General features: G+C 38.9%; 9 protein-coding genes and 1 pseudogene across 12 annotated transcripts; 6 read left to right on the top strand and 4 right to left on the bottom strand.

The window, feature by feature from the left end:
• Positions 1-5,077: 5,077 nt before the first annotated feature.
• On the top strand, positions 5,078-16,093 carry zmp:0000001074 (desmoglein-2). Its single transcript, XM_052098498.1, has 15 exons — positions 5,078-5,177; positions 7,053-7,175; positions 7,387-7,545; positions 7,709-7,850; positions 9,974-10,143; positions 11,198-11,332; positions 11,466-11,651; positions 11,858-12,324; positions 12,537-12,679; positions 12,836-13,057; positions 14,355-14,594; positions 14,717-14,841; positions 14,964-15,266; positions 15,666-15,836; positions 15,989-16,093. Exons 1-15 carry the CDS (start codon positions 5,124-5,126, stop codon positions 16,091-16,093), a joined length of 2,745 nt encoding a protein of 914 aa, XP_051954458.1. The 5' UTR covers positions 5,078-5,123.
• A 4,401-nt stretch (positions 16,094-20,494) lies between these two features.
• On the top strand, positions 20,495-38,888 carry LOC127623903 (desmoglein-2-like). Its single transcript, XM_052098497.1, has 14 exons — positions 20,495-20,551; positions 22,033-22,140; positions 25,153-25,311; positions 25,470-25,608; positions 26,746-26,915; positions 27,374-27,508; positions 27,630-27,815; positions 27,967-28,607; positions 28,808-28,950; positions 30,176-30,397; positions 31,081-31,320; positions 31,425-31,543; positions 37,152-37,457; positions 38,082-38,888. Exons 1-14 carry the CDS (start codon positions 20,495-20,497, stop codon positions 38,886-38,888), a joined length of 3,432 nt encoding a protein of 1,143 aa, XP_051954457.1.
• A 10,201-nt stretch (positions 38,889-49,089) lies between these two features.
• On the top strand, positions 49,090-52,480 carry LOC127623902 (transthyretin-like; annotated as a pseudogene).
• Positions 52,481-52,553: 73 nt separating this feature from the next.
• Positions 52,554-90,736, bottom strand: LOC127623534 (beta-1,4-galactosyltransferase 6-like). Its single transcript, XM_052097903.1, has 9 exons — positions 89,977-90,736; positions 72,619-72,735; positions 72,372-72,485; positions 69,060-69,181; positions 68,491-68,607; positions 64,429-64,616; positions 61,271-61,393; positions 60,912-61,013; positions 52,554-57,111 (listed from the first exon to the last, which is right to left on the bottom strand). Exons 1-9 carry the CDS (start codon positions 90,125-90,127, stop codon positions 56,964-56,966), a joined length of 1,182 nt encoding a protein of 393 aa, XP_051953863.1. The 5' UTR covers positions 90,128-90,736; the 3' UTR covers positions 52,554-56,963.
• Positions 90,737-118,466: 27,730 nt separating this feature from the next.
• Positions 118,467-139,348, bottom strand: LOC127623533 (opsin-5-like). The gene is made up of 6 exons (XM_052097902.1): positions 139,291-139,348; positions 125,825-125,909; positions 121,423-121,585; positions 120,121-120,248; positions 119,430-119,764; positions 118,467-119,084 (listed from the first exon to the last, which is right to left on the bottom strand). Exons 1-6 carry the CDS (start codon positions 139,336-139,338, stop codon positions 118,467-118,469), a joined length of 1,377 nt encoding a protein of 458 aa, XP_051953862.1. The 5' UTR covers positions 139,339-139,348.
• Positions 139,349-141,398: 2,050 nt separating this feature from the next.
• On the bottom strand, positions 141,399-233,603 carry LOC127623529 (trafficking protein particle complex subunit 8-like). Of its 2 annotated transcripts, XM_052097897.1 has the most exons (30): positions 233,313-233,603; positions 226,226-226,420; positions 221,412-221,495; positions 213,033-213,122; positions 209,630-209,804; positions 208,845-208,998; positions 206,057-206,141; positions 205,687-205,952; positions 205,154-205,269; positions 204,090-204,240; positions 203,840-203,940; positions 202,173-202,278; positions 201,756-201,887; positions 200,398-200,622; positions 194,409-194,517; positions 189,764-189,958; positions 188,437-188,603; positions 188,253-188,327; positions 187,847-187,940; positions 187,581-187,738; positions 182,919-183,352; positions 175,238-175,391; positions 165,652-165,748; positions 160,812-160,880; positions 160,564-160,622; positions 160,212-160,415; positions 159,413-159,514; positions 150,771-150,913; positions 142,811-142,900; positions 141,399-142,717 (listed from the first exon to the last, which is right to left on the bottom strand). In XM_052097897.1, exons 1-30 carry the CDS (start codon positions 233,467-233,469, stop codon positions 142,483-142,485), a joined length of 4,422 nt encoding a protein of 1,473 aa, XP_051953857.1. In that variant the 5' UTR covers positions 233,470-233,603; the 3' UTR covers positions 141,399-142,482. The 2 variants fall into 2 exon arrangements, with proteins under 2 accessions (XP_051953857.1, XP_051953858.1); XM_052097898.1 differs by lacking the exon at positions 221,412-221,495.
• Positions 233,604-233,751: 148 nt separating this feature from the next.
• LOC127624374 (uncharacterized) lies at positions 233,752-245,406 on the top strand. 3 transcript variants are annotated; one of them, XM_052099169.1, is made up of 8 exons: positions 233,752-233,930; positions 241,346-241,445; positions 241,654-241,748; positions 241,878-242,231; positions 242,317-242,373; positions 243,637-243,745; positions 244,518-244,625; positions 244,799-245,404. In XM_052099169.1, exons 4-8 carry the CDS (start codon positions 241,888-241,890, stop codon positions 244,865-244,867), a joined length of 687 nt encoding a protein of 228 aa, XP_051955129.1. In that variant the 5' UTR covers positions 233,752-233,930; positions 241,346-241,445; positions 241,654-241,748; positions 241,878-241,887; the 3' UTR covers positions 244,868-245,404. The 3 variants fall into 3 exon arrangements, with proteins under 3 accessions (XP_051955129.1, XP_051955128.1, XP_051955127.1); XM_052099168.1 differs by lacking the exon at positions 233,752-233,930 and adding an exon at positions 238,623-239,629; XM_052099167.1 differs by lacking the exon at positions 233,752-233,930 and adding an exon at positions 239,685-240,642 and having other exon boundaries at positions 244,799-245,406.
• Positions 245,407-245,544: 138 nt separating this feature from the next.
• mep1ba (meprin A subunit beta a) lies at positions 245,545-252,168 on the top strand. Its single transcript, XM_052099166.1, has 14 exons — positions 245,545-245,821; positions 246,453-246,471; positions 246,664-246,723; positions 246,827-246,870; positions 246,993-247,071; positions 247,225-247,342; positions 247,524-247,702; positions 248,137-248,355; positions 248,724-248,876; positions 249,306-249,521; positions 249,617-250,084; positions 251,094-251,279; positions 251,448-251,684; positions 251,797-252,168. Coding segments are annotated over exons 1-14 (2,037 nt in total). The 5' UTR covers positions 245,545-245,764; the 3' UTR covers positions 251,799-252,168.
• A 125-nt stretch (positions 252,169-252,293) lies between these two features.
• Positions 252,294-261,860, bottom strand: mcm3l (MCM3 minichromosome maintenance deficient 3 (S. cerevisiae), like). The gene is made up of 17 exons (XM_052099165.1): positions 261,789-261,860; positions 261,575-261,687; positions 261,154-261,362; positions 259,910-260,040; positions 259,074-259,312; positions 258,888-258,996; positions 258,603-258,756; positions 258,037-258,168; positions 256,863-257,071; positions 256,620-256,794; positions 255,465-255,591; positions 255,165-255,315; positions 253,449-253,589; positions 253,256-253,347; positions 253,031-253,119; positions 252,818-252,893; positions 252,294-252,492 (listed from the first exon to the last, which is right to left on the bottom strand). The coding sequence occupies exons 1-17, from the start codon at positions 261,858-261,860 to the stop codon at positions 252,294-252,296; spliced, it is 2,418 nt and encodes an 805-aa protein (XP_051955125.1).
• A 1,009-nt stretch (positions 261,861-262,869) lies between these two features.
• On the top strand, positions 262,870-272,101 carry si:ch211-191a24.4 (uncharacterized protein LOC100150331 homolog). The gene is made up of 4 exons (XM_052098824.1): positions 262,870-262,976; positions 265,551-265,689; positions 266,122-266,231; positions 267,040-272,101. Exons 2-4 carry the CDS (start codon positions 265,562-265,564, stop codon positions 267,678-267,680), a joined length of 879 nt encoding a protein of 292 aa, XP_051954784.1. The 5' UTR covers positions 262,870-262,976; positions 265,551-265,561; the 3' UTR covers positions 267,681-272,101.
• Positions 272,102-288,358: the final 16,257 nt, after the last annotated feature.

The raw sequence follows: 288,358 nt of genomic DNA, 5'->3' as shown, positions 1-288,358 counted from the left end.
TTGTGGTGTTGGGCTCAAAGACAACTTTTTGTATTGACAGCTGTTCTTATTTGGTAAAATCTTTAGTTTTTCCGTGTATTTGTTTGTTAAAGGGTGTGGGCACTGGGTACCAGCTTTACCAGAAATTTACTTATTAGCTGCATAGGGAAAGTACAATATTACTTATGAGTATTAGAAATAAGAAGCTTTTTTCAGTGTTCTTTTAATTTGTTGTGCTCAATTACCACAATAAACATATTTCTACTAAAAGGATTGACATATTTTGTAAGGCAGCATAAGGCTGTTTAGATGGGTTATTTTTTATTTAATGTTAAGTTTTGTAAATGTTCCATATGTTTCACTTATTGTGGAAAAAGAAAATCCAAAAGACAATAAAGTTTATTAAAAGCATCTGGTGTACATTTTGCATAAATGTATATGTCTGTGGACACGTCTCAACAAATACTGGAATCTGTAAGATTCCCAAAGTAGGAATTAAAGGGAAACCAGCAATTGCTGAAACAATGTATGGAATGGCAGCATATTACGTTTCAGAGAAAGCCACTGGATCAAACAACCCATACTAACAGTATATATATGATGGCAATACAGTAAGAAAAGGCAGGGCCACACAAACAAATCCTGATGATTCATGTTATTCCAGAGAATGTTTCAAAGAGCATCTGAGATACTTCCGTGGAAGCAAGGAATTCTGAGAGACTTGTTTGTCTAGTGACCTAGAAATAGAGAGACAAATCTTACATATGTCTTCTTAGATAAATCCTTGTGTTTATTTCTGTTTAAAATAGATTTCGAATCCCAGATTTTGAACCCCCACTGTATATGTGACAAGAGCAACATGCAACCAAGAACAAGAACTTTAACAAATTAGAAACATTAACTGCTGCAGCATGTTACTCATTTCATCAATTTAATCTAGAGAGCAAAATGCATAAGGTAACTGTTGTTATCGTCATCCAGTACAAGGCAATTCTGTAACCATGTAATAAGTTCATTAGTAACCTAATCCATTAGAACTATTCAGGGACGTCGTCATTTCAAAAGTGAGGGGGACAGAATGTTTTTCACTGGACGTGAGGTGTATAAGAAATATATTATTATTTTAACTTTATGCTGCTTTAATAACTAATATTTTGCCAAATCAAAAGAGTGCACATGGAATTTATTAAATTCATTTGCCAGAAAGTTTTTGATTTCTTACAACTTACACTGTAAAAAGGCAATTTTTTATTTATCTATTTCTACGTGATCTAACCTTAAAAATATACTTTTGTTGCTAATGTAACCGGGTGGATTTAGTCATAATTTCTTTGTCATTTAAAAAGCAGGAGACCTATTATGCCTCTTTTTACAAGATGTAATATAAGTCTCAGGTGTCCCCTGAATGTGTCTGTGAAGTTTCAGCTCAAAATACTCCACGGATCATTTATCATACCATGTTGTAAATGCCTCTATTTGTCTGGAATCAAAAACATGTTGTTTTCATGTGTGTCTCTTTAAGTACAAATGAGCTGCTGCTTCCCACCACCGACATAGCTCTGGTCTCTGTGAATACAATCACTTGAATACAAATATCACTGTTCCTTTACAATTAATATTATTATTAAAATTTAGGATCACATGAGATCTATGATTTTCTCTCATATTGGCTGTCGCTCCCAAAAGTCACTTAGTTAAACATTCGAGTTAAACATTTCTCAACTTTGTCGTCGCTGGACATGCCCACATCCGGTCGCCAGCGATCATCGTCGCTCATGTTGCCGGAAGTCACCAGCTCTCATTGAAAATGAATGTGATAAGGTCATTTTGTCGCTGCGTGTCGCTGGCAGTGTGCACGCAGCTTTAGCCATGGAATCAGCTAACAAGCACATTCGGAAAGGCGATTTGCACACATTCACAAAATATAAAGTGTGATACTTACATCTTCAGGATATAAAGCTAGAACACGAACAGTTGATACTGATCCATGCTTGAGAATCACCTTTTTGGAAAAACCTGCTTTATAGTGACACTCATTCACAAAGCAGGACAGTGTAAAATGATTTGCACAAACATACACAATTTTTTTTATGTTTACTTGTCCACTTCATCTTCAGTGGCTCTTATGCCAAGAGTTCTTTAAGACTATTATGTTCACTTTTACAGCCAACAACAGAACACTTATGATGCTTATGAAGCTGAGACATTATTCTTCTCACTGTATCTGCTCCAGTGTGGAAAACATGGCGGATTGTGTGTAGATCACTCAGGGGAGGATCTATGGAGATAGGGTAGAGTCTGTCACCAGTCGTGGGCGAGGCCTACGTGACGTCAGGTTATAGCAGAAACGAAAACCATTAATTTTTAGACACTGTTTTCGATTAATAGATATATAAGAAATAGGAGTGGGTGGACTTTTAACATTGTAGGGTGGTTGTATACAGGAGACAGCAGGCAAGTTGTGACATGCAACACAAGCTTAAACCGCCAGTTTTAAGTTTCTATATGCTACCGTCATTATATTGTCCATCCGGACCAACCTATGCTTGCCCTGGATCAATGGCCGAAGCCCCCGCAGGGCCAGCAATACCACCAGCAACTCGAGGCAGTTGATATGCCAGAAGCCTGTGGCTGCGTGCCCATTGCACAGGGCTTGGAGGTGTCTTTCATAACAACGACATGCCTGGACACTTGCTCTAAGGGGACCCCTGCCTGCAGAAATGCAAGGTCTGTCCAAGAGCTGAACATGTGGTGGCAGACCTGCGTGATGTCCACGCGATGTGTGCCGTGGCACCATGCCCATTTCGGGACTCAAGTCTGAAGCCAGTGCTGGAGCGGTCTCATATGCATCAACTTGTGAGGCGTGACCACCACTGAGGACACCATATGCCCCAGGAGTTTCAGTGGGATCACTGTTCTCTGCCTGAACGACTTCAGGCAGTTCAGCATCGACTGTGTGCCCTCATCCAAGACGCGCGCTATCATAGAGACGAGTCTAATACAACAGGTCTCGAGAGTAAGCTAGAATCAGTACTGACATGCCCGGCCCTCAAAAGCAAACCTGCAGAAAGGGTCTGTGACAAGGTAAAACCGAGACATGGAAGTACACGTCCTTCAGGTCTACTGCCGCGAACAAATCTTGATGCCGATCACGGGCGTTCAGTGGCCAACCAGCACGACGGGGTGGAGAGCACTAGCCATGCCTCCAAACTCCGAGCGAGGGGCACCAAGTGGACGATCGTGTTTGACGTACCTGCAGAATTGGGTTCGGGGCACAAAAAGGTATCGCCATGCTCGTGCTCCTCCAGGAAGAATGGAACCAGGGCAGGACATGGCCGTGAGCAGCTCTCCAACCCAGGAAACAGTCATCAAGCCGTGAGGGCTCAGGGCAGGGTGGAGGGTTCCACTCCAGCCCGACACTCATGGCAGCTCAGGCAAGCGTGGCCATCAGCTCCGCATCGGCCTCAGACTGGGCGACCGCACATGAAGGTGGGAGCCCAGTTGAGTCCTCAGCCTCCGACTGCGCCAACCCACTCTCCGATGCTGCGATCGAGAACTCATCCTGCTCTCGAGGCATAGTGAGAGAGATAGTGACGGCATCCAGGAACTACACACAGATAGAAAAGTATCTTTCAAAAGATGCTCTCCATCAGTGCGCACTCTTATACAGGAAAATATAGTATTTTTTTCAAGAATCTACACTCTCTTAGCTGTCGAAGTGCACAGGGGCGTACTCTGCACTAGTCGTGCACGAGGGGGAGAAAGCCACTGAAATTCACCATATATCCAACAGTATACGCTTCTCATTGTGAGGTGAATGGAATGGCAGTGGAACTCGCTGCTCAACACTGCTCGGCTCCGAATAAAAAATCTGAAAAGTAGTTGCGAGCCAGCTCCTTTTAAACCTGTATGTACGGGGATTGGCATGCAAATTCCACTCGCCAATTCCCATTGGCCTTTTCTCAAAGATCAGAGGTGATTGGGGCTCCCAAGAGTGACCCCTAGTGTCACTACATCGACACAACTTTGAGTGAGTGACAGATAGGGATCTATGCTCTGGCACAGTTGTGCCACCCACAGTTGTGCCACCCACATGATCCAGTTTTGGATGAAAAGCGCGAATAAATTTTGTATTTTATATTGTAATAATGTTTGTTAAGGTAATGCAAATAAAAAAATATTTTAAATGGATATCTATGGTATAGAATTATACACACCCTGTCCCTTATCAGGCTAATTAAGCATCCGAGAGGGATAAAGGCCGATAGCAGACGGTGGTGCGACGAGAGAGAGATAGTTTGCGGACATGTCCGTCATGGGTGTGTTTGTCTTTTGTTTCAGTTTATAATTAAAATATAATTTATATTGCCAAGCCGGTTCTCGCCTCCTCGGATGGAGCCGCTGCCAGGGGTGGAGGAGAGCCCTGCCATCCCCCAGAAACGCGGAGGGGTTGAAGGAAGACCGCCGTCCGCGAGGGGAGGTGGGAAGTAAATAATACTTAAAATATTATTTATATATAATTTTACCGGTTCTCGCCTCCTCATTTACATTGAACTATGTTACAAGAATAAATTAAATTACTGCTAAATTACTGCTTAAATTATTAGTCCACGTACATTAAATAATAAGGCATATTCAATATTCAAACTTATTAACAGCTGATTTAAATTGACTAAGTTACTGCGTTCAGTAAGCCCTTTAGTGACGGGACAGGGGACCATTAATCCCATTAGTTCTTCAATGAGGATCTTGTTCATAATAGATAATTTTTGGCCTCAGTGGTTGCACTTTGGAAATTAAAAATTTCAAAAATATATTCCTGAAATATGCTATTCATGCCATATCATTTATGTTGACTACACCTCCAAAACACTCTTAGAACATTTACTGTACAGTTATGTACATTTACTGTATTGCAAGGAAATCTTCCCAAAGAGCTTTCTGCACACCTTTCTGTCACTATATAGATCCTACCCTCTAAACTGTTAAGCCACTCCCCATATCACAGACATAAACAAAGAGTGAGAGAGGGCGGACCAAAAGTTGCTAATATTTGCAGTGCCAAAATCGATGCACACACACAGTTTGTTAATCTCTGCCGATGAGAACACTCACTCAAAGGTCTTGTTACAACTCTCTGGAAGATGCTCCCTAAATATTTTCTGGGTCCAGCCTGGTTGCTGTTCGTCACTGCCCAGGTATGTATACACAGATGAGGATGCAGCTAAGAACTGCATCAAGCATTTAAAGATGGTTTAGATTAGGAGTTGTTAGTATGTTGATACTTGGTGTATAATTTGACTGACCTGTTTATAGTCTGATAATTAATAACATCAACAATTTTTTTTGACTGATCTGATAATAGACTGATAATTCATAACATCCAAAAAAATGTTGACTGATCTGATTATAGTCTGATAATTGATAACATCAAAAAAAAAAATTTGACTGATCTGATAATAGTCTGATAATTGATAAAATACACCCCCCCTCCCCCCTCTCTGATTCTCTGTTTAGAATATATGCTGTGTTTATTTAAAAAAATTTTATGTAAACGGTCTTTTCCTGGGGTCAAATTGACCCCAAACACAAATAGATTTGCTAATCTTGATAACAAATACCTTTCTGAAAAGTGCCTACTTTGGTGGTTAAAACTTAAATAATACCTATATATTGGGCTTTAATTATAACAGAGGAAAGTAAAATATATACAGAATTTTTTCTTTGAAAACGTATAACTTACGTTAAATTGGAAGGGAATGGGGCCAATCCATTAACGTTAAAGTAATCACTGTTTCTAAATCCAATTTTACAACTTTGTTGCGATGATGTCCTAATGGCGTTAACCCTGTAATCCCATAAAAACATCAGTTTAAACAACTTTACATCTCAAATAATACACAAGCTTTAATGAAAGAATATAAGGAATTGCTTTTATAAAATGATAAGCTTCACATTTTTGCTTTTAAACCATCCAAAATGCTGGCTCCATTCTCTTCTGTTGTAAGTGCCACACTATAACCTTGATTTTTCCTTTTTATGAAAAAGAAGGATTAGTCATAATCATGTTTGTGATAATCAACAAAGTCACAAATGATTGTGCTTAACTTGAATTAAACCTGAAGTATTAGTTCATTACATAGATCTTGAGGACCTAACCTTGCTGAGGGGTTTGGTGTTCCTTTTCTTAAACTTGCCATGTAAACACATAATTTATGAGAACTAAATTCTATTAGTAAAAGGTTCTTCAAAGAGAAACACCAGTATGAATGAGTGAGATTGTAAAGAGACACAATACAATACAAAACACAACTACACAAATACAAAGATAACTACCTGTCTGTTTATATGTGAGCCCATTGTGAGCATTTCCTTTAGAGCTGGCACAACATTCAGAAAAAGCTCTGTATCTTTTACCAAAGACGTTTTTGTTTGCGCACTTGCATTCCTGCGACAGTGTGTCTCACGGCAAGATTTTCTGACAGTTCTGAGCAACACGTGAGCTCTCAATAAACATGTTGCTCTTTAAAACAATCAAGAAAAAAATTAAATAAATATATATATGGTAGATACAGTAATATCCAGATGCTTAACTTGTAATAATTTTCTGTAAAAGTATGACGTGTGTGTGTTTGTTTGTGATTACACAACTATACATTAACCATTTCAATACAATATCTTACATGTTGAGTAAGAAAAAAGCCATCTCTGGATCACTTTTAAATCCTTTCAGATCTTGGGTCAAAAGATGTTAAGATTATGATGTTCCCTTCTAGTCATTATGATGTAATGTAAGGTGGTTTAAAAAAAAATCAAGTCAATCAGGTATGTTGGTACATACTACATACATTTGATCAGTCTCACATTGAACCTTTCATCCTTACCTAACTTTTTCAAATGTACAGTCATTCACAAATATGTGGATATCCCGAGGCAACCGTAACATGATATGGATCACTCTGATGGAATAACCTAGTCCAACTTGTTATAAATCTCAAGTTCCAACTGCATTGATATAATGGTGAAAAAGATTTTAATGTAATTGTTATTTTGCATTTTGTTTATTCTCACAGATCCTAAACACTGGAGACTGTCAGATAGTTTCACAAAAGCACCGGCATAAAAGGGAGTGGGTGGTCCCTGTCAAAAAGATCATAGAAAACGTGGACTATAGTCATCTCCCCTATGTCACCAGGGTAAGGCATTGCCTTGAAAACACTCATTGAATACTCACAGAATATTGTGATACTGGTTCCAATAATAATCTTACAGTTTGGAAACCTCAGTTATTCAAATTCTCTCTCAGAAGATGAATCTATCAATTTAGAATGTTACGAGTTTTTAGGGCTTTTTCACTCATCTTCAGTGATAGCAGACTAACCACTTAGTATTATTGCAATTTCTCAGATACGATCAGATGTGGACAGTTCAGTGCTATTACTGCGCTACACTATTAGAGGGCCAGGAGTTACCGAGCCACCTGTTGGTAGCTTCATGGTAGAGGAGTACAAAGGATGGATTCGCATCATACTCCCTCTGGATCATGAGGAGAGAGAAAACTACACAGTGAGGATAACAAATACACTTACAAAAACATTATCGTTTAACTTTAAATACCCAAATAATCAGTCAAATTCAAGAAGTGCTATTTCTGAATTATAGAGAATGCAAAAATTCAAGTATTTTTCTAAGCAAAATCATATTTTCATGCATGTCCTTTTTCTTATAGCTTATTGGTACAGCATGGTTCATGAATAACACCATAGCTGAAGATAATGTTAAAATACACATCATAGTGGACGACCAGAATGATAACTCACCAGTGTTCATCAAGCCAGAACGATGCAGCGTTTATGAGGGGAGCCCACCTGGTAAACCATTGCGACCACTGCATTGTTAGAAATAGACATTTACACACACACAGACACAAAAAGAGAAAGACATTCAGATAAATACACCTAAAACTGATTGATCTTTAACAATCTAGTGTTAATCTTTAAAGAACAGTTCACCCAAAAATCAAAATGCTCTCGTCATTTTCTCACCCTCATGCCATCCCAGATGTGTACGACTTTCTTTCTTCTGCTGAACATGTACACATATTTTTAGTACAATATCTCATCTCATGCAAGTGAATGGTGGCCAGAACTTTGAAGATAAAAAAGCACAACAAAGCAGCATAAAAGTAATCCATATGACTCCAGTGGTTAAGTCCATGTCTTCAGAAGTGATAAGATAGTTGTGGATGAGAAACAGATCAATATTTAAATTGTTTTGGTCAACTTAAGTCTTAGGTGAACAAGCATTATGTTCAGACGATCGCGACCGTGATTGGAGCAGCACAAGTACAGGTGGATGCCAGCACACCACCCTGCGTGCGTTAGGTGCTTCAACACAAAATATTTCCACATAGAATCCACCTGTGCATCCTCGCTCAAGCGTACTCATTAACCTTCCTATGTCCTCATTTCAATTGTTTTTCATATAAACATGAGCAAGATGAATGTCTTTTTGCCGTGTTTTTAGATGCTGTAAAACAATTTCAACAGTTAAAAATGCGTCACGAGATAGCTGCGTTCTGCCTTATTCATGTATCTTATGTTACGCTTGAGTAACGAGGCAGACGAGGAGATGCGGATCCAAACGCAGTTGAACTTTATTAAATGAATAAAACAGGAAAACACAAAGGAACAACCCACGATGGGGAAATGAAACATAAACTGAATAAGCTGACCAAGGTAGACACGAACAGGGAACTCGGGAAGGAAGGATACATCAGGTTAACATCAAACGACGATCGACGAAGACTGAACAAAGACACAGGGTATAAATACATAAACAAGGGGAAAAGGGGCCAATGAACGAACAGAACTCAAACAAGATAATAAGGTGATTAACAGAAGCAAACGGCAAACTAATGAGGGCAGGTGAAAACAATGACAGGGAACACGAACGCTAACAGAGGACTATGGAGTTACATAAGGGACTAAAGTGAAAACTAAGAAGTGCAAAAGTGACAAGATGGAAAACAAGAGGGCAACAATGAAACAAGACAGGGTAACCGTTACATCTTACTTTTTATTGCACAAGAATGCATTTGGTCTGAACCAGGGTCAGAAATTAACAAGGACTTCAAACAAACTGAAGGTGCCACTGAAGGTATGAAAAATTACCCAGAAATTGAAAATGTGCGGCGGAAAAAAAAAAAAGCCACTTTTGATTTCTAGTTCTTATTTTAACATTGTATATATTTTTCTATTCTAGACCTAGTGTATACATATCACATGAAATTATTTGATGTTAATTTAAATGTACAGGTAACCCCTTGTCTGATTATTCAGTTTTAAGAAATTAATTAATGTACAGTATTTGACGTAACACAATGACGTCATAGTGTCATATTTTGTATGGTTAGTAAAACATATGCCCTAACAATTCCCTTATAATAGTGAAAAAAATGCCCCTAAAAACAACTCTAGGGGGCAAATGTTGCCCCTTAATAGAAAAGTTCATTTCCGACACTAATCTAAATAGCCTATTTTAGAAATGCTTTAGTAAATACAGTATACTCAATAATAATAATAATAATAATAATAATAATAATAAAATTAAACTATCAAAGTCACCAGAATTTAATGCTTTGGTGTTGTTTTGCCAAAATAAAATAAAGTCTCTACAATAGGGGTACACTTAAAATTTGTTTTCAAATGTAACATAATAACAAAATCAACAATGCTCATAGATGAATATTGGAAAAATTTCATTTGCATGTGTTACTTGTCGCACTATAACAAAAGTTGATAGATGCATGTCACAAAAAATGATATTTGCATGCTTTTACGTGTTGAGATATTTTTTTTAATCTTTGTTTGGGTTCAAAGAGAAAGTCATACTCATATGGACTGGCATTAGGGTGAGTAAATGATGGTTTTCATTTTTTGGTGAACTATTCCTTTAAGGTTCGTTTTCTTGACTGCTGTGTCCTGATTTCTAGGTACCTTTGTAACCCAGGTTGTGGCCACAGATGCAGATAAGCCAGACACTCTTCACAGTAAGATAGCTTACAACTTAATCAATCAAGAGCCAAACAATGGCAAGTTTTACTTTGCCATCAGTAAAGAAAATGGAACTCTGTATGTGAAGGACGCAACACTTGACAGAGAGGTATCGCTTTCCAACTATATCACTATGTGTTTAAGTTCCCAACCACTGTGTGGCACACTAGTGTGTCGTGAAAGATTGTCAGGTGTGCCGTGGAAAATTATCCAATTCCACAAAATAAATAAATGCATTTCAAGTTTTTGTGAAGAGACATTGAATGTCTCAATTTCTTTTAATTAAATATGACCTTATTCTTTACGGACATCAGAGACCCCAGTTATTGAACTAATATACATTCACCAAGAAAACGCTTAGACCTAAACACAAACGAGTCCTTTTATTACTTTATTTATTAGATTTGTAACCATGCGATTTTTAATAAAGCAGAAGGTAAGGACGTTATTGAAACTCACTATTATTGTTGTCTTTTTGGATGAAAAATAATGCTCAGACTGAAGGAAGTCTATAGATCTGCTTTGTTCTTTTAATTCTTAAACATTATAAAGTCTCTTGGTATATATCGGTCATGAACGACTCAAAATGTTTCACTGACTCACTTATAGCACATAAGACGCTCATTTGTCGCCACCTAGTGACATTTCCAGAAGGGGTCGCTGAACTAATCAGTTAATGAAATTGAACACATTCGTGAAACAGAAGCAAGCCTCACCAAAATACTCTTTATTTTGCAGCTAATTTTGCACAATTGTAAACTTGAATAAACTAAAATAGCTGGAATTTGTGTTTTTAGCTTATTCTTTGTTGTAGCATTGCAAGAACAAATTTACAAATTAGAAAAGAAGCAAATTTGTTGTTTTTTCATTACCCATTTTTGCGCTCTTGCCACCTGTGACCTCTCACACCTGTGTGATTTATTTTTTTTGCAAAGCGAATTTCGAACATTACAAGTAAACATGCTACTAAGATGGACAGAAAACAAGAACAAGTTCTTGAACTTTTAACAACAGTTAGCCTCTGTGGGATAGTGGTGTGCCGTTTAATTTTTTAGTTGTAAAAAGTGTGCCGTGGCAGAAAAAGGTTGTGAAACACTCCATTAAGCTATATATTTAAAGCTCGATCATATGCTAAATAGCAAGTTTTCCACTCTCTTGTAAAGGAACAGGACTCCTACATTCTTACAGTGCAAGCTACTGACATGAATGGCAGTTATCAAGGAAATTCTGCCACAACTACTGTAATTATAGACATCCTCGACATCAATGACAACATTCCTACTTTAGAGAAGGATGAGGTGAGAATGTCAAATTCTTATTTGTTTTTCAATTACTTGCCTATAACAAAATATTTATGATAGACTGTCCATAAAAAAAATAAAAATAAAAATAAAAAAAACTTTTGTTTGACTTATTTTTTCGGTTTTCTAGTTTTCAGCAAGTATTGATGAGAATATGGCACCCATCGAGGTTTTGCAAATTCAGGCCCTGGACATTGATGAAGAATGGTCAGACAACTGGTTGGCCGTGTTTGAAATAGTCAGTGGGAATGAGGATGGACTTTTCTCTATTGAAACGAATAAAAATACTAATATGGGAGTTCTGTATCTGAACCAGGTCAGTGCATATTTTTTACATAGTTCTAAGAGCTGAGTACATGTGATGAGATCAAATGAATCAGGGCTGAAGTTTATGAGGGTAACCATAATATTAGTATAATAAACAAACATCAATGAATGTGAAAGTGTGTGTGGTCTATACACCCCTATATTTGATTCATGGTTTAGACAGAGTAACTAATTTCACCTTGTTCCCTCCTTTAGCCTGTAGATTATGAGTCAGCATCTAATCTTAAACTGGGCCTGGTTGTTGCAAACAAAGCTCCTCCAGGAGCACCTCTAGGGAGTGCATCTGGAGGAGGAGGTGGAGGAGGAGGAGGAGGAGGAGGAGGAGGAGGAGGAGGTGGAGGTGGAGGAGGAGGAGGAGGTGGAGGAGGAGGAGGAGGAGGTGGAGGTGCAGCTGGAGCTTCTGGAGGAGGTGGTCAGTCTGGAAGTTTTATGTCATGGGGTCAGTCTGGAGCTTCTGGGGGAGGTGGTAAACCTGACATCTCCAAGAAAAAGATGTACTTGGTGAAGATCAGTGTAAAAAACAAGCGAGATGCACCAAAGTTCAATCCAAAAGTGAAGCCCATAGCTGTGTCTGAAAACTCCAAAGATAATTCCATTCCTAGAGTAATTACAACCTACACTGCTATAGATGGAGACACAGACAAGAAAGCAGAAAATGTTATGTAAGTGGTTTTAAAGTTTTTTATTGGTTTTGATTTACTCAAATATGCTAAGAATAATGTTACACCTTGACATTGTTGAGTTGTAATATTGTACCTATTAACCATTCAAACCTTCACACAAATCATTTAAAAAAAAAATCCAATTGATTTCCAAATTCAGCATTTAAAATTTGTGTTCTGCAAATTAAATTACTTTTTTATATTTTTTTTAGGTATGCAAAGGGATATGACCCTGAGAACTGGATTACTGTTAACATGAACACGGCTGAGATTACACTTAACAAGGTACCAGATCGTGAGTCTCCATTTTTGGTAAATGGTACCTATTATGCCAAGATCCTCTCCATAACAAATGGTAAGTGTAACAGTGTCATTAAAATTTTCAACATTTCTGTACAGTTAAATGTAGTTCTGCAATATTAAGCCCCTATTAGAAAAATCTCTCAGAAATAAAAATGGAAGGTTTAAGATTTTTAATTGAAATGTGTTTTGTTTTGTTCTTACATTTTAGAAATGCCCTCTCAGACGTCGACAGGGACTATAGCCTTGCAGGTTGAAGACATGAATGATAACTGTCCGAAGCTCCTTGATAATGTGCAGTATGTCTGCAGTGATGCCAAAGTTATGAATGTCACAGCAGAGGACTTAGATGCAGATCCTAATGGTGCTCCTTTGGAATTCCTTTTGATACCAGAAAAAACTAAGGGGAAATGGAACTTGCAGAGGATAAATGGTAACTCTAATAATATCTACTAGCTTTACCCTGAATATTAGGATATTAACCTTTTCACTAATTGTTTAAACTAGGCTGTACATTCATCAAGATATTTGAAGTCATTTATTCTGCAAGCTCTTTGTCTGAATGATTAAATATTTCTAATGCATATGGTAGCCATTAAGGATTACATTTTACAGCATTATACACTTGCAGCTCTAATATGTTATTTTTACAGAGTATTATCCAGTAATAGAAAACAATGCTTTTCAATGCAGGCAGACACAGACATAGAAACGCATTCGGTGTGAACAGCCCCTAATAGTCAAAGTCCTTTATATATCTGACACGGCATCTAAAAAATAGCATAAACACTGTATAAATAGAAAGACGTTGTGTAACACACAAGGACATCTGTCTAGCACGTATGTCTATATTGGAAAACAAATGAAACACAGCGAAGACGGACGCAAACACTTGGTGTGAATCAACGTAACACTGTAACACCATAACACTAACCTGCAACTCTTTATTTTAACTATTGAAACATGCAGATTTTATCGTTCTCAAGGATGCCTACGCATTGAAGGCTTGTTTGTTTACATTTTCTCAATGACCACATTAAATTGCACTTAAGAAAACGGTTTGTTTCAAGGTTTTTGTAGAAAACGCCACCCCGAAACAAAATGTAAATCAGAACGTCAATTTCCTTAAGCCACGTAAGGGATTAAGAGAAAGGGGTTTAGAACACCTGGGTTTCTCCCAGAGAACATGGCTTATGTGGTAGGTTAAAAATGAGAAAGGAGTAGGTGGGAACTGGCTGAACCAGTGATCCTTGCACCCCTTTTTCTGTATCCTACGACATTAACATTCGAACTACTGAAAGAGTTGCAGGAAAATTTACCTTGCTGTGGAGAAAGCTACATGTATAGGGGAGTAAAGAGTATGCTGCTTATACATTGCATACAAACAGGATTACCGCTTTCTCGCAAAAAGCTGTTTTCTGGTTTCCATATAAACATAGTCAATGTTACTGTGTCTGTTGTCTATAGTTTAATAATCTTGACAAGCTACACAATATTTCATTCAAAACATCTCAGCCGCAAGCATCAATATTGGACCATTGTTTCTATGATCGAAATCTCATAGCAAAGTAATTTCTCAATTTGCATTAGGAGTACATAACATACACTGCTTAACAAATGCAGTATTTAGCACTGAAAGTGATCGAGCTGCATGTTGATTATTGTTTCAGTATCACCTTTTTGAAAATGTTAAAAGCTCACAGTCAGCTCACTGTTGCTCACCTCCTCAGATGCAAGTGCTTCACTCCTTGCTGAAGAGGACTTATGGCCTGGTCTTTACCAAGTCACCATGGAGATAAGAGACAAGCAGGGACTGGCTTGTCCTGATGAGCAAGTCCTCCAATTCGAAGTGTGCACCTGCTTAGAAGGAGCAGTTTGTGGTGCAAAAATGGCAGCAGTACACACCACATCAGCGACCCTTGGAGGAGCAGGGATTGGTCTGATGATTTTTGGTTTCATCTTGCTTCTCTGTGAGTATGAGGTTTATTTCACCATGCCTTAAGTCAACCGAGCCACAAAATTTGGAAAGTTTAGTTAATTAACAGTTTAAAGTTTAAATTTGTTATATTTGTTTGTGTTTCTGTACTTTTAGTGGTTCCCATGTTCTTAATAAAATGTACCTGTGGTAGTGTTGGAAGAGATTCATTTACTGACCTTCCATTTGAAAACAAAGAATACCTTATCAACTACAACACAGAGGGAAACGGAGAATGCATGGTATAAAAAATAATTTTATGATCTAAAGCAAATCATAAATTTATTCTGAGGATTTAATGTGACAGTGTTAAATAAAGAATATTTTTGCAGCATATGATAATTCACTCTGGTTCTTTGTACAGGATGTTCACAGGATACTGACTATCCCACTCAAAAATGGAGGTGTGAAGGAAGGAAGAGTGTCCACAGCAGGTGTAAAAAAGGCTGAACATTTGAATTTTGAAAGCCCAAGACGTGAAATTCAGGCCCCCATATCAGGCATGGCTGCCAATCAGACCATTGAAATGTCAAGAAGGATGGAGGAGAGTGCATTTGGAGGTCTCTACTATGATGTGTTGACAGACACAGGACATGAAGAATTCCCTGTCTATTATCAAGAAGATAATATCTTGCCTGATGCATTACTAAAACAATACTTTACACAAGTAAGGCCCTATTTACAACTGGTTTTAACATCCATACTACCATACAACAACCACTTGTGACCACTTGTAATCAGATTTCAAGGGGAGGGTCTTTTTACTAAATACATTACTTGCTACATCACTGTGTTACTGCAAAACAATCCAAAAAAAGTTGGCACAATGTTGCTTCCCAATATACTTGAATTTTTATCTCAAAATTTCTTCATGTGATTCTCATGATCCGTATCACTGCATGTGGTGTCAAGGATGCTATTTAAGTGAAGTCTTGTACATGTACTGTACGTGTATATGTTTTAGTTTTTTCCTCCATGTTTCAAACCTACTTCTTATGCTGAACGTAACTAACAAAGCGAACAAAGACTAAATTTTGTTCATATGACTGTGCCCGTTCTTTTGCAGAAAGCCATGCACATTTCAGAGGCTGCTACCTCTACAGTGGACATATTTAGAACATACGACTATGAGGGTGAAGGATCTATTGCTGGTTCCATAGGCAGCTGCAGCTATAAGTCTAATAATGACCTGGAATTCTTGAATAACCTGGGTTCAAAGTTCCTCACCTTGGCTGAGGTGTGTGGATTCATACCTACACAATCAGTAAACACTTTATCTCAGGATAATCCCAAAGCAATTGCAAATACTGTTGTAACAACACCAACCGCCAGGGAACATACTATTACTGAGGCATCTTCCAGTCATGTGACCAACACTGTCCAACCCAGCCCCACGGAAATAACACCAATTTCACCACCTATCCAAAACACCCTTTGTCAGAGGATGGCCGTGCAGGATTCTATGTACTACAGGTTGGAGCAGCCAATGCCTAGACATGTCTTGTTGTCAAGGGAGCCTTCAGCTGGCCATGGGCAAAGTGTGTATGTAATTAATGGCTCTACAGGAGCTGAGAGACTTCTGACTCAAGGTAACAGCCATGCACATGCAAATTTGCAATTGCAACTAATCAATGGTGGTCGGCCAAACACCAACATTGGTGATCCCATGATCAGATATTCACAAACTGCACCTCTTCAACCAGTCATGATTAAAGAAGGCTTAATTGAAGTCAATCAAGCTGTAATGCAGAATCTATCACCAGCTAAAAACTATGTAATGGTCCAAGAACAAGTAGAAGTACCAGAGCAACAACTGAATGGAATTGGTTCACTACAGATGGCTGGAGTACCCATAGGGTCAATGGTATCAGGAGAAAATGGGCAGAGTAGAGTAACACTTCTAGATGGCTCAGTCAATGGAGGTTATGTTTTTGTTGGAGGTCTAGATCAAAATTGTTTTGCCACGAGCCCTCAATCGCTTAACCCAGTAAGCTCTCATGTTTTGAGTGGCCCGATAAATACAAACCAAGCATTAGAAAATGGCTCTTTTGTATCACGGAATGGTGGACAGGGCAGAATAACAACTCTAGAGAGTCCGATCAGTGGAGGTAATTTATTGATTGGAGGTCCTGGGCAGCATCCCATTTCCATGAGATTAGGAACTCCAAGTGGTCCCTTTTCAGGTGTGCAGAACATTCAATTAGGGGAAGGTGGACAGAGAAGAGTATTGGTTAGAGATCCCTCTATTTTACAGGTTCTAGGCAGTGGTGGTAATGTATTGGTGGGAGGCCCAGGTCAGCAGCCTAGTTCCATGAAATCAAGAACTCCAAACTTAATGAGCATGCCTCAAGATGCAAATAGACATGTAAACAGTGGCGAATTCTCAGGGCCAGCAAAGCCTTCTCCCTTCTCCTAAAATTCCAAATAAATATATACATATTTTTCATTTTCAATCACCTTTTTGCCTATGTAGTTTTAATCGCTTTCCACTCTTAATCAATCTACAAACAAATAGAAAAAATCTAAAAGTTTATCCAAGTGCAATGGAATGCATCTTTAAGTCAGAATTACAATTTATAGGCTCATGCAGAAATTCTCAACACCGATTTCACCGAAATGTGGGGGCATGATGTCGCACATACATGTCAACAAAGTGAAAAACATTCACTTTATTAAGTAATATCGATAAATTAGTTTGTTTCCACATTACATGATATTAAAGCTTGTTTAACCTCCTTGGTAGATTCATATGAAAAATTGTGATGTTCATTTCACAAAACAGTCATGCTGCAGTTAAATTTAGGCTTGCTTGAGAATTAAGTGTCGTTCCAAGTTCTGGCTTTCATGCGTGGACGTGTTTTTAAAATGTAAATTGGTATTACTAGTTAACTGCGACATAATGTATGATGCCCAAAGGCATAAGGTGTCTTATTCATTGTGAAACTGTGTTTTCTTAATGGCATGAATCACATTGAAGGCCTAGACTTTAAATGCACGGCCCACCACTGCATGTAAATAACAGTCAGCTTATAGTAAATGGTCCTCTCTCTGGTGTCCAAAAGATAGAATCAGGAGAAGGTAGAGGTCCTGCCGTTAAAGTCAGTGGAGGTAATGTATTGATTGCAGGTCTAAGTCATTGTCCACTTATGATGAGTCCAGGGAAACGTAGGCCAGTGGGCTTGCCTCACGTGCAAAACAGACTGATAAACCAGCCCAGTTTTATGGAGTAGTTCTGAATTTTGACTTCAGTGGTTATGGCACCAAGATCCAGTTGACTTGAAACAAAACTGGGCAGTTGAACACGAGGGGCCCTATTATGCTAGGTGCAACACTATGCAAAGAGACCATTGCAGATTGGGAATTACATTTCCTGAAAATACAGTGGTTCATCAAATTATGCCCCCCACAATTACTGTTAATACATGATGCTGCATGTTAAATAGAGCTATATGAATAATATAATTCTCTTTAATTTAACTGAGCCTACATCCAGGCAGACTAAACGGGCACCACCATTTCCATGCTTATAAATATTTACTGCATTTAAATACAAATACATCTCTAATATTCTTAATATTTTCATTTGAGTCCTTCTCTTACCAATCGTAAAAACTTTTGCCACATAGAAAATTATCCATTCACTATTCAGTAGATAACACATCCTGGATCCTCTTGATTGTTTAGGGCACCTAGATGCAGGAACATAAATCAGCATCTATGCGTACTTCTAATGAATGGGCTGTTTTCATTCATCGCTTGCGCTATGCACACTTGGCTTTGCCAACCTACTTGCACCCAGGCTTATCTTTCTTCCTTAGTTATGCCTACTGACTTTGAGTGTATGGAGTGTCGCTTAGCACTGCACTTAAAATGTAGAGCTTTTAGAATTGAGCCCTAAAGGAGCACTAAGTGATTTTTTTTTCTGAAATGGTGGTTGTCTTGAATAATGGACATTTTGAGGTGTCTCTATACCACTTTCCATCAGTCGTGCTCAGCCGCTACTGAATTCAGAGCAAAATAAATGTTACAACAGTGTGTTACAACAGTCAGTCATCATTTGCAGATGCCTTACAAATTAATAGGGAGAGCCATAAACTGACACCTACCTGTTGCAAAATTGTCTCTGACTTCTCTGATAAAACAGCAATTTTATCATAGTAAACTCCACACATAGTTAATTCCAAAAGCATTGTTTATTGTAAAACATGCTGATGACCAGTGGACACATAGTCAATGAATTAAGCGATGAGCTGTTTCCTCACAAAAGCTGTTTATTCAGCACACTGAAGCATTTACATCTACTCCATTAACATCCATTCAAAAAAGAACAGATTCTGGTCTCCTTGCCAGTGTACCGCCCATAGAATATCTATGGGGTCGCTGTGTGACACATTTTGTTGCCAACCTTGTAGACTCGTCTTGGTAGGAGGGCTCTGGTATTCAGCTGGTCATGTGATCACCATGATGGCTCCCATGAGGTGACCCCTTCCATGTAATTTAAAGGACTTTTTATAAGGCATAAGATATTAGTTATTTTAAACATACTTTTTAAAACTAAATTGTTTTTCTTCAGGGGTAAACCCTTTTATTGTCAAAACAAATCAAAATAAATACAGAGTAATGATTAAAAACAAATTCAATAAATAACTTAATGATAGATCATTTAATAACTTGATTTATATACATTTTTGTTAAATTACTGTAAATTGTGTCTATTCAAAATGTATGATGCAGCATACTCTTATGTAAAATTAAAATTTTTAGTAAAGATTTGAATTTAAACAGAAATTAAAACATTTCTTTTGATTGGTATAAAATTTGTTTTGATTATTATTTCCATTCAAACTATTTTATTATTATTTACTGGTGTAAATAATACACTATAGCTGTCAGATTTTAGTTTTTTCTTTGATGTCTGCATATCACAGTCACAGATACTGCTGTATTTAGAGCTGTAAAGCTGATTTTATTGTATTTTTTTGATCATCTAAATAAAATAATGTAATTAACTCTTGGTGTTTAAGTTGGTATTTGTGTTTTTATTCTTTTTTGTTTTAAAATTTTTTCCACTGGTAAATGTTGTCTTGTGTTGTGCAAAGTTATAACCTTTTGTTTTATTTTTTACAGTATTTTCAAAAATTAAAAGATGCATGTAAACGATTATTAATTTGTATATTCTTTTATTCAACTTGTTAAAGAAACCTATTAAATTTCAAAATCATTGTCAAATAATTACCACAGCTTGAATGCATGTGTGTTCTGCATTGCTTGGCTAAAGTATGCATTTGGAAGCGTTCAATACTGTTTTTACAACTGCACCACTCTAAAAAGCATTTAAGAACCAAGTTTGCTTTGTGATTTGTTATTTCCACCATCTAGTGGCATGGAATAGTAGGTCTACTTGTAATTTTAAAATTGTAAAACAGTAACCATTGGGGTGCAATATATGTACAGTGCCTCCAATAATTTTTCATGTGATACTCATGTACAAAAAAATAAAATAAACACAATACACTAAACCTGGTCACAATACCTTTAGTTTTCTTTTCAGGCCAACTCTGGTTAACTTAGGTTTACATTTTGTGCACACTTTAGACAGTGTGAAAAATGGGTGGAGAGAGAGAGAGAGTGAAGAACAGAGAAAGTGTGAGAGAAAGGAGTAGTAGGGGGCTCCTCTACTCGGGCAACAATTCTCACATTTGGGTGTGTTCAAGAGAAAGGGCTGTTTCAGATGCCCCACCCCCCAAGTGATCAGGAACCAAGCCCCTGACCTCTTCTCAAACCATCTTCAATAGCACAGCTCTGATCAACAGGTCAGGACTGAGAGACGAAGAACAAGGCTAGGAGAAGATAAAGAACCGAGGACTGGCCGCTTACTTCAGACCTTGAACACTCATGTCTCCTGTTTGGCTTGGAAGAATATGTGTGGTCCTGCTGCTGTGCAGGATTGTGGTAAGTGACACCAAACCATCAAGTGTTTTGACATTGACATGACGTTTCAGCAAAATGTAGTTTCTCTCACAGAATATTGAAATACATTGATTCAAGGTTATAATAAAGCATATCTATTTATAAGGTACTATACATACTTTGCATTTTCTGCACTTCATCAATTGAGCTTTTCTGCACTTCATCAATTTCAGCTATGTATTTATGTATTGTTGTTTTTCTTCAGCAAAACCATTTTGACCCTTTTCAAGCTTTTATACATCAGACTGTGCAGTGTTCAATGATAAATTGGGTCTGATCAGTTCTTCAAAAATGCTGTATGTTTATATTGGTAAATCCATATTTAATTGATCAAACAATTACAACAGAACATAGTAAAGGGATTGTTATAATAGTCAAAGACTAATTGATTTGGCCTATCTTAAGCATTGTCAGTGAGAAGTGTCTGCCACTTATCACAATTAGCATTGAAAAATGCCTGTGGGCAGCATCATCTCAAGTTTAAACCTGTGCTCACTGCTATAGTAGCAGGTTCTTATAGAAGACATAAAACATAAATGCATTACTCTCACCTCAGCACGTACTTGGAACAATGTGAACTAGTACACTTTACAGTAACGAGAAAAATTAAAATAGACAGTTTGCATTAGTCCACTTGACAAAGTTTATTTGAAAGAATACTAAGCATTGAATAATCACTTATAAACACAACTCTAACTGAATCATTCAAAACAAATAAATCTATTTGAAATTTCAAATGTAACACATTTTAATGATTCATTAAATTAGATACATTAACTAAATGAGATACATTATAAAAAAATATTTTATTTGATTTATTTTTTGGTACAAAATGTTGGACCTTCTGATAATTCAAAGTAATTCATAAGGTTGATAGGGTTGGTTGACCAAAAGGGCAACTTTTTTATTAACTGTTTTATAAAAAAAAAAAAAAGTTCTGTACATTCCTATGAAGAAATATTATGGACACACCTGGTGCAGTGTCACACAGATCATAAATACTTCACAAAAGCATTCACAAGCATAGAGAGCTAGTATGTAAAAGAAGAAGGAAAACAGCTTTCAAAGGACGCACCACTGACATAAGTATCTCTGTAAATTGTTGTTAGCATCAGCATTCAGCACACTTGTAAAATGACATGTGGAACTATTCTCAGCAAACCATAAACAGCTGCCAGCTGCAAACAGTTGCCATTGTACATAACATTGATCTGACCAGAATCTATATTTTGATGATCAGATATTAGTTCACCACTGATAAAGTCACAGATTATTAAATACAGATAATTTTACACAAAGGTCAGACATAGTTAAATGTATATGGGAAACAAAGTATACTAAAGTAATGTAAATATAAGATAAAAACTAATTTATAAATATAAGTACGCTAAGTAGCATCGTGGTCAAAGCATTACATGTGTACTTAATGTAATATTGAAAATGTCATTTTTATTATTCTTTAGGCATCAAGAAGCCGTAGCAGATCAAGTCGAAAGAAACGAGAGTGGATTCTTCCACCAACAAGACTGTTTGAGAATGTTGACTACAGAAAAGAAGAGTATGTGGCAAAAGTAAGCATTTTGTTTCTCCATTATTATATATATATATATATATTCAAATTGTATGATAATGCTATTTATTTATTTGTTTGTTTGTTCATTCATTTATTTTATGTTGGCCTAAAAACTATACACTTGCCAAAGACATATTTTGCTTGCACCGGGGGGGTCAAAACATTTGCTGTTTCTGTTGTCTCATAAACTTGAGATGACAACTGGATCTACTGGTTCTTAAAGCTCAACTGGTTCTTAAAGTTCTTCACATTTTGACCTGTTTCATGTCATACATAATGTGCAATCTATCTTCGTGAGACTCAGCAGAAAAAGACAAATTCTCCCTTCTTAATAGCTAATTAAATGCCCTCATAATTTCCCTTTGAACAAAGAAACATAATTAAATAATCCATGCAAAAGGCATTGTATGTATTCCCCATAGTACCCAAGTACTCCCCATAGTTATTAACACTTAAAATGTCTTGGTTACTGTCGTAACCTCCGTTCCCTGATGGAGGGAACGAGACGTTGTGTCGATGTGGCGACACTAGGGGTCAATCTTGAGAACCCCGATCACCTCGGATCATTGAGAAAAGGCCAATTTACAGCCTACGACTGGGGGTCATTGGTCTTTTCTCGCGATCGGGGCTCTTTCGTGACTGATACCTGGCTTACTCTTAAAGCCCATCTCCACTCTCACTGCAATGACAAACAGCTGTTAGAGACAATCATTGCCAGGTGATGATCGTTACCGTTCTAATCTCCTGATCTCACTCTCCATTCGCAAACGTGCGCTTCACCACTGCCAACCGATAGGGCAGTTCATTAATATGAGGCATTAGGTATATGTCAAATTTAGACACCGCATTGACCTCTCTACAATCCACACCGAACCGCACCGAGTCATCACTCTTTGGAACCAGCACCGCCGTGCTGGCCCTGTCACTGTGGGATTCTTCTATTGCCCCCATATCTTGCATGACCTCTAATTCTTCTCAATCCACTTTTTTTGTTGTGCTCGGGTAATCGGTAGGGATGACTGTATACCACTACCCCTAGGGTTGTTTCGATATGTTGTTTTATAAGGTTTGTACGAACGGGAAGGAGCGATAAATGAGAATCTGAGAATTCTCTTTGCAACCGGTCATATCCGTGATTTGTGACGGTGAGAGGTGGTCTCCACAAGTGAGTGCCGATATTTGCTTTTTAGTTCACCTCCGGCCTGAGCCCCCATCACAATCATTGCCAAAGCCACAGGAACCATATCCCTCCATGGTTTTAAATCTGACCCCTATCCATGTGTTTATCCACTTCCCCATCTCACCGTGTGACCTCAAAGGGTCCTTGCTACTTAGCAAGCAAATTAGAGCTTGATGTGAGTAAGAATACAAGGACTTTATCTCCCTGTGTAAATTCCCGTAGCTGAGCTCCCCTGTTATACAGCCGGGTCTGACGGTCTTGAGCCTGTAGCAAATTCTCTTGTGATAGTTGCCCCAATGTGTGGAGTTTTGCTCTCAGGTCAAAAACGAAATCTAAGATACCGCGAGGCTTACGGCCGTACAATAATTAAAATGGGGAGAACCCTGTGGAGGCTTGTGGGACCTCTTGCACTGCGAATAACAGTGGTTCAAGCCATTTATCCCAATTCGGAGCATCTTCGTGCATGAACTTACGCATCATGTTTTTCAGGGTTTTGTTAAACCATTCGACCAAGCCGTTTGCGGGTGGTATATGCTAGTCCAAATCGATTTAATGCCCAATAATTCGTACAGCTCATGTAGTGTTCATGACATAAAAGTGCCTTGATCAGTGAGGATTTCTTTCGGATTCACCAGCTGACATTCATGGCATGCTGCACACCATCTGCGAACATCCCTGTGAATGCCCGGCCAATAGAAACGGGTCATTAGACACTTCAATGTCTTATCCCGTCCTAAGTGACCTGCCATCGGATTATTATGAGCCATCTGGAAAAACATTTCCTGATGGTTCTTAGGTATCAGTAACTGGGTTGTATCTTCTTTTGTCTGAGTGTCCTGCATCACTCGATACAACTGGTCATTTATAATAGAAAAATATTGATAGGCGAGTGCAATGTCTGGCTAAAATGGTGACCATCAATCACTCTCACTTGGTCAAAGGCGTGCCTAAGAGTCTCGTCTTGCATATGACCCAGAGGGAAATCCCTTGTGTAAAATCCTCTAAAGGCTGGAGAAGCCGAGACTTCCCTCTCCCTTACATCATCCTGACGTGGAACTGATAGAGAAGGCCCCGGCCCTGGCTCCGCCTCCCCAGCCACCGCATCACAAATCCCACACCGAAACGCTCTGTCACAGGATCCATCCATGCAAATTTCCCTTAATAACACGGAAAACACTGGCCAATTTGTGCCCAATATTAGTGGAGGGTTGAGGTGCGAACTGACCGCAGCTTCGACACAAAATTTAATCGTAATGGTCACTACAAGATAAACGTGGATATCCCCATGCACACACCCACACAGCGGCCATGTGTGTCTCTCTCTATCTCAAGCTGGCATCTCCCGCTCCCCTTTATCTCTTTCTCTCACTGATTATTTGAGTCAGCACCGGCCATGCACCCTCACGGCTCAGCAACGCCCTCCTCCTCATCACACTTAGATATTTGAATTATGAGCCTAAAACTTGATATTTCAAGTAATGTTTCAGTTTGAAAACTTGATTTTTCCAGAAATGAAAACATTATGTTTTAAAGTGCGGTCCCAAGTATGGTGTAATCCTGTTCAGAAATGTGTGGTAACACAAGACTCCTCAGAATTTACTAACTAAAGTCAAAGTGCCAGAGATGCATTACAGTTGGGTGGCTGTTCTGGCTAAATATTCTTCCCTGGCTCTTTTACCAGCCTTCTTTAAATAACCAGATCTCAACAAAGAAATCTGTGACTGACTGGTTACAGGAGGATGTTTTACACCTGTATAAGGGGACGCAGCATACATGTCTTACACGCATTAAAATTTATGATGTTCTTAAAATCGTTTTGCTCTTTTACAGATCCGGTCTGATAAAGATCTTAATGGGCAAATGGTGGAATATGGACTAAAAGGTCATGGTGCTGACAAGGCACCCTATAATTTGTTTCTTATCAATCCTGAGACTGGCTTTGTCAGAATAACCGACTTGCTTGACAGAGAGAAAACAGCCTTATACAATGTGAGTTACACCTTCATTTAACTGACATCAATTTCCATTTCCACAGAAGATTCCACACATTATTTTAGACACAAGAATAAAATGATGATATTTATAATGACTGAAGTACAGCATGAGAATGTGATACAAACTGCTTTTTTTATTGTTCACTTCTGTAGCTGACTGGAATAGCAAAATTCCACAATGGATCAATCGCTGAGGAAAACATTGAGCTGAAGATTAAGGTTGATGATCAGAATGATAACCCACCAAAATTCAGATTACAAAAGGGAGCTGTGAAGGAAAGCAGCAAGATCGGTGTGTAAAATCCACCATTGACTATGTTGAAATATGTGAAGTCTTGTTACTGGACAGTGTCTGTTGATGAGCTGTAGTAATTGACAATTATATCTATATTTAATTCTGAAGTGTTTATATTCTCTGGTGTTGAAAATTTCTATCCCAAAAGGAATTGTTCATCCAAAAATTAAACCAAAGTTTAACATCATTTTCTCACCCTCATCGAGTCTTTTCAAACTCACTAGATTTTCTTTCTAATGTGGAACATAAAAGGAAATTATTTTAATAAATATTCCAGTCCTTCTATTCAATACAATGGCAGTTGATAGTGACTCATATATTTTAAAAAAGAACCCAAAAGTATATTAAAAAGTAGTCCATGCAGCTTGTCGCAGTCTTCTGAAGGCATATGGTTTTGGTTTTGGTCTGAAATAACCCAAAGACTAATTCATATTTCAGTGAAAATCATGTCATCTGCTTCACATGAATGAATTCTATGAGAGAAGCTTGTTTAAAGAAGCCTATGTGTTCAAACCTGTGTTGTTTTTAGCACTAATCGCTAGTTGTTTCTTGAACATGCAATCCACTTTTACCAATTTTCTTTTTATATATATATATATATATATATATATATATATATATATCTTCTGACATCAATGATCTTTTGGGCCGGGACTATTAATTTGTCCAACCAATGAAAGAAAGGGGAGTTTTTAAGTAACCTGTTTAAAAACTAGTGGTGTAGAAATGATATATGGTGTGACCCCTTACCTTTTAAATATTTATAAAAAAAACAGTATCTTTTTTGGCCTCTTAAGAAATACTGAACTTGACCATAGAGTACTTAGTTGGCCACTCTCATCCCTGACAACAGCCCTGGATCAGGGCTAACTTATTGACCATGAGTTCATTTTCAGTTAGCATGTCTTACATGCATCAATGTGAGAAAATAGCTGCAAAAGGAGAGCAACCCCAGCAAACATGCCAAAACTGATTAAAAGTGTAGAACATACTGAATAACTAAGTCTTGATTTGTTTAACATATAGCACCTCCAAAAGCATGTTACATGTATAGGTTACAGCATAGCCACTTCATAAAAAGGAAACATTTATCTATATACTGTGCTTTCAACTTTGTTTCTTATAACTCAACAGGAACACCTGTCATGCAGATAACAGCTACTGATGCAGACGAGGAAGGCACCATTAATTCCAAAATAGCATATAGTATAGTAAAACAAACACCAATGGAATCTGGTAACATGTTCTCCATCGACAGAGATACTGGGATGGTCTATGTAAAGGAAAAATCCCTGGATCGAGAGGTAATTGAAAGAAAACTGACACTGCACAACATTTACAATATCAGGTATCACAACCAGTGTTACTAAAGTTTTGAATTTTTATTTTATTCAATTTGCCCTTTCAGTTTAATTTAGTTTCTGTTAGTTCTCAGTCGTGATGGTGGTCATGGTTAATTTTAGTTTTTCCAGTGTCAATTTATTTATTGCTTTTCAGTACATTTAGCTTTGTTTATTTTAAATTTGTAGAATTTTGGGGCTGTCAATGATAATGCATTTACTGATACTGAAGTTATGGATAAATGTTTAATAAAAAAATTGTATGCATCCAAAATTGAAATTAATTTGTGGTCATGCACAAGTCATTCATATTTTAGTTCTTTTTGTATTTTTTACAAAAAAAAATTTTACAAAAAAAAATTTGAACTTTTGTTGTGAGCATCAGAGCATTTACACTGAGCATTTACCATTTTCTCTCACAGAGACATGACACATATACTTTAATAGTTCAGGGGGTTGATATGAATGGAGCCCCAGCTGGCAACACAGGGACAGGCACAGTTCAAATAAAAATTTTGGACATAAATGACAATGTACCCACTCTTGAGAAGGAGGAGGTAAGCTGAAATGTTGATTGTCAGATCAACAAATATCCCTGAATGTGAGCTGCAATGAGAGCCAGCATTATTTTATGACACATCAAATGTTTATCACAGGTTGTTGTTTTTCATCTGTCAGTATTCAGGCAGTGTTGATGAAGGTGTGGTTGATGTGGTCGTCATGAGAATAAAAGCGCAGGATAATGATCTGAAATTCTCTGATAACTGGTTGGCGGTTTTTGATATTCAAAAAGGAAATGAAGATGATCTCTTCACCATTGAAACTGACCCTAATACGAATGAAGGGATTCTAAAACTTGTCAAGGTAAATGCTTTTAAATTTACTTATAAACTTTTGAGATAATCATCATTTCAGACACGCATTGTGCATCTCCTGTTCAAGTTACATTATGTGATCTTATTTGTGTCTTTTCATCTTTTTTTCTTAACCATGCCTATTCACTTACTGCCCGAAGCCTGTAGATTTTGAAAAGGTGAAAGCATTGGACCTCAGCTTGCTTATATCAAATGTTGCTCCTTTTATAAACGGAAGCGCTTTAGAGTTAGACATGGGTCTGGACATGGGTGGACTAGGGGCTGGAGCAGGCATAGGGGCAGGGGCTGGGCTGGGTGCAGGAGCGGGAGCCGGAGCTGGAGTTGGGGTAGGGTCAGGTGTGGGAGTAGGTTTAGGGGTTGGAGTGGATCTTGGGGTGGATGCTGGAGTGGATTTGGATGCTGGAGTGGATCTGGGTGCTGGAGTGGATGTTGGAGTAGATGCAGGTGGTGGGGCTAAACCTGATATTGGGATTCAACCTAAACCTGGAACTAAGCCTGGAACCATGCCTGGCCCCTCACCTGGTGCCAAGCCAGGCGTCAAACCTGGGACAAAACCAGAACCAAACCCTGGCTCCAAACCTTCTGGCAAACCGGAAAAAACAAGTGGGAAAGGTTACCCAGTTAAGATCAGTGTCAACAACTTACCTGATGGCCCTAGCTTCTCCCCTTCCACAAAAGACTTCCCTGTGTCAGAGGATCCTGGTAATGCAGAAATTCCAAAAGTGCTGGGCACATTTGCTGCTTTGGATGGTGACACTGGAGAACCAGCTGAAAATGTGAGGTGAGCTTTAATACCCAGACAAGGTAATAATGGAGGGTATCACAAAATAATACAGCTTATCTTAGTTAAATTAATATTCATGTCAGTTATTTTTACACATATAATGACCACTTGATCATTGTTTCTACAAAGACATAATATTAGTTATCTTTGGTGAGTCATTGTATTGTCATTGTTTAAATCATATTTGGAACACCCAGGTATGCTAAAGGTCATGACCCTGATAACTGGATAACCATCAATGAGGAGACAGCTGAGATTAAACTGGCAAAGTTTCCTGATCGAGAATCTAAATTTCTTGTCAATGGAACTTACATCGCAAAGATTATCTGCTTGACTCAAGGCAAGGCTATTGTTCATCAGTAATTAATGACACCCTCCTGGCTAACTCAATGCATGTTATTATTTTGACTTTTGAGGTGTAGAATGTGTATAACATCTAAAAGGAATATTCTGGTTAAAACTCAGCTAAATCCACAGCTTTTGTGGCATAATGTTGATAACAACAAAAAATACTTGTCTTGTCTTGTCCCTCCTTTTCATAAAAAAAAGCAAACATCTTGGTTACATTGGGGGACTTACAATGGAAGTAAATGGGGCCACTCCGTATTTATATGGATAAACATTAATATACTCACTGTTTCAAAATTATAGCCACAAGAAATAAACAATATGCTTGTTAACTTGATTTTAGTTTAATGAAATTGCTTAGCCTTTTCTGTGTACAGTTATATCCAATTTTCTAACTTCGTTGCTATGACGGCATAACACCGTAAACCTTAAAACAACTTTAAAAATTGTGATTTAAACAACTTTACAGCATATATATAATACACAAGTTTTCACTGGAAAACTAATACAAGTGCTTTTATAAAATTATAATCTTGTCTCCATTTACTTCCATTGTAAGTGCCTCACAGAAACCTTGACATTTGCTTTCTATAAAGAAAAGGAGGGACGAGTTTAATTTTTTGTATTGATTATTTTGGTAATCAATATTATCCCAAAAAAGTTGTTGATTGATCTTAACTTGTACTGAACCCAGAATATTCATTTAAAACCAGCACCATTGCATTGCATATGAACTCTAACCAGGTCAGAAGGCCAAATATTTACATTCAAAGAAAACAGAGAGAACCTGTTAAACTATTTTCTAAAGCATTTTTGGAATATGTAGGTACGATGATGGGATATTTTTTCTGTAAATAATTTTCTGTAAATAAACGTAAAGTATATTATTCTAAATGTTCTCATTTGAATTTCTACTAAAATATTCAGATGTTTGCACAATGACTATTAGATTTGCTTAAATTCTCCTATTGAACCATTTTGAACATTGTTACATTTAAATAGTTACATTGTTACATTTACATTAAGTGGTCTGGTCAGTTAGCTAATTATTCTTGTCAGTCACAGAAGCTTTTGAATATTGTGGGTAGTTTTGTGGGTGATGGGTTCAACATTTTGACCAAAAATGAAGCATTGATTGAGCAATTGATTAAGCAACATAGAGTATAGGTCAGTTTTCCCTCTTCATAATATTTGCTCATTTTCTCTCAACATTTTAGATGTGCCACCTAAGACTGCTACTGGGACAATAGCATTGAAGGTGGAGGACTCCAATGACCACTGCCCCACACTGACCAGCACCTATCAACAAGTCTGTGATGATACTCAAGTGGTGAATGTCACAGCTTACGATAAGGATGTTCATCCTAACGCCGCACCTTACGAGTTTGTTCTGATAGAGGAGGAGACTGTGGGAAAATGGGAGATGGTACCTATAAATGGTAAAATAAAGTTGGGTTTTTTTACATAAAAAACACAATTAAACACTCATTTTAATTTTCATGAGAATCACTGAAGTGTTAGAGATGTAGTGTACATGGGTGGTGTAAGATCTTCACATGTAATACTTATTCTTCAAAATCCTTAAAGGAATATTTCACCCAAAAAGTACTCATTCAAACCTATATGACTTTCTTTCTTCTGTGTCGCACAAAAATATCTATGAATTTGGGTTGCTCTTGTCCATGCAATAGGGAATTTAAGTGAAGTGAAAATATCATATGACTTCAGAAGACTTGGAAAATAGCACACTAGTCATATGGACCACTTTTATGATACACTTTACGGTGCTTTTGCACCCTTTTCAAAGCTTGAAAGCTCCGGTCCACATTTATTGTAATTGTGTAGAAATGAGCGACCAAGTGCACATTCTTTAAAATACCTTATTTTGTTTTACATTGAAAAAGCGAAAGTCATGCAGGTTTGAAACAACATTAGGCTGGGCAAATGATGACAGAAGGATAATTTTGGATGAACTAATCCAACTAACATGACTTTCCTTACAAAACGTGTGTAAAACCCTTATGATGTTACTGGGCATGCAAAGATATAGTACACTGCACACATTTCTTTAAATTGATGTAACTAAACTTCTCTCAGCCAAGTATTCCTCTCTTATTTGTAGGGACATCAGTGAGCTTTCATTCACAGAAGACTCTGTGGCCAGGCATCTATGAAATGGCAGTGAAAATTTCTGATGTTAAGGGTCTGGCCTGTAAAGATAACCAAAAGTTGTTGGTAGAAGTTTGCAGCTGTGAGAAACATGGCTCCTGTGGTCCAAGGCTAGCCGCAGAGCATTCCTCTCCTTTAAACATTGGAGCACCAGCCCTTGGATTATTCCTCATCAGCCCATGTTTACTCCTGAGTGAGTATAGTACACGCACAGTTACACGCAGCTATAAACATATATTTAAACTTTGATAGAGTTCTGCTTAATTGTAACACAAACTCTGTGTCCCCCATTTGCAGTGATACCCTTACTCCTGATATTCTGCCGGTGTGGGACAATGGGGGAATTTACAGATTTGCCCTTTGACGCTAAAGAACACCTCATCCCATATCACACTGAAGGCAAGGGGGAGGATAAGGTAAAATCATCTTGTAACGATCTAGACACACAACAGGCAGAGACGATGACGAAGTGGAGATGAACCCAAGTGCAGTTTATTCTGACAATGTGAAACCAGGATCCCGAACTATAAAGGTGAAGGGAGACAAAACAAATCACGAGAAAGAACAAGCTGGGGAACACAAGCGAAACACTAGAGTGGGTAAAGCAGCGTGGGTGACAAAACAATAACCAACAAGGACCAAACTCATAATGACAAACCTGGACACGACATGAAATAATTAAGGCAGGGGCTAAGGCTAAGGCTGGACAGGACTGGAACAAAACTACAAGGTATAAGGATACAGACTGGACTAAACTAGGCTAGACAACGGAGTAACATGTACACAGGTGAAACTAAACTATGGGTGCACAAGGTTACACAAAGACAGGCTAGACTAAACTATGGAAAACAACAAGGCGACATAGACACAAGGTAACAAGAGCAAGGCAACATAAACACAAGGTTACTAGTGAAGAAAGACAAGGTTACAAGAACAATACCTGATCAGGGCAAAAGGCAAACAAAATGGTTTAAATACAAAAGACAAGGGTGACAAAGGCCAATAAACGAACAGAACTCTAAAACAAGATAACAAGACAATTAACTGAAACCAATGACAAACTGGAACTGAAGTGAAGTAATCAAACAATAAACCAATGAAACCGGACACATGAACAAGGGAAAACGGGAATAGACAAGACTGGGAAACAGGAACTAATCAGGAAATTTCAAAATAAAAGTACAAAAACAAAGGTCAAAGTGAGAATGTTACACATCTGTGTAAACAAAGAGGCGATATCTCTATCAAAGTGATTGGTTCATTTAACTGTAAGACAGGACTTCCATGCCTGTAGCCGCCCAATAATGCACAACAGTCTGGTTCTGAAATTAAAACAAGCATCTGCCTTACCCAAATTACTATCACTAAATCAAATTCGTTCGTAGAATCAACTGTTAGCATGTTGCATGCTGCTACATGGGTTCTTGTCCCATGGAAACTTTAGGTTACTCACAGAAACCCGGTTCTCTGATAACAGGATTGAGGTATCTGACTATGGGACTTGCCTCAGGTGTATCAGACACTGGAATCTAATACAAAGATTACAGAAGTCATAATGTGATGTTTTTAGGGGGTCAGTGTCTTCACACATCACTTTGAAGCGTTAACACAAGAGAACTGGATATATGAAATTTCTTAAATGAAATTGCTGGCTGCTGTGGTTTAATAATCAGACTAGGGCACATATCAACAGAAGATTTTGTGACAATGTAGTACTGGCCCAATAGGGTGAAACACTCACACTGGTGCTAGCTGGCCATACTTACTGCTGAACCATGTTAATAAATGTTTAATTAGACATTTATAGTTCTCACTTTAGATTAGGTCATGCAAAATGCTTAGCTACTCATTAGTATGTGTTTTATTGCGAACTTTATTTAGCAGTAATTGATTTAATAGTAAGTTATCCTAAAACATTAATAAACACATTAATTAAGCAGAAATGTGTATCCAATTAATTACATATTTAATATCTTTATTAACTATGAATCTATGCTTTCTTAATGTTCTCATAAACACTTCATTACCACTGGTTTGCATCAACTAAAATACATCAGTTATGTATGAATAAAAATTTGTTTAGTAAGGATTAAAAACATTATCAAACTGCCTATATCTGAACTTATTAAACAATAATAAATCATTTGCTAAATTGAATAGAAACAAATAACATGATTTATATGTAGATTATTATTGTGTTAATAATGTTGGGACAATCATTTATAAATAATCAATTAACTATAAACAAATGCTTTACAAATACTTTATGCCTTGTAGTTATTATAAAATGTTACCAGTTCTTTTTCTGATATTCGTTCGGTATCTCATTATGGGATATAGTCAACTCCTGTATTGCAGATATGCTGTCCAAAGCCAAACGACTTGTCGTGTCCAATCTACACAAACCCAATCAAATTCGCTAAGAATGGATAGGTGCAGTGAACAAATAACACACTTGTGCTTTCGCTGTGTTATTGTTGTTTTGTGTATTTTTTTAAAATATCAGTAGATTAACTATCCACACAAAGGACTGAATGAGCCAATGAAGGCTCTGTAACTTCCAGTCTGTAAAATCAGACAAAAGTGAGAGGGGATGCCCGATTTGCAGCAGCAAAAATGTCCTGGACTGAAATGCCCATATACAGCACCCACGAGGTCACCCTGTGTGGTATTATGTTTGTGTGAAGGGATCAATGGAAAGGAGGAGGCGAGAACCGGCTTTTCAATATAAATAATAGTTTAATGATAAACTTAAAAGAAGACACAAACACACACACATGACGGACATGTCCGTAAACGATCTCTCTCTCCCGCACGATCCCCTGCAGTCGACCTTTATCCCTCACGGAGGCATAATTAGCCTAATACGGAACCGGGTGTGTAGGATCACGACCCGGCCCCGCCCTCCACCCTGCCACATTCCTCCCTCGTTCTCTCAGTCTGGGGTGCCCCCGGCCTGACGCCCCTTCTCTACCTGGACGAGGGAGGGGACAAGGGGAGGCAAACAGAAATAATAAAAATGGGGGGTACTTTCTGTAACAGTGTAGTATCCTCCCAAAAACTGTAAAATTTAAAAGAGGGAAAAGGCCAACACAGAGCGACAGTGAGAGAGAGAGAGGAGAGAGAGATGAAAAACAAACTCTTACTCGCCAGTTCTCCGATACGCCGCAGCTTGTTCCTCGGCCACTCCTCCATCCTCTATCGGACGACAGCCGCGCCTCTCCGGGTGGATCAGAGGCAGTCCTCCAGCCCCTGGTGGACGGAATGCCCCGCCGCGTTCTCGGGGAACAGAAGGGGTCTCCCCCGCCCCTGGCAGTGGTTCTCCCGCTCCAGGCGGTCGGCAGTGAGCCCCTCCCTGCTCGTGGTCAGTGGTCTTAAACCCCGCCGCGTTTCAGCGGCTGGTAGGGAACTCCTCCGCACCTGGCAGCGGCCCTGACTGCTCCAGGCGATCGGTTAGGAGCCCCTTCTCCCCTTGCGGTTGGCGGCCATCGTCCTCTATCAGGCGGCTGGGCTCCTCGTCCCCCGGCAGATTGCTCCGTTGGGGTGGAAGGTAGTGGCGAGAACTCTACTACGGTGCATCCCTCCTCCTTCCCGTGTTTTGGCACCAGTGTGAAGGGATCAATGGAAACGAGGAGGCGAGAACCGGCATTTCAATATAAATAATAGTTTAATGATAAACTTAAAAGAAGACACAAACACACACACACATGACATGTCCGTAAACGATCTCTCTCTCCCGCATGATCCCCTGCAGTCGACCTTTATCCCTCACAGAGGCATAATTAGCCTAATACGGGACCGGGTGTGTAGGATCACGACCCGGCCCCACCCTCTGCCCTGCCACAGTATGACACTGTTGTTGCGTTGTCCGATCTTACTATGACATGGTGGCATTAAAAGAACAGTGCAAAGTGCTTCAATGCAAGAAACACTGTCAGTAACTCCAGAAAGTTTATGTGTGCATTATGTAGTGCTGCGGGCCAAACCCCATTCACTAATCTGCCTTTGCACACCGCACCCCAACCTGTGAGTGACGCGTCTGTCGTTACCACTTCCCTCAGAGAAACCACCCCCAAATTGGTTCCCTCGTTAAGGAAAGCGGGAATTCTCCAGTTATGGAGAGTGAGCATTCCCACTGACATCAATTTCACCCTGCGATTTAAGTGACAGCGAGGACACAAGTGCTGCATTGCTATCCAGTGCTGAAACTCTTTCATTCGCAATAGTCCCAATGGAATGACTGATGTGGTTGATGCATCTAAGGCACCTCAATCAAACTGAATCTAGATTGCTCTCTAACATGTATTTGGAACCCAGAACATGACGGCTGCAGAGCTCGAGCAGTGACTTTTCAGGGGAAGGCAATCTTTCTTCCTTAAATCGCACTGCTGCCGCATCGTATACCGTAGCCACAAAAAGGGCTTTTTGAACTAATAGAGTTAATTAATGTGTCAATTAACACAATGAGCTGAAGCCATGTATATAAACTTCCACCCAATAAGGGTGCACTAATATGTATTAATACATGCTTAATTACTGCATTATTACTGAAAATGAATGTGTTAATTACAAAAATTACTTAATGATGAGTTAATAGTCATGTGCCTCAACAACTAATGTCATAACATGATATCTTTGCAAACCATTAGTTAATGATTCATTAAAACAAATGCTGTGTATCAGTTAAGCATGAACTAATGCTTATTAATGCACCAGTATTGTAAAGTGTTACCAAAACAATTATTTCGTGTCACTTTATATATCATTTGGAGTAACAGATATCCAAAGGAATTTTTTATATATTTGAGATATTTTGGATTTTATGAGTTGTATCTCTCAGGATACGTTGCCCTATTAAGATACAAAAAGTAAATGTCATAAATATTTCTGTGTTTTATTTTATGCAAAAAATGAGTTCTGATTTCCCCTCTTATTTTAAAACAAATCATACATGTGTGTGTGTGTGTGTGTGTGTGTTTGTGTGTGTGGGCAGGTTTGTTTGGTTTATGAGGACATTTCTAGTGTCCCCATAATTAAAATCAATAAAAAAAAAACATACTAAACAATGTTTTTTTTTTAAATGTAAAAATACAGAATGTTTTTGTGAGGGTTAGGTTTAGGGGTTGTGTTAGGTTTAGGGGATAGAATCTATAGTTCATACAGTATAAAAATCATTATGTCTATGGAAAGTCCTCATAATGATTGGTAGACCAAGAGTGTGTGTGTGTGTGTGTGTGTGTGTGTGTGTGTGTGTGTGTGTGTGTGTGTGTGTGTGTGTGTGTGTAGAGAGAGAGAGAGAAAGTTTAGCTGTAAGGTTGCATGTATGACATGTTTAAGTGTAATACATATAATAATGTGTATGTGTAATATTGTGGAATAAAATATGCATTCCTGCATTTAAAACTAAAATTACAACTTGCTTTTGTGTCAATCTGTGAATATGTCATCCGGAAATTGGTCAGCAACACTTCCAGCTTTGGCCATTGGGGGAACTGGTTAAAATTTCAGTAAGCACAGACCAATTTCAGCCGCAGAACTTTCGGCCTCCTTTAGCCAAATTCACAGTTTGATCAGTTTGTTGCAATGCCTCTGTCAAAAAGGCAATTTGCTATTGTATTTATAAAGCAGGGACTGCAGCCACCGTATTTAACTGTACTTTTTCTCCCATTAATATGTACTGTATGCAAGGGGTTGTCTCATCCCTTCTAATAGCTCTGGCCCACCCAATCATTATCTTTGCCCAACCACCCCATCACCCACATCATTATGGAATATCCTAAGAAAACTATGGCCCACCTAACATTTTTAGAACTGAAACCGGACCTGACACAATCTGTGTGTTATAGTATGCCATGATATATACTACTGTACATGTTATGAAGATATTCAAGGAGTCGGCACAAATGCAATTTACAGAACTTTTACAAATCTGTATGAATCAAGCATCACGAAAATTCTTTATCTTCACAACATGTGTGTTTGTAATGTGAACTTGATTTTGTTTTTTATGTACTCAAACTACAGGAGGTTCCACTTCTCAGCAGTCCTCTTCCTACAACAGACCAAAAGACCCTGTGGCAGGATAGCAAGGATTCCAACAAAGTATGCTCGATGCCTATGTCAATTGTTGCTAATGAAAGCAGAACACTCAAACAGGAAAGAAATGGAGGTTTTTCAGAATCTGACGGCAGGTTTTGGCCCCGACAAAGCACCATTGCAGCCAACTGGTGCAGCAGCACTAACTACTCTACATCACTAAGGCATGAAAAGAATGACATTTATGAGGATATGGCACTGGCTGACGAGTTTCTAAATGAATACTACTCACAGGTTTGAAATTAACTATGTTTCCATGCATCTTATCCATGCACTATAAGGCCAAAAGAATGTACACACCCAAATACCCCAAATCACCCATATGTGGTTGTAGAGCATTACATTTAAAGCCCATTATCATTTGAAGGGATTTGCCACTTCCACTCTTCTGGGAAGGCTTTCTACGTTAAGTTGGACATGGCTCCAGGGATTTGCTTCCATTGAGACACTGACTAACAGTCAATGTTCTAATTTATCTAAAAGTTGTTAACTGAGGTTCAGGTTTGGGCTTTGTGCAGGCCAGTCAAGTTTCTTTATGGACCTTGCTTTGTGCACAGGGTCTTTGTCATGCTGGAACAGAAAAGGCCCCTTTGGGTCCTCCCTAGACTGTTGCTATGAAGTTGGAAGCACATTCTTAAGCATGTCATTGTGTGCTCTAACTTTAAGGTTTGTCTTCACTGGAATTAATTTGCCTAGCCAGATCCATTAGTTAGAAGGGGGTATCCATATACCTGTACTTTTGGCCATGTGGTGTAAATGTAAAAATAATTTTAAAAGATTTTGCTTCCTGTCTCAGAGTAGCAATTGTCAACAGTGGGGCACCCATTTGAAATTACAGTTTAATATTCTTCTTTGCAGAAAGCAAGTTGTGCTGCACACAACCCTCCTCTGGTAGATGGTCTTCTGGTGTATGAGCATGAGGGTCAAGGAACCCCTAATGGCTCTGTTGGCTGGGGCAGTCTCCTTGAGTCAGATGATGACCTGGAGTTCCTGAATAACTTGGGTTCAAAGTTCCTTACATTAGCAGAGATATGCCATCCTCCAAAACTTTGCTCACCTCCACCCAAAATTGAGCAAAGTGTCAAATCAGTAGAAGCAAGCTTCAAAAGTGAGAGTTCTGTCACCACTAGCACTCTCCAGATTACCAAAACCTCTCCATCTCCACAACAGGCACAGCAATGCTCCATTACCGAAGTTAAGGAGACAGTCCACAAATCAGCCACCCTTCCGAATGCCAAAGCAAATCAGACCATTTTTGTGCAGCAGCAGCAGCCTATGTTCTATCTGGTGGAGCAGCAAATTCCTAGCAAGTTTCTACTAGCTGAGAGTCAAACACAGGGTTTGTATGTGATAAATGGGAAGCCTGGGATGGAAGGTTTGGTACTTCAAGGTGTAAATATTTCACAGCCAACTCTGAGCAGAGGACAACAGGCACTGTATGTGATAGATGGAGCCCCTATGTCTCCTAAGCAGACAGTACAGGTGAAAACAGCAGTGCAGGAAAAGGAATCTGTGCTAGGATTTAGCCCTGTCTCATCTCCCATCGGAGCGACTGGGGGTGTAGTGTTAATGCAGAATCTGATCAGCACAGAGAAAGCAGTGCAGGGGGAGTTCAGCAGAACACAAATGGTGCTTTCTGATCCTAGAGCATTGGGCAAAAAATAACCAGTGCCTCAAGACACCATCTGAGGCACTGGTTGCTAAGGAGAAGGCTGATCTAAAAGCAAAAGACACAATTGTATCATCTGAATAAGTATCAGTGGATCCAGTTAGACAAGCTCAGATACACAGGATCTGAAATTAATCTGCCAATGACAGTAATGTTGAATTACTGGCTGTAAATATTTCTTACCAGCAATGAAGCTGTATTCCGCCTTCTTTCATTACATACAATTATACAGAATTGTTTGTCCCTTTGACCAAAGAAATTGTACAGAACGTCACTCAAAATATCATATTCAATTGTGACCTTAATTAATTTTGGTGGCTTAATGCTATAGGAATTTGTTATCACATGGAGTTCTGGAGTTATGACAATATAAGATAATGAAAAAAAAATGTCTTCCTAGCCACACTTCTGATGGTGAATTTTCCACTGAGGAAAAACATAGTTTTTATCTCTTTGATTTTATTTGCTCACATTGCTAATGTCTGTGAGGGGCCGTTCACACCAAATATGTAAAATTCTGTTTCATTTTAATGCAATTCCTACGAATGCATGTATTATGTACTCACAAATCCAATTTATTCTCATTTGATGCTTGTGGATTCTGCCTAAACAGGTTGTTGAAATAAATTCAACAACAACAAACAACAACAAACAAACAAATTTGATCTAAAACAACTTTACAGATTTTAAGTCAATGGCTGTGTCTCAAAAACTTGTTCGCTGCCTGCATAGGAAGCGTTGTATGGGATCATATTCGTGGTCTTGATAGAAAAATTATCCTTCTAAGACATCTGTTGGCTATGATTGTGACAAGCTTAGGGGAAACATTGGATGAAGCTGAGGGAAATATTGACTATAAAGAAAAGCATTATTAAGTAATAGTTCCATATATACACCAATCAGCCACAACATTAAAACCACCTGCCTAATATTGTGTAGGTCCCCCTCTTGCCGCCAAAACAGCACCAACTCACATCTCAGAATAGCATTCAGAGATTATATGTATTCTTCTAACCACAATTGTACCGAGCGGCATTCTCTTTTGACCTCTCTCATCAACAATGCATTTGCATCCACAGAATTGAATATTCTTACTGGATATTCTTTTTATTTTTTTTTTCTCCATTCTGAGTAAATTCTGGATTTCTGTTGTGCATGAAAATCCCAGAAGATCAGCAGTTACAGAAATACTCAAACCAGCCCATCTGGCATCAACAATCATCCATGCGATTATCTAATCAATCAGTCAATTGTGTGGCAGCAGTGCAGTGCATAAAATCATTCAGATACGGGTCAGGAGTTTGAGTTAGTATTCACATCAACCATCATAAAGGGGGAAAAAATTTATCTTAATTATTTTGACTGTGGCATGTTTGGTAGTGCCAGACGGGCTGGTTTGAGTATTTCTGTAACTGCTGATCTCCTGGGATTTTCACCACAACAGTCTCTAGAATTTACTCCTAATGGTGCCAAAGCTAAAAAAAAAAAACATACAGTGAGCAGCAGTTCTGTGGATGGAAATGCCTTGCTGATGAGAGAGGTCAACAGAGAATGGCCAAACTGGTTAGAACTGACACAATATACAGTAACTAAGATAACCGCTCTGTACAATTGTGCATTGCATTTGTGCTTATTATTTTGTGCTCGTTTGCCTTTTCACATGCTTATGACAGAATTAACTTGTAAGAGAGTGAACACAGTATTTTTCCATTCTGGATCTGGTGTTCTGCAGCCTCCTTTCCATATGGTAACCAGTTAGAATGAAATAAAAGAACGGTTAATAATGTTCTTTTAAGAGAATAAAACAAATGATTGTATTAAGGGAGAGTGATTTACCAGTTGCAGTGTTTTCTGGAAAAACAAGCTCAAAATAAAGGACTTGCCTCACCCCTCAACAGCAAACTTTTTCCCACGTGGGGGAATTATCAGGACTGAAATCATAAAAAGCATAGTATGCAGTAGCCTATGTACAGTAACTTATTTTCAATAAATGTATTCTTAATATTTAATATGTCCCCAAAAATATGTACAAATATTCATTTGGCCAACTTTAAAACAATGAATTATTAACTGGTTATTAACCAGTTACGAGCATTTAAAAATAATGTTTCCACTTCAGAACTATTTAAATGGATTTTGTTCCAGTTTTTGGTTACCTTCTGTAAAAAAATTCATTCATTTTCGTTCCTTGAACCATTTTTGAGTTCCTGATGAAAAGTATCTTAAGTTAGCCACTTGTCCCATTCCATCCCATGTAAGCATTAAACAGCAAGCCAGCTCACTAGGCTTTGAGACACAGTCAATATCTGCCAAAGTAGTCAATGCAACACATGACCGGAGTGTCTCAAAAGCAATGAAATGTTTTTAATTTCTGAACAGACCGATACGATCATAAAGCTAGATCAATGTCGGTCAACCCTGAAGCAAATGGGTATCTATTTCTTTCTCAGTGGACATAAAGACAGAGGAGAGCAAACGCTTGAAACAAAATAGCCAAACTTAAAAACCCAGATTCTTTATCTACTGAAGCTATTGGTTGTTTGGATCAAACTAATGTTGTGACCCAATTCTGTCCCTGCCCTTTCTCCACATCGGTTTTTGTCATATCTTCACTTTTGCTGTCATATCAAAGGCACACAAAAATTATTTTAAAAAGAATACACAACTTTGAATCTATATTCTTCAAAAATGTATAAAATTTTTCTCCATTTATGTTTTTTAAATGTACTTCTTTACATACTGACTCTAACAAGCACTATTGGCTAGTGCTTGCATCCAGGCCCGCCGACAGGGGGGGACAAACGGGTCTGTTGTCCCGGGCCCAGGGTAGGGGGGCAGAACTGGGCCCTCATTAAATTATGGAATAATTGTTAAAAAACAAATAAAATAGGCATATTTGTGGAAAAAATATCTAATATTTGAGTTACATAAAAGCTTTTTATTTGTTTTCTTCCTAATTGTCCTTGAAATAGTGGTCAAGAACCCCGCCCACCCCCAAAACAAAAATGGTTTGGCCACTGATCAAAATTTGATGTTGTCATTTGATTTGAAGTTCAGTAGGCTAACGTTACGATCAAAATGTCCGGTCAGCACAAGTCTGGTGCTCAGAAAAGAAAAGAAAAGAGAAGAAGGGAAGAAGAAAATAGAGGCCTTCGAGATGTCCTAAACAAATATTTTAAAAAAGGTGGTGACGGAGAAGCTGGAACTAACGTTAGTAAAGTCGACGTAGAGCAAGGTAAGAAACAGCGCAGCCAACGTTTATGAGTGTTGTCAAAGACCCGGTACTTCGGTACCAAGTCGGTACTAATTTTGTTTTAAACGTCACGCCACGGTACCAGGTTTTCTCAAACCCGGTACTTGATGCGCGTGCATGCCCGAAGCGCGTGCAGTTGCGTCCTCTTCATAAAAGTGCTAAGACATTGCGACCGGCGGTGCTGCTGATGTGGTGGCTGTAAATCCACTTGTTGATAAGAAAGGAGGAAAGAGACACATATGGAAATATTTTGGATATTAGCTCATAATAGCGACGCGGCGCGCTCGTTTTACAGGCGCGCAAGTTCATTGTTGCATAGCAACGACAGACGCCACGGGAGAGCACGCGCTTGTGGAAAGGAGAAAGCGGTGCGAACTGCGCTCTCCATGATGACGAGGAAGTATTAGCAAAGAATTCATTGATTTCTAGCCCTTGCATTAGCTTTACTACTAGATATATTTATGGAGATGAGAAATAAAAAGCCGGCTGAAATGCGTCACTGTTGGCATCGGTGAACAGATAATGGGCCAGATCCGAGTTTATTTTTGCTGCGCTGCTCATGCTTAATTAAAAGTGAAAGCACACTTTTGATGGACAAAAAATAAATATGATTTCACACAAAAAGTGCCCAAAATGCACAGATTTTGCATGTCTAGTATGTTTTAACAAGAACTGCAGTAGGCTATGTCAGAAAAAAAATTAAAACATTTATAGAAAATGTACCCATTTAAACGTGTTTTTATTATTCAGTTTGGGTAAAAGTATATGGTGTTTTATAAAAATAAAAAAAATGGAAGTCTGCTGTAAAGTGGTTAGAACAACGGAATCGGCTAAAATCAGAATTGGCCTAGAAAATTGTAATTGGTGCATCTCTAGTATAAGAGCCTGACACAACATGTTATCTTTGACAGAAACAGTTGAGTTTGGTAGCTCCGTCAGAGAGGATGAGACAGAGAGGAGAGAGATCCAGCTGCAGTCAGGTGACAGAGAGAGTGATGCGGGAGGGGCCCGCTGCCCCAGAGCAGAGGGACAGAGTCAGGCTACCAGTGAGAGAGAAGAGAGAGAGAGGGAGAGTCACAGTGATGCGGAGGGGCCCGGTGAGGAAGAGCAGAGGAGGGGAGAGGAACAAGAGAGGAAGAGCAGAGGAGAGGAACAGGAGAGGAAGAACAGAGGAGGGGAGAGGAACAGGAGAGGAATAGCAGAGGAGGGGAACAGGAGAGGAAGAGCAGAGGAGGGGAACAGGAGAGGAAGAGCAGAGGAGAGGAACAGGAGAGGAAGAGCAGAGGAGGGGAACAGGAGAGGAAGAGCAGAGGAGAGGAACAGGAGAGGAAGAGCAGAGGAGAGGAACAGGAGAGGAAGAGCAGAGGAGGGGAACAGGAGGGGAGAAGAACAAGAGAGGAAGAGCAGAGGAGGGGAACAGGAGAGGAAGAGCAGAGGAGGAGAACAGGAGAGGAAGAGCAGAGGAGGGGAGAAGAACAAGAGAGGAAGAGCAGAGGAGGGAACAGGAGAGGAAGAGCAGAGGAGGGGAACAGGAGAGGAAGAGCAGAGGAGGGGAACAGGAGAGGAAGAGCAGAGGAGGGGAGAAGAACAAGAGAGGAAGAGGAGAGGAAGGAACAGGAGAGGAAGAGCAGAGGAGGGGAACAGGAGAGGAAGAGCAGAGGAGAGGAACAGGAGAGGAAGAGCAGAGGAGGGGAACAGGAGGGGAAGAGCAGAGGAGGGGAACAGGAGGGGAAGAGCAGAGGAGGGGAACAGGAGAGGAAGAGCAGAGGAGGGGAACAGGAGAGGAAGAGCAGAGGAGGGGAACAGGAGAGGAAGAGCAGAGCAGAGGAGAGGAACAGGAGAGGAAGAGCGGAGGAGGGGAACAGGAGAGGAAGAGCAAGGGAAAAGGAGAGATCTGGGCATGGGGGGGCCCATCTAAGATTATCTTGTCCCGGGCCCAGGCAAGACTGCCAGCTGGCCTGCTTGCATCATTACATATTGACAATTCTGACAAATATCTAGTGATTTCTTTTTGCCTGTTTTTATGGATTGCTCAAAAATTTTATATCATGAGATTTCTGACAATAGTCTTTAATAAAGTACTTTAACACTCTCGCAGTCCTCGTGAGTCTCTGTGAGTTATGTACTGTCAGCTTGACAGCTTTCTCATAACCCAGAGGAACTGTTTAAAAGAAATTCTCTTTTCACACTACCTGCTAAAACCTGCCTTACCAGCAGTTTTATAATTCAGCCAGCTTTTATCTTAAGTGAAGGCCTTACTGCCACAGGGTATGAGCAAAAGAATGAGAAGTAGAGCTCGCCTGAACCTTTTACAGAAAAGACTTCATTTACGACCTCAATTCCCAAAAAGTTGGGACAGTATGAAAAATGCTAATAAAAACAAAAAGGAGTGATTTGTAAATTATATTCACATGTTGCTATATTGAAAGCACCACAACTACAAATTATATGATGTTTAACATTGTCAATTATTTATTTTTTTTAATGTACAGATATTTCAAATCAGATGATTGCACCACACTCCAAAAAAGTTGAGACAGGGGCAATTAAATCTAATATCAATTTGACGAGTTTAAATAACAAGTCGATGTGAAACAGGAGATGTTAAACAGGTGAGGCAATCGTGTCATAGTATATAAGGAGGAGCCTCCAAAAACAGAACAGTCCTTCAAGAGCAAGTATCATTCAAGACTTGTCAATTTGCCAACAGATGCTTCATCAAATAATCCAGCACTTTGAGAACAATGTTCCCCAAAGACAAATTGGAAGGATTTGAGGCATTTCACCCACTACAGTGCACAATATAGTTAAAATATTCAAGGAATATGGTCAAATATTTGTGCATAAAGGGCAATGAACATAATTCATCTGTAATGGATATCATGAACATGGGCTTGGGATTACTTTATTAAACCAACTGGCTGGTGTTTTTACGGACATTTTCAACCTGTCCCTCTCATTGTCTGTAGTCCCAACATGCTTCAAAACGTCCACCATTGTCCCCGTACCAAAGCAATCAAAAATCACTTGCTTAAATGACTGGCGTCCTGTTGCTCTGACTCCCATTATCAGCAATTGCTTTGAGAGGCTAATCAGAGATCACACTGTGCTGCCCACCTCTCTGGACTCACTGCAGTTTGCATACCGCAACAACCGCTCCACTGATGATGCAATTGCATCTACACTACACACTGCTCTCTCCCACCTGGAAAAAAGGAACACATATGTGAGAATGCTGTTTGTAGACTACAGCTCAGCATTCAACACCATAGTGCCCTCCAAGCTTGATGTGAAACTCCGGGCTCTGGGCATAAACAGCTCGCTGTGCAGCTGGATCCTGGACTTCCTGTCAGGCAGACGTCAGGTGGTTAGAATGGGCAGCAACATCTCCTCAACACTGACCCTCAACACTGGAGCCCCGCAGGGCTGTGTTCTCAGCCCACTCCTGTATTCCCTGTACACACATGACTGTGTGGCAACACATAGCTCCAATGCCATTATTAAGTTTGCTGATGATACGACGGTGGTAGGTCTGATCACTGACAATGATGAAACAACCTACAGAGAGGAGGTGTACACTCTGACACGTTGGTGTCAGGAGCACCACCTCTCCCACAACGTCAGTAAAACCAAGGAGCTTGTAGTGGACAGAGAACACAGCCCCATCACCATTAATGGAGCACCGATGGAGAGAGTCACCAGCTTCAAGTTCCTCAGTGTCCATATCACAGAGGAACTCACATGGTCCGTCCACACTGAGTTCGTTGTGAAGAAGGCTCACCAGCGCCTCTTCTTCCTGAGATGCCTGAGGAAGTTTGGAATGAACCAACACATCCTCACACGGTTCTACACCAGTACTGTAGAGGGCATCCTGACTGGCTGCATCACCGCCTGGTACGGCAATAGCACCGCCCACAACCACAAAGCCCTGCAAAGGGTGGTGCGAACTGCCAGACACACCATCGGAGGTGAGCTTCCCTCCCTCCAGGACATATATAACAGGCGGTGTGTGAAAAAAGCTCGGAGGATCATCAGAGACTCCAGCCACCCGAGTCATGGTCTGCTCTCACTGCTACCATCAGGCAGACGTATCGCAGCATCAGGACCCACACCAGCCGACTACATGACATTCTTCCCCCAAGCAATCAGACTTTTGAACACTTGATCTCTCACGATCAATAATCAGCACTGCACTTTATTAATCTATATCTCACACTGGACTGTCATAATTATACTCTCCACAATACAACTACTGTATATATATTTTTTATTTACTCTTTTATTTTTTTTATTTTACAGTATGTGTATTCTAGATTTTGTGTATTGTTTACTGTACATTGTATATTATTATTGTGTTGTGTAAGTATGTGTTCATTTGATATGTAAATTGTGTTGTGTAAATATGTTGTTTATTGTAATTGGTATATGACTCGTCACTGTCATGACTGCTATGTTGCTCGGAACTGCACACAAGACTTTCATCTACTGTTGCACTTGTGTACATGATAGTGTGACAATAAAGTGATTTAATTAAACCTTTGTTAGTCAACACCATTCACAGCTGCATCCACAGATAGATTATGCAGATAGATATGTAAACATTTGGGAGCCACCTATACTGCCATCGAGCACCATCTTTTCCAGGGGTGTCTTGGAATTTTCAGCAGGACAACTTCATACTGGCCGAATAAGCAGAGAGTGTGGGTGCTAAATTGGCCTGCCTGCAGTCCTGACCATCTTCAATTGAGAATGTGTGGTGCATTATGAAGCGCACAATATGGCAAAGAAGACCCCGTAGAATTGTGCAACTGAAGACCTGCATAATAGATGAATGGGGGTAATTCCACTTTTTAAACTTAACCTTTTGTCTTCAAATGCTTAATAAATGTTATTAGAAGAAATGGTGATGTTTTGCAATGGTAAACACTCGACTGTCCCAACTTTTTTGGAGTGTGTTACAATCATCTGAATTGAAATTATTGAACATAGAAAACAAAAACAATTAAATAACAGAGGTAAAACATCATATTAATGTTTAGTTGTAGTGCTTTCAATATAGCAAAGGGTGAATATAATTTACAAATCACTCATTTTTGTTTTTATTAGCATTTATCATACTGTCCCAACTTTTTTGGAATTGGGGTTGTAAAACTGACACACATGGAATCCAGATCCCACTTTGCCCATTTCAAAATGGATGACATGTATTAGGATGATCATGGCCGATAAATAAGCATGTCTGACAGTAGCACTTTTGGAAGTTATGTTTAAACAAGATCTAACTAAAAGTCATATCTAAATTAATCCTGTTTTAGGATATAAATGGCAAATATAATCCAGACTTTCTATTTGAAGATCTTTCACCTTCTTCTTTAACCATTGTTGAGCCTAAATAATGTTGAATAAGAAAGATGAATTGTATAGTATGATACCTGTGACAGTTCTGAATTTGTTAATTATAAAGCATGGGCATAGATTTGGGTACAGTTGAAGACAGAGGTTTACATAGAATTAGGTTGAAGTAATTAAAAAAAAAAAATGTAATCACTCCACAGATTTCATATTAGCAAACTATAGTTTTGGTAAGTCGTTTAGGACATTTGTGCATGACACAAGTAATTATTCCAACAATTGTTTACAAACACTTTTAATTGACTACATCACGATTCCAGTGGGACAGAAGTTTACATGCACTAAGTTAACTGTGCCTATAAGCAGATTGGAAAATTCCAGAAAATTATGTCAAGCCTTTAGACAATTAGTTTCTAATAGGCTAATTGGAGTCTGTACCTGTGGATGTATTTTAAGGCCTACCTTCAAACTCTGTGCCTCTTTGCTTGAAATCATAGGGAAATAAAAAAAATTGGCCAAGACCTCAGAAAAAGAAATTGTGGACCTCCACAAGTTTGGTTCATCCTTGGGAGCAATTTCAAAATGCCTGAAGGTACCAAGTTTATCTGTACCAATACTAGTGCGCAAGTATAACACCATCATACCACTCAGTATGTAGTTTGGTGCGAAAAGTGCAAAGCAATCCCAGAACAACAGCAAAGGACCTTGTGAATATGCTGGAGGAAACCGGTAAATAAGTATCTATATCCACAGTAAAAAATGAGTCCTAAATCGACATAAACTAAAAGTCTGCTTACCAAGGAAGAAGCCAATGCTCTAAAACTGCCATAAAAAAGCCAAACTACAGTTTGCAAGTGCACATGGGGACAAAGATCTTACTTTTTGGATAAATTTCCTCTAGTCTGATGAAACAAAAATTTTACTTTTTGGCCATAATGACCAAACCAACCATGAAGCAAGGGGGTGACAGCATCATGTTGTGGGGGTGTTTTGCTGCAAGAGAGACTGGTGCACTTCACAAAATAGATGGAATCATGAGAAAGGAAAATTATGTGGATATATTAAAGCAACATCTCAAGACATCAACCAGGAAGTGAGTGGTGATCAGACTTTTGCCTTTGGCGATACAGCTAGAACTCGGAAATATGTGAAAAACAAGTGTATGCCCACCTCTCAACGGGTAACTGTTCACTTTTCTTTGAACTGTCAAAAAGAAATGTGCCAGAAATATTTCACTAATGCCCCTGTTGATTCGGTTAGCAAACAGACAAGCAAAACAATGAATCAGATCTTACAACAGAGAGTATAAACATTGAGAATTAACATCTGGGAAATGCACACATTCTTAAGACCGGGTGTGTTTAAAGGGGATTTGCCATAGATTGGTTCAATTGGATTAACAAAATCCATTCCGATATCTGCTAAATTTGAATGGAGTTACTCATTCCCCTCTTTATTTACAATGTAAACAGTGAGCTATAGATACCCCTCTTGAGTCACCTGATTGCAGGGTCGACAGCTGTACAGTATAAAGGGCAATATGGGCGATATCTCCTGCAGTCTTGCTAAAATGGCTAAAGCACTGATTTTGTGTGCTTCTTGCATCTCTGTTTGCCTTGTGTACCTCCTCTCCGGTGGTAAGTTAAATCACTCAGTAGTGAATAGAGCATTACCATGGGGCATTAAACATTTTAAAAATCTATTTTATTTAAAAGTGAAATTAAAAGTTTGAATATCAAGTGACTAGTTCAGTGCAAAGTGCAATTCTTTGCTTACATTCTCTCATTGTATGTTTATAAAATCAATCAATCTATCTATCTATCTATCTATCTATCTATCTATCTATCTAACTAACTAGCTAAATGGAGTAGGTTGCCAGCCCATGTTTTTTAAGCTTATCAAAAAACTAACCAATTCTACAGTAAATGCTCTCCGCTTGTGAGTGATTTGTCATGTGCACGTTTGGGTATGCTGACATAAGGGCAGTGTTTTTGAAGTTAGCAAAATGGCTAAAATTGCTTACAGCACCTATAAGTTATATTCAACTTGGCAGAGACACACAGACTATGAAATGTATATCATAGATAGATAAACTATCCCCTTTGCTGGCCCCTACTGGGTGAGACAAGGCACTTTCAGTTGTTGGACATGATAACATAGGTCACAAGGTTATGTACACTCTACTATAATACAAAATTCTGCAGTAATCTCTCTGTACCTGGAAAGAAACATGCAGTATGTCCAAGCGGTCACTTACCCAAAATGGCCAGAGCTAATAAAGCCCACAACTACTGCTATCCATTTAAAAAAATTAATACATACATATCAACCAGGCAATTTTACTGCATAATCAACAGCAAAAAAAAATTATTAAACCTGAGGAAGATGGGCTTCCCCAGCTTAAGTTTTGCCAACATTTTCTCACTTTTCTGTCTAAAGATCTTAAGGATTTTTTCATTTCCACTGTTGACTTTGGCTTGCTCACTGGGGAGATTTGTTAGGCACTTTTTTTCAGTAAAACCTCTTTAAATAATGTGTATTGTGAAAAACACTGACCTGACATTTGTATGCACACACTGATTCTGAATGACACTGATTTGTGTCCCAGGGTTTTCATGGTGGTTCGGATATTCACTGTCCTCTGACTGTAAAGATTCTGGATGTTGTAAAAGGCATTCCAGCTGGAAATGTGGCTCTGGATGTTTATCGTCAGGGTGGAACATGGGAAAAGATTGCCATTGGGTAAGTTCCCATTAACCCTCATGCTCTGACTGACATTTTAAATTTGACTTTCCTCTGACCCAATAAAAACCAAGACAGAGAGATAAATTGTACTCCAAATATAACTCTTTGGCTAAAATGGTTCCACATGTTTGACATGAGTTTTCTGTAATTTCAACTTTAATACTTCAAGAAGAAGGAACCTAGCCAAATCTAATGTCAAACTAACTCAAATGAAACTATTAATGATGTGCTAGCAAGTTACTGGTAATGTTTATGAATATAATCCTTTATATTCATCTTGCACAAAGATTCATATTTTAACAATAAGTATGTTGAGAAGTAGAAATCCTTCTCAGTTAACCAAAACAAATAAAAATAAAAAAGTTTTTGTCTTGTAATTGTCCCAACACGAATTGATTAAGCTGTGAAGGTGCTTTTTATTTGAATCAACTCAGTTCATTTAAGTTCACTTGGTTTCATGATTTTTTTGAGTAACAAACATGGCAAGATTGAGTGAAACTGACAATAGTGAACGTTACTTTTATACCTGTAGAACATAAATGGATGTGAATGATTTCATGGAGGATATTTAATACGTTATCAAGTTCAAATCTTGTTACATTTTAAACATTTTAAGTCATCATTAACCTTTGATTTTAAGCCCCATTAAAAGGGCTAATGGTGTCCCCTTCATGTACATCAAACATGGTACAGGAAAGATTTAATAAAATAACTTTGTAAATTGAAAGAAATTGTTAAATTACTAGACACTAGCTCTTTTCATAAACTACATATTTTCATTGTCTCACATCTCTGGTTTCACTATCCTTTTCCTGCAATTAGCATCTTATCCTCAATCTTTCTTGATCTCTAACAGGAAAGCGGATATGTCTGGTGAGGTGCACAACTTGATCACAGAGCTGGAATTCACTCCTGGTGTGTATCGAGTGGAGTTTGACACTAAAGCCTATTGGAAGGCTGAGGACCTCCCTCAGTACTCTCCACCAGATGGCTGATGTAAGTGGCACTGTGACTGCACTCTTACATTCATGAGCAATCAGTGGTTGCCAAGTGACAGAATATTCTTGTAATGAGACACCTAAACAATGAATAATCAAGATAACTGATCTCTTCTAACACTTTAGGTATATGAATGCTTATTATTCAAAGCAAAAAAATATATATTTTTTTTAAATAACTTTTTGTATTCAAACGGGTTGGGTTGAGGGGATGCAGAATCACCCATGTTTGAAGTGACATTAGGGTGAGTGACAATTTTAGGTTTTGGGTAAACCATCACTTGTTATAATGATAATCAGCCCATATTTGAAAGATATTATGAAATTTGTACAGAGGTGTGTAAACTCAACTTTGGTGTTAAAAGAAACACCAGAAACTCGTTCATTCAGCAAATACAGCTGTAGATTAATACCCTGAATTATTGTCTTGGATGGGAACCAAGAGCTGTAATATCTGTGGGGAGGTACATATTTAAGAACCTATATCTTGTTTTCTATAGACACACAGTATATTTAAGATAAGAACATGGCAGATCATTCAAGGACAATCCACGTGTACAGGCATAGCACATAGGCAGTTCATGTAACGAGGCACTGACAACTATTAAAAGGGTGTATTCTCACATGGCCGATACTTATTTACAGATCAGCAATCTGATCAAGGTGGTTTGAGACATTACTCAGCCTGGTTGTTCAGGCCACATACCTTTTCCAAACAGGACTATATCAGCATATAGAAGTTTGGGGGTCTCACAATCAACACAAGGAAACAATAACAGATGAGAAATATGGATGGAGCGACAGCAAATTTCAAATACAAATTGTCATAAGGAGGTGAACAGAGCATTCATTAGGAACTCTTTCAAATTTAGACAGTGATATATGAAATCATAGCATAATTTTGCTGCTCAACCTCTTGTAATATTTGCATTCAACTCTTTAAAGGTAGATTCGATTTATATACATTTTGTGGACTAGAGGCCTAAATGGATTGATCAAGACAAAGACCAAGAGTAGGCTCAAAGAGCCTGTGAGGTGACAAATATACAGTATACACATATACTATATCAAGACACACTTGTTTACCACATGTGTTTGTGTTGAGATGGATGGAAGGTGTTTCTTATGGTTTATTGTGTGTTTGCAGGTGGTGTTCAAGGCTCATGTGGAGGGGCATCGCCATTACACTCTGGCTCTCCTGAGCCCCTTCTCATACACTACAACAGCTGTAGTTCGCTAAAGCACATGAGTGACATCACACATCCATGTCAAAAACCCATATATAAAGAAATTACATTTCACCCACCCTCACTCACTCACTCCAGCCATTCCAATTAAAAAAAGATCAGACTCAGTTCAAGTTTTCAACTATAAAGTCTTTTAATGATCATTACAGAGCGTCACACAGTGAATGGACCAGTACAACAAAAGAAAAGGAAATCTGGAACCAGGATTGTACATGTCAGTCAAAGCAGACGCCATCAAGAGATTCTGCTTCTTACACATACACTACAGTTAAAGTGGATCCTCAGGAACAGAGAAACGCAAACAGAGAAGGTCCTCATATTTTTCAGTTTCAAATCAATGAGACATTTCAGGTTGATGGACATAGCTCCAGATTCAAATTAAAAACTCTAAATAAAAAGTAAAAGAAAATGTAAATGTGCACCCATTTTATTTTGAAACATCATCCAAGCGCACCCCACTGCACATCTCAACAATGTGAAAATGAAAGGGTTCAAAAAAAAAAAAAAAAAACTCAAGGCACAAATATGAATACTGCAAAAATGTAACACTCTACATTACAGATTTGTAATTATGAATAATATATCCTCTTTTATATTTTATATCTTTTAAAAAGACAGCTGGACAGGATGGGGCAGATATGAGATGTTAAGTTAGGGGTGGGAACTGAAATGAGATGACTCATCTCAAACCAGCAGACAGACAACAGCATTAAACAAGAGCTTCCTCAAAGCTACAACTAACCACCAGATCAAAACATTAACAATCACACCAGAGCAGTCTCACTGATGAATTTACACAGGAAACACATTTGGCATCAGCCAATTCTTTAAAATCTGGGGAATGGGCTGACCTGCAGAAGACACCTGCAGAAGAATCAATGTGACATTCAGTATTCATATATTGCAACCCACCTCAGTTTAAGCACAATTCGTGTAACTTTTAGTCCACTTCTGTGCAACCCAACAAAAAAAGTCGCAACATTTTTTGAATGCGCAAAAAGCTAATGATTAAAGCGATAGTTGCCCAAAAATTAAGATTCTGTCAATTACTCTCATACCGTTCAAAACCCTTTCATGAAACCAAAGATGATCAGTTATTAAAAAAATAAAATGTATACAGCTCTTCTTCCCATTCAATTAAAGTAAATGGGGACTGTGCCGGTCAGTTCCTAACATTCTGCCCAATATCTTTTTTGTTCCATTGAAGAACATTTTCATTTTTGGGTGAACTAAAGCTCTCTATTGGGGCGTAAGAAAACTATTTCAGTACAGTATTAGTGCACGGTGCAATGGTACTTTTTTACTTGAGCATACTGGAAACTAATAATCAGCTTGTGTAAAGAACTGCATTTCCCCGCTTTGAAAGTCTGTACCTGGTCCAAAATACCTCTATTTCTACATTAAACAGCAAGCATAAGTGGTTATAAATGGATCTCATCCATTGCTTTAACACAAACACATGGCGTAATTCAATAGCTCAGTGTCAACATCCTATCTTTGGCGGCAAACTATAAGCTATAAAATCTTGCACCTATATAACATACTTTGCTTATGCACATTTGTGAGCAATGTGTAGCGGAAAAGCGAAGCGAGGTCTTTTCCCGCTGTGTTCCAGCTATCCTTTCACACAAGACCACATATGAACGGGATCAATACACTTTCAATATATACACAAACTCACTTCACACATACCAAAACCCTGTTCGCATACTCAGTGTGGCTGGACAGAAAGTTTGAGATTTCAGCTGATGTTGTAAAAAGCTAAACTTCCCCCTGCAACGCTTAGGAAGAAAGGTCAAAGCTTTTATGTAGAACAAGAGGTGAAAGAAAAGCAGACTTTGGCACCAGTAACCTCCATTTAATCATTTATCTTTTGTTCCCCCTTTAGTTACTTCAACATCAGGGTTGGTCAAATAGATTTCTGTAACCATAGTAACCAGGCCCATTTTGACCCAGGCTTTAGTCTGCCAGTTTAATAAGTGACAGTTAACAACAGACTGGGCACAGGAGGAAGAGTACATACAGGACTGGACTAAGAAAGTTATCAAGAGTGTGCATTAGGGCCTAAGAGAGCATCCACTCAGTAGAAAGATTTAGCAGGTAACATCAGAGAAGCCATGGCTCAACTACGCCTCAAAGACATGCAGAGAAAGAGAAAACCCTACAAGAACCTTTGAAACAGGCGAATTAAAGCATTTTTCACAGATCTTGCTAGCTAGGATTTGAAGCTGTGACTGCGTCTCAACTTCAATTGTTAAGAGACCAATTAGTGTCGCGAACCATGTAGCTGACGTTATTCTCTGAGTGGCCTGAAACAATCAAACACACACACACACACACACACACACACAATATGACAAGGATATGAAACAGCAGTTTTTAAGGACATTTATAAATAACTTATCATCGACAAAATTAAAGCAATTTATGGTACATCAAAAACAACAAAACATTTTTTAAATGATATACAAAGGCAAACATGTAACAACAAAAAGACAGTCTACGTGTCATTTTCCAACAGCTTGTGATGCTCAAAACTTTAACAGCATAAAGTCGTCATGGCCCAAGTGTACTTCAAATGCCATTCAAGAGCAACGCACTCATCGCTCTCTCATCTTGGCCCAACTCACGGACTGATCAGAGCGTAATATCACCCAGTACTTCACACTGAGAGCTATATACACAGACAGACAAAAACACACAGGTTTAGACACGCCAAACCCTGCAGTGGGCTTTTTGGCTTTAGCAGCTGTGAACCCGACTGATCATCAGGTCTTTCTGCGAACGACATGGGAGATAAACCCTCGTAAACCCCTCGTTTCAGTCGTATAATGATTAGGTCAATGAAATTCTAATTCGCCCAGAAAAAAAAAAGTGTCCTCATTTACTCACCCCTCATGTTGATCAAAACAGTACGACTTTCTTCTGTGGAAAACAAAAGTAGCTATTTTTAAGGATGTCCCTTATTCAATATTATGGCAGTCGATAGTGACTCACTTTAAAGTTGAAAGAAAAAAAAGAAAAAAAACTCCCCAAATTGTCAAAAGTATTCCATGAGACTCATGTGTAATATTCCAAGTCTTATGAAGACATACGATCACTTAGTATGAACCGAGCTCAAATCCAACATGGTCACATATCAATAACATCAAACATCATTGGTTCTTGAACGTCTATTGACCAGCATCATGTCATGACAAAAGAACCAATTATGTGAGTTTATTAATGACAAAAAAAATTTGCAATGTTAATCTTACAAAGTGATCGTAGGTTTTCAGAAGAATTTAAATATGATATAACTGCATAAACTACTTTAATTACACGTGTGTGTGTGTGTGTTTTTTTAAGCTTTAGAGTTTTTAAAGTGAACGGTGTAAGGAAGAAAACTGAACATACTTCAATATACATCATGTGTTCAACATAAGAAAGTCATAGGAGTTTGGATCAGCAGAGTAAATAAAGACCATTTTTTTTTTCTTTTTCAACATCACTAAAAAAAAAAAAAAAGTTATTTTAAAGACAAAAAATAAATAAAAAAAATATAACCAAAATAAATGAAGGCATCTGGTACTGATATCTGTATGTCTCTAAATTGCTTTTCTGCATTCTAACGGTCATGCTGATATTGTGACCATCAATCAAAATATATCCCACACCCTTAAAGATAAAAAAATTATAATAAAAAAAATAAATTAACAGGTCAAAATAGCTGCCAAAAGGAAGAGTGCTTCCATTGGAATCAAAGGCGTTTTTAGGGGACAAAGCTCAAGCACTTTTTAAAAAGCCAGTTATTTATAGGGGAGTCTGGGTCTTGCATGCACTTGTTACAGCCTTCTGTATGGCCATGGGATTGAAATAAATAAATCCATAACACACCACTGGAGTGAAATGTATCTCTCAATACAAGACAAGAACGTGTTACTAAAGCTGAATTTAAGATTTAAAATACATCCATTTAAACTGCATTGAATTCTGAACAAACTTTGTCTTAAAAAAAAAAAAAAGATATGTATAAAAAATATACAAACAGAAACATGAAACAAACATATACAACATGGAAAAAAAAAATGTCTATTGGCATCAAGAGTGCTGTTGTAATGTAAAACCAAACTTTCGACTATGTAAGCACAGATGAGTGGATTTACAGAGTCTGATAGCCTCTAACATTTAATTAAGGCCTTGCCGTAAACATCTGATTTGATGATGCTGGCACACCCCACCTTTTTTTTTTAAATGTGTTGTGATCTGATTCGCTAAAGCCATCATGGACACAGAAACATGCAGTTAAACGTAGGCAGTCACGCTACACACCTTCACAGATATGATCCATTGAACGAACACACGAACGGACGAACGCACACACACACACACACACACACACAACTGTGCATAAGACAAGCCTTTGCAGCCCTCACTCCTGTTTTTAAGGGCATTTGGCATCGATACATCACGTGTTCCTCAGGTGGGCGGAGCCTGTCAGTACTCTGTTATAGGGGCGAGCTCGGGACTAAGATTCACGGTGATGTTTTTATACAAGCTGCTCAGAGAGATTTCTGGAGAGTAATGAAGATTGTTCAAGCCGTCCAGATGCTGCCTCTCTTTTGAGTACCTCAGCAACTTGTACCTGAGGGAGAGAGATTGAACTCTGGTTAGCACGTTTCCAGAATGTCCTTGGGATAATATGCAATGATTGATACAGTTATTACTGTAAATATGTTTTTCTCAAATGTAGGTCAATCCACTCCGGCTAACATACCAATACAACCTTGGTTTGAGGTCAGGTTTAGTGTAAATAAGTCAGGAGGTAAAGATCAAACAGTGCAGTGAAAAGAAATGTTTTCCACCCTCCAAATCATAAAGTAATATTTCACCCAAAAATGTAAACACTGTCATTATTTACTTGCACTTCACTCTCATGTTGTTCAAATTCTCGCATCGATCAATATTTTGAAACATATTTTAACACAATAATAATAATAATAAATAATAATAATAATAAATAATAAAATCAATTGAAGTAGTCCATAAATTGGTAATCTTCAACACTTCAGAAGCTCACGTTCAGATTAAAAAATTTGGCATCATTGTTCCCGACAAGCTTTGGCCTGGGGAAGTCTGTCAGCAAATAACAATTTAAATTTGTTGCCGTTTATCGAAGACATAAAATTACAGTGCATGTACTGCAAGTTCACATGGACTACTTTCAAAGGAATAGTTCAGCTAAAAATGAAAATGCTTTAATTTTTCTCACCCTCATGCCATCCCAAATGTGTTTGGCCTTCTTCTGCAGAACACAATTTTTAGAAGAATATTTCAGCTCTGTAGGTCCATGCAAAGCAAGTGAATGGTGACAATGTTGTTCCAAAAAGCATATAAAAACTCCAGTGGTATAATTAATGTCTTCTGAAGAGATATAATTGGTGTGGGTGAGAAACAGATCAATATGAAAGTTCTTTTTTTACTGTAAAACTCCACATTCACATCCACATTATTCTTTTTTTTTTGTGTGTTTGTTTTGCCAATTCACATTCTTCGTGCATATCGTCAGCTCCAGTAGAGGCTGGTAAAAGTTGGATATTTATAATAAAAAGGGACTATTTTCTCAGCCACACCTATAATATTACTTCTGAAGACACCGATATAACCACTGAAGTCTTATGGATTTACTTTTATGCTGCCTTTTTGTTATTTTCTGACCTTCAGGTCACCATTCACTCACATCGAATGGACCTACAGAGCTGAGATCAAAAAACCTTAATTTGTGGTCTGCAGAACAAAGAAAATCATACACATCTGGAATGGCATGAGGGTGAGTAGATGAGGGAATTTAAATTTATGGGTGAACTATCCCTTTAAGAAACTTTTAAAATATGTTTGTTCTATTTAAAGCTTGACAGCCATGGTAACTATGAACGACAATGTATTGCAATAGCTGCGTATAGATTAATAAAAAAAAAAAAAAAGACTCTACATTTTTGGGTAAACTTATACAAATTAACTGGTGAGAAGCAGAAAAGAGAGATTGAGGAAGAAGGTGGAGCAGTGATTATGCTCCCAAACAAAGTAGCAATTAAGAGTTTGTTAGAAACAAAAGAACGTCCTCAGTGGAACGGGACCCTCTGCAAACACTATCAAGCTTTCCTACTAACGCTTGTTCTGCCACCAGAAAACATGGAGAGAAGAGTGATCGCATTGAGTCAATTACCTTAGGAAATACTAAATAACATCTGGAAAACACTGCATTTACATTTAGTAATCTTATCTAGTGGCAAAAATGGACTCCAGTATGCCATGGAAGACTACATCCAAAACCTGAAAGTGGGCAGAGAAATGTGTATTGGACAAATTTGCAACAAAGCTAATCCGTGTTTAACTAAAGAGACCTAATTTATTGCTTTGTAATAATAAATCACACACACACACACACACACACACACACTCAGAAGTTTACATACACTTAGGTTGAGGTCATTAAAACTGATTTTTTTTAATCACTCCATAGAAAACTATAATTTTGGCAAGTCGTTTAGAGCATCTACTTTGTGCATTACAATTTAAGAGTAATTTTTCCAACAATTGTTTACAGATTGTTTCACAGTTCAGGTGTGTCAGAAGTTTAAAATCACGTTAACTGTGCCTTTAAGCTTGGACATTTCCAGACATTGAGCTTCTGATAGGTGTTGTACTGAATTGGATATGTATCTGTGGATGTATTTTAAGGCCTACCTTCAAACTCAGTGCCTCTTTGCTTGACAACATGAGAAAATCAAAAGAAATAGGCCAAGACCTCAGAAAACAACCTGTGGACATCCACAAGTCTGGTTCATACTTGGGAGAAATTTGTCTGAAGGTACCACGTTCATCTGAACAAATAATAGTACGCAAGTATAAACACCATGGGACAATGCAGCCATAATACCGCTTAGGATGGAGACGCATTCCATCTCCAAGAGATAAAAGTAATTTGGTGCGAAAAGTGCAAATCAATCATAGAACAGCAAAGAACCTTGAGAAGATAATGGAGGAAAGAGGTAGATAAGTATCTATATCCACAGTAAAGAGAGTCCTATATCGATATAACCTGAAAGGCTACTGAGAAAGCAAGAAACCACTGCTCCAAAACCACAATAAAAAAGCCAAACTACAGTTTGCAAGTTCACATGGGACAAAGATCTTATGTTTTGGAGAAATGTACTCTGGTCTGACGAAAACAAAAATGTTACTGTTTGGCCATACTGAACATTGTTGTTTAGAAGAAATATGGTGAGGGATGCTAGCCAAAGATCACCATCCCAACCATGAAGCATGGGGGTGGCAGCATCATGTTGTGGGGGTGCTTTGCTGCAGGAGGGACTGGTGCACTTCACAAAATAGATGGGATAACGAGGAAGGAAATCACGTGGATATATTGAAGTAAAATCCCAAAACATCAGCCATGAAGTTAAAGCTTGGTCACAAATGGGTCTTCCAATTGGACAATGACTCAAAAGCATACCTCGAAGGTTGTGGCAAAATGTCTTAAGGACAATAAAGTCAAGGAACTGGAGTGGCCATCACAAAGCCCAGACCTCAATCCAATAGAAAATTTGTGAGCAAAACTGAAAAAGCATGTGCGAGCAAGGAAGCCTACAAACTTGTCTCAGTTACACCAGTTCTGTCTGGAGGAATGGGCCAAAATTCCAGCAACTTATTGTGAGAAGCTTGTGGAAGGCTTTCCAAAACGTTTAACCCAAGGCAATGCTACCAAATATTAACAAAGTGTATGTAAACTTCTGACCCACTGGGAATGTGATGAAAGTAAAAGCTAAAATAAATAATTCTCTCTATTATTATTCTGACATTTCAAAATCTTAAAATAAAGTAGTGATCCTAACTGACTCTTCTATGATTAAATGTCAGGAATTGTGAAAAACTGAGTTTAAATGTACATTGCTAAGGCATACACTGGTGGCCAAAATTTTGGAATAATGTACAGATTTTGCATTTATGGAAAGAAATCGGTACTTTTATTCACCAAAGTGGCATTCAACTGATCACAATGTATCAGTCAGGACATTAATAATGTGAAAAATTACTATTACACTTTGAATAAAATGTTCAGAAAGATTTCTCATCAAAAAATCCTCCACATTCAGTTTTTGAATCACTTTTATATATCACTATAAAAAGCATATGTTACCAAAAATCCTTATAAGTCAAGTTGTAAACAGGGTCATGCATGTACTTGTCATAGCTTTCTGTATAGCTATGCGATAAACAAAACAACAACAAAAAACATGAAACTGGAGTAAAAATGAATATCAAAAATTATTTGAAAGTACATTTAACATCTTTCAGTAAATATATATAATATTGTAATATTTAAATAATATGGTGAAGTTTTGCTTACATAACACAGCCAAGCTAGTGTGTATATGTACTGACCTCCCCAGGAACTGGACCTCTCCTCTGTGGTGATGGGAGATTGATTTGTATTTGCCAATTTCTCCCTCTGGCCTAGTCACATTGAAACCTGCATAATGAACCCTGATGGCAAGAAAAACACACTCACAACATACGTTTCTATTATATGTACAGTACATCTATTTGTTTATGATAACATACCACATCCATCAGTAACAAAAAAAGCGTGTTGGTGATGCAAGTGTTTGCTGGATGTAATGGGCAGTTTATAAATAAAAAAATTAAAAAAACCTGTGATATCAAATTAACTGGACAGTTATAAATCACCAGTTTTGCTGGTCTTATGATTATGCACATACAACTGGTTCAACATAACTGACCTGTTCCAAAGGTCATCGTCCTCTCCGCCCCAGCCCCAGAACGCATTGGGAAAGCCATTGATCTTGTGGAATTGTTCGACAGTAAGTCCACTTACTCCACCGAAGAACTCATTGTAGGGAAGACTGAAATAAACATTCACACTTAGTAATCTAAACTACCTCTACTCCACCATCACATGAAAAATATTTTAAAACAGAAAATAAGGGTGATGAGGGGAAATAAAAAGAATGAAACAGAAACCTTACCATCAGGAATCACTTGAAAGCAATAGGTAACAAAGAACAAGTCTTTAAGAGTTTAGACTGTGATGCCACTTCACAAGGAGAGAAAGCACATATTTACTCCCTTGCAATCTCCCCTCGAAGAAAACCCTGGGTTTCACCCAGGATATGTCGAGAGGGGGAAAAAATATCTTCAAGCAGCCAAAGCTTCACCGCGGGGTCTAAAACTGATCCATGGTGATGCTTAAAATAGTTACATTATAAATACACCAATCCAAACACTTCTGAGAGTCAATCAGAGGTTTACAATGACGGCTGAATTTACACCTCATTACACAAATTAAGTTTTATGAACAAGGAATGTGCACGAAAAGTTAAACGTGAGGGTTAATGAACAGTTATTCGGTTGTTTGTTGTGTGTGGGGACTCGGAAATAAATAACTTTTACTGCAACTCAATGGAGTCAAACCCTACTCAAAATAGAAGGGAATAAAGTGCACAGTGAGCTATGAGCCTAAATTGCACAATGCTTGCATCTTCAAATAATGAAAACACTCACACTAAAGTCAAACAAAAATAATCAAACTGTCACTGCCTGCAGCAGTATTCTTAACCAAGAGATAAAACATTATTTAAGTGCCAAATCAGATACATGATCGGACCGGTCAAGTTCACAATTCCGTGAGGCATCAAACACTATTGCCATATGCAAGGAATTACACTGCTGCAGTTAAGTAGATTCTTGATTTTAGCTTGCTTTGATTTTTAAATGACTTAGCATTAAACTTGTCATGTTTTTGTATGTACTTGTTAGAATGCACAACATAGCAAAAGTGAAAAAAACATCGGCTTACCGTTTATCATGTGCTGAAACTTTGTCGGGTGAAAAACTTTTTTTAAAGAAAACAGAACACAAGTGTCTTGAGATGCGTTTACAAAATACTGGATTTCTTTTAAACTGGACACTAAAGATGGGGCGGTCCTGAGATTTTAATGAGTAAAGCCTTCATGTTACCTAAAACTTTATTCTAAACCCAACCAATAGTGTTCTAAAAGCAAACGAATGGTGAACAAAACTGATATTATTACCCTTAATCTAAACCTAACCTATAGTGTTGAAAAAGCTAATACGACATGAAAAGCACATTTTCTGAATTAACCACGTCATTTAGTCTTGCTTCCATGTCACTTTTGTTTCATTTGTCAGCTTGCATGTTAGGCTGGGCTCAAGCCTTGGTCTTTGGAGTCCAAAGTCAAACACTCTATTAGGCAATATACCGCGCAAGCTAATCATGTTGAAATACATGCATAAATGTAGGCGGTTCTGTAATACAAGCATTAAAATGTATTGTTTTTCAAATGATGGGTGTTCAAAAGTGTTTAGATATCATAAAATAGCAGCGTGTGAGTAATAGTGAGAAAAATAAGTGTTTCTAAAATGATAATCAGCCATTGTACTCATGATTTGTGAGAAAGTTAATAAAACGCACAGTTGTTGTAGCACCTATTTCAGTATTAATTTTACCAGGAAATTGCAGCAAATGTAAAACATGTCACATAAGTCAGTTTGCAACAATGTAGTTATAGTAACAATCATTCTATGAGACTACGTTGCAAACGCACACAAAAACACGTTTGAACAGCCCCTAAATCACTCAACAATTGAAAAACTAACCCAATCCCGGCAGGAAAACCAGACGGATTGTAGATCCTGTTGGGCTAGGGTCAGGTAACAGACCTCTATTACATGAGTAGAATAACCAAATAATAATTTTTCTTTTCTAATAGGAGGCGTGTCCGTGGTTAACTCAAGGTCGAATATCCTTGCACTTACCTACTACGAACCATTGTGAAAACGCTGAGAATTTGAGAAACCATAAATAATAGAAACAATTAACTTTAGCCACGCAACCATGTTCATGAGGGTCCCGAAGAATGCCAAGCTTCCAACAATAAATGCCAGAACATTAGGAATACTGCAACTTGTTGTGAAATGTTGTGTTTTGGAAGGCCAAATATGCTGCTGCATATTCTCTAACCCAACTGACATGCAAACTATTCCAGTGATTCAAGCAAACAACCCATAAGTGACTTTGCAAAAAGAAGCAGACCAAAAAACCTCCAACATGTGGGAGATCATGAAATTCAAGTTGGACTACAGATAATAATTATGATGAGATCAAACTTTATCTCCACCTCGTCCTTCCCACAAGCTCATCTTGTGATGAAGAACGTGACGCAGCTAAACACAAACATTGTATGACACCAATTCTTAAGTCAACAAATCACATTTCAGTGGGAATAATAGGGAAGTTGTGGTTGATGAGCTGTTGTTTTAGCATAACATAAAAAGACTACGAAACACCATTTTCTGTACGTGTGCTTGACTGTCTATTCAAAAGTTTGGTTTGTGAAGCACTTTTTCCAGATTTCATTTTGTTGATATGAATTTCAAAACTGTAGATTATTCATCACTGGTTCAGTGAAAAATGCCTTGCAATCACCTTTAATACTCAGATGGCAAAACCTCAACCACTAACAAACACTCCAACCAACTAACTAAACACTCAGACTCAAACACGCTGGATATTTCCCTTCAGATCTGCGAGGTTCTACAGGTGGTAGATGACAACAACAGTCTGTACTATCAAACACACAAACAAAATGTAATAATCTATACCTCTACAACAGTTTTAATTACAAGTCTAAAAAATTTGACTGAAATTCCGAATTCAACTTTTAAGAATTTAAGACCTGAAACATCAAGAGCTTGGACACACACACACACAAAAAAAAAGAAAACATTAATTGTAAAACAATAAGACAAATATGATTATGCTTAAAAAGGAGAGAGGGTGGAAACAATAAAAAGGGTGTAGTGTAAAGAATAAATAACTTTGGAGAAGTAAATCAGTGCTTTCTGGTGGTTTACTTACATGTACATGTACTTGTCGAGCTTCGCGGCGAAGTGCCGAGGCATCTGACCACAACCGTAGTAATTACGGTCATTTTCCGGAATGTGATCAACGTCGTGAAACACCATACAGTCCCAGTCTAGGTCTTTCATGGCCTCTTTAAAGCCCACATTAAACAGCATGGCACGGTTGAACGGCTGAGTACCTGTCTGAAAACAGAATTACTAATTATTATAGGCCAGACAATCTTAAAGACAACATGCAATCAAAATTATCCTAACTTTTTTCAATAAATGCCACTACATTTCCACATGGAACCGGTATGTGTGTCTGTTTGTGTTTGCTCTCTCACACGCTCTCTTTTTGCAATCATCTTCACAGACACTTGCAATTGGTCCAGGGTACTGTCAATCATCGTTAACAGAGTGACTACACCTCTAGGGCTGAAACGATTAAGTCAACATTATCGACAACGTCGACATTAAAAAAAAAAAAAAAAAAATCGAACATGACAGGCTAAAAAACATGGAGACTGATATAAAAAATAGAGGTATATCACTAATATACCGTAAACTGTGTGATTATAGCTCAATTTCATCCAACATCCATGTAAACACCAGCTTAAGACCATAACTGGCCTCGGTGTGCACATGTTGATGAACAGTCTCCTTTATTTTCCTTTTACCCATAAAAAAGCGTTAGTTACGTGACCGTTACGGGCGCTTCATTTCAAATCATATGTAGAGGCTATATATGGGGAATCAAACATCCACCGCTCCTTTTACCATGATGATTCAGATAGATCACAAATTATTGCTTTGTTCTGTGACGTGTTTCTAGTGTACTGCATCTATAGCAACATTTGACAAGCGTTCATTTTGACAAACTTTGCGAGTTGAATTGTAATGATAAATGATTTCATATTGTTGCGCTGCTCAGTGTGAACCGCTGGAGGGTTTATGAATATACACACAAATTGTTTGATATACATGATGAGAACTTTCACGATAAACTTGATCATTTATAGATATTGATTTCTAGATATCTTTCTAGATAGACTTTAGATCAAATGAATACCTACACTGGCTGATAATAATTTTTCAGTTTTCTTATTCTATTCATTCTGAACATCTGGGTTTATTAGATTTTAATTTATTTTATATTTACAGTCTGTTGACAACTTCCCCCAGTGGTATATTTTGTAAATTTTTCTTGCACACCTTTGTTTCCTATAATGAAAAGAACTTGGATTTCTTGAACCAGGTTGTCTTGCATTCTAATAAAGAACATAACATTTAAATCATGTTAGAGTACATTAAAAGTTGACAAATTAAAAAACAAAATCGAATCATGAATTGCCCTTAAATTTGATAAAAATCGAGATTTAATTTTTTTGCCATATTGCCCAGCCCTAGTGCAACCCCTAGGATTCATGAATTTGTCTAGATTCTCTAGGTTTAGGGGTGAGCGCCACCCTCTGTAATCTTTATTTCTTGGATAGTTTAAATAAGGTTTCACTGACGCTGAAGATTATTTTTCTTTAGACAGTTTAGGAGGTCTAAACTGTTTGTAGTTCTTTTCTTTGGTACCATCCATGTCCCTTTGCCCCTCCCCACCTAGTGTGTCACTGTAAACTTCAATTTGTATGCATTATAAATATTTCTTCTACACATTATTTGCACTTACCACTCAAGTCTTATATATATAATAAACTCATGGAATTTTGGAATATCTTGGGTCTGTCCTTGCTTACCAGTACACAAATAGTTTACCATCTATCTTTTATTTAATATTATTCCCGTTAACCCTAAACATAATCGTAACAAACATCTACACAGTACATATACTGTATATACATACACTGGTAGCCAGTTTGGAATAATATACAGATTTTGCTGTTTTGGAAGGAAATTAGTACTTAAATTCAACTGATCTCAAAGTATAGTCAGGACATTACTGATGTAAAAACAGCACCATCACTATTTGAAAAAAGTCATTTTTGATCAAAGCTAGACAGTCCCATTTCCAGCAGCCATCACTCCAACATCTTATCCTTGAGTAATCATGCAAAATTGCTAATTTGGTACTAGAAAATAACTTATATAAATTAATTATATAAAACACTGCTGAAAGCCATTTGGTTTGTTAAATGAAGCTTAACATTGTGTTTGTTTTTGAGTTGCTACAGTATGCAATAGACTGGCATGTATTAAGGTCAATATTAGGTCAAAAATGAATATAATAAAGTTGCTGGAATTTTGGCCTCACGCACACTTTTTCAGTTCTGCCCACAAAATCAGACTGAGGTCAGGGCTTTATGATGGCCACTCCAATACCTTGGCTTTGTTGCCCTTGGGGTCACTGTCCATTAGGAAGACCAATTCGTAACAGAGCATTAACTTCCTGACTGATGTCTTGAAATGTTGCTTCAATACATCTACATCATTTTCCTTCCTCATGATGCCATCTATTTTGTGAAGTGCACCAGTCCCTCCTGCAGCAAAGCACCCCCACAACATGATGCTACCACCCCCGTGCTTCATGGTTGGGATGGCGTTCTTCGGCTTGCAAGCCTCACCCTTTTTCTTCCAAACATAACGATGGTCATTATGGCCAAGCAGTTACATTTTTTTTCATCAGACCAGAGGACATTTCACCATGTGCACTTGCAAACTGTAGTCTGGCTTTTTTGTGGTGGTCTTGGAGCAGTGGATTCTTCCTTGCTGAACAGCCTTTCAGGTTATTTCGATATATTATTTTGACTCGTTTTACTGTGGATATAGATACTTGTCTACCCGTTTTCTCCAGCATTTTTACAAGGTCCTTTACAGTTCTGGGATAGATTTGCACTTTTCACACCAAACTACGTTCATCTCTAAAAACATAAAAAAAAAAGATCTTACTTTTTGAAGAAATGTTCTCTGGATGTTCACTTGACAAGCGGTATGGAATGCCATCACGCAACAATTATTGCGTTAAGTTATTTGTTTTATAAACATTTTATTTGATGTTGTATTTTTGTAAACCACTCAAGAGTTGGTGTATAGCTGCTCTTTTTTAATTTTCAAATGGTTTAAATTAAAAAATGTTAATCGTTTACTTTTCTATAAAAAATAAAAATAAAAAAAAGGTTTGTAATTTAATTTGTAATGTAATAAAATGTTAAATGACATATTTTTTCATTCACATTAATTCCCTATTGTGAAATATATATAATGAAACTTCCTCAGTGTAATGCTTTGTTATAACCTGGTTGGAGTACAGCGATAAAGCCTCCTGTAATCTCCTGGATCCCTTCTAGACAATACACTTCATTCACAAATGAGCCCCTTTATTTTAGGGTAAGCAACATGCATTATTAATATCATAACATGTTAGATCATTGACTTTAGCCTGAATTGATAGAAGATTATTACATAATTACAATGGAACCATGGTGAATTAAACAGTGTATTAATTATTATATTCAAATAAACTACCCAAAATAAGTAAAAAAGTATTTAATTTTTATTTATTTTTTTATTTCATGAAGATGCAGCTCCCAACAATATCACCCCAATCATTCTAGAATAATAAATTCTTCTCAAATAGAGCTATTCAAGTCATCTGGTGAAGTCATCCTGTATTTTTTCATATCGCAATATATAAAATCGCAGAAAAACAACTGTCAGTTTTTTCCAATATCGTGCAGCCCTAGTTTTTACAGCTTACCAGTATGTCACAATTACCTTTTGTTATTAACAACAGAACTATTCATAACAGTTTCAAAACAAATAAATGTTAGAAATTCACAATTAATGTAATTTTTATGTCATTTTGATAACTTTATAAAAAGGTTCCATTAGTTAACATTAGTGAATGCATTACGTATCATGAACAAACAATTCACTGTGTGGGGCATAAACACATAACTGCACAATATAACTTGCAAAAGTTATGACAAATGGCCTTTTCTTAAAAATCGGTATCAGTCAATCAGAGATTGGTATTGGCCTAAAATTTCCTGATCGGTGCACCACTAATAGCTAATGAACACCAGTGGATGGCAGTACAACATCACAGCACAGAACTGAATGTGCTCACCTGTTCTATGACATAGAAGGCAAACTGCAAATGTTGGCGTTGGAGCATAGGAGCGAGGTGCTGAAAGAGAATGGGAAGATGTTCATGGCGATTCCTAAATGGAATTAATATGGCCACCTGGGAAAAACACAAAATCAGTTATTCTGATGCCCTAAAAGAACACATAAAAATAGAGATACAAGTTGACATCTCTCCTGCTCAAGCTGGAATAATGTTTATCTACTAGTGATGATTTAATAAGTAATGCATGATCGTCATTTCATCTGTAATTTATTACTATTCATTGTTACTTAGCATTTGCACTTTTTACAACTGAAAATTGTATACTTTTAAAACATCATTCAATACCCAAATAATTTAGAGTTTCCGTTCCTGTATGCATGTTCATTTTCTTCATATCTACGCTTCAATTTCTCATCTGAATGAGCTCAATGATGAAGTTGTGCTGAACTTATGTGAAAAACATGCAGAGCAATGTGACATTTTTTAAATCATCTCAAACCCCCCGAAAAAAAAAGACCCAGGGTAAGTTGTAACATCCAAAATATGTAACCACCAAATTAACATACCTTCCAGCGTGGTTTGCAATCTTTGGGCATCCAGTGGCCTCCAAATTGAATGTCCAGGTGTTTAAGCCTCAGTTCAGTCACGTCTATAGGAACCTCTGTCATGTTGACGTCCATCTGACCCTCTGCAAGGAAACACTCTGCATTACTCAACCAACCAGGTAAGAAATAAAAACTGTTTCTTTTCTGGAATACATCTAAAGTGCCCACATTTTGGAAGCATAAAATCATACACTACGGTCCTAATAAAGTGGCCAACGTGGTCTTCTGCTGTTGTAGCCCATTCGCCTCAAGAATCGACGTGTTGTGCATTCCGAGATGCTATTCTGCTCACAGTACAGAGTGGCTATCTGAATTACCGTGGCCTTTCTGGAAGCTCAAACCAGTCTGGCCATTCTCAGTTGACCTCTCTCATCAACATGGCACTTCCTTCAGCAGAACTGCCGCTCACTGGATGTTTTTTGTTTTTGGCCACAATCGGAGTAAATCTCTAGAGACTGTTGTGTGTGAAAATACCAGGAAATGCTTGTAACAATTACAGAAATATTTAAACCAGCCAGTCTGGCACCAACATGAAAATGCTGCCTTCGGAGGCTTTATATGGAGGTAGGAAGGGATCAAGGCACATCCGAATTCAATGTTCGTTTCACATCCTGTCTAACTGAGATACCGTCATCTGATGGATTTTGGAAGGCAGCATAGATGTATCCTTTGCTGCCTGTGGAATCCCACAATCCAGTGAGTGGGGTTCCACAACAGTTAAGCTGAAGAAAAAAAAAAAAAAGGTTTCCAAAGAGGCGGTTGATAGCCAATTTGTGAATAAATGAACTTTTTCCAACATTTGAATCCATTTCTTGTGAGAAATTAGTTTTTTAGTAATGAAATATACACAAAACACTCTTGATTTTGTTCTAGATTATTAGTCCTTTGTGGTTTAGTGGAGATCAGATGGTGATAATCAGTTGCTGATTATCCTAGCAACGATGTGACTTATGGTGCCCCAGTAGTCTGTCCAAAACCGGTTTCTGGATGTACCTTTGTACGCAAACGCTCTCTGTTGAGTCATTTACTGACAGTGCAACCAGGCAACAAGACAGCAACCTTTGGTTTTGGATGCAGCTTGTATCTGTACCTCTAAACTTGACCACATTAACACATTGAGAAGCAGCTAGAATTCCAAGAAATTTACATGAGAAATGTGTGATAGGTGTGTTTTGTACTAGATCAAGGAGCTCGTTTCAAACCATACTTTTGTAGGTAGCATTTTAAGGCATCATATGGCACTCCCAACATGAAAAGCAGTTCAAAAAGTTAGGATATTACATTAATTATACTACCATTAAAAGAAAATTAAATTCTAAGGCAGCATTGCATAAGTGAATGCCATAATGCACTGCAACAAACTCATTGGAAGAGGTCCATCCAAGATGATGCATAAAGTGAGAAAACTCAACTACAATATAATTCATTCAATAATGAATATATATATATATATATATATATATATATATATATATATATATATATATATATATATATATATATATATATATATAAAAGGTCAATTAAATCTGCCTTTATTTTACCCATTATTTATGAAAAAAAAAAAAGTTATGGTTAATAAAAAAAAAAACATTGATTTCACTAGGTTTCCATCTCAGTCACACTTGAATGCCGTTTTCTTCCACAAAAACCGGAGTGCCTCAAAAATGCTCTTCATTAACATATAGTTTGGAAAACTGATAACGTTGTTTGAAAACAAGTTTTCAAAAGCAGACATTTTAGTGTTGATGTGGCCTTAAGAGTATTGCAATGTTAGCCTAGCAACATGCTAACAACTCTATTCACAATTATATTAAAGTCATTTGCATGAGTGCATAAGAGAAGTGTTGTTTAGCCATAAAAACATGCATGCTATTGTTAGTGAACAATGGCAATGCATGTTTTTAGCGGTATACAACGTAAGATCTCAGTTGAAATTTTGGTTCCATTGTATGCCTTCAAAACAGGGGCTAAAAACTAAATGTTTTTAATTTCAGGTTGTTCTGAGCAAAAACTGTATTTTTTTCATTCTGTTTCAGAAGTTCCGCAGACACCTGTCCAAATGTTAACCGGTTAGAGCAAAATAAAAGAATGGTTAATAATGTTCTTTTTAAAATGACAGTATACTCTTGTGCTAAGAGTGGCTGAAATACCAAATTGCAGTGTTGCCAGATCTTGCAAGAGAGACAAGAAACCTGGTCTGGGAAAAACAAGCCCAAAAAAAAGCCACTTGCATCACAAAAATAAGAGAAAATAAGCAGTAAATTATTTTCCTGTGTGGTGGATTTATCAGCATAGAAATCATAATAAGCATAATTAAAGTTAATTAACAGTTCAGTATAATTTTTATTACGTATCTACTTCTCTGTCAAACCCCAGTCGCAATGAATCTATATAAATGCATCATATCTAACAATAATTCATTTACATTTACATTTATGCATTTGGCAGGGACAATCCCCCTGGAGCAACCTGGAGTTAAGTGCCTTGCTCAAGGACACAATGGTGGTGGCTGTGGGGCTCGAACCAGCGTCCTTCTGATTACCAGATTACCAGTTATGTGCTTAGACCACTACACCACCACCACTCTCCACAATTCTTCAATGAAGAATTCGACAACTGAGAAATATACTTTTTGCCTTCTATAATGTTTTCCTTGTATCTGGATGAGCTGTGCATGTATATGTAGAAATTAATTATAGCTGTTAAAAAGGCAAAGAAATGTGTGATGCAGCAGTTTCCTTCTGGATCAAAGCACTTGTTTAGTTTTTTTAGGCAACATGAAGGGCAGTAGTTTCATGAATTTACTTTGATAAATCCTCTGGCTTCATTAAAAAATTGTCAGAATGAAATTAACAAGTTATAACCGGTTACCAGCATTTAAAAAAAAGTTTTCACTCCGGAACGGTTTTTCGTTCCTTTAACCGTTTTTAGTCCCTGCCTCAGAAGACATTGAATAATGCACTAGTTACATAGACTATGACGATCCTTTCAGGCCATTTTCTCTAAAGTGGGTCACTATCAACAGGATATTTTGTAAAAAAGAACATGATATAGGTTTGTTACATCATGAGTGAGTAAATGTTGGAATTTTATTTATTGAATAAACTAGCCTAAACTTTCAGCTCTCAATATCATTGAATGCAGTCTAAGAGGAGAACCACACAACTACACAACATGGAGCAATGAAGACTGCTGCAGCAAATAGCTGTGATGAACCTTATAATAAGGGGAACTGAGAGGAAACATGCTTGTTTAACTTAAGTCACTTACTCATAGAAGGTAACCGCTCAGGGCAGGGAAGGTTCTGAGCAAAGGTGAAGTTTTCAGGTAGGTATGTGGTTGGCTGAGCAATAAATTCACTTGAGTTATTCCCATCTGGATAATCTTCCATAACAAACACACAAACAGAGATTAAGGCAAAGGAACAGGACATTTGGTAATGGGATTGAGTTCAAAGAGTAGGCTAGTTATTGTAAAGGGTTTATTTATGTATGCAGGCACGTGCTTTTTCTCTTACCTGTCCCATTCAGAGTACTGTTCTTATTGGTGTATAGCCTGATCATGTGGCCAATTGTCCATACATTGTCTCGTAACATGATACCCTGAGCTTGTACCATGAAGAAATACGTGTTGACTACGGGGGAGGGAGAGAGAGAGAGAAAGAGAGATAATAAAATGTTAAGAAGAAACAATAGTTGTGAATTGTGATAACACTAAAATCACCCCATGACGAAGTGTGACTAAGAAAAAGAAAACACCCAGACAAAACGGAAATTTGCAAATGTGCATATGTAAAACTGTACTTGGAGAGTAAAACGAAAGAACTTGTTTTCTGTTGTTTAGTTCAATAAATTAGAAAAAAAAAAAAAGTCAAAATGTAAACCTTTTTCTTCCTTTCTTTAAGGAAATTTCACGAGCAGCATTATAAGAGAAGCAATCCAGCAAATGTATTCATAAGGACAATTATATCATTAAGCCTTTAGTCCACTAAAAATAACCCCGTTTGGCCAGTAAGATCGAATAAAAAACAACTGTTTAAACCTGTACCATCAATGGATAATACAGCAAAAAAATATACAATATAGAACAGTACTATTTAAAGGGATAGTCCACATAAAACATTTAACTGTCAATGGTTTTCTTTCATGAAACACAAGATGTTAAGCAGTATGTTAATCTCAGTCCCCATTTGCTTTCATTACATATATTTTTCATACTGTACAATGAAAGTAAAAGGTGACTGAGACTGTCATTCTTTCCAACATCTCTATTTGTGTTCCACAGAAGTCATACAAGTTTGAAACAACATGAGGGTGTAGGGCTGCACGATTATAGGAAAAATCATAATTGTCGATTACTACCCTTGATATTGTAATCGCGATTATTAATGTTGATTAAAATATTAAATTACCATGTCACGAAGTATGCAACCGTGTTGTTCTTCAGAGTAGCAGATTTCAATGGTAGATATGAGCTGCGCTCCAGTTTCTTTTAAGCATCTTTTAAGCATTATATTGTATTTTATATTGTAATAATGTTTGTTAAGGTAAGGCAAATTAAAATGATTTTAAATGTATATCTTTGGTATATAATAATTACAATTATTGCTAAATTACTGCTTAAATTATTAGTCCACGTACAGTAAGTAATATGGCATATTCAATATTCAAACTTAACAGCTGATTTACTGTAAAAAAGTGTACTTGAGCAGTAGTTGAAGTAATGTCATTTGTTGAATGAGACTCATTCAGCTTTTTGATTTAGTGATTTCAGTCTAATTTTGTGGATTATATAAACTTGAAAATAAACCTTGTTCTCTTAACCTGCTATTCTAATTTCATTAAAAGCGGTCAATTAGGTTTCTCTAAGTATTGTACGTCTGACGTAATGACGTCTACCTCCTTTCCACATTTTTCCACCAGCAATTCAACTGCCATTTTCTCATATCAAGATGCTACTCGTAAAGAAGGTAAGCGCATGGGACTTAATTCTAACTCTACTAATAATGCAAGACAAAATAGAATTTTGTCATGAAATAATGTTAAACTGAATTGGCCAAATTGTGTTTAAGTGTTCAGACTTGCTGAATCAAACCAGCGATCGTTAAGTCATGGTAACGTTAACGCTAGTTAGATGATAGTCTTCTAAAATTAGTGTAAATGTTTATGCATTTTTGACGGTTTTAAGAAACATTATGATGTGTACCACTTATAGTAACAATAGCCTGGTAGTCTAGTTTTTATATTTCAGCAACTTGAGTTGTATTTTATATTGTGTACTGTAGCTGCTTTTGAGCACATTAGTGGCAATACAGAGCTGGGTATGGTTAACGTTAGCTTGTCATCAAACCAATGCAGGGCCCAGCTCACGCAATTCCTTTATACTCATGGCGATGGTGATATGGAAGGTGTAGGCTGCAGTAACACTCCAGTGTTTCCCATAGAACAACTCCCACCAAGCCCCCAGATATGCCAATAATAACGACAAATATCAATTTATTTGGCAATAAGTTTAGAAGCCTCTGTACTGAAATGGTGCGAGAGCACAAGCATGTCATACTTTACTATCGGATCCAGGTTAGCTAACCTATCATACTATGGGATGAAGGATTTACACACCAATTTTTACCCGTGTTTAACTAGTGGTTAATTAAAAATAAAATTAGGGGAAACACTGCTCTGCTTAACCGCACAAAACTTAAGCTTAACCAAGAAATTCTCGCTCCCTAATGTTAATGGATTTCTTCTTTTTTCCAGAGTGATGGTTAGCTACTTTAGACTGACATAAGACTCATTGGACTACCTAAGGTAAGTTCTACTAGAATATTGTGCAGTCACGCTATTGATTATTGTGTCTCTATATACAAGTCAGGGTGTTCTGAAGTGAATAATATAGGCCTAATTGGACAAAGTATTTTCAACAAATATATTAAAAGTGAAGTGCTATAACAGTTTGGTGGAGGATTTAGCGGGCAATCACTCCGTGGTGACATTTTTGGCAAATCAAGCAAACAAGGTAGGAAGCTTTTATTAATTGTTAGGGCTGTCTGACTGGAAGAGGTTTTGAAGGGGAGCGGGAGAGCTTCACTCCGACGAGGCGTGTGAAGAGTAATTTAAAGGTGGGGTATGTGATTTTCTTTTTTGACCATTTTTTCAAAATAACTTGAAATCCTATTCCTAACCCACTTACTGGCTGTAAATTAGAAGCACTGAAATGAAAATTAAGCAATTTAATCATCTGTGGAACGGGCAGGACTCGAAAAACTCCAGCCAATCATTTTCAAGACCATCTAGAATCATTGGACAGAAAATGTGTCAATCAAACGGTCGTACCATGCCCCCTCCCCCACCACCCTGGCGCGCGTGTCCCGTTCAGTGCGCATACTCAAAGCTCGTGACCCAGTAACAGGAAGCGATTGTATTTATGTATGGAGAATAGAGCTTTTATAGTGCTAGTGGGGTTGTTCCACATTTCTATGAATCCTGTTTTGAATAGAAGACCGCTGTACAGATGCCAGGGCTGGCTATGTTCTTTTTTTTACAGTTATGAGAAAATCAGCTCTACACCTTTCAAGAGTGGTATGCGAACCCCTCCTCCTGCTGTGTCAACAATTTGCTCTGAAAAATTGTCTGACAGGTGAATGCACTGTTTGACTAGTGAGTCTAGAACACTGCTAGAACACTGCGCATCTGAGTTTTCGCTCGTGCATGACTGCGCGTCCATGTTTTTCGAATGGGTGGAGTCAGGGCCAGCGTTGGAGGAGAGAAGGTAGGACCTTAGAGTTGTGTATTTTCAAAATCTGCCGGCCGTTCTGCAAATCACATACCCCACCTTTAATTATACTATTGAAAGTATAAGAAGTCGCTGAGAGAGCTGTTTAAGGGGCAACAGCAAACAGCGCAAGTGAAACGTGCTCTGTGAGGGGGCCCAGGTGGGCATGGGTGAAGCACCACCCCGGCAGAGTGCGTCCCTGGACGAGAGGTCCATTGGCACAGTAAACCTGCTCAATCTCTTCCACCTCAGATAGGGGTACCCCGAGCTTAGTGAATCAGGCAGTTAGGGATTCAGATATTAGTTATAAAATAAATAATACAATAGGGATTGTTTTGCCAGGGATGCATCAGGAGCGGTCCAAAGTAAGTAAATAAATTGTGACCCTAATTGGTATGGATCAGTATATGTGACCAGGATGTTTGTGAAGAATACTTTGTGGTGAAATTGGTAGAAATCCATTATTGTTGCTGCTATAGTTAATTTATCCGCGTAAAATATTTGCTGCTAAAATCTTTTCGGTCGTGATTTTCAACTGTGACCAAGGAAAACGTCTGATAAAGGGAATTTTCTGAGTAGTTCTGACCAAAACGAGCAGGGCACACGCTGTAAACAGCTCTGCTCTGACGAGCTCAAATCGAAGAAATGTGCATGAAATCAAAAAGTTAACCCTTAGCGGACTGGACAATGTTTATTCTTGGGCTGTTCTTTTCATGTCATGAATGAAGCCTGATGTAAGATTTTGTGTAATGTACGAGTTAGCTTTCGATCTCCTCTTGAGACTTTGCCGCTGGCTCTACCAATTTCACTGCAAACTATACTTCAGTAAATTTTGGATTCTTTAATTGAACTTCTCGACTCCTGGTTTTTCTTTCTCCATATCTGGTCCGGGTCATAACTGTTATACCCCTAACAGTTAAGTCATGTGGATAACGTAACTTGTGTTTCAAACTATATTAAAAAAACAACACCCTGAAAGGTGAACGCTCCTGAAAACTGAGCCTCCAACAGCGAACATGCAAAAATAAGGCTTTTACCTTTTAATATATTTTTAAATAAATATTTGGGTGGGAGACATGACATGCAATTCTACCCGTCCATGATGTCATAACCTACTAAAAATGGGTATTTGTTAAAAATATATATCTTCATGTTGTTCCTCTGACAAGATATTATTCCAGCATATCATAGCTGTAGTTGGTGTATAAAGACCTCTACTTCAAATTTTTATCTAAACATCAAAATTGTCATGTGGTGTGACTGTCCGGGATATGTGTGACCTTACTAATATGACAATATATATCAGCAAAGTATAAATAATTGATAGATTTACAGTTTAAGTAACAGAATTAGGATATTTCAACAGACACAGAAAGTGTTGATGTCTGTGTATGATTTTAAAGCAAGTTCTGTCCAAATACATTTTGTCCGTAAAATGGGCGTCATATGGTGTGACACTGCAATTTATATTTTGAATGGGAAATAATTTGGACATCATTATGATGAAGAGGTCCACACTCAACCAGGAAGTTGCAGTGTCATCTCTGGAGTGGTTTGCAAGGTCAAGAGGTGAGTTCTGGCTTTTTAATTTTTGATTAAAAAGCTCTGTATCTGATATGCTCACTAGTGGTCAATGTTTTGTGTCTTATGGTGTGACATTATTTACATAAAAATAAAACACTTTTACACAAATTTTACTTATTAATTCTTTAAAATCATTCCTGCCATGTGGTAATTTACATGCTAAGTATAAGCTAGCTGTTTTTAGTTAACCAAGAGATTAGCTTAACTGAACAAAACATCATATGGTGTGACACTGTATCATATGGTGTGACTGTTTTTCTAAGTCACACCATATGATATATTTGTCACACAATATTACATATTACAAACATATTTATCTTTTTTAATGATAAATAAATAACTATTCAAAACATATTAAATGAATTTAATAGTGAACATTAAATTACCTATACAATTAATGTATTTCTTTTCAATTTTTTTACTTAATTTAACCATGTTTCACCATATTTGCAATGCTTTGCCTATTAAAAGATGCAATGTTTTGTCTGTCAGGCAGAAATGTCAAGTAAAGAGAGGACACAAAAATACAGGGAAAGACTCAATGCTGACCATGAAAGGAGAGAGGAGGTCCTGAGGGAAAGGAGGAAAAAGTAAAGAGATCATGCCAGTTCACACAGAATAGACACCTACTATAGGGATGAAAGTCTAGGCCACAACATAGTGTAACTTCAACACATGATACTATTATCAAGATGGTGAAACTGAAAGGAACGAAAATATCTTAATTACATATTTTTCATTACCAGGTATAAAGAGAAGAAACAAAAGGGAAAACTCAAGGCATTCAGTGTACAGTCTCTTCCTCCTTCAAGACAAGAAAAAATGAGAGAGATGCACAAAAGAAATACAGAAAAAAAAAGAAGTGAATGCCATTATGAACCTAACCCCTCCATCTCTTGAAGCATCAGCTTTCGGCTTTTCAGCTTCAACTGATGTTTAAAGATCCCATGTGAAATACACATTTTTGTTTTTGTTTAAAGATTCATTGGATAATGCAAATGATACATTGTATGTTTTTACTGTATCTGGTTTTACTAATATCTATGAATTTTCAATCTAAAACATTCAACTAATTGTAAATTGATTTGTTTTTTACTGTTTAACAATTATAATTGTTGTTACAACACACTCTCCTTTAATTTTAAATTGTTCATGTTGAATGTTCTTGAAGTGAGATGGTGAGATGGTGTTTGATTTACTCATATTTCTGAGTTTCTTATAATTTTAAAAGTTTTAAAACAATGTTAGTATGTTTTTTGATTTTGATTAATGTTAACTGAATTGAATTAATTGAATGTTGAATGCAAATAAAATACAGTTTTTTGCATTGACAAATTGTGGTGTGGTGCAGTTCATCATATAGTGTGACACTATATAATGTGGTGTGACATTCAGAATTGTGCCAGTAAAAATACTTTCTTAATTATAAATCATAAAAAGTCAACGGAACACAAGAGAAATAGTATCAGCAAGAGTCACAATCATTTTCATAGATTTATAACCGGGTTTAACATAATTAATCTAAAATATCTGGAAAGGCTGAGGAGAGATGACTTCCTTTGCATGATGATTTAGAAAAACAATACAAAATCTAATGAATCTGCACAAAAGAAATGTTAAATCTTAAGATAGTAATGATAACGATTTATGTTGAAGTTAGTTACTTAGGAGAGTATATCCCATTTTCATTTTAAATAGAATAACTTTTGTCACACCATATGACAATTTTAGGCACGAATGCAACAAATTGGTGAATAAATCCAATTTCAAATACAAAATCTAAAAGACCACATATATTTTGGGAAATGCAAGAGTCAGTACAACACAACTAATTTTTTTTTTATGCCTAATATTTGAAGTAAAAAATAAAAACTTTTTTCAGGCTTATATGTCTCCCACCCATTTGCAAATATCCTGCTGCCCTTGACCTCAAACCTTTTTTGTTGCATGCTTTTTATACTTAAAGGGTAGGTTTAAAAAGTCAGATGTACAAAGCAGAGTTCACTAATATATTCTACCCACCTTCAAAATTCATTTCAATGTAAATGATGGGGCACCCAATACAGGCCTTTTTTGTGTAAAAATTAGTGTTCCTGTTCAGTTGTACATAGAACAAGGGCAATGTATTTTTTTCCCCCACTTGATTTATATTGAAATTACTTTAGGAAGGAGGTCTCTTTGAACTGCTCAAGCACTACAAATTGCAACATGTGCATTATGGATGGGGCCATTCATATCCTTGCACTTACCGTAATTTCCGGACTATAAGCCGCAACTTTTTTCCCACGCTTTGAACCTCGACGGCTTAAACAACGATGCGGCTAATATATGGATTTTTCCCGCTTTCAAATTTTATTTAAAAAAAAAAAAAAAAAACATTCTGTGACGTGCTCAGTTTTTTGGCAGCATGAAGCTTTCATTAGACCAATGAAATTGCCGAACGGGTTAAAGTCAAATCAACTTTTTTTGTTTACTGTTTAGATTAAATCGAGCGCGCTCAAACTTCCCATCATTCTGATTACGGTAGTCATTTTGTCACCCTCAAGACACGGAGAAATGCATATGATGCAGCTTTCAAGTTGAATGCGATTGATCTGGCTGTTGGAAAAGGAACTAGAGCTGCTGCATGGGAGACGTTGGAAACAGCAGCGTGATGAATTGACTCAGTGCAAAAAGACAACTAAAGCTGAGGCTATTCAACTCCGACACCGAAGGAGATGACTTCAGTGGTTTCATGTGCACAAGAGGAGGAAGATAGTGACCAATGACTTTCTTGCTAGGCTACTGTTTACTGCTAATTATTTTTTTTTTTGTTACAAGCCGTGTGTGGCAGCGGGGGCGTGGTCAAGCGCCCGTCCGGGAGAGAAAAGCGGTAAGGGAGCTTACACCAGAGCTAATGTCTAACACATGTGTCTAATTTCAGTAAGCGTGGGGAGAGCGGCATAAAAAGGCAGCAGAGAGAGTGTGTGTGTGTGTGAGTGAGTGACAGACACACGTCAGTCTAGTGTTGGCGCATAGAAGTCCAAGAATTGAGAAACTTACATTGCTGTGGCCATTAAAAGCCTTACCTGGAACGTCAAGTGCCCTGCTTCACGTGTCCTTCTTGGGAAAACTGTCACCCTGACACCAGTGTGACAGTTTTCAGCACTTGATGCAAGCGCCCTTACCGCTTTTCTCTCCCGGACGGGCGCTTGACCACGCCCCCGCTGCCACACCGTGTTTCGTTAAAGCCTATTTATTTTTGTTACAAGCAGTGTTTCGTTAAAGCCTGTGTAAAGTTCATTTGTTTCAATGTACCGGTAGGCACCTGCGGCTTATAGACAGGTGCGGCTTATTTATGTTCAAAATAATATTTTTTGGAAAATTCAGTGGGTGCGGCTTATATTCAGGCCAGCTCAATAGTCCGGAAATTCCGGTACTTAAATTGTACATGTAGATTCAAGACCTGGAACGCCTTATTGAGCCATTTGTCAAGAAATCACCCTGCCCAACAGTTACCAAAGCCGTATCCACATTCAAATGCCATATTTGAGGTCATAATCAGCTCTCCACAGAAAGGGAATATTTTCAACACATCTTTCAGCATCTTAAAAATAAGGAAACTGTAACATGCGTGTTCAAAAGTTGTGTGTGTGTGTGTGTGTGTGTATATATATATATATATATATATATATATATATATATATATATATATATATATATATAAAATATATGAGAACTTCAAAAGTCATATATACAGAAAACACTCTGGCACAGTAAACGTCTTTAAGCTTGGGATAAATTCTGTTGAAGAATATTGTGACTGTGTTGCCAGTGATAAATCAGATGGCGAAACCATAGAGGGCAATGTCAATTTAGATTCTGCTTTTGACAGTGGGTTTTCAGAAAATTTGGAGAAAGATATTGAGCTTAAAATTGCTTCAGTTTTGCTTAAGTTAGAAATATGTATCTTGTGTTTAATGCAGCTGTAAATTAGCCTTTACAGGAGTTAAACATTTTGATTGGCTCTGTCTCTCTGCCCATTACTCAAAAGACAATTTGCCTTGTATTACAAGATCATGGATGCCAGTTTGACAAGTCAGTTGTTGAAAAACTAGCCAGTACACTCTGCGAGATACACCCTGTTAAAAAAGCAATTTGAGATAAAAGGTCCACTTTCCATATATATTCTTATACTTTCAGTCAAGAATATATTCTTGACTGAAAGAAAAGTAAGTCATTCCAGTATATTTAAATTCTGAAGTCTTTGCAGCAAATTCTCTTCTGTCTTTCCTATAGTTTCCCAACCCTATTTCATATCTATGCATAGTAAGGTCCACCTACCTAAAACTAATGCAGTCTAATACCACAGTCCTACAATAAATTCTCCATCCACATTATCCTACTTAAAGAGAAGTCAACACCCCAATCAGAAATTAGTGGGACACCTAGAGTGGATTTGCCTCACATGTTGAACCTTACTAACTGCTTGTGTTCTCTTCTCATACTGCCATGGCTGGTTTGACACCTGCAAGTCTGAAGGTGATTTTGGGAGAGAACAACACTGAAAAACTGACTCTTCCAAATGGCATACCAGAGACAATAGATGAGCTTCTAAGCAAGATAAAGACTATCTTTGGGTTAAAGGGCAACATCAGACAACAATACATGGACCAAGTATTTGGCAATTACTTTTTCAATCTGAATTCTACTACTGAACTTAAGGATTTGGGGACAATCAAGGTGATCCACCAGCAACCAAATCCACATTTGAGCAGTGCCATTGAGACCACATCATCCATTTCATTCGAGTCTGATGACTGTTTCGTTGGCATCAAATGACACAGTCCTCCTCTCCTCCACTGAGCCTGTATCATCTCGAAAACAACAGTGGCCAGAGGCCTTTCCAATACCCCAATTTTCTTATGACACAGATTCAGAGCACCATGTGAGCCACAAAATGTTGACGTAAGCTCCCAAATGATGTCTGATATCCTGAGTAGACTTCCAGAAGAAATTTACAAATACAAGGCCTACCCAGAGGATGCACATTTCAGCATAGTTGCAGAGGCCTTGATCAAGAATCACCCATGTTTGAAGGAACCTGGCTCATTCAATGGCTGCTATGGTAACTTCAGGATGGAAAGTAATGGGAAACTTCAGGACTGAGCTCAAATTGCAGGGGTGTCCAGAGATGTCAATAAATTCCCTGAAATCCAAGGCTACTACAGATGCTTTCCCTGCCAAGAAAGTGAAGAGGCCAAAACGCAGAATTTTTACAGTGGCATTTCTGCCGTAGGTCTGACTGTTGGACTGGAATGTTGAAGGGAATCTTTTGGTGTCTAGTTTCACATCCTCAGGTAGGACCAACAACATAAGCATAGTACGAACCCACAACATCAGCGTCGACTAAAATTAACGATTTAAACAGTTTTACAGCTCAAATAACACAATTTTTAACAGAAGGATTTATGCAAGTGCATTTATAAAATGATAAGCTTCACATTTCTGCCTTTAAATCCTCAAAGCATTGCACCCTTTCACATCCATTGTAAGTGCCTCACTGTAACCTTGATTTTGGCTTTATTTAAAGGAGGGACGAGTCAAAATTAAAAAAAATTGTGGTAATCAACATTGTGTCATAACACTGTTAATTGAGCTTAACTTGTACGGAATAGTGCTGGAAACAGATCCAGTTCTGAACTCTAAAATACTGGAATTGTATGATCTTCGTGACTTTCGGTTCCATTAACGGTTCTCCTACATGCAATTTTCCACCGATGTAGCTGGAACACCATCCTCAGATACTCTGACAGTGTTTCCAACAGCACATTTCTGTAGCAGCACTGCCCTTTACTGACTAAACTTAAGAACCAAGAACTGTTAATTGAAATTAAATCAAGCCAGAAGAATAATCAAGCAGTGCATTTACTGACCGATTGTTCATATGACAATGCATAATTAATGATAGGGCTTCAATAACTGTTTGGTTATGCTGTGAAATCGGACATCATAAGACTACAAAGGACATTTCGGATTGCTGGATTAATGGTCGCCCCCTGTCCTCCCTTCAAGTAGGCCTATATGATACAAGTTTTATTGATATTTGCCTTTCTATCATTAGACAAGACAGTTAAGAAACAGATGAACACTTTAACGCATCCTGGCTCTGATATGCGGGTCATTTAAATTAGACTGTTGAACAAAGGTCTATTATTTTAGTAACACAATGGCACGTAACAAAACGAACTCTGATTGGTCGTTTACATGTCTAAGTTGATCCTTCACATGCAAGCAGGAAATTCTCTGCACCCTCGTGGCCTTAAGAAATCAATCAGCCAAATTGGAAAAATTAAAATTCCTTAATTTCGAAAACCAGATGATTTATCAGCCTCTGCGATATATCGGTCAACCACTAGCCAAAAGTATATGGATACCTGAACACCCAGATGTGCTTGCCGATCATTTAATTTCAAAACCATATTAGGGAGTAGAGGTCGACATATCGATATATAGGTTTTGCAGATTAATCGGTCCAGATAACGATTTCTGGAACTATCGGTTATCGACAAAAATCCACACCGGTAATTTTCCCCATTGTGTCCAGTGCTGGAGTGGCTGGGAAGGGCGCGCTGTCATTATACAGTATGAGAGTGGCCTTAAGAGGTGAAATAAAAACTATCACTGATGCCTCATGGTGGTGGTTTTGACACTTACATTAAAAGCTAACCTCAAGCAGTTAGAACAATGTGACAAAAAACACACAAGTCCAACCCAAATGTTTAAATAAAATGTATTACCATCTATTTGCATTAGTTTATATCCAGTTATGTTTAAGCTTTAGCCAGCTAAGTTGTATATTTAAAGGTAGTGAGAGATGAGAAAAATATCTTCATGCATTCAAGAGAAACGTATAAATAAATCAGAAACGCATCTGATTTTAATTCATTATGTATCCTCACAGTAATACAATTTTTTTTGTCTTTTTGATTAGATAATCAAGTGATGTGTGTGTGTGTGTGTGTGTGTGTGTGTGTGTGTGTGTGTGTGTGTGTGTGTGTGTGTGAGATGAGTTTCTTGGAGAATTTAAATGACCGTAACAGTGCAAAATACACACAACAATATCACTGAATCTTATAGAAGCATTAAAAAAAAAAAAAAAAAAGCATAAGACATTGCAATTCACTAGTTTGCCCTAGTTTCACATTAAAGACCCCTCACCAGACGTGAAGTGATCAGCCACTTGAAGACGTGCAATAGCTCTGTGAATCACAAAAGGCTGTGTTTAATAAGTAAATATATAGTATGCGCAGCTCCATCGCGTCAGTGAATGCTGCTGCTCTGTTGACACACCCACCCTTGTTGCGCAATATTTGAGCGTTACTCAACTAACAACATCTCAGATGTAGATGCTCAATAGTTTGGTTCACTTATAATATGCATTTAGAAAGGCACTGGAGGTGCATTTTACCAGAATTTGAATAAGAAGCAAATTAAACTACTGTGAACTTACCTATAAACAGACACATACAGGACTTCTTAGAGAGTTTGAATGTAATGTCAAAATAAAAGCGTGAGGGTTTAAAAAGTGCAAGATTTAAATATATTACTGTTGAATTTATTAATAATCATTTATTATTATTATTATTATCATCATTAGTAATTGTTTGCATTTTATAATAATATTTAAGTTGAATGGGTTCCAAAAAATAACTGTGAATGAAAAGTGAGCTGATATCTTTCAACTAAATTGAACAAAAAAGTCCAGATGCAAGTTGAAACATTTTTGGGGAAAAAAAATAAATAAAAAAAAATAAAATAAAACACTGGTTTCTTTTCTACTGAAGGCTTGAAGACTGGAATTACTGTTAATTTTGCTGCAACATTATCCAGTATACTTGTTAATAATAAAGTGTTTGTAAATAAGCTATACATTTATATTGAAATAATGTGTAGTTAGAGGTTCACACAAATAGCATAAGAGAGATCAAGCACTGATATTGGCCGATTGTACTGAAGTTGGTTCATCACAAAGATGTTCAATGGGGTTCAGGTCTGGGCTTGGTGCAGGGCAGTCAACGTTCTTCTACACCATACTCAATTAACCATTTGGTAGACCTTTCATTGTGTACACAGAGGCATTGTCATGCTGTAACAGATAAAGGCCTCATTCCACTGTAAATGTTTGTCTAAGGAGATCGCATGGCAGTACACTTGATTCTATGCACCAGTTAATAATGGGTGTAGCTAAACTTGTTCATTAAAATAGGGGTTTTCCACATACTTTTTGCCACATAATGGATATGCAGTTTATTAGCTGCTTCTGGATGCTCTGAGTTTTTAAAACGGTTTAGCATTGAACTTGTGAAATTACAGTCTGCAAACCAGAGCAAAAGGTGAAAAAAACATTGGCTTACCATTTATCAAGCACATAAACGGTACGCACGTGTCTCAAGATGCAGGCTGTTGAACGTTAAACCAAATAGCGTGCACAACACCCCTAATATTGATCTGTTTTGTGATATAGACATGGTATACAGGCATTACATCATCTGCACTGGATATTGATAAAACCAACATCGGTCAACCACTAGCAAGTTCCATGTTAAAACAGGCCTAAACAAATAATTATAATGTAGCAACCCCAAAAGATATCTGGACACTAACCCAGAGTTAAAACATGAATGTAAAATTTAAACGAATTAGATGAAATGTATCAAACCAAGTGGCAATTGCAAACAAATGATGTTGGACCTTTTCTCAGGACTAACTTCTCTTTTCTTCACCAGTTCTGCAATTAATTTAACCAACGGATTCCAAGATGATTTTTAGTGGATGTATGAAGTCAGATCTCTTCAAGTTCATACAGGTGTTCTGGCAGAATAATCGCAGGTGCAGTTCATCACATTAATAGAGAGGTTTAATGCAGTTCTGTTAAACTCTCTCTGGCAGGGCGAAGGGCGGGGCCGGGTCGTGATCATACACACCCGGTCCCTTATCAGGCTAATCAAGCCTCCGAGAGGGATAAAGGCCGACTGCGGAGGATTGTGCGGCAGAGAGAGATAGTTTAAGGACATGTCCGTTTTTGTTTGTCTTTTGCTTCAGTTTTATATTAAAATATTATTTATATCATCAAGCCGGTTCTCGCCGCCTCCTTTCCACTGACTGCTTTCCACTGGTGCCAAAATCCGGGAAGGAGGAGGGATACGCCGTAGTAGAGTTCTCGCCATTACCGTCCACCCCAACAGAGCAGCCGCGGCCATCTGCAGGGGGATGAGGAGCCCGCCCGTGTATGATCACGACCCGGCCCCGCCCTCCCACACTCTCAATTCTTTATTTTGGTGGAAGCTTTTATTTTGAAAACTGAAGGAACAGAAGTTTCTGTTGTTTGTAGTCGAGTAGACAAAATCCTTTTAACACAGTGAAATTCTCTCATCTGCCTTGCTGTCCACAAAAACCCACTGTCATGGGGTTATTTTAAATTTGTATAGTAAATTGTAGCGGTCAAACAGAGATATGAGCGATTACACAAATGTGCAGCATTTTAGCACACGTCAGCAGGCCAAACCAAACTCAGAGAACATCTGTCAGGACACTATATAGATGGAAGTCCTGTGTATTGAGCACAGAACCACTCTGAAATCACTGGAAACTTGTGTAATCCACTGACACTGTTTACATGCGTTTTAGGACCGCAACTAACAATTATTTTGATAATGGACTAATCCAACGATTATCAGAACAATTATTCAACTATCCGGGACGATTATTGCAACGATTAATCATTAGCCCTTAACCGACTTTTCAGCTTGTGCCCTGACTTAAAAGATTGTAAAAATGTGCTTGCTAACAATAAAAAGGACAAAATCACCACTAAAAGTCATCCACTGAATTAAAAGGATTTAATTTAAATTAAGTTTAATTCACAAACATTCACTGCAAAAAATCCTATTATCAAGAGTTTTTATCTTGTTTTCCCTTCAAAATAGTCAAAAAAATCCTTAAAATAAGATACATTTACTAGAGAAGCAATGTATAAGATATTTAGATTTGCTTTAAGAGAATGTATCTTAAATAAGTGTATTTTTTCACTTGGTTATAGGCTACTTCTGCTAGTGCAGTAAATACAAAATATACATATATTCAAGATCTATTCTCTAAAACCAAGTATAAAAATCTTATATGCAGCTTCTCAGGTGAATGCATCTTTTTTTAAAGGATTTTATTATTTTACAATACAAATTATTTTTAGAAATGTGTTTTTTTTATTTTATATTCAACATTCGCAGCTAACAATCTTTTCTTCTGCAGTATAGCTGCTAAAGAATATGTACATTGTTTTAAAGGAGTTTTAGATATTTATATTGGAAAACAAGCCAAAACAAATCAAAAATGTATTTTGTACAATGGGGTGAAGACTCTCACCTTTTTGTTCACTTCAATCCATCTTTAACTCACAAAAAAAAAAAACATCTCATTAACAATGCTGCGTATTGCCAATTTTCTTCACGTTAAGAAATGCACAGTGACACATTATTATTCAATAAGTCACAAGCCATCATAATGCACACACATATAATGACTGTTAAAACAAATGTTGTCAATTGGAACTATACTGATTGTATTTTATTACCCTGTACATTTATTTGTCTTATAAATTTGCTCAAAACCCTGTGCGTTACTAATTAAATGTGGAAACATTTATATGTTCCAAGAGTCTATATAATGGACAAAATAAAACAAATTCCAACCAACAAATCCCATCTTTAGTGACTGTCTGACCCATTGTTAGACACTTTAAAACTTAACTGCTGTCAATGACTGTAAATGATAGCACAGCAATAAATGTAAATGAGTGGTAAATGAGTGTTCAGTAGTTTAGATCTTCAGTAAATGAGTGGTGCTCTGCTGTGTTACACACAACTACATCTCAAATGCAGATGTTCAAAAGTGCAGTTCGCTTAAATTCACTGAAATCGGAACGGGAGAAGCAATTCACCATCGTTTGAATGAAAAGCATATTAAACTACTGTGAACTAGCTCACCCAGACACTGTAATACTGCATTCCATTCAAGTCGGATGTGGGATATTCCCTTCTTGATATCTTCGATCTCAAACCATAAATGCATTCCACACGCACCAGTTAGTTTAGCAGGTGTTTGTCTGTCACCAGAGATGTCTCCTGGCTACCAAATTCAGAAACAATCTGCAATGTCAACATTTGTGCTACAGATGTACGATTATCAAAAGGGAGTATAATTTTCAGGGGTGTAGATTCCAGGGGATGGGGGAGGTAACCCCCAATGTTCAAGCTAAATCTACACCCTTGATAACTTACCATGTTTTGAACAACTGCTACTCTCCCAGCGTTTGTTAAACACATTTTAATATCATGTAATGTAGGAACTTTGACTCATTTATCGGTATTATTTAGTGCAACTGAATATTTACCACTTATTTTGTAGATCTTCCTGGGTGCCGACATGATTGTGTGACGTCACGCACCTGCATTTCGGCTAAATTTCCACACAACGACTTTCCAAGTTGGAATTACGACTTTGAGTGGTGTTCCATTGCACTTTTCCCAGTAGGAAGTTGGAAAATCCGACTTTCCAAGTTGAAAGCAACGCAGCACAGGGTCACCATCTTCCTGGAATATTCCGTCAAAATAAAAGCCTCAGGGTTTTAAAGTAAAAAAAAATAAAATTATGATTGAAATAGGTTATTTTTGTATTCTAAATTTTTTTATATTTATAAATATTGTTAGAAATAACAATAATAATAATTAAGATTTTAGTTTTTATTATTATTTATATTAATATATATACATTTTTTCTTAATAGGCTACATAGTTTGTTATCTATATTTTATAATAACACAAATTGAGTTTGTATGTTTTAGTTTCTTTACAATCAAGAGAGTACCGACAATTTGCTCCACACAGTTAGGTATAGATATTATAAACTGATTAATAAATGAACAACACTGATATTGCATCGCATTTCGGTATTGACCGATACCGAGAGTTCAGGTACTGGAATCGGATTGGGAGAGAAAAAATGGTATCAGTGCATTGCATCGTTGGTTATTTTGCTAAATTGTGATACATAAGGCTATTATAACTCACAGAAAGATAACTTAACCCAAGTCTTGGAAATTTTGACGTAGAAGTTTCAACAAGAGGAAACTGAGCCATGCATACACAGATATACAGTTCATAATTCAATACAACACGTATCTTCAAATTAAGGAGGAGCTGGCCAACATGGCAAGCAAATGGTAGTTTTAAGGGAATCTAACAAACTACTGGTGACTCAAAACCCAGTAAGCTGCCTACTTAGACTACAATGTATAGCATGACAGCATTTCTAAGCATCATTCAGAGCATGTGATGCTCAAACATATTGCCTATGTAGGCACTCGCAGTGGCGATCAGTGAGTGTCTTGAGTCAGTGATGAATGAAACGCGATTAACACAGACCCGCTGCGGTTGATAACATTACCCCCAATCCTCATGATCAATACGGCCGAGTGACTTACCTATTCCAGGAGCCACATAGATGAAGTACAGGCAGGTCGTGGACATGGAAAAGAAAAAGATAAAGGCCATTAAGGAGCGGTTGGACAACCGCATCAGCCGTCTCCACTTCCACATTGTATCTCCACTACGAGTTATCCCCGTAAATCCCATGAAAACTCGCAGATCGCAGAAAAGAGACGCTGGTCCGATGTGGTGAAACGGTCATCCGTGTGAATTGTGGCGGTGAATCAGGGCGCTGGTAAAGTCCGCATCGTTCATTCAGCCGGATGCAGCGGATGCTAGGCCGCACTGCTCGCTCGCGCTCTCCCAACAGAGTCAAGAAATTTCCAGATCAAAAAAATAAATAACAAATTGTGCGCCGCGGGCCTACATCAAACAGCGTCCGGGCTCAGCGCGCGGTCAATGAGATGCATTTTTGTTCGCTTGATTCGGCGTGTGCAGCTGCTACTTGATGTTCCGGTATGTTTCTATCGCAACGCCGAGTCGAGTGACCGCAGACACGCCTTGTCGCGTTGATGATGAGGTTTGGGAATGATGAAGGGAGTGGAAGTGATGATGATGATAAGGGGTCTGCCCTTTTTTCCTCTCACGAGTAACCCCCGCTCCAGTTGCCAGCCCCCCGCCCCAATACAATCCGGCGCGGAAAAGCGCTTGACCTGCGGGTGGGGGGGAACACAGATAAGTGGGATGGGAGCGATCAAACCGAGAGAAACGTAACGGGCTCGACAAGTGTCGTGAGTAATGAGTCCCCCTTGACAAAACGGCCTCCAGGGTGTTGCCGTTTGCAGTCTGATGAAAACCCTATCGTGTTATCGCGATAACTTGCAGCTACGTAGCCTGTATGCTAACCGCTCTCTGTTATTTTCAGCAGTACAGATGTCTGTTGTGTTGTACTATAACAGGCGAATTAAAAGGGAAAATTATATTTAATCCCTATACTATTATTTACAGTATTCATAACTTTTGCATGGATCTCAGGCTGGGAACTATCTAGTTAGTTAGTTAGTTAGTTAGTTAGTTAGTTAGTTAGTGTTAACTAACAATTAATCATCAATATAACGATTTTTTTAACGTTGTTTTATATTACGCTATTAAGTTTAATCAGGGGTGTAGATTCCAGGGGGAATGGAATGCAATAAACAAAACAAGCAGAAACATGTTTCTAAAATGAATTTATGAATATGACTAGGTAGCATTACAATTACGACACTGACCTGTTATGTTTTTATTACTTTATCCCCTTTTCTCCCAATTTGGAATGCCCAATTCCCAATACTTAGTAGGTCCTCGTGGTTGCACATTTACTTGCCTCAATCCAGGTGGTGGAGGAAAAGTTACGGTTGCCTCCGCTTCTGAGACCGTCAAGATTGTGATTATTTGTCACAATCTTGTTATTACGGTAATTCAAACACCATAAAACATTTACATTCAATGTTTTAGTAAACAAAGTAATTTTAAGAAGCTGATTATACTGTATATATAGACCTGCAGAAGAATGTTGATATGTGTATTAAGCCATAATCCCAATTAAACTGACCTACCCCAAAAATTGGAACTCAATCCACATCAGAAATGATGCAGTTATGATTAACAGAACCACTTAGTAGTAGTAGGATGAACAATCGGATATAAACACATCTCACTTTCAATGTGTTTTTTAACAGTAGAGCAAATAAATGCCATTACCAAGTGACCTTTCTCAGACTCTTTGACACACTTTTCAGATAACATTCCTATCATACAATCTTATACATGCTAATAACACAAAATAGACTAGATACAGCACTTTGTTGATATAATAATTATCTAATGTAACACATTTATTATAATTCCTCTCATGCTGGTAGGGAATGAAATGTAATAGCTAGTGTTTCTGTAGTCATAGTCCCAAAAATATTTAAGTCTTTACAAAACCAAAAATTAACACAATGGCCATTGGTCAGTGTGAAATAATTTTTCAAGAATGATGCTTGAATCAGATTTTATTTTTTCTCCAATGCTTTATTGTATTAGCAAAATATGGCCTGTGAGAGTTCACAACAGAAGTCTCAACAAAGCAAAGGATACATGATATGTATACCTTCCTAACACCAGAACAATTATTGTGGCAGAATATAATTGGCCAGTGCAAACTCACTGTCTTATTGGAGGTAGGCAAAGCAGTGGAAAAGTTTAGAGGAGATTGTTATTTGTTGATGATAACTTTTATGCATACCTCCTCCCATCTCACTTGCTGTCCTGTGCCCAGGCCACCTTTTTTCTCAGCACATTCTTTATAGGGACACTTTACTTTATACACATACAGATTTTCCACAAAAGCAGTAATAAATAAAACTCGAATGACTGTACATTTTGAAAAGAAAAAATCTAAACATGGACTATATAACAATTAGCTTTTTATATTATGCTAAGAAGCATACTGGACAGCAATCCAAAGGTACAATATATAATATTTCATAATGTAAAGGTCAACATTTCAAAGCAAAATGGGACAAAAGAGGGATGGGTTCCCCGTCTGTCTCTCACTTCGACATTGTGTCGAAGAAGTGACACTAGGGGTCTCTCTTGAGAGCCTTTTGCATCTCTGATCTATGAGAAAAGGCAATGAGAAATTGGCAGACAGAATTTGCATGTCCCACCCCCAGACATATGGGTATAAAGAGAGGGAAATGCGTCTTGTTTCATTCAGACATTTTCTTCGGAGTCGATCGGTTGTGTATGCAGCGAGCTGCGAGTCACAGTCTGTTTCCTCCCATCTCTGAGCGATTGCTGTTGGATTTACTTCAGTGGATTTCTCCTTCTCTGCACAGCAGTGCAGCTTGCCCCTGGGCGCTTCGACAGCCCAGTTAAAAGGGTTATTTCACTAAAAGAGCAATAAACAGCGGCGTTGAACGTCCTTTCCAGGACGCGTCTTTATAAAGATACCTTTCCGCCCCTGTGTAGTTCCTGGATGCGGTAGAGTGCTCTCCGCTCCTGACGGTCACAGGCGCTGCCTCGTGGGCCTGGGCAGCTATCATACAGAGGCAGCGTTTGTAGATGGTTCATGTTCTCACTGCGAGAATCGTACCATGGCAACGTTGCGGAAAGGGCGTGAGAAAAGGCGTGGCTGGCGCGGCCTGCCGATGTGTCCTCCCGGCCACATCACAGAACCGAGCCACTGTTGCAGCCGAACCTCATTGTCGGCTCCTCAGGAAGATCCTGAATGAAACAGTTGCATTTTCATCCCTTTATACCCATATGTCCGGGGGCGAGACATGCAAATTCTGTCTGCCAATTTCTCATTGGCCTTTTCTCATAGATCAGAGATGCAAAAGGCTCTCAAGAGAGACCCCTAGTGTCGATTCTTTGACACAATGTCTCGTTCCCTCCATCAGGGAAAGGAGGTTACAAACTCAACCCACCGTTTTGTCTTCAACACCTGCTGTAGACTTGCCAGTGGCAGTACAGATATGCATAAAGCTACTTGAAACACAGAAGGAAGTGTGTGGGAAAATGCATTTATTGATTGTGGGTTTTGATTATATTGCATGTCTGATATTAATGTTTAGATGTTATGGTGCATATTAATCCCTTGGATACTAAATTTATATTTAATTGAAGAGTTAAAAATGTTCATTATGACTATGATTTTGTTAGTGTGTGTGGGCCATGAAAGAGAACTCAAAGGGAGAGCTCTAAGGTGCCAGGTTGTTTAAACATAGCATAAAGCAGACAGCAACATTATACACTATTACATACATCTCACATATCAGAACTTTATGATCAGTGTGTACTATTTCCATGTCAGGCTCGTTGTTTCTTGAAAAATAAATCAACTTAATTCTCTTGGGAAAAAAGGACTTCTCTTGTGTTTTCATTATTAGGATATCAGGTTTTAAAAAGAGCTTTTCCTGTTGAAAGGTTCTGCCTTATAATTGTGATTGTTAAATCTATGTGTTAATGTTGATATATCTGTTTTTGGTCAAGCCATCTGGTGATGCAGTTATGTTATTTGGATTACGTCCAAAGGAAGTCCAAGAAGTCCATTTGTGTGTTTTTCCGCAGGTAAAAGTCAGTACTCAGTGTAGGTATGGATTTTTTTTTCTTCTCTTTTCTGCTTTTCGAAGAATCCATAAGCATGCAAGCGTTGTATGCAATCCTTCCCTTTGATGTTAAAGGGTGTCATATCTCAAGCTTTGTCTAAGTTAAACACCTGTACCTACAGAATATCAAAAACATACAATGTATCCTTACTTGGTTAGACCTAATGACTGCAACATGAACAGCAAAATCCAGTATGTGTTGAATACAGTATGTGTTGACTGATGTTGCTGATCATCTGCAATTAAGAATACTGCTTTATATATTTACAGGTCTCCTGTTGTTCTTAACAATTACAGTGTCCTCAGGAAGTGATGGAAGTTCTGGCTCCATGAAGAGGCTGTTTGTTACAGTATATATACTGCCTCCAGCTGAAAGTATACAGCTGAAGTCAGAAGTTTACATACACCTTAGCCAAATACATTTAAACTCAGTTTTTCACAATTCCTGTCATGTAATCGTAGCAAACATTCCCTGTCTTAGGTTAGTTAGGATCACTACTTTATTTTAAGTATGTGAAATGTCAGAAAAATGGTAGAGATGATTTATTTTAGATTTAATTTCTTTCATCACATTCCCAGTGGGTCAGAGCAATGTTCCCTTTAATTTTTTACAGCACTGAGCAAATAAAAATTTATCTGAGAGAAACTTGTGCAAAAACGTCTTCTGTGACCGTACCAGTAGTCTACATAAAAAGGGCATGTTACCATAAACTAAAATAGTTTTGGATGACTTACTCCCTTCTGTTAACTGTTTTACAACAAATAAAGCAACTAATAATAATATGACAGTACAATATTTTTAAACAGCCACATTTGACTACATGTGATTATCAAAAGAGATTATAAAGTTTTATACACCTGTTTCTGCAGGTGAAGCTTTAATATCATGTAATGTGGAAAGAAACTAATTTATTGATATTACTTAATAAAGTGAATGTTTATCACTTACTTTGTAGATCTCCCTGAGTGTGGACATGTTTGTGTGACATCATGCCCCTGCATCTCAGTGAAATCGGAGTTGAGAATTTCTGCACAAGCCTATAAGCTGTAATTCTGACTTCAAGATGTATTCCATTGCACTTCTCTTTCTCAATGGCAATAGCTGCAGTGATGACGATCTCGCACTGTTCACTTTCAAATTACATACATCACTTAAAGGGTTAGTTCACCAAAAATGAAAATTATCATATTATCCCATAATTGACTCACCCTCAAGCCATCCTAAGTGTATATGACTTTCTTCTTTCAGAGAAACACAATCAGTGTTATATTAAAAAATATCCTGGCTCTTCCAAGCTTTATAATGGGAGTGAATGGTACCTTAGATTTTGAATTCCAAAAAAGCGCATCCATCCATCAAAAAAGTAATCCTTCCACTATCCTCTGCGCTTTCACGTTCGTCACTTCTCACCGGAGCTTACACTATGTCAACATCATACGCCAGAACTCAACTCTCTCGTGAACGCGCAGACAGCCGTTACCGGAAGCCAGTGATTATATTTTATAAAGAGCCAAATTTATGGGATAGTTGGTATTTTTGGGTGAACTAACCCTTTAATCTAAGCACAAAAGCAACATTTCGAGCAAAATTATTGGTTGTTTTAGTGGATTATCTGTGTTAGTTCATTGTGATCCGGATGCATCAGGACGCCATTTTAAACCTCAAATGTGATGTGGTTTTTGATTACCTCTTTATGTGTTTTTTGTGATCCAATCACAAAACATTTTGCACCCTGTTTACAAATATCGACCTTTGCGATCAGATCATCCAAAACAAGTTTTATTACCAGCTGTAAACAAGGTCTTATAATGACTGAAGCCAGAGCTAGGGAATGCTGTAGACCAACTTTCGGCGGAAGACCCACCCACATTCGTTAGTAAGACCCACAGGAAAAAGGTGGATACAAGCCTTTTTTTTTTTTTTTTGCATAATCTGAGATAAAGAAGCCCACTTTATGATACCAGCTTTGTCATATTTTATTTGAAATATGTCCTTTGATCCTAATCTTGAGCAACCATTTTTGAGATTTCGTACGCTTCACTGTGTGTTTATCACTCCACTTGTGTTCGTGGCATTCTAAACTAAGGTGTAAGAGCAGTGCATATCTGTTAGGAGTTACTGTCTTTATTTTTGAAATTACATATGTTAGCCAGCAGGTGGTGGCAAAAGATAATTTTTTTGCCAGTTGGTGACATAAAGTGAATCCGTTAGTCATTGTTTACATAGAACAGCTCTCTGTGATCGCTCGTATTACCACTACATTACTTAAGCTAGGACATTGTTTTAAACGGCTTTAAATGAACAATTTCAGGATTAAGGCTCATTGCAGCTGAGAGACACAAATGACTGTTTGATTACAGAACTCGAGGCGCTTACTGAGTTTCCACATTGGATACAAACTGTTTAAAAAATGGAGGGCATCGCTGTTTCTGTTAGTGATCGACTCTTGCGCGGTTACCACGAAATAGGGAGAAATACCCCTGCTTGGACACTATTTTTCCACTGAGAAAGCTGACCTTCAGAACGCTGATAGCATATCTGCTTGGGAGTGGCAACAGGTTATCGCACACACTCCGTCTCTCTCTCTCTCTCTCTCTCTCTCTCACACACACACACACACACACACACATAGACATGCACACACCCATCAACATTCCTTGTTTATCCAATAACTTGTTAGAAATAGCACAAGCTGTGATACTATTTCTGAACTTTTTGAATTACTAATGGAGGTTTGGACGCATCATTTGTTTTGAACCAGCAACAGCAGATTCTGATCCGTAGCGTAATAAAGTAGTTCCATGCACAAATGCGTTTTTTATGACCTTACTCGGTTTTTCATCATTTTTTTTATTTAATTGTTCATTGGACTGTTGTATATAAGCAATATCACACTCGTAATCGTGCAATATAGTCCTACATCAACACTGATGTAATTACCTACGGCACTCTGCCTGCGGCCGAATCACAGCTGTGCTGATGTAGGGCCATATAGCACTCTTGCTCATGTGATATTATTTAAATTGATATATTTCTGCAAAAAGGTAATCTATCCAATTATCTGTCAGTTTAGATACATTTATTCTCCAGCTTATTGACGTTTCTCAAAGGGATAGTTCCCCAAAAATGCTAATTATCTAATTTACTCACCCTTGTGCCTTCCCAGATGTGTATGACTTTCTTTCTTCTGCAGAACACAAATTAAGATTTTTAGAAAAATATTTCCGCTCTGTAGGTCCATGCAAGGGGGTTCAAATATTTGAAGCTCAAAAAAGCACAAAGGCAGAGTCAAAGTAATCCATACAATGCCAGTGGTACAATGTCTCTTCAGAAGAGATATGATTGGTGTGGTTGAGGAACAGATCAATGTTTAAGTCAACGAACCCCCACAAAAAAAAGAAACATTTGAAAGTGAAGATTTATAGTAAAAAAAGAATGAATATGTTTCTTCTTCTCACCCACACCTATCATATCGGCTCTGAAGACATTGATTAAACCACTGTAGTGTTATGGATTTCTTTTATGCTGCATTTGAGTGCTTTTTTATTCTCCAAAATTCCAGTCACCATTCACTTGTATTGTATGGACCTACAGAGCTGTGGTGTTTTTTTTTTTTTTTTAAACATCTGTGTTCTGCTGACGAAAGAATGTCATGCACATCTTGGATGGCATGAGGGTGAGTAAATGATTAAGTGCGTACATGAGATCATTTTTGGTCAACTATTCCTTTAAATTTTGACTAATTTGTAACCTCATGCAAAGTGTAACAGCAAACAAATCATGCAAGAACAATTTTGAACTAAGAGCTTTTTCCATTTGTATTTTTCTTTCAGCTATTGATATGATTTTCTCATAAACTTTACTGCCAAACAGCCCTGATCTGAAATGTCTAGTATGCTATACAGATTCATGTGGTAAAATGTTTTACTCTGACCTTGCTTTTTTGATTGAAAATAAATAAATAATACTCCATAGGAATATTTAGGTGCGCTGTGTAAACTGAACTCTGTAATGAATTCTTCTGACCTGTAGATGGAGCCACTGCACACAAGTCATGTTAACACCTACTCTATGAGATCTGCTTGCTGTGCAATCACGACTTTATCAAATATGTCAAATAACCAATGCTGTTATCTCCCTTAAATCTCCCAGGAAATAGTGGTGAAGCATATACATAAATACAAGAACATGAGTTGAACTAGATAATCTCTAGACACTTAATTCAGTATTGATTTCATATTCAGTGTTATCTTTTGTTTACATTTTCATTTGGACAAGGCTCAAAAAGGACCAGCCTTTCCTGTTTTTATTTTTATTTAATTTTTTCACAAGGCTTTTTAAAGTGACTAGATGATATGCGCACATGTGTAGAGATGATTTCCCTCTATACCACTAAGCATTCTCTGACCTGTTTAAAGTGTGTTTTCCTCTGTTGTTGGTGGCTCCCCTATCTTTTAAAAAAAATATTTATATATTTTATCAAAGGCCTGTGAGTGTGATTGAAGATACTGTAGCTGCCCACAAAAAATCCCCAAGCCGGCCTGACACAGGATTCAATCAGTGCTTTTGCATTTCATTAGCTGATAAAGTTTGTTAGCAGATCGAAGCAGGGATACTAATTAATTAAGTTATGAGAGAACGAACAATACTTTTACAACACTTGTTAATCTTGGTTAATGATAATTTTGACATATGCTAGTACATTTTTTACATGAAAGGTTATATGTTAACACTAGGCATGTTCTATGAACCTAATTGACCTAACAATGAACAATAGTATATTTATAAATTAACCAAGATTGATAAATGTTGAAAAAATATTACTCATAATTAGCTCATTATACCTAATGCCTTAACTAATGCTTTAGAACCTTATATAAAGTGTTATCAATGTATCTTACAATTTGTATTATTGATAGATTACACTAATTTGTGGATACTTAATGTGAGGTAATTAGTTTGTAAAATTACACAAACATATTTATATAAATGTATTACTATTATGGTTTTTACTTTATGTAAGTAGATGTGGCAGGGTGGAGGGTGGGGCCGGGTCGTGATTCCGCACACCCGGCCCCTAAACAGGCTAATCAAGCCTCAGAGAGGGATAAAGGCCAACTGGAAGCGGCAGTGCGACAGAGAGAGAGAGAGAGAGAGAGGTTTACGGACAGCTGTCCAACACCTTTATGTGTTTGTCTTTTTGTTCAAGTTTCGTATTAAAATATAATTTATATTCTCAAGCCGGATCTCGCCTCCTCCTTTCCATTACTCACTTTACAGTAGATCTTAATCGTTTTACTATTTACTATATTTAATAATATATAGTGATATATATATAGTGATATAGTATCCTAATGTGTTCTGTTTTCCATCAGCCACACCTGTTAATTTAAGTATAAAGACTGGTTTAGGCTTGTTACATTTTGAAATTACTTCCATTGTGTGTTTTGTAAGATGTTTAAGAAAGAACCCAAAAAAGGGGGTCATTTTGAATCTTGGCACTACACCATGGTTGCAAACAACACTTTTTATATACCGCGTAGCCTTTAAAATTAAAAAAGAAGGGGAAAAACATTTTGTGCTGCTTTTGTACTACAAACATTACAACTGCGGACCAGATAGCGGAGGTGAAACGTTTGTGTGATTGACTAGTGTCAACATATCTGCATATGTATAACATATCAATAAGAATTACATTCCTACACCAATCCCATCCACTGCCTAATGTTTAGAATCAGACAGATCATTCTGTGTTCATTACCTCCAGCCTCAGGGCTGTATGTACGGTATGTCAGTTAGAGTGGGAGTTTAACCAAAAGCTTGAATTGTCAATTATTTCTTCCCATTTACTGCTACATGCCCAATTATTTATTAAACTAAAATCACTACCACTGAGTACAGCAGGAAACCATGCTCCATATAGGCTATATAGATAGATGACCACTTTTAATATACAGTACAAACACAGATAATAATGTAAACAGCTCCCCTGTGTAATAAATTATACATATTTGTCCTTGATCTTCATTCCTTCAAAGGAAAGGGGGTAAAATGACAACCTCTTTGGAGTGCGCTCAATCAGCAAAAACTGCACCTCCATGACAAGCTGAGTCAGAAAGGCCCTGACCAAGTTCTGTTTCTGCCAAGGTTAATGGAAGTATTCAATCCCAGCCATGGCTCTGCTGAGAATTAAACATATGGGGAAGAAGAAGACCATTGATCAGCACAGTTTATATGATGATTAAACTTCAGGTTTTTAGGGAGTTAACACAATTATTCATCCAAGCTCTAGTCTGTACCTTCTTTTTTGGGGTAATAAAGGCATCAGGCAAAGGGAGACCAGTGAAATCTAAACTAATAAGTGGAAACAATTTAATGACCATTTTGATCGGTTTCATGCTGAAGAGCCGCTTAAAAGTATTTATTTTTTCTCTCTCTTGTAAATGTAAACAAGTGTAAATGTCAACATCATACTGTATGTTGAAATTATTGATGCCTGTCATGCAAAACATGAGCTCACTGATGTCATAAAATTTCAGTCTGCTTATTTATTTCAACCGTTCCTGGTCGGAGTCTTCTGTAAATATTTCCTTTATACGTAGGGTTACGTTCTACCTAAGTTTAAAGGTGCAACGCTCAAATATTAGAAGTGCGTACATTGTGACTTAGTGCCCATTTACGCCACAACTAGGATAAGTTGTAACTTACGTATAGCTGGTGCAACCGGCCCCTGGTGTTTTGAAATGACAGTCGATGCACTGCCCCCAGTGGCTAAAGCAGGAAGTGTTTTTTAACCAGTTTCCAGGGGAAACATCCACAGAAGGGTACCAAAAGCGAATTGTAAAGTGAGTTGTTTTTAGCTGTAAATTATGCTATACAGTGAAGAGGAATGTATATTTAATTAGCTTGTACCCCCAAACTCCAACCCTAAGCATAACCGTCAGTGGAGTAATAATTTTATTGTTCTGCATAAAGGAAACAATAAATAAATGTAATTGAAAATGGAGCATCTATGTATTACGCTCATCATTGATTACGTGAAATGGGTTATTTCCTGAGATGAGAACACAGGACGAGTACCAGGGTTGCCAATGCTGCAGACACAACGCACTACCTATCGATGTCAGGGTACTGTAACATTCGGAAGCAATATACTGAATTTCTGCTGAAATAACAGTATCTGTCCTGCTTTATTCTCTTAACTTCAAATACTATAAGGGATAGTGCGCATTCAGCAGATTGTTATCACACAATAAACCCCAACAGTGTGATCAGTACCCCGACGCAAAGCTTGGTGGATTGTGGGGGGATTAAAGTGTGGATGAAGGTATTTACTGAGTATTCTGGTCAGCCAGTGGTAAGTACCATTGCAGTTCACCTTACCTTACAATCTTTAACTGAACACAGATTCTCTTAACTGATAGATATTTACTTTGACATTATCCTCCTTGCATCCCTTTCAAGTATTGTATAGTTACTATACATTCCATCACATCCTACTTCCGAAGCAAATGTAGCCACGTGGAGAAATTTCATGTAATTTAACTGGTCATAAATTGGACATGAAAACATGTATGTTGGGGAAAAGAGCTCCCGGTTTTGTTAATCGGTTTATAATTCTTTGGGTAAATATAAAATTTTACACAAAATGTTGTTAAATTGCATTAAATATGTGTTCAAAAGAGTTGTATGTTAAAATGGAGTGTTTGTTTTGGATCATATTTGAAGGATGCGTATGGATTGCATGTGTGGATTTTGACCAAGTTTTGGCACACCTGCAAGAACTGGGTATGTAAATTTTGTATTAATCATATCTCATTTAAATATTTATAGCCCAGAGTGTTTAGTGAATAAATGTAATACGTGTTATATCTGAAAACATGTGTAATGATTGTTTTATTGTTTTGAGCTGTTGTACATGTCCTTAAAAACTGGTTAAAAATGCATACAATGCTTTGAGTGATTTAAGCATGTGTTAAATGCATACAATGCTTTGAGTGATTTAAGCATGTGTTAAATGCATACAAAGCTTTGAGTGATTTAAGCATGTGTTAAATGTATACAATGCTTTGAGTGAATTAAGCATGTGTTAAATGTATACAATGCTTTGAGTGATTTAAGCATGTGTTAAATGCATACAATGCTTTGAGTGATTGAAGCATGTGTTAAATGCATACAATGCTTTGAGTGATTTAAGCATGTGTTAAATGCATACAATGCTTTGAGTGATTTAAGCATGTGTTAAATGCATACAATGCTTTGAGTGATTTAAGCATGTGCTAAATGCATACAAAGCTTTGAGTGAATTAAGCATGTGCTTTGAGTGATATAAGCATGTGTTACATGCATACAATGCTTTGATTGATTTTTTCATACTGTGAAGCTGAAGTCTCAGAGAAGTTTATGTTGACAGAGTTTGTGTGACACTGATCTGATTGAACTGAGAAAAGCTCTGAGAAGAGTGCACACAGAGTGTTGAAGGCAGAGAAATAAAGAGCCTTACGTGACTGAATCATTGCTCTCCGTCTCCTCCCTTCAATCTCTGAAATTGGAGTTCTTACAATATGTTAAATGCATAAAATGCTATGAATGATATAAGCATGTATTAAGATGATGTATGCTTAAGCATATTGGTAGGCTAATGCCCTGTTTGCATTTTCTTTTTTGCCTCTACCCTATTTAGTTGAATTGTATTTCATTTTCGTATTTTTTAATATACGGCCCGTTAACCACTGATTATTTTATTTATTTTTATAAACAGCTGTCAGATAAAACCCCAAAAAATATTTTTGTGTCGTATGTTTTTATTCATAACCCATCGGCTGCACATATACCATGAGGACTTGTACTTACTAATATCTATCATTTTTTAAGTATTTAGACCATAATATTTCACATTAGTTACCATGTAGTTACACTATAAGTAAATGCCTGTTATTACCCTCACAATTGTCTGTTAGTACTACATATTTACCATTTGTGTAGCATTGAGACATACTGTAAAGATTAATTTGTTACCATGTACGTACACTTTAGATAAGTATGTATTGTTATGCCACATTTGTCTGTGGGTATGTATAACATATTTACCATGTAACATTGGTAAGTACAGTAATGTTTCATATAAGTTTCCATGTATGTATACCATAAGTACATGCCTATTATTACCCCACACTTGTCTGGAGGTAGAAAATAATTACCATGAATGAACCATTGGTAAGTACAGTATAATGTTTCATATTAGTTAACATTTAGAAACACTTCTGGTAAGTACGTTTGTTACTACACATTTGTCTGTAGGTATAACACATTTACCATATACTTTATGTACCAGGAAAGTACACGGACTGTAGAATAAAGTGCAATCTACATTTTCATTTGCAGTTATTACTGTGAATTTTATTCTCCTACAGTAAAAATGTCAATACACATTTCACAGTTTATCAAATGTGTTTTGATGGCAACCACTCTCCTCTGATGACTGATCAAGTACTGTTTGAAAGGCATGACAATACTACAGGACACACACACTCACATACGCCATTGTAGTATTAAGCTAGACCGTGACTTTCCCAACTGTCAAGAGGAAAAATTACAGGATCCAAATAAGACACAACCACATACAGCACTTATCCCTCTCAGCAGGACACAAGAATGCCTCTAATTCCAGAATACAAATAAGACATACACATACTGTACGACAAAAGGACAGAAAGATTTAACCGACTTCTCAATCTGTTTTTAAAGTCGAATGTGGGTAGGCTCAGAAAATAATGATAAATTCAAGTAAAGAACAAAAATAAATGAATTGTTACATTTTATTTAAAGAGACCTGAAATGTAATAATGAGGCAACTACTGTATTTATCAGCTAAGTATGGTGTAGCTCTGTCCCAGTGGTCATGCTCAAGTGTTTAGTAAAAACAAATTCATTTCTTTGGGGGAAATTTGGAGAAATATCCAGTTAATTTAGCATGTTATGCAAATCCAGAACTGAAATCCAGAGCTGATTTTTTTTTTTTCCTCTGACAATTGTATTATTTCTTAGAAAAATCTTAGAATAAAGTTTATCCTGTAAAACATCTTGCCATGTGATTGATTTTGATTCCTAACACTACCTAGTACTTGACGCATGTGCAGAGCATTGATGGTGCTAGGAAGTGCAATCAAACTTAAAATCATGATTGCAAATGACATTGCTGATGTCAAGATTTATAGTGAAAAAGGAGTTACAGTTTGTCTGTTCTGTCAGAATCACAATTGGACAAGGTAAGTGTAACGAATGCAGGAGTGAAGGCAGGCGAGGAGGTGCGGATCCAAAAGCAGGTTCTTTATTATAAATCAAAGTGAGGGCAAACAAACAGGAACAAAGAAATATCCACGAGGGGAAAACAACATGAACATGAAAAACATCCACAGGCAGGAGAAACAACCATAACATTCACGTACAACAACATTCAACGACCGACAAGGGAATGAAGGAACAAACAGGGTTTAAATACACAAGGACAAGGGTAACAAGGCCAATCAACAAACAGAACTCTGAAACAGGATAACGAGATAATTAACTAAAACCAATGACAAACAAGAACTGAATCAAGGTAATCAACCAATGAACCAATAAAACCCAGATACAAAACATGGAGGGAAAACAGGATGTGACAAAACTAGGAACTGAACAGGAATTTTCAAAATAAAAGTACACAAAAGAACAACAATGAACATGACAGAATCCCCCCTCAAAAGGATCGGATTCCAGACGATCCTGAAACAAAAAACAAAAGACAAAAACCCACAAAAACAACATAAGGGCACCAGGGGCAAACAGACAGTCCAAGTGGGCACATGGGCAGACAGACAGACCAGGGGGGCATAATGGGCAGGCTGGAAGTCCAGGGGGGCGCCGAGGGCAAGACAGGCAGGTCACAGAGGTGCAAGGGGCAGACAGGAAGTCCAAGGGGGCACAGAGGGCAGGCAGGAAGTCCAAGGGGGAAATGAGACAGTCCACGGGGGCACAAATGGAGATGAGACAGTCCACGGGGCCCATTAGGCAGCCCCGGGGGGCACAAAGGGACAGGGTTAGGGGGCCAGGGAGGTATCGACCGGGCAAGGATAGGTCTGGGGGACCGGGGAGGAGGCCACTGGACAGGAACAGGGTCAGGGGGCCTGGGAAGAGGCCACAGGTCAGGAACAGGGTCAGGGGCCCTGGGAGGAGGCCACCGGACAGGGGCAGGTTCAGGAGGCCTGGGAGGAGGCCACAGGACAGGGACTGGGTCAGGGGGCCCGGCTGGAGGCCATAGGACGGGAACTGGGTCAGGGGGCCTGGGAGGGGGCCACAGTACTGGGACCGGGTCAGGAGGCCTGGGAGGAGGCCACAGGACGGGAACAGGTCTAGGAGGCCTGGGAGGCAGCCTCAGGACAGGGACAGGTTTAGATGGCCCGGGGGCTGGCCATAAGGCAAGGGCCGGCTCAGGGGGCCTAGGAGGAGGCCACAGGATAGAGGCCGATCTAGGTGGCCTAGGAGAGGGCCATGGGGCAAGGACCGGTTCAGGAGGTCTGGGAGCTGGCCTCAGAGCAAGGACGGGCTCAGGGGGCCTGGGAGCGGGCCACAGGGCAAGGATAGGTTCAGGAGGCCTGGGGGTTGACCACGGGATGTGGGTAGGTTTGGGGGACCTGGGTGGTGGCCGCCAGATAGGGACCGGTGGAGCCGCGTGAGGCGGAGCCAAGGAGGACTTCGGAGGCGGAGCCGTAGAAGACTTGGGAGGGTTTGCACACTGACCGTAGGGGCTGGCGTGACAGGGAGAGCTAGGGACGACTGGAGAGTCACCGCCCTGGGAGGGGAGGCAGGATCCTCATCCACAACATCCACAGTAAGTGGCGAGCCGCATACCAGCAGCGTCTCCGCCACAAAATCACAGAGCGTCCAGCCGCGTGTCGCCGGTGGCAACCGCTCCTTCAGTGAGGGGTTCAGGTTACCCCAGAAGAAAACCACCAAGGCCGAGTCCGGGAAGTCGGAGATGTTTGCCAGCTCAAGGAAGTCACGGATGTGGTCCTCCATCGGTCGGTCCTCTTGCTTTAGGCAAAGCAGCTGGTAGTTCGCTTGCTGAACCGCTGGATCCATAGTGTGGTCGGTCGTTCTGTAACGAATGCAGGAGTGAAGGCAGACGAGGAGGTGCGGATCCAAAAGCAGGTTCTTTATTATAAATCAAAGTGAGGGCAAACAAACAGGAACAAAGAAATATCCACGAGGGGAAAACAACATGAACATGAAAAACATCCACAGGCAGGAGAAACAACCATAACATTCACGTACAACAACATTCAATGACCGACAAGGGAATAAAGGAACAAACAGGGTTTAAATACACAAGGACAAGGGTAACAAGGCCAATCAACAAACAGAACTCTGAAACAGGATAACAAGATAATTAACTAACACCAATGACAAACAAGAACTGAATCAAGGTAATCAACCAATGAACCAATAAAACCCAGATACAAAACATGGAGGGAAAACAGGATGTGACAAAACTAGGAACTGAACAGGAATTTTCAAAACAAAAATACACAAAAGAACAAAGGACAACAATGAACATGACAGTAAGGTAACTCAAAACACTTTACTGAAATAAAATATACCAAGAGGGGTGAGAAGGAAAATGCAAACAATCAACTAAAGTACTCACTCCTAGGGTGGCAAACAGCTAACAAAACAACACTGAGAATAATCTAATAGTAACAGACTAGACTCAGGATAATGTCCCATCAAACTCACAGGCACATTCAAGCTAGAGTGCCAGTTAGATGTTGTCCATCCATCCATCGTCAACCGCTTATCCTGTGTACAGGGTCACGGGGGGCTGGAGCCTATCCCAGCTAACATTGGGCGAAAGGCGGGGGACACCCTGGACAGGTCGCCAGTCCATCACAGGGCCACACATAGACAGACATACACTCACACTCACCTCCACATCCACATCCACATCCACATCCTACGGCAATTTTTTGGAGACACCAATTAACCTAGCCTGCATGTCTTTTGGATGGTGGGAGGAAGCCGGAGTACCCGGAGAGAACCCATGCAGGCACGGGGAGAACATGCAAACTCCACACAGAAAGGCTGGGGCAACCAGGGTTTGAACCCACGACCTTCTTGCTGTGAGGCGACAGTGCTAACCGCTGCACCACCATGCCGCCAGTTAGATGTTGTTCAGAGCTTAAATAAACCCCAGGGAATGAGACACAGACAACATAGCAGTGAGTAAAGCATCTTAGCTGGATCCATGGCAATCCCTTTAGGAGAGATGATAAAGCCTATAAATGAGGTTCTGGACAAGTGAAATTCACACTTTTAAGCTCACATATAACTGGTTCTCAAGCAGGCATTGGAGAGCCTGACGAATGTGATTCTGGTGATCTTCCAGGGATTTGGAGAAGATGAGCACATCATCCAGATACAAGAACACAGACCTATTGATCTGGTCCCACATGACATTATTACCGAAGGCCTGGAAAACAGCTGGACAGTTAGGTAATATGAAGGGCTTTCATAGTGGCCAGTAGGGGTACTAAATACAGTTTTCCACTCATCTCATTCATTGATACGCACTAGATGGTAAGAGTTGCGTAAATCAAGCTTTGTGAAAATAGTCACACCATTAAGCAGGTCAAATGCTGAGGCCATCAATGGTAAGGGATATATATTCTTAACAATGAGCCTGTTGAGAGTTCTGTAGTCAATACATGGCCGAAGGCCTCCATTCTTCTTAGCCACAAAGAAAAAATAAGCTGACAGTGGGGGCTTAGAGGGTCAAATTAAGCCAATTTTTAGTGCCTCAGCAATGTACCCCTCCATAGCTAAGGTTTCAGGAAAAGAGAGAGGATACAAATGGCCTCTAGGTGGTAAAACAATTGGCAGAAAGTCACAGAAATGTCACAGTCATATGGCCTGTGAGGGGGTAACACAGAGAATATGCTCTTGCTAAAAACCTCACATAGATTGTGATAGGGCTTGGGGATTTTGCTGGGATCTACATCAGGGAGGTAATGTTTCACTATGGACTCAACCCTAGTGGAGACAGTCTTAGAACAAGTAGAAGAGAGGGCAGTAAAAGTTAGGTGGCTGGAGGTTTCAAAGTCAGGGCTCCAAATTGGTAGTTGACAAGAAGTCCAATTGAATTGAGGATTATGAGTACTGAGCCAAGGAAATCCTAGCACTATAGGGTCTTTAGGAGAATTCACTAAGGTTAATTGAATTGTCTCTTGATGGTTATTGATTTTCAAGTGGACAGGTTTAGTAACAAAATCTACGCTGCCTGATCCTAGTGGTCTGCCATCTAAGGCCAATGAGCCTTAATGGGTTTGTGACTCAATGAGCCTTAATGGGTTTGTGACTCACCTCCAAAGGAATGAGCAGCTTTCTGGCCAGGGCAATGTCCAGGAGGTTCTTCTCTGCTCCAGAGTCTACTAGGGCTGAAAGCAGACTCTTCTGTGGGCCTGGACATTATCAGGATAATATGGCCTTCACAACAAGGCGTCTATGGGGTAGTGAGGACTGTACCGCTCCCCTGATTAGGCTGCCCTGATCTCCTAGAAGTTTCCCTGGAGCTCAGGCCAGTGATCACGAAAATTTCCAGTGGGACCATAATACAAACACTCCCCTCTCTTCTGCATAATTTGCTCTCAGCGGGGGAGAGTCGAGATTAATCCACTTGCATAAGTTCCTCTGCCAGAGATGGAAACAGGATGGCAGGACACAAGATTTTCAGGCAGTCGGATGCAAGAATCGAGGAGAAACTGGAAGATATGATCTTAGCTCCCATTTCATTTAACAAAGATGTTGATCAATGCTGATGGCGGTAGTTATGAGATCTTCAAGAGAATCTCCCCAATCACGGCTTGTCAGGTCATCTTTATTCACCTCTGGAAGATAGTTGTAAAATGATGGAAGCATTGCCTCCTCATTTCACATACTTTCTGCCGCTAGCGTCCGGAACTCAATGGCAAACTCAGAGACAGGTCTATTCCCCTGCTTTGAAGTCATGTGGTGTTGGGAGTCCTCCCTCCCGCTGATGGGATGGTAGAAAACCTAACGGAGAGTGGAAGAGAAGGACTTTGCTTCACTACATCTTTGCACGGCTAACTCAAGCTTGCTGCACATCTGCATTGTATGTGACATATCTTGATTTGGTGTTGGTAGGATACGTTTCCATATTGCTGGAGTATGTTGTCTGCAGGTATATGCTGCTCAGTCTGACACTCATGAATTTGTTTTAATGAATGAGTGTGTTCTGGAGTGTGTGGGCTCCTGTGTGTGCGTGTGTGTGTGCGTGCACGTGCACACGCACTGTTTTGTATACTGTGCTAGTCTCTTTTTTCGCCAACAGCCTATCTAAATTTAGTCTGGCAGAAGGAACAGGAGTGTAATGCTGCTCTAAAAATATCCATCTCTTCATCCTTCTTTCCATCAACCTTTTCAGTAGAACTTTTCTCCATTTCTTTCATCTTTTCTCAATTAAATGATTCTTAAAATGATCTCTATTGTTTTCTGAAAACTCATTGTTTGTAGTTTTCACATCCAGAAACCCCATGAATATTTAGTTTTTTCCCCTTTCTCCTGTCCTGACAGTTCTTTTTGTTTTCTTTCCCCTTAGAATATCTAATTATGTCTTATTCTCACTCACTTTGTCTCCAACACTCTTTCTGAGGCAGATCATACATGACTGATCGATTGATATGGTGTTAATGACTAACTGACTGTGCAAAAGTTGATTTATAGATAAATTATATTCTGGCTGTACATGTGTTTATCTGTGTTGACAGTGTATATTTCCTCATTTTTCTTGGCAGATTTTATTCTCGAGTACTGTAAATCTGTGCGTGCGTGTGCGTGTGGGTTGCAGCACGTGCCGGTTGGTGGGAGCATTTTCTCAATCGAGCCGATGACGCATGTTTGTCTTACAGTTGCCAGCAAAACACATTTCATTTATACACACATAGCATATGCACAAATACTGGACCAGTAAAAATTCTGTACACATGCTTATGCTTTCTTAATCATCCACTCAATCTTTTGAAACACTGGGTCACACGTTAGTCTAATTATATTAATCTTTTCAGTGTAAGTAACTGGTAAATGGTCTGCACTTATATAGCGCCTTTTTAACCTTAACGGTATTCAAAGCGCTTTACACTGCAACTCTTTACCCATTCACACACACATTCATACACCAATGGCGGCAGAGCTGTAAGTACATAGTAAGTAATGAGTAACAGGCATAAGAATGGGAAGCTAATGTACTTATGATTATTAACTTATAATATTTGGTATTACAGTATTTTAATTAATCAATTAATTGACTAATTTATTTACATATAATATGTCCAAGATACTACAAAAATCTGAGATTTGGGAATATATGCAAACCACATACATAAAATACTGTGTATGTTCATGTATGGTTTTCACTTAAAATTCACATAGTTGTACATATAAGCAACTTATATTTCATATATCGTATATAAAAAAAGATATATAGGCCATCATATTTGCCACAAATATTTTTCCAAATGGAATTTCAGTACATATGCACAAATATATGAACTGTAATTTTTTATATAGCCTATTTTCATATATGGCCACATATTTCTGTATACTCATCATGTAAAGTGTAAAGCTGTGACCATATATGCGGAGTGGTGGTGGTGTAGTGAGCTAACGCACATAACTGGTAATCAGATGGTTGCTGGTTCGACCATCATTGTGTCCTTGAGCAAGGCACTTAACTCCAGGTTTGTGTGTTTGCTTGTCATTTCATCTCCTGATTTTGTTGGCAACAAATGTCAAACAGCTTGGTTGCCGTGGCGATGATACCTTAAATCCACATGCATCAGTGTCTTTTGATCTTTACATATTCAGACGTAAGCTTTGCACATACAGTGCACCCAAACGCCAAACACACACATAATCTTTCCAATGCATAAAGATGTCTTTACAGAATTTATCCACTCCCTTTGCCTTCACATATTTAATGTTATTAAAGCCAAGTCCAAGGTAGAAATTAAATTAAACGTCTTAATAGTTTAAGAATTGCTGACTCATAAGCAGTTAACAGTTGACCCAGCTCTAACTCCACATTAAAGTTATGCACTGATATACTGCAATTAAGTAGGTCAGCCTAAGAAATAAAATGCAGTGTCAGCAACTACATTACAAAATAAAGCATTAGAATTCAACATTATATTGATTTAGATGATTTGATTTGATTAATACTACAATGGCGTATTGCAAATTGAAAGTGGTCTCTCTTTTTAAATCTTAAACATGCTCATACAGTTCATCAAGCATGAAACAAGCATACAGTATATTAATTATTTATCTGTTTATCTATGCATTTGACCTTCTGACCGTTTATATTTCAGGCTGACATAATTGGTGCTTGGTAATTAATAGGCTTGTTATTTTTACTGGATTTAGAGGACTGTATGTTCTTTTGACAGCTTTTTATCATGGTGAGAAATATTCTGTGCTCAATAAAGCGCTCATGGCCACATATGCCTTCCCACTCAACTGAAATTCACTTGCATCAGCTTTTATAGGAATGCTGTCTGTCATCGCAACAAACATGGGAGATGAAAGATTAAACCAAGCATATTTTCATCACATTGATATCTGTTTTAATATGCTTTTTCTCGTAATGTTCACTTTTCACGTTTAAAACAAAGAAATCCATGTAAAGGATCTACAGACAATAATTATTCAGTAACGTTATCATTAAGTATTAGTGATGAGTTGTAGAATATGGTTATGATAGTACATGTTCTTGTTTTGCCTTTTTTTGTGCTATAATTATTTAAAAAGATGTTTAAGACCCCAGAAAATGGCTTGGCAAGTGCAGTTTTCTTTCCTGTGTTTCCTGATGTATTTCAGTGTAAGTAACAGAAAGTTCATACAATATATAGAGGCAATAGCCTCTAATTAAGGTTTTCTACTTGCTATTTCTAGTCATATGGAGGTGGTATTAGAGGATGGGACATTTTCATTTTAGAGAGTATTTTATTCTACTGAAATCAGAAAAATATTGAAATATTAACCATCAAAAATGTTGGTGAATTTTCTTGAAAATGAAAGATTGTGAATTTGAAATGCTTTTCTTTTTTTTCTAAAAGGCTTCAAAGCCGGCAGACATAGACTAAAAGCCACAAAAGTCATATTTTGGAATCAACAAGCAGTGCTCAAAGTGAAATTCTGTTTGTGTTAATATGTAACCCCACCTGGCTGTCTGTGTTTAACACTTGGTAATTGAGAAAACAGACTGAGGCATTAAAGACATTATGTAGTTCTTCTTTATTTTATTTAATCACATTTAGCTTAAAAAACAATCTGAGTCTTAATTTTTGCAATGTCCATCAGCACCACAAAAGCAGCACCACAAAAATGTGGTTGGTTGAAATTTATGGCATTAGCAAAGTCCTTTTTCCAATCATGCAATTAATTTCTATTTTGTTTAAAAAACTCTGAGATATTAGCCACAGCTAAAAGGTTTAACTTACAGGAATAGTCCACCAAAAAATTGACATTCTCTCATTATTTTACTCTCATCATCACATACATCTCAGATGTGAGACTTTCTTTCATCTGCTGAACACAAATTAAGATTTGTGGAAGAATTTCTCCCATACAATGCAAGTGAATGGTGACCAAAACTTTGAATATCCAAAAATCACATAAGTCAGCATTAAAGCAATCCATAAGACTCCAGTGGTTAAATCAATGTTTTCAGAAGTGATATGGTCTAGGTGAGTAACAGATCACCTTTTTTACTATAAATTCTCCTCCCTGCTCAGTCAATCTTCACTTTTACTTTCACATTCATCTTGTTGTGTTTTTGGTGATTCACATTCTTCATGCATATCACCCCCTACCTTTCTCACCCACAATTATCATATAACTTTTGAAGATCTGGATTACAACACTGGAGTTGTTTGTATTTTTTAATGGTATCTTTATGTGGTTTTTGGCACCCATTCACTTGCATTGTATGGACCTACAAAGCTGAAATATTCTTCTAAAAATATCCATTTGTGTTCTGCAGAAAAAAGAAAGTCACGCACACCTGGGATGGCATGTGGGTGAGTAAAAAAAGAGAGAAGTTTCAATTTAGGGTGAACTATCCCTTTAAGGAATGAAATACTTAATTACAGCAAATAAGAGCATTGATGATTTTTAAAACTATAGTTGCTCTTTTCTGTTTTTTGCAACAAATGCTTATAAATAACTTTGAATCAATGATTCATCCAAACAGTGAAATAAATAAAAGAATATATATATATATATATATATATATATATATATATATATATATATATATATATATATATATATATATATATATATATATCTCCATCCATCCATCCATCGTCAACCGCTTATCCTGTGTACAGGGTCGAGGGGGCTGGAGCCTATCCCAGCTAACATTGGGCGATATATATATATATATATATATATATATATATATATATATATATATATATATACATTAAATTAAATAAAGTTGGTAAATAAATAGTCACCAAATTTGATCAATAAATAGGTACCAAAATACTTTTGATTGGAATAATGATAATGCATTTGATATATAAAAAGCATATGACATATTACTTTCAAAAAAGAGCCTTGATCAGATATGATCTTCTCTTAGCTTGCCAGCTCCCCTTGTTCCCCTGTCTTTTGCTCCCACTAGTCCCGTCTCGCTGATCCTGTTTACCCCAGCTTTGACCCTCGCTCCCCTCTACTACTCTCCCGGATTTGCCCCCTTTACTCTCTTTGATTCCCCGGCTTTTGACCCTACGCTTCCCTCGACAACTCTTCACTGGATTTACCCTTTTTCTGTACTTTTGCCTGCCTGCAATAAAACGCAGTTTGATCTTACATTGTGACTGTCTCTTCTTGTGCGGGTTACAGAATAACCAAAGCTCACCGAAGACAGTCACAATGCATCACGCGGAGAATTCGCGCAGCTCACTAGAGCGGAGGTTTTCAGCGCACTCTGCCCCAGGATCTACCGGTGGGAGTCATGATCGCGCGCTCACAGCCCAGGGCCAGCAGGTACGTGTGATTTTTGATTTTTGTCACCCTGCGTCACCTGTGTCTGCCCCTGAGCCTGTTTATGCTTCCCATGCATATTTGAGCGCCATGAACTCTCCACCCCCGGAGAGGTTTTTTGGCTCTTCTGACGCTGACCAAGGGGTTTTTATGCGAGGCAGCGGTTGTGTAACTCATAACCCCGCCCTCGACATTAAGGAGCCAGCGGCCCGACTGTTGGGGTTGCGTCAGGGGAGTCAACCCTTGGAGGTTTTTGTTATGGATTTTTGTGCCCTGGCGTACCAGGTGAATTTTGATGAGGTGGCTCTGAAAGACATTTTTCAATGTGGACTGAATGAGCCAACCTCATCATTCATGCCAGGTGGTCGCTGCTCTCTCAACCTGGCTCAGTTTATTGACCTCGCCCTACTGTACGCTGGTTCCTCGTTTACTGTGGGGGAGGCAGAGACTGAACCAGCGTTCCATACCACGGCCCCCGTCTTGAAGCCTCCCACGGCCCCTGTCTTGAAGCCTACCACGGCCCCCGTCTTGAAGCCTTGAAGCCTACCACGGCCCCCGTCTTGAAGCCTACCACGGCCCCCGTCTTGAAGCCTTACACGGCCCTAGCCCCGAAGCCTGTCGCGGCCCTAGCCCCGAAGCCTGACACGGCCCTAGCCCCGAAGCCTGACACGGCCCTAGCCCCGAAGCCTGACACGGCCCTAGCCCCGAAGCCTGACACGGCCCCAGTCCCGAAGCCTGACACGGCCCTAGCCCCGAAGCCTGACACGGCCCTAGCCCCAAAGCCTGACACGGCCCCAGTCCCGAGGCCTGTCATGGCCCCAGTCCCGAAGCCTGACACGGCCCTAGCCCCGAAGCCTGACACGGCCCCAGTCCCGAGGCCTGTCACGGCCCCAGTCCCGAGGCCTGTCACGGCCCCAGTCCCGAAGCCTGTCACGGCCCCAGTCTCGAAGCCTGGCACGGCCAGCGAGTCAACGCCCATGCCCGCCACGGCCAACGAGCCAGCGCCCATGCCCGCCACGGCCAACGAGCCAGCGCCCATGCCCGCCACGGTCGGCGAGCCAGCGCCTGTAGCCTCGACCGTCCCCATGGCCACGTCCCCTGTTGGCCGAGGACGCAAGAGAAGGAAGAGGGTCCCTTCTCCCCAGTCTCGTCTTGTGCTCAAGACCGCAGAGGTTCCCTCAGAGTCTTCCACAGCTCTACCGACCTCTGCTCCTCCCCCAGAGTCTTCCATGGCTCTGCCGGGTTCTGCTCCGCCCCCAGAGTCTTCCACGGCTCTGCCGGGTTCTGCTCCACCCCAGAGTCTTCCACGGCTCTGCCGGGTTCTGCTCTGCCCCCAGAGTCTTCCACGGCTCTGCCGGGTTCTGCTCCGCCCCCAGAGTCTTCCACGGCTCTGCCGGGTTCTGCTCCGCCCCCAGAGTCTTCCACGGCTCCTCCCCCCCTCAAGCCTCTCAGGGCTTCCCCTCTCGAGTCTTTCAGGGCTCCTCCTCCCCTCGAGCCTCTCAGGGCTCCGTCCCTCGAGTCTTTCATGGCTCCACCCCTCGAGCCTCTCAGGGCTCCGTCCCTCGAGTCTTTCATGGCTCCACCCCTTAAGCCTCTCACGGCTTCGCCTCTCGAGTCTCTCAGGGCTCCTCCTCCCCTCGAGCCTCTCAGGGCTCCGTCCCTCGAGTCTTTCATGGCTCCACCCCTCAAGCCTCTCACGGCTCAGCCTCTCGAGTCTCTCAGGGCTCCTCCCCCTCTCAAGCCTCTCAGGGCTTCCCCTCTCGAGTCTCTCAGGGCTCCTCCTCCCCTCAAGCCTCTCAGGGCTTCTCCTCTTGAGTCTTTCAGGGCTCCACCCCCTTCCAAACCTCTCAGGGCTTCGTCTCTCGAGTCTTCCAGGGCCCCACCTCTAGAGCCTCTCGAGTCTTCCACAACCTTTTTCCCCGAGCCTCTCACGGCTCCAGAGCTTCCTAGGGCTCCGCCTCTCGAGCCTCCTACGGCTCCGCCTCCTGAGCCTCCCACGGCTCCACCTCCCGAGCCCCTCACGGCTCTGCTCCCAAAGACTCCAGAGCTTTCTATGGCTCCGCCTCTCGGGCCTCCTACGGCTCTACCCCCCGAGACTACAGAGCCTGCCAGGTCGTCGCCTCGGGGACCTCCCACGGCGCCACCTCCATTGGCTCCACCTCCTGAGCCTTCCAGGCCTTCCCCCCTAAAGCCTCCGTCGGCTCCACCTCCAGAGCCTTTCAGGCCTTCACCCCTAAAGCCTCCTTCGGCTCCACCTCCAGAGCCTTCCAGAACCCCACCTCCAGAGCCGCCTACAGTGCCGCCTCTGACGGCACCGCCTTTCACGGCTCAGCCCGGACTTCCTGACCCTCTCCCTGTCCTGTGGCCTCTTCCCTGGCCTCTGGACCCTATTCCTGTCCGGTGGTCACCTTCCAGACCCCCGGACCCAGTCCCTGTCCTCCAGTCGCCTTCCAGACCCCCTGACCCTGTCTCTGCCCTACGGCTGCCCCCTAGATCTCCCGACCACCCGCCTGTCCGCTATGTTCCCCCAGACCTTGCCTTGATACTGCCCATTGACCCCATGGACTGTCTCATTTCCCTCTGTGCCCCTTGGACTGCCCTCAATTTTGTTTGTGTGTTTTGTGGGTTGTCTGTTCAGGGTTTTTTGTTTGTTGGGTTCGTCCAGCACCACTTCCTCGCAACCGACAGCGGCCGTCAGGAGCCGTCCGTTTTAGAGGGGAGTACTGTCACAAACCCGCTCCTCGCTCGCCCCTCGAGCTTCCACCGTTCCGCCCTCGAGCTCCCATGCGTTCCGCCTCGAGTTCGACGCTCTTTTGCTCACTCGAGCCCTCACGCTCACTTTGCTCCTACTCGCTCACATGCTCGTAGGCAATCTCCCTTCCTCGAGTTTCTCACGCGTTTCCAATCCCCCAGAACATTATGACCACCTGCACTCGGCGTCATCTGCACTCCTGCACATTAGTTTCACCTGCACTCGTCTCATCACCTGTCATGGTTTACACCTGCACTCGCCCCTATATATATATCACTACCCTTTCGTCTCACGGTGGTTGGTTATTGTATTTAGTTTCCCGTGTCTTTGCCCCCCGCTAGTCTCGTCTAGTTTTGACCTCCTCTCGTTCACCTCTTAGCTTGCCAGCTCCCCTTGTTCCCCTGTCTTTTGCTCCCACTAGTCCCGTCTCGCTGATCCTGTTTACCCCGGCTTTGACCCTCGCTCCCCTCTACTACTCTCCCGGATTTGCCCCCTTTACTCTCTTTGATTCCCCGGCTTTTGACCCTACGCTTCCCTCGACAACTCTTCACTGGATTTACCCTTTTTCTGTACTTTTGCCTGCCTGCAATAAAACGCAGTTTGACGTACATTGTGACTGTCTCTTCTTGTGCGGGTTACAATGAGGCTGACAGTGCAATATAACTTGTACAAAATCAGTAATGGAGAGAATGCAAATCAGTTCAGAGATGAATAAAAAAAAGAAATAGGCTTTTTCTCTATGCAAAACTTGAGAAGATCAGAAATACAAGTGAAAACATGTTTAATATAATATAATTCACATTTTAAATAGTTTTTGGGACACTGAGTCCATTTCCCCGATTTTTAAAGGAATCACACAAGATACACTATACAAGAATTCTCATACTTAATATATGTTGATGTCTCTTGTAGTATAAGTTCTTTTAAAATCGTCCAAGCAGACCAATTATATAACTATGCATAGTGACACAACATCGGTGTGCATGGATACAAACATGGTCATTGGTCTAAATAGACTAGAGTCCTGTTCACTGTTTAGTGGGTATAGCAGCTCTGGTTTGGTAATGGTAACAGATGCATGAGACAAACCCAGTTTATTGAATGCCACAATACATCCACCCATCTACATCTATTGGCACTAACACAAACTGAGAGTTTTGTTTCTATAAAAATTGAACGGCAAGTTTGCAGTAATTTTGCCAGAGCTCGGAAATGCATATATTGTATTTGTGAGAATTCCCTCAGTAGGTAGCAAGTGAGACAAATTCAAGGACATGCATGACTCACACTGATTTGTTTAAAAATTATTTGTGCTAAAAAAAACAAAATAACCCAAAATATTGTTTTAGCTGTCCATATGAAACCTCTGTTTTACAAAAACATAACATTAAAAAACAATCAGTGAAATCATTTAAAGACACAACATACAGCACACACACACAAATATTTGTTCTTAGTTGAGGCATATGTAATGTTACTTATTATTTGCATACAAATGCATTTAAACACACACATACTGTTTCAACACATACCCATGCATATGCCCGGTTCTTATGGTTTGCTGTTTTTGGCAGCTTTGCTGTGTGCAGGCACCATTTCCAAGGTGATCTCCAGACTGTCAGTCTCTGAGCATTTCCGCCCCCTAACGATCACTCGCACAGACTTATTTGGTCTCCGTTCTTTAACCACTCTGGGTCCTCGTTCTAGCTTGGGCTCCAATTCTGGCTCAGAGCTGTCCTGAAGAGACAACTGCACAGTGTTTACTTTGACCAGACAGTGGCGTGGATAGTGCTTAAACTGCTCGAACGGGTCATTGCACCTCTCACAAGCGCAGTGACATGGGCCTACGGGTCCCCCCATAGACTCGGAGATGGGCTGGCTTTGTCGCCACTGGGGCCGCAGACTGCAGCATGAAAAACATTTACACAGGCAGTGGTGCACGCAAACCCCACGCAGGGAGTGCATTTCTTTGCAGAGGAGGTGGCGGAAATTGGGTTTAAGTAAGAGGTAGATGAGGGGGTTATAAAGGGTGGAGGATTTGGCAAACATGGCAGGTACAGCAAAGGCCAGAGGTGAGATGTCCTCGAAATGGCCAAATGCCGCCCACATAGACACCAGTGCATACGGACTCCATGCAGTGAAGAAGCCTATACACACCGCCACACTGAGCTAGGAAAAGAGGGAGAAAGAGGATGCAAGAAAGAAGTGTGACAAAGAAAGTAGCACTATTTACATTTCAGGTTCTCTACTGAAAAAGGTTTTGAAGGAGTTTCTATGTATGCTAAACACTTCACCATCTGGTCTAGCACATCCATTTATATAGTTTTTGTTCATTTTAAATATGTCTGTCTGCTGAAAGTGAATGTGTAGGAGTACACTAGCATAAAGATATGCACCTCAAAGCTAACAGACATAGAACTCTAATTTTGATTTCATGTGGTCTTTAAGCATACGCCTTTCTATGAAAAGGGTTTTAAGACCATGACTGATAGTATACATCTGTGGATTTCTCACCTTCACTATGATGGTCTGGATGTTGCCCATGCGTGTCTTTGCTGAGATGTGTTGCTCTACTGCTCTGCGGGACTCTCGGACTGTGAGCAGTATGCGTGTGTAGGAGACAATAATAATGCCACAAGGCAGCAGGTAGCAGGCGATGAAGAGCACAGTTATGTAGGAGCGGGCGATGGAGTCATGACTGGACCAGGCCCAGTCGATACAGCAGGCCGTGCCATAGGGTTCGGGACCGTACTGTCCCCAGTGAGCGAGGGGGGAGCATGCGAACACGAGAGCATATGCCCACGCACATGCTATTAACACACGACCGTGTTCATAGCTGAATCTTTTACCTAAATACACACATGCATACACATTTTCAAAGTTAATGGCTGCAAATATAATTGGTATCACTAACTAATAACTGAGTACATGCGTTTTTACTTAAGTTTATTTAGTCATGTTAAATACTATTTTTTAAGTTGAATCAGCTCATTTAGATGTTACCATACAAAGCACTTTTTTTTAGGTTACTGATTAAACATGTTTTTATAATGCATCTCAATACAAGGGCTTTCCGCACTGTACATGTTAGTTGATTTTAATTAATTCTTTTTTTTTTTTTTACTTTTGCTCACAGATTTAATGCACAAATACATGGGTACGGCACGGATAATAAATGAAACCCAATGTGTACGTGTGTGCATACCATGAAGTGGATAGCAGACTTTTAGACAACAAACAATGCTGAGTATAGTGAGTGTGGTCAGTGAGCAGATCCCGAATAAAACACCACAGAAGGCATAGATTACACACACGGTCCTTCCATACAGCCACCTGCAAACACAAATAGCACTGTTCAAAATAAAGCTTCATAGGTTCTTTGCAGAATCTTGCACATTGTGTACACTGGAAGCAACAAATAAAGTTAGCTGTTCACTAAGGTCCCCTGGCCATTCTGTGCATTTATTGGGGGAATGGGAACTCCATAGATATGTCCATTGGAGGACCATTATCCAGCCCTTTTCACGCATATGATGCAATATTAGTAAATAAAGTAATTTAATTTTAGACGGATAGGGAAATAATGTGACATCAAAAAGAGAACAGGGTGTCCGTCCACTGAAGGAGCTGCATTGGTGCTTGCAGTGAAGACAGCTGTAATGGGAGTGATCTTGTTTTGAAGCATCAAGACGTGCAAGTGTGTCCAGTGTAGACACAGTGTTAGGTTAAGCAAGAAGCAGTTTTCTCTCTAGGGTTCTTAAGGTGGCTATATGGTTCTTGGGAGATTAAAAACCAATACAGTTCTTGATGTTACATTCATTCTTCAGATCTTTTTTAAACACCAGTACAGATGGTTTTCTAAAGAAATAGATAATAAAGCACTTTGTGGAGCTTTAAAATATGTTTTTTTGTCTGGAAAGAAAGAAAGAAAGAAAGAATTTTGACTTCTGGGAATTCATATGCAGTGTGAAGTCACTTGAAGATAAGTGCTTGTAATTGTCATTCTTAACCACGGTATGGGGGGTAAAGGACAGTTTAACCTTGATGGCATTGGTTTTATGTGTCAGATGTGTTCTAGCTGTGACATACAGTTGCTCTGTGAACGAGCCATTAGATTTGGCCTGTCTGTTCATTAAATGAGTGTATATATGAAAACTCATCATTATATACATTAGGCGATCAATACTGATCTGCATCTGCTACAAGTGTTCCATAAGGATTTTTTTTCTTCAAATGTAACTGCTATTAAAGTTGTACTTGTTTAACAACACCCAAGTAATTAGTTGTTAGAACAATATAGGCGAAGAACATGGATCAATGGACAATGCCAGCATGGCAGATATACTGTAGTATGTCAAGGAAAGTTCTTCATTGAATTCAGTACATATTCTGAAAGCACAGGACTTTGGATCCCCTATGAAACCACTCATCTGCCATCAAAGAACATATTTACTCTTTCCTGTCTTTTTATTAGTTCTTTTTGATTTTTGTTTTCTTTTTGTAGTACCTGTGGGCGAGGCTAGAGGTGACGGCAAGGGGGTAGAGGCTGAGGGTCATGCCCAGGTCACTGATTGCCAGGTTAATAATGAAGAACTCTGCTGGTTTTAAGAGGTGCTTCTTCTTGTAGGACACATAAAGCAGTAAACTGTTGCCACAGAGCGAACAAACACCTACAACACAAAGTCTGGTATGAATACATTATACTATAACAATCTGAGACCACATTGAAAAACTGGGATTTTTTCATTAATACATGGAAATGAACAAAGCATTTTACATACACATTTTGACATTAAAATGAATAAGAAATATTTAAGATTCTCCACTTATTCTGTCACTAATCAAATGCAAATTAGTGACATTGTCCCTCTTAACTCATTGTACAAAAGGTAAGATTTTCTTGCTTTTATTGAAACATGCAAGATGCATGGATCATGGGTAGGAAAGCTTCTGGTGTGGGGGGAATTAAAGAAATTGTATTAGTCATTAATGCAATTAACAACTCATCAACTACATCCCAACAAGTAAGTAATTATGCCTGAACAAGCTTGGTCAAATATTCACATAACATGTTCAAGATATGTTGCTAGAAACAATTGTGCAGTGAAAATCAAATATATGACATTCATAAAAAGGAATAATAATAAAAAAAAAACATAAGCAAATAGTTATTTTTGAAATTAGCAGACTCTATGAATCCTTTTTATTTTAACAAAAAATTCTAATTTGACATCATATGGTAATTATTCAATTTTCAATAATATATGTTCAACTTTGCTACACACATGAAATTTACTCATGAATATATTGTTACCGTGGCAACATTTTTGCAAAATGCAAAATGTAATTAAGTGCCTTATTACACTGCAGTTTCCACGTGAAATGTCCAGCGGGGGGCGCCAAAAGCATTGGATGTTTGGCTGGGCTTGAACTGCAGACTCTGTGGTGATCTCCTGTGCTAGTCGAACATAGCATAACATAGCAGTGTGCAAGTAACAGTGTGAAAAATGTGTGTTTATAAAGTCATTATCAGCTGTTGTAGTCATAATGAATGTGAAAGTTTGTAAAACGCACAGCTATTACCTGCCTCAGCTGGTGAGACTACATCATAAGGGACTATCATCAATGTATTTTAGGTCTATTATGCAATCTGATAATAATCTGATAATAAAAATTATAAAACTTGGCACATGGATCTCCTTCTAGAACATCAATCTTGTGCAGTATATTGCCAGGAAATCTCATAAAACTTAAACTCATAGTGCCTGAGCCTCAAAATGCTCCAGATCCCTTCTTTAGGAAGGCACAGTGCACATAGATGAAGCCTGTGACCTTGGTTTACCTCCCTACAGTGATAAACTAGGTTAAACTTTAATGCATGTAACATTGGTAAGAGTCTTGTCATCACTAAAGTATCCCAAGCTCCTATGAGGTTTTAATCTCAGACATAAAGAATGATCTGATCATATCACATATTGTGGCATTTATGTATAACTCTAGTTATAGTAGAGGCAATAATAGCTAAAGTGTTCACAGTATCAAAGTCACGTTATTTTTATTTGTTTATCGCTTTTCACAAAAAGCATTGGTTTTTTCTTTATCATGCATTAACAGAAAATTTAACTGAAATTTCTAAAGTCTTAGATTCATCATTGTGTAGTTTGATTAAATATGTTTGTAAATTGTGTATAAAAATAATTAAATAATAATTTTATTTATAACCCCATGTGGCAGGGCGGAGGGCGGGGCCGGGTCGTGATCCTACACACCCGGTCCCGTATTAGGCTAATTATGCCTCTGTGAGGTTTAAAGGCTGACTGCAGAGGGCCGTGCGTCAGAGAGAGATCGTTAGCGGACATGTCCGTCATGTGTGTTTGTGTTGTTTTTTAAGTTTTCCATTAAACTATGATTTATATCGTCAAGCCGGTTCTCGCCTCCTCCTTGCCCATCCTTTAACTGTTTTACACCCCAGTAAGCAAGCCGAAGGTGACTGTGGCAAGGAACACAAAACTCTATAAGATGTTGATTAATGGAGAAAAATAACCTTGGGAGAAACCAGACTCACTGTGGGGGCCAGATCCTCTCTGGCTAACATTGTGAATATAATGCCAATATTAGTTGTGTGTGCAGTGCAAGTCATGGTTTAAAATTAGTTAAGGGCCAGCGTTTAAACAAAGATTTTGTAAGAAATGTAAGATTAATGACTAATGTCTTTGAAGTTCATCCTGGATTAACTGCAGAAGTTCACATAGATGCAATTGTCCTTGTTGGTTGGCTGATGAAGTCTTTTGTTGGCAAGTAACTGATAGTCTACGTATTGCTTTTTAAGAGTGTATGTATGAAAAAGTCAGTATGTTGTTAAAATGGTAGGAATATTTTCTTATTTTCTAACCGCTACCAAATGTGGCATTTCTGTTCTTTAATTGACTGCGATAAGTGTTTGCCTTGACTCTGATTCACATCATTTAAATTTTGTTCATAGAAAAAGTTAGATACAAATGCTTAGCAATGTCACACTTCATTGCAGCCCACTTAAGAATAACATCCATTTATCAATTTAGGAGCACATTTTACTGAAAATTGAGCTGAAATGTCATTCATTGTTTTTTCTATTCAATAATCTGCCAGCCAGACATCAAGAATAGTCTTATCCTATTATAGTACGTAATATGACTGGCATATTGCCAAATTCACAGTCCAGAAAGAGACAATAGACAATAGGATAAGAAAAAGAGAGAGATCAGGGAGAAGGTCAACACTCCTTATGTTGAAGTAAAAAAAGGCAATTAGCATTTGGCACGTTATTGTGCTGGCACTCAATCCAACTCCAATGTTTCTGCATGGAATACATCAGTAATTATGATGCTGAAAGTGAACACTTTCATCAACCAATGTGTAATTATTTAATTAATTCATTAAATTAATCAAGCAGCAATGAGCTATGGAAGGAGCTGTAATGTAAGTAAATAAATAAATAAAAGAATGAGACCTTGGAGGGTTGTAAGATGATCTGTAGAGCTCCACACACATTTTGTTTCACATTAATAATCAATGAACCCTGTAGAGATCTACAGTGCATTTTAAAGTAAAGATTATAACACAGGAAAACTGAAGGCAGCACATCAAAACCAATCTGAGCATGGAAAATGCACACTTGCGCACACACACAAGCTTTGTGCATAGAAATGTGTGTTACCATCACTTCAAATACTCAATCACATAGGGGCATTTGAAAGGATGTGTGTAAAAAAAGAAGAGTGCATGCCAGGGTAAGTTCACACACACACACACACACACACACACACATATCACTCACAAACTACATTAAGCAGCACACACAGGGGCAAATTCACTTTAGCGAATGGTAGCCTTTTTCAGCTAAAACCCTGTGTGTTATACACATTCCACACACAATCAAGAATAAGAGGCACAATGTGCGCTTGTCAGCACAAACACACCTCCTTTACATGTACATAAATTAGGCTTATTATAGAATGTGCTGGATTCACAAAGATCAGCACTATTTGTCTGCTGCAATTAACATGGCACTGTTACCACCAATGTAAAATAATGTCAAATTAAAGTTTGTTTAAGAGGGACATTTGAGTGCATTTTCTGGTGTTTATGAGTTGACACAGGTAACAAGAAAAGTACTAAATACCAGTATCGGTATCAGGACATCCCTAATAATATTGAACATGCACGTGAATACATTTTTGAATTTTTTGGTCAGTGGGAATACTAAAAAATGGCTTAGAAAAATAACAAACGTGAAGTTAGACAATTTTATTTGCAACATTTATCAGGAATCTTTAAGAATTACCCATTTGAGATTATATTTATCATCACATAATCTATTGGTTTCTTGTTCCCCAACATATACACACATGTGCATTGTGTCCATTTATACTTTGGTATCACCACATTTGCAAACAGATTGCGCACTGGCAATTTTGCAGGCTTGGTTGGGATGTTAATGGATTTGCATAATTCATTTAGAAAATCAGGCGCTAAAACAACGCATATGGCACATGCAAATAAATTATGCTATCAGCTGGGCATAATTCATTCTTTGTGTAAACTCAGTTAGTATTGGCAGGCTTTGTCAAACCAGAAACCCAATCTGTCTCACTTACCTGCATGCATACACACATTCTTCACACCATTTAAAACCATGAAAAATAATTGAAAAAAAAAAAACAAGATACTTACACACTAAACTGTACCACCATAAACATATCATTGCCTTTGCAATCTGCTATTGCTCTCAATGGTAGGTGTGTATTTGGATTAAATGGAAGCTCTGCACTGAAGGAAGGAAGATGTGTAATTCTGTTACGGTCCATAAAACATGCTGGATGAGAACTCACAGAATAAATATGAATACATTAATTAATTTACTCTCTCACCAAACAGGGTGTAAACCACACCCACTGTAATGTCAGCAGCCACTGGGATGCTGGAATGGAAGGTGCTGTTGTCCAGTCCTTGCATCTGCAACACACACACGCACATGCACACACATGCACACACACACACACACACACACACACACACACACACACACACACACACACACACACACACACACACACACCAGTATATATATAATTGCAACATATACTATATGTAATAAAGACTTAATAAAGATTTTAAAAAAATCATTCTAAAAATATTAGAAGTAAAAAGTACATATATCAGTGTTTGCAAGTCTTCAGTGATTAGATTTAACAATTGAATGCATAATTATACAGATTTGATGCTGATGGATTTTGACTGGAAAGCAGATCTGTAATTGAAATAAAATTATCCATATATTTTATTTTTTATTTAGGCTTTACTTTGTGATAACGTTTGGTTTCATATGGCTCATTAATTGATTTTAGATGACCAGATGTATATTTGATTTTTTTTCCATTTCAATGAAAATACATAATTTTTTATACAGTGCTGTAAAAAAAGTATTTGCCCCATCCTGATTTCTTCTGGTTTTGTGTATTTTTCATACTAAATTGTTTTAGATCTTCAAACGAGATATAACATAAAACAAAGTAAACCGGAGTAAAAACAAAATACAGTTTTCAAATATACATACACTGGTGGCCAAACGTTTGGAATAATGTACAGATTTTGCTGTTTCGGAAGGAAATTGGTACTTTTATTCATCAAAGTGGCATTCAACTGATCACAAAGTACAGTCAGGACATTACTGATGTAAAAACAGCACCATCACTATGTGAAAAAATCATTTTTGATCAAATCTAGTCAGGCCCCATTTCCAGCAGCATCACTCCAACACCTCATCCTTGAGTAATCATGATAAATTGCCAATTTGGTACTAGAAAATCACTTGCCATTATATAAAACACTTCTGAAAGCTATTTGGTTTGTTAAATGAAGCTTAACATTGTTTTTGTGTTTGAGTTGCCACATTATGCAATAGACTGGCATGTCTTAAGGTCAACATTAGGTTAAAAATGGCAAAAAAGAAACAGCTTTCTCTAGAAACTCATCAGTCAATCATTGTTTTGAAGAATGAAGGCTACACAATGCTTGAAATTGCCAAAAAACTGAAGATTTCATACAAATGTGTACACTACAGTCTCAAAGACAAAGGACAACTGGCACTAACAAGGACAGAAAGAGATGTTGGAAGGACAGATGTACAACTAAACAAGAGGATAAGTACATCAGAGTCTCTAGTTTGAGAAATAGATGCCTCACATGTCCTCCGCTGACAGCTTCATTGAATTCTACCCGCTCAACTCCAGTTTCATGTTCAACAGTAAAGAGGAGACTCAGTGGTGCAGGCCTTATGGGAAGAATTGCAAAGAAAAAGTCACTTTTAAAACAGAAACACAAAAAGAAAAGGTTAGATTGAGCAAAGATCTTATCCTCATTGAGCTATTGTGGGATTAGCTAGACTGTAAGGTGCGTGAGAAGTGCCTGACAAGACAGACACATCTATGACAAGTGATACAGGAAGTGTGGGGTAAAATGTCACCTGAGTAAATGGGCAAACTGACAGCTAGAATGCCAAGGATCTGCAAAGCTGTCATTGCTGCACGTGTGGATTTTTGGATGAGAACTCTTTTAAGTAGTTTAAGAAGTTCTGAAATTTATTTTAAAATTGTAATAGTAATTTTTCACATTATTAATGTCCTGACTGATACATTGTGATCAGTTGAATGCCACTTTGGTGAATAAAAGTATCAATTTCTTTCCATAAGCTCAAAATCTGTACATTATTCCAAACTTTTGGCCACCAGTGTAAATTTTTTTACTGAAGCAAAAAGTTATTCAACACCTATATCATCCATGTTAGAAACCATCTCCCCGTTAAACATAATAGCTGGCCGTGCCAACTTTAGCAGCAACAGCTGCAACCAAATGCTTCCGATATCTGGAGATCAGTCTTTCACAATGCTGTGGTGGAATTTTGGCCCACTCTTCTTTGCAGAACTGCTTTAGTTCAGCCACATTGGAGGATTTTCTAGCATGAACTGCCCGTTAAAGGTCCTGCCACAGCATCTCAATCGGGTTTAAGTTAGGACTAGGCCACTCCAAAACTTTAATTTAGCTTCTTTTGAACCATAAAGATGTAGACTTACTCCTGTGCTCATGATCATTATCTTGCTGCATAATCCAGTTGCACTTGAGCGTCAACTTTTTGTTGTGACTTCCTGGATGAGTCGTCGCTGTGCTCTTAGAGGAATTTTGGAAGGTCGGCTACTTCTGGGAAGGTGCACTACTGTGCTGTGTTCTCCATTTGGAGATAATGGCTCTGACTATGGTTCTTTGGAGTCCCAGAGCATTTGGAAACCCTTCCCAGACTGATGTATTTCTATCACCGTTTTCATCATAATTTCTGGAATTTCTTTCAATCTTGGCATAGTGTGCTACAGGGTGAGACCATTTAGTCAACTTCATGCTGCTGAAAAAGTTCTATATAGGTGTTGATTTGTTTGAACAGGGCTGGCAGTAATCAGGCCTTGGTGTGTCTAGTCCAGATGAACCCCAATATGAATGCAGTTTCATATGCAAATACTTTTTCACACAGGCCTAGTTGGTATTGGATAACTTTTTTTGTTTCAATAAATAACATCATAATTTAAAAACTGTTGTGTTTTCCTAGATTGCCATTGTTTTATGTTAGATATTGTTTGAATTTTTTTAACAATTTAGTATGAGATACACACAAAAACAGAAGAAATCAGGATGGGTCAAATAACTTTTCACAGCACTGTAGGCTACTGAATACTATACTTGTTATAGTATTGTAATTTCTATAATAATAATTCCCTCACATGGGGGGACATTTTAAATTTTGGCTTATTTTGGGTGAAGGAAGTCCCTTATGTTAGTGAGATCTGGCAACAATGCAAATGGTACATCACACATCCTTAGTACAGAGTACTGCAATTTTAAAAAGAACTCCATTTATCTTTTTTTTTTTCTAACCGGTTACCATTTGGAAAAGGGTCTGTGGAACGCCGGAAACGGAACAAACAAAATCTGGTTTCTGCTCAGAATGATGAAAAACATATATTTTTGGCTCCCAATGCAAACGTAAAAATGTGTCACATTATAAGTCATGCACTACTGTAAAAGGGCTTTAATATCAGAAGATTGCAATGTGTGAGGAACAGGGGAACAAATAAGTGTTAATAACTGCTAATCCACCCTTTTATTTTTTTATTTTTTATTTTTTTGTGCATGTGTGTGTGAAAGTAGATGAAGGTCATTGGTTGTTGTAGCAGACTTATCTCACAGTGAAATTGGAAACATTAGGTTCATATTTTTATTACAAAAATTCAAATAATACAACCAATAAGGCACAAAATAATATGACAAACATCTCAACTAAGCTGAGCAGACATCAGCATAATAATAAAGGAGGAGAGGGGGTTAAATGAATAAAATACATAATTTTTGCAAACCAAATTTGGGTCTTTCCAAGGCTGCCACTGTGGCATTCTTCTTTTTCATACATCTCAATGAACTGAAAAACAATTGTACTAAAATATTGAAAATACAGTAGGTTGACTTTTCTTTAGCTAAAAATAAAGGTGCTTACCGAAATTCGAAACACTGCAAAATCAACCATTTTCAACAACTCTTCTAATCTTTGTTTTTTGCTTATTTTACTTTAAAATAAATTATCATGCTTTTACTGTTTATGTAGTTATTTTCTAAACGGATTTATGCATTTCTGGGGAATGCAGAATGTGTCAAGTTTTGCAACAGTCTTCATCTGTACTTCATTATGTTTACACTTATATTGGTATTGGGAAGCTCACATAACTGTTTTTTTTTAACTAGTAACTAGTTTTTACATAGAATTTTTTTTTTCTTAGCTGAGATGTTATAACGATTGGCATAACTTTCTATGCATTCAGACATATCAAAACAACAAATAAAGCTAATTGTTGACCACTTCATAATACTTCATAATGAAATGAAGTCAATGGTTTTGCAATTATTAGTGTCTCTTAAACATTACACATCTTGTACTCAAATAGTACAAGAAAGCTTAACATGATCTATTTAAAAAAACAGAGACACACCACAAATATACTGTACGAATGAAGGATTATGAATGCTATGTTGAAAAATAAGACTTTGAATACAGGTTTTTCAAATAAATCACCAAATGCTTAACCTGTTGGACATCAGATCTAGGGTGATGACTTGTTCATCATTTCAAAAAGCATTTTGGAATTCTAGCTCCATCCTTCTCAGTAATCTGCTTTTCAATGAATCCGGTGTACATAATAAATCTTTTCTCTGAACTTGTATAGAAATGTGTGTGTGTGTGTGTGTGTGTGTGTGTGTGTGTGTGTCCTTTAGTGCCTTTGAGCAGCATGCAAGCTTTACTGGTAGTGTGTAACGTTGAGTACATTTATTTACATTAAAAAATTAAAAAAAAAAAAAATTGTATTCAGTCTTTTAACTTTCATTGGCTGGATTACCAGGATCTTTTATATAACATCTGTGTAAAAAATATATCTCTTTATTCCTTTCGTCCTTGCCTTTTTCGCTCACACACATGGACATAAAGTTTTAATTTTGAAATGCTGTATAAATGCTGTATGAATCATTTAGATTGATCTTTAACTAGTTTGACTGATTCAATTGCCGAAACAATTGCAGGCTGTGTAAGCAAGTTTTACTCTACACAAGAGCAATATCTAGCCTAGTCAATTATATATTTTAGAGCCAAGCTCACTACAAACATTTTTATAATCACTAAAGAAATTTTGTTGTTTTTTTCATAACTTTTTTTTCCAGGAAAGGAAATTTTTTAAATTGTCTTATTCTTCCAAATATTCCAACTCTGGGCACTCTGTTTAGCACGCGCACGGATGCAGCCACACACACACATTAGGTTTTCATGTTTTATGAGGACTCTCCATAGACATAATGGTTTTTATACTGTACAAACTTTAAATTCTATCCCCTACCCCTAAACCTAAACCTAACCCTCACAGAAAACCTTCTGCATTTTCACATTTTCAAAAAACATAATTTAGTTTGATTTATAAGCGGTTTTCATCATGGGGACCGACTGATTGTACCACATCAAAAATGTCAGGTTTTACTGTCCTTGTGGGGACATTGTGGGGACATTTGGTAGGGAATACCTGGACACACACACACACATACACACACACACACACACACACACAAACTGGGTATTTTCATTGCAGAGAAAATGTTAATACTTACACCAGCTATTCACACTGCCGAAGGGTGGTGAGGTTTGTATTAAACCCCTGTGCCAAATGTAATAACCAAGTGAACAAATTATCTAAATTAAATTACTTTACTCCACAGCTGTAGTATAAGATTATTCAAAAGCACTGCCTTATGTATCTATAAGTTCCTTCTTTCCAATTAAAAAACAAAAAGCAACACCACACACACACACACTCACACCTAAGAAAGGTGGTGATGATGGACACGTTACTCACAGGCTGGGGCTTAGTTTTCGAAGGCAGAACAGTGCGAGGTGTGTGGTCTCTGTCCCAAATGGAGAAACACAGAAATTATCTGGAGCTATTAACAGTGTTTTTAGTTCTGGAAACACTTTATATGTTTCCTCCAAGGCTTCAATGTTTTAGACAGAACAGACAACACTACGGTGGTAGCGAACAAAAACCAGCAAGGTGTGTTCGTTCACAACAACTTCACACTCTGGTGCAGAGGCTGATTGTGTGGAGCAGCGCTCACTTACTGTCATTATGTGCGACCCATGTCCTGGGGATAATGAACATGGGTGCAGATCTGTTGTCCAGGGGAAATCCCATATACAGGAATTGGGCACTTCACCCTTGGGTGGTGAATCATTTGTGGCAGAGATATGGCCGAGCTGCCGTAGATCTCTTTGCATCGCATTAAAATGTGCTGGGTAGACAAAAATGCACCGGTGGGTGTGGATGCTCTTGTGCACCCATGGACAAATGTGTTTGTGTAGTGTAAACATTTCAGCCTCATCAGGCCGACATTACAGAGGGTGAAGGGATACGGGCATTTACTGATACTAATTGCACCGTATTGGCCAGGGAAGCTGTGGTCACCAGAGATAATCCAACTCCTGGTTGACCAGCTCTGGCTCTCACGTTGTGCAGAGACAAGGGCTGTGCAATTATTCAAATTTTGATCGCGATTTTGATTTCGGCTCCTAACGATCACAAAAACAAAGTAATCGGAAACAAAAACGATTATTTTGCACATTACGTTTTGCAAATAAACTCTTATTTTGTCTTGTGTTCTGAATGACACGCGCACTTTCACCCCTCCTGAAAGCTAAACTACCTCAGCCAATAGTCAGCGAGGTCCTGTTTGTGGTATCTGGTGGCATTTAAAAATCAGCGCGAGTGAAGAAGATGGCGGAGGGGGGGTTTAACCACCTTAAACATAAACGCAGAGTCACGTATGACCAACTTGTAAGGAAGAAACAGAAAGAGAAGACAGCCCCAACCACATCGTGTGCAACACAGTCTTCCATTAAAGATGCACTTTAAAGTGCAACTCCCTACCCGTCGAGCTCGGAGAGGTACCGAAATATAACCGATGACGTTGTGTACTTTTTAGCTAAAGACATGTGCCCCATTAGTACAGTTGACAACGACGGCTTCAGAAAGTTGGACAATACTTTGGACAAGCATTATGTTTTGCCATCTCGCCACTAATTCACCAGAGATGCTCTACCTGCTTTATATGAGAAATGCCGTGCAGAAGTGGCTAATGAGGCATTTATTCCCAAAGACCACATGGGTCAAAACATTGCACATGGTCTAATGGAAGCTATGGCTGTATGGGGTTTAAAGGAGGAAAAGCTAATCTGCATCACCTCTGACAATACCTCAAACATAAAGCTGGCGGCTGAGGTAAATGGATGGATGAGGCTCCAGTGCTTCGGGCACAGGCTCCACTTGGCCATAGGTGAGTATGAATCCTTGCTCCTGACCATGTGTAACAGGTGGTGATTTAATTGTATGTAAATAGGTAATTTTAACAAAAGTACCAACAATATTAGAAGTAATGAGCAATTAATATATTACTGTGTGATTGTCTCTGTAACACTAGCCTACTACTACTAAATAAGAATAATATCACTGTGTGAACTCTCTCTCTCTGTCTCTCTCTCTCTCACTCACACACACACACACACACAAACACATAAACACACACACACACACTTGTGGTGTTTCCATGTTTTATGGGGACTTTCCATAGACATAATGGTTTTTATACTGTACAAACTATATATTCTATCCCATAACCCCTAAACCTAACCCTCACAGAAAACTTTCTGCATTTTTACATTTTCAAAAAACATCAATACATTTAGTATGATTTATAAGCTGTTTTCCGCATGGAAACAGACAAAATGTCCCCACAACGTCAAACATTTCGGGTTTTACTATCCTTATGGGGACAACTGGTCCACACAAAGTGATAAATACATGCTTACACACACACACACACACACACACACACACACACACACACACACACACACACACACGGAAAATTATGCTTTGATGAAGGTTGTGATAGTCATACTAAATATGTATTTGTTGTTATCTCTGAAAATGCAATGAAGGATCAAAGGATCGACCATGCAATGGGGGTCTGCAAGAAACTGGTCAGCAGCTTTTAGTAGGAAAAAGAGAGATCTTGCAGAGGCACAGAAGTAGCTGAATCAGCCTGAACATTCCCTTAAGACAGAATGTCCAACAAGATGGGGATCTAGGCAGGCCATGATCGACAGGGTCCTTGAACAGCAAAAGGCCATTGTCCAGGTCCTTTCTAGCATCTCTTGGCAGGATATTGATGTACTGAAGGCCATCAATAAGTCACTTAGTCCTCTGCTTGAATTCACAGATGCACTTTCTGGAGAGAAATATGTAAGTGTGTCTTTTCTGAAATCAACCCTCCACCTCTTCAGCAATGAAAGAAGAAGAAGAAGAAGGGACTGGGCAGCTTGTTCAAGGTCACTACAGACAAAGCTGCAGGACCTCCTCTGCAAGAGGACAAGGCCATAGCTATAGAGCTACGGTCGTACCTCCAGACAGAAACACTGGATTCTGACTGAAGACCCATTGAAGTGGTGGAGGGAATCCCAGAATGTCTACCCACAGCTTTTTAATCTGGCAAGGAAATATCTGTGCATTCCAGCCACTAGTTCCTCTTCAGAGAGGGTCTTTAGCACAGGTGGAAATATTGTCTCCTGCTTGTAAACAGATCATGTAAGCAGGCTGGTATTTCTGGTTAAAATCCTTTAAGGGGGTATATGGACAACCCTGCCATCATTTGCCCTGTTGACCTGAATCATATTGAATACTGAAACTGAAATTGTATATCAGCAAATTTATTTTGATCTAATTTATTTTTTGTTTTATTTGTATTTTATTTATTACTTGTTTTCAAAAGATTGTGAAAAGTGCACTACAACAGTTAATCTTATATTGTGTTTATTATTTAATCCTATTTAAACATTTGAATATATTATTGATCATTTGTATTATTTATATATTATCCATTTTAAGGGGAATAAAATGTTCAACGGTAAAAGTATTAAGGGAAATTTCACAGTTCAAGGTGTTTTCACTGTTGATTTGTTTAAGTGCAATAAATGCAACATCTTTCCAAAAGTCAATGAGTAATCATTTAAATAATCGTGATTTCAGTATTGACCAAAATAATCGTGATAATGATTTTTTCCATAATCGAGCAGCCCTAGCAGAGACCACCTTTCTCAAGCGCGTGGGGAAATATTTCACCCTTTCCTTACAGGATGGCTCTCTGGGCCTGGCCCATGAGAGGTTGAATCTAAATGCCACCAGGTTAACTCCTAAATTGATCAAGACGATTCAACGAGCATGGGCAGCATTGAGTGTTTGGACAATGGTATGCGCATAGACAAGTCATTCCATTCCTATGTTCAGTGACTGATGTTTCGTTGTTTTCATAAAGACTTGTTAGACAGGGCCAGAGCCTTCTCCACTGTAAAGGTTTATCTGGCAGGTATTTTGCCATGACATGATGTGGGGCTAGACTTGGGAACGATGGTTCAGCACCCACTGATATGTCGTTCATGAGAGGTGTGCGATGTTTACACCAGGTTTCTAAATATCTGGTTCTGTCTTGGAAATTATCAGCAATTTTAGATGAGCTTTCACAGCCTCCTTTTGAACCATTGCATCTGCTCTTTTTTCCCTTAAGATGGCTTTATTCTTGCAGCTCACAAAAGCAAAGCAAGTGAGTGAGCTGCACGCTTTGTCAGTACATACTTCATGTATGCCTTTTGCCTCCGGTGTATAAAAAGTAACATTTAAACCTATTCTGGCAGTTATTCCTAAAGTGAGCGATTCAAAAGGGGCTTGTACATCCATTGATTTGCTAAAGTAACCAGCCCTGGTCACCCCGCTCAGAACAGGACTCGAACCGGTGTCCCCGGCATGGGAGGTGGGTGTGCTAACAAGGAGGCTAAAGGCTACAGCCTCTAGTGTCAGTCGCTAGTGCACCGCTTGAGGTCAGGAGAGTGAGGTTTACACACTGCACAGCTATCTACCAGCTGGCACCTGTTACACTAGCTTTTCATTTGCAGTCTTGAGAAAGCACCAATTGACCACGTCTGTCAGAAGGAGACCAATCGCTATAGCGATCAGGGAGTCCCACCTCCCTTGTTTATAGCCCGCTGCAGATCCACGGTTGCTGCCAGCGCTCACTGCCACGAGGCCATTCCCCAGTTACTGCCAGCACTCACAGCCAAAGAGGCTGTTCCCCAGCTGCTCACGACCATGGCTGCTGCACAGTTTGTCTAATTCCCTGTGCCCGGCACTCAGCCTGATCATTCCTCAACAACTGCTGCTCTGCCTGCACAGTCCCTAGTGGCCGCTGTTCCATCTGTCCAGTCTCCAGCGGCCAGCTCTTCCTTGCCCTTTGTCTGGCGGCTGCCTCTAATGTTCCCCTTTGCCCAGAAGCCGTCACAGAACTTCATTCCTGTCCAGCAGCTGCCATGGACCTCACCATCTGCGCCATGGCCTCCACTGACCTCATCCACAACTCTTCTGTCCAAGTCCCTATGGTCACTTTCAAGTCTGTCCAGTCTACAGTGGTTGTCACCCAGCCTGATCTCCTACTGTTCCCAGCAGCTGTATTGCTGTAGCAATATTTAATTCTAATATTGATCTTTAAAAAAAGGTATCGTCTGGATCGGTGTTTTCATGATTGCAAAGTTAGTTATGCAGTTAACTCTCCCACAAACCGAAACAACCCAATTACACCGGAGTTATATATATCTCACTATCTGTCTATGAGTCAATCACTTTGGGTGATTTAAAAGTTTGCGCTCATAAAATGTGACGTCATTCATAGCAACAAGGTCAACTCCACCTTACTCTTATCTTAAGATTTCCTACTAACTTGCTCTTAGCAGTTTTGTAAAAAGATTTAAAGCAAAAACTCCTAGTGGTAAAATAATAATCTTTGTGAATCCAGCCCCTGGATGCTTATAGTGACATCTGGTAACACTGCCTCTAATTCACCTACCATTTCATCACAACCTTCCGCTGTGAAAACCTCAGCAGAGAGATGAAGATCAGCAAACCAACAGTCCATTGATTACACTCGCAAGAACACATATATATACACATATAAATGCATTTTTGTATGCAAACGTAACCACCCACCCTCCCCACACATACATACTGTGCAAAACTATTCACAGCGGAAAAGTCTGGGGTCTCAGCCTAGCTATCTTTGATTTAATAAAGGAGGAACCACAACGCTACATGAGTCAGATTGATCTGGGCAAATCTTCACGGTCCCATCAGATATGCGTTCACTCCACAATATTTATGTATTTCAACCCACTCTCTACAGGACATGCCTTCAAATCAGTCAACCCTGCTGTATCAAAACCCATCTGCATTGAGTTCAGTTCCAAGAAGCAAGTGTGCTTTTGTCATTTTTGTACTGTCATGTACAGATTGTCACAAACACTACTCATTCCATCTTACTAATAAGATAAGAAAACTCCACCTCACATCTCCCTGAATTTAATATGAGATTATAGAAGACAGTTATGTATTGAGGATTTTCTGCACACTCGGCTCTTAGTTTGTGTATTTAGTCCATGTTTATTTGCTTTGAAGCTTAATCTGTTTAAGATTTATATTCTCAACTTTACACCAGCATATAGATGACTTAAAAGCTAATAAGCATGGACCAAAAGTAATCATACAAATGTATTCACAATCTATCACTTTAAAGAAACAAACTAAAAATATTGATGACTTATCATGCCCTATACAGATTATTTTCCAATTAAATACTTTCTGAGAAAGCACTTCCCCTAATTGCCACCAGCAGTCGACTAACAAGTAGCAAATCATGGTTCATGGCTGTGACTTAGTCAATTGACTGTCCAGTCTTTTCAATTGAAAATACATCAACACAAGAAAGAAAATGCTCATCTTGCAATTTATGGGATCTTTAATGAGGAATAACATGAGACAAATATTTAGATAAGTGATCTACCAACATTTATTGTTAGTTTTATATCACAATTAGAAATTGTTTTTCCATAGTTGATCTTTACATTATTAAATTTGGTCTCAAAGAAACAGTCAATAGCCTATATGATGCCTTAAACACGCATTATTATAATAATCTAGCTGTTTTTGGCATAGGCTACTTATATAAGCATCAATGAAATATAATTTTGAAATGTTGGGCTGCAGTGTTAAAGCTCTATAGCAGTGGTTTTCAAAGTGTTAAACAGTAAGCCCCACTCTCACAAAATGTATGAGTCTCACGCTCACGCAACTGTCACAGATGCGCTCTCACATGATATGCATGCATTCATGACATTTAATAGATTCAGATGGACTATGGTCTATTGAGAAAATTATTTTCATTTATCTCCACAATACATTTTTATTGAATTTCTTTATTTATCTTAATTTATCATAACTCTCAGCGCCTCCCCTGGAGCCCCCCTGGGTTCTATAGGAATCTACAGTATGTCAATTGACTATATTATTGAAGGAGGGGCTGCAGTCAGGGACAGGTGAAGGAGATAAGAAAGCATTTACAGTAAACATCCTTGCCAGAATTCTCCATCACCGGGTGCTGAGTCTGAGATTCCCGCCTCAGAAAAGAGGAACAGCCCCTGGGTTTTATTAAGCTTCAGAGGGATCCAGATTTAGAGGGAATTAAACGTTAATTAGAGATTTAAATACTTCCTGGAATACAGGAACATTTTTAATCTTAAAATATGCAAAGCTATATATGTATGTGTGTGTGTGTGTGTGAGTGAGTGAGTAAATGAATCACCTGTTGCCACACCCAAGCAGAGATGCTGTCTGCTTTCTGAAGATCAGCTTTCTCAGTGGAAAAACAAAGTCCAAGTTGGGATTCTCCCTATTTCGCAGTAGCCGGTGCGCAAGTGTCAATCACTATAGTAATGCATTATCCTCCACAATTTTAAACAGCACCCATTGTAAAATTATTCAGTCTGTTGTATCAGATGTGATGAGCTGTAATGCTGATGTTGTTCATTTAAAGCCGTTTTCTAGTTTTAGTAGTAGTAATACACCTGATCACGAAGAGCTGTTTTATGTAAACACTAGCTGATGTGGATTCACGTCATGCTCAAGGAACGTCTCTCGTCCAATCAGATTAGAGGACCGGAACTAACTGTTATATATAATATATATATATATATATATATATATATATATATATATATATATATATATATATATATATATATATATATCACAAATGCCTCAAAAGACTGCTACTGTAGCTACCACTGCCACTGTTCTGTCTAAATCAGGAAAGATGCGGACAGAAAGACAGTTAGGGCTGGGAAAAAGTATCATAGTAAAAAAAAATCCAGTTTGGTAAGGCAACATTTGTTGTTAGTATTTTGAGTTGTTTTTTGCTTTTGAGCATAAGGCGCAAAATTCAGACAATAAACGCACAGACCTGCAGTTTCTTTCAGTCACTAACATGATCAGTCTGTGGGAAAAATGATATCACAAGACTCGTGAGGCGGGATGACAACCAATCTACAAGTGAATGGGGTATAAACATGAAGAATGTCAACTTGGAGCACAAACTGAGAAGAAAAAAGCCATCACGACAGACACTTTGGATTCTGGCGGGCATCTGATTAACTGCCTTCGCTTCAGTGTCACGGAACCAAACTGTAGCCAATTAACTGCGCGTTATTTATCCACATGCACTTGCTCATTAGAACACATTTATTTTCATAACTAGGAAAATTCCATCAATGCAAAGCGCGTTCCAAAAATACGTTTGATATCTCCAAAAATCACCCATACTCTCCTACCATTAAAGAAGCCGTTATCCTCTCCTGTCCTCGGGAAGCCGAAGGCATGCCTTCGTTTGATCCGTGATGCATCCGCGGTTCATTTGTCAACACTCTGCAGTTCGGGTCCACATCGTGGCGGCACGCGCAATCGAATGGATGCGCGTGGAAGACCAAAAGCGAGATCAGACCTTCCGGTGATCAATCCGCGCGCTGTGAGTTTTTGCGCGAGACAGTGCGCGCAAATGCATGCGCAGGTGATCCCAAGTGTAAAGAGGGGTACACAGTGAGTGGTGAATGACCTCCCTTCTCCCCTTGTAAAGGAGCAGTTGAACTGAATGCCTGATGCACCTCACAGGGAGTTCTGTAAAACCCATAGAGCTCTGACGACAGCGCGCGATCCGAGATCAAACGCTACATTTTCCTTTTTCAAAACTGAAGGTGAATCATTCAAATAAGCACACAAAAGAAAGAAAGAAAAAACACTGTTACTTTTATCTTCTTTGCTTATATTGAATAGCCTACATGTGAACAAAATCTAAAGGGAGGGTTTTTACAGTGCATGCAATTAATACAATATTTTAGCCTTCAGGATAGTCAGGGATAACAACAGTCATGCAAACAATCGGTTTTAAATTCTCTCTTTCAGACACAACTATGTGAGAGGCGTAAACATAATATTAATGTGTTATAATTGGGATTTGCCCACAATTATAACCTCACTTTTAATGTTATGTCCTATAAAAGCTTGAAAATCAGGTTAGATAAATTAAATGTAACCTGAATTTATTTTTGTTACTGAAACAAAAAGGCCAAAAACAATAAATTAATGATTTCAATCCAAATGAATGAACCGCCAATTTTACCATGCTCGATTTTTCCTCTGCGTAAGTACGCGCGTGCATCAAACTGCACGTGAGCTCGCTTCAGTCTGAAGCACGCGGAATACTCCAACTGATGGGAATGAAAACGAGGATGAAGGATCGATTTACAATCTCTTCCATGGGTTGTACTGTGTTTGAAGTGGTGTTGATCGTTCTGCATATTAAAAATTTAAAATATACACTGGCGGCTAAAAGTTTGGAATTATGTACAGAGTGTTATGGATCTTAACCCATTGAGTTTAGTGGGATCAGCTAAACTGTAAGGTGCGTGAGAAGTGTCCGACAAGACAGCCACATCAATGACAACTGATACAGGAAGTGTGGGGTGAAATGTCACCTGAGTAAATGGGCAAACGGACAGCTAGAATGTCAAGGATCTGCAAAACTGTCATTCGCTGCACATTTTTTTTTTTTTCAAATTGTAATAGTATTTTTCATGTTATTAATGTCCTGACTATACATTGTGATCAGTTGAATGCCACTTTGGTGAATAAAAGTACCAATTTCTTTACCAAACTTTTTCCAAACTTTTTTTCCACCAGTGTATGTCCAATAAGTAAAGAAATCCCAAAACACACGAGTTGTGAAAATAAGATGTGATCAAGGTGCTTTAAGCAGTGCACATAATTTACTACACTAAAATGGAAATGCTGTGAAGAAATAGAGAGAAAATGGAGCATTCCATAGTGGGGATGAAGTATACCATTGTTGTACCATTTTCAAAGTGCGTAATTTTACTAGAAACAAGCCAGGAACAAATAATCACTGACAGAGTATCTCAACCCTTAGTAGATAATTTAAAAGCTAATTGAAATATTAAATGTTGATCTGATAAAAGATTAATTTTACACCAAAGCAAAGTATGGAGCAGGAAAACAATCAATTGCTCAATCCTCCAAACAAATATGTGGTTGCCTTGTTCCATCAAGAACTCTGAAACTTGTCACATTCTTTTCATTGATGCTTCAGCTGTCAGTGGCAACAGTGACAAGTGATGTTTCAAGTGAGCATTTTTCTTGTCTGACAACATGCATGTTAAAATCCAAGCAATAATGCAGTCAACTCAGGAGATCAGTAGCCCAAGAAAACATTTTGTAGACTAACCAAGTAGCCATCACTAGCAGTTTAACAATAACTAACAATTCATCTGACAGAACCAGGCTCACTGGATAATTTAACATGTGATTTTATGTAGAAGACAAGAACAAAAGAGCATATGAAGGCAACAAGCAGTCAGGTTCTTGGTTACTGGTAACATTTTATTCTATGTACAGTGATTTGTTATAAATATAATACATCTTTTATTTCAGAAAAGCAGTCATGTAGATACATTTAAATAACAGTTTGATCATGGGGTGGAGATGATGACGGCGATGACAGAGGGACAGCCGAGGTGGTGGGAGAGGACAATTGATTTGTAGAAAATAAAACATTTCCAGTGAAAACTGCACAGCCTACCCACACAAAGACGCACAAACAAACAAACAAAAAAAAAACTCACGGTGAATTTTACCCTCTAGGTGACATAGTTCCTTAGTCTCTGCTGTTTGATTGGGAAAACATGGATTCTGCCATTTCCTTATAGGGTTACAAACATTAAGATGGCTCCTCACTGGACTACACTGATTCCACTGGCTTCTCATAAGGTTGTAAAAATTCCACTTAACTTCATATTAACTTGGATTTTTGCAGCCTTGCTGAATGCTGCAGAATATGTTGTCCTTTCAGCAGTTGAAATGGTATCAACTGCAGGCTACCAGGTTACAGTCTTTAATCTGGTTTAAGATGACATTGGTGAGATGTTTTTTTGTGACTGTGGCAACAGAGCAGTGTGAACAACTGTGAGCAGGGCAGCATGAGGTGGATGCATAGCCAATTAGTTACAACATTACAACATGTTTGAGATGTGTGGGTAAATCACTCATTACTTTGAACAACTGTAGTTCTAAAAACAAAATGCCTATTTCATAAAACAAAAGAGAATACGTTCAATGATCCATGGTGGACATGGGAGATACATTAACATGGGGGTGGAAAAAAAGATCCAGTCACACCTTAAGTGGAAGATTTGCATTTAAGAAAAAACATCTAGAGACTGTGTTTAACCTCACCTTTGCTGACCTTACAAGCACATCAGATACAGTATTAGGTTGAGATATTTGTGTTCAAAGTCTTTTTTTATTACTTTTCCTTGCACAATTAGTTTTTGTTTTTACAAGAAGTAGAAAAATCTTAAATTTTTCTGTCCGTTCCATTGGGCCAAGGAAGAGGTCTTTACAGGATGTAGAAGAAACATTGGATCAAAGTTGAGGTAACATCGCAGAGTTACTCAAATCTTGTTGATGATAATGAGTGCAGGCATGGCGCTCTGCTGGCTGGTCTCACACATAGCACTGGTATGTGCCAACTTGGCAAAGACACGGGGTGTGCCCAAGTTATAAACTCCAGCCTGGAAGAAACAGGCTTTCAAGGAAAGCATGTAAACCTCTTGTGCTTGAAGTTGCAACTTATACTGTGTCTGCCCCAGCCAGGTAAAAGAACCATGCACTTCCAGTGACTCTGGGCTAAGAAAGAAGAGTGTGAACAGATAAAACATGAACACAAATACATAGACTACTTATAAGGGCATCATTGTACAAGTAAGAACTAAGACGTACCTTGTTGTTTTATGTCGCAGATCAATGATGACATCTACCCGAGCCAAGGAACAGTTGGACAACATCAGGGTAATGGGTATCATACATAAACTGGAAAAGAAAGCAAAAAAGAGATGATAAGTACAGAACTAAAGATGGGGTTCACAAGAAGGCCTAAGGGCTCATTCAAACCAAATGCGTTGGTGTGATAAAAAAAAAAAAAAGAGTGCAACCGATGCTCCCAATAAGCTGCGCACATACATCTAATTTTGCTCCCATGCAGACGAAAAAAAACATCTTGCAGATGGCGGATTCAAGTGCGAGGGAAAACCTAGAGATTTTCCTGAATCAGAGCTAAATTCATGCTCAGTGTTTAAAATGGAATTCATATCAATGTTCAATTTTTTCAAGCTTGGAGTGAAATCTAGTGTGTAAACAAGGTGGACACAGATTATTGAGTTGTGAAACAACATTTACACAAATTGCATTTACTGTGAGGTGCGAGCGAGACTGCGAAGGTCAGAGGGTTAATGGATGATAATAAAAGGGCAAAAAAGTCAAACAAAAAGATGAAGTTAAAGAATGCGTGAGGGGAGTAATAAATATCAATAGATTTCCTAAAAGCCTGCTACTTTTGTATTTTGGACAATTAATAATGTAGAAGTCAGAAATGATTGTTTACGTCGCAAATAATCACAAAAAGCTTTTGTAAATAATAAACGTGTGATTAAATGTGTAAATGTGTCATTTATTTCTGCACATGCAAAACCAACACATTTAAAATCACATCTATGAATTTCTGATTCATATTTGCTGAATTAGGGTTGTTGTTGCTGTTAATTATCATAGTATTAACTATAAAAACAGTAATAATGATACTATTAATAATAAACACTGTGTGAATATTAATCCTGAATTTTATTTAATTAATTAATCTGCTCAACAAAATCACACACAGTAATGTCATTCGGAGGTAAACATCTCGTAGCTTCTCATTCAACGAACGAAATCCATTGCGAGCAAAATAACAATTCATCACTACTGCAAATAGGGTGAGAAATTCGATAGTCGAGTGTAAATGTCGGAGAAAATGTGGCTCCAGCACACTTACAGATGTCTCTTTTAAAATCCTTTGTTATTTAGAGTTAGTTGGTGATATAAAAGATAAATAAAAAATAAAAAATATTATAATCAGGGCAGTCGATTTAACGCGTTAATTCGGTGCGATTAATTTGATAAAAAAAAACATGTTAAAATGCAATTAATCTCAATGGCCCCGTCGAAGGAAGATTCCTGAGAAATGCAAGCTTGTAGTAGCACCCGTTTACTCCAGAGGGCAGTAAGTGAAATTTCAGCTTTGTGGCAACAGTGAAGAAAACACTTCAGTAGGCAGAACACCACAACCATGCGTTACATTCTTGTGTTCAAAACACTTGATGGTGCGCAAATTCGAACTAAGGGATCTCAATATGTGTTCTAAGTATTAAACTATATTTAACTTGACACAGTGACCTAAAAATATTATGTTTATGATGTGATGCACACGAGACGCTACACAAGCATGTCTGACGCAGATGAAAATTGGCAGGCTTTTAAACAAGCCCTCATAATAAATCTCAAACGGATTGACAAATTCACTTGTGAAATGGATTACTGTGAACTGTGTGTCAATGATTGACTTATGATCAACAATATGGTAGTAAACAATACATTGTATTTTAAAGCTGCTTTTTGTATTGTCTTATCAATGATTAAATCTTCTGCCACAAGAATGTAATGCATTTTAATTATCTGAATATTATATATATATATATACACACACACACACAATTTTTAAAATATTTAAAGATAACTATGTATAATTATATATTGATATAAATATGTATAATCTTTATATATTGAATTATTGTTATATGAGGGGCTTTCCCATTTATGCATTTGGCAGACGCTTTTATCCAAAGCGACTTACAGTGCAATTACTACAGGGACAATCCCCAGAGCAACCTGGAGTTAAGTGCCTTGCTCAAGGACACAATGGTGGTGGCCATGGGGTTAGAACCTGTGACCTTCTGATTAACAGCCCTGTGCTTTAGCCACTACACCACCACCACTTTCTCAGCAAATATTTGTATATGCGATTAATCACGATGAATTAATCGGGACACCATGTAATTAATTCGATTGACAGCCCTAATATATATATATATATATATTGCTCCCTTCTCTGTTTTCTTAATGTCTTTTTTAGTTTTCGGTTGCGTTACGCTTGCAAGTTGTCAGAAGTCTGGTGAGTAAAATTATTTGCAAATGGCATAAAATACTAGAAAAATAAAATAAAATAGAAAGAACATTGAAACGGCTGAGTACAGACGTAGGAGTTTTCACCAGCTCGCCAATAACTCTGCACATTGTCCCATTTCAAATTGATCGCCCAAAATGCATCTTATTACAAGGTGTAAATGGGGCCTAAAAAACCAGAGATTCTACACCAGATGCTGAAAAACAGCAACATTAAAAAAAAGAAAAAAAAATGTCTGACAAGTTTACTTTGAAAAACAGTGCAGGGAGATAGAAAAACATTCGGTGTGATCAGCCCCTAATTATTGAAAAACTTGGAGCTTTTTGCGCCCTCCACAGAAATAAACCTTTTAAAATCAAGCATTTATTCTTCAGTTAAAAAATGCTCTAGAAAACACCAGCTCTTAAGCTTCCTCATAAACCCGCATTATAACTCAAATATAAGCATGCTTCCAAGTTTTCAACCCTGACAAAATGTGTTATTACATTTTGCCTTGTTAAAGGGAGCAATCTTGACTTTCATCCTGTAAATGACTTGGATCAATTGGGCTCATAACTTCTGTCAATCCTATATTGTTGTGTGCAGCAACTTTATTGTTGAACTGTGGCGCAGTGGGTAGTACTGTAAGTGTGCTCATGACACACAATAGCAGTGTAGGCATACAGTACAAATGCCATGGGAGCTGTTGAGACATTATATAAAAAAGACTTGCGTAGTAAGTTGTTACCTGTGGTTCAATCATATTTGTTTAACAAATCCAGAGTAAATTATGTTTGCGGTTGTTGTTTCTATGTCGTATATTTGGGTCATGGGTCAATGCCCACATTTCTGGATAAAGTGTGTCTGGGAATGTAGCCATACTACTCCAGGGTTTTTCACTGGGTCTTCGGTGTGGCCAGTTTTTTTCTTCCATAACTGCAATTCATATTTAAGGTAAGTTGTTGCATTTCATGTTTGTAATGAATATTATTCTTTTTTCATCATCTGGACATCAACTTCAAGTGACCTTGAGTAATCTAACAGAATACATTACAAATGACATTTTACAGCATGTATTTTGTAATCTGTAGTGGAATACATTTCAAAAGTAACCCTCCCAACCCTGGTTATATTTAATGCGTTATAGATTTATTAAAGTTCAAATAATACAGAAGCAGATCATGTAAATAACTACAAACTCAGAAACTGGCATTTTTCAATGTGGTCAGCGGCTCTTCTATGAGTTGCGCGAATTTCCCGATCTAAGGGGGAAGAGATTGAAACTGCATCCGGCTGCTGCACACTCTGTCGCGGGGACGCTCGTCCCTGGAGCATGCACACTTACTGCAGCTAGATTATAACGTGATGGCTTGTGACTTATTGAATCATAATATATGTCTCACTGTGCATTTCTTATTGTGAAGAAAATTGATAATATGCAGTTTTATGCTTTATTAATAAGAGAGAGTTTGTTTTTTAGTGAGTTAAAGATGGATTGAAGTGAACAGAAAGGTGAGAGGAGTAGTCTTCGCCCCATTATACACCGCAACAAAATACGTTATCTATTTGCTTTTTTGCTCGTTTTCCAATAAAAATATCAAAAAATCCTTTAAAACAACATACATTTACTTTAGAAGCTATACAGCAGAAGACAAAATTGTTTTCTGAGAATGTTGAATATAATATTAAAAATACAAATATTTTTAAAAATCTAAAAATCCTTTACAAAAAAAGATGCATTCACCTGTGAAGCAGCATATAAGATATTTATACTTGCTTTTATAGATCTTGAATATAAGTATATGTTGTCTTTATTGCACAAGCAGAAGTATAACCATGTGGAAAAATACACATATATACAAAATACTAAATATTAAAACATAATAAAAGTATTTTTTCCCTTTAATTCAGCAAATGTCATTTAAAGGTATTTTTAAAAGATGATTTTGTCCTCTTTATTGTTGGAAAGCACGTTTAATACAACCTTTTAAGTCGGGGCACAAGCTGAATAATCGGTTAAGAGCTAATGATTAATCGTTGCAATAATCAACCGAATAATCATTCTTATATTCGTTAGATTAATCGATTATCAAAATAATCCTTAGCTGCAGCCCATACTAAAGTACTATCTGAAAAAAAAAAAAAAGGATTGTTGGCCTATCCAGATAGTACAAGTCACTTCTCTGATTGAGAATATTGTAATTTTAATCAAGTGTATGCAGATCTAGGGGGACTAAACAAAACTATTATTCTGATAAAAATATGCAGGGAGCAACTTGTCTGAATAATATTACTCAATTACTTCTGTATAATGACCCAAAACTGGCCAACAGTTTGTGGAATAATCACTTATAACCCGGTGTATAGACTATATTAACAGGAATCCAAATGACCGAGTGCAATGTAAAAGTATAGAATTAACTAGAATAATCAAGTATCCAAATCTAGAGAAGATCTCAATTGATGATCAATAATAATTGGAATCTCAATTTAAATTCTAGGTCTAATAAAATTGGAGTCAGATTAAATTATTAATGGAGTCAGATTAGGTTATAGCTAAATCAAGTAGCTATGACGCTGTAGCCACGCGCATGAAAAAGATGAACGTGCATATACGTTGACCACTTTACTGGATTCTGCCATTGGGCCAGGGAGGTGGAATTTGTACACTTCAATACCCCCGCGCACATCAGAGTACCACATGAGAAGCATATTTACTGCTTATTCATCTTGCTTTTTGCACGGTCATGAAATTTGCTTTGGCGGCCTGAAATTTTAAGGCAGGTAAAATCCTGTACTCACCAGCATACCTGATCGGGCTGGGCAAGTTTATTTTTAAATCGTCAGCAAAATCATCACGATTATATTGTGAATATTTTATATATCGCCCAGCGCTAATACCTAAAGAATGTACTTTATAACAGCCAAAAAGTGTTTTCTTCATTTAATGCAGTAGATACACTAGGTCTAGGCAATACGTAAAAAAATATTTTATTGAATATAAAATATATCACAATATCTGACTATATCATCAACCCCCCCCCCTACCAAGGTACGGTGAATATTTTTGCTTTATTGGTATTACTTTAAAAATAAAATTTATTTATTAAGACACAAAAACATAGAAAACATTTCTAAATAAAAAATTCACTTTAAACAATAAGAAAATTAAAATAAAAAAAGTGATTAAAATCTTATATAACCACCTTCCCAAATCCAAACATTTACCGTCTCCAACAGCCCCATTTTCCATCACGTATCAGTCAGTGACAACAGGTGGAAAACTGATAGCCTAATAGCCTACAAATTAAGAACTGAAGACAGTTATAAAATTAAATATAATAATAATAATCATAATAAAAAAAGACTAATAAATTCCCATTCCCAATTGCATTTTGGTAATACAGTGATTGCTGCCTAAAGAAAACAAAATAGAACTAAATTTTAGGTTCAAGGTGAATGTGACTTGTATTATTTTATGATTTAATCACTTTCGTCTTAGATGTATATCAGGCTACTTAAACTGCAGTGTTGCGTTCATAATGCATGTTAACAGTGAACTGCTCCATGGAAATGATGTGAACTAAACTCTCAGCACCTCCTGAGATGATCGGAGATCATTTGCAGCATTCTCATAGACAACATTATTCTTGCAAACAGTTTTAAGATGAATGAAACGAAAAAAAAAAAAAGGAGTGAAAACTCTTTACATGCCCTTGTTCCACGAGACCGGCTCGCTTTTCTTAAAAATATAATAAAGTGTGTTTCTTCAAGCATGTGTCTTTGTCTAACAGCATAACAGTTGCCTGCCTGTTGCAGCTAGATTAGCTAAATAAAACACGCATGAAAAACATGCATTTGGACGAGGAGCTCTCGAACTGGATTCAGTCTCGTCACATTTGGTGTTGGCGGGTGTCAGTTTCACACCCTGGGCTGGGCTACCATTTAATATAGTTGGCGACTTCCCAGATCCATTGTTTTGCCTTTTCCCGATATCATCGATTGTGGTCTTTTAATGAGTGTCACTTGCAAGATATCATCGATATACAATTTTATCATACTATCGCCCACCTGAAACTAACAGTACGTGAATTTGGATGCAGCAAAAATGTTTTTGCCGCTTGTTAAGGTCGGCCAGGACAAAACCTCAGAACAAAATTAAAACGATAGCTTTTACAGTATCACACGTGGTTAGGACACAGTGTTAAGGTCAATTAATTAAACCTTAGTGTTTTGAGGTTTGGGTTTTAAATAGTGCTGGGAAATTCAATTTACTGCTCCATATGTTAAGGAATAGTGTGGGGGTGGGGTCATGCTGCCTGCCTTAGAACAATGGGCGAAAATGAAAAAAAAAAATTCCCCACTTTCTGTGGCTAATTGGCATACATAAATTTTTAGGAGATACACACTAGACACGACTGCACATCATAGCACAAAAACTAATTGTGAGGAGCAGTGCACATTTCGTTACACGCGAGGCATGTCCCGGGTATAATAAACTAGGGAGCGGATTTACTGTATGGAGAATGAAGACTTCGCATGAACCAGACGCACGAGAGATACGGGCAAGCTGCTGTAAATGCGCAATTACTGTCGTCTGAACCAGTTTCAAAAGCGGACCCGCGAAAGAGAGACCCTGCGTGTGCGCGTAATAGAGACTGAAGGATGTGCCCATTCAGCGAGCTGCAGACAGGTACTGTATACTTGTAGAAACTGAACAGCAGCCAGAGAAAATAATCATTTTGAGATTTTAAACTTCAGCAAATGAAACCTCAACATTCAGTATGTTTTATATCTGTATATATAGTGTCTAATAATGCATTGTCAATGTACAGTTTACTTTAGTTTCTCTTGCCAATAAATCTTGATATGAATTGAATCTGCCCATCTGATCCAATTATTAAATAAAGTCCACTGGAAAACACCAGAGGATTTTTCTCAACTTTTAATAAATAGCATTATGCTTTCCTAACAGTGAGGAGCGATCTCACTTTAACACAATAACCCTAAGCTGTCAGGATGTTCATTGATTTTATGGCATGTATACGTATACTTGTATTAAAGATTAATACTTGTAAAATTGTGTCTTATTAACACTATCTGCAAAAATAAATAAATAAATAAAACCCTGAACATTTGAATATGTACATTTGTATTTAAAATAAATGATGTCTAATTTCTTTTAAGACAAAGTATAAATACAATTTATTTATGATGATTTTTTAAATGTTTGTTGTAATCTATCATGTACCATAATTTATTTAACACAATGGTGCGATTAATTAGTTTAAAAATATGTAAATGATTCCCAGCCCTAGTTTTATTGCAACAACCATCCTGAACTGCCTCAGTTCAGAGGAGATTATGTTGAGCGTGTGTCTTTTGAACAGTGATTAATTTCCGTGTGTTTGCTTTACATTTCGGTCCATTTGCTCGCCACTGACGGAAAGTTGGTTCGCACGAAAACACATGACTATGAGTGATCACCTCGTCCCAATCCAGTTTATCTCCATTTTTCCAATTTTCTCAAAGACACACCTACTTTCCTTGCACCATTGCAGAACTAGGCCAGACAAGCGCTCCTCTGGGCGTAACGGTGCATAAGAACATTAGTGTATATCTGTGTGAGTCTTATCACCATTTCAGCTAACCAACTCAGGTCTCTTTAAAGGGTTCAAGAGTGTTTGTTTGTGCTTGCTTTACCTCTTTTGTGGGAAGGGATGATCATAAGACTCAGGGTAGTGGAGACAGGTCTTTATGAGGTGCGAAAGCTCTTCCAGAGAGGGCTTGCTTACAGGGGGTGGAACGTCAGGCTTGAACTTCAGAAGCACCATCTCCTGAGTATCCTATTTGACAAAAGGATCATTTTCATTCAATTTGAAAGCCTCAGGGAAACATCTCTGCTCTAGCAGAGGAAATTGCTGTATTCAGAGAGTTGCGCAGCAGTTTGAAGTGTAACTAAGTGCGTGCGCAGGTGAGAGAGAGGGACAGAAGAGACAGAATAAGCGCAAAAGTAAGAATAGCACAGGCTCACGTGTTTCTATAAAAATACTTTGAGATCAACACGTGTGATGCAAATCCTCACTTGAGGAACTTCCTCTGTGAATGAGTGTTGCTACGCAATGCGTGCAGAGAGAGGTGTCAGACTGGATGGAATCTAGTCCAACAGAGGCAGATAATCGTACAGAGCAATTGAACAAACAAAAGTCTGTTATTAAGTCTGTACATAAAATATTTGTTCAAAGCCCTGTCCTTACCTTACCCTGATTCAAATCGATAAGCCTACAAAAATGATTTTTATTTTGATCTGTCTGGTCAGATCTGGCACGAAATCGCAGGCATGTGTTATTCATCCTTGCCTGTTTACGTCATGTCCGTAAGCACAGAAAAGAAAGGCCGGCTACTGTGTTGCTTGTATGGTGGCTAGGGATTCAACATCTGTTCAAGGTATAGATCACCCAAAAATAACATTCATAATTCTCTCATCCTTGCGTCTTCTTAATCTCGAATGACATACAGGTGAAACTCGAAAAATTAGAATATCGTGCAAAAGTTCATTAATTTCAGTAATTCAACTTAAAAGGTGAAACTAATATATTATATAGACTCATTACAAGCAAAGTAAGATATTTCAAGCCTTTATTTGATATAATTTTTATGATTATGGCTTACAGCTTATGAAAACCCCAAATTCAGAATCTTAGAAAATTACAATATTGTGAAAAGGTTCAGTATTGTAGGCTCAAAGTGTCTTTTATACAGGTAACGAGCCGAGATTAGGAGCAAACTCTTAAAGGGACTGCTCCTAATCTCAGTTTGTTAGCTGTATAAAAGACACCTGTTCACAGAAGCAATCAATCAATCAGATTCCAAACTCTCCACCATGGCCAAGACCAAAGAGCTGTCCAAGGATGTCAGGGACAAGATTGTAGATCTACACAAGGCTGTAATGGGCTACAAGACCATCGCCAAGCAGCTTGATGAGAAGGTGCGATTATTCGCAAATGGAAGAAACACAAAAGAACTGTCAATTTCCCTCGGTCTGGGGCTCCATGCAAGATCTAAATCACGTGGAGTTGCATTGATCATGAGAACGGTCAGGAATCAGCCCAGAACTACACGGAAGGATCTTGTCAATGATCTCAAGGCAGCTGGGACCATAGTCACCAAGAAAACAATTGGTAACACACTACGCCATGAAGGACCGAAATCCTGCAGCGCCCGCAAGATCTTGGGTGAGAACCTCCTTCCCTCAGTCTGACCTCTGTGATTGCCAACAAGGGTTTTGCCACCAAGTACTAAGTCATGTTTTGCAGAGGGGTCGAACACTTATTTCCCTCATTAAAATGCAATTCAATTTATAAAATTTTTGACATGCGTTTTTCTGGATTCTTTTGTTGTTATTCTGTCTCTCACTGTTCAAATTAACCTACCATTAAAATTATAGACTGATCATTTGTTTGTCAGTGGGAAAACGTACAATATCAGCAGGGGATCAAATACTTTTTTCCCTCACTATAGGTCACATCACGATTCCTGTCTTTCCACCCCCAAATTTAAGACCTCTTTAAATGCCAATTAAGACATTTGTTGTATTTAAATTTAAAATTTTATGACCTTAAATTTTGGGAAACATTTTAAGACTTTCAAAGGATCCGTGGCAATCCTGTAATACCTTAAATTACATTACCCACTAAGAATTTACGCCAATGTGAGTGAAATCACTGGAGACCAGAAATTGAAACCAGTCGAATCGTGGAACACTTCTGCGTTCAGGAAAAAGGTGGATACAACATCTACTGCTCTGAGTATGCGTCAAGCACTAGGCAGTGTATTCAATCTTGAAATCATGATCAGGCCTAGAGACTGCAATGGCAAAATGCACAGTGAAAAAGGTCTGTACTCATCCAAAACCGATTTGATTGCTTTAGAAGACATGGATTAAACCACTGAAGTCTAATGGATTTGGTTTTGTTCCTCCTGACCACTAGGTCAGGAGAGGCGGTGCTTAAGCACTAGTGGATTATTGCAGTGCCAGCCAGATAGGTCGAGAGAATATACCAACAAAGTCATGTGGTGATGTAAGCGGTGCTCTGAGGATAAGCCACAGTAGCTCAGCATTCAGTCTCTCACTTTTTCGCTGATATAGATAGATCATATATTTATCATTATCATGCAGTCAAATGCAGCTTACTATAGCAGCAAAGCTTCGTCCTCTCAAACTGTGACAGCCTGGGCGGACTGGCCCACTCTACCATAAAGTCCAGATCGGTGGAGTGTTACAGTGATGGTTGTGCTGCGGCAAGTTTCTCATCTCCACTCATGATCTCTGGATCTCAATTGATCGGGGCCCTTCTCCCCCGATTGCGCAATTTAGCTGGGCGGCCAGATCTAGGAATAGTCCTAGTTGTTCCAAACTTCGATTTAAGAATTATGGAGGCTACTGTGCTCTTGGGAACCAAAATGTTTTTGTAGCCTTCCCCAGATCTGTGCCTTGACACAATCCTGTCTCTAAGCTCTGCAGGCAGTTCTTTTGACCTCATGGCTTGGTTTTTGCTCTGATATGAATTTTCATTCATCAGGCTGAGACCTTATATAGACAGATGTGAACCATACAAATTCATGTCCACTCAATTTAATTTGTCACAGGTTGTCTCCAATCAAAGTTTAGAAACATCTCAAAGATGATCCAGAGAAATGGAATGCTTCTGAGCTAAATTTAATATTATTCATATTTAATACAAGTGACAGAGCAAAGGGTCTGAATACTTATGTCAATTTTATATTTCAGTTTTTCTTTTTAATACATTGGCAAAGTTAGGGTAACCATATTTTGATTACCAAAAACCAGGACATTCGGCCCGGCAATGAGATACTCAAATGATACTCGAATTTTACTCAAAGATGCCTTGTTAATTTCAATACATTTAAAGTAGGCTATGCCTCTGTATGGATAGAAAATTGTAATTACAAAATCCTATCTATCAAAGACACAAAAAAGATGGCCAGGACAGGACGTGAAAACAGGACATGTCCTGGTAAAACAGGACGTTTGGTCACCCTTAAGTTATCATAAATCTGGTTTTATTTAAATGTGGCCTTGAGCATATGGCTGAACCCAAAATTATGTATTAATAAGTCCCCTTTCACACAACGCGTTACATCAACAGCCTTAATATAGAAGTATATTAGGGCTGCAACTAACAATTATTTTGATAATAGATTAATCTAACAATTATTAGAACAAGTATTCGACTATTCGGTTGATTATTGCAACGATTAAACATTAGCTCTTAACTGATTATTCAGCCCGACTTAAAAGGTTGTATTAAACGTGCTTGGCAACAATAAAGTGGACAAAATCATCTTTTAAAAATATCACTAAATTACATTCACTGAATTCCAAGGGAAACATTTTTTTTTTATTAAGTTTAATTCAGTAAAGATTCACTGCAAAAAAACCTATTGTAATCAAGAGTATTTATCTTGTTTTCAACATATTCTCTAAAAGCAAGTCTAAATATCTTATATGTTGCTTCTCAGGTTAATGTATCGTGTTTTAAGTTTAGATATTTTAAAATATTTAATAATATATTCAACATTCTCCAATAACAATTTTTTCTTTTGCAGTATAGCTACTAATGTAAATGTACATTGTTTTAAATGAGTTTTAGATATTGTTTTTGGAAAACAAGCCAAAAAATACTGATAAAAATAAAATTGATTGATTTAATCAAAGACGTATCAAAAACGCTGTTGCATTTTTCTATTATGATTCCGTTATAATTTGGGATCTACATCACCTGAAGCTGTTTGGAAAGTTTAGAGTGCATCTGGACATGCGTTTTCTTCCTCTCCTCAGTCAGGCTGCTGTGCTCCTCTCTCGCATCATCATTAGAGTTTCATATGATCTCATGTTATGTTAAATGAGATCAAACGACTATTCGACAATGGAAAATTATCGGAATTTTTTTTTTTATTGTCGACAACATATACTAAACGATTCAGACCTAATACACACACACACATATATACATACACACATATATACATATGCATATATATATATATATATATATATGTGTGTATACTTATTTGTGACCACAGGGATGTTGGTTGTGGGTCAGGGTGGGATTGGTGATTGGTGAGGGGTAATAGTGGGTGTAAATGTTGATTCAGTGTATATGTTTTGTTTTTCTTTGTTATCTGTATGAATCAATAAAAATGTTAATCAGAAAAATCAGGTTTTTGCTTTGTCATTATGGGGTATGGAGTGTAGATTGGTGTGAAAAAATTAATAATTTAAAGCATTTTAACGTAAGGCTGCAACATAACAAAATGTTAAATGGGGTCTGAATACTTTCTGAATGCACTGTATCCACTCCCCGGCCACTTTATTAGGTACATCTGTACATCTACTTATTCATGCGATTATCTAATCAGCAAATCGTGTGGCATCAGTGTTATGTTTAAAATCATGCAGATAAAAACTGACACCAAGTTTGGAATAATGTACAGATTTTGTTTTTCAATGTATTGTCCTGACTATACTTTGTGATCAGTTGAAGATCACTTTGGTAAAGTACCAATTTCCTTTTGAAACAGCAAAATCTGTACATTATTCAAAATGTTTGGCCACCAGTATAGGTCAGGAGCTTCAGTTAAAGTTCACATCAACCATCAGAATTGGGGGAAAAAATGTGATCAGTGATTTGGACAGTGGCATGATTGTTGGTGCCAGAAAGACTGGTTTGAGTAGTTCTGTAACTGCTGATCTCCTGGGATTTTCACACACAACAGCATCTAGACTCTAGAGTGTAAAGGGAATGATGCAGAAAAAAAAAAGCATCTAGCTGTTCTGTGGGTGAAAATGGTTTGTTAATGACAAAGGTAAGAGGAGAATGGCTAGACTGGTCCATGCTGACAGGAAAGTGACAGTAATCCAAATAAACACACTTTATATACAGTTCTTTGCAGAAAAGCATTTACAAACATACAACACGTTGAACATTGAGGCGGTTGTGCTACAGCAGCCAGACTCTTGTTTTTGCCACCCAGACTCTTAATATGAAACAATGAAAATCCAATATAAAAATATAAATGTTTATGTTTAAATCTACGATAACCTAAATAAACAAAACTCTTATTCAATGTTGGAAAATGATTTCTATCAAAATATTTAAAAATATTAGGTCCACAGAAGAAGTTGTGCAATTTTTAACACGTCAAACAATTTTGCCCCTAAAAAATAGGAAGTATAACAAATTGCCTCTGCATTGCAAAATAAGGTGGATAAAACAGGGAAATTACATAGGCGGGACTAAAGGAGTAACGGTTTTGGTGAGTAAAAAAAAAATAAAGTAAAAAATAAATTCTCCACCCACGGTTCGGGAAGCATTGGCACTGCGGTCAGTTCACCTCAAGTTTGACACATCTGTATCACAAGTTTTGGCCAAGAAAACAAAGCATCAAACAGACAGGAACAGTTACAACCTCCGCTAATGCACCTGATTGGCTTTGTAGATGGATACGCTCCATCTGGGTTTCACATGGTTCCACTTGATGACATCACTGTTCTGCAAGTGTTGTGTGTAGTTGAAAATGGCAAGTGAAAATGGCAAGCCCCCCCGTTTCTCATTTCTGGGAACAATTAATTTTTTTTCAATTAGAACAGCGATGGTCAAAACACGTTCACAAAACAGGCAATGTTTGCAGACATATTACCAGTATACTGGTAATACATGTCAATAATGTGAGGGTTTATTTAAAACGCGCACGCAACTACTTCCTGTTTCATCGCGCAGCTGTAATCAATCGTGAGTGTCAATGCACTTCCATTAATGGCATTAAGATGCCGTTATAGTAATACATTGATACATGATTAATCATTTACGCCGACATCACCCAGGGAAAGAGACGCAGGTGAGCCAAAACTGCACACGCTCCCTTCCCTAAGCAGGCACTCAGTGCTAATTCGGACAGACATGAAACAATAACTAATGTGCTTGGGGTGTTCATGTGGGATTTCCAAGTATATGATTAAAATTCTTGAGCAGCATTCTCACAACATCACTTCTCACATGCATTTTAATAGCAAGGTTATTCATTTAATATTTATATACAGCTTCCGAATATTGAATATTTACATTTATTTGGCAGATGCTTTTATCCAAAGCGACTTACACAGCCCTTATAACAGGGACAATCCCCCTGGAGCAACCTGAAGTTAAGTGCTTTGCTCAAGGACACAATGGTGGTGGCTGTGGGGATCGACTCAACAACCTTCTGCTTAACAGTTTAGTGCTTTAGCCCACTATGCCGCCACCACTCCTGAGCGGTTGAGATGAATTTGAACTGCACTTTTTGTTGATGCATGTAGCGTATTAGTGCAGGTATTAAGTTAAAATGTTGATTTAGTAATTAGAGCAAGTTAGACTTGGAGGTGGGCTCTTTTGACTTTAGGCTTGTAAGCAACCTCCAAGAACTCCCTAATAACCACCCAGAACACTCTAGCGTTGTGGCAGCAATGTTTGCACAAGCAACAACACACAATTTCTTCAGAAGCAGCAAAAACCTAGTTACATTTTTGTACAGAAATTATACACTTTAGACTACACACTCATTTATCATTGTGTCTGTGAGAGATGAGAGAGGAGTGATATTTGTTAAGGGTTCACTTTTGTTAGGCAGATCAATGACCAATTACATCCTCGATTGTTTGCAGCAATGCAGTTTTTGCCTCTGCAAAAAGTATCCAGGTATCAACTCAAGAAGTATCAAGGTGTAACGTCACACACAATGATGAGATTCAAGGTCCACCTTTTTATCTTGCCTTGCACAGAGTGCCAAAGAATCATCTTTCCAACCTTCACCTTCCTCCAGGAAAGAGTTGAGAACTGTTCACCACATAGCAAGGTCAGATGACTGAAATCATTTATTTTCTTACATTCTTCAAAGCCCGTTTACAACAGTCCATACCCTACAAATCATCAAGGCTCTGACACACTCATTATACTTAAAGCACATAAAAATGACTTGCAGTGAGTGTCAACGAATGCGTCAATAATTCCATACCATTACTTGAGCTACACAGAGTCAAACATAGACCTGACTTGAACTGTTCTTTACTCTTTAGCCTCTTTACCATGTACTGGTCAGATCTCGGATGGAACAAATTGGTAAGGAATGTTCGAATAAAGCATGCCTTCAGTGGGTGGAGTTATTTTTCAGGTGCATTAGTGCTGACTGAGCTGATTGGCAGCTGGTAATCTGATGGGTGGAGTGTGTTTTAATTCAGTGCTCAAGTTAACTGTTGAGTAAACGGTTTGCAAGCCAGTGTTTGGGGAAGTTACTTTGAAGCCATTACTTCTCATGCTGAGATACTCATTAGGGATGAGCATTTTGGTTGTTTTGTCGCAAACTGCTGTCTAAAGAATCGGAGGGAACACTTTATTTTAGGGATAAGAAATTAGACAGTAATTAATGACTAATAATTTGACTTAAGTGACTAGTTACAGACTGCTTTGGAATTATAATGTATTTATTAGGCCTTTGTTCGCTGATTTCTTACCCTTCCCCAATATTTTGGTCCCTAAAAATTTACTTATTAGGGAAAAACAAACTACAGCGCAAGCTAGTAAGGTGCAAAATACGTCCTTTATAGATTCTAAATACACTATGTGATTGTACAACTTATAAGTATAAAATAAATATAGAGGGCAGGGACTTTTGATGTTTATTGTAAATGGCAACAAAAAGCATCCTCTTTACCACTCAGGTAATCCCTACTACTCATAATTTGAATTAGTTCATCAATAGTCAAGCCATCCCTTTCTTAATGTAGTTAGTTAGTCTACAATCTATTAACAAATATTTTAGGGTTAATATCTTTTTAAATATGACATTTCAGATGATATAACTTTCATTATAATAAGTCTGCTTACTAAGACAGCTAAGCCAGAGTATAATTGTATAACATAATGAAATTTTTTATATTCTTCTCTTTGTCATACTGAATGCTAATGGAAGAATATATAAAGAGAGAGAGAAAAAAACGTAAATTGCTACGCTAATTTTATGTTTAACCGATTGAGCACTTAACCCATGTTAAGAGGACATCTTGTTCCATCAATGACGGACACTTAACCACACACACACACACACACACACACAACCCTTCAAGTACCATTGAAAAGGAACAGTAGTCTTCTGAGAAGTTTGCACTAGAGGTCTTGAGATTTAGTGACTAAATCTCAATTTATTTCAGACATCATTTACCAAGCACTAACATAAAAGAGGTAGACAGGATGAAATAGTCATTCTGAGACATTGTATATGTGCAATACCTCTTTCAGCGAGAGTGAGCAGGCTTCTTTGCCAATGCTTTGCAGTGCAACATGAAGTTGACCCTCTAAAATGAGCTGCTTGTAATCCTCAACGACATATGCCTAAAACAACACATCATTTGATTAAAATAAGGCAGCATTTACCTCAAACAACAAAACACAAATCAAAATAGTCACCAGCCTAAAATACTTTATAGCTGAAAGGAATTGTTCAATCAAAAATGTAAATTCTCTCATAATTTTTTCACCCTCATGCCATACATCCCAGATGTGAACAACTTTGTTTCATCTGCTGAACTCCAGGTTAAATCAATGTCTGGTTAAATCAATGTCTTCAGACGTTATATGATGTGTGGGTGTGAAACAGATCATCACTTAAGTCCATATTTAAGTAAACTCTCCTCGCTGCTCAGCCAATCTACACTTTAACTTTCACATTCTTCTTCTTGTGTTTTTGGTGATTCACATTCTTCATGCATATTGCCCTCTACTGGGCAAGGAGAAGAATTTCTAACAAAAAAATACTTAAATATTGATCTGATTCTCACCAACAACTATCATATCACTTCTGAAGATATGGATTAAAACAGGAGTCATTTGGATTGCATTTATGATGCCTTTATGTGCTTTAAGGAACGTCACAGTTTTGGCACACATTCAATTTTTTTTATTGAAATCGACATGACAAAATGCTTGGAAGGAAGGTAGTCTTTAATGGCACAAGTAAAATTATTAATTGACAATCTCAACTTGAATCAAAATTACGTTGAACCCACATCAATTTCAAATATTAAGTTACCTTCCAGAGGACGATGATGTCAAGCTCTACTTCGCTACATTTTCTGACGATACTCGTCACAGCGTTGTCAGTCGTGCTTTGTGGCGTGAAACTCTGTCTCTGCATCTGACTAGCACCACCTGAGGCCACATCACCTCTCTTGGGCTCAGAAGGCATACCTCTTCGGAAGAAAAAGTCAGCACATGGAGTGGTAGAGCTGACAATCTAAAGAAAGAGAAATATGAGAGAGAAATATTTTGGGAATAGATAGCCAGAACCCAAATAAAAGGCCACATTCACAATGGTAACACTTGATTTTAAGTATCCATGAATTAATCCATTCTTGGTAGTGATGATAAAAGAACTCGCTTACTTGTTCGTTGCCAAGGTTGAGATCGGCGAAGGTGTATTTTTCTGCTGCATCCGAGGTAACTTAAACATTGGGCAAAACAAACAAACGCAAGTTTTAAATTAACTGCAGTTCACAGCGTTTGACCTCTGCTGGCTCTAACATAAAGCTATGTGAAAAACAGCAGTGATAAACAGACACCTACATGTGATATAGAGTGCTAACTGAGATATGATTTGTGGCTTTGTGAATGCATGTATTGGAAGCCCTACCATCCTCTGTTCTGCATCGGGTGGCTCTGAAACACAGCTTCCCTCTTTCCCTGCTGGCCAGCTTAGAGTCTGTAAGCATGAGATGAAACAAGAGAGGGTGTGTGTTCTTTTAATTATTTTCAGAAAAGGTCTCTTTTTGGTGCTGAGGCCAGTGTACGCTTTGACTCGTGGATGTGGAAGACACACACCCTTGGTTAAATGATGGTCTTCTAAAGAAGCCTCCCTCTAACTATTTTAAACCAAGACCACCCATACTGTACATCTGTGTTTGTGTGTGCGCGCACACAGTTTGAATTTCAAGGCAAATTATTTGGTTAATGAACTCATCCATGCAAGGTCAGTATTTCAGTGCATCAAAATGCATTTTTTTCTTCCAAAGGTAGACCAAAATTAGCATTTTACTATCCTTGCTCAATATTTCAGAATCTGTTTTCCATGTTGTGGTCGTTTTATTTAATAAATGTATTTATTTGTATTTTTTTTGCCTCAAAAGGCAAGTTTTAATTAGGCACCAAGAATCTACATCATGAAAAACGTTTTCAGCATGTGAACGACTGGTCATTGCCAAAACGCACTTGGCCCTCACACGTCTTATAGCTGATAATGACACGACAGTTTTGATTATGTGGACGTTTGTATGCGATCTGAAAGTTGCAGCAGAAGGTTAGATTTGTTTGTGAATAACACATTTTATTTTTGCTTGTTCCTGATAAAAAAATACTGTATGGCTTTAGAAGACTTGGAATATTGTATTCAAGTCGCATGGACTACTTTCCAGAGTTTGTTTACAGTTAAAGGTCCAGCTTTATGGACCAAATCTTAATAATTGAGATTATTATTGGGATTTTGGTTGCCCAGTAAACTGCATCTGGGATTTTATTCATTTTGACCTTGTAGCCTCTATAGCCCTATTCGGACAGGATTAGTTTCCAGAGCATATGCAAGTGAAGTAATTATTACTGGTGACGTCAGTAACTTGAGAAACAGCAATAGTTAAAGGGCTTACAGGCTGGACAGCATGTCAGGATTAGTAAAACCAGGGGTTATTTTTACCAGGCATTTTATAGTAGGAAAAAGACAACATAATCTTTATTGACGCAGAAATGTGCAGTACACAAAAAGTCTGGAAAAATTAATGACATGACCGACTGACAGTTCTTATTATTACATTACCCCATGTACACATCTTTTACTCATCCAAATAGGACTTATGTCTGTGAACACCATAGTACGGAAAGACAGGCATAATGGAATTCGAAGTATAATAAGCACAAGTGTTTACAAATCCTACTCTCATAAATATCACATGCCCCAAAATGAATGCTGGGACCATTGTGGCAAACCTGCTTGCTCTCAATTCATCCCATGTTCACATATTTTTCCCTGTTCTAAGGTTTGGAAAATTGGTTTATCTGGCATCTATATAGGTATTATCTGGGACCTATATAGGTATATATATATATATATATATATATATATATATTGTATTTCGTTGTGTTTAATCCTGTGTATAATTGCCTGATCAAATTCAGCCACTGTTCCCTTGGCCAAGGGTTTCAGGACAGGTATAACAGAATTGTCTGCACTATGGCTTGGCGGCAGTTACAAGGCGTTCCGAATTGGGTAATCTGAACGAGAGAGAGATGTGTCTTTTTTTACAGTATAATGTCATAAGTGCAGCCGGGGGACTGATTTATGACAATAGATTTGAAGAATGCTTAGTTCCACATTCAAATTACGCCAAGGCGCAGGCGTTTAATCCTACTGCATTTGGGGGTAAAGCTAATCATCCTAATTTACAGACTTGCGTTAGTACCTTGTATGTTCACAAGATGCATGGATGTAGCACTGATGCCCTTTTGGCTTAAGACATTCACATTTTGAATTATCTACATGATTGTACACTCAGAGCTGCCCAAGAGATGTTGTTCTCAGTCACTTGAACAATCTAGGGCTGCGAGTCAACCTAGACAATGCATATTGTTGCCGAGGCAACCAACACGGTTTCTATGAGTGGAGCTAGACTCGCAGACAATGCAGGCACGCCTGTCTCCAACTAGTGTTCTGTCATTCCACCAGTGTCTTGAGATGTTCAGAGTTGGACACGTTCTCCCTGTGAGAATGTTTCACAGGCTTTTGGGGATTTTTATTGTGTCATCCTCTGTCATTCCTCTGTGCATTTTGCATGTGAGACCTTTTCAGTGTTGGATGAACTCCGTAAAGGGATTTCAACCACTGACACATGATTTCATACCATCAAAGTGACAAGTTGGTGCTGCAAAGCTCTGTTACCATAGAAACGGAACCACTTTCTGCAGATGGTTGTTCTGTTGGGACAGGTGTGTCGCCGCAAGTTGATAATGACAGATGCCTCCTCTATCCCTGCTCAAGGAGTATGGATGGGTCAGATGCTGAATTGGCAAATAAACTGTCTGGAGATGATAGAGGTGCTGTTAGCTTTCAGGTTTTTCCTTTCAAAAGTTTGGGGCAGTCATCCCCTCATCCAATCGGAACAACAGGTCGGTGGTGGCTACATCAACATTCAGGGTGCCATACTAAGGCTGGCATGTCACATTCTTCTGTGGGTGTCTAAGCAGAGACTGTCTCATTGGATTGTGGATGCAAACTTTAGAAATTACGAGACACGTGGTTTGCCTTTGCATCTGGGTATTCAAGCTCATTCTACGAAGAGCATGGCATCCTCATGGGCATTGGCTAGAAGTGCATCCTTGGAAGAGATATATATATATATATATATTTATTTATTTATTTTTTCTATATATTTAGCTCACTTGTGAGCCGCTGTAATCTTGCCACATGGGCTTTGAGAGTTGGCAGCTACTTTTCACATGGCAGGGTGGTGTCTCGTCCCTTAGTGTTATATATATATATAAAATCTAATAAATAGTCAATGTGTGTCTCCCACCTCAGGTCCTGTGTGATGGTAGTGCCCAGGAACCTGAATGCCCAAATTAGCATTCCATTGAGTGTGTGTGTGCGCGCCGGAGAGGGGGTTGGGATGTTGGAAATGTATATGGTGGAGTTACAAACATCTCAACATTCACAGTTCAAATGACTGATTCAATAGCTTAGATGGCAGTAAAAAATCCTGAATGCTGAATAACGAATAAACGTAATTCTTTACATCCAGATTTATTCTGTTCGCATTTCCATTTCAGAATATTTAATTTTAACCCTGATATTCAGAGTTTAAGCCAAACAGAATTCAGGATATTTTACACACGCATACACATGCCCGAATGCTAATTTGGGCATTCTGGTTTTTGGGCACTACCATCTCACAGGACCTGAAGAGGGAGACACACATTGACTCCATTGTGAAAATGGCACATGGTGTATAAATGTCATTGTTTTGTGTGTGTAGTTTACAATAAAGACATGAGAGGCTGCATTTTTACCATTTATTGAACTTGAAAAACAAATGTAAAAACTTTAAATTGTTTGTGCGAATCTGGCTTTTTGGTAAATCGTAAATATTTAGTAAATAGGTGATATAGGCTACAAAAATATATGAATTTTCCATTTTACTATACATTCTGCTATAATAAGATAGATTAAATATATATATATATATTCAAACCGAATAAAATCCGAAATCTAGAGTGCACTCCCCCTCAATGACCATGTCAATGACTGTGTAGTTGGCTGCCCCAAATACACAGTGAGCTCCAGGCAATCAGTGGCTACTTAATAGCTCTAGATACAATGATCATAATAGCACAGCCCATTTATCAGCTTACTTGTCAATTGCCCTCAAATAATTTTATGCATCATTATATATTGAATAGGTGAAATTTGCATAAAGAATGACATTTATTTGATTTTTTCAAAAGAACCGGCTGATAAAAGTAATTCATTCTTGAATCAGACTACACTTGACACGCTGTACATTCATTATCGAGGCCTTTGAAAAGAGCAGCAGGAAACACTGTGAGAGTATTTTCGTATGTTTTTCCGTCCACATCGGCAGGAAAATGCACGTTCAAGAACCATTAACAGAACCGAAAGTCATGAAAATCATACGCTTCTGTTATGATATGCCTTTATTATTATTTTTATATGTTTTAATTAGGTTGTGTAAAGTTCTCCACAAAAAAGTCATATTTTTAAAACATGATCATTTTCCACCCTCATTCTGACCCTCTGTCAGAAATGCTTGGTTTTGGTGCTGCTTCTCCTTTAAGACTTGTCAGTAAATGCCCACTGTTATGATTGGCTCTCTGCTCTTGACTGACCTGCTCTCTCTCTCATTGTCAGCTCACTGCTCACCGCTACTGGGTGGAGCAACGCATGTAATTTAAAGTAGGCTTTGGAGGCTGTCAGATGCAAATGTCTACAACAGTGTGACATCACAATGTGGAGGAAGTAGAGAAAGAGTCGTTTTGACAGCTTGGTTTCAACAAATGCTCTTTTTGCTGCGAGGAGGAAGTTTTGAGTTCTGAAACTTACGGCATGTTTTTATAGTACAATGACCTCTAATATGTCAAAAGAGCAAGGAAAATGTAATCCCTCATGTCATGACCCCATTAAATTAAACAAGTTCTGAATAAGAACCAGTTTCTCAGTTCCCAACCATACCATCAACAGTGTGAATATTCTGCTTAACTTTTCATGTTGCATGGAGGAAAAAATATTGGTTTAAAATGCCAAAATGGTGAGCAGAAGAAATGTTTTGTTTTTGGGCAAACTTTTCCTTTAAAGATCTGGGCTGGTATTAAAACAGTTCATGGGGACTGACCTTGTAATTAGTGCACTGTGCGTTGCTTTGGATAGAAGTGTTAACTAAACAGGTTACCAAAACATGCTGGCAGATTCATACCTTTATCGCCAGCAGGGTTGATGCACTTGTGCAGCCTCCAATGTCTACTGCTGCTGGAAACCTGCACTATGTGGAACTCACGAACACCTGCTTCACTCTGGGAGGAGTGAGAGAGAAAAAGAGAGGATTATTTCAGATTTCAATCGCTACAATCGGCACACATCTTATCTGCCAGGAACCTGATACCAGTAGATAAACTGATTGACAGCGACCATAATAAGCATTTATGACCCTGGTTGATTCCAGAGAAGCTTAGGTACAGAAGTAATAAAGCTTATGTAAGACAAGTTTAGAAGAGATGAGATTAAAGTGAGCTCTGCAGAGAAATCAAATCAGCCAGATCACATCAGACAGAGGGAAACCATAAGTTACACTTTTTGAGCCATGCGTGGTATGTTACTTTCTGTATCAAAAGATAAAGGTATTAGTGGTTTGCATGCAGATATATATTAAAATTTGTTTTAGTTGACGAAAATAAAAATTTTAAGGCAATAATGGCTGAAATTATGGAAACATGTTATTTTTTTCTTAAACCTTCAGCTAGGACTGGGTATCGGCAGTCACCTCATGATATAATATATACAATTGCGATACAAACATTATGATACAATATATTGAAATGCATCACAATATACTAATTGGATCGCAACTGAAACAGCATCGAACACGTAAAAACCAGCATGGCTAAATTTTGAACCGTATACTACCATACTGTTCTTACTACTTCAATCGTATCTATATGACTGCAATGAGAAACTGTGTTCTCATATTTTGTGTTTGAGACAACCTACTTCTTTATAATTGAACTGTTGGACATGAACAGTATGCTATTTTACATAATAGTAATCCACTGCAAATGACTAATTACTTCTCTAAAAGTTGTAATCAAATGACTTTACTGGTAACTCCATGGAAAGAGAAACACATTACTTTCAAGATATTTTTTAAAACAATCTTCACAAAATTTGTGTTTGTCAAATTCAAAATAATGTCAATATTTCCTACTTGTTCATGATCCCTCTCCCTTTGGCGGTCACAGAAACACAAACAGACATGCTTACGAACATAATTCATAATGCATTCTACATATATAGTATTATTTTAGAAATGTGTAACCTAAGTAACATACTTAACTTAATTGAAAGTCAGTAACTGTAATCTGATCACAAGAATTTTAATTATGCGTCACACTACTTTAACTTTAAGGGTGTGTTCACACTTGTAGTTCGGTTCACTTGGTCCGGACCAAAAATGAAAATGATACATTTAGTCCTGGTTCGTTTATCGTTCACACTGGCATTTGTAAAACCGAACCTAACGACACAAAACCAAAGGCATCAGGGAAAAGTCATGACCTGATTGGACAGCTTTTGTGACGTATATTTTTTGACGGAATTTACCAAACATCCAAAACAATGCTGGCGAAATGCGCTCGTTGGATGTATATATGGTGGTATTTTTCCCAGCTGAGAACAAACGAAGAGTTAATAAAATGTGTAAAGGAGTCAAAAACAACGGCAGGAATTCCTCTGTTGCACACACAAATGAAGATATGCTGCAAGGAGAGCTGACGGGCTGTTCCGACACCAGTACCGCCGAACTGTAATGGGAAACAGTTCCTATGATGATTAGAACCAGGTATGCTTGAGGTCAGTATTAGGCAAATTACTTCCTGTTTTTGGTCCATTTAGATGTCTTTGGTCCATGTTGCGTTCATATATCAATGGAACCGTACCAGAGTTCGTTTGGAAGCGGACCGAGACCCACTTTTCAGGCGGTCCTGGTTCGCTTTTTAGTTTGCACCAAGGTTCGGGTGACAGCGTTCACAGTTGTTCAAATGAACTGCACTAACAGAGCAATCGCACCAGTTCAGTTTAATCAAACCTGCCAAGTGTGAACACACCCTAAAGGTAATTCGATTATAGTAACTAATTACGTTGTAATCAGGTCAAATAGATGGATAAAAATAATAATACATGAATCAAAATGATCATGAGAAGGACTGCGATATATTGATATATGATTGTTTATTTCAATATATACTGTATATGTTTTATACAAACATACTGTTTATCACCCTGAAATGTCGTATGCATCATCATTGTTATCATTGATGATATATATATATATATATATATATATATATATATATATATATATATATATATATATATATATATATATATATATATATATAATAAGATATATATATATATATATATATATATATATATATATATATATATATAAAAAAAAACATCAACGACCATGTTTGACAGTCATTTGTTGTCAAGAATAACGGTGTGTGAAGAACAATTATATTCATGTAGAACTCATTCCTAGGCGGGGCACCCGTGACCGCAGGGTGCAGTCACCTCGAGGAACCGACCAAGGCTCCCTTCCAAGGCATGTCATTTTCCTTGGGTCAGGCTGCCTCAACCCTACACAGCATGGCCTTCCAGCAGGTTCACCAGGCCAAAGCGCCTAAAGACATGTACAAGGGTAGGACCGACCCAGAGCTCATGCAGGAACCGTGTACCGTGACTAACCTCACTCTATGGGCGACGCAATTCGTGGCGGGTGCCCTGGGTCAGATGTCCACTTTGAAGTGCAAGAGCTACACCTGCAGCTCAACCTTGAGGAGATGTGTGACACCGAGAAGGTCAGACTTCTCGATGCGCCCATCTCCCAAGGGGGGGCTCTTTGGCAACACTGTCAGTTCTCGATGGTGAAGCAGACGGAGGCCATTAAACACATCCTGCCGTGGCACGACTCAGCCTCTCGCCAAGGGCTGTCTGCCTCTCGCCAAGGCCGTCCTCCTGCGGCATCAGCCCCTGCTCCCCCACCATCGAAGCCTGCACGCCGGCCTCTGAGAAGATCCTCCCACAGGAAGGCAGCACCGCCTGCTCATCAAACGGCCGCCAAGAACCCCGGAAGGGCTTCGAAGTGGCTTCGAGTCACTTTTAAATCAATGTTCAATTTGGAGTTTGCCCCAACTAGCAGCACTAAACGAATCTGCAAACTTATGTTCCCAAACATTCCTTCCACCCTGCCCCTGTCTGCCATTGGTCAGTAAAAACAGACAGTCCCACCCCAATCTCCGCCACTGCTTATGGCAATTCCACTATTTAAAACGTATCGGTTACCTAACGTAACCTCGGTTCTCTCTAGATGAGGGAACGAGTATTGCGTAAGCTAGCTTACGCTACGGGAAAGATTCATCTTTTCTGAGATATTGAAGCCAAAAAATTATCCTTAATTTTTGTATCCATTGTCAACGCAGTGCGGCAGCTGCAGACCTTGAGCGGGCTAGCTAGCGAGCTCATAGGTTGCTCTGCGGCAACTGCTGCAGCCTATAGACGAGCTTGGGCGAACTCGCATCCAATGAGAGGCGTCCGCGCGCTCACTGCATCAAAGCCCGCCAAAATGGGCGTGACTAGAGTGCATATAAGCGTAGTTCGTAGGCTGGAACCCTGGTTTTCATTGACTGAAGCGAAAAGTCGCCGTGGCGCGAAGCACGGCCGGCTACGCAATACTCGCTCCCTCATCTAGAGAGAACCGAGGTTACGTTAGGTAACCGATACGTTCTCTTACGAGAGGTTCTCTCGTATTGCGTAGCTAGCTTACGCTCACGGGAACCCATTGTCAACGCCGTGCGCGCCAAGCATCCACTGAGCCCCAGGGAATTAAGGGGGGACCCGGGGGAGCCCTTATGAGTGAGGAAATAATATTTGGCCGGCAAGAATGCGGGTCATTGATTGTGTAATACATAAGCACATAGTAGGACGGGAACGACAGAGCGGCGGTGCCGGTCTGTGTGGAATGTGTCCCATCAGTGCAGCTCACCAGGGGAGCTGTAGCGTATTAAACCGCTAGTAGTTTTGCCTGCAGAGCGGGCACTTCCATATTGTAAAATCTGACAAAGGTGGAGGGGGAAGTCCATCCTGCTGCCACACATATGTCGTGAATGGAAATTCCGCTGGACCATGCCCACGAGGATGCCATGCCTCTAGTGGAGTGAGCCCTAATGCCCAACGGGCATGGCAGGTCTTTAAACGTGTATGCAGCAGCAATAGCGTCCACTATCCATCTAGATAGTGTCTGTTTCGAGGCGGCGAGACCTTTGGTGCGCCCTCCGAACGAAACGAAAAGCTGCTCGGAGCGTCTGAAAGCAGCGGAGCGTGCAGTATACAATCTCAGTGCTCTGACCGGGCAAAGGAGATTGGCGTCGCGTTCGCTATCCGGTGCTGGCAGCGCCGATAGGGAAATGACCTGTGCTCTGAAAGGAGTACCGATCACCTTGGGAACATAGCCGTGTCTAGGCTTTAAAATGACCTTGGAGTCACTTGGTCCAAACTCAAGACACGCAGCGCTGACAGACAGCGCGTGAAGGTCTCCCACACGTTTGACTGATGACAGGGCAGTCAGAAAAACGGTTTTGAGTGAAAGGTATTTCAAATCCACGGATTGAAGTGGTTCGAAAGGGGGCTTTCATAGTTTCGAGAACTATAGAAAGATCCCAGATAGGAACCGATGGGGGCGCGGGGGTTCATCCTTCTAGCTCCCCTGAGGAAGCGGATGACCAGCTCGTTTTTACCCCATGACTGGCCGTGCAGGGGTTCAGCGAACGCCGCAACGGCCGCCACATACACTTTGAGCGTGGATGGGGATCTGCCCTTATCCAGCAGCTCTTGTAGAAATACGAGCAGCGACGACACCCCACATGTCCGCGGGTCCAGGTCTCTGTCGGTGCACCATTTTGAGAACACAGACCATTTTGACGCATAGAGTCTTCTCGTGGAAGGGGCTCTAGCGTGTATGATGGTGTTTATTACTCCTGGCAGAGCGACGGGTAGTCGTTGATCACCCACGCATGCAGCGCCCAGCGCTCTGGGTGGGGATGCCAGATTGTGCCGCGAGCTTGAGAGAGGAGATCTGCTCTCACTGGGATGGGCCACGGCGCTGTCAGTGACAGCTGCGTAAGCTCCGGGAACCATGTCTGATTCTCCCAACGCGGGGCTATGAGGAGCACCGAGTGACGCGTTTCCCTGATCCTCTGCATTACCTGTGGCAATAGCGAGACGGGAGGGAAGGCGTAAAGCGGGCGTCTGGGCCAGTCCTGGGCCAGCGCGTCCTCGCTTTTCGAGAAAAATATTGGGCAGTGAGAGTTCTCTTTGGACGCAAAGAGGTCTATCTCTGCTCTGCCGAATAGGTGCCATAACGTCTGGACTGTTCGAGTGTGCAGGGACCATTCCCCTGGGGGAATATTGTCTCTGGACAGTCTGTCCGGGCCGTCGTTCAGGTGGCCTGGCACGTGCGTCGCCCTCAGCGAGCGCAGGTGGCACTGGGACCAACTCAGTATGCGTTTTGTCAGATGGAAGAGGTTCCTGGATCTGACACTGCCCTGACGGTTTAGGTAGGATACCACAGATCTGTTGTCCGAACGGACCAGGACGTGGTGACCCTGAATGACCGGGAGAAAGCGCACGAGCGCGTACTCGACCACTATCATTTCCAGACAATTTATGTGAAGGAGCTTTTCCTGAACTGACCATAGGCCGAAAACCGGAGAGCCCTCGCAGACCGCGCCCCAACCCGTGTTGGACGCGTCTGTCGAGATGACTTTTCGGCGAGATACAGCTCCCATTGTCACTCCCCGCTGATACCATTCGGCCACTGTCCAGGGCTGCAGAGCTGATATGCAGGTCTGAGTCACCTTGATGGGCTGGCGGCCTGTGGCCCAAGCCCGGCGAGACGCGCGGGTGTTTAGCCAATGCTGAAGCGGGCGCATGTGCAGTAAACCCAGCTGAAGTACTGCTGCGGCTGAGGCCATGTAACCTAGCACTCTCTGGAATTTCTTCAGAGGCGTGAGGCTGTTCATCTGAAAAGATGCGGCTAGTCGCTGAACACGGCGCGGCGCTGTGTAGATAAGCGAGCCGTCATTGCCACGGAGTCTAGTTCTATTCCAAGGAAGGACATTGTCTGACTGGGCTGTAGTGAGCTCTTGGTCCAATTGACTGCAAGACCCAAACTGTTCAGATGGCTGAGGAGAACTGCTCTGTGAGACAGAAGCTCCATATGTGACTGTGCCATAATCAGCCAGTCGTCCAAATAGTTCAGAATTCGCAAACCCTGACTCCGCAGGGGTGCGAAGCCGCGATCCATGCACTTCGTGAAAGTACGGGTGCTAAGGACAGGCCGAACGGAAGGACGGTGTATTGATAAACCTGGCCGTCGGGCTAATCTCAAGAATGGCCTGTGACGGGATTTATCTGAATCTGAAAGTATGCATCTTTCAGATCGAGAGAAATAAACCAGTTCCCCTGGCGCACATGCGCGAGGAGTTTCCTGATTGTAAGCATTTTGAACGGTCTTTTGCAAGCACCTTGTTCAAAACCCTGAGATCTAATATGGGTCTGAGGCCGCCGTCTTTCTTGGGAACAAGAAAATAACGGCTGTAAAGCCCCGACTCAGCTCAGAGAGGGTGGCACTTTTTCTATGGCCCTTTTGCACAGAAGGCTTGCTATTTCTGAACGAAGCATGCACACTGCTTCCGTGTTCACAGTGGTTTCGAGCCAGCTCTGAAGCGAGGGGCGGCGATCGAACTGTAGCAAATAGCCCTGTTGTATTGTGCTTAACACCCACTTGGATATCCCTGGAATAGCTTCCCACGCTTTGAAGCGTAACGCTAGAGGGTGAATGGCCAATTCGCTCTGATTGCCGCACACAGAGCTGAACAAAATGTGTGAGCGCGTTTAGTGTGTTCATGCATGATTGCTCGCAGACAGCATGAACAGGCTGTTTTGTGAGTGACTTCCGATTGGAATGAATGGGGAAAGAGTCACATCTGTTACGTGATGCGCAAGCACGGGGCTTACACACAGAGGAATGGTTGCTGGTCGTGTAACAGAGCGGGCAGAGAATGGCGCGACGCATTTGTGGGCATTTATTGACTCAGCCGAGCGTTCGAACCGCTTATGTGAGCTGCTCTGGTGGGGACACAAGACATGCAGTGCTTGTGTGCAGAAGTGAACACTGGATTGTGGGCACATTTTCTACACATAGGCTGGCCGTGACAGAGCGGCAGAGAATGGGCGCACGCATTTGTGGGCTTTCATTGACTCTGACGCCGAGCGTTCAGAATCGCTTATGAGAGCGTGCTCTGATAGGGGCACGGATGTGTAATGCTTGTGTGTAGGGGCTGAACACTGGGTTGTGGGCACTTTTTCTACACATAAGACATGTTTGCTCTTTACAAGATTTATTTGGGTCACCGTGAAAACGGCGTTTGAGTGCAGGCAAGCGGGCAGTGTCACCGGCTTGTTGGCTGCTAAATTCACCACTGTAGCAGCCTGAGAGAAGGGGACTGACAGGGGGCAAAGCTTTGACGGTGGTCCGGCCGCGGCGGGACTGAGCCGTCGTTTGTTCAACACAGTTAGGAAGACTTCGGCTGCTCGGGTTTCAGCATTACCTTAGATCGAGGCCCGCGGGGGGGTGGCGGTCTGCGGCGGCTGTCTGAGCGCGATCGAGGGCGGCCGCCCTGTCGACGCTGAGAAGTCTGAGATTGTTGAACTGGGCGCTGTGAAGAGGCTCGTGCAGGAGGCTGATCACGTGAGCGGCCTGCAGAGGAGCTTAGCGCGACGCGGCAGGAAGAGGTTCATGGCTTGGGTGGCTTTCTGGACTTCTGAGAAGCGGTCAACAATGCCACTCACCGCGGAGCCGAAGAGACCGGTTGGAGAGAGCGGTGCGTTGAGGAACGTGGAGCGCTCTGCTTCTCCCATGTCGGCTAGTGTTAGCCATAAGTGTCTCTCGGTCACAGTCAGTGAGGCCATGCACTTCCCTAGAGCTTGGGCTGCAGCTTTGGTAGCGCGAAGGGCGAGGTCTGTCGCGCCGTAGATCAGTAACAGCCTCTGGGTGCCTGCCTTTCTCATCCCACTCCGAAGAAGGTCTGCTTGTAGGATCTGTAAAGCGGCCATTGAGTGCAGAGCAGATGCGGCTTGGCCGGCGGCGGAATAGGCGCGCCAATATAGGCGAAGTCGCTCTGCAGGCCTTAGACGGAGCACAGGCTTGGAACGCCATCTCGCGGAGGGCGGACAAAGGTGTGCTGCTACCGAGTCCTCGACCGGGGGATGGAGGAGTAGCCTCTCTCAGTGGCGCCGCCCACCGACGCGAGAGAGGTGGAGACGTGTGAACGGGTCCTGGCTGAAAAAGGAGCGCTCCACGACTTTGCAAGCTCCGTATGTAATTCTGGCAGGAAGGGAGCGGCCCGGCCGCGGGTGTAGAGCGGCGATGGCTTTGAAGAAAGCAGCCGTCGAGTCTGTTGGGTGCCTGCTCAGGGGCGGTGACCACTCGAGCCCGAGGCGGTCGACGGCCTGTGTGAGGAGGCGTGTTAACTCCCTTCGACTCGGCGCGGGTCCTGCTGGATTCCTGGGCCGAGGAGGAGGCTTGGGAGCCTGTCCACTCCTCGCTGTCCGAAGCCATGATGGAACAGCGGCCCTTATCCTCTGCTTCGTCATCCGAGATGGCAGCAGTGCGGCCGCCGGCGGCAACTGCGCGTCCCGGGGCGGGGAGGGTGAAAGCGATGCTCGAGGGAGAGGCTCCGGCGAGGCAGTCGCTTCAACCACAGTTTCCGGCAGCCTTTGTGAGCGGCGCTTCTTCCTGCGCGGCTGAGGGTAAGGCGGCGCGGCGGTTTCTGCTTTGACCGCTTCGAGTCGAGCCCGCAGGGTCGACATCGGTAGCTCCTCGCAGAAATCACATACGCCCTCAGTGAGGGCGAGCTCTGCGTGCCCCAGTCCCAGGCAGAGAGCGCAGATGATGTGGCGGTCTCCTGTGCTGAGAAGGGCGCGACATGAGGCGCAAGTGGAGCGAGGCATCTTGAAAAGACGCTCGTACTCTTTTGTGAATAGTTCGTGAGAACTAGCTTGCTGAATAAAAGGATACGTCGTCGGATGGCGTAGCTCGCAGGATGGCTGAAGGTGGCTGAGACGGCCGGCTTCTTCTAACGCTGTCCACGCTTGCTAGATGCCCCTCGAACGGCGACGCGGCTTCCAGGTCAGCGATGCGGAGAGCTTCGCTGAAGAGATGAAAATCAGGGTTCCAGCCTACGAACTACGCGTATATGCACTCTAGTCACGCCCATTTTGGCGGGCTTTGATGCAGTGAGCGCGCGGACGCCTCTCATTGGATGCGAGTTCGCCCAAGCTCGTCTATAGGCTGCAGCAGTTGCCGCAGAGCAACCTATGAGCTCGCTAGCTAGCCCGCTCAAGATCTGCAGCTGCCGCACTGCGTTGACAATGGATACAAAAATTAAGGATAATTTTTTGGCTTCAATATCTCAGAAAAGATGAATCTTTCCCATAGCGTAAGCTAGCTTACGCAATACGAGAGAACCTCTAGTAAGAGAACTTACCAGGACACTCAAACAGAATTTGTTATGATAGTTCCATAGAGTCAGAGTTTACTTTTTTCGGGGGAAACTTCCCTAAAAATGGCTTACTTATAGTTGCCACTGAGCATTAAAATAGGATTGGAAACAGCATTTTAACAAAGAAATTGCAGGCAGCTGCTTTAAAGTAAAAAAGCTCACCGTGTTAATGTTCTCCACGTCTACCAAGACCAGCATGCTGCCGTTCTTTTCCTCCCTCTCTCTACTATGCAGCGTGTTACTCCGGCAGGCCGTGGCTCTGACGCTGAGAGAGCGGCTGGCGCAGATGAAAGCCGTGTGACGAAGAACCCTGTGACTAAATGTATCAGAGAGAATGAAGATGGGTTATTTGAAGTCATGTAGTAATTATCAAACTCCAAATTATGTTACAAGCATATTATCCCACTTTAAATGCCAGAGAGCACATATTTTCAATAATCAACCACTTGGCGCAAAAACCAGCTGAAAGAGAAAGAAAATATTGTTTATCATGAATGAATAAAGACTATGAATAAACAATATTTTATACTTGAACTATATTTTTATATTATGCTAAAAAAGCAGTAGTTATTTCAATTAATCCAGAGAGAAAAAAGTTTATGTTGAATAATTTTCTAAAATGATGACCTATTAGTTTACCTATGCAATCAAATCTTGTAACGGTGGCAGGTCCCAAAGGGAATTTAAATCAGCAAATTAGAGATACTAAATAAATAACTATATTAACAAAATGATTTACTTAATTCGGGCACCAGACAAGAGCAATCTTGTCAAATTATACTGTTTCACCCTGAATAGCTCATTAAGCCACTGGTTACAAAAACAATATGAATCAGATTCCCACACAAAGAAAGTTCAGTTTTAAACAGAAAACAGTCTCTTTGGCTCAAGTTCAAATACAAAATCAATTTCAGTAATTTTTTCAACAATAGTAATCACACACAAAAAAAAAAAACTAGCAATTTGGCTCGAGTTCAAACACACTTTTTCCACCGTTTCTGTTGTCACACAAAAAAAATAAAAAATGAAAGAAAACAACAATCTTAAAGTAAGTGAAGGTTGGTGCCTTCAAGGTAGAAGTATCTCTGATGCAGATTCAACACTCCATTGCTCACCAATAAGGCGAGAGTGAGGGAAGAAAGGAGATAAAAAAAAAAAAAAAAAATTTAAAATGTATAGTGAATTCTTATCACTCTAAACATTAACAATTGATTTTGTGCATTGAATCACACCAAACTGCACGATCAAAGTGCTTCATGAAAGTGGGTGCGTGAATGTGGAAGGTTTGAGTGTGGCCAAAGGGTGGGTGTGTGTGTGTGTGTGTGTATGCGAGATGAGCGCTGGCCAATAATGGAAGGGAGGCAAGTTTTGAAGGAAAGACGTTTAAAGGCTGCAAAACAGGAATTCACCTGGTGAACTCGCTCTCTCTCGTCAGTATCAAAGACTTGCTTCGCTCTGCAGCCGGCGTCCAGAGGTGCAGCAAGCAACACTCAATCGATCGCCCCGGCAACTCCCGCTCACTCTAGCGATCCACCCGGGCCCAAACACAGCCTTGTCTCACTGACTAGGCTGCATCGCCCTCCTGCCAGGTAACCTGCTCCTTTCTTTTTTTTCTCTCTCCCCCTCTCTCCTACAGCTCTACCTTATACACACACACATTTCCTCACTTGCAGATGATTAGATAATTGATTTACCTCCTCCATTAAGCCATGCAGCATCAAGACCTCGTACGTTTTCCGTACTGCCACAATCTCTGTGACAGAAATGTAAAGTGCACTAGGTAGGGGAAGAGGCTATTGTCATATGCTAATTATTTTGTTACGTAAAGAAAAGCCTCCATCACCACCATTAACAGCATCGATGCTCACAGTTACAGTGGGTACGGAAAGTATTCAGACCCCCTTAAATTTTTCACTCTTTGTTATATTGCAGCCATTTTTCCTCATTATTGTACACACAGCACCCCATATTGACAGAAAAACACAGAATTGTTGACATTTTTGCACATTTATTAAAAAAGAAAAACTGAAATATCACATGGTCCTAAGTATTCAGACCCTTTGTTCAGTATTTAGTAGAAGCACCCTTTTGATCTAATCCAGCCATGAGTCTTTTTGGGAAAGATGCAACAAGTTTTTCACATCTGGATTTGGGTATCCTCTGCCATTCCTCCTTGCAGATCCTCTCCAGTTCTGTCAGGTTGGATGGTAAACGTTGGTGGACAGCCATTTTCAGGTCTCTCCAGAGATGCTCAATTGGGTTTAAGTCAGGGCTCTGGCTGGGCCATTCAAGAACAGTCACGGAGTTGTTGTGAAGCCACTCCTTCGATATTTTAGCGGTGTGCTTAGGGTCATTGTCTTGTTGGAAGGTGAACCTTCGGCCCAGTCTGAGGTCCAGAGCACTCTGGAGAAGGTTTTCGTCCAGGATATCCCTGTACTTGGCCGCATTCATCTTTCCCTCGATTTCAACCAGTCGTCCTGTCCCTGCAGCTGAAAAACACCCCCACAGCATGATGCTGCCACCACCATGCTTCACTGTTGAGACTGTATTGGACAGGTGATGAGCAGTGCCTGGTTTTCTCCACACATACCGCTTAGAATTAAGGCCAAAAGTTCTATCTTGGTCTCATCAGACCAGAGAATCTTATTTATCACCATCTTGGAGTCCTTCAGGTGTTTTTTAGCAAACTCCATGCAGGCTTTCATGTGTCTTGCACTGAGGAGAGGCTTCCGTCGGGCCACTCTGCCATAAAGCCCCGACTGGTGGATGGCTGCAGTGATGGTTGACTTACTACAACTTTCTCCCATCTCCCGACTGCATCTCTGGAGCTCAGCCACAGTGATCTTTGGGTTCTTCTTTACCTCTCTCACCAAGGCTCTTCTCCCCCGATAGCTCAGTTTGGCCGGACGTCAACAATTCTGTGTTTTTCTGTCAATATGGGGTGCTGTGTGTACAATAATGAGGAAAAAAAATGAACTTAAATGATTTTAGCAAATGGCTGCAATATAACAAAGAGTGAAAAATTTAAGGGGGTCTGAATACTTTCCGTACCCACTGTATATGGAAGATCTACTTTTTCATCATGTTATTGCAGCAAGATCTACCATTGTACAATAAAGGCTATACATGACCACAATACCACAATTTCAGTAGTCAGTAATGAAATTTGACGATTCTCAATACCAGCTGCAAAACCACAACAAATAATAAAACTATGTTGATTATGGAAGAATGGTTTCAAGTTCTTAAGTAATTATTCAAGACTAGTAAAAAGTCAGTAATACAATTATAAAAAATAGCAATGAACAGAAATAGTTACAAAAAAATAATAGGACAAAAAACAAAGAAAATTCTGTGCTTTTTTAACAGCTTTAAAGGTTTTTAACAGCAGTATCAAGTATTCAAGTAAACATTCAGAATGAAATGCAACATAAAACTACTTCTGTTCTTTACTGTATGATTATAATACATCAGTATTAAACTACTAAAGTTACCCAGTCAAGAGCAGTGAGTGTTTTCTCGTTATGGTCGTTTGATTATTATAATGACACACTAGACGGCTTTTCTCTGCTGTTTACGTTCACTTTTGACATCACTCTCTGTGTTTACATGAATACCTCACCAAGATGGGCATTTTGGCTTAAATGTGACATGCATTTGACCATTCAGTTGTGCATTAGAGCAAGCATTTTCAGCGCACACACACACACACACACACACACACACACACACACACGGCGCAGCTGTTACTAGATCACTAGCAAATTATAAAATGCCATGCTCTGGATTACCTTCAACAGCAGAATAAGAATTTTCTAATTAGTGACACAGGCCAAGGCTATCACAAATATAGCCGGTAATTTTTTCATTATTGATGTTTTAATCAGTCTGCTTGTTCGGTCAGGCAAGTACAAATTCTCTTTCACTTTATTATTTTATATCTTACAAATATTGAATCACAATTTATTTGATTTTTAACAGTCTAAATCGATAATTGACCAACACTAACGATTTTCAATTTAAAAATCATATTTCAAAATCAATGCATATGACTCGTCAGGATTACTCATCGATGCATCGAGAAAATTAGTGAATCGTTACACCCCAATATATATTACGTGGGACCGACATGTAGTTAACGGCATCAAACAGTTTGAGAAGCCATTTTACAGCAAACCATTTATTACAGGGTATCTGCAGGTTCAAAGAAATTATATTTAAGACTTTAAGACCACATTAAATAATGAATTAGCAGGTAACTACAAAACAACTGAGGCTAATTGGATGTCTGTCTGGACATGTTTTTTATATTGAATTGTGCATTTATGTGTTTTCTTTTTAAAATAAGTTAATACAACATTAAAACTATATTAATTCATTATGAATGCATGCAGCCTAATGTATGTATCCTTCTCTTTAGTCACTTGCTTTCCAGCAAGACGTGACACAATAGACCAATTCTTTGGCAACGTCACAGTTTACATCAAACACAGACGTGGTGGCAAAAAATAAACTTTTATTGCATCATGTTGTTGAAAAATGATTTTGAGAGTTCTTGTTGACTGTGGTGGTTTCAAGATCATCAACAGAGCTGACTGGACTGAGGAGATCACTTCAAATCACAACTTTGTAGTGAACTTTATAGCGAACATGGTTACATGTTTGTTATCAACTTATTTCATTATAGTAATTGTAAAGCTAAGAATATGTTTGTATTTATGATGGTTTTGAGTCATAACTTTGTTTAATCCTCTAATCTGTCAAAGCTAACAACAGTCAATGGGCTTTCTGCCACCACTTACTGCGCATGCGCTGGCATTTTTGTAAACAAGATGATTGGTCTATGTTTGATTTTTAATGGGAATGGAAACAAGTCTGTGAGGGATAGACTTGGCATCTCTTCAATGGCACGTACGGTATAAAGCTGTAAAAAGATCCTAGATCCCATCTGATTTTCCACAATTCATGTTGTCTAGTTTGTTTGTCTTTTTTGTAAGGAGTGACCTTAAAAATATATTTGTTCAAAAACACCTGAAACTGCAGTGCAGCTAACTGAAGAGACCGTACGTCTATCACGCACACCAGTCATTCTCGTCCAAAATCAAATATAATACAATAACATTTCTATATTTTTTCTTGGCAAATAAATTTAACAGGTAGTTAAAGGGCAGGTTCATTTAAAAATGAAATGTCTGTCATCACTGCTCATCCTCAAATTTTTCAGACATAAGCAAAATGTTTAGTCGGTCACCATTCACTGTATTTTTTTTTTTTAAGTAAATGTAAGTGAATGGTGACTTAAACTCCCTAATATCTCCTTTTGATATCCACTGAGATAAGTCATACAGGTTTGCAACAGCATGAAGGTAAGTGATGACAATTTTAATTTTTGAGTGAAGTATCTCAAGTCAGTCAAAACTCGTCAGTTAACTTAAAAATGGCAGTTTAAAGTTGACAAGATGTATTGAAAATTGTAACAGATTAAATTATGAAAGAGAACTGTGCTGCATAATTAGTTATGGTGTGTATATTGAAAACTGAAGAACATATTTAAATATTAACTGTAGATAATATATTTTCATATTATGTATATTATTAAAATAAATGATTTTGTATGTTATAATAATTTTTTTTAAAATTGACATTTAGATGGCAGAGAAAATACCTGTATGTGTCAGATGGAGATCTAGAGAGATGGAGATGAGAGATGTGACAGGTGTAACTCTGCAGCTGAGTAGTTCTGTTAGCTTTACAATTATTGTCAAAGGTGATGTGAAATAACCGCCACGATTTGAAAGGTGTCAACAGACACCGCTTCAACCTTGCGCGCTTGCAAATCGCAACGTTGACAGCTTTGACATTTATAAACAGGAGCGATAGTGTTAGCGCATCGCTCGCTTAGAGACGCAGAATAACGCCCTTTGCATTTCAGATTAACAGGTTTATACATGTGTAACATTGTAAGTTCGGTAAAAATGCGCTTGCTTGCGCTTCCCTGCGCGCTACCACTAAACTCAAGCATCAGCTGCTAAATGCTGGCTGCACGAGAGAGAGAATTTTTTGATTCTGCTGGTTTAATCATCTCCTCAATTCATGCCCAAAATTTAAGACCTCATTAAACATAATTTAAGACGTCTTGTAATTTATTTAAAATATTTACGACTTCTTAAGGACCCGCGGGTACCCTGTATTAAAGCAGTTTCAGACAGAATCTGTAGAATGATTCCTGACAAAAACTCTCCATAGCACCTCACAAATAAACCTGTGGATTATGCATAGTAAGAGAAACATTGCCCAAAGCAGAGAATTTTACGTCCAACAGTTAACAAGCTTTGATGGCTGCAACAGCAGTGCACTGAATGACTGAAAGTAAATAATTAAAGAGGAGAGGGGGTGCCTGGGTAGCTCAGAGAGTATTGACGCTGACTACCAACCCTGGAGTAGCGAGTTCGAATCCAGGGTGTGCTGAGTGACTCCAGCCAGGTCTCCTAAGCAACCAAATTGGCCCAGTTACTAGGGAGGGTAGTCACGTGGGGTATCCGCACGGGCCTCCGCACGCGTTATGTCTCCGTGGTAACACACTCAACAAGCCACATGATAAGATACGCGGATTGACGGTCTAAGATGCCACTACACCCCCACGAGGACTTAAGAGCACATTGGGAATAGGGCATACCAAATTGGGGAGAAATGGGGAGGGAAACAAAATAAATAAAGAGAAGAAACTTTTCAGAGAGAAAACATGTTCTTGTTGACTTCTGCACAAATACAGCTTCCTATATTATTTTGCTTAGATTTGTCATCAGGGAGACGGGTTTAAAATAGTTTGTTTCAAGAATTGTGATTTGTAACCATATTGACTTATTCCCCGCCCCCTAGTGCTTTTTGAGCTTCAAAGTTCTGGTCACCAATAACTTGCAGTGTATGGACCAACAGAGCTGAAATATTCTTCTAAAAATCTTTGTGTTCAGCAGAAGAAAGTCATAAACATCTGGGATGCATGAGGGGGAGTAAATGATGATTAGTTAATGTTCTGGGTATCATGAACTAACAATGATCAATATTTTTTTTTACAGCATCTATTAATAATTTAATATTAGTTTATAAAAATACAATTGTTCATTGTTAGTTCATATTAGTTTATAATGCATTAACTAGTATTAACATACACAATTTATGAAAAATTAAATAAATATATGTTGAAATGAACATTTACCAAGTTTAATAAATGCTGTAAAAGTATAGTTCTTTACATGTAGTTAACTAATGTTAACAAATGAAACCACATTTTAAATTGTTACCTATTAAATGTTAACATACTGAAATTTTAATTTATAAAAATTTATTAGTGTATGTTGAAATAAACATTAAACAAGATTAATAAGTGGAGTAAAACATTGTTCATTATAAGTTCATGTTAATTAACTGTAAACATATAAAACCTTATTGTAAAGTGTTACCATCATCTGTAATATGCCATTTCACTCTGCTGGCAAAAACATTGTGCTTTTACACTTATTAAAGGTAAAAGTGTGTCTCAAATTATTAGTCTGCAACAGACAGGGCTGCTACCACCATATATAAAAGTGTAGGCTCTCAGTTGTGTTTAATTTCTCTATTAAAATGCAAACTGAAAAGAGAGGTTCTTCTTTAATGCATCCTTCCAATTTCATGTAGGTCCTTGAAAAATTAATAACAGCTATGCAATATTTTTCAAACGTATAATTCACTGAATGCACTCAAAAAACGCTACCCTTACCTGAAGAAACCTTTTCAAACATAACTTATTAATTATATTGTCAATTCAAGTATTCTATTATTCTTCCAAACAAACAGCATATACCTGAGTTTGGTGCTCTTCTCTGTGCTTTCATAGTAGAACAGGAAGTTGATCTCATGGACCCCCTCTCGGTCAGGCCCTCTGAGCCACAGAGGAATCTGTAACGCCTCGCCTGGTCCCAACACGCCACCCGTTATGGGAATGTCCGCTACTGCTGCTTTGTCGCCGCTGGTGACCCCGAATGCCGCGGGTGACACAAGTGTCACTGCTGCCACGGAGGGGGGCCTGACCACAGTCTTATATGCGGAGCAGTGCTCTGCCACTGTGGGGGTCACGGGGGTTAGGTCAGAGGTAGCGCTTCCGAATGTGAAGAACTCCGGGTGCGTGGACGCCACCCGCAGGCCAGATAGAGGGACTGCGCTTACATTCACAAATTCTACCCACGCCTTTCGAATCTCACCACACAGCAAACCAGTGGGGAATTTAATGAAAAACACCTTGGTGGAAGAAGGAAAGAGATGGTTAATCTTACAGAACCAGATCTTTAACTATTGGCATTAAGAGTGGTTTGCATTGCAGCTTATTCTGGCCAAGAACTAACTATCTGACTGTACAGGAAGATGTCACCTAATATGTAACGTGACAAACCATTATTTTTAAATTGTTTCTTTACATAACATTATTGGAGAATATATACCACATACCATTAATAGCCCATCTAATGCATGCTGTACCCAAAAATGTCAATAAATAAAATCACCAGATGAGGTTAATTAAGGAATCAAAATAACAAAATGTATCAAAATTGATAAAAATACGGATGAAGATTGGGTCCATTTTAAATGAACCAAACCCAGTTTTAGTTAAAGTGAACCAGACAGGGAACACCTCAGAGCTTTTGGTGTTCACAGTGTAAGTGGATTTAAAGAGGACCCAGTTTCTTTTTCGGTCCTCTCAGTATTTGTTTGATCTTTGTTGTTCACACCACAATTCCTTAAGAACTCAAACCCAATGGCAGTCATGATTATATTTAAATTTGGCAAACAATAAATGGTCATACATATAATTGTGATTAAGATAAATGTTCATACTTCCTAAGGTGTATGTGTGCTTAATATACATACCCCTTAAAGGGATAGTTCACCCAAAAATGTAAATTTTCTCATAATTTACTCACCCTCATGCCATCCCAAATGTGAATGACTTTCATTCTTCAGCAGAACACAACATTTATTTGTATAAAAAATTCTCAGCTCTGTAGGTCCAAATGTCAAGTAATCCATATGACTTCAGTGTTTAAATCCATATCTTTAGAATCAATGTAATAGGTGTGGGTGAGAAACAGAACAATATTTAACCCCTTGTGCGACCTTTGGTACATTTTTGTCTTTCAGTTTAGTTTTTTCGATCATTTTGGCTGTGTTAATGCCAAATGTGTGTATTTTGGGGGAATTTTGATATTTCAACCTCTTCTTTCTATAATAAATTGTGTACACAAAATAGTTACACTCAGGAACTTCTGGACAAAAATGTCCCCATTGAAACCCATTAAAACTGCTAAATTTGATCCCAGTGCCATTAAAGCATAAAATCATGAATTCTATGATATTTTGCTTTCATTCAGGAGCCCTGGCTTTACAATTTAAATGTTTTATATCTACCAACAGATGGCATCATTTTCCTCATGTTTAGCCTATGGAGCAAATATATGCTTTTTTCCTATTTTCTGTTTGCTGTATTATAGTGCACTGCAGGCCAATTCAATAAATGATGCAGCTAAATTGTGTGCGTGTGTTGGTATGGATGTCAGAGTGTGCTTTTTTTATGTGTGTATTGAGAAATGTGGGGGTGTGTGTGTGTGTGTGTGTAAAAAACAATAGTGGAATTATGTAAACATACTGGCATTTAAAGGGTTAAAATCCTGAAAATGTATGAATATTTGATAGTTATGATCAGGACTGATGTTGGTTAACTAATCAAGTCAGTGAAAGTGGAAAATAATATTTATAATATTTTTATGGCAGTTTTTTGACAGATATTTTTTCCCTACAAGATCCTGAGTGTGAAGGTGTTTTTCTTTTTTTTTTTTATCCGACACTGATTTTGATGCATTATTTATTTTTGTGTGCAGTGTAGTTGCTAATCATTTACATATCCCAGACTGTAATAATCAAAAAAATAAATACATTTCCCTTTAGCATATGGAAAATTATTATTTTTTTCTTTCATAAAAAAAGTGGCATTATATAAACAAACTGGCATTTAAAGGGTTAAAATCCAATAAAATGAATGAATATTAGGTAGATATGATCAGGACTGACGTTGCTTAAAAACAAAATGTACTAGTTAACAGTGGAAAATATTATTAATGTATAATATTATGGCAATTTTTTGACATGGACATTTTTGTCCTCGAATGACCTCTGTGTAATTAATTTTTTTATTGACGCACAAGGGTTAAGTCATTTTTTACTTTAAATATCCACTTTAACTTTCTCTTTCAGATGTGAATGGCACCACATGTCATTTTCAGATTTAAAAGTGAAAGTGAAGATTGAGTTAAAAAAAAACAATAAAAAAAAAAAACACCTCACCCACACCTATTATATCGCTTCTGAAACATTTTTTTTAACCTAGGGCTGGGCGATATGGCAAAAAATTTAATCTCGATTTTTATCAAACTTATGGACGATTCACGATTCAACTTTTAAATGTTCTCCAACATGATTTAAATTGTATGTTCTTTATTAGAATGCAAGACAACCTGGTTCAAGAAATCCAAGTTCTTTTCATTATAGGAAACAAAGGTGTGCAAGAATAATTTACAAAATATACCACTGGGGGATGTTTTCAACAGACTGTAAATATAAAATAAATTAAAATCTAATAAACCCAGATGTTCAGAATGAATAGAATAAGAAAACTGAAAAATATTTCTCAGCCAGTGTAGGTATTAATTTGATCTAAAGTCTATCTAGAAAGATATCTAGAAATCAATATCTATAAATGATCAAGTTTATCATGAAAGTTCTCATCATGTATATCAAACAATTTGTGTGTATATTCATAAACCCTCCAGCGGTTCACACTGAGCAGCGCAACAAAGTTTGTCAAAATGAACGCTTGTCAAATGTTGCTATAGATGCAGTACACTAGAAACACGTCACAGAACAAAGCAATAATTTGTGATCTATCTGAATCATCATGGTAAAAGCAGCGGTGGATTTTTGATTCCCCATATATAGCCTCTACATATGATTTGAAATGAAGCGCCCGTAACGGTCACATAACTAACGCTTTTTATGGGTAAAAGGAAAAGAAATGAGACAGTTCATCAACATGCGCATGCCGAGGACAGTTATGGTCTGAAGCCGATGTTTACATGCATGATGGATGAAGTTGAGCTACAATCACACACTTTACAATCATTCTGGGAATATTGCCGCTGTCTTTTATATCAGTCTCCATGTTTTTAACCTGTCATGTTCAGTTAAGAGCACGCTACACACGCGCTGCTGATCAGATCGGGAGCAGCATTAAGACAAGCGCTGTGAATTATTCTCTTCCTTATTCAGCCTTTGGTGGAATTTCAACATATCTAACTATAGAGTTTACAAAATCTTGATTTCTCAATTAAATTTTATTTATTTTTTTTATGAAAAAAATTTGAATTAATCATAAAAATCTGAAAAAACACCCAGCCCTAATTTAACCACTGGAGATGGTTAATGGATTACTTCTATGTTTCCTTTATGTGATTTTTAGAGCTTCAAAGTTCTGGCCAACATTCACTAACATTGTTTTTTTGGGTGAACTATCCCTTAAGGTAGTGATTTATTAATATTTAACTTAGACTCATATAATAAAATAGGGCTATATGATTTCCTTTAATATTACACAGGGATAGAATGAAACATGAAAAATAAAATTTTAAAAGTTACAACTCTTTTTGGCTAACTTTACATTTACACAGTTTTTTACTAGAACCCAGACAACCCAGCAAATTCTATTCTTATCTTTATATAAAGCAATAGAAATATATTTCTATCCAAAATTCATCACTTTCACATGTTATGTTAAGGCTCTCCGTTTGAACACACAAACCCTTATTTCATATGGAGGAAAACATTTGAGATTCAATATGTTTCTGAAAACATTAATTCGATTTATCAGGTACACAAGAATTAAGCCGGAATTAAACAGAGCGTTTTGTGATCACTATCAAAGTCCTTGCTTGTATTTTCACGGGAGTTTGCACGAACCTCCGCAGACAGCACACAGGCATTACAGCACTTCAGAAGCTGCTCTGCTATGTATGTCAAGCCTCGACGTACTTATGTCATAACAAAATGCAAAGCGGACCGGTACCTCTTCGTTTTCACATTGCACGAATCAATCGAACCGCAAAAGTTCCCACAAATGAACCGTACTCGAGTACAGTTCGTTTGTGGGACCTTTTAGGGGGTCTGAGATAATTTGTGTTCATTTCACCGCTAAAGGCCGCTTTTATACTGTAGATCAAAGCCATTCTAACTGTCGAATCCTCCAGTGCTGGCCACAGAGAGAAAAAACCAAAAACTATCAGCATTGTTTTTTGACAATAATCAATAGTACCAAACAATAACTATTGACATAGATTAATCAGTAAAACCGATATATCGGTGTAACACAAGTATAACCATTCTAAAACTTAAAAAACTTAAGGTTTGATTTGCACAAACACACCTCAAGTAATGGCATGGGAGGGGTAATAATGGGGTCCAGGCGGCGGTCTTGTCCATATCTGACAGAGGTCTTTTCTTCTTTGGACACGTTGAGTCTGGGGCCCTGAATCTCCAGATTCTGTTGTCCACGCACACACGTCAGATCACTGTCCAGTGAGCCTGCAGCAGATTAAACACTATAATTAGTGATCACATATAAAAATCATGTTAACAGTTGTTTTTACAGTTTAAAATGTGTGACAAAAAAGTGTGTATGTATGTGAACACCTTCACTGTTGCCCTGATCTCCAGTGCCCAGGTTATACACCACACCAAGAACATGTAACTCTCCTGTCTTATGAGGAAGCAACTTCAAACGGACCTGGGAAAGTGAGAAACAGACAGAAAGAGACAAAACAAGAACAAACAACCAATCAAGTTATGTCTAGGCACAAACAGAACAGAAGCAATGTAAAGCAACAGGAAGAGTGAGATTAATCGATTTTTTTGTCGTGGTAATCAACTTCATGCCACAAATGCTCTTAATTGAGCTTAATTTTGTATTAAACCCAGAACATTCCTTTAATGAACATCACTAAATAAAAGAAAATCTGGATAAACTAGTCTACCTCACTTCAAAGGGAAAAAGATAGACAAAACAAGAGAAGAAAAATAAAGCAAGAGAAGCTCTTACTACTTTGGTCTCCTCTGGACTCATGTTGAACTCTGGAATGACTTGTGTGTCAATGATGTCATTGAAGGCCTTGGTCTTGAACAGATTCAAAGGCAGTGGAAGAAGTTAATCAAACACAGATGAAAAACTCAAATCTAGATGCCCCAGGCACCATGAACAGAGAGACGGTTGGGGGGGGTCTTACTTCTTTTGATGTTGCAGCCTGCTTCTCATTGGTGATTGTTTCTCCGATCGTGCCACCATGAGGGCCTGAGAAGTCTTTGAGAGTAAATTTCCACAGTAGAGACAGAGCCGAGAGTGCCAAAGGAATCTTCAAGGGGTTACGGAACGCCACCTCCACGATGATGGGTTCTGTGACATCAATAACCAAGAGAAAGAAACACATGTTCAACGCCACAGGCCAGACTCAAACCCACATCATCCACATGAGCAACACAACTCAATTTATCTGGAGCTTAAGTGAAAAAGGCGGAAAAGGGACACATTTATAGAACAACAAAATTACTTTTGTTCTCACTGAAAAGCTCCTTAAGAATGCATAGTTGAGAGCAGAGATTGCGCTAAAAACTCAATATTTTGATATATAAATTTCTGTCGTGGTCTATTTTTATCCTTCATTCTTGTTTTTGTTTCTGAAGCACTAGGGCTACATTCAGGGGTGTAGCATCTATTATCATTATATAGCTTATATCTGACAGTGGATACAGTAAATGATGAATATGTTTGACTCCAAGAACAAGTTTGGTGAAACCAAGCAGTTAGGAAAGATACGAGGGTGACAAAATGACAGAATTTTAATGTGTGTGTAAACTATTCCTTTGATAAGCTTGTCAAAAGGCTCTTAAAAAATATCAGCAATTGGATTAGTTTTGGTCAATTCATAAATCAGCCTCAAATATCCTGATAGGTGTTTAGAAATGTGTAACGATGTGTAGTGCTGCTGAAATATTTACTGAGAAATAAAAACAAGGACAAACATGGTAACAACCAAAGGGCGTCTAGAGGTTATCCATGTTATTCCCCCTTTCTCTTGCCTTCTCGCCATGGGGTGAATGTTCAGCCATTATAATAACTAATTAATTCCTACAATCAATACTAGTCTAACTTGCACCACTGAATAAGTGAGCAGCTAAACAGCTAACTCTCACACGCCCGCCCGCACTAGAACAAATCCAGGTGAGGTCTGCTCTCCCTAATGGGTTCTCTCTTTGGAACTAATGGTTTTAACAGATTTCACAAATAAAGAGGAAAGCAAATGGTGAATACATTTCAGTCCTATAAAATAAACACACTAATAAACCAAAAACATTGCCTCGCAAGTCATCACACACAATAATGAAGCCTCTTAATACCCCAAACCTTAAAAGAACCCAAGAGTCGAGGAAAAAGAGATGTCTTTGGAAATTTGATTCAGAACAGGAAGGTGGAGATATCGCACAAATAAAACGGTTGAAAAAGAAGGAGTATGTGAAGGGGAGGATGGAGAAAAAAAGAGAAATCAGGAAGTTTACCCTCCACGACAGCAAGAGGGTTTTTGAGGTTGTCCATCTGGCTGTTCAGGCAGCACTGGGAGGGCTGGAAGGTGACGGGCACAGTCCCCCTGTTCGCCGCAGCAACCACCTGCTCCTCCAACTCTCTCCACAGCTGGGAAAGGCCACGGTCAAACTCCTGATCCAGAGAGACATGCGTGGCCGCTTGCTTCTCGCCTAGAATCCATAAGAGACGGTAATCAAGTCAGTCATTACAAATATTTAGGGATGTCCCAATACCCATTTTTTGAGGATGAATTTGAGTACTAATCCACGGCTAGATGTGCGCTGAACGATTTTAAATGCATGACGTTGAGGCGAAGAACTACTCGACGCAAAGCGTATTTAGAATCGTATAACGCACACCTAGACGTGGATTATCCCACTTATAACATGGTCACTTGCCAAAGTTGATTAGTTACTGCTGTCACAGATTTATTTCAGCATATATATTAGCTGGAATAACAAAAAATAACGGTTGCCGTTAGAGCTACATCTACACCTGTTCTAAATCAGAAACAGAGAAAAAGTAGAGTGACCACACACTTGGTCAAAGCTGTGAATTTAAATGCACATTCCAGAAATAATAATATCCATAGAATATAGAGGGGTTGGCACTCCAGAGAAAATGTATTATTTAATTTGTATTCATTGTCATTCACATTAATGTGGAAAAAAACAACAAACATGGAAGTGACTGTAAAAGTAGTACTTGATGATAAAGGGAAAAACATTCAAAACACTCTTGGAACCTTGGACTTGATGTCTGTGAAATCAGTATGGTCTCCATCAAAACTGCACGATTGAATTAATTAATGAAATCGCAATTTGTCCTTGCACGGTAGCGATTCACCGCAAAAAAACAGTACTTCCTTCAGCATTTCAGTCAGAGATGAGAAGGTGGGGTGGGGCTCTAGTTGCTATAGGTGGCACTTCAGCACAGAAACACAACACATTAATCGTCTTGCATCGCTTTGTTTGACAGCAAAAGACGCATTTAATAGGTCCGGATTTCCTTATCTCATTCTCCGTGGCTGTGCAAAACAAGCTGAATTACACAATCTTAGCTATGCTGATGAAAGTGGTTAGGAAATGTTGAAATGTTCTATTGCTCACACTGTTTGCACTGTAAAATGTCATGTTGCAATGGTTACAGACAGACATTTATATCGAACAGTGATTAAAAATGATCGGAACTACCTGTGCATTTATTGGTTTGAACCGCATGCATTCCAGCCAATCAAAATAGAGTATTAGAACAGACCATGGTATGAATACATTTGTAGCCTGTATGTGCCTTGTGCTTCAACGTGAATTAGCTCTCTGCTCATTGTTATCTGCTACAAACAGAATGCGCAATGCTCATGATGGTGTTTTCAGCGTATGAGTCATTGAGCTCGGAATCGGCACAACACCGGCTCCACACATTCAAATTAAATTAAATCGCAGCCTTTGCAGTTTAATAATCACACTAGGACATAACGTGATTTTAATTTGTACATTGAATTTTTACAAAATGACATTCGTATGTCAGGAGGTATGAGTTTTTGATATCTGAGCATTTTTAGCACAAGCACATGAGTGTGGTATTGGACCCAATTCCAATACTTGTATAGGTATTGGGACATCCCTAAAAATACTGTAACGCAACAGACACATGCCAGTCAGCCTGACCGCTAACAGATGGGTATTTAACAAATAAAATGGACATGAAAATCAAAAATTGAAATTTTACATGAATGCACTGCATAAATGAAAGTTTATATTTTAAGGGCCCTCAATATCCTGTTTTTTAAACTCTTAACTGTTTTAAATCACCTTAAGCCTTCAATAATTAATAAAAATTGTCTGGAGGTGTGAAATGAATTTTTAAACAAGTATTCCATGTAGCCTCTCAATTAATATGAGGTCATTAAAGCTGCATGCATAATAATTAAAGACACTGGAAAACATTTTGTTGAAAGATGCACTCATTGACTATTTTCCACTGTAAAGACAAAATGTTTAACATCTAAAGTGAAAAAGCACTTTCAGAAAACATGTTTAAATGATGCACTAATATCAGATGTCAAAAAAGAAAAGGAAAGCTTTTCCACATGGGGTGAGTCACCCTTCATTGTGTCTGCAATGTTTTCTTAAAGGTAAATAGCACGTAACATGGATCAGGAAATGAGCTGGACTTAAAAGTCAGATCACTTGCATGAGCATCTTTGCATAGTATGTCGGAGCATGTGCACCAACTACAATGCTACGGGCTCACAACTAATGTACAGTATATTTGATGATTTTTGATTACTTTGATGTCACCCAAGATGATTCAGCACTACTGCTCCAACTACATTGAAGCCATTTCCCACTTGGAGAACCACTATGAAAATGAATAAACCCTTTCACTCTCCATGGATGAATCTACATGATGACTTCCCTTGGGGATACACACACTTCATCTCTCCTCACAAAAAAGGAAACATTACAGAAAAAACGAAAAGAACAAAAAAAAACTTGAAAGTTCAACAAATCATTGAAATGGAAAGGGGAATATTCTGGGCGTCAAGAATATACGTATTTATGCTCATTACAACTCAAACAAAAGCTGTCTTGTGTCCAATCTCAAAGGACATTTTGAATTCAGACCCTAAGGCAAGAGGAGCATTGGAATGGACAACAGGTTTGGTTATTAATCATTCAACACATGCCGCTCTCTCCCATTCAGGTTTCAGTGTGAGATCTGGGTGAAGGCTTTAATTAAAAAGGTTTTCACAACTCCTCGGGCCTGTTCTCTTCACTCCATTATTTACTTGGTTTAACATTTTATTTCTAAAAAACACTTGTTATTCCTGAATTTTTGTTTGCTTCCCTTTAACTGATGCAGACACCAAAAAGTGATGACCATTTTCTTTTCCTTAAATTAAATTCTGTCATTTAAAGAGCAGCCCCTCAGCACTGCTCATCTCTTTTCAGTCTCATTTAAAGTTGCTTGAAATTGATTTTTTATCTGAGTACATAAAAGGTTCTGTGTTCATCTTTATTTCACTCTGGGCATGATGGACCAAAGGTCATCGCATTTGGCTTGAAAATGCCTGTGTGTAGACTTGTAGAATTGTGTGTGTGCTATATTCTAAGTCTTCTATTACCATATAATGTGTAAATAGAGACTTTATTTGACATTTTAGTCTTCCTCAAACAAGGCTATTGAATGTCTTTGGATTAGAAGACTTGGAATATAGCACACGAGTCATATGGACTACTTTGTATGGAGCTCGACATTCACAGCCTCCTATTTTGTAGCTTTTGTTTTATGGCAAAGGACTAGGGTTGTCACAACACCAACATTTCCGTAGTAGGACCAAAAACATTCAAATTACAATACCACACCAAAAATGGATTCTAATGCGGCACGATCACTTTTGGTGTGAAAAGAGATCAATATTTAAGTACTTTTTAAATATAATCCAACACTTCAGGTAGGCTTCACGAGTGGGTGGAGTCCAAGCGGTCTCTCGCGTTGCCATGATACAGACGTAATCTCACATTCTCCACTCGGTTGAGACGTCCAGGATGAGCAAATAAACACAATATTGTGAGTAAAGAAACCAAAACTAACAAAGCTACTGTACAGCGTTCCTCCTACTCATATTCATATACTAAAATGATGAAAATTGACAATAAAATATAGAAAACAGAGCAATCACAGATGGAACATTATGTTTATTGAACGCAACTAATTCTCACATAAGCTCCGTAACGCTTTCTACATTTACTAAAAAGAGACATTTTAAGTATTTAGAAATATTTTGATATTTAAAACGTAATTTTTCATGTCATAAGATTTTAAAGCCTTAAAAAGGAAATAGTGCAGTTTATCCATATTTTATTATTGGATTTATATATTTGAAGTTAAATATGTAACAATTATGTCTTAAGGTATATGAAGCACAGATGCAGAATAAAAGCACACATTAAAAAATGACAATTTATATGACAATTAATCGTGAAGGCCCTCGAAACAGACAATTAATTGTCATAATCGCAATTATTTGTTTGACAATTAATCGTCAGCACATATCGTCGTGACAGCCCTATTTTATGGATTGTATTTATGCTGCCTTTTTCCTTCTTGGAGCTTGGAAGTAATAGACCATTGACTCATATTGTATGGAAATATATATATAAAAGTGAGAGTACATACAAGAGTGAAAGTAATCAAGATGGAGACTGCATGAGAGTAAATGATAAGAGAATTATAATTTTGGGGTGAACTATCACTTTAAATGTAGCCTGAGTCGTCTTTTGCTGTGGGTATTTTTTTCTTTATGGTTTCATGTGTTTTTTAATCTAGCTATGCATGATTATATGGTTTGTAGAATTGCTTTATTAGCATTTAGCATAGTTGCATCACCTGCAGTTTGTGTAAAACAGAACACACCTGCTACTAATTTCTGGGGACGCAACTCACCAGAACCAGTGCACTAGATAACTTCTTGGATTTTGAATGACACAAGGGTGAGTAAAAGTACATTTTTGCTAGAAAAATCCATTTAAAACACGTGTGTTTTTGTGCGAGTGTGTGTGTGTGGGTGTAAGAGCGCGTGACAGGCAGATAGAGGAAGATAATATGTAATCTTACCTTCTGCAAGTCTGCGGTCATGACCGAAGAACACACGTGTCTGCAAGCTGTGCAGGCAGGGCAGTGGCAGCTGAGGGAGGGGGCCCTCACCAGACAACTGGGTCATACTCTGCGGACAAAAGGTCAAATATTACTTGAATATCCTTCCATTATCCAATCTGAGCACTAATATGCAGAGACAACTATAAGTAAGCTATCCGTAGGCTGAACCCCCCTTAAAAAGGTAAACACTATGATGCTTTCAAAATATAGCTCTGTTTGTTTGAGCATCCCGACCAGCCAGACACAGCAACATTGACTCCAACCAATTCTCTCTAATCGCACTTCATTCTCTGCTGCCTCAGAGGCCCCATTTCCACCTGGTATTAAAATGTGTTTCAGGTGATTCGATCACAAGTGGTCAGCACTAAATACAAGTGGAATCATGGTCAGAAATGTTTTGTGTTCAGATCACAAAACACACATACAGAGGTAGTCAAAAACGCATGTGACCAAACAAGAGTTCAAACACTGCCGGTTACGAGCAGCTTTAAAAAGGAAATAACCGTCCAATCTGAACATTTTAAAAAGGGAATATGTATACAAGCACGAGAACTTCACAGATCGTCCTCAGTGTCTGATATCAACATACAGAGACACAGATGACAAGCACACAAATCTGAAGCTCAGGTTAATACTCGAAATGTTGCTTTGTGCTTCGATTAAACTTCAGCTGCATTTGGAAGAAACAGTGCAGCGTTTTTGTCATGCTTAGTCTTTGATGACTTTAGCGGTTTATCACAAAGTAACACTCTGATTTCATGATGACATACATCTAATGTATGTCAGAGACCCTCCACTCGAAATCCTAAAACAAGTGGTCACAGGACGCATTGTAATACCAGGTGAAAACAGTGATGTGTCTCGGTTGACACGTCACAGCTGTGATCGGCTCACCAAAAACACATCTTAATACCAGGTGGAAAGAGCCAGAGTGATCCGATCGGTCAAGGTTTAGTGCTGCTAACAGTAAGGCTGTGGACTCCGTTCCAAGTAGGGGTGACCTTGCAATCGGAGCATTACAGAGATCACAACAGCTCTTAATTACTCATTGGGTGAGATAATTAACCCCTGATTGCACTAGGTGGAATTTCCACTACAAGGTAAAAAGCATCTGCTAAATTAAAACAAAGCCCATTCATACCAAAAAGTTCCGGAATGTAAAACATGCATGCTTAGAATGTTAAACAAAACAATGGATCTTAAAGAATTAAAAAATATAGATTGTTGTGCCACGATAAATTTGTATTCAGAGGCTAATTGAATATTTGAAAGGGTACAGATGCCTAACAAATGACTTGTTATTTTTATTTTATTTTGAAGAATGACAAATATTGGCCAATGGACAGTGTGAATTGTTTTGGTGTAAAAAAAATATTTTTGTAAATATTTCATACTTTTACATTGTTCCAGTTGCATCAGATTTTTTTTTATCTGAACCAACCATAAAGGAATAGTTTACCCAAAAAAGAAAGTTGTCTCATTTACTCACCGTCATGTCAACTCAGATGTGTATGACTTACTTTCTTCTGCAGAACACAAACGAAGATTTTTAGAAAAATATTTTAGCCCTGTTGGGCCATACAATGCAATAGAATACTGGTCAGAATTTTGAAGCTCCAAAAATCACATAAAGGGAGCATAAAAGTAATCCACATGGCTCCAGTGGTTAAATACATATCTTCAGAAGTGATGTAATAGGTATGGTTGAGAAACTATTATTAAACTAAATATTTAACTCCTTTTTAGCTGTAACTCTCCATCTATCCATTTATAAAAATAAAAAAAAGACTTAGATGAATTTAACTACTGGAGTTGTGTGGATTATTTTTAAGATGACTGTGCTTTTTGTTCTGATCAATATTCACTTGCATTATGAGGACCTACAGAGCTGAGATTTTAGTCTAAAAATCTTAATTTGTGTTCAGCAGAATAAAGAAAGTCATACACATCTGGGATTATCTGAGGGTGAGTAAACTAGTGAATGTTTCATTTGTGGGTGTACTAATCCTTTAAAGGAATATTTCATCCAAAAAGGAAAATATTGCCATATGTTTGTACTTTTTGGAGCATGGCAGACATGGTCATTATGAATTTGTGTATGTATTTTATGGAAAGAATGAAGTAAAGATTTTTTAGTTAATCTGCACAGAAAAAAATAATGAACTATTCCTGTAACCAAAAACTAAAGAGGTCACTGAAAGAACACAGAGACAGGAAAAAAAAAAAAAAAAAGAAAAGAAAAAATCTGCATGATTTTATGCACTGCACTTCTGCCACACAATTGATTAGATAAATCGCATGGATGACTGTTGGTGACAGACAGACTGGTTTGAGTATTTCTGCTGATCTCCTGGGATTTTCATGCACAAAAGTCTCTAGAATTTACTCAGAATTGTGCCAAAAACAAAAAACATCCAGCGAGCGGCAGTTCTGCGGATTGAAATGCCTTGATGAGAGCGGTCAACAGAGAATGACCAGACTGTTTCAAACTGACAAAGTCTAAATGGTAAATGGTCTGCACTTATATAGCGCCTTTTTATCCTTAACGGTACTCAAAGCGCTTTACACTGCAACTCATTTACCCATTAACACACATTCATACACCAATGGTGGCAGAGCTGCCATGCAAGGCACTAGCCTGCCATTGGGAGCAACTTGGGGTTCAGTGTCTTGCCCAGTGACTTCTGCATGTTATGGAATGGTATGCATGGTATGTATGTTATACATGTATATGCACACACACTGTAAAGCAATGCTCATTTTGGAAAAACTAATAACTCCATAAACTAGAGAGCATTCGATTTGAGATTTAACATTGCAAGCATAACCATAAAAGAAAAGGTTAACCTATCTACAGTTGGCAACAGCACTGAAAGAATTATCATGGTTGGTTAAAGGGACAGTACACCCAAAGATAAAATTCTGAGTTCGATTATCACCCTCATGTTACACAGGCATTAGAATTTTTTTTTCTTCAGTAGAACACAAAAGATGATGTTAAGCAGAATATTGGGCTCGTACCAACATGAGGGTGAGCAAATGACACCATTAAAATCTTTGAGCGAACTATCCCTTTAATATCGGTCAACAGCACAGAAAAGCCCTAGTTTTCAGTCTATGGCATGAGACAGCGTTATGTCACACAAATGTTCCTGGAGTGGTAGATGGGCACCATAAAACTCCCATTAAGAAACAAAGCAAGGCAGAATTTTATCACTTCCACTTATTATGTATTGCTTGTAGGTGTTGGAGTTCTATGGACCAGAACAACCTGAGGCCAGAGCACTGATGAACCAGACACTATCAAACAATGATGAAAGAGCAGCCTCGCTCAGGGAGTCAAACTCAGGGCTACGGTCAGTTCGTAGTGAAAAAACTGGGTCATTGGCTTGAATGTGACATTATCAGCAGCCGGCTGCTCTCTGGCACTCACACAGAGAAAAGAAAAGAAAAGGAAATGCAGCCTGGTTCATCTGAATATTTTCTCTTGCTCTTATCTTATGACCCACTGTGAAATTCAGTCAAGTTAAATAGCAACATTCAGTATAAGCATTTCACCACTCAAAATTGACAGTGAAGCAGCTGCAATTAAGTGTGTAATGTGAATGCATAAGATTAACTGTTAAAGTAATAGTTCACCTAAAATTATAATTCTGCCAAATTTCACACACCCTCATGCACAGTCAAAAAAATTATTCTTGAGCAGAAAAATTCAATCATGGGAACATAATGCAGTAAGATTTTTTATGTTCTCTCAAAAACTGTCTAAATAATTGTCCTCATTAACATTGTTTTTCAGTTTTTTTAATCAATGTGCATTTGTTCACTTAATGCAAAAATTAATTTTGAGAGAACTACTAATCAATTTGCATGAGAACTTCCATTTTGTCACCATTTCAATTACTTTAACATGAAGTTAACTGCAATATTTGCCTCTGAAGGGCATTGTATGTCTTGAAGGGCAAGGCAGTAGGTGCAATTGTTGGTAAAAACAGATACAAATTTAAGTCATATTTTTACTCTAAATCTCCACTTTCCCATCTGAAAGTGATAGTAAAAGTGGAGATTTAGAGTAAAAAATAAGATGTAAATATTGTTCTCTCTCCCGCACCCATCATATCACTTCTGAAGATATGGCTTTAAACATAGTATGGATTACTTTTATTTTTCCTTTATGTGATTTTGGAGCTACAGCTAAAGGTCTGGTCACCATTCAATTGCATTGTATGGACCTACAGAGTGGAGCCATATCTTTTTTTGTGTTCTGCTGAAGAAAGAAAGTCAGACAATTCTGAGATGGCATGAGGGTGAGTAAATGATGACAGAATTTACATTTTGGGGTGAACTAACCCTTTAACTCATGAAACAAATAGAAACTTATTGTAAAGTGTTACCCAAGTGTTTGACATAGACACACAATAGACCTCAACAACTAACACACACACACACACACACACACACACACACACACACACACACACACACACACACATACACACACACATCTCAATAACAGTGACAATCAACAAAACTAATTTTAAAAAGATGAGCTCCAAACTTCACTACACAACAATTGGCTAACAATGACAACCAAAAACAACAATAGCAGCATAAATGAAGTCAGCAAAAAGCAAGAAATAAACATAACACTTACCACATAATTTACTCATGTTGCAACGCATGCTGGGAATGATGCGAATCAGCATCATAGTTCAATATGAAATTGTATGTTCAGATGACACTGTTGGGCTATTTGAGACAACATTTGGGGGAATATTGTTGGTCTAACATGCGTTTAAGTTGTTCACATTTTGTAGTATCCGAGACCCAAAAACCCCCATAAGTTGGATAAAATACCATTTTCATTTTTTGCAGTCTCATTCCAAACCCATATGACTTGCTTATGCGGAACACAAAATAACCATTTTCAATTATTATATTTTCTATACAATAGCAGTGCATCACTTAAAAGCTTAAAAAAATGGCCCAAAGTATCATAAACGTAGCCCATGCGACTTGTGAGTCATAGTCTTTTGAAAACATAGAATCATCCCAAAATGCAAGTCATTTTTCAGTCAAAATCATGACATCTGGCATTTATGACATTTTCACATCTTTTTATGGTCTTTTCGAAGTCCCTATCAACTGCCATTTTACTGGAATGACAGAACGGAATATTTATTAAAACATTTCTTTTTGGGGCCAGGGTAGCTCAGCGAGTAAAGACGTGAGTTGTGAGTTTGAATCCGGGGTGTGCTGAGTGACCCTAGCCAGGTCTCCTAAGCAACCAAATTGGCTCGATTGCTAGGGAAGGTAGAGTCACCTCGTGGTCGCAATAATGTGATTTGCTCTTGGTGGGGCGCATGTTGAGTTGTGCATGGATGCTGCGGAGAATAGTGTGAAGCCTCCACACGCGCTATGTCTCCGTGGTAACACACTCAACAAGCCACCAGATAAGATGCACGGGTTGACTGTCTCAGACGCGGAGATTCAGCCTCCACCGGCCCGGATTGAGGCGAGTCACTACGCCACGAGGACCTAGAGCGCATTGGGAACTGGGCATTTCAAATTGGGGAGAAAAAAAAAGAAAATCTCTTTTTGCATTCTGCATAAAGTAGTAAGCCATATGGGTTTAAAACAACACGATGTGTGTAAATTATGAGAGAATTTTTATTTTTGGGTGAACTAGCTTTAATATTTACAATATATATATATAACAAAAGAAAGAACTTTTGTGTTTTTGTTAAAAACATTTCTGTATATTATTATTGAAAACCACATGAAACTGCATTTGCAACCCATTTTAATCTGTAATGTAAAGCAGTTTTGCGTGAAACTGAATATTCAAAAAGAAAAAAACTGAACTGAATGGATCATGAAATAGAATTTTCATTTTTGGGTGAATTATACCTTTAATGTTTAAATAATGTGTGTACAATTTGCTGACCTTGTAAACATAGAGGTATTCCCTGAGAAAAGTAGCCTGCTGTATAGCGCACTGTTTGCTGTCATTGATGAGAATGTGCCGGAAGGCGGCCACCGCGTTCTCTGGCTTCCGCAGAGTGAAGAACTGTCGGCCGATAGTGAAGTTGATGTGATCTTCAGCTAGCGACCAACCTTTACCTTTATACACCTGAAACGCTTGGCAATAGCACCTCAGCGCATGCCTCTTCTATAGAAAGAAAGAAAAAGACAGAATGTGAATTGCCACATTAAAAGAATGTACTTCCATCCATGGGAGCCCTTCTCCCAGTTAATGTGATGCTTAATAGAAAACACAACTGTTAAAATAGCATCGGCTTTCTAGGTGAAAATTGCTGGACTGATCTCATCTGACACTCCAAACACAGTCTATCTCACACGCCACTTCACAGCAGATGCTGTTTTAAGACTCTTTGAGCACTTTTTATTCATGGCAATAAGCAGCAAGCATATCGGAGTCAATCACTCTCTCATTTCCTCTGGGATATTAAGTTTTTACGCTCAGAGTGAGGTCAGGCATAATGGTCACTTGGCAGAGACGGGGAAGTATGCCAAAAAACCCACTTATATTTACTCAAAAGAATAGAAGAGTGTCAAGAAGGCCATTATTTCAGCACAGGTCAATTTTCATTCGTAATTTGAAAAATAAAGCTGTATAGAGGAGAGAAAGCGTAATTGTTTGTGAACCAGCCAATTTTATTTTCCTTTAATGGGCTTAATAGCATCTAAATTCTTACAAATGTGTGCAGCGATTAGGAACTGCATACATCAAAATACTTATACATATTATACCATTTTGAAGCTCAAAATACAATGTCAAATATACTTTTGTCATTTTTTTAACTGTAATTTAAAGTAAAAATAAATGCCAAGACATTTGCACTCCGCATTGAAAATATACGTGCATGCACTTTGGCTGTTAGAGACTGTTATTCCGCTTTGTTGATTGTTTAATATAATCTAATTGCTGATTTATTAAAGCTTTGTGGGAGGAAAACATCCAACTTCATTGTACTTTATGGACCATGCGATTTCATAATTGTGACAAGAGCTTTTGAATGGCTGAAAAAGTCTTGTGATTAATAGAGCTCAATCTAGCATACATCTGCATCAGATACGCATGGCATTGCCTCAATGTTGATTTAAAAATATATATTTAAAAATGAATTTCTTATACTTTCATTTTTAATTTAATTATTACATAAATAGATTTACTGTTGAGATAATTAAATATAAACGTAATAAATCATTTAAGGTAACTATGGAGACAAGGACTAACATTTCCATTTTAAGAAAAAGTGTTTCTTGTGTATATGGCTGTACCTGTCCAGCTTTGCTAAAACGATGACCAGCCAGTATCATGTGGAAGGCAAACTTCCTCACCATAGGGGTTCGCATGTTAATAAAGCAGTGTGCTGCCTGCTCCAATAAGAGCGCACTCCGCAAGTCAGAGTCCTATCAGACAGGGAAAAATGTATGCACACAGTTTTATACAGCATTCTTTCATTTGATTTAAAGGCACAGTGTAATTTCTGTGCCATGTACTGTACACAACAAAATTATGATTTGTTTGAGTGGAGCAGCATAACATCTGTACAGCCAATGAGATGAGTTTGAAGACAGACAGCCTATTTGTACAATTTCATCTGAGAAATCTGCTGAAAAACAGTAATTATGACAAAAACTATAATTATACAAACAATATTTGTATTTTTTTTTTTTTCAGGAACGTGTGCTCACCTCACTGGTCATCTTGATGAGAAGAGTGGCAGCATCTGAATATTTGGCCTGACTCTTCAGTATCACAGCGCTTAGAAGACAACATCGCTCAGCTAAAAGCATGTTTCTGTAACACACAAAAAAATCATTGACTTGCATTGCATACAATCAATTCACACGCACGCACGCACACGCACACACGCATAAAGTCATATACTGTGTAGGAGGCATAACTGTCTAAAGGTTGACATCATTTTCTGTAATTTTCCAAGCAGTTTAAATGCACAGTTAACTTAGTTAACGTCAACTGTACATGCAACAGACAGGTTTACAACAAATTTACTTTACCAGTGAAATGTTTGGACATACCAACTTATTCTTTTTTATTACTATTTTCCACATTTTAGAATGACAGTTAAGTCATCAAAATTATGAATTAACAAGTATTGGAATTATGTGATGAAAAAGTACAAACCATCTTATGTTTTAACTTCTTCAAAGTACCCACACTTTGTCTAAATTACAGCTCTGTACACTCTGCATTCTTAATGAGGTGCCACCTGGGATACTTTTTAAACAGCATTGAACAAGTCCCCATGTGTGCCGTTTCTCCTTCACTTTCTGGTCCAACTCATCCATTTAAAAAAGTGTTGTAATGAAATACGTGGGCACATTTGGTTTGTCTACAAAATTAATTTCAAGTATCCAAGCCTAGGCTTTTAGATCAAAAGTTCTGTAAAAGGAATATAACAGGTTCAATACACATTAAGCTCACTCGACAGCATTTGTGGCATAATATTGATTACCACAAAAATGAATTTTGACTCGTCCCTCTTTTTCTTAAACAAAAATAAAATTACATAGAGGTTCCTGTGAGGCACTTACAACTTAAGACAATTTTTGAACGTTAAAATACTCACCGTTCTAAAGGTATAGCCACAAGACATAAACAATATGAGTGTAAACATGATTGAAGTGTGATGAAATCACTTCTAAAACTTTTCTGTTTAAAGTTATATCAAATGTTACGACTTTATGCCAACAAAGAATTTACATTTATGATTTAATGCCAACAAACCCTAAAACTCTACAATTACCGTAAAAATGGCCATTTAAACAACTTTACAGCTCAAATAATACATGTTTTTTAACAGAAGTATTAATGTAAGTGCTTTTTTATAATTATATTCTCCACATTTCTGCCCTTAAACCCTCCTAAAATTGTCTCCATTGACTTCCATTGTAAAAGCCTCACTGTGACATAGATTTTTGCTTTTTTTAAAGGAGGGATGGTTTGAAAGTCTTTTACATTTACAGTGATCTTCAACATTTTGCCACAAATGTTATTGATTGAGCTTAACTTGAACTGAACCCAGAATATTCCTTTAAAATCAAGTGAATGCAAATTTAATAATCTCATACAAATACTTAAAGGATTAGTTTACCCAAAAGTTATTTTGTATTCTTTTTAAATTTGAAACCTCCAATGCTCATTCTAAGTAATTGCATTGGGGGAAAAAAAAAAGACCAGTACATTCTTCAAAATGTCTCCTTTTGTTTTCCACAGAAGTCAGTCACACAAGTTTAGAATGATGAGGAGAAAATCAAACAGAATGTTCATTTTCAGGTGAACTATTCCCTTCAGCCACACACAAATTATACAAATAAAATAATGTGTGCGCTCTTACTTGCACACATCTCTGTAGGTCTGTATGGCTGTGTCCATGTAGTGTGCTGGGTACGGCCTTGGAGCACCGCTCTGCAGAAAGGCAGAAACAGCAGCCATCTCCTGTGCAGACAGAGATACCAGGCAGCCAGTGTAAGTAGGTGTATAACCTCAGAGTAAGTACTCTGATAACCCTCAGAGTTAGAGCCCCGTCTCCTTATCTGTGCAGCTTATTACAAACAGAAGCCACACTGCGGCTAGGTGCATCTCACCAGCGCTCCTGCAGCGTACAGCATGGCTTGGTCAGAGAGGAAGTCCTTCTTGGCAGAGTGGTAGAAGTTGTAGGCTAGTTCATAGTGCTGAACCAGAAAGCAGAGATCAGCCATCTTTCTGATCTGAAGTTCTGGGGCCTCTGAGGGATAGCTGTAATCAAAGAGGTCCAGAATCAGACGATTTGTATAAAACAACTATTTAAAAAACTCTTCATTTTTACTTAAAGGAAAATTCTCTCATTATTTACACACCCTCATGTTGTTCCAAACCAATGTGACTGCATTTCTAGAGTGGAAAACAAAGGTAGATATTTTTAAGAACATACTGGTTGCTCTTTTCCATTTTATTTCAATTAATACCTAAAAACATTATAAAGTATCAGTAAAACTAGTTCTTAAGACTCATGCTTACATTCCAAGTCGTCAGAAGCCAAACGACAGTTTTGTGTGAGGAATTTACTGGAATTTGCTGTGATTGGACTATTTAGTCAGTAAGTTGAGAACTTACTGACACTTGTATTTTTTATTTTGCATCCTTTTCGAAACTTGACAGCTCGTCTTCAGTCATTGCAACTGTATTGAAAGGAGCGACCAGTACATTTCTTTAAATTGTATCCTATGTTTCACAGTACAAGTCAATTATACGTATACATTTTCCATTTCTTCAGAAGCAACATAATAGGTGTGGGTGAGAAACAGATAAAAATCATTTTTTAACTCTAAATCTCCACTTTCACTTTTACACCTGAAAGTGAAAGTTAAAGTGAAAATTTAGAGTAAAAAGGGACTTCAATATAATTCTGTTTCTCATACACACCTATTATATTGCTTCTGAAGACATGGATGTAACCACTGGAGTCATATAGATTACTTCTATGTTTCCTTTATGTGATTTTTGGAGCTACAAAAGGTCTGATCACCATTTACTTGCATTGTATGGACCCACAGGTCTAAGATATTTTTTTCTCAGAAAGAAAGTCATACACATCTGGGATGGCATGAGGATGAGTAAATGATGAGAGAATTTTCATTTTTGGGTGAATAATCTCTTTAAAGTCACTTACAGTAGCCCAGCAGCGTTCTTCAATTCAGCGATACTCTTTTCTGGAACCTTCCCTCCCCCAAACAACTTCTTAGTGGCGGAAAACAGAGATCGGCTTAAACCCTTTCTCGACACGAGCTGGAACGAGAGAAAACGAAACAAGTGAAAGAAGAAAAAGAGTTATAAATAATGCAGAAATAGTGAATACGTTTTAAAAAAGGTAAAAAAAAGTACAAATATAAATTATTATATTTATACATTATTAAAAATTATAAAACTGCAAATGAGCCTGAGCTGTTTTATGATACATATAAACTATTAACAAACAGTAGCCCAGAACAAATGATTTAAAATGCAACAAGCAAACCAAAGAAATGAGATATTATACAGAAGGCAATATTAAGTGAATAATAGATGACTGTATTTCTCTTTTTGTATTTCTTTGCTCTGTACTTATAAACAATAAACTTTTTAAAGTAGACAACTTTAAAAAAACAAAATGTTAATCAATGCACAGATCTGAGATCAATGTGATCTAATAAATTGTTTGTGTACCTGGTCATTTAGTTGTCGTATGTTTTTCTCAATGTGCGGCAGTAATCCTCTGAAGGTGAACTCCTGGATAAACTGCCGGATACGGTCGTGGTCATTTAGGGTCAGACAGGTTCCACGAGGGGTTGTAGTGGTGTGAGAGGTCATGCTGGCCTGCTTTTGAGGTCCCATCATTTGCACACTGTTTACAGCCTGACTGCCATTGTCGCCTGGGTAACCGGCATCAGCGAGCTGATCCAACTGCAGAGGATGTGTCTCCGAAACACCATCTGCAAACATGAGCAGAATATCCGATTAACATTGACATTCCCCATCAATATGAGGTTTATAACTAAAATCCCTGATAATGAGGTTTAGTCGGGGCTGGACTGACCTCTGGCAACTGCATCAAAACCATTTTCCTCTGCGCTGATGTTGTTTTCAACAGCATTATTCACTACCGACTCAGCATCCAGCTCCTGTAACTCAAACATTTTTAAAGATAAAACATTACAGTGGGGTCCAAAGTTGAGACCACACTGAAAATCTGGTTTTCTCTCATCATTTACTCACCCACAGGCCATCCCAGATTAGTATTTCTTCTAGGGATGTGCGAGACTAGTCAGCTAGTTGACCAAACGGTTCTGATTCTGCTTGTCGACACTGGAATTACTAGTCGGTTAATATTTCCCCCAATTAAATGGATCATAATTTTTTTTACACATTTACATTTGTCTTTATATTTTTACAGAGGCTGCTCTTAAATTACCGTCATTTTAATGTTACATATTTTAAATAGAATGAAATCTACAAATATAGTTTTAAAAAGAGGATTTCTGGATACAAAGTTTAATTTCACCTCAGGCTGCGCGTGCTTCTTCCCTCAATCACTCGCGGCACGTGCAGGAAAATGTCCTCTCGCTAGACAAGCAAACTTAGCAAAGTAACTATGAATTCACTTCAAGTCAAGTCAAGTGAGCTTTATTTGTCATTCCTCTATATGTAGGGAATGGAGGGAAAGGGGTGATTGTTATTGAGGGCTCTCATAGCCTGGGGGAAATAAGCTATTTAGCAGTCTGGTCTTTACAGTTCTGTCTAATCTCTATAGTCCTCCTGTGGGAGGGATGGGTGGTGTCCTTCACAATACTGGTGGCTTTGCTGGAGTACCGTGCAAGGAAAATGTCCATGATAGAGGGGAGAGGGACACTGATGGATCTTTGCGGCTGCTGTAGTGTTTTGCGGTCTGCAGCGCTGCAGTTCCCATACCAGACAGTGATGCAGTCGGTCAACACACTCCCTGTAAAATGTGGTGAGGATGGTGGTTCGTGCACAAAATTCGGTGGTGGTGCGGGAATCGGATTACCAAATGTTTGAAAGTCCCTATGTATGTTTTCACATTTCATTCTTCTTCACATCTATGCATGCTTGTACATTATTTTTCTATTTTGCAGGCTTTTTCAAGCATGGGATAGCAGCCTTATGTGAGACAAGTCCCGTCTTTCACCAGACCATGTTGACGTGTTAATTTTGCTCATCAGAAAATTTATACTTTGAAAATAAACAGTCATTTTCTAGGCTACTTATTCAATGAGGTGCCAATTGCTTAACGGGTTAAAATATATTTTATTCTGTGTGCACGTCATGTTTAGAATACATCAGGTTTATTGTAGGCTACATCACAGGCCTATTTTTCTATCCTTTGGCTACTTTTTTTTAACGTAACTGATATTGGTAAATATTATTTACCGAACAGCTGTCATATTAGATCAATGGCTAACGCACGACAACTTTTCAGCACATTTTTGTTCTTTGTAGATTTGGCTTAGTCTACCTGTTAATTGTTTTCAACAATGTCCTGACTGTTTTAATATGTTAAGTAACATTTACGTGGTGAATTCCATTTAGAATAGGCTGGGTTGCTCTCAGGTCCTGCACTATTCATTCAGTTCTACAATTAACGTACAATGATCATAATGAAAGGCTAGCACGTTGCAGATAAATGTTCCTTTTCAGTGGAATTTTGCTTTGGATTTGGAATAGATTAAGTATTTTAAATGGGTCGCATAAACAATTTAGTTTTTACTGTTTTCTGAAGGTTGGTTTCTTTTTAGACTAGTCAACTTTATCATCAGTGACATTAGTCATTCAGGACATCTCCAAGTTCTTCTGCTGAACACAAACACAAAAGACTTTTAGAAGAATATCTCTGCTCTGTTGGTCAATTCAATGCAAGTCAACAAGGACAAACTTTGAAGCTCCAAAAAGCACATAAATGCAGCATAAACTTAATCAATAGGATTTCAGTGGTTTAATCCATGTCTTCAGAAGAAATATGATAGGTGTGAGTGATAAATCAATATTTAAGTCCTTTTTAACTATAAATCTCCACTTTCAAACAGGCCTCCAAAGCACTCTTCTCTCCTAAGAGTTCTTTTGTTTCTGGAAATTCACATTCGCACTGAGGACAATTTACAGTAAATAAAGGACTTAAATATGTATCTGTTTCCCAGCCACACCTATTATATCGCTTCAGAATATATGGATTTAACCACTGCAGAAGTATAGATTACTTTTATGCTGCCTTTATATGCTTTTTGTCACTTCAAAGTTTTGGATCCTGTTGACTTGCATTGAATGGACCAATAGAGCTGAGATATTCTACTAAAAATGTGTGTTTGTTTTACACAGAAGAAAGTCATACACATCTGGGATGGCATGAGGGTGAGTAAATGATGAGAGAATTTTCATTTTAGGGTGAAATAGCCCTTTAAGTAGAAATATTTAATGTTCAGCAAAATGTTGGGTTTCAGTCCTTTTTGGCAAATTAATTTCCATGACCTTTGCAAGAGTTTGTGATAACTGGATAGACTTTTCAAAATACTCGATTCAGTCTGATTTTCAAATTAATAATTTAGACCAAATTGTCAGCTGTTTTGACTAAATCATTGAAAAGAACAATTCACTGATAAATTGGACATCACAACAACTAGAAAAATATTGGTTTGGAATGGTATGAGGGTGAGATTATTTTTAGCTGACCAATTCCTTTAACGAAACATGGTTAATCACTTTACATGTCAGTACAAAATAAACTGCAATGAGGACCAGACTTAAAGCTGATAGACAAGTCTACGCAAGACTAGTTGCATGATGTACACCTGCAGTGATTATGTGGCACTCACAGGGTTGTGTATACTGGTTTTGTGCAAGTATTGACTCCAGGGGTCAGGCATCTGTTCATCCGAACTGGTGGCATCACTCCTCGAGTTTATCTTCAGCAGATAGCAGCCCTGAGTACCATACCGCTGTTTCATTTCCTCATACACAGAATCCACTCTGAGAGACAGACAGAGCGATAGACATTAATAGTTGTTCTATACCATCATAAATATACTGTATGTAACAGCCTATTCTTTCTCCCCACAGTCATGTAATCTTCTATTCATCAGACCTGAAGGATTTAGGCAGCACACGATTAGAGTGATTGGCAACTTATCTACATGCAGAATTCTAGAGGAGAAAAAGAATGCAAAATCCACTGCATATATGATTCACTCAGATGAACGGCTTTAGCTGATGTCATAAATTAATTTTCTGCTGTGTGTGTCCAGTCAAGAACTGCAGGGTTTGAATAATAGGGTCATTCATTTTCATCTCTAGTGTTTAGGCCACATTAGGTCAAATCCAGCAAATTTAATCCATCAAATCCATTCATTTAATCGCCTTCATGTTATTCCAAAGTTATATGACTTACTTTGTATTAACAAGTTGCTCTTGTCTATACAATGAACATTTTTATTTAGCATTTATCACATTTTATTCTCTTTTCTATTAAACCTTAATGCCTGAATAATAGGCATAAAAATAAATAAAAATGGAACTGTAATTTGAATTGTAAGTAGCTTTCTGTTATATGGCGGCACTAATGGGCATATGTCCAGAAACAGAGAACAAGAGACAGACATACCTCTGCTCATCTCCGTCACTGATGTCGTGGAGAAGTACGTAATATTTGAGCGTGTTGGGAATGAACCACTTGGGATGGGTGTATTCTCCACTGTGCTGGATTCGGTGCTGTTCCTGTGAGAGCTTGAGAAACTGCTCTGTTGGCAACGCCTCATGAGATGACACTACTAGCATACCTGCAACTGAGTTCAGGAGATTTCGCTCATGATACAGGAAACAAAATAGATTGAGAATTAGAGAGAAAGTGTTAAGAGAACTGGAGAAAGGAGGGTTGTAACTGCAATATTCCTGGCCAAAAACAACCAAAACTCTGGACAGGGTTGAGATTTTTTTTCTAATTCATATATAAAACTGTATATACACACACACAGTATATATTATACATAATTTATTATTTATGTATTTATTTAAAATAGGAATGGGCAGATAGATCTTGAAATATCTATCTATATATACACACACATGCACACACGCGCACACACGCGCACACACACATGCACACACACATGCGCACACATGCGCGCACACACGCACACACACGTGCACACACGTTTTGAAACACTTGAATGTTTCTCATGATCTTAAGAATCTGGAGACGTATGCTTAAATGTTTGAAATTAGTTTTGTAGACAAAAATATAACTGTGCCACCATATTAATTTATTTCATTATTAAATTAAAATGTAATAAAAACAAATGTTTTTTAAATTGATGAGTTGGACCAAATAATAAAGAAAAGCAGCCAATAAGTGCCCAACATAGATGGGAACTCCTTCAACGCTGTTTAAAAAGCATCCCAGGTTGATACCTCAAGAAGTTGGTTGAGAAAATGTCAAGAATACATTCATAATTCCCATAGTTCCATTTATGTTTATGGGGGGAATTATAATAAAGAATAAGTTTCAAAACTTTTGACCAGTACAGACATGGCCAAAAGTATTGGCAGTGACATACATTTTGTGTTTTGCAAATATTTCTGCTTCAGTTGTTGTGGTGTTGATTCACATTGTTTCTGATTATTGTGCAGAGTGATCAGATGCATTTTAAATAATGAACTTTATCACAAAAACCCAAATTTCACAGTTTTTTGGCCCTGGCACAAAATGACCAGCTAACATAATTTCACTAATATCAGCAGCACCTGGGAAAGTGTGAACAAGTACTAGTCAGGTGAAATCAGTCTATCATTATTATAAGAGCAGGCTGATTGCTATAAAAGGAGGGAAGAAGTGCTGCCAATCATTATGTTCTTGTTTGCAATAGTTACCTCTAAAGGAAGACATGCATCCATCATCGCTTTGCATCAAAATGGCCTCTCATGCAAGGAAATAGCTGTAAAGAATATTGCACCTGAAAGAACCATTTACCGGATCGTCAAGAACTTCAACTGCAGTGAAGGCTTCAGGAATTCCCAGTGTCCAGCAAGCGCCAGGACCGTCTCCTCCTGAGGAGTCAGCTATGGAATCGTGTCACCACCAGTGCAGAGCTTGCTCAATATTGGCAGCAGGTTGGTGTGAGTGCATCTGTACACACAGTGAGGCAAATAATTTTGGGCAATGTCCTGGTGTCAAGGAGGGCAGCAAAGAAGCCACTTCTCTCCAAGAAAAACATCAAGTACAAGGATTGGACAGCAGAAAACTGGTGCAAAGATACCGGTGTTACTTTTCATCCAAGGGAGTGAGCTCTCACAATTCTGGCCAAAAACACTGCCATGAATAAAGAATGGTATCAAAACGTCCTGCAAGAGCAACTTCTCCCAATGATCCAGGAACAATTTGGCAATGATCCGTGCATTTTCCAGCATGATGGAGCACCATGTCACAAGACAAGAATGATAATGAAGTGGCTCGGAGATCATTACATTGAATGGCCAGGCAACTCCCCGGATCTCAATCCCACAGAGAACCTGTGGTCAATCCTCAAAAGGCGAGTGGACAAGCAGAAGCCCACAAATTGTGATCATCTCCGAGCACTAATAAGGCAAGAATGGATCGCCATCTGTCAGGATTTGGCCCAGAAGCTGATATCCAGCATGCCAAAGCGAATTGCAGAGGTTATGATGAACAAGGGTCAACAAATATTGACTCTTTGCATATATTGAATGTTTTTGCCAATAAAAGCCTTTAAAAATTATGAAATGCTTATCATTGTTTTCCAGTGTACCATAGAAACAGAAATGTAAAACAGGAAAAAACACTGAACCGTTTAATGGCCCTTTTCTATTGGCCGGGCATTCACAGGGATGTTTGCAGATGGTGTGCGGCATGCCGTGAATGTCAGTTGGTAAATCCACCAGCCACCCCAAGAGTACCATTGCGCCCCTTTCCCTTGATCAAGGTCCTCTTTGAACAAATTGGCATGAACCTTGTCAGGACATTAGAACGGACAGAACGTGGGCATTGCTTTGTTTTGGTTCCGGTCGACTCAACGATGCGATATCCGGAAACAGTGCCTATGCACAACACAAATTATGATTTTTAGAAGAATATCTCAGCTCTGTAAGTCCATTCAATGCAAGTGAATGATGGCCAGAACTCAGAAGGTTTAAACAGCACAAAGGCAGTATAAACGTAATCTATATGAATCTAGTGGTTTAATCCATGTCTTCAGAAGTGATATTATAGGTGTGGGTATAAAAAAAATAAAAAAAAACAGCCCCAACCATTATGTGGCTGAATGTGAAAGTTAAAGTCAGTGAAAGTGGAGATTTACAATAAAAAAAAAAAAAAAGACTTAAATATTGATCTTTTTCTCACCCACACCTTCTGAAGATATGGGTTAAACCACTGGAGTCATATGGATTAATTCTATGGAGCCTTCATTTCCTTTTTCTAGTCACCATTTACTTGCATCATATGGACCTACAGACCGGATATATTATTCTACAAATCATCCTTTGTGTTTTGGAGAAGAAAGAATGTCATACATATCAGAGATGGCAAGTGAGTAATTGATGAGAGAATTTTCATTTTGGGGTGGACTATACCTTTAATGATCATGACTTTTAAATAGTTATTATTTTCCCATGTTATCCTTAGAAATTACATACATTATCAATACTGTTCTAAATAAAAACTATTGGTACTGTTATTGATATCTGCAATATTGCCCTTGATAGTACTTGTTCTTGGAGCAAAAAGAAAATGAGTGGATTTTCCAATCACCAATTAAATTACTTTTTATATAATGCTATATTTGTTTTTTATTATAATATTTTACATGAATTTTCCATTTTAAGAAATAATATATATGAACTAATATATAATTAGTATCTTTGGCTAAAAATTTTAGATGGCAAAATTTGTGGCATCCCTAGTGGTAAACAAAAATAAAGAGGGCATTATGAGAATGAGAGAAGAGAGAGGAAGTTGCACAGAGTTTTGTGTGTGTGTGTTTGAAGGATACAGGCCAAGTAGTGATTGAGGAATTCATGCTCAGATGCTGGCATGGACTGCAGGAAGTTCTCCCTGTATGACTCAAACCACGCCGTTGTTGCTAAAAGATAAACACACAAAGAAATATTGTCTTGTTTCAGACACATGATTATTAGACGCCAAATGACCAGCCCTCAGGGCTGAAGACAAAAGAAGCAAATTATGAAAGGCAAGGATAGAAAAAAAAACAGTCAAGCTACTACAAATTGTATTATATACACTAGCAAGTATAACAGTCAGATCATATAAAAGTATATAATTAAAGAGTAGTTATCCATAGATCAGAATCAATTTGACTATTTAGCAGAAAAGGGCAACTTCTATTTAAATGAATGGGAGAAGTATGAACTACCAACCATGAAGCGATTGCACCCAACGATCAACGGATGTAGAAAGGAAGTCCTGTCTTACAGGTAAAAAGAGCCAATCACCTTTTAGATACAGATATCGCCTGTCAATTAACTCACTAACGCGCATTAGCTATACTAGCCAGGAAAATTACGTGTTTAGTGTAATATGAGGTGAAGCAAAATTTATGATTCCAATATTATCAAATTTTATTGCTCATTTGAAATATGTCCTCTGATCCTAATTTTGACCAACTGTTTTTGAGATGTCGGGCAGTGGACTGACTTGCTAGAAAGATTTTATTATAATGGCAGCATTCTAGTTGTTTTTTTACCCCCCCGTGGGCAGCTTTGGAGGGTGCTGAAGTACAAATGCTAAGGTTGTCAACTGTCCCGTATTTGCCGGACTGTTCCGCGTTATGCACCAAATCTGCACAAATCAAATATACCAAATTTATTTTCTGGTTATTGGGATTATGGTTGCACAATAAATGGGATCTGGGATTTCATTTCATTTGGACCCGTCACAGTAACGAAAGACAAAAAAATAAAAAATACCACATTCAATACATTTATTTTAAACACTTTTTCCACCACCATGGTTATCTGTATCACCAAATGTCAATATCGGTCAGCCTCTAATAATTATTATGGGGTCATTCTGTGTAAATCAAACCAGGGGTCCCCAGCTCAATTTTTGTTTCTTATTAAAAAAAAAATGCATTCATTCTGAACCAGAATCTAAAAGGATATTAAGATATATTTAATACATCTGGAGGTATAGACACACCAGCTTGTGCTGAAAAAAACACAAAAAAATTGTTTTACTTAATATTTGGAGACAGCATTGGCATGAAGTCAACTGAATTTAGTAATAAACCTACCTATCTCGGTAAAAAAATAAAAGAATGACACTACGGTGATTCTTTTGACAAATAGTTTTGCTCTAAAATCATAGTTGAAAACACAATACACAGTCATCAAAGAGAGCAAAAGAAACAGAAATGCAACAGTTTAAATTTAACAAACCACTTTATTTTTCCCCCACGGTGCAGCAGCATATTAAAATGGCAAGGAAGAAACCTGTACAGTAAATCAAACAGATTAAATGAGTTACGATTTATTCTGCTTTGATTTCAGATAATTCAGTGACTAAAGTCGATCTGTTCTCTACTTCACAGCGACTAGACTGGTGGTTCTCTTACGAGAGGTTCTCTCGTATTGCGTAAGCTAGCTTACGCTACGGGAAAGATTCATCTTTTCTGAGATATTGAAGCCAAAAAATTATCCTTAATTTTTGTATCCATTGTCAACGCAGTGCGGCAGCTGCAGACCTTGAGCGGGCTAGCTAGCGAGCTCATAGGTTGCTCTGCGGCAACTGCTGCAGCCTATAGACGAGCTTGGGCGAACTCGCATCCAATGAGAGGCGTCCGCGCGCTCACTGCATCAAAGCCCGCCAAAAGGGCGTGACTAGAGTGCATATAAGCGTAGTTCGTAGGCTGGAACCCTGATTTTCATCTCTTCAGCGAAGCTCTCCGCATCGCTGACCTGGAAGCCGCGTCGCCGTTTGAGGGGCATCTAGCAAGCGTGGACAGCGCTAGAAGAAGCCGGCCGTCTCAGCCACCTTCAGCCATCCTGCGAGCTACGCCATCCGACGACGTATCCTTTTATTAAGCAAGCTAGTTCTCAAGAACTATTCACAAAAGAGTACGAGCATCTTTTTCAAGATGCCTCGCTCCACTTGCGCCTCATGTCGCGCCCTTCTCAGCACAGGAGACCGCCATATCATCTGCGCTCTCTGCCTGGGACTGGGGCACGCAGAGCTCGCCCTCACTGAGGGCGGATGCGATTTCTGCGAGGAGCTACCGATGTCGACCCTGCGGGCTCGACTCGAAGCGGTCAAAGCAGAAACCGCCGCGCCGCCTTACCCTCAGCCGCGCAGGAAGAAGCGCCGCTCACAAAGGCTGCCGGAAACTGTGGTTGAAGCGACTGCCTCGCCGGAGCCTCTCCCTCGAGCATCGCTTTCACCCTCCCCGCCCCCGGGACGCGCAGTTGCCGCCGAGCGGCCGCACTGCTGCCATCTCGGATGACGAAGCGGAGGATAAGGGCTGCTGTTCCATCATGGCTTCGGACAGCGAGGAGTGGACAGGCTCCCAAGCCTCCTCCTCAGCCCAGGAATCCAGCAGGACCCGCGCCGGAGTCGAAGGGGAGTTAACACGCCTCCTCACACAGGCCGTCGACCGCCTCGGGCTCGAGTGGTCACCGCCCCTGAGCAGGCACCCAACAGACTCGACGGCTGCTTTCTTCAAAGCCATCGCCGCTCTACACCCGCGGCCCGGGCCGCTCCCTTCCTGCCGGAATTACATACGGAGCTTGCAAAGTCGTGGAACGCTCCGTTTTCAGCCAGGACCCGTTCACACGTCTCCACCTCTCTCGCGTCGGTGGACGGCGCCACTGAGAGAGGCTACTCCTCCATCCCCCGGTCGAGGACTCGGTAGCAGCACACCTTTGTCCGCCCTCCGCGAGATGGCGTTCCAAGCCTGTGCTCCCGTCTAAGGCCTGCAGAGCGACTTCCGCCTATGTTGGCCGCGCCTATTCCGCCGCCGGCCAAGCCGCATCTGCTCTGCACTCAATGGCCGTTTTACAGATCCTACAAGCAGACCTTCTTCGGGAGTGGGATGAGAAAGGCAGGCACCCAGAGGCTGTTACTGATCTACGAAGCGCGACAGACCTCGCCCTTCGCGCTACCAAAGCTGCAGCCCAAGCTCTAGGGAAGTGCATGGCCTCGCTGACTGTGACCGAGAGACACTTATGGCTAACACTAGCCGACATGGGAGAAGCAGAGCGCTCCACGTTCCTCAACGCACCGCTCTCTCCAACCGGTCTCTTCGGCTCCGCGGTGAGTGGCATTGTTGACCGCTTCTCAGAAGTCCAGAAAGCCACCCAAGCCATGAACCTCTTCCTGCCGCGTCGCGCTAGCTCCTCTGCAGGCCGCTCACGTGATCAGCCTCCTGCACGAGCCTCTTCACAGCGCCCAGTTCAACAATCTCAGACTTCTCAGCGTCGACAGGGCGGCCGCCCTCGATCAGCGCTCAGACAGCCGCCGCAGACCGCCTCCCCGCGGGCCTCGATCTAAGGTAACGCTGAAACCCGAGCAGCCGAAGTCTTCCTAACTGTGTTGAACAAACGACGGCTCAGTCCCGCCGCGGCTGGACCACTGTCAAAGCTTTACCCCTGTCAGTCCCCTTCTCTCAGGCTACTACAGTGGTGAATTTAGCAGCCAACAAGCCGGTGACACTGCCCGCTTGCTCTGCACTCAAACGCCGTTTTCACGGCGACCCAAATAAATCTTGTAAAGAGCAAACATGTCTTATGTGTAGAAAAAGTGCCCACAACCCAGTGTTCGCCCCTACACACAAGCATAACACATCCCGTGCCCCTATCAGAGCACGCTCTCATAAAGCGGTTACTGAACCGCTCGAGCGTCAGAGTCAATGAAGGCGCCCACAAATGCGTCGTGCGCCCATTCTCTGCCCGCTCTGTCACACGACCAGCCCTATGTGTAGAAAATGTGCCCACAATCCAGTGTTCACTTCTGCACACAAGCACTGCATGTCTCGTGTCCCCACCAGAGCACGCTCACATAAAGCGGTTACTGAACCGCTCGAGCGCTAGAGTCAATAAATGCGCCCGCAAATGCGTGCGCGCGCCCATTCTCTGCCCGCTCTGTTACACGGCCAGCAACCATTCCTCTGTGTGTAAGTCCCGTGCCCATGACTATGCTTGCGCATCACGTAACAGATGTGACTCTTTCCCCATTCATTCCAATCGGGAAGTCACTCACAAAACAGCCTGTTCATGCTGTCTGCGAGCAATCATGCATGAACACACTAAACGCGCTCACACATTTTGTTCAGCGCTCTGTGTGCGGAAATCAGAGCGAATTGGCCATTCACCCTCTAGCGTTACGCTTCAAAGCGTGGGAAGCTATTCCAGGGATATCCAAGTGGGTGTTAAGCACAATACAACAGGGCTATTTGCTACAGTTCGATCGCCGCCCCTCGCTTCAGAGCCGGCTCGAAACCACTGTGAACACGGAAGCAGTGTGCATGCTTCGTTCAGAAATAGCAAGCCTTCTGTGCAAAAGGGCCATAGAAAAAGTGCCACCCTCTCTGAGCGAGTCGGGGCTTTACAGCCGTTATTTTCTTGTTCCCAAGAAAGACGGCGGCCTCAGACCCATATTAGATCTCAGGGTTTTGAACAAGGTGCTTGCAAAAGACCGTTCAAAATGCTTACAATCAGGAAACTCCTCGCGCATGTGCGCCAGGGGACTGGTTTATTTCTCTCGATCTGAAAGATGCATACTTTCAGATTCAGATAAATCCCCGTCACAGGCCATTCTTGAGATTCGCCTCGACGGCCAGGTTTATCAATACACCGTCCTTCCGTTCGGCCTGTCCTTAGCACCCGTACTTTCACGAAGTGCATGGATGCGGCGCTCGCACCCCTGCGGAGTCAGGGTTTGCGAATTCTGAACTATTTGGACGACTGGCTGATTATGGCTCAGTCACATATGGAGCTTCTGTCTCACAGAGCAGTTCTCCTCAGCCATCTGAACAGTTTGGGTCTTGCAGTCAATTGGACCAAGAGCTCACTACAGCCCAGTCAGACCATTTCCTTCCTGGGAATAGAACTAGACTCCGTGGCAATGACGGCTCACTTATCTACACAGCGCGCACGCCGTGTTCAGCGACTAGCCGCATCTTTTCAGATGAACAGCCTCACGCCTCTGAAGAAATTCCAGAGAGTGCTAGGTTACATGGCCTCAGCCGCAGCAGTACTTCAGCTGGGTTTACTGCACATGCGCCCGCTTCAGCATTGGCTAAACACCCGGCGTCTCGCCGGGCTTGGGCCACAGGCCGCCAGCCCATCAAGGTGACTCAGACCTGCATATCAGCTCTGCAGCCCTGGACAGTGGCCGAATGGTATCAGCGGGGAGTGACAATGGGAGCTGTATCTCGCCGAAAAGTCATCTCGACAGACGCGTCCAACACGGGTTGGGGCGCGGTCTGCGAGGGCTCTCCGGTTTTCGGCCTATGGTCAGTTCAGGAAAAGCTCCTTCACATAAATTGTCTGGAAATGATAGCGGTCGAGTACGCGCTCGTGCGCTTTCTCCCGGTCATTCAGGGTCACCACGTCCTGGTCCGTTCGGACAACAGATCTGTGGTATCCTACCTAAACCGTCAGGGCGGGTGTCAGATTCCATCTGACACAACGCATACTGAGTTGGTCCCAGTGCCACCTGCGCTCGCTGAGGGCCACCTGAACGACGGCCCGGACAGACTGTCCAGAGACAATATTCCCCCAGGGGAATGGTCCCTGCACGCTCAAACCGTCCAGACGTTATGGCACCTATTCGGCAGAGCAGAGATAGACCTCTTTGCGTCCAAAGAGAACTCTCACTGCCCAGTATTTTTCTCGAAAAAAGCGAGGACGCGCTGGCCCAGGACTGGCCCAGACGCCCGCTTTACGCCTTCCCTCCCGTCTCGCTATTGCCACAGGTAATGCAGAGGATCAGGAAACGCGTCACTCGGTGCTCCTCATAGCCCCGCGTTGGGAGAATCAGACATGGTTCCCGGAGCTTACGCAGCTGTCACTGACAGCGCCGTGGCCCATCCCAGTGAGAGCAGATCTCCTCTCTCAAGCTCGTGGCACAATCTGGCATCCCCACCCAGAGCGCTGGGCGCTGCATGCGTGGGTGATCAACGACTACCCGTCGCTCTGCCAGAAGGAGTAATAAACACCATCATACACGCTAGAGCCCCTTCCACGAGAAGACTCTATGCGTCAAAATGGTCTGTGTTCTCAAAATGGTGCACCGACAGAGACCTGGACCCACGGACATGTGGGGTGTCGTCGCTGCTCGTATTTCTACAAGAGCTGCTGGATGAGGGCAGATCCCCATCCACGCTCAAAGTGTATGTGGCGGCCGTTGCGGCGTTCGCTGAACCCCTGCACGGCCAGTCATGGGGTAAAAACGAGCTGGTCATCCGCTTCCTCAGGGGAGCTAGAAGGATGAACCCCCGCGCCCCCATCGGTTCCTATCTGGGATCTTTCTATAGTTCTCGAAACTATGAAAGCCCCCCCTTTCGAACCACTTCAATCCGTGGATTTGAAATACCTTTCACTTAAAACCGTTTTTCTGACTGCCCTGTCATCAGTCAAACGTGTGGGAGACCTTCACGCGCTGTCTGTCAGCGCTGCGTGTCTTGAGTTTGGACCCAGTGACTCCAAGGTCATTTTAAAGCCTAGACACGGCTATGTTCCCAAGGTGATCGGTACTCCTTTCAGAGCACAGGTCATTTCCCTATCGGCGCTGCCAGCACCGGATAGCGAACGCGACGCCAATCTCCTTTGCCCGGTCAGAGCACTGAGATTGTATACTGCACGCTCCGCTGCTTTCAGACGCTCCGAGCAGCTTTTCATTTCGTTCGAGGGCGCACCAAAGGTCTCGCCGCCTCGAAACAGACACTATCTAGATGGATAGTGGACGCTATTGCTGCTGCATACGCGTCAAAAGACCTGCCATGCCCGTTGGGCATTAGGGCTCACTCCACTAGAGGCATGGCATCCTCGTGGGCATGGTCCAGCGGAATTTCCATTCACGACATATGTGTGGCAGCAGGATGGACTTCCCCTCCACCTTTGTCAGATTTTACAATATGGAAGTGCCCGCTCTGCAGGCAAAACTACTAGCGGTTTAATACGCTACAGCTCCCCTGGTGAGCTGCACTGATGGGACACATTCCACACAGACCGGCACCGCCGCTCTGTCGTTCCCGTCCTACTATGTGCTTATGTATTACACAATCAATGACCCGCATTCTTGCCGGCCAAATATTATTTCCCCACTCATAAGGGCTCCCCGGGTCCCCCTTAATTCCCTGGGGCTTATACAGTGGATGCTTGGCGCGCACGGCGTTGACAATGGGTTCCCGTAGCGTAAGCTAGCTTACGCAATACGAGAGAACCTCTCGTAAGAGAACGTATCGGTTACCTAACGTAACCTCGGTTCTCTCTAGATGAGGGAACGAGTATTGCGTAGCCGGCCGTGCTTCGCGCCACGGCGACTTTTCGCTTCAGTCAATGAAAACCAGGGTTCCAGCCTACGAACTACGCTTATATGCACTCTAGTCACGCCCTTTTGGCGGGCTTTGATGCAGTGAGCGCGCGGACGCCTCTCATTGGATGCGAGTTCGCCCAAGCTCGTCTATAGGCTGCAGCAGTTGCCGCAGAGCAACCTATGAGCTCGCTAGCTAGCCCGCTCAAGGTCTGCAGCTGCCGCACTGCGTTGACAATGGATACAAAAATTAAGGATAATTTTTTGGCTTCAATATCTCAGAAAAGATGAATCTTTCCCGTAGCGTAAGCTAGCTTACGCAATACTCGTTACCTCATCTAGAGAGAACCGAGGTTACGTTAGGTAACCGATACGATCTACAGAGAGAAGGAAACTCTAAACTACAAAGAAAGGAATGTTTTGACTGACCAAGTAAAATGACTCATTGATGTGAAAACCTTACAAACAAACTGAACCCAAAGTTCTTTGAAGAAAAAGAATACACTCAGATGTTGATTAAAACTATTGCTAACCACCGTCTGGTTCTCCATTGGGGCAAAAACTGGCCTTAATTAAAGAGATTTGGATTCAGAATGAGACCATTATTGACAAATGAATGGATGAGCCAGATATGAAATCATTTGGACCTGTGGGAGCTTCAGAACAATGAGTCATTCCCCTTTTTATCTTTCTCATGCACACACACACACACCACGCAGACCTATCAAGAAAAAGGACCAACACCCTAAGAAAGCAGAGGAAGCTGGATTGGCCAGAGGAAAGGAGATTTAGCAACAGTTCTGCTACTGAGAGAGCTGGACCAGGAAATGACGTGGAGCAGGCGACTGAGGAAACACTCCTGGCACGGGCAAGAAGGGAATACCTGTGTAGTAACTGGACGAGCTCAGCTGGGTGAGTGTTTCTTTCCAGTCAGCGTACCAGGGAACGCTCGCTTTGACCGTGCGGTCTGAGAGAAGAGAGAGGCAAAGGAGAGCCAAACTGATTAAAACCCACGTACATGGACCCTAACAGCATTAACGCAGCCAAAACCAACCAACCCACCCCAAACCCAGCACCTGCAAAAGCAATAAGCATGGACAATAAGTCAAGACCAACTGTTTACTGTCTAAGTCAACTAGGTTTGTTCACTTTAAAAGACCCTATGATATCAAAATGGAGTTTTGCTACTTCTAAGGATAGGCTAAACTTCATTTTTCTGTGTGCTGTTCCATCTTGCACACTGTCAAGTGCTTAGCTTTTCAAAGTATACTCTTTTGACGTCTATGCTAGTTCCATTTTCAATTTCCTAATGTCATAGTTTTCCACACTATACAGTTTTGGAGACCATTTTTTAAAGTCAGGGGTTACTGACCAGAAGGTCGGGGGTTCAAGCCCCAGCACCACCAAGATGCCACTGTTGGGCCCTTGAGCAAGGCACTTAACTCCAGGTTGCTCCGGGGGGATTGTCCCTGTAATAAGTGCACTGTAAGTCGCTTTGGATAAAAGCGTCTGCCAAATGAATAAATGTAAATGTTTCCATTTGAAAGTAATGCCATTTTCAAACAAAAACAAAGAATGATGGCAGCAGATCATCCATGTGCCTAGAAAAACCAGGCTGTACACGGACAGTCAAACTATGCTGATGATAAAATTTGCATCTCACACCAGAGGCGGACTGACCATCGGGAGAACAGGGACTTTTCATGGTAGGCCAGCCGCGAAACAGGGCAGTGAAAGAGAAAAAAGATTTGATGAAGAGGGCCACGAAACGGTGCCGCAATAAGCCGAAGGCAGCCGACAGTGAAATACATTGCCAACCCCACCACATGACAAATTTTGTCCAGGGCTGAATTTTGTTCCTAGTTTGCCCGTCTCACACACATAAACGTGTTCTCATAAACATTGATGATAATTTATTTTATCAGACATTAGAATTTAGAATTAGTGTTGGTCATGGGGATTTTAAAAACTGATAGTTGCTGCGGTCTTCTACCATCGTGCTAGAAGCTAAACAAACTAGATGCTGCTCGTTTATTTGATAGAAGTAAACTTTGGAGCAAAGTGTTAAAACATGAGCTAGAATTTTTCTGATTAGACACTGGTACGTTCTGTTGCAGTCTCCTGCTGTGAGAAAAGGCAGTTTACAAAATGAATCATAGGAGATGATTACACATTATACAGAATGAGCAAGCCCTATATTAATTTGCCTTTGAGATGCATATAAAACACAAATTTTTGTATATACATCACCATTTACATAGCTCACTTGTATACTCGATTCTGATTGGTAAATTGCAGCAGTGTTCAAATTTTTTTTTTATAATGCACTGGTTCTTGAGATAAGGGACAAAACAGGTGTAAAATGTTTTTTATTTCTTAATACTACATCAATTTGAAATGGTTATAATTGTAGACAAAGGTCTCAGCTAACGAACCATGTAAGGGAACAGGTTTTTATTGAAATGCTTTTTTTCCTGAAAATGTACATTAATTCACAGCATAACATACATCTTACTGTAATTTAAGTCAACTCTGTCAGACACACTAACTAGCAAGCTATTTTAATTTGATCCATCCAACAAGAGTCATAAACGGCTTAATAAATCGATCGATACCGAAAGATTTTTGTCCCTTATGCAGTTTTTGCGTTGCATGTAAACACTTTAACTGGTGTACATACTGGGTTATCCAATGTGTGCACATGTTGTGCACATGCCTCTTCAAGGTTTGACGTCAAATGCAGAGAATGACGAGATTATTACAAATGTCATGTTAGTGCAGATTTCATGCTTTTTTAAATAATTGGATTTTTAGGAGTAATCCGCGTATTGGTGTGCATGTAAATAGATTCATTATTGCCCCTGCTTCTCATGAGATAACTTTGTTGGGGTTTATTTTGCAATAATGATGGGCTGACTGTACAGTATTCCTTGTTTTAGCTGAAAATTCAATTTGTTGCATAACCATGTGGTAATGCCTTTTTTTTTTTTTTTTTTAGATAATCCTGTGAATTAAATAATTTACAAATGCACTTCATTGTATTTTAAGAGAGCAGCTTGGATCTCTCAAAACATCTCGAGTTTGGAATGCTATGAGGGTGAATACATGATGAAAAAAAAAAGTATTTTTAGGAAACCCATCCCTTTAACCTAAATAGTATTCATTTGAATGCGGTACATGTACATTGATATTTAACAGTCAAATCAGCAGTGCTACTGAGCAGTTTTAATCACAGCAGCAGAATTTTGAGTTATCATGGCAGTCCGTTTCCACAGCAATGCCCTGGATTTTACACCAACCTTATCTGAGGAGCTACAGCAAACATCTGACTGATCTACCACTCTAAAGTCTCTTAGATCAAAGGCTTCAGATTGTCAAATGTGATTCAAAGCAGCATGATCTAGGTGTGTTTCCTGAAAAAGGAGCTCGGCGTGAACGCTATAATACATCAAGTTTACAGCACCTTAGCTTTGAAGCAAAACCAACCACCTATGGAATTTACATATGCAAGCATGCTGTCTCTATAAGCTGCATCATAATTGAGTGCAAGTCAGGACTCTGGAGTATGGCTCCTTTGTCAGAACACAGGAGGATCTGGCTGGTGTGGATTGGTATGTTAGCGTCTAAGCCTCAAGGGTGATGGGGAAAGGGCTCTGTGATCAGGGAACAGGCTAACTGCTAGCTTATGATCTGAAAGAGAGCCAAACACTACACACACATTCTTCAAAGTGTTAACAGCACAGCACACACGTTTGTGACCTGGCATACACACACTAGGGAAAGGTGTGTGTATGAAGGTCAGAGCTCTTACCAAGAGTTTATCCACATGAGAATGTTAGGGGGGAAAAAAAAGAATGTTGAGAAATGAAAACAAGTTCAGAGATGGTCAAACATAAATGTGTATAGCAAAACATACTTTTAATTTCACTGACTGTAACAATTACAGTATTTGCTTTTCACCTTCCTAATTGAAGGCTCTGCTGCCCTCATAGGTGGAGAGATATACACCGCATTAAAATATATATACATTTAGAGCAGTTTGTATTAAATATGCTGCTGAAATAAGAAATTAATGTTGCATGTAACAAAGATCCGGGATTTAAAATAGCATTCAGACCTGGAAATAAATTGGACTGGGTAAAACTATGGCTTTTCCGATGCGTCTTCATTTGAACAATCATGATATCCATTCTTAAATCCCAAGATCGATATTTTACTCTATGCACAAAACCTCTAGTCTACAATAAGAGAGCATTGCTCCCATTAGCAACCATATTTCATGCAATTTGACAAAAAATGTCTGTGACTAGCCGCTGGCTGGTAAAAAGTTCAGATTTCACTCACCAGTGACCGAGTATACTACTCAAGTGGTAAAGCACAGCAGCGAGACCCTTTTACTGAGTGTTCAGGGTAAAAGGTTTGTTTGATTTGTTCTGTGTTCAAAGATGATATCCAAGCAAACTATTTGTCATTAAATAGGTCTATTTTAACACCATTTCTGTTCTTTACAGTCAGTTGTTGATTTAAAAATAATAAAGAGACATTTAATTCTAATTACACATAGCACGGATGAGGAAAACCATTCGAGTGCTCTCTCATTAATATACACTCATTTACAGACACTCTTCAAAAAACAGATGGTTTTCTTAAAGGGATAGTTCACCCATAAATGAAAATTCTCTCATTATTTACTCATCCTCATGACATCCCAGGTATGTATGATGTTCTTTCTTCTGCATAACACATTTGAAGAGAAGTAGAAAAATATCTTCGCTCAGTAGGCCCTTAAAATGCAAGTGAGGTCCTTAAAATACAAGTGGATGGTGAGCCGATTTTTGAAGCACCAAAAATCACAGACAGTCAGTAGAGACATCATCGATACGACTCCAGCAGTTAAATGAATGCCTTCTAAAGCAATACGATTGCTTTTGGTGCGAAAATAAAGTCATACACACACCCGGGATATCATGAGGGAAAGTAAATAATTACACTATTTTCATTTTGTCCCTTTAAAGAGACATTACAGGATTTTAGCATATGTTCAATAAGGTGTTCAAATCAATATAAAGTATTGTAAATAGCACACATTTTCAAATTAAACCAAAAAAATATATAATAAAAAATCTGCAAAGTCATATCTATTGATGGAATACATGAATTTGTTCAAGCCAAAATGCAACCAAAATGAGGAAAAACTAGTCAGATATAATTATGTATATTTTCGTAATGTACCTAGTTATAAGGCTCCCCTGTATAATTAACAACATTGAAAATATCCATATGAATTGATATTGAATTGAAATTGAATTTTTATCAATACCCATCTCTAGAAATAATTAAAGTTAGGATGTAAAATGAATAAGGAATATTGAAGATTCTGCACTATTTATAAGTCACTTTACTGCCTTGTAAAGCAGTAATAGTGCAGTAAATTCTACTTTTCACACAGCTGATTATTTAATTTATAAATGGAAGAAAAATTTAATAAATTAGAAAATTGTTATTAGAAGTACTTTCTCAAGTGGTATCAGACTTTCAGACTGTATGCGCACGATCAATCTCTGTTCCTGTTTCTGTTGGCTTTGGGCCATTTCCACATTCCTCCTTCACAAACAGTGGCATAAACATAATCATGTCCTCTATGGATTTACCCACGTGAGGCAGCGAGCAGAAAACACTTATTCAGCTGGCACTTACCGCTTATGTTGAGGTCGTAGTCTCCTGCCGTGATGACGTTTACGTGTGACCCTTCAGGAGGCTGGCAGACAGAGACGGCCTGGCTGAGTAGTCTGTGCAGCTCTGTAGTCTGGGGAGGCCTTGTGTTGATCCCCGTCACACTTATCCGAAGACCTTTCACCACTACCACCTGGTTATTGGGGTCACGCAGGTGACCTGCAGTACGGTAACACCAAAAGAGAAAAAGGGGGGAACGGAGGAGGGAGGGTGAGAGGATGTTTGCAGGTTGAAATTGTTAATGTTGATTTCAAATGCATTGTAGTGCATGGAAAGATGCACTACAATGCATTTGAATGTGTTTTCTGAATGTGTTGGGTCGTGAAATTTAAATGAGTGAATTAAAACTTTAATTTCTATGTTTTCCTCACACAACGCTATGGGATGGCTTCATAAAAATGTGATTGTAGTGCACGAGTGTTATATACGACAATTATGATGACTTTATGTGCTTTTGAAGCTTGAAAGATCAAGGTCCTCTCATCCCTCAATCTTTTGTTTCATGGATGAAAATAGTTTTACTGGTTTGAAATGACAAGGGCGAGTAAATGATGGCAGAATTTAACCTTTTGGTTGATCTACATATTAACTTTGCTCCTGCAAGCAAAATAACTTTTTATTCATTCTATTTTTGGATGTTTTACAAGTATATAGCATAAATAAAATGCTTTAAGTATTTATGTAACACAGAAAATAACAGAACAATGCAGGCCTAGTGATCAAAATGTAAGAGTAGGCTAACTTTTCAATATTTAGTGAAATGCATTCAGTTTTCATTGTATTTTATTTTTTTTTTTTTTTAAATAAAACCTTGTTTGTGACAAGAAAGTAACGTTTTAAAATCTTTTTTTTTTTTTTTTCAATAAAAACACCTTTATTTTTTATTTTTTATAATTTTTAATCTGATTATGGGGTGAGGGGCACGCAGACATTTTCTTGTTTCAAAGTAGGGCATGGCCTAAACAGAACGAGGAATTCTGAGGATGAAGAAAACACTAAACGATTAGACAATGTTTTCTAGGTTAAGTCTGATTTATACTTTTGTCGAACCTACGCTATAGGTTATGGCCTACACCGTTGCCTGACATGCACCTCTTCAAAAATGTAACTGCGCATCACATCAACACGAAACACAACAGCTGTGATTGGTTCACTTTGTTATCAGATACAGTCACCTAGACGAGAACAAAGATTTCTGAGTTGGCTTTGCATTTTTAAAAAGTATGACAAAATATGTATTTATTATTATTTAAGTGACTCAAAAGCAAGCCATACAGTATAATATTTTCTTTTATCAGACTCTTAATAATTTAGGAATTTAAGCCAGGCCAGTTTGCTTTCTAATATCAAACATCATTAAAACAGGAAATTTATTACATGATTACACGTATGACTTTCTTCATCATATGCCAATTTTTGGGTGGGAATAAAAACTAGCTGTAAATGCAATGTCTTTAAATGCAAATGAGCTGTTTCAACACACACAAACAAACATGTCTGTCGACAGCGTCCGTCAAGAGTCGTGGGCGGGGCCTGTACAAAGTGATGTCACTTTGTTCTGAGACAGTGCTTATGATTAATGGGGGGAAAAGGGCTGGGTGGATTTATATCATTATAGGGTGGTTGTGTACACACACATTTATGTTCAAACACCATGTAAAAGTGAATTTAGCATAAATTCTTTTCTCGGAATACAAATTTAACCAGATAATAACCTTGATCGTTGATGTGAAATATATATATATATAAATAAATTTGGTCAACTTTAAGAGACAGCTAGATGAGCTCCAACGTGAAATCATCACTTCAGGTCACAAACTTAACATCCCACTAAGGTTTAGGCTATAAATAAATACATGGGAATCACGAGTGAATCGTGTGATACATTAACAAAGACATTTCAAGAAGTGGAAAGTGTATATGATGTCGAGACCGCACCCATCTGATTTGAAATCAAAATGTGTGCATTTTCATTTATAAGGTTTACACTTTAGCAACATTGGCTGCACAGATAAATCAATATTTTTTTTTTATTTTGTCCTTGTGCTTCATGGATAATCAGTCATAAAAATATTTTACATTTTATTCAGATGAATACATTATTAGTTTTCAAGTTAATATTCGTGCCTTTCCGAATAAGGTATTTGGCTTCAAGCACATCCCTATACTCCAGTATACAGTAGTAGGATAGTGCAGAGCACTGCAGTGAATCATTTGAGAGAGATTCTCGGTGGAACAAGCAAGCGATAGCAGTCTTCAATCACCCCACGCACATCCGCGTACTACATAAGCATATCTACCACTTATTCATCTTGCTTTTGTCATAACATTTTCTTTGCGGCTCAGAATTTCACTTAGGCGGCCACCGAAAACTTTTCAATGCAGGAAAAACCCTGCATGCTACATGTATAATGAATAATATATGCATACATTTCAACATGTTGACATTCTTTGAACTCATTGTAATTCTACAATAATTTAATAAGTAATCACAAATTATGTTGCTTACATTGCCATTGTTTATTTATGAATGTATAATTAATTTGCATTTTGATTGTACTCTGAGAACGACACAGACACACCACCAAACAGAACTATAAATGCCACAACACGGAGCCTACGCCGTAGGTTCGACACAGAAGCATACATACAGTAGTAGTAGTAGTAGTATGTTTTGTTTAATGCCATGTCAGCAATCAAAGCTATTTTCATGGCAAGAATTCAATTACAAAAATTACAAAACAAAACAATAAAAACAAAACAAATATAGATAGCAGGTCATATTATACAATATTTTTTTAAGATTAGCATATGACAAGAAATCCAAAACCTTTTCAGGCACAATCTCATTAAATAAGTCTTTTAACGAGGTAACTTCATAAAAGAGCATTCTACTTGCGTTAAGACCAGGACAATCTAGTAAAATATGTTTGACAGATAAGGGAATATTACAGAACACACATAGGGTTGGGTCTTCACCTTTAAGCAAAAAGGCATGGGTCAGATTTGTGTGACCTATACGGCATCTGGTGTAGACCACTTGATCAAATCTAGTTTTAAAATTGATAAAAAGTCTGTTTGAAATTTCCGGATGAATTACATACAACTTATTGTTCTTGCACAAATTCCACTCTTCTTGCCACTTAATTAAAATGTATCGGTTAATAATCGGTCTGATATCTGAGGGAGGGATTTGACATTCGTTAACTTCCTGATTAAGAGCTTCCTTAGCAGCTGCATCAGCTTGTTCATTTCCTGAAAGACCAACATGTCCTGGAACCCAGCAAAAAATAATGCAGAAGAACTGATTTAGTAGATAATCTACTTTGGTTAAGATGCAGTCCATACATACAGTAAATCAGCCTTTAGAAGCATCAAATCTTTGAATGATATTCAGAATTCTGTTTGAGGCACTTGGTACCAATTTAACTAGATAAGCATGACAGAACTCAAACATGAGGAGTTTGTATAACTAATGTAAAATTAATGAACTCAAATGTAAAGGTAATAAATTCAAACACGCCCTTATGTTGAAAAGCAACAAATGTTGATGCTTCCCAGCAGAGTATCACAAGCCATTCTAGCAATATCAAACCTCAGCTATGTCAGCAAGCTCGATATCGTCACATTGATGAGAAGTCAATGCAATAATAGCACGATAGCGCACATGACAGTTCCTTAAACTGGCCACAAACTCTCTCACAATGGCCCCGGCCAGCAGACCATCTTTATTGTTGAGCCCTGCCTGAGCAGAACTGTATGCATTCCAATTTATTTTCTGAGTTAGGCTAATTCAGTCAAATAATTAGTACCTATGGTACTGGGTAGCTCAGCGAGTAAAGACGCCTACATGCCACACCTAGAGTCACAAGTTCGAATCCAGGGCTGCTGAGTGACTCCAGCCAGGTCTCTGCCCGGTTGCTAGGGTGTGTAGAGTCACATGGGGCAACCTCCTCGTGGTCACTATAATGTTGTTCGCTCTCGGTGGGGCATGTGGTGATTTGTGCGTGGATGCTGTGGAGAATAGCGTGAAGCCTAGCCTCCACACGTGCGGTCTCTGCAGTAGCACGCTCAACAAGCCATGTGATGAGATGCGCGGGTTGACGATCTTAGACACGGAGGCAACCGAGACTCGTCCTCTGCCACCCGGATTGAGGCGAGTCACTATGCCACCATGAGGACTTAGAGGGCATTGGGAATTGGGCATTCCACTATTTATCAGTGTATTCTGTTCAATCAATCACAGAGAATGACTGTCTATTACTGCACTATAATCTATTAAAAAAAAAATCTTTCCCAACATGGCATGTAAAAACAAAACAAACTTTGGTTGTTCCCATTACATATCAGTCAGATGGTCTCTGTCAGTCTAAGTGGGAGGTTTTTAGCCAGAATAAACTGCAATGAGGCCCAAATTCATGCCAAAAGTCCAAATTCTGGCTACACGATACTATTGATGCCTAGCCAGTTATCTCTGGATCTACCGTCCCTCTTCATCGACCATTCCCTAGCAATATGCATTATCTACATGTACATCAATGTCCAAGATGTTCATACCACCTCCTGGACACTTTTCCTTAATGTGCCAGTTTTCACTCCTCACTAAACCATTAAATGTTGAATTAAGTGATGACTTTACTCTTCTTCTGCGAAGACATTCCTCAATAAATCCAATCACATTACCCAGATACACACAAACAGAGAGCACTGTGTTCATTCAAGTGAGACCAATTTTCTAAGAACTGTTCGAAGAATGTTTTGCTGCAACACATGCAATGCAGAAAGGGGATATTTCTTAGTGACTCTGACAACTAGGACTGGGCAACAATGAATACTTATATTTACAAATATTTATTTATTAGTTATATTTCCACAGCTGACTACAAGCATAGTATTTAGTGCAGCAAGAAAGAAAATGTGCAAACATATTTAGGGAAGGATAACACATAATCCACCTGTAACATTTATTAATGCCTCATAAATGCGGACTCAGAGTAAATAATCTGAGATGGCTTAATCCAGCCTCCGTTTCAGTAAAAATGGAAGAAAAGAAAATCACATAATGTAATTGCACCCTTAGGTGCTGACAGCAGAGTTAAAGGGTAATTCCAGGTTCAATACAAGTTAAGCTCAATCGACAGTGTAGTGGCGTCTTGTTGCTTCTAATTCTTCAGCCAACTTTTGAAGTCAGTCTAACTACAACCAGTATTTGAAACACGAGCAAACACGAGTCTTCTTTTTTAAATGTTTACTTACTAAACGTAAAACCACATAGACATGGTCCGCACGGTCAAAAAACTGTGTTGCTTCCACCATCTCTAACTTCAAACTAAACTAACTACATCCCATAATTACGCTATGACGTAGTATTATCTGATTGGAAGCTCAAATACTGAAATTTTATCAAACCTAAACATTATTAAATTATGCATTTTAAACCAATATATTTCCAATGAATTTTCATCAAATAGTTTCCCTTTTTTACTACTTAACTGTTTTTAAATTAAACTATTACTTCAGATGAACTACTTCCTATTTGGCTCTTACAGACCGCATTTGTGGAATTTAGTTGATTACCACAATAATTAATTTAGACGTGTCCCTCCTTTTCTTTAAAAACAAAAAAAAGCAATGAATCGAGGTTACAGTGTGGCACTTACAATAGAAGGGAATGGGGTATAAACACAGAAATGTGAAGCTTATCATTTTATAAAAGCACTTGCATTAATTCTTCTGTTAAAACTTTTGAAAAAATGTTTAAATCATCGTTTTTGTGGGATTACGGAGTTAAATATTCATGACAACGAAGTTGTAAAATTGGATTTAATTTAGCACAGAAAAGGTTAGTAAGCGATTTTATCGGATTAAAATCATGTTATCACGCATATTGTTTATGTCATGTGAGTATTTTAACATCCATTCACTTCCATTGTAAGTGCCTCACTGTAGCCTCAATTTGTGCTTTTTTTTAATAAAAGGAGGAACAAGTCTAAACTCATTTTTGTGGTAATCAATATTACACAACAAATGATGTTTATTGAATGTAACTTCTAAAAACACCTATGGCTCCAAAAAGATCTAGCTCTCTTACAATATATGAGCCTATAGTTCGTATACTGTTTATTCTATATTGTATGTATTGTAAACTGTGCATTGTATATTATTTGTATACTGTATTGTGTGTAATTATGTGTATATTTGATATGTAAATTGTGTTGTGTAAATCTGATGTTATTGTAAATTGGTATGTCTCATCACTTTCATGACTGCTATGTTGCTTGGAACTGCACCCAAGACCCACATATGTTGCACTTGTGTATATGATTGAGTGACAATAAAGTGATTTGATTTGAAGTTACAAAAAGTGTATAATCCCAAATCATAAGAACTATTGCTGTGTCCAGGCTGGTTTGTAGCAACTTGGAAGACCTATGACGATTCTTGCAGATACAAATCCTTCCTTGCTCATTAGTGGCTCAATCTACAGTATCACTGTAAACAACTCGAGTCTTGTTAAGATGATTTGATTGCCTGCTCCTCAGGGAATATCTCGTATACTTTACTAAATAAAGGCTTGTGATCAGCACAGGCCCAACATGGCCATCTAGTGCAGCCTGTGGCTTTTCTTGATGTTGGGGCCGTTATTTCAGTAGTAATCAAAACCTCATTAATACAAGGCATCCGACCTGTGCTGTGTATCTGTGACAATGGTCACTAAATGGTCAGGTGAGCAGAAAAATATCACATGTCACTGACGGAGGGAGAAAGAGAGATCAGATTCAGATGAACACGAGTTGCAACGCTTCCTGTCATTTGACTGTGACGGTGTTTCTAAACCTAGTGAGCTGCCTAACTAGACAACAGTTTAAGGTGGTCAGATGTTCGACTCGTAAGTAAACAGCAGTGATGAGTCTACATAGGCAGCTCACTAGGTTTTTGAAACACAGCCTGTGTGGATGTGTAAGGGAGCTGTCCTGATGGCTAACATATATAACACAAGTGACAGGCCATGAGCTGTTGTTCTTTGATGTCTGATCATCAGGGCTCTTACCCTCGGACGTGAGGCGACAGAAAGGCCGCAGCAGCTCGGGGAAGCTCAGGTTGTTTTTGCGGGTCACTTTCTCCGCATCCTCGCTGCACAGGACGGCCACCATCGGCACGAACGAGTCCTGGATGAACTCCTGAACGGACTGCACGCACTGAGCCATGAGCGCGCGCTCCTCGACGGGTCTGCTGTCGCGTGTTTGTCACCGAGATCAGGGATCGGCAGCCGAGTTAAACACAAACAACTCCTTCACTGACAGCCGACGGCAGACATGTTGAATTATCCTGCTGATCAGTTCCTCCCAAACAGCTTTGCGGTGGTCAGGTGATTCGCCTTCCTCGATTAAATAAAAGCCCTGTGTTTTTCATAATAAAAGCCCGCGAGCGCTGATTATAAAACACGTGACTTTCAGTCTAGACCTTTTTGCTTTCGATTCGAGCGGAAACAATGCAACACGACGATTTCTAAATGAACAAAGCTAGATTGGAGAAGATGGATGAATACAGACGATGGATAGATGGGCGATAGATAGATGAATGGGTGGATACACAGACGATGGATGGATGGAACTATGCTAGATAGATAACAGACCTTAACTAGATGGGTACATTTCCTGAAGAAAATGTGAGTGGTGCTTGCCGTGGCAAAACTCATCAAACAGCATGTTATAACTTGAAAAGAACAAAAATTACGGTCATAAAGAAATCAACCCAGAAGTCTGTACGATTTTGTGGTCCAGAAATATGTGATTTGTTACTCGGTTGCTAGGGTAAGCCCATGTGGTTGCTATGCAGTTACCAAGGTAATACAATACATGGCTCCTTTCCATCCTGAGTGAAATAAGTCAACCCGGAAGTCTGTAGTGTCTTCTGGTGCAGAGATATGTGATTTGTTACTCGGTTGCTAGGGTAACCCCATGTGGTTGCTAGGAAGTTTCCATAGTGATACTAATGAAGTCTCCTTGCCATCCTGGTTGAAATAAATCAACCCAGAAGTCTGTACGATTTTGTGGTGCAGAAATATGTGATTTGTTACTCGGTTGCTAGGGTACTATGTGTAGTTGCTAGGGAGTGGCTTGGCAGCTGCCAATCATGAAATTCCAAAGGCTGCTTGTCAGTATGAATGATATAAACCAACTCCCATGCCTCTGTGACATTCAGAATGGAAGATATCCCTCTATGGATTTTTGTTGCTAAGGTGCTCGACAATTGTTGCTAGGGAGGGGCTAGGAAGTGTTGAGGTGATTCATGTTTGGCTGTTTGCTGCCCCGAGTCAAACGAGACCACCCTTGTGTTTCTATGACACTTCTATCCGGAGATATCCCTTTGATCTCTTTCATTAGAAGTCTATGGGACTTGTTGCTAAGGTGCTGTAAATGGTTGCTAGGGCGTGGCTTGATAGCTTTGCAATGATCCTGAGAGACTGATTGGTCGTCTGAGTAAAATGAGGCAGGCCCCTTGTCTCTATGACACTGTGATCCAGAGCTATGTTTAATAAAAAATCCCTATTTCATGGGCCGTCCTACACCATTGTAAGTCAATGGGGGCAACTTTGGGCAGCTCCTGCCCCCCAGGGGTGCAACATTTACCCCATATTGAGGTATGCTTTTACAGAGTCTGCCAGCCTCTTCAAATGTGGCAAATCACACGTTTCTGCGAAATCCTCGCTCGGGGCTGTGATGCGTCAAAGTTTGTCGCTATGTTAAGTCTATGGGATTTTTCGGGCGCTTTTTTGCCCCTGGGGCAAACACCGTACCCCCGATCGCTTACAAAAGTCATAGCACACGTGTCCTCAATAGGCCGTTCAATTTGACACCTCATTTGTGGGTGTACGCCAAACGGTGCGGGACGAGTTAGGTGCCGAAGTTTTGTACGGAGATATAAAAATAAAAACTAGATAGGTACATTTCCTGAAGAAAATGTGAGTGGTGCTTGCCGTGGCAAAACTCATCAAACAGCATGTTATAACTTGAAAAGAACAAAAATTACGGTCATAAATAAATCAACCCAGAAGTCTGTACGATTTTGTGGTCCAGAAATATGTGATTTGTTACTCGGTTGCTAGGGTAAGCCCATGTGGTTGCTATGCAGTTACCAAGGTAATACAATACATGGCTCCTTTCCATCCTGAGTGAAATAAGTCAAGCCGGAAGTCTGTAGTGTCTTCTGGTGCAGAGATATGTGATTTGTTACTCGGTTGCTAGGGTAACCCCATCTGGTTGCTAGGCAGTTACCATAGTGATACTTATCAAGTCTCCTTGCCATCCTGATTGAAATCAGTCAACCAGGAAGTCTCTACGATGTTCTGATCCAGAGATATGTGATTTGTTATTTGGTTGCTAGGGTAACCCCTCCTTGTTGCTAGGAAGTTACCATAGTGATACTTATGAAGTGTCCTTGCCATCCTGAGTGAAATAAACCAACCCAGAAGTCTCTACGTTTTTGTGATGCAGAGATATGTGATTTGTTAATTGGTTGCTAGGGTAACCCCATCTGGTTGCTAGGCAGTTACCATATTGATACTAATGAAGTGTCCTTGCCATCCTGGTTGAAATAAATCAACCCGGAAGTCTGTACTCTTTTCTGGTGCCGAGATCTGTGATTTGTTTCTCGGTTGCTAGGGTAACCCCATCTGGTTGCTAGGCAGTTACCATAGTGATAGTAATCAAGTGTCCTTGCGATCCTGAGTGAAATAAATCAACCCGGAAGTCAGTACTATTTTCTGGTGCAGAGATATGTGATTTGTTACTCGGTTGCTAGGGTAACCCCATCTGGTTGCTAGGCAGTTACCATAGTGATAGTAATCAAGTGTCCTTGCCATCCTGATTGAAATAAGTCAACCCAGAAGTATGTACGTTTTTCTGATGCAGAGATATGTGATTTGTTACTCGGTTGCTAGGGTAACCCCATGTGGTTGCTAGGCAGTTACCATATTGATACTAATGAAGTGTCCTTGCCATCCTGGTTGAAATAAATCAACCTGGAAGTCTGTACTCTTTTCTGGTGCCGAGATATGTGATGTGTTTCTCGGTTGCTAGGGTAACCCCATCTGGTTGCTAGGCAGTTACCATAGTGATAGTAATCAAGTGTCCTTGCCATCCTGAGTGAAATAAATCAACCCGGAAGTCAGTACTATTTTTGTGGTGCAGAGATATGTGATTTGTTACTCGGTTGCTAGGGTAACCCCATCTGGTTGCTAGGCAGTAATCATAGTGATAGTAATCAAGTGTCCTTGCCATCCTGATTGAAATAAGTCAACCCGGAAGTCTCTACGTTTTTCTGATGCAGAGATATGTGATTTGTTATTTGGTTGCTAGGGTAACCCCATCTGGTTGCTAGGCAGTTACCATAGTGATAGTAATCAAGTGTCCTTGCCATCCTGATTGAAATAAGTCAACCCAGAAGTATCTACGTTTTTCTGATGCAGAGATATGTGATTTGTTACTCGGTTGCTAGGGTAACCCCATCGTGGTTGCTAGGCAGTTACCATATTGATACTAATGAAGTGTCCTTGCCATCCTGGTTGAAATAAATCAACCTGGAAGTCTGTACTCTTTTCTGGTGCAGAGATATGTGATTTGTTTCTCGGTTGCTAGGGTAACCCCATCTGGTTGCTAGGCAGTTACCATAGTGATAGTAATCAAGTGTCCTTGCCATCCTGAGTGAAATAAATCAACCCGGAAGTCAGTACTATTTTCTGGTGCAGAGATATGTGATTTGTTACTCGGTTGCTAGGGTAACCCCATGTGGTTGCTAGGCAGTAACCATAGTGATAGTAATCAAGTGTCCTTGCCATCCTGATTGAAATAAGTCAACCCGGAAGTCTCTACGTTTTTCTGATGCAGAGATATGTGATTTGTTACTCGGTTGCTAGGGTAACCCCATCTGGTTGCTAGGCAGTTACCATAGTGATAGTAATGAAGTGTCCTTGCCATCCTGAGTGAAATAAATCAACCCGGAAGTCAGTACTATTTTCTGGTGCAGAGATATGTGATTTGTTACTCGGTTGCTAGGGTAACCCCATCTGGTTGCTAGGCAGTAATCATAGTGATAGTAATCAAGTGTCCTTGCCATCCTGATTGAAATAAGTCAACCCGGAAGTCTCTACGTTTTTCTGATGCAGAGATATGTGATTTGTTACTCGGTTGCTAGGGTAACCCCATCTGGTTGCTAGGCAGTTACCTTAGTGATACTAATGAAGTGTCCTTGCCATCCTGATTGAAATAAATCAACCCAGAAGTTTCTCTGATTTTCTGGTGCAGAGATATAGTTACTGCTAAAGGGTTGCTAGGGTACTCTGTTTAGTTGCTAGGGAGTGGCTTGGCAGCTGCCAATCATTAATCTCCAACGGCTGCTTGTCAGTATGAATGATATAAACCAACTCCCATGCCTCTGTGACATTCAGAATGGAAGATATCCTCTATGGATTTTGGTTGCTAAGGTGCTCGACAATGGTTGCTAGGGAGGGGCTAGGAAGTGTTGAGGTGATTCATGATTGGCTGTTTGCTGCCCCGAGTGAAACGAGACCACCCTTGTGTTTCTATGAAACTTCTATCCGGAGATATCCCTTTGATGTCTTTCATTAGAAGTGTATGGGACTTGTTGCTAAGGTGCTCTAAATTGTTGCTAGGGCGTGGCTTGATAGATTCAAAATGATCCTGAGATACTGATTGGTCGTCTGAGTAAAATGAGCCCGCCCCATTGTCTCTATGACACTGTGATCCAGAGCTATGTTGAATACAAATCCCAATGCCATTTCATTTCATGGGCCGTCCTACACCATTGTAAGTCAATTGGGGCATTTTTGGGCAGCTCCTGCCCCCAGGGGTGCAACTTTTACCCCATTTTGAGGTATGCTCTTACAGAGCCTGCCAGCCTCTTCAAATGTGGCAAATCACACGTTTCTGCGAAATCCTCGCTCGGAGCTGTGACGCGTCAAAGTTTGTCGCAATGTTAAGTCTATGGGATTTTTCGGCCGCTTTTTTGCCCCTGGGGCAAATACCATGCACTCGATACGCTTATAAAAGTCATAGCACACGTGTCCTCAATAGGTCGTTCGATTTGACACCTCATTCAGTGGGTCTACGCCTAAGACGGTGCTAGAGGATCGTATGAGATTAAAGTGATGCTGCGTAAGTATTGTTGATACAATAGTGATGATAAGAACTAATAAAAAGTATTAAAAATAAAATAATAAGTATGTGAGATTACAATAGTGATGCTTTGCAAGCACCACTAATAAAAATAATAAGTATGTGAGATTACAATAGTGATGCTTTGCAAGCACCACTAATTAGCTTGTTAGGGCTATGGCTTTTTCACAATCATCATTTGAAAAGGCCAGGTGATGCAAATTTGAAAGCTTTATACAGTACATACTCTGACTCCTCAAATCTTGTCCCAACAATCAGCAGCCATGGCTCCTCTAAGCAGCTGCCTAGCACTCTGAAAATTAAAATAATTGCTGCCCACAAAGCAGGGGAAGGCTATAAGAATATAGCAAAGCGTTTTCAGGTAGCCGTTTCCTCAGTTCGTAATTTAATTTAAAAAAGGCAGTTAACAGGAACGCCGGAGTTCAAGTTGAGGTCTGGAAGACCAAGGATAGGATTGCTAGAAAGGCCAATCAAAACCCCCTTTTGACTGCAAAAGACCTTAGGGAAGATTTAGCAAACTCTGATGCACTAGTGGTGCACTGTTCTGCTGTGCAGCAACACTTGCACAAATTTGACCTACATGGAAGAGTCAGGAGAAGAAAATATTTCATGCATCCTCACCACAAAATTCAGCGTCAGAAGTTTGCAAATGAACATCTAAATAAGCCTGATGCATGTTAGAAACAAGTCCTGTGGACTGATGAATGTATGTTTGGAGAAAAAAGGTTGCAGAATTTAATGAAAAGAACACCTTTCCAACTGTTAAGCACGGGGGTGGATCGATCATGCTTTGGGCTTGTGTTGATGCCAGTGGCACAGGGGAACATTTCTCTGGTAGAGGAAAGAATGGATTCAATTAAATACCAGCCAATTCTGGAAGCAAACATCACACCATCTGTAAAAAAGCTGAAGATGAAAAGAGGATTGCTTCTACAACAGGATAATGATCCTAAACACACCTCAAAATCCACAATGGACTACCTCATGAGGTGCAAGCTGAAGGTTTTGCCATGACCCTTACAGTCCCCTGACCTAAACATCATCGAAAATCTGTGGATAGACCTCAAAAGAGTAGTGCATGCAAGAAGGCCCAAGAATCTTACATAATTAGAAGCCTTTTGCCAGGAAGAATAGGGGGAAATCCCCCAAACAAGAATTGAAAGACATTACGGTAAGCTGGCTACAAAAAGCTTTTACAAGCTGGGATACTTGCCAAGAGGTGTTACGAAGTACTGAGACAAACTTTTGCTTCGGGCCCTTTTCGATTTTTGTTATTTTTAAACTGTAAAAGATGGATATTAAAAAAGTAAAATTGCTTAAAATATTAAAGAAATGTGTCATCTTTAACTTTATGCCTTTTGGAAATCAAGTCATCTTTTGCTCATGTAGCATTTCACAGCAACAGAAATTGTCATCAGGGGTGCCCAAACTTTTGCATGCCACTGTAGATAGATACATAGATAGATAGACAGACAAACAGAGAGACGGACGGATGTTTTTTAAGTTGCTTTGGATAAAAGCGTCTGCTAAATGGAAAATATAAATGTAAGAACATGAAGATAGGTGAAATCGAAAGTTGCTCTGAAAAGTCCCAGGATGCTGTAAGGGTGAGTCAACAATGGAACCGTTCCCACAATTGCTCTGTTCAATAGTCCACACATTTGCTCTATCAAAATGTCCATAATCAAGACATAGTCATGTGACAGTGGACTTGAAAAAACTGAGCTCGAATGGGTCACACTGGATAAAAGTGAAATGGAAATATTTGTTAACCTGTATATACAGACTTGATCTTGTCAGTCACTTTAAATTGGCCCTCATTAAATTGTTCATTATATTGTCATTCAAATTGAAAGCATAGAAAAGGTTTGGAACTCTGCATGTGAAGCTCATTTGTTTATAAAATGAGTGTCGACTTTCAGGTTAAGCCAGTTCTATTTATTTTTTCATCATGACTGGAAAGTACACTGAAGTTACACTCCCTGTTTATGGGCATAAGGAAGTTGAGCTTTATATTTCAGCTGAGCTACCTGAAAGTAAAACATCAATAGAAATCAGACTGACAGTGCAGTAGACACGTCAGAGAGCACTGGATTTAGACATGTCCACTTCAGAAGATGCGTGTCCTGTTTGTAGGGGAAAAATAAGGAATCCTTCCCAGCCTTCTGGCTGCTGTGGAAAAATGTAAGTGTGTGATTTAATGTTGGACTTTTGTCTTAATTTGACACTTTATAAATGGACAAAACAAGTCAGGCTTTGTCAGAAATACTGAACATATGCTAATTTATATAGTATAATAATGAAAACATTAATGCAGTTTTGTCGACACCGGTGCAACAGGAACTCATTCAATAAATACAATTTCCATTTTCCCAGTGATTTTGAAGTGTGAAATAATATCTGCTCTGCATTCAACTGTTGATGGAATATGTACATAATTTCATTCTGTGAAATCAGCTTGCTTGTTTTTATTTGTTTTGGAACCTCATTTTCATGTAAAGCATTTTATAACCTGTGAAAATTCCCTTCCTGAACATACAACATGTTATTTTTGTTAAACACCCTGTTAATATTTCCTGACAGTCAAAAGTGAAAGTATTTCTGAAGGGAGATTTCTCTCTATCTCTCTATCTCTCTCTCTCTCTCTCTCTCTCTCTCTCACTCACTCTCACTCACTCTCACTCTCTCTCTCTCTCTCTCACTCATGCTCTCAATTCAATTTCAAAGTACTTTATTGGCTTGATTGTGTTTACAGTACATACAATAGCCAAAGCATAGCCAAAGCATCAACACACACAATGAGTAATGAAAAGAAAAAAGAGAATAATAATAATTAAGCAGTAACAAACATACAATAAAAATATAATTGTCTTGAATCTATGTCTAGATTTTGCCAAGGATGCCTAAGTCAATCGATTCGAGTTAGAGCTCATTGTCCACACTGCAGGGGCCAAGTAAACAGTCCTGGTTTAGCTTTTAATCCAGTGGTAAGGGAATCACCATCTGAAATTTACAATAAATATTAGACTAAGTTTTGAATAGCATACTATCATACTACACTTTCTGCTTCTGTAGTATATAAATGCAGTATGCATTATGGTAGTATTCTGTTCCAAATGTAGCATCTGAAAACTGAGGTGATCAAAGACTGAGTGCTAATAACATTGCCCTCTCCTGGTCATACTTTTATTACAGCGTCCTTTTGAAAGGCGGAGGCCTCGGCGCCAGATCCTGTATGGAGATTCTTTAGCATTCAATGCAGGAAGACCTGTTGGCACAAACATACGAGGGTAACTCTCAGGCAAATAAATGATGAATCTCAGTCTTGTTCATGGGATTAAATATAGTATAGTGATGTTTAAGCAATATTAATTAAAATGGGAAATTCTAAAGAAACTACTTTTACAAACTTTTTACAGTCTCATTGACATGCTTCGGGAAGCAGAGTCAGGCATCGCCCCTCCTGGCAGTCTGCCTAATCAGAATGCCCCGGCTCCTGCCTCACAAATTGAAGCTCCTCCCATTTTAAATTTCTCCACACGACCTGTTCCTTTGCCCCGGACCCGAACTCAACCTGCGGGTGCAACTCCTGTCACACATCCAGCAACCATTCACCCTGCCCCAAGTGGTCTTATCCAGGCTGCCGCAGCATTAACACCTGGCCAAGCATTAACACCTGGCCCAGCATTAACACCTGCCCCAGCTATAGCACTTGCCCCAGTATTAACACCTGGCCCATTACAAGATCATTTGGAGGCTGACCTTAACGAATGGCAAGTCCAAGCAAAATTATTACTATTTAATTGTAAGAATGGTCAGTATAAACTCTGAATTTACCAGGAAATGTTTCATTCACAGGCCATGGCAAACTGAGATCACTCAAATGGAATGGAGGCAACAGCAGCAATATCAGGGGTAACTGTTCCCTCAATTTACACCAAGACATACACACACTTACATTCCCAGACACGTTTTTGAAGAAAAAAAAATTATTCACTCATTTCAATTTCATATAAAAATTCCAACAAATTGAATTTATGAAACTTAACCCCTTTAAAAAGAAGAAAAAATAAAAACTAAATATTTGTTTTTGACATTGTCACTCTCCATTAAAATATGTCGACATATGCATAACTCATACGTAAGTTATAACTGTGTCTACTAAAAGCACAGGCAATTTAAAATGTATTCATTAAGCAGATAACTTCCAACCTTGCCTCATTGAATGAACATTATTATAACTATAGTTTTACGTGCCAAGAGTACGTTTCGCTGCAGTTTCCTTGTGAAATGAACTCTAGGGACACTACAACAACTGTGCGTTTTATTCACTTTCACACAAATCACGAATATGACTGCTAATTATGACCCTGTAACTCACACTGCTGTGTTATGATATCAAAACACTTTCACTATAATGCATCATTTAAAAAAAGACACATTTTAACACTTGTATTACAGACCCAACAACATTTACACACTAATTCCAAAGTGATTCGCATTCACGGTAGCTCACCTCATTGAGTGTTGGACTTCGGACTCGGAAGACTCCGGTTTGACACATGTCAAGTTGACACATGAAACAAGATTGTTATAGAAGCGACACAAGATGAATAGTTTGCTTCAGAAAATATTATTTTCATTTCTCATTTTGTTTTGGACACTATTGGTGAGGTTTAGGTGTTGGTAAAGTGTAAGTATGTCTGTTTTGTGTCTACCTCTCATTTGCTTTTAGGACACTTTCGGTTAGGTTTAGGTTAAAGTTTTAGGTTAGGGAGGTACATTTTACTCACCAAAACCTGCATCTAATATTCACCTTTAAAACCCTAATTTGATTACGACACCATTTCCCTCACTTTTGGCAGCTGCCTCTAGAAAGTTTACTGGGAAACTGCAGACAAACATGTGATAAGGCAAGTCATTACATTTTACAACAGTCACATAATGTTCATGAGACAAGGCTGATAACTTCAATCATATAGACTTACAATCAGTTTCTATTTAAACAAGTATATAACATTTATTTAAAAATATTTATAGACAAATATAAAAATGATGTGTTTTGAGACATGTCTACTAAAATAGATGATGGGACATTTTCCAGAGGCATTTTGTGCAACATCACTTTCTTCAGACATCACCTTCCATTTTCCTCACTGTTTTTTTGTTTGTTTTCAGCCACACTGTGAGGACATTTGTGTGTCCCTACTGTCAGGAAGATGGAATGGATGAACTACATCTACGAGATCACTGCAATGCCCAACATGCCAATGACATCAAACGTGTGGTCAGTCTGATAAATGAATACAGATAACAGAGCTCAACAATAAATATTTTTTTCACTGGCCCCACACAAATATGATAAATAGGTAGCAACACGTTTAAATTGTGAAAAATACTATTTACTTACACAAGTAGTTACAAAACTATAATGTAAATATAGCTATGAATTCATAAAAAAACACTTTGGTGGAAAACGATGGAATACAGTGTGACACATTACTTGTTTGTTTATAATTGTCAACTAGTTCTAACTGATGCTTCCCAGACTATTAGAAGTCATTCTTGCAATTGCAACAAAACCACATGTTTGGTATCAGCCAGATAGAAATGTTAGCTTGGTTACATTTAAATCAGCACAATTTGCAACAACATTGAATTTACGACAGAAAACCAATTGTATATGTTTGCAAGATGCGAAGACAGCACTGCCCCAATAGTCCAATAGCTGAACCCGAAACTCTGTAGATGGCCCCAGGCCATCAGGCCATCCTGATTGCTGAGCCATGGATCATATGGAGTGGTTCTAATATCTAATGTGTTGAATTGCATTTGCAACATATTACTTAGAAATTGGAGAATATAGTATAAGTGTCATGTCCTTGATGTTATAATGGATCCAATGAGGATTTCCTCCTTTCTCTTTAATATTATTACCTTGTTGAGTATTTAATAATATCAGTACGTTCAAATGAGTATTGTTGAATGCTTTGTTGCTTCAGGTTGATAGAGCAATCCACATGCTCAAAGCTTTTTGTTCACCTTCTGGCTCCCTCTAGGTTTGCCCTGTGTGTGTGGTGATGCCCCATGGCGATCCACAGTATTATAGCCGCAACTTCATTGGCCATCTCAATCTGCGCCACTGCTACTACTCTGAGGATGTGACCGTGAGTCAAATACACATACTTACAAATATCAAATAACTGAAATATATGTATGTATATGTACACACACACACACACACACACACACACACACACACACACACACACACACACACACACACACACACACACACATCAGCCAATGTTTTAACTGTAACACTTTATTTCTCTTATAGAACATTCACCAGACTGATGAGATGAATGTTCAGTGTGCCCTTCTGGCATCATATGAAAAGCACACTTAGACCTGCAGCTAAAAAGCTGCTTGTGATCAAGACTTTTGCATGACTCTCAACCACAAGAAAGCAGTCAGAAAAATATGACATTGACTAATATAACTAATGTAATAAATGATTTAAACATACACATTTTCTGGAGAAGTCTGATTGAAATTGGTAATTGTCTGATTAACTGGTTGTCTGAAACGGGTCTTTTCATACATATGTTAGCTGACACATCTCAAGTTTCGAACATGCAATGACTTATCTGACTCAAGTAATAAGTTATGTAATCATTTTACTCTGATTCATTTTGCACAATTTAGCTCATGCACTTTCTCAGCAGATGCAGCCTCTGGCATCTATTTAAGCAGTTTTTGAAATCAACACTGCCATATTTTATTTGTCTGAATATTTTAATGTTGTGAGATAGGAAGTATGCTTTTTAAAACTGCCACACTTTTTTCCTCTTGTCCAAAAAATTAATGCAATATTTTTTGATGTACAAGATTTTTTGAAGACTGTATTTTAAAAAATGTTCCCTGTATAGAAAACAGTATAAATAAAACTTACTTTTAATATGCTGTTGTAATTTGTGCAATAAACATTTTAATGCTATAATTTGATGTGTGCAAGACTGTATTTTCAAAACAGTCCCTACTTAAAAATGGACTCGTCCCTCCTTTTCTTAAAAAAAAAGCCAAAATCGAGGTGACAGCGTGCCTCACTTGAGACAGTGACGTAACAATGTTGTTTTCAACACTTATGCATGACTATTATCATGATGACCATTAAAGTTATAAATAATATCCTATCAGGTGCAGGCTCTTATCAGTGCAAACTAAGCTCTTCTGCTCTATATATTGGTGCACACATGAAGGTCCACCAAGGTTTTTGAGTTAATGGTACAGAGAATAGGGACTCATGGCCTCTCTACAGACATTTCTCATTCTGTCTCTGTGTGCTTCAAGCCTGTGTTTGGTGAGTCCAGAATTAAATGATTTTGTTATAGGGATAGGGGGTCATTCAAAACTATTGTTCTGCCCAAAAGTCTATTCCAATATAATGCTGTAAATTTAACATAAGAGATATCAAAGCTAACATAGCACGACATTGCATTTGTTTGTCAGTAACAACGTGCAATATGTGCACTACATTTAATTCGAGAGGCAGCAAGGATTTTAAAATATTTGTGTATATTGTCAAGTTGCATTTAATCACAACACTGCAAAAAGTGGTAGCCTTGAGGAGCTATTTGTACCTGATCTAACCCATGAAATTAGTTTTGTTGGTGTAACGATTTATTCAGTTTGATTCAGTGATACATTTTTAATTCAAAATAAATGCATTTTTAGATGAATGAATAATAATTTAATTTAGATGTTACCAAAGAAAGCATATTTTTAGGTTACCATTTTTTGGGTATTTTGTGTGCAAATCATATATTAGTTACTGCAATACAGTGCTATGTTACATAATTTGTTAGCGCAAAACTACAAAATTACAAAATAACAAAGTAGTTGGCAATAATTACATAACAAAGGCTTGTAAGTTAATACTTTGTTGAATTAAATGTGCTCCTTTGACATTTATCAAATGTTTTCTTTCATAGCCAACATCCTCACTCACAGGTGAGCAACTTTAATCATATCCCATAAACATTTTAATAATCCATGCCATTTTCACATATTTTAATGGGAACAGCTTTTATAGGATTTAATATTCTATACTGTGGGATTTTTCCCCCCATTTATTTATATATTTATTAATTAATTAACTCTTTATTTATTACTTAAAATATTTGTTGTATTACTTTTTTATAGGCACTACAGAGACTGATGTAGATAATGGAAAAGACCAGGATATATTTGATATAAATGAAGGTTTGTGGAAATATCAACATGTTGTGTTAAATATACAGCATCGTTTTAAAGACACTATTGTTATTGTATTGCGAGTGACTAGTAACTAATGTCTTAACAACAGAGGCAGGGCTTAACCTGATGGAAGGGGACATGGTGATAGACAAGGTCAGTTCCTCCAAGTTAGTTCAAATGTTCTTCTGTGTGACTGTCATACTATTTTTCATTCATTTTGTTCTAAATATTTATGATATATAAGATTTACATTGTAAAATGTTTGAGGTTAACAGGCACAAACCAAAAATGGTATTCTGGGTGAAAAGTATCGCTGGCCTACGACTGTGCCGTACGTCTTAGACAATAGCCTTGGTAGGTGAATCTGGAGATTGATGGATTAAATTCAATTGAATTATAAGTTTCACCTGACATTCTTATCCTAACTTTTTATCCACTAACCATTGCTCGCTCAACCTGTCTCACTTTTCCTCACTCTTTCTCTCATTCTTATGTAACTGTGAATAGAAATCAGTGCCAAAGGTGTGATACTGAAAGCATTTGAGCAATACCGACTCAAGACTTGCATTGACTTCAAACCCTGGAGTGGAGAGCCAAACTACATTTTTGTATTTAAAGGCAGTGGGTGAGAAAAGTGACATCTGAAACAGGCTGTTTTCAGAATTGCACTCATCCAACACATCATTATATAGAACATCCTGTACAGGGCTGGATTGGGAAAAGAAAGCGGCCCAGGATGTTACATGGCAACTGGCCCAACTGTTGAGCCAAAAAGGTGATATCCAGGATGTTTTTCTGTTCCTTAGATGTTACTCCTCGGTGGGGAATCGGCAAGTTGGGAAACAGGAACTGTCAATTGGTGCGAACTGTGATCGTTTAGGAACGGTGGAGCATGAGTTTCTGCACGCTCTGGGTTTCTGGCACGAGCAGTCCAGAGCCGACAGAGATGATTATGTCATAATAGTGTGGGACGAGATTGAAGAGGGTAATAATTGCATTTATCAGTGCATGCATTTACTGCAATAATATATGCAATCAAATTATCTTTTTTCATGTTACACAAATATAACTCTTAAAGGTCTTGCTAAACTCTTAAAGGAATAGTTCAAACCCCAAAAATGGAAATCATTTACTTCCATACATGTATGACTTCCTCGACAGAACACAAAAGGAGATGTCACATATAATGTTAGGCACGGACAGTCTCACTGACCATTCACTTTGTACACATTGTAGGACAGAAAGTCATAAAGTTTTGGAACATCATGGTGTAACGTAAATTATGGCAGAATTGTAATTTTTGGGTGAAATATTCCTTTAAAATCGTATATTGTATATCGCAATAATACATGCATACAACCTAATTAGTTAATTAACTGCTTACACATTTGCATGTCCCTTGGTTTGTTTCTCACTTAGGTAAAGAGCACAACTTCAAATCATATGATGACACAGTATCAACCTCACTTGGTGTGCCCTATGACTATAGTTCTGTCATGCACTATAGTAAGACATCCTTCAACAAAGGCGAAGAGCCAACTATTGTTTCCAAGATACCAGAATTCTTGGATGTGATTGGCCAACGCATGGAGTTTAGTGACAGTGACCTGCTCAAGCTGAACAGATTATACAACTGCAGTGAGTTTAATTATTAAAGTTTATACTTTTATAACACTTTGTTTTTGGATTGATTTCTGTTTTAGAGCAGTTAACCTATGGTTCTATTATCCTTCATTCATTTTTATCAATATATTGACATTAGTTTGAGAGATAAGATAAAGACTAATTTCTCAAATAAAGCTGGTATCTGCAATTTTTGTTTATGTTAAAATAGTTTCTTGCATCTATGCTTAATATGCAGAGACAACTGTAAGCAAGCTATTTGCTGTTTGAAAACAGTGACTATTTTTGCAATTTTACTTGGAGATGCTATAGTGTCGCAGAAATTACACACTTCAGCTTTAACTTAGGCTACCCCTCTGACACATCTCTAATTATTCCTCCAGCTACATCTTCAACTTTCATGGACTCTTGCCACTTTGAGGAACCAAATATCTGTGGTATGATCCAGGGCGAGGGTGGAAATGCCAAGTGGGCTCGTGTACAAATGGTAGAGGGGGGTCCAAAGAATGACTTCACCACTCTGGGTCAATGTCAAGGTATGAATATCACTTGCAAAAAACACTAACAGTAAATATGGAAGGCATTTCTGAGGAATAAATGTTGTTATTATCTGTCATTTGTTCATTGGTGTATAACCACTGTGGAAAAAAACTGAATTAAAGTCCATAATTCTGCAGTGACTCTAATCAGTATCTTTGGCACAATACATTGTTTGTCTGGCAGGCCACTGTTCTTACATTACTTTAGTTTCTTTTATGATGTTATGGCAGAACTTTGGTCTTTGTGATAAACACATTTTATTGATACACTATGAAATATTATTTGCCTTTCTCTAGCCTCTCTGTGAAAGGTTGCTACATGCATTAGGACTCATAATGATCTTTTAAACTCCCATTATTTGGTCCAAGAATGTCTGAGAAACTGTGATATTTTGGCTTAGTTTAATCTAATGAATTCTTCTACAGGGATTGGGTTCTTCATGCATTTCAGCACAGTCACGGGTAGCCAAGGAGTCAAGGCTTACCTGGAGAGTCGCCTTTTTTACCCTAACAGAGGATTCCAATGTCTGCAGTTCTATCATTACAATAGTGGGGGTTCTGACGACCAGTTAAATATCTGGGTGCGCGAATATACAGATGAAAACCCCAAGGGAGAACTAAGACTAATTGAGAAGATCAGTGGTAAAAAATCTTAATATTTACCAAAACATTATTTTTTGGTGGATCATTTCTTAGCCTGTGTACATTATGGATAACACATACTTCATGCTATTCAGGTGGACTTAAAGACTCCTGGGAGCTGTACCATGTGACTCTAGATGTCTCTCGAAAATTTAGAGTGGTGTTTGAGGGGGTTAAAGGAAGAGATGCATCAAAGGGGGGGATGTCTCTGGATGACATCAACCTCTCAGAGACGCAGTGTCCTCAGCACACTTGGCGTATTCGTGACTTTACCAGTCTTCTTGCTACAATCCCCCCTGGTTCCAAAACCTACAGCCCTCGCTTCTTATCCCCAGATGGTTACTCATTCCAGATTGGCTTGTACATTAATGGAATTCAGGATAACCCAGATAATATGGCAATCTACTTCCACCTGACTTCTGGGCCTTACGATGATAATCTGCAATGGCCATGTCCATGGAGACAGGCATCTATGGAGCTGATGGACCAGAATCCAGATGTCCAACATCGCATGAACAACTTGAGGACGATCACTACAGATCCAAATAAGACCTCCACAGATTGTAAGATACAAAGAGGCAGTTGGGGAGGGAATGTAATAAAGATTGGGCATTCCAAAGTTGTCAATCAATGGCCCTGTCCCAAATGACACACCTGAAGTGGACTTGCAGTCTCGTGGTCTTTGCTTCCACACATTTATGAAGTCCATGAGGCCATCCCATTTTTCATTTATGATTCAGGAGTGTGCCTACAATCACCCCACTTGTGGTTGCCATGCATCATCTATGTGCCCTTTGGCAGAGCATGGCAAAATTATAAGGGGATGAGATAGCCCTCTCGTATACATATGAATGAAAAAATTGGTAATGCTAAATATGTAGTCCTGTGGTCCCAACTTACAGTAAATAGAACCAATCATCTTTTTGATAAAGGCATTGCAATGCTCAATATGGCAGCCATAGGAACGGATGTTAATTAAGAGTGTTAATTACCATTTTGATTTTTATTATTGAGAACATGCATCTGGACCAGCCTATAAAAATTGTGCAAGTGTGTGATTTGAGCTATAGAATCCCAATTTATGATACCATTATTGTCGGAATTTATTGCTGATTTGAAATGTTTTTGGACTGTAATCTTGACCAGCACCTTTGGGGATTTGTCATTCTCCATTTAAGCAAATAGGAGCTGTAATTGCATGACTAGAAAATAGCTGCTCCGAGACAAATCTCCAAAATGTAGAATGGCATGGGTGTATATATATATATATTTTCAATAGCAATACCTGATTGGACAATTCAGTACCTGATTGGTCGGAGAAACTATAACCCAATCCCTAACCAATATGGCGCTTTACTCATAAATATGAATGTCTCTTCAGGTGTTACTAATATGGCAGCAGAGTGACCTGACTTGCTTTAAAGAGACCGCAAGATCTAGGGTTTCACTTGGGACAGGGCTAAAAAGACTAGGCTTTGAGCCATTACTGCCAATCTTCTAAATACAGATATCTTCATTATCAAATCTGGATTAAAGATGTCCTGCAAAATAAATAAATATTTCTTTGTGCAGCTCTGGGTAATGTAGAGTATGTCTGGGACGACCCAAGGAAAGTGGGCAGTCTAGTCACTGACACAGATGGCAGTAAATTCTACCGGGGGCCAGGTTACGGCACCAGCGGCTACATAACACATGGTCGTCTGAAGAGTCGAAGCTTCATCAAAGGAGATGATGTCATCTTCCTTTTGTCTCTGGAAGGTTTGTAGTTATAGGAGTTAACAAGATTTAATTTTGACATGAGTGCAAACAAAGCTGTATTGGGAAAGCAAAAATTCTTCACACCTGTTAAATGGCTACAATACAAATGGCACTTCAATTTAAGCATTATGTGGCTTGTGGTTATTGTTGAAATTCCTTTTTCAATAGATTTGACTGAACTGTTGGACACTCAATCTGGAGAGGTGTGGAGGCCAGTTAGACACTTGCTATCAGTTATAGACAACTCTAGTGGCAGCTCCACAACAACAGTGGCAATAAGCGCCTTTGTAGCAGCAGCCATGTGCCTGGGTCTTGTTGCGAGTGCATTATTCTATTTGCGGAGAGTACGAAGGAGAAGACAGGTGGAAAGAGATGGAGAGATTGAACCAGAAAGGACAGATGGTTGTGAGTATCCATATATCGGATTCCCCCCACCAATAACAATTTAAACACTATGGAAAAAAAAAATAAAAGAAAATGCTTTAGACCCTCAAACATTTTTAAACTTCTTTTACAGAAGACTAAATAGCCATTTAAAAGAACAGTGGACTACAAAGCAAGCACATGATGTCAAATGCAGAATATGATCAATAGTGCAATGGTATGATATCTTGATCTAAAATGAACCTAGACTAAAATCTACTGACTGTGTTATGGAAATGCCATATTGTACATCGACTTGGACATACTGAATTACCACACCTTTTACTCTTTTTTTCCAACAATGACTTAAATAAAAATGCCATCTGGCAATTACGTTCCACAGTGGAAAATGTTCCAAAAAATTATAATATTATCAATACTTGCTTTAAATTAATATTTTAATTGATGCATTTATACACTTGAAATTCCTTTTCAATTTTGTATGTTTAATAAAAAATAAAAAAATTCAACCATTAAATGCTCCGTTTATTGATGATTTGCAAGTGTGTAACAAAGTGCTGGCACACTCTCAATAATTGTAATATACATCTTGAATTTGCATAAGATGCTGTTGACCATCACACTGCTCCCTCAGATAAGAAACACAACATTCTCTGATACCATGACCTGGTTGTCATCCTGCATGCGTTCCAGCAGAAGGTCAACCTCGTCCTGGTCAAACTGCTCATCCCCGTCTTTATTAATGTGAGTCAGAAGCTCTGACACTGCCACAGACTGAGATCTGGTCATCTTAAAGGCTTTCAGTAGAACAGACTTGAAGACTTTCAATCTAAAAGTGGTCCAAAAAATAAAAAGTAACTTCAACAGCTGTCAAAAAAAAAAAAAAAGACACTCCATATCTAATGTGTGGGTCCATACTGGTCCCACTCATAAATTAAAAGGCACTGGATGAGCCAATGTCTGGCAAATCATTGTTTATAACAGAGATTAGACGCTTCTTAAACTGATCGATCGATCGATCGAGCTCTCTCTCTCTCTCTCTCATATATAGCAAATGGAAGATCCCAAGGCCCCCTTGTAGTGCTTCAGTTTATCAAGCGAGCAGTAAAAGTTACAGGCCAGGATATGACTGAGTGAAAATAATTCTTATGTACCTGTCCTGACTAATGTCTGCCTTCTTCCTTTGATTGCTCCTCTGAGATGCTGGTCTGCTTTTCTGACTGGACGGAGCTGGCAAAGACACCACCATTATCATTTTAGTGATGGAGATTAAAGTATGTATTTGGGTTGACCAGAGCCGGCAATGATTTAGCATATACCTACTGAAACATAAAAAACAATCATCTCTAGCTTGGCTGGCTACCTACTTTTTTCATCTTCTGTGAAGTCGTATGGGTCCAAGTCCTCTTCGTCTTGGGTCATTTCAACATCATCTTTAGAGACACGAGAGCGCTTCCTGTAGACAAAGAGAGCTCACACCCACTACTTCAAACAATCAGTTTTTCTCTGGTTGAATTCCCCTGTAACCATTTTAGCCTCCCTTTCACTTGCATATAAATGCACACATACACTTTTGTAATTCATTTACTGACCTAACATTCCTCTGACTCGCGGTCTCCTGGCTCTGAGAGATGTCCATCTCGGAGTCCTCAGGAACCTTCCTCTTTTTATCCTTCTCTAGAATCTACAAAGCCACATCAATTTAGACTCAATCCAGAAACAAAAAATTACAAAACAGTATGATCGGTGATTGAGGACAGGTTCTAAACAAAAGGTTGCAATGACCTTTTTGAAATAAGCAAATTGCATGAGTTCCAGTGCAGTCTCTGCATCACTCAGTTCAATGGTTTTACACATACGGGCCTTGGCATGGGCTGTAGCCAATCGGATCATGGTCTCCAGAGCTCGAGCAGTCACAGGCATTGTCTGTAGGCATAGACACAGTCAGTCTATACAAAAAGCAATTCCAAGGTAAAAAAAAAAATATGATGGGAGGGGAAAAAAACAAAAAAAAAAAAAAAACCCATGTATATAAACAAAGACACCATGGAATTTGTGGGTTTTAGTTAGTCAATGTCTTTTAGTTGAGGCAAACTAGCATTTAGCAGATTTACAAATTTTAAATTAAGTCTCTGCTTCCTGTAAAACAAACCAAAAATATTGACTCATCTTGCGCTACATCAGTTTGTCTGAAACACTCTTTAGAAAGTCCTTCTCCTTAATACCACCTGAAACCAACATGCAAGCAGCAAATCATGTTTTATGCCTGATGTAACTAAACCCTATTGGTTATTAAGAAGGACACAACTCAAATGTCCCATGCACAGACTTCCTGTTTTAACAGGAATTACATCAACACAAGACATATTAAACAGTAGTATAAAGCTTTCTTCATGCACCATCTGAATTATCATAAATACGAGTTCCCACACTCGAAAGTTGCACATGAATGACCCCTCAAGTCGTAATTACAACTGGGAAATTCAGAGATCATTTTGATACCAGAGTTTCCGAGATGGGAGTCGTCTTAAACTTCCAACATGGCAGAGGAGAGAATCCTCACATCCCTGATCTCTGCCTGCATCACCTCAGCCTATTGATGGACTACAATCTTGAAATGGAATGCATAGACTAACAATTACCAACAAAAGCCTTCATCAGCCAATTAACAAGGACAATTGCATCTATATGAACTTCTGCAGTTAGTCCAGGATGGACTTAAAGACAATGGTCATTAATCTTAGTTCAAACAATGACCCTTAACACTTAGTTTAATCATTTTAAACCATGACTTAAACTATACATAATATTGTCATTAAATTCATTATGTTAGCCAGAGAGGAACTGGCCCCCACAGTGAGTCTGGTTTCTCCCAAGGTTATTTTTCTCCATTAAATCTACATCTTATGGAGTTTTGTGTTCCTTGCCACAGTCACTTTCAGCTTGCTCACTGGGGTTATTAATACAATTATTAATTACTTATTTTAAAACATGATTAACAAAATCGCATTTTATCCAATTACACAATGATGATTCATCGACATTATAAACATTACAGTTTTATCGTCTATTAATGCCTGATCTTCTGTAAAGCTGCTTTGAAACGATGAGTGTTGTGAAAGGCACTATACAAATAAAATTGACTTGCTGATATGAATGACAGGTATTGCTCATTTTTCTAAATACAGGTAATTGTTAGCACTTGCCATTTTGATCATATTTATGTACATCAGCGACCATTCTGTGCACCTTCAATTTTTACAGTGAAAATAGCTTGTATGACCAAAATTCCATTATCAACAGTAAGCTAATAGGGTGATATTTCTTGAGGAACTTTTATTTTGACACCATAACACACATGCATGAATGAACCTGGCGTTGTCCATTCTTTCCAACAACAAAGCATGTGCACGTGACATACTCATAATTACGATTAGAATTAGGATAATTCCAATAGCACATGAAAGCAGCATTTGTAATCATGAACGGAGCTCTACAGACCCTGGCTGAGTCACTGTTGACTTGGTCATGGCTCCGGAGTCTGGAATACTCCTCTGCTATGTAGTCCGATGCCTCCTGTGTCAGAACTGGCTTCACCTGTTTTGCGACGTGGATGTACTTTTTGATGAACTCCATGGTAACTACCTTCTCCCTTAAGAAATTCACAGAAACCAATGCGTTGGGCTTTTGTGCACTCTTCCAAGGTGATGGTACAGAAATATTGCAGAGATGCTACATCACACAAATTCTCTATTAGCAACAAAGGATTTGAGACACGTTCTAAAGAGATTTAAAATGTACTTTTTCTTCCTGTGGCCATGCAGGACATTGTCTTTTTTCTCATAGATTTGTAGCTCCTGCTCAGCTGCATCTGTGATATTTGGGTCCTCTGTGGCAAACACATCCACTGTACTCCCCAGTGGCATTGCTGTTGATATGGACAATGACAGAATGATAGGTCTTTTTAACTTCAAACTGCAAGCAAAAGTTATAATTGACAAAACGCACCACTGATTAAAGGTGCACTCAATTGTTAATGTCATCTTGGAACCCATTGTGCAAAGGTGCCTGGATTTATTCCCAGCAGATGCCCCAACTCCACCCCCATCCCTTATCTGAACAATGGATTTATACAGACACCCAGGGGCATGGATGCAGCATTACTTAAAAAAGCAATAGTTTGCGGTTACGGATACCAATGTATAAATGCACCATTCACAGTCAGCCATGATTAATCCATTAGAGAAAGTCAAATAACTGGGCGGTTACAGATATTAAGCAAATGGATTTAACTGGTCATGTGATCCTAACATGGCATCCCCCATAAGCAGACCCTGTCACGGTAGAATAAAACCGCTTTTGTAAGGTTACTAAAATGACAGAATCTTCATCTCATGCAAATGCTCAGGATTTTATACATTTGTTATAAATTACTATTAATTTCTTTAGGACAACAACTTAAAATGAACAAAATTACAGAGTGCAACTTTAATCAACTCACAACAATTACCTGATTGTTTTACAATCAGTTTGAGATAAAGGGTTTGACACTCAAACAGCTTAGCTGACAGTTTTACTGCACGTCATTTAACGGAATTGTTTGGGGTCCCAACTTCTTAGCTAAAGAACAATGGACTCATTAAAACAATTTTCTAAAACATATTAGCAAATTACTAGTCATTTTTAATTAAAATTAAGCCCCAGGCCGATTATGGATCCATACTTTTGAATCCATAAAAGGCAAGGTCATAAACCAGAGATTATTGGTGCACTACTTATCTGTAGGTATTTGGGGTAGTCGTTTAGTTGTTAAAGGTTTTGAATGAGGTAGTTGGTGGTTACTCCCAGATATTCTGGTCCTCAATTTGCTTCACTGTTAAAGTGGTCAGCCCAAAAGTTAATACATGCATCTCCAGTGTGGTCTTTTTGCGGATGACCACCTGATGGCAGTCTTACCTGCACCCTCTGGCTCCCCTGGAGCTCGGTAGCGGTGCATACGCAGAACATGCTCAGAGATCTCCCGATCACTATCTGCATCCATTTGATCCAGAACAATGAAGAGCAGGTCAAATCGGGAAAGCAGGGAATCCTGGAGCCCAATGTTCTCCATTGGAGTCTTATACTGGTCATACTGGGTGAGGAATACAGTAAATGTAATAACAAATCTCCTGCTAATACTAGCTAATAGAGAATATTTACCCTTCCATACACTGGGTTAGCAGCAGCTAGCACACTGCAGCGGGCATTAAGCCTGGCCTGAATCCCAGCCTTGGAAATGGTGACCCTCCCCTGCTCCATCACCTCATGGATGGCAGTTCGGTCCATGTCAGACATCTTATCAAATTCATCAATGCATACCACTCCTCTGTCAGCAAGCACCATTGCTCCTGCCTCCAAGCGACGCTCACCTGCATTAGCCATCAGGGAAGATTGAGGAAGCAAAATTACTATTGATTATAAAAAAAGAAATTCTAACTTGCATAATGTTTGAACACCGATTTATCAGGCCATTTTTAACTCCCTTGCACATTAGCTGGACCAACCTGAAAGCATTCTTAATTTGAGCTGAAGTAGCAACATTTAAGATGCCATTTTATTGCAAACCTAACATAGTTTGGAAATGTAATCGAGAGTTGAGATTTTGGGCTTTCGCATTCAAGCATTTACTCACCCGCATGCAGTTTCAAACCTCTATGTCTAACTTTATTCCATGGAACACAAGGAGAAAGAGTGTCAGAATGAATGACAGCCTCAGACACCACTGTATGGAGAAAACAAAAATGCCTAGATAGCGAATGGTGACTGAGGCCAACATTTGTGCTAATATCTTTTTTGTTCCATGGAACACAGTCATACAGATTTGGAATAACATGAGGGTGAGTAACTGACAATGTTAATTTTAGGGTGAACCATTCCTTAAATTAAACAAGAGTTTACGCTGTGTCAGAAAACTACGAATGTATTGATTTCAATGGGGATGGTCATTTTGGATGGAGAGGGAAAAATAATGGTTTGTTATTGGTCGCATGACAGAGCGTTACCAAATTGAAAGAATTTATAATTTGATGTAGGCATGCGTTAAACCAATGAGTCTCAGAAAGGCTGGACTAGTAGCACTGTACCAGAGACATTTATTATTTTTCTCTGCCAGGCAAAAAAAAAAATATTAGTAGATAGAGCCCTGATAAGATTGTCAAGGTTTACTGGTACATTGCCAAGAAGTATATTTTAGACAAACAGCTATATCGGCGATTGCCACTTGCTTTCAACCTGAACCACCTCTACCCTCAAGTACATGCCTTACAAATGGACCTTTCAATAACATGCATCAAACACTCCATCAGAGCTATTCCCGGTGTGTAAGCACCCATACCAGTCTCTTGATCAGTGGTGACAGCAGCAGTCAGACCTACTCCAGAGGAGCCTCTTCCAGTGGTGGGAATCGCCCTTGGTGCAGTGAACAAAACATACCGCAGCAACTGAGATTTCGCCACAGAAGGATCACCTGAAAACAATGAATGAATAAATCATTGCACCCAGAGTCAGACTGTATTGCAAGTATTCTAACTTTAGTCTGTATATGCTAGTGTCATTTTAAATGAGTATATGAAAAAGTGAGTCTCTTCCAGAAATACAGACCAGAAATATTGATCAACCATTCGGTTCTCACTTTGTCATTCTAGAAAACATTTCAACGGACATAATGTCTCTACTCCTAACACCCCCTACTTATAACAAGTAACAATTTGTCACAGCCGTGAACAAGATAAGTGCTATTTAATAAAAAGGTGAGGAGACCTTCAATATGTACCACCCCAATTTATGTTTCAACAGGAAATGTATCAGCACAGGAAAGAAAACTGTACTCATCTAGCCAGTTCAATGAGATTTAGAGGAGCAAAGTCAGATGGTCAAACATTTAAAACCTAAATACTAAACCTATGAGCAGAATATTAATGTCTCCTCTGATACGTGTCCCATTCTCCAGATTGGTCTCATTGCCCCCCAACAGCAGACACAGTATGGCCTTCTTTATGTACTCATGGCCATGGATACTGGGAGCCAAGGAACAACTGAGCTGCTCAAAGACATCCTGAAACATACCAACATCCCTCAATTGCATAGCACAAATTAAATTGATCAGCCTAGTATAATTTAAAGTCTAAACTAACTGCAATAAATAAAACAACTCAGTGACAGTTGTCCTCCATCCCCTTCTCTTACTTTGGAATGAGTTTTGCAGAACTTCTTGATCTTGGCAACATCATCTGCAGAGAATGTTGGCACGATCTCCTTACTCATAAGTTTCACATTGTTGGCCAACAGGATTGTTCTGTCGAGAATTAGCAGTTAGTCTTGACTACACAAATGTCCAATCCAGATTACTTGAAAAGGTAGGAATAAACCTACCTGAAGGTCCCTGAGGTGAAGCCACCCTGTTTAGCAGGTAAGCAACGGTAGACTCCTACAACTTGCACACGATCACCTGGCTTCACCCGGTCAACAAGGTCGTCATTTGTGATGATGTCGACAGAGCGTGGCAGCTGTCCTGCAGGAGCTTTCTCTGGCATCTCCTGAATGGTCAATGTTTGGTGATCCTTATAGCAACATAATCCAAACTCTGTCTCCAGTGGATTATTTTCCTCATCCTACAAAAGCACAGAATTTTTTTTTCCATAGAGCACAAAATAAAAAGTACAAAACTGTAACTTTTAATGGCCGTCACTGGGGTGGTACCCCTCAAGGGGACCTTTTTTTTTGTAACTCTCATTAGAGTTTACAACTTGTTTGGGTATATACACTGATTGTATACTTCAGGTACTGTGAAAGTAGATTTTTGTTGTCAGAGGAACAAATTAGGTCCTTGGGTACAATTATCTACCTAAAATGAATGAATCAGTGATTATCACTGGTTTAGCCAAGTAGGACATGGCTTGGTTTAGCCAAGTAGGACATGCTTCTGGATTGACATCCTTATTGGTTCTAGAACAATAGTCATTTCAACCAATAGGATTTTAGGGATAGGGTGAAGGGTATGGTTAGGGTCTTGAACAACGTTCTCATCCAATTAGGTTTTAATGGTAGTTCTTTATAACTTTTGTACCATGTTGCTTCGATAGAAATGTTGTTCAAGGACCAACAAATGGTGTTGTTGGTAAATCATCAACATCATTGGTAAAATCACCTTGTTGGAGTCCTTGATATTACCAACATCAGACAGTTCCCACCATACAAACAGAACTCACCTTGGTTGGATAGATGGCACTAGATGGAAAAGCGTCCAAAGAGGTAAGATCAGTGTATTTTCGCTCCAGGGTTTTCTTGGTAGCTGGACAATAGTGGACACTGCGCATAATCTTAGGCCTGACCAATGAACCTGCAGTCACATTAGATTACAAGTTCTAAGACTTGTGGCCTATAAATTAATCCCCTCCATTAAGGTGGAATATGCATACATGGCACATTTTAGGTATAAGCTAAGAGTGTATATCCACAGGGTTGGGAAGGTTACTTTTTAAACGTATTCCACTACAGATTACATGCTGTAAAATGTCATTTGTAACTCATTTTTAGATTACTCAAGGTCAGTAACATTCCAAGTACTTTGGATTACTTCAGCACTAGTAGATTTTCTCACTTGTTTTTGACTATTAAAAACTCTGCCAGTACATGAAGACAAAATACATTCTCTGAAAAACTTAAATATCTAGATTATAAATAGTTTCTTAAACAAGATTGTAATTCTTAACACTATCAATTTGATCATTATTATCCAAATTTAATTTTCTTGATTAAAAAAAAAATATATACACATGATCGTGCCTGGTAACATGTGCATGTAAAATGGCTAGAAAAAGCATTTAAAATGACAATTTACACAAGGTTTATTTCTCCAATCTTACTTCAAACTTCCTTGTCTGCTCAAATGAATGTAACATAAGAACATTTTTTTTTCCACCGCTGTTCAAATATACTTTGAATCACATCATTTATATGTATAAATGTTTACAATATGAAAAGGACTAAATATTAAATGAAACAAGAAAACTAAATGCAAAGTAATCTTTTCAGTAATCAATACTTTTTGAATGTAATAGTACTCTAAATACAAAAGGATTTAAATTGTAACTGTAGTGGAATATAAATGTTTTGTATTTTAAATACATATTCCCATTATATGTATTCCATTACTCCCCAATACTCTGTTCCCAACTCAGATTGTAGATTCTGAACACTTGCAGACCCAGGCAGTTTCAGTGAAAGCGTGGGCAAAACAATTGCAAACTAGCATCACATTCTGACTTCATTGTGAATATATCCTACACTTAATTAACCACAAATAAATTCAAAAGGACAACTAGTATATGGTCAATAGCAAGTTACATTGAATAAACTGCAATGGTGTCAATGAAAATTATCATGCCATAATTATCAAATGTTGTTAAAGTGAGCAATGAAATGTGTGAAAAAGCTGTAAAATCCCACTTACATTTGGTCACAATACCTTCCACACACACAAGATTTCCAAGAAAACGTGCACTTAGAGTACGTGGAGATACATGTTTGCTTCCAAAGCTGCCTTCAAAACCAACATGAAACTCTTCAAACTGCTTGGCATAAGTGGCATCTACTGAAGCCACAAGGTCTTTCAGGGCTCTCTGGAATGCCACTAACTCAACAAAAGCATTCTTCAGCAATCTATTGAGGAGTCCATGAACATACCATTAATCAGATCAGCATAAAGTCACATTTAGGCATAAATTCATAGACAGCTTTCATAATTAATTTGACACACACACACACACACACACACACACACACACACACACACACACACACACACACACACACACACACACACACACACACACACACACACACACAAAAAAAACTTTCCAAAGAGAACACACTCTTTAGATCTTTTTTCACTTTTTCGGCGCAGGTCATTGACGTTCACAATGAGGCGACATTGACCTTCAGACACCATACTTTTCACTTTCTCATGATAAATACCCTGGTCTTGCTGTAAATGAAAATAAAGAAAAAAAGCAACATTCAATTACATTGTAATCAAATGGACCTCCACAGCTCAAACACAGAAAGAGAATAAAAACTAAAAAGTACATCATCATCCAGAAAGTCCAGGTACTCTCTCTGGGACTCTCTCAACTCAAGGTCATCAAGCCCATTATCCATTTCCACTACACCTGTGTAGTAAGGAGAGAAAGAAAGAAGAAAACAAAAAAACAAAAACATACCTTTGAGGTTTAACATGGAAAAATCAATGACACATATGATACAATCCTTTTACTTTATGTTCAGTCTCCATCAAACAACTGACATTGAAAGTCATGCTCATCTGCTTGGTGACCTACATTATACAGACAGGAGTAATATATCTTCAGAAGTAGGAACATATCTCTTACCCCTGGCCAATGTGCAGTTTCAGAGACCTGAGGAACTAAACCGTAAGGATGTGTTTGTATATTTTTTTTTTTTTTGTAAATTGGGGAAAAAACAGGAGGAAATGCAATCAGGTGAGGCAAATCCCTTATGTTAATTAGACTCATTAACATATTCAGAGCATATAACTATTAATTGTACACAGCCTGTGGTATCTTTGCTCAAAGCTAAAACTGTTGGACGGAAAGAAGAATTTGACGATCATTCTACTGAGATCATTGGATCATGAGAATGACAATAAAGCTTACAATAAATTGTGAACAGATTTACTTCACCAAAAAGACTAAGGAAGTGATCAAGATTTTCAACATGAATGTGGACCTTGTGAAATGCCAAGTCTCATGCAGTCCCACAGTATTACATTATTTTACTGTAGGCTATTTGTAGTCAATATATCTGAGATGTACTTTGTATTGGAACCCATAAACAAAGACATCACAGTGCCTTGTACTCTGACAGTGACTTGTATTGGCATCTAAATGGTTTTGTGTTTCCTGCTGTGACATCTTTATGGTTGTCACTGACAAAGAGCTGCATAACCTGCATCTAAATTATCTGATTTTCTTTTATTACACACATTAGGCTACAGCCCACTCCTCTTTCTCCTCACAGACATAAAACATTGGATTGAAGCACTGTCTCTGATTCAAAACAGTGTCTGTGCTCCGGATCCATTCAAAGGTCGACGCCTCTGTCGCGTGCTCCTTTACCTGCGCCTAAGCCCCACCCATTCTACAGGTGCGGAACTGTAGGAGGGACAATCGCGAGAGTTTACTGAATAGATTCGGTCAAAATCCAAGTTTCGATTGGGAAAACAACAACAAACGTGATCAGTGTCTTTTTAAGAAAGTAAGTTGGCTTTGTTAGTAAGCGTTGTTTTGTGAATCTGCAAATACAGATGGGCTGTTTTATATTGTTTTTGGTGAAAGCGATTGAAACTAGTGACGCGCGAAACTTATAAACCGATACTTGCAAGCGAGTGACTTAAATTTTTCACGGAAAAGATTGAGGTCAGGAGAATGGCGTGGGGAGATATTTCGGATGGCGACAATAATCAATAGATGCATTATCAGAAAGTAAGATACACCAAAAGGAAAGAGGAAAGCAGCATGGGTGATGGATCTGATTGTGAGCAAACAATTAACAAACTGAGAAATATAAGAAATGAAAGCAGTGAGATCAAATCAAAGTGATTTTTTACTTTTGCTAAACAATCAGAACAATAGTTTATCAGGATGCTTTTATCAAAAACAATTGAATGCTGAATAAATTAGATAATTTACTGTCTAGAGCACAGAATCAGTTGTGGAGCAATAAGATCAACCCCTTTAGATGCCATTAGACTTAAGAAGGGAAAAACTAACTATTATGTATTGGGTTAACTTTCAAGGAAGTGACAACAATCATCGCACACGCACAGTTTGAAAAGATTGCTGGGAATATAAAAATAATGGAGGAAATATCTTTGGATGGAAGTATGAACAGTGGATCAAGGATTGTAGTCTGGAGAATGAAGTTATCTGCCCTAATATGCCATTGCGTGGTGTGCCAGTATGGAACTTTCCTGAACCTGTTGTTGAAATGAGATTATTAGAGGCCTGGGAAAAAGCAGAAGAAGGGTATAATAGTAGTAATGAAATCAATGTGTTTATGAGAGAACATTTTTACTCTTTTATGCAGATGTTTACAGGTGGATCTAAAGATCCATTTAATCAAAAAGTTGGTATAGGAGTATATATTCTGAGTTTTAAAACAAAAATAAGTCTTAGAATAACTGATAAATTGTCTGTATAATCCACAGAGTTAGTTGCTATAATAGTAGGGCTACAATGGATTGAACAGACTAAACCAATTAGGACTGTAATTTGTTCAGATTTGTCATCAGCTCTTAAAAGTGTAATGTCCACAAGAACTGACAGAGAAGATCTACTGATGGAAATCTATACATTATTGTATAGAATGACAGCAGAGGGTATAACCGTATACTTTTGTTGGATACCGGCACACATTGGGATAGCAGGGAATGAAATAGCTGATAAATTAGCAAAAAAGGATTACAGAAAAACTTGGTGGGTATTAAAGTACCCCTGGGGAGAAGTGAGGTAAAATCAGTGATTAAAAAGAAACTAGTAAATTTATGGCAACAAAGATGGGAAAATAGCAGCACAGGGAGATGGTATTATAGTATTGCAAAATTAGTAGGAAAAGAATAATTTTATGGAAGGTATAGAAAGGAAGAAGTAGTGATTTCTAGATTAAGACTGGGGACACACAGGATTAAAATAAACACTTGTAATAATGGGGAAGCATGAAAATGGTATGTGTGATGAATGTGATGTTTTGGAAACTGTAGAGCATGTGTTTTTAAAATGTAATAAATACGATGTTCAAAGCAGTAGTCTTTTTAATAATATAAATTTGTATATTGGGGTCCCTGCATGGGCTCCTTTTAAAATATATTGTAAATATTTCTGTACAGTTTATTTCTAAAGCATCTTTATACTGAAAAGGTGGCACTGAAGCTGCATCTAGGGGTATTATCAAACTGATCATTGCTGCTAAGAGAAGGCATAAATGCATCCATGCATAAATATTGTTTTAAATATAAAATTATATTATTTAATAAATATAGATGTGAAATGAATGAAAAAATGAAATACTTTTAAATATTCAACTAAATTAAGAAATGTATGACGTCAACAACAAAGTTTAAAAGCTGCTCTTATGCTGCATTTCATTTACACTGAAACAAAGCAGCATCATAACTAATGATAAGGACAGTAATACTGTTTAATAATGTTTTCTTGTGGGAGGCCTGGGTAGCTCAGCGAGCATTGACGCTGACTATCACCCCTGGAGGTGTGAATTTGAATCCAGGGTGTGCTGAGTGACTCCAGTCAGGTATCCTAAGCAACCAAATTGGCCCAGTTGCTAGGGTAGGTAGAATAGAGTCACATGAGTAACCCTTGTGGTCGCTATAATGTGTGGTTCTCAATCTCGGTGGGGCACGTTTTGAGTTGTGCATGGATGCCGCGGAGAATAGCATGGGCCTCCACACGCGTGATGTCTCCTCGGTAACACGCTTAACAAGCCACTTGATAAAATGCATGGGTTGACGGTCTCAGATGCAGAGGCAGCTGAGATTCGTCCTCCGCCAACTGGAAAGAAGTGAGTCACTACACCACCACGAGGACTTCCAGCGCATTGTAAATTGGGCATTCCAAATTGGGGAGAAAATATATTTTTTTAATACAAATAAAAAAAGGTTTTATTGTTATTGATGAAAATTATTAAAACATGTTAAATTTCTATATTGGGTTTGTTGGTTGGCTCAGATTCTGGGTGTGGGATTGTATTCTCCGGGGATTTGAAAACCTTCATATAAATGCAAAACTAATAACGGTATCTTCCTCCTTCCTTAAGTATATGAAGCAATGAGTCAGCCGCCCAGAAACCAGCGTGTGCAGAGAGAGAGAAATGGAGGAGACTATAGTGAGAAGAGAGAGAGAGAGCCCCGCAGCCGGCGGGACAATCCTAGTGAGCGACGATCGACTAGTGAGAGGTGGGTGACATTGCACACTTAAAAAAAACAAAAAACACTTAACAGATACACATTTTACCAGGAAATGAAGGAAAACTAAACTGAGAGAAGAAAGTTAGACATACTTTCATATGTCATTACCATTGTGGTAACACTTTACAATAATGTTGTATTTGTTAACATTAGTTAACTACATTAGTTACTAACAATTAACAATATTTCTACAGCATTTACTAATCTTGGTTAATGTTAATTTCACTTTATTCAAATCTAAAGTTGTTTTTGTTAACATTATTTAATATATCACTGTTTGTTCATGATACCTATTGCATCAACTAATGTTAAAGAATGGAACCTTATTGTAAAGTGTCACCACAATTGTTTATAGTATTTTAGTTTGTAGATGTATGGCTCTGGGAAACCTCAGCAGCAGTGGTTTTGTGTCTGACCCAGGTCATCCGGCCAGCCTCCGTACTACCCGAGAGGTTCTCAGAGAAATGCAAGGAGTGCTCCTCGAGAGGAACACAGGGAGTCAAAATGCTCTAACATCTGTTCAAGGAGAGGTAGGCATTCACTGACGGATATTAGTGATAAACACAACTATAAATGGAAAATGAATGTCGCATTAAAAATATCTTTGCATTATGCATGTTGCAAGTTTACAGGGCTGTAACCACCTATAGACATTGCTGATGACATGTCCCCCACACAATATTATGATAACTGGTTGAATGAAATGGCTTTTTCATTGGTTGATTCTTACACTATTACATTTAGTTCCCCCCAAATCCTGAATTACATATTTGAACAACTATGTCAATGTCTGAAACCCGTTTGAGGGAATTCTCTGAACATGGGTGTCTATTCTTGGATCATGTCTTTTCAAACATGCACACACACACACAGGTCTGGTTTCACTGGTTTAAATAACGCCCTCTAACATAACACGGTGTATTTCTCCCCTTCCTCCTTGTCTAACCTGTTTATCATTTTAGGGCTGTTGATACCAATCTGTCATGAAGAACCATACATAACTCTTTGTTGTTGCGAAGCGCTCACTCCTGGTTTTTTTTTTTTAAATGAACACATAGATCAGCCATAGAAGCAAATGAATCAATGTTTATGTGAGCTCATGTTCTAACATAGTCACGTACGTTATGTTTGCAGGTGACCTCTGTATTCACAAAAACTTTTTCATAGTAACACAGGACAGTTTGTGTCATTGTTACACTATCAGTTTCTTACAGATGTGTTTGTTCTCACACAGTAATATTAGAATGTGTACTTTATGGGGTCTTGTATAGTAATTTTTTTTTTTTTAGACTAGCTTGCAGTTTTTTGTAATTGAATGTGTTTGTATGTGTGTTTCAGGTATTGTGTTGATATGCGCTGTCATGACCAATGCATTAGTGCTTATCTGCGTGGTAGCTGCACACATGTCTCAGTTGGGCATGTCTGCGATGGGCATGGGTGGAGCCAGCTTTGTTGATGCCATCATCCCCTTCGAGGGGGCGGAACTTCAGCTGGTGCGTGATCTTGACATGCAGTATGGACAAATGAGAGCACCTGGAGTCTACGGAGGCGTGGCCTTTAGCCTTACTTTTGGTGCACTTTCCCTCGTGTTTGTAGTGTCAAGCAGTAAACCTGCCCACCTGCTGCCAAGGAAACTCTTGATTGGGCAGTTTGCTTTCCAGGTAATTGGCGCAGTTGCTTACGTGATTGCCGTGGGTTTGTACCTGCACTTAGTGATCTCCGTAAACTCAACAGATGTGTGCATTCGTCGCGAGCGACTTTATGCACGTAATGGATTAACCTGGATGAATTGCAGTGTAGGTGGCGGGGATGCAGCTGTCGCACTGTTTGGACTTATAACCACAATTTTGTATGCTGCTGGGGCCTTTCTAACTGGCCAAACACTCCGAGATGTCAGTAGCTACTTTAAGGAGCGTGACCGCTATGAAACCGAAAGAAGAGAGCAACCCAGACGTGCTCATCCGGATACTTTTGTCTGAGCTTTGCAGTGAAAATAAAGACTAATTCAAACCCTCTGGACCGGATGTACATAAACTGTTCTTACATTTTTGTATTTTGTATTTTTTTTTTGCACGTTTTTGCAAAAAACATTTTGACTGTGACAAACTTAATTTGTTTATGCATATTATAATTAATTAACATTCCAGATCCCATAATGACAAAGCAAAAAGATTTCCAGATTTTTGATAACTGCAAATTTATTAAAAAGAAAAATCTGAAATATTACATTGACATAAGTATTCAGACATTTAACTCATTACCTTGTTAAAGCACCTTGAGGAACGGTGTCTCATTTCGCTGTGTACTATACTAACTGTATATGGTTGAATGACAATAAAAAAACACTTGACTTGACCTTTAGCAGTGATTACAGGCTCAAGTCTTTTTGGGTGTGATTTGCACACCTGGATTTTGGGATTTTCTAACATTCCTCTCTGCAGATCCTCTCAAGCTTGGTCAGGTTTGATGGGGACTGTATAAGAACAGCCATTTTCAGGTCTCTCCATAGATGTTGGATTGGGTTCAAGTCAAGACTCTGGCTGGTACACTCAAGGACATTCACAGAGTTGTCCCTAAGCCACTGTGCTTAGGGTCATTGTCCTGTTGAAAGGTGAACTTTCTGCCCAGTCTGAGTTCCTGAGTGCTCTAGACCATGTTTTCCATTAAGGATATCTCTATATTTTGCTGCGTTCAGCTTTCCTTCAACCCTGACCAGTCCCTGTCGGTGAAGAACACCCCCACAGCAAGATGCTGCCACCTCCATGCTCCATGCTTCACCGTTGGGATGGTATTGTGCAGGTGATGAGCAATGCCTGGTTTCCTCCTGACATGATGCTTGGAATTGAGGCCATGTCAGTGTTGCAGATAGTTGTGCTGCTGCAAGTTTCTCCCATCTCCACACCTGATCTCTGGAGCTCAACCAGAGTGACCATTGGGTTCATGGTCACCTTTCTTACCAAGGCCCTTATCCCCCGATTGCTCAATTTGGCTGGCCGGCCAGCTCTAGGAAGTGTCTTGGTTCTTCCAAACTTCCATTTAAGATTTAAGGAGGCCACTGTGCTCTTGGGGACCTTCAATGCAGCCACATTTTTTTGGAGCCTTCCCCAGATCTGTGTCTCGACAGGCAGTTCCTATGACCTCATGGCTTGGTGTTTTCTCTGATATGCATTTTCAGCTGTGAGACCTTATATAGACAGATGTGTGCCTTTCCAAATCATGTCTAATTAATTGAATTTGCCACTGGTGGAGTCAAATCAAAGTGTAGAAACATCTGAAAGATGATCTAGAGAAATGGTACGCAGCAGAGCTAAATTTCATATTCATATTCAATTCAATTGTCAGAGCAAAGGGTCTGAATACTTATGTCAATGTGATATTTCAGTTTTTCATTTTTAATAAATTTGCAAAGTAAAAAAAAAAAAACTGGTTTTGCTTTGTCAATTTGGGTTATGGAGTGTAGCTCGATGTGATTTTTTTTTTTATAATTTTGTAAAGCATTTTAGCATAAGGCTGCAACATGAAAAAAAATGGTGTTGAATAGTTTCTGAATACACTGAATATATATTCATACATGTACAGTACACACACATATAGATAAAACCTGTGTGTTGTAAAATTAAGATTTGTGAAACATGATAAGCTCTAAAATCTTTAGAATCTTTAGAATCGTTAGAATGAGTGCAATATATATTGACTTGACTTTTTTTCTGGAACACAAAATGAAATGTCAGGCACATCGTTATATTCAGTCACCTTTCACTTTTATTGTATTGCAAAAAGATGCAATGAAAGTGATTGGTGACTAAGGGCTAACGTTTAACATAACATTAACTTTTGTATGAGACATGATTTTCCACTAGAGGGCAGCAGATACACATCTCTGTGACTTCTCAGGACTCTTCAATAATGATCTCACGATTACTATGATGTACAGTATGACCTTAAATAGCCTTTACTGCTGTTTATATCTTTTTATGTGCTGAGAAAAATATATCTCTTTCTTGAAGTCATTAAGAATAATTTTGAATATAGCATTCTTTATGGATACAGAGTTGTTTGTTAAATCACAGTTGGAGATATACAGTGGGGTCCAGAAGTTTGAGACCACCTTGCAAATCTGGGATTTTAAATCTAATTTAAACTTGGAGGTAAAAAGGTTTTATGATTTTAAAAAAAATCCTTAAATATTAAACAAAAAAATGTTATGAGATAAACTATAAGAACAAATATTTAAAACATTTTCAGAACATGCTGGGATAACATGGATCTTCAAGTTTTGTACAAACGTGTGTAGTTCAAGATCATTTAAAGTAATAGACATTCAAAATACTATGACATTCTGCAATTAAATGTAACTTTTCACTCAGCGATGCTGATAATTTGTATGAAATTAGTAAAGTGTAAAATAGAACCATTGTTCACTGTGGTCATTTGGACCCCACTATATTAATATCAACTAGAAGGACCTCACATTTTTTGGCAACAACAGAAATTAAATGTATTCATTTTACCACAGTAGACAGATTTAAGCTTATGAAACAAAAACATTTGTTGACACACTAGTCTACAAGTCTTCCAAAACTATTTGTGATGACCGGTATAATGTTCATACTGTATATACAGATTGGATGTAGAAAGAATGCCACTGCGGTACCGTAATATTTAACCATTATGACCCAGTTACAGTCTACACTTGGAAAGAACATACGTTAGCTCACATTGCTTTGCAAATTAATTAGAATTTACTAAATTACAATGACGTGCATATTTTATAATAAATTCTATTTGATATCAATTAGGCCTTTACAACAAGATATAAAGTATTCAGAATCACCACATCATACATCCATTGTGTGACTCAAAAGCTTTTCATTGTAATAGGGAGATGAGTTCCCCTGATAATGTTTCTTTACTCATGCTTTCCACGCAATGAATGCTGACAACAGTAGAACATGTGCAGATACACTGTGACAACCAAAATACATGTGAGCTCCATTGAAGAACAGACAAAGCCTCTTTGAGAAAATGAGAGATGAGAAAATGTTACTATTAAGTGACAATTTCAGCTGGCTGTCAAGGTTTATCTCTCTGATGCAGGGTAAGTCTTTTTAGCTGTGATCTATATACAATGAAGTGTGTATCCCCTACATGTTCACTTCAATTGCTGGGTGTAAATAGGCGGCACTCAGGTGAGCAGAACATAAATGGGGTGGTGGTTCTCTCTGATGGATATAATTGGAGTGTATAAATGCAGTAAATGCTTTAAAGTGATAGTTAACTCAAAATTAAAATTTAAAAATGTCAAACCTGTTTGACTTCTGTGGAACACAAAAGGAGATGTTAGGCAGAATGTTAGCCTCAGTCACCATTCACTTTTATTGAATGGAAAAATTATGCAATGAAAGTTAATGGTAACTGACACAGTTAACAATGGTAACTAGTCACATGACAAGACTAATGTCAGCTAAGAGACTAGTGGGTTTTGTATTACATTTTTGATGTTCTGTATGAAGTGTGATGTAATGTTGCACACATGTGTTGTGCTACTGTCATCAAACATAACCTGAAATGCACTAGGAAAATTGTGTAGGAAATTTCCTACATAATGATGACTATAAGACATTATAGATATTTCAGTTTTATTTTCTGTTAATGCCTGATCTTCTGTAAAGCTACTTTGAAATGATGTGTGTTGTGAAAGGCGCTATACAAATAAAAATGACTTGAATGAAAAGAACAGAATGAAAAGAATAGAGGAAGTGCCTTTTGTGTTTGTGTTTGTGTGTGTGTGTGTGTGTGTGAGAGAGAGAGTGATGTTGAACTCGTGTGTTGTGCTACTGTCATCAAATATAACCTGAAATGCTCTTGGAAAATGAGCAAAACCGTTCTTCATACAGTACAGAGCAAAAAGAGATAGTGAATGAGGAATTGCCAAACCAAAAACAGTAAAGAATGGAGTGCCACAGGGATCAGTTTTAGGGCCTCTGCGTTTCTCCTTGTATATCCTTCCTCTAGGAGATATTATCAGGAATTGTGGAATAAGTTTCCACTGTTATTTCGATGATACCCAACTTTATATTTCTTTAAAACCTGTTGAGATTTCACAATTTGCCAAATGAGCAGAGTGTATCAATGAAATAAAAGAGTGGATGGCCAGAAATTTCCTTCTACTCAATTCCAACAAAACAGAGGTACTAATTATTGGACCAAAAACCTCTAAAAATAAGCTGCTAATATATCATTTGACTCTCGATGGATGCACTGTTACATCATCTTCAACAGTGAAGAACTTATGTGTTACATTTGATACCAATCTGTCCTTTGAAAATCAAATGACCAATGTTTGTAGAACAGCATTATTCCACCTAAGAAATATTGCTAAATTACATCACGTTCTCTGTTGCTGATGCCGAAAAATGAATTCATGCGTTCATGACCTCAAGACTTGATTATTGTAATGCATTACTGGGAGGATGTCCAGCAAGATCAATAAATAAACTTCAATTGGTTTAATATGCAGCAGCCAGAGTGCTGACGAGAACCAAGAAATATGATCATATTAGCCCCATTTTGTCATCGTTATGTTGACTAACTGTTACATTTTGTATTAATTTTACATTTCTGTTATCTGCGTACAAAGCTTTGAATGGTTCAGCTCCACAATATTTAAGTGACCTTCTGACACGCTATATTCCAACATGTTCATTTCGATTGCAAAATTCTGGCCTGTTAATAGTTCCTAGAATATCAAAATCCACAAAAGGAGGTAGATCCTTTCATATTTGGCTCCTAAACTATGGAATAGTCTCCCTAACACTGATCGAGATGCAGACACACTCCCTCAGTTTAAGTCTAGACTAAAGTCTCATCTATTTAGCCAGGCATACACCTAATTTATCCTCCAACCCACAATTAGGCTGCTTTAGTTGGGTCTGCCAGAACCAGAAACCAGAAACACTCATCGTGATCTACTGTATAACTCTGCAATAAATTGAATGGCATCTATGGTAAAATAATTGTATTTTTTTTCCCTGTCTCAACCTTGGGACTCCTATCCTGAGGCCACCAGAACCGGCTGGATCCAGCACCTTTCCTGCTTCATGTTGGACTCCACTGCTACGTGTCGCTGAATGATGATGACTAAATGCAGTCGGTGCCAGCCAAACATCATTTCAGTCTATTACGATAGACTTCAGAGGATGAACAGATGCCAAATCCAACCATAAGAGATGGGATACTTCATATGCCACTGCCAGAACCTTGGATTTAGGATAGACCTCACTGATCTCTGCCTGCATCACCTCGGTCTATTGATGGACTACACACTTGAAATGGAATATATAGACTATCAATTAATTGCCAACGAAACCTACATCAGACAATTAACAAGGACAATTGCATATATGTGGATTTCTGCAGTTAATCCAGGATGGACTTCAAAGACATTGGTCATTTATTTTACAGTTCAAACAAAATAAATGTTTAAACACTGGCCCTTAACACTTACTTAGTGTTATAATTTTAAACCATGACTTTAACTATACTTAAGTAATATTTACATTATATTCATGATGTAAGCCAGAGAGGAACTGGCCCCCACAGTGAGTCTGGTTTCTCCCAAGGTTATTTTTCTCCACTAATCCACATCTTATGGAGTTTTGTGTTCCTCTCCACAGTTGCCTTCAGCTTGCTCACTGAGGTATAAATACAATTATTATTTAATTACATATTTTTAAACACAATTCAAAATCGTATTTTATCAAACTACACAATAATGACTCACCAACATTATAGATATTACTGTTTTATTTTCTGTTTCTGTCTGATCTTCTGTAAAGCTACTTTGAAACGATGTGTGTTGTGAAAGGCGCTATACAAATAAAAATGACTTGAATGAAAAGAATAGAGGAAGTGCCTTTTGTGTGTGTGTGTTTGTGTGAGAGAGAGAAAGAGAGAGAAAGACAGACAATGTGTCAGAACAAAAGCAAGATATTTATATCTCATGAGTCGGGTCCTTGTCAAAGAAACTGTAGTTGCTGAATCATACTGGGGTTTCAATTTCATAATATACGTACATGTATAAACTGCAGGTCAAAGGCTTGGACACGCTTGACTGAATAAGACTACCTGGTGTTTCTCATGACCTTTAAAATCCTTTTTATATAAAGCAGGGCTTTCCTTTTTTCTACCCCTAGGTGAAAGAGTGAAGGAACAGGTACCCCCTGTTATCTATTGAGTGGAACATAATAATAACAAAGAATGAGAAACTGCTTTGTAGTGTATTATAATCTTCAATATCAGATACTGTTTTCAACTACAAGCATGACCAAACATTTGTCATCACAATAAATCTTGACCTAGCGTACTAAATTGAAAATTTGTTTAGTAGACAAAAAAAAATTCTGATGCACCAAAAAGAATGTACTGTATATATACTGTATATGTATGTGTGCAGGGTTGGGGAGTAATGAAATACATGTAACAGGATTATGTATTTAAAATACAAAATATAAGTAACCGTATTCAACTACAGTTACAATTTAAATAATTGGTAATTAGAATAGATACATTCAAAAAGTATTTTGTTTATTGAAGAGATTACTTTGCATTTTCATGTAATATTTAGTCCTTTCAGACGGAAAACATTTATACATATAAATGATGCGATCCAAAATACATTTGAACAGCGGTGAAACACTTTCTGATGATGTGTTACATTCATACGAGCACAGAGAAGTTTGAAGTAAGTTTGGAGCAGAAGAAATAGAAATAAACCTTGTGTAAATTTTCAGCTTTACGCCAAGTTAAAATGCTATTTCTAGCCATTTTACATGCACATGTTACCAGGCACAATCATATTTTTTATCAAGAAAATTCACGTTGGGTCATAATTTCTTTTTTTCTATTGAGAACTTTTGATATTAGGGCAAAAATCATATTCTTGATAATAATTGTTATATTGCTTTCCTGTAAACATATATATATATATATATATATATATATATATATATATATATATAAATCCTTAAAACAAGATCAATTTGATTTATCTTGTTTTATAAACTATATTTATACTATAGATATTTAGGTTTTTCAGAGAATGGATTTTTAACATGTGACAGAGTTTTTATAGTCAAAACAAGTGAAAATAATCTACCAGGGCTGAAGTAATCCAAAGTATTTAGTATTTATGGTATTTTCTACACTGAACACATTGGTTTAAGAACTTAAAAATATTGACAAAATGTTACATTCGTACTGAATTCAAAGATGTAAAAAATGAACGCTCTAGCTTATTAGTAAATATTATTTATGATTTTTTTGTTATCTTTACAATGGGTCATCATGTCTCAATTCTAAAGAGTCTTATTTATTTGCTAAGTAAATCTTACTAGTACTTTTTTTTTTTTGTATCCAGATATATTTAACTGAATCTAAGACATATCTAATATAGAACATGTCAGGGGCGGAGTGGGGCACTAAAATCCTCCGGGAAAATTCTTACCGCACCGGCCCACCACCGGCCCAACGCAACACCAACCCCCCCATATATCAATAACACAAACAAAATGTATGTCAATTTAAAATACTAAATCTATTTTTTTTATCTGGATGAAGACCCAGATTATGCTATGTTTCTTGGATTCCTCCATCTGTTCTAACGCCAGCCAAGTCTAAGCATTTGGGAAGGATTTAACGGAAATATGAAACCTGATCACTAGACGGCACTAGACAAATGCACATTATTGACAAAAGTGTAGGTTTAAAGCTTTTATGGGTTTTCTATTAATAAACAGATGCTGAAATGTAACATCATATAGACATTGTCAATACAGGCCTAAACAGGCCATTCAACTGCTATACAGTACATATCAATCTATACATTCATAATTAATTTTTTGTATAAATCAAAGTAATAGCATTGTATACACATCGAAAGGAACTAAGGATAGTGCTAATGCAATACAACAAGCCAATCAACCACTGGAAAACCAGGCACTTTCAATACATTTGTAAGGAACTATAGATATTTAAGTGCAGTATCTAGAAAAGGAAGTGTAGACAATGCCAACCTAATAACACAGGTAATTAAATAAATGGAAAATCAGGCACTTTGAATAAGGTTTGTGGAGAACTACTACAGTATATACATAGTTCCAAAGAGTTCCACAAACCATTTATCAGGGATTTTGAGTAGCCTGGGTTTATAGTGAACTATAGACCTCTGATTATATACAGAGATAATTGTCCTTCTCTTAGGGGCACAGAGAGTAGTGTCTTTACCTCAGAGGCACAGAGGAAGTGTCCTTCTCTCAGGGGCACAGAGAGTGGTGTCTTTACCTCAGAGGCACAGAGGAAGTGTCCTTCTCTCAGGGGCACAGAGAGTGGTGTCTTTACCTCAGAGGCACAGAGGAAGTGTCCTTCTCTCAGGGGCACAGAGAGTAGTGTCTTTACCTCAGGGGCACAGAGGAAGTGTCCTTCTCTCAGGGGCACAGAGAGTGGTGTCTTTACCTCAGGGGCACAGAGGAAGTGTCATTCTCTCAGGGGGAGAGAGTAGAGTCCTCCTTCTGAGCTGGAGGTGGGAAGTAGGAGTTTTGGCCTGAAAAACATGAGCAAGGAAAAGGGTGGAGTGCCTTTCATTTTTATTACAGTATTTTGTAAGTCATAATATAATTGGTCAGCATAATTAATGGATACTTTAGTCATATTAAATTGTCATGACAAAAAAAAAATCTTGACAAATGAAACATGTCCTACCTTAAAACATGAGCTGTCGTCTGAGAAGGTCACTGGTCTCTGCAACCTTGTTTATCACCCCATCAGTGTCCAAGGACATCAGAATGTTTTTCTCTGTTGCCATGATCATAAATGCTTCCAAGTGCTCTTGGCCGATAGTGCTCCTAAGTCTGTTCTTCACAAATTTAAGGGTAGAAAAACTTCTCTCACAGGCCACTTGAGTAGTGGATAATGTCAAAAGAAATTTGTAGGCCAGTCCAATTACATGGTATGAATTTGTCAGTAAATTGTATTGTGCCAAGATAAGGTAAACACAAATGGCACAATTCTTACACATAGAACAGTTAACATGGACCAATTCTGGCCTTTCTACATCGCATGGTTCTTCTTCATCACCATCCTCTGTGCCTTCAGGTGAATCATTTTCTCCTGAGGTCCGCACCTTGTACTCCTCTAGGGGGGACAGCTTTAGTCTTTCCCACTGTGTGGCTAGGCTTGCCAGCTCAGCCTGTAAGGTACCAGTAGTGGCTCTGGCATCAAATTTCATTAAGCAACTGCTGAGGTTTTGCATTGCTGATCCTGGAAGTGTCATGGTTCATAAACCCTGTCTCTTCCTCGTCTCGTGCTCTGTTGTTTATATATGTGTCGGGGCTCAGGTACTACTACTCCCTGTCCTCTTACTTATCATCATCAGAGCCAAGAAGCAGGGATCAGGTATTGGACACTACATGTGTGTGTGTGGGTGTGGATGTGTGTGGGCGTGACTGCTCGTTTACGTGTTCAGCGATCAGCTGTAATCACTTCCCTTCACCAGCTGCAACCCATTTCGTCATCCTTAAATACTCACCACTTTCTCATCTCTTTGTCAGATCGTTGTTTTGTGATGTCCGGTTGTGTTGATCCCTCTAAGCTCCAGTCCTGTTCCCTCGTTGTTCCTGTTCGTGTTCGTGTGGATGTTATGTGGATTCGGCGTGTTTGTTCAGCACTCCTCACCACGCTTCTCACCGGATTTATCTGACCATTGGAGTTCCTGCGCCACTAACCGTCACCCCGGACTTTTCCCCAATCTTCACATTTTGACTGTTAATAAACTTATTGTCACTTGCAACTTGCTTCCTAACTTCATTCGTTACAGAAAGTCCCTTATCCCTTACCTCAGGGAAGTTTTTTGGATCAAGGCAGGCAAAATCTGAGCAAAGCTTTGCACTCACAGCAAAGCGCTCATGGATACTTTGAGTGACAGTATCCATAATGACATTATGTATGGTCACCTCAAAGTCCCTCTCAGCTGCTGTTAAGGGCTCATCTTCTGCCAGCTCTCCTGGCATGATCTTCTTTTTCTTAACCCGTTTTTCAGGTAGTGCTACCTCTACCTCCATCTCACAGTCCTCCTTCTCCAGCAGCTCACCATTAGCCCACACCACAAACTGGTCTGCAGCTTCTTTTACGCCACTGAAGTCTTGCACACACTTCTTCAGCCCATCCTCTGTTCCCACTACCAGGCGGTGTGCGGTCAGGAGATCCATTCCGTTTGTCTGCAGGTATTTGGACAAGGGTGACGTGCGCTCAAAAATCCGTAGGAAGATTTGGGCTGTGAGAATTGTCTCAAATTTTAGGAGACCCTCAATGTATCCTTTGGCCTTGGCTCTAGCAGTAGGCTTCATGGTTCTGTCTAGTTGAATTACTGATAAAGTCAAGACTAGATCTACATACATGGCACTGTCAGGGCTTCCAAAACTCCCAAACACCTTTGTGAGAGCAGCATCTTTTGCCCACCACCGTGTCTGTCCTATTGGAGAGAGTATTCTGTGTCGCTTGTCTGTGCTGGTTTCTTCCCACTTCTTCATGCGTTTGTAAGAATCCCTTATAAAAACAGCAATGTCATTCAAGAGAGTGAAAAGCGATGCACTCTGAATAACACTGCCTGTTTTGTCAGCTAATACTAGGTTTAGGACATGAGCATAGCACCAGACGTGGATTTGGTTAGGGGCCTCCTTTGATAGAAAGGAAGAGAAGCCTTTGTAACTACCCTGCATATTGGCTGCCCCATCTGTAGTACTCCCTACACAACATGACACATCAAGATTAAGTCTTGTGAGTGATTCTTTCAGGAGATCGAGAAAATACTGCCCAGTAGAAGCCTCACAATCGACCAGAGCGACCAACTTCTCATGGACCACATCTGTGACATACCTGAGAATCACAGAGCACTGGTCTTTGGATGTGATGTCTTGAGTGGTGTCAATCTGGACAGAAAACATTTTAGCTTCTCTGACCTCACTGGCAATTGTCTCTCTTATCAGCCCACTGATCACTTTGACAACCTTGTTGATTGTATCTTTTGAAAGCAGAGTGACCAATGAACCTCTGCCTCTTGCCCCAGCTTCATGCTGTTTTTTACTTTTTTCGATACATTCAGTCAAATGTTGTTGCAGGCAGGGGTCATACATACTCAGGAGCATGATCATTTCAAGGAAGTTACCGTGGTCTAAACTTCGGTCTTCCAAAGTGTAGGCAGCTTCAAATGCGGAGCCTCTGTAGCTTAGACCCTGTTTTCCGATTACCTTGACAACATTGACTACACGATCCATCACCTGCCGTTTTCTTCTGACTTGCTCTTGATGGAGAGAGAGCTGGTTTCCTCTTAATCTACTCTCAATGTTCCCTTTATGTGCCCTCAAGAAGTAAGCCTCTGCACAGTCTCGATGGATACAACTTCTTTCATGCTCCTCAATTCTTTGATGTACATGCTTCCAGGATTGCATGCCTCCTCTAACAAAAACGCTGTCAAAAGCAGTGGGCTTTGAAAATGCCAAACAATCTGTGCAAAAGAGAGCATGGCTTTCTTCATCGTAAGTCAACCACTTGCGGTTGATCCCATCCCTACTATGAAAAATATTAGGCAAGGTTTTTCTTGGGGTTTGTTGGGGGTGATATTGAAAAAATAAAGACAGATCTTTAGACTTGGGACGGGCAAAATAATTGACGATTTGAATCGCCTCCTCAGCAGGTCCAGTCTCTATACTCTCAATTTCCACCTCAGTTGGTCCAACTTCTACACTTTCAGTCTCCTTCTCAGCTGGTCCATCCTCTCTACTCTCCACATCCCTCTCCTCATCTGTTTCTGTTTCTATTCTGGACCCTGAGGCTTCACTCTCCCTTGCATTGACCGACAAAGCATCTTCCTCTATGTCTGGTTAAGATGACGTAAAACAAAAAGGTAACACTTTACTTACAGGAGTGTGCATAAGACTGACATGACACCTTCATAATCCTGACATGACACATGGCATGAATATGAAGAAGGTTTGATGTATGTTTATGACAACTGTCATTAAGTGTCATTCAGCTCAATTATGACATTGTTTGAGGTGTCTTTATGACAACTTGACAAACCAAAACATCAAAAACCTGTCATTGTCTTGGTAATGACAACTTGACATTACCAAGACAACATAAATTGTCTCAGTATACTTTTCTTGACCTCAACTACAGTGGTACAAATTGAATTTGTCATTAAAAGTATTAACACTTAATGAATTTTTAATGACAAATTCAATTTGTACCACTGTAGTTGAGGTCAAGAAAAATATTCATGACACAGTTATAATGGCCTCATGACAGCCAATGTCAAAACCAATCACAAGACAGTTTAATGTAATGTTAACCCATAAAGCTAAGTGTTTTTTAAGTTTGATAATTAATCTGCTATGTCATGTTTATGACATTTATGACAATTTATGTTGTCTTGGTACTGTCAAGTTGTCATAACAAAGACATCTCAAACTTTGTCACATTTGCATTAAAAATGTCATAATTGAGCGAATGACACTTAATGACAGTTGTCATAAACATGCATAAAACCTCCTTCATATGCATGACATGTTTCATGTCATGATTATGAAGGTGTCATGTCAGTCTTATGCACACCCCTTCAAGTAAAGTGTTACCAATGAGTTGCATATGAATAATCCACACTTATGTTACACTAAGACAGCATGTCTTTTCAATATAATGTCTCATTCTCCATATGTTGCAATCATTACATTTCCCTATAATATTTCACTAATGAACTTCTGCATTTTGTTTAGTCTTTACACTGCATTCTATCCTCTGTTGTACCTATAACATTGTGCAATGTGTGCACACCCATACTTGTAGTCGTGACTTCTCCTAGCATTGACTGATCCTTCTGATCATCAGCATCATCGCTGGGCTGAGTCTGACTGAATTCTTAGACTGTGTGGAAAAAACAGTACAGGCACACATACAAAGTGTTAGGGGGTATACAATGCACCCACCTCCCAACCAAACCAACTTTCTTTTTTAAAGGTCTGGCTATGCTGCACTCACTGCACATGAATTTCAATGTTAACGTTGAACATTTTTGAATGCACTATCTGTGTGAAGAAAATGAATGTGTTCCAGTCTTCCAATACACTGTTAATGCATTATAATATTTTCCATCCAGGACAGCGAAAGATCAGATAGGACATGTCCAGGGATACATGCATGTCAATTGATGTTGACACATCTAGATGTGATATTAAAATGATCAAGACCTATTTATCTTCCCCCACATCATGCACAATAGAGTCCTCTATTGTACAAAGGCAAATCTGGTGAACAATTTTGGCAATTTCAATTTAAGGGAAAGCTAATTACAGCACCTAAACCATAAAATTTCAAAAATCGCATGACCTTTAGATGTGATTAAACATGCATTGCCAAAATCGAGTCAAGCTAGAATAAAATACAACTCATTAGATTGTAAATTCGATGTTGACCTCATTCTATATTGCACTGGCATTTGCCTAACACTAACGTCAATGATTTAGAGGCCCGCTAACTGTTTTTCTGTCAATTCACCTGCAGCACTTGTTGACGCCTGATTTCGGCGGAATAAATCCGTAATTTTTGAGCACTTTGATGCATCTTCCTCCAGCATCCGCTTCTTCTTCTTTCTGGCCTTTTCGGCCCCTCCTTTCTCCTTTCTCTTCTTGCCTTCCATGGGTAACTTTAAAACAGCAATCAACCACGCTAATCCTGACTGTCAAAAAATGTACTTTACCTCTAACTTGCTCGCTTTCTCTCTGTTTGGCGCATTCCATTATCTTTGGGTCATGCCATATTGCCATTAGACAAGGGGGCGCTCATTTATCTCCCTATATTTCTGTAAATAGACTTGACCTGCAGTCGGTTCATTGGATAAACGCATTCCCCATTCCCAGGAGGCTTTTTTTCCATTCTACGTTAATTTAAGGACAAACAAACAAAATATATTGTCATTTTTTTTTATTTGTGACCATGAAAGTTCTGTAACAAATTCATTGATGGCCGGCCAACCGGGAAAAGTCCCAATCGTCCCGATTGCCACTCCGCCCCTGGAACATGTATTTAAGAGTATATATATATATATATTAGCTGTATGAGATGAGGATATTACCTCAGAGGTATTTTGCAAGCTTACCACTTCAATCCATGCAAACATAATACAAATATTTAAAGTGTGATTGAAACAAAGAAACCTTGACTATTAACTCAGTAGTTATATCTTTTGGATTGGTGAACTGAAAGTGAATAGCAAGCAAGAAAATACATGGGTCAATTTTGTCAGACAAGCTAAATTTCAAAAGCTGATCGAACTATCAACTAATGTTGATAAAGTTGAGTTAACTTAAAACAATCAATTAAGTCAGACCAACATTTTTAAATAATGAGCACATGCAATGTCAAGTTTGGTGGAGAAGGTAGAACATACAGGCTTTTGAGCATGCTCAGTTTGATCACTGACCCTCCAACACCCCCATCCCCTGATTCTTTGACAAGGAACATTTTCTTATTAAATATCAAAATTTACATAATAAATACATTATAAGTCATATTTTCATCAGATGTTGGATTGTATATTATTATATATTGACCTTAAAGCCAGGCTCTACCATAGAAAATCAGGAAATTTGTGGGAATTTAAATCTTTGAATTCAACTCATATCTTTAAGGATGTTATCAATGTGTTAAAGTCATGGAAAGGGCTTGAAAATGAATGGGTCAAAACAGAGGCGTTTCCAGCATTGAAGGACATCCGGGCTTAGACCAGACCATTTTATTTTAGCAACCACTTCTCTGTAGTACAAAGCTGGTGAGAGGGTATTCTTTGAGTTTTGCTCTGGCTGGGCCTGTTTCTACAGTTCCTAAATCTTCCAATCTAGTACTGTCCTCAACTAACTCATCCTCTCCTCCCTGAATCATCTGTGATGCAGAAGAACAGATACAGCACATAACTTATTGCAAATCAGCTTCAAACAACTAATTCATCAAGTGCTACATATGTCAAATTGTGGACCAATACCATTGAAGAAAATGTATTGGGAAGAGCAGATCAGTGTTGCCCTAATATCTATCATGATTCTTGAATTTTCATGTACATTAACATAAAGTCATCACAAAAGAGTTATATTATAGTGAGTAAAGTGAGGTAAAAAAAATATTTAATATAAATAATGTATATTTTTTAAATAAATAGTCAAAATGATGTATAAGATCCTAAGTTAAAGCAATACATGAATGACTTTAGTCTAAGTTCATTGACACCATGGCATCGAACTGTATATAATTCTCCATGTTCATCTGTCAAAAATACTTTCATTAGGATCATTGAGATAAACAATGTTTCACTTTTAACTTTCTTTAAAGTAAAGTGACTGATTAATTGTTACCAGTTTCCATGCCTGATTCTGGCACATCTTTGCTACCCTCTACAAAACTATTTAATCAAATCAAAGTGTATATTTACTACAAACTAATATTACAAAACAAGTCACACATACACACCTGATAAACAGTGTTACAATGAATGCAAACTTTAATACAAAAGACACTCAATTAGCACAACATAACATGTAACATGTATATAAATAAATAACAATTTCCAACATTCTTCTGAATGTCCATGTACTAAAATAAAATATTTGATGCCATTAGTGTACCTTCATTTACTATTACTAAAAAGTAGTCCGTTAATTTACCTGATGAACTTTCACCTTTTGCTGACCCTTTATGCTTCGCAGAGCTAATGTGTGCTTCTAAATCACTTGCACCTTTATTAGCAACTGACACATAAGTGCCATCTTTACATGTCGTACATTCTGCTTCCTATGGATCTCGACCTGGACGAAAGCATGAATGGGAATTTTTTGTGAAAATCTTCTGTAAATTTGCACTTTTCTTTGGGCATTGTTTCCACTCAGCTGTCATTTGCTGCTACTGTCAAGCAACTGTGTAATGCCGAACACAACAGCGCTTTGCGCGTTCGCGGAGAGATTGGCAGGCAGGAATTTGGCTAATAGTTGCGGCAAGCCTCTTGTAATGGACCAATTGGTGTGAGAGAAGGCGGGACATACAAAAAGGGGTTAAAGCAATGCAAACATGTGCACACTCACAATCATCATTATGCAACTACAGCCGATTCCCGGACATGTTCGCAAATTTAGAAATCCCAGCCGGACGCGTTTTTAAGGTCTGAAAAAGAGGACATGTCCGGGAAAAAGAGGACGTATGGTCACACTACTACTGTGGGTGAAAGCCAGCCAGATGATGATCTTCAGACTTTAAGGACCAAAAAAAAAAAGAGTGAATTCTTACCCACTGACTTTGGAAAAATCCCCAAAGCCTCATTTGCTTCATTTTTGCTGTCTTTCCAGCTAACTGCTGTTATCTCGCCACTAAGTAACTTTAGTTGATGTCAGCTCCTCCCCTACCTGCTGCTTATTCAACAGAGATGAAGAAACGGAGTAGCCCATAGGCTACCGACAGCAAAGAAACTTATTCTATAGGCTTGATTATTTTTAAGACCTATGTCTATTTTTACAGGCTGTATGCAGTATGTGCAAAGCCAAAGCACAATGAAATAAGGCAATTTATGATTACGGGGGTTTACATAGGCTATTGTCCGGTTTCATATTTGTCAGTCAACTTTTAAAAATACATTCGGGGCTACACTCAAAACATTCGGGGCTGAAGCCCCGGCAAAATCGGCTGATGCCGCCTCTGGGTCAAAATCTGTGGGAATCTTGTAAGAATGAGCACTATGAACTTCACATTGTTGCATCTGTTACTTAGCATGCCAGTTGGAAAATCATTGTGGCTAAAGACATTACCCACAATCCCCTGTGTGTGAATTTATTTAAGTGTGTTTGGTCATATTGTGCCAACATATGAGGACATATAATTAGTAAATAATCTGTTTTGAATTATTAGATGTTTTAGCTCTTTATGTGTTTTTAATTATGTTTTGCTGTAAAAGGTTGTGTTTTGTTAAGAGTTACCAATTGGGGTGATTAGTGTTCTCTTTGATAAAATTTCTTTATTTATGAAGTTGACTTAACATGTACAAATTTAAAGTACTTCTTATCTAAACCACCATTTATGTTAGACCAACTATTTGGTCACTTGGTGGGGCTGATACTTGATCTCATCTCAAAATATTCTAGTTAAAAATAATATTTATATATAATTTTCAAAAATATTGAAAATTATGGACTGCTATACTTAAAAATGCAAGTTTATTGAACTTAATAATCACTGATATTTTTGAGTTTGCTGAACGTTTTGTATAAAGTTAATGGAACTTAGGATCCAACTTGAATCAAGTTGGTAAAACTCATTTGCCAGAAGTTGAGTAAACCAACAAATGCTTTGCAGCTAGCTGGTTGCCTTTTTTGAGCTTACTCAACTGTGGCAGGGCGGAAGTGGGGCCGGGCCATGATGCTGCACACCCAGCCCTTACCCAGCTCGAGAGGGATGAAGGCGTAAAAAGGTATCAAGGCCCCGCCCTCCGCCCTGCCACATCAACTTTTTATTTTTTACAGTGCACCAAAACAAATCCTTTCAAAGAGCTCTGTGCATTACTGAACTGAAGCCAGTCCCTCCATCTCTATAGATCTCCTCACATGAGTGAACAGTGTTGTGATGGGGAGAGATCTGAATTTGACCTGAACTACATTACAGAGCGTGCAAAGAGCAGACCTACAAGGACAACCTGCACAGTATCACGCACATGCTGGAGTCCAAACATGCTGATCAATACATGGTGAGCAGCCAGAAAAAACAACTACCATACATCAGTGTGTACCAACCTGTAATTGAGCAAATTAGAAGTGTTTATGTATCATTTGTCTGACTTTTGTGTAAATATGCTATGTCTATTTGGGGTCTGTTGGGGTCACATGTAACAAAACCCATAGTTTGCCGCATGCAGGTCATCAACTTATCCGAACCCAGGGATGACCTCAGCAGGATGAATCCCAGGATAAGGTTAAGCCATGTGTCATATGACTATTGTCACATGACTGTTAAATATGTTGTGTGATAAATCTTTCCAATAATAGTTTTACACAAACTTGTGAAGTCCATGCCAGCTCAAGTGTATGCTGTCAATAAAGCAAAGAAGGACATACCAAATACTTAGTAATCCATGTTACAGTAATATTTCTATTAGACTTTTCACTCAAATTGTTATGCTGATAATATAATGTGTAATCACTTATATTTTGGTGGTGGATTTGGGATGGCCAGAACAACATGCTTCATACTTCCATCTACTATGTTCAGTGTGTAAAAGCATGGACAACTGGCTCAGCGCACACCCTGAACATGCGCTTCTGCTACAGTGCAAAGTAAGACATCTACACTTCCAATTGTTTAGAGTTTTCAGTCTAACTTTCATTATATTCTCAGGCTGCAGTTATTCTTATCCATTAGTACTGCTTGCTATTCACTATAACTATTCATTTGCACATCACAATTTCTATAATTGATTTGAACAAACCTCTAATCCTAAGTATTAAACTTCAATACGTAACTGCAATGTTTATGCAATGGGCACAAATAATGCCTCAAATTTTGAGACTTGTTAAAGAGAGATGTGCTGTTTTAAAGTGATTTGCCAGGTGGATGAAAAAACAGGTAAAGAAATACCTTAGACTCACATTATTTAAATTCTTTGAATGTGACTAATGGGTTAATGGGCAAGGAGGAGGCGAGAACCGGCTTGACAATATAAATAATAGTTTAATGAAGAAATAAATGAAAAACACACAAACATAATCACAGAGCAGCTAACTGTAATTCTCTCTCTCTCGAACCGTCGTCCCCATCAGGCTTGCATTGTTCCAGCCTAGCCCCGCCCTCCTTCGCTCTACACTCCTGGGCTTCCTTTTTTACTATAAATCTCCACAATCACTTTCTTATTCTTCTTTTGTTTATTGGCAATTCACTTTCTTCGTGCATATCACCACCTACTTATTGGGACTGGACAAAGGTGGGATTCATAGTAAAAAAGGACTTAAATATTGTCCTGGATCTGTTTCTCACCCACATTTATCATTTTGCTTCAGAAAGCATGGCTTTAACCACTGGCATCTTATAGATTACTTTTATGCTGACTTTATGCGATTTTTGGAGATTCAAAGCTTCTAAGTCTTCATTTGTGTTCTGGAGAAGAAAGTCTTACACATCTGGGATGGCATGAAGGTGAGTAAATGAGAGAATTTTCATTTTTGGGTGAACTATCTCTTTAAGACATTTCTAATTTTTCACACATGGTGTCTTGCTTTAAATGACTTTATATGGTTCTGTTTTCAGTCTAAAAATATCTGGTTGGTTCTGACTCACATGTTCACTCCCTAGAGTTGCAGCTCAATCAGATTATTTAATAAGTGCTCTGAAGGAAATCAAGTGGTATTTGCTTATAAATTAATCATAGAGAGACCTAGCTCGAGACACTTGTTTGGTTTTTGGGAAGGAAAGAGCAATAAGGCTCATATTTGAAATGATGTGCCAGTATATTGGCCATTTGAGATTACTGCATGGCTGATTAAAAGGAGTGCTTGCTCCCTCTTGTATGAGTTATAAAATCTATCAAATTGCTTGTCATTTGATAATGCAGATTTTCTGTTTTTAAATATTAAACAGGACTTGATTGGACAGTTCAATACTTCCATCAACATTGCAAAAAAAGTATTTATTAAGTAGTATTTTTGTCTTATTTTCCAGTAAAATATCGAAACATTCTTAAAACAAGAAGAAAAAAAGAAACTTGTTTAAAAAAACTTGTTATTTTTCTAACCCCATTGGCAAATAGTTTTTCCTTGTTTTAAGCATAAACCTTTCTAAATGTAGTTATGCCATTTTGCTTGTCAAGTAAATACTGTTTGCCTTGTTTTAAGAATGTTTAGGTATTTTTACTGGAAAACAAGACAAAAATGCTAATTAAGAATTATTATTGTTATTATTATTATTATTATTATGCCGTGAAGTAGCTTACAACCCTGCCAAAGATTTCTTAAGTATTTTTGACTTTTCTTTTTCATTAAAAATATCTAAACATCCTTCAAACAAGATATTACTTGTGAAGCAAAGTGACATAAGATTTGAAGTCTTGTTTTTAAAGCCATCTTACAAAATCAATAAATTAATTTAAAGGGAAAACAAGTTTATTTTTCTCATCCTAATTGTGAAAAGTTATTTTCTTGTTTTAAGCATGAACCTCATTAAATTGTGTCAGATTTCTAAATTTGCTTATCAAGTACATGTAGACCTACTTTATTTTATTTGAAAGATGTAGATGTTTAGATATTTTAATAGAACTAGTGAAAACCACAGATAAAAATAAAATAATTTTCTTAACTAGTATTTTTGTCTTGTTTTCCATTAAAAATATCTAAACATTCTTAAAAATATATATTTACTTGAAAAGTGGCGTAAGATATTAAGTACTAAATTGAGTGAATTTCATGCTTAAAACAATATATATAAACTATATGAACAAAAATATTGGGACACTTGCCTTCACATTGCTTTTCATTACACCTACAGGAGCTTTCATGACATCCCATTCTAAATCCATAGGCATTAATAT

This window comes from Xyrauchen texanus, chromosome 30 (genome assembly GCF_025860055.1).
Source record: "Xyrauchen texanus isolate HMW12.3.18 chromosome 30, RBS_HiC_50CHRs, whole genome shotgun sequence".
Lineage (NCBI taxonomy): Eukaryota > Metazoa > Chordata > Actinopteri > Cypriniformes > Catostomidae > Xyrauchen > Xyrauchen texanus.
The sequence above is the reverse complement of the archived record's forward strand: the minus strand, read 5'-3'. Positions and strand labels throughout refer to the sequence as shown.

Coding starts and splice junctions, on each gene's coding strand:
- zmp:0000001074 (XM_052098498.1), top strand. CDS start 5,124: ATGCTCCCTAAATATTTTCTGGGTCCAGCCTGGTTGCTGTTCGTCACT. Junction 11,333..11,465: donor CTACTTTAGAGAAGGATGAG/GTGAGAATGTCA, acceptor TCGGTTTTCTAG/TTTTCAGCAAGTATTGATGA. Junction 13,058..14,354: donor GAACTTGCAGAGGATAAATG/GTAACTCTAATA, acceptor TCACCTCCTCAG/ATGCAAGTGCTTCACTCCTT.
- LOC127623903 (XM_052098497.1), top strand. CDS start 20,495: ATGTCTCCTGTTTGGCTTGGAAGAATATGTGTGGTCCTGCTGCTGTGC. Junction 20,552..22,032: donor TGCTGCTGTGCAGGATTGTG/GTAAGTGACACC, acceptor ATTATTCTTTAG/GCATCAAGAAGCCGTAGCAG. Junction 37,458..38,081: donor TAAATGAATACTACTCACAG/GTTTGAAATTAA, acceptor TCTTCTTTGCAG/AAAGCAAGTTGTGCTGCACA.
- LOC127623534 (XM_052097903.1), bottom strand. CDS start 90,127: ATGGGATTTACGGGGATAACTCGTAGTGGAGATACAATGTGGAAGTGG. Junction 72,486..72,618: donor CAGTACTCTGAATGGGACAG/GTAAGAGAAAAA, acceptor TTGTTATGGAAG/ATTATCCAGATGGGAATAAC. Junction 64,617..68,490: donor CCTTCTATGTCATAGAACAG/GTGAGCACATTC, acceptor TTCTGTTTTCAG/ACAGGTACTCAGCCGTTCAA.
- LOC127623533 (XM_052097902.1), bottom strand. CDS start 139,338: ATGCCTTCGGCTTCCCGAGGACAGGAGAGGATAACGGCTTCTTTAATG. Junction 121,586..125,824: donor TGTGGTTTACACCCTGTTTG/GTGAGAGAGTAA, acceptor TTTGTGTTGTAG/GTGTTTGTTCGCTCTGTGGC. Junction 119,085..119,429: donor TCCAGACCATCATAGTGAAG/GTGAGAAATCCA, acceptor CTCTTTTCCTAG/CTCAGTGTGGCGGTGTGTAT.
- LOC127623529 (XM_052097897.1), bottom strand. CDS start 233,469: ATGGCTCAGTGCGTGCAGTCCGTTCAGGAGTTCATCCAGGACTCGTTC. Junction 213,123..221,411: donor CTCGTCCAGTTACTACACAG/GTATTCCCTTCT, acceptor TTTATCTTTTAG/CAACAACGGCGTGGTTTGAG. Junction 160,416..160,563: donor TCAACCTTGGCAACGAACAA/GTAAGCGAGTTC, acceptor CTCTTTCTTTAG/ATTGTCAGCTCTACCACTCC.
- LOC127624374 (XM_052099167.1), top strand. CDS start 240,560: ATGTCCACTTCAGAAGATGCGTGTCCTGTTTGTAGGGGAAAAATAAGG. Junction 240,643..241,345: donor TCTGGCTGCTGTGGAAAAAT/GTAAGTGTGTGA, acceptor ATCTATGTCTAG/ATTTTGCCAAGGATGCCTAA. Junction 244,626..244,798: donor ACTACTCTGAGGATGTGACC/GTGAGTCAAATA, acceptor TTTCTCTTATAG/AACATTCACCAGACTGATGA.
- mep1ba (XM_052099166.1), top strand. CDS start 245,765: ATGGCCTCTCTACAGACATTTCTCATTCTGTCTCTGTGTGCTTCAAGC. Junction 248,356..248,723: donor GAACAGATTATACAACTGCA/GTGAGTTTAATT, acceptor TTATTCCTCCAG/CTACATCTTCAACTTTCATG. Junction 250,085..251,093: donor AAATAAGACCTCCACAGATT/GTAAGATACAAA, acceptor TTCTTTGTGCAG/CTCTGGGTAATGTAGAGTAT.
- mcm3l (XM_052099165.1), bottom strand. CDS start 261,860: ATGGATAATGGGCTTGATGACCTTGAGTTGAGAGAGTCCCAGAGAGAG. Junction 253,120..253,255: donor GCGAGTCAGAGGAATGTTAG/GTCAGTAAATGA, acceptor CTTTGTCTACAG/GAAGCGCTCTCGTGTCTCTA. Junction 252,894..253,030: donor CTTCACAGAAGATGAAAAAA/GTAGGTAGCCAG, acceptor TGTCTTTGCCAG/CTCCGTCCAGTCAGAAAAGC.
- si:ch211-191a24.4 (XM_052098824.1), top strand. CDS start 265,562: ATGAGTCAGCCGCCCAGAAACCAGCGTGTGCAGAGAGAGAGAAATGGA. Junction 265,690..266,121: donor CGACGATCGACTAGTGAGAG/GTGGGTGACATT, acceptor TGTCTGACCCAG/GTCATCCGGCCAGCCTCCGT. Junction 266,232..267,039: donor TAACATCTGTTCAAGGAGAG/GTAGGCATTCAC, acceptor TGTGTGTTTCAG/GTATTGTGTTGATATGCGCT.